The sequence below is a fragment of the Mchenga conophoros genome, linkage group LG4, assembly GCF_057382185.1.
Source record: "Mchenga conophoros isolate Kocher_MC1m ecotype Shallow Benthic linkage group LG4, M_conophoros_male_GT1.1, whole genome shotgun sequence".
NCBI lineage: Eukaryota > Metazoa > Chordata > Actinopteri > Cichliformes > Cichlidae > Mchenga > Mchenga conophoros.
The window spans coordinates 30,155,098-30,431,014 of record NC_140529.1 but is presented as its reverse complement, the minus strand read 5'-3'; the positions used below and the strand labels follow the sequence as shown (position 1 = coordinate 30,431,014).

At 38.5% G+C, this 275,917-nt stretch overlaps 12 protein-coding genes, 1 long non-coding RNA gene and 1 other non-coding gene across 25 annotated transcripts; 7 read left to right on the top strand and 7 right to left on the bottom strand.

Annotated features, from left to right (window-relative positions):
- The first annotated feature begins 4,555 nt into the window (after positions 1 to 4,555).
- Positions 4,556 to 8,479, top strand: LOC146576439 (visual system homeobox 2). 2 transcript variants are annotated; one of them, XM_085272671.1, is made up of 4 exons: positions 4,556 to 4,662; positions 6,977 to 7,126; positions 7,429 to 7,586; positions 8,041 to 8,479. In XM_085272671.1, the coding sequence occupies exons 1-4, from the start codon at positions 4,608 to 4,610 to the stop codon at positions 8,413 to 8,415; spliced, it is 738 nt and encodes a 245-aa protein (XP_085128797.1). In that variant the 5' UTR covers positions 4,556 to 4,607; the 3' UTR covers positions 8,416 to 8,479. The 2 variants fall into 2 exon arrangements, with proteins under 2 accessions (XP_085128797.1, XP_085128796.1); XM_085272670.1 differs by having other exon boundaries at positions 6,683 to 7,126.
- Positions 8,480 to 11,048: 2,569 nt separating this feature from the next.
- Positions 11,049 to 23,476, top strand: micall2a (mical-like 2a). Its single transcript, XM_085271712.1, has 17 exons — positions 11,049 to 11,512; positions 11,842 to 11,890; positions 13,783 to 13,924; positions 14,084 to 14,250; positions 14,462 to 14,592; positions 14,686 to 15,210; positions 15,325 to 15,509; positions 16,707 to 16,761; positions 17,185 to 17,384; positions 18,118 to 18,225; positions 18,424 to 18,488; positions 18,668 to 18,791; positions 21,607 to 21,709; positions 22,305 to 22,378; positions 22,456 to 22,570; positions 22,681 to 22,727; positions 22,808 to 23,476. The coding sequence occupies exons 1-17, from the start codon at positions 11,370 to 11,372 to the stop codon at positions 22,885 to 22,887; spliced, it is 2,313 nt and encodes a 770-aa protein (XP_085127838.1). The 5' UTR covers positions 11,049 to 11,369; the 3' UTR covers positions 22,888 to 23,476.
- A 28,979-nt stretch (positions 23,477 to 52,455) lies between these two features.
- LOC146576434 (uncharacterized) lies at positions 52,456 to 159,542 on the bottom strand. The gene is made up of 4 exons (XR_014892250.1): positions 159,508 to 159,542; positions 146,728 to 146,857; positions 129,123 to 129,294; positions 52,456 to 52,850 (listed from the first exon to the last, which is right to left on the bottom strand). It is a non-coding gene; the product is annotated as an uncharacterized LOC146576434 (long non-coding RNA).
- uncx (UNC homeobox) lies at positions 106,738 to 110,084 on the bottom strand. Its single transcript, XM_085272669.1, has 3 exons — positions 109,677 to 110,084; positions 108,980 to 109,155; positions 106,738 to 108,173 (listed from the first exon to the last, which is right to left on the bottom strand). The coding sequence occupies exons 1-3, from the start codon at positions 109,933 to 109,935 to the stop codon at positions 107,133 to 107,135; spliced, it is 1,476 nt and encodes a 491-aa protein (XP_085128795.1). The 5' UTR covers positions 109,936 to 110,084; the 3' UTR covers positions 106,738 to 107,132.
- zfand2a (zinc finger, AN1-type domain 2A) lies at positions 121,122 to 128,541 on the top strand. Of its 2 annotated transcripts, none has more exons than XM_085271710.1 (10): positions 121,122 to 121,310; positions 121,848 to 121,945; positions 122,039 to 122,133; positions 123,161 to 123,292; positions 123,375 to 123,526; positions 123,663 to 123,791; positions 123,902 to 123,977; positions 124,081 to 124,157; positions 127,939 to 128,023; positions 128,217 to 128,541. In XM_085271710.1, exons 2-10 carry the CDS (start codon positions 121,891 to 121,893, stop codon positions 128,253 to 128,255), a joined length of 840 nt encoding a protein of 279 aa, XP_085127836.1. In that variant the 5' UTR covers positions 121,122 to 121,310; positions 121,848 to 121,890; the 3' UTR covers positions 128,256 to 128,541. The 2 variants fall into 2 exon arrangements, with proteins under 2 accessions (XP_085127836.1, XP_085127837.1); XM_085271711.1 differs by having other exon boundaries at positions 127,939 to 128,069.
- galr2b (galanin receptor 2b) lies at positions 144,089 to 156,825 on the top strand. Its single transcript, XM_085271709.1, has 3 exons — positions 144,089 to 144,222; positions 147,476 to 147,858; positions 154,535 to 156,825. Exons 2-3 carry the CDS (start codon positions 147,485 to 147,487, stop codon positions 155,298 to 155,300), a joined length of 1,140 nt encoding a protein of 379 aa, XP_085127835.1. The 5' UTR covers positions 144,089 to 144,222; positions 147,476 to 147,484; the 3' UTR covers positions 155,301 to 156,825.
- Positions 159,543 to 164,547: 5,005 nt separating the features above from the next.
- Positions 164,548 to 194,466, bottom strand: axin1 (axin 1). 6 transcript variants are annotated; one of them, XM_085271704.1, is made up of 13 exons: positions 194,360 to 194,466; positions 193,440 to 193,525; positions 190,668 to 190,853; positions 184,306 to 185,277; positions 179,004 to 179,144; positions 178,293 to 178,389; positions 175,717 to 175,854; positions 172,033 to 172,556; positions 171,780 to 171,944; positions 171,354 to 171,593; positions 170,872 to 170,955; positions 167,943 to 168,092; positions 164,548 to 167,847 (listed from the first exon to the last, which is right to left on the bottom strand). In XM_085271704.1, exons 4-13 carry the CDS (start codon positions 185,199 to 185,201, stop codon positions 167,721 to 167,723), a joined length of 2,562 nt encoding a protein of 853 aa, XP_085127830.1. In that variant the 5' UTR covers positions 185,202 to 185,277; positions 190,668 to 190,853; positions 193,440 to 193,525; positions 194,360 to 194,466; the 3' UTR covers positions 164,548 to 167,720. The 6 variants fall into 6 exon arrangements, with proteins under 6 accessions (XP_085127830.1, XP_085127831.1, XP_085127832.1 ...); XM_085271705.1 differs by having other exon boundaries at positions 190,668 to 190,850; XM_085271706.1 differs by lacking the exon at positions 193,440 to 193,525 and having other exon boundaries at positions 194,360 to 194,465.
- A 4,250-nt stretch (positions 194,467 to 198,716) lies between these two features.
- Positions 198,717 to 198,788, top strand: trnat-cgu (transfer RNA threonine (anticodon CGU)). Its single transcript has one exon. It is a non-coding gene; the product is annotated as a tRNA-Thr (tRNA).
- A 1,556-nt stretch (positions 198,789 to 200,344) lies between these two features.
- pla2g10 (phospholipase A2 group X) lies at positions 200,345 to 206,723 on the bottom strand. Its single transcript, XM_085271701.1, has 4 exons — positions 206,620 to 206,723; positions 205,927 to 206,095; positions 205,141 to 205,247; positions 200,345 to 203,882 (listed from the first exon to the last, which is right to left on the bottom strand). The coding sequence occupies exons 1-4, from the start codon at positions 206,654 to 206,656 to the stop codon at positions 203,734 to 203,736; spliced, it is 462 nt and encodes a 153-aa protein (XP_085127827.1). The 5' UTR covers positions 206,657 to 206,723; the 3' UTR covers positions 200,345 to 203,733.
- A 4,677-nt stretch (positions 206,724 to 211,400) lies between these two features.
- On the top strand, positions 211,401 to 232,745 carry zc3h7a (zinc finger CCCH-type containing 7A). 2 transcript variants are annotated; one of them, XM_085271699.1, is made up of 23 exons: positions 211,401 to 211,555; positions 212,856 to 212,958; positions 217,206 to 217,245; positions 217,440 to 217,643; positions 219,248 to 219,406; positions 221,750 to 221,830; positions 223,092 to 223,145; positions 223,232 to 223,271; positions 223,367 to 223,710; positions 223,798 to 224,050; positions 224,147 to 224,181; positions 224,271 to 224,415; positions 224,555 to 224,713; positions 225,857 to 226,062; positions 226,707 to 226,807; positions 226,967 to 227,148; positions 227,301 to 227,374; positions 229,139 to 229,272; positions 229,355 to 229,460; positions 229,561 to 229,669; positions 229,760 to 229,893; positions 231,771 to 231,934; positions 232,024 to 232,745. In XM_085271699.1, the coding sequence occupies exons 2-23, from the start codon at positions 212,891 to 212,893 to the stop codon at positions 232,211 to 232,213; spliced, it is 2,982 nt and encodes a 993-aa protein (XP_085127825.1). In that variant the 5' UTR covers positions 211,401 to 211,555; positions 212,856 to 212,890; the 3' UTR covers positions 232,214 to 232,745. The 2 variants fall into 2 exon arrangements, with proteins under 2 accessions (XP_085127825.1, XP_085127824.1); XM_085271698.1 differs by having other exon boundaries at positions 229,136 to 229,272.
- Positions 232,746 to 232,760: 15 nt separating this feature from the next.
- rmi2 (RecQ mediated genome instability 2) lies at positions 232,761 to 234,530 on the bottom strand. Its single transcript, XM_085271700.1, has 2 exons — positions 234,171 to 234,530; positions 232,761 to 233,507 (listed from the first exon to the last, which is right to left on the bottom strand). The coding sequence occupies exons 1-2, from the start codon at positions 234,457 to 234,459 to the stop codon at positions 233,356 to 233,358; spliced, it is 441 nt and encodes a 146-aa protein (XP_085127826.1). The 5' UTR covers positions 234,460 to 234,530; the 3' UTR covers positions 232,761 to 233,355.
- A 1,707-nt stretch (positions 234,531 to 236,237) lies between these two features.
- On the bottom strand, positions 236,238 to 243,583 carry ubfd1 (ubiquitin family domain containing 1). Of its 2 annotated transcripts, XM_085271697.1 has the most exons (8): positions 243,494 to 243,583; positions 243,083 to 243,202; positions 239,889 to 240,158; positions 239,564 to 239,772; positions 239,419 to 239,484; positions 239,197 to 239,302; positions 239,036 to 239,118; positions 236,238 to 236,730 (listed from the first exon to the last, which is right to left on the bottom strand). In XM_085271697.1, exons 2-8 carry the CDS (start codon positions 243,096 to 243,098, stop codon positions 236,620 to 236,622), a joined length of 861 nt encoding a protein of 286 aa, XP_085127823.1. In that variant the 5' UTR covers positions 243,099 to 243,202; positions 243,494 to 243,583; the 3' UTR covers positions 236,238 to 236,619. The 2 variants fall into 2 exon arrangements, with proteins under 2 accessions (XP_085127823.1, XP_085127822.1); XM_085271696.1 differs by lacking the exon at positions 243,494 to 243,583 and having other exon boundaries at positions 243,083 to 243,402.
- A 1,977-nt stretch (positions 243,584 to 245,560) lies between these two features.
- Positions 245,561 to 256,357, top strand: LOC146576427 (UNC93-like protein MFSD11). The gene is made up of 13 exons (XM_085271691.1): positions 245,561 to 246,104; positions 246,481 to 246,536; positions 246,634 to 246,741; positions 246,823 to 246,902; positions 247,987 to 248,083; positions 250,763 to 250,821; positions 250,949 to 251,093; positions 252,024 to 252,073; positions 253,690 to 253,755; positions 253,840 to 253,965; positions 254,060 to 254,234; positions 254,321 to 254,456; positions 255,617 to 256,357. Exons 1-13 carry the CDS (start codon positions 246,015 to 246,017, stop codon positions 255,767 to 255,769), a joined length of 1,341 nt encoding a protein of 446 aa, XP_085127817.1. The 5' UTR covers positions 245,561 to 246,014; the 3' UTR covers positions 255,770 to 256,357.
- kdm8 (lysine (K)-specific demethylase 8) lies at positions 256,348 to 264,956 on the bottom strand. 3 transcript variants are annotated; one of them, XM_085271695.1, is made up of 9 exons: positions 264,864 to 264,956; positions 263,105 to 263,589; positions 262,196 to 262,368; positions 261,302 to 261,434; positions 260,684 to 260,734; positions 259,438 to 259,587; positions 259,246 to 259,338; positions 259,018 to 259,161; positions 256,348 to 257,749 (listed from the first exon to the last, which is right to left on the bottom strand). In XM_085271695.1, the coding sequence occupies exons 2-9, from the start codon at positions 263,564 to 263,566 to the stop codon at positions 257,732 to 257,734; spliced, it is 1,224 nt and encodes a 407-aa protein (XP_085127821.1). In that variant the 5' UTR covers positions 263,567 to 263,589; positions 264,864 to 264,956; the 3' UTR covers positions 256,348 to 257,731. The 3 variants fall into 3 exon arrangements, with proteins under 3 accessions (XP_085127821.1, XP_085127818.1, XP_085127819.1); XM_085271692.1 differs by lacking the exon at positions 256,348 to 257,749 and having other exon boundaries at positions 257,762 to 259,161; XM_085271693.1 differs by lacking the exons at positions 256,348 to 257,749; positions 264,864 to 264,956 and adding an exon at positions 264,672 to 264,855 and having other exon boundaries at positions 257,762 to 259,161.
- Between the last annotated feature and the right edge of the window lie 10,961 nt (positions 264,957 to 275,917).

The window sequence follows — 275,917 nt, the reverse complement described above, 5'->3', positions numbered from 1 at the left end:
AATAAAAGTAAATGTTATTCTTATTTAATGCCGTGAACGTCAACTCTGGCTCGTAGTCATGACCACTTGCAAAACAACAGTGGCTAGTTGGTGCTCCTTATCACATTTCAGATTTCTCCCTGGTTATTTGCAGCTCCAACACCGAGGCTTCTCATATGGTCTCCAGCCCCCAAAACACACACTCTTGTGTTAAGGCCGTGACCTTGGTGGGGGTGGGGGTGGACTAATCTACCAAACGGTTTAAGTTGTGGTTAAAACATTTCAGCTCCATCTCAACCTGCGGTACACTTTTCTTTTTTTAACAGCAGTCACTTGTGCATAACGAGTGCTTGGAGTTTTCATTTTTACAGAACATTTTGCTGTAATTGTTTGGTACTATACAATTTGAATGCTATAATTGGTTTGCTCAATGTAAGATCACTTTAATTTGAATACACAGTCTTAATATTTCTTCCAGCACCAACCATGCAAGTGTTGGAAAAATCACCGATTTTCCCCGTCCATGTCAAAGTGGACAGTAAATGAGCGGCAAGCAGGAATGCCGACCACTGGAGGCCTTTTGGTCTTTCTCTCAGCTGCAGGAGGGGCCCTGATGTGCCACTACCTGCCCATGCACATCTGTCTGCTCTCTGTCTTCCTCTCAATGGCACCCTCGTCTTAGATCATCTCCTTTTACTCCACGCTTGAGTTGCACTTGGCTTGCATGGAAAAAATGTGGACCGTCTCTCGCCTCTCTTCTCCCTGGCACTTTGATGTCTCAAGTGTGATTGCTTTTGGATTGTGGCCGCTTTCCCTTGAAGGTTTTGACATGAAAAGCAGGCTGGGCTCTCAGGTTTATCCCATGGCCAGTGATCCAGGACTAAAACAATCAACCAGTTCGCTGTGGGATACTGTTACCAGCGAGAGTGAGGCACCAACCATGGGGGCTTCCTCAGTCATCATACTTTTTCTCCCCTCTAAACTAAAATGTTTTAGGTGTGTTGATTGAATTATACAAATCCAAGCTCCCATTAATAGATTTTAGACTTAAGTTTGTGCTGACAGTTGACACTAAAATATATAGAAGCTAGAGAATACATTACAATACATTCCCAATGTGTTTGCAGAGGTGGACAACTGAAATGATCCAACATTTTTAATGAATTAAAAAGAAATGAGGCTAGTAATTGCAGTTAAAATTGACCCAATCAGATAAGTATGATAATGTGACACGTCATTAACAGCAGAGGCATAAGTGACAACCCTTAAGCTTCACTTATACTTTCATTAAATATTGAATCTGTGCTCATTGCTGTTCCAGCCTGCAAATTACACCAGATAGATAAATTCCCATGACAGTGGAGCTGACGATAATCATCCATCTTCGCATGACATTTGGCAGAACTCTTGTTTTATGAGCTAAAGTGCCACTGGAGTGGATCAGAAAAAATAATAATGCACAGTGTTCACGATCTCTATTAGAGCAGATGGTATCTTATGACAACGAGGGCAGAGCGTGACAGTTAATCCACTTCAGCCATGTCTGTCAAGGAAAAAAGTGGGTAAATAGCCTGAGTGATTTAATTTAAATTTCAGCTTAGTGAAAGTGTTTTTTTTGTGCAACAAATTTAAAGATATAAAAAGTTTCATCAGTAAAAAAGTCTTGTTAATAGCTTTAAATAGAGTTATCATGTCTTCAGTAGGTTATTTTATACATAGGTTTGTTTGGAGGTATTGAGATTATTATTTTCCCCCACTAATATTTATATACTTGAAAACTGAACCTACAGATAATTATCAGCTCCTGTGTCACGCAGCTCTTGTAATGTTGTTTTTGGCTGCGGCCAGAAGCTGTTTTAGGTTACAAAGTTAAAGAAAAAACAAATTGCAGACAGACTCACTCTGCAACTTCCTGATGTGCTTGCTATAGACACTTTAAGTATTTTCTTGGAGGAGTTGTAGGCGACCAAAACTGACTAATTCAAGAGCATTAATTATAGACAAAGATTTATCAGGAATCTGGATATTCAATTCAGACTTCCCTTATGCTTATTTTTAACTGGATCTACTGAAAAGCAGCTGTTTGATAAAATGTTTGCCATCTCAACCCGAAAGTGATAAAGTCATGGTAAAAAGGAGATGCACCTTCTGCCAGTTCTAAGGGTTTACATATCAGGACATAATGAAAGGTTATCTAGTTCTTAACAGGTCTTAAAATTAGATAAGTACAACTCCAGGTGAACAACAAAACAAGTCTTATTACAATGTGTCATTATGTATTTGGCAAACATTAGGTCAAACTGCAGAAGACGTATCTGAAAACTGGTTCCATTGGAAGGTAAGTAGCAGCCAGGTGCTGATAATCAATTGCAAGAGATTAATTGACCATTAGCAAGTGTGAGCACTTCTATAAAAGCAGGATTTTGCAGATATGGAACATTTAGGTGTATGTTAACACAATGCTAAGGGGGTGGTATATTAGCAATGATCTTAAAGAAGCACTTTAAGCAAATCAGCACAAACACCTCAATCCAGCTGTCAAGCACAGTGGTGGAGGGGTCATGAACACAACTCCTCTGTATACTAAAGTATTCTAGAGTGAAATTTGAGGCTGTCTGTCCAATAGACGACTTTTGTACCAAATTGGGTGGATTGAACTGCTTTGGTGGGAACTTAAAAGAGCTGTGAGTGCCCACGTATCTTTATGAACTCAAGCATCGCTGTAAATGAGAGTTGACAATGATGCAAGAGACCGATTCGGTCATACACGAAATAATTACTTAACGTTGTTGCTGCCAGAAGTGCTTTTGTAAACTGTTGACTCATGAGTTGTACTGTAGTTTTCACACACTGCTTCTGTATTTTGACTTTGTTAAATAGTGACATGGCATAATATGTCAAGCGTTGTTCGTCTGGGATTGTATTTACCTAATTTAAGACCTAGTAAGGTTTACATAATTTTATATTATGTCCTGATATGTGAAACTTTGAAGAGACAGCCGGTGGACTTTGTTTGTACCATGACTGTATATCCATGTTGTGTTCATAATTTATATACACTGCTGCCAGATGGCTATATAACAGTCACACTGGCTTTCAGGTGTAAACAAATTTCAAATCTGAATAATGATTTTTGTCTAATAGTACTTTTCTGCTTCTTTATTTCAGATAGAGTTGATGATTGGTTTTAAATTCAAGTGTGACTGAAGTGGAAGAAACAAAACACTTTACTTCACTTTGAGACCGAAAAACTGATTTTACTTTTTTTTTTTTTTTACTTTCACAATGAATAATTTCAAGCTCAAACATGCCAATTTCAAGCTAAAGACACGTGAAGAGCATCCCACTGGTGACTTACTAAAATCTCAGATAATGTGTAGTCCGTCCCTTCACTTGAAGGTCTGCTAATAATACAATGATTGCCACTTTAGCTGTGGATCTCCAGTGTTGTCATTCAAGAAGCTGGAACTCCAATACAGGCTGGCATTAGCCATTACTATTGTTGTCTTAATGCCGCCTTCAATTATCCACTATCAGGCTTTTTGAGCAACTACTGTCAGAACCTCCCCCGCTGGTTTTTCACCAATCTTGTCCCTGATTATCTGGATCAATGGGCATTAAAGGACCCCGGCACAGACAAACAGAAGTAGTTTGAGGGTGGGAAAAGGGGTCTACTTTCAGACAATCCAGAAATCCCTGTAACTATCTGTGTGCCAGGGACAAACAGAATGGCTATTCAGTCGTCAGTCCCGCCACACACAGTGTTTATTTAGCCACAGCTCAAACCAGACACTTCTAATCTATTTTCCTTTTCCCTGCAAACGCAAGAAATTATTTCTCTCAATCGCCGTCTGTCCTTTCCCATCCCTACATGCATACGCTTCCACATGAGTAGAAAGTAGTGCTAAGACCTGTTAATTGTTGAGTTGGCTCACTTAAAACGATAGATCATTCATACTGATTAATAGTGCAGTTAGAAGTGCTGTTTTCTTGGGTTGGGGTGATTTGATTGCTAAAGAGATGCTAAAATGCTTTATTAGCTGACATTTCCTTGTTGTTAGGTTTTTGTTATGGAATCATAATGTAGGGAAAACGAGCAATTTTTATCTGCAATTCAAGACAAGACACTCCACCTAAATACTGGCTTTCAGGTACAACTCAGGCTGTAAAGACATCCGAATTGCTCAACCCCTAATCCTGCCTCCTAATTTAGTGTTTGAACAGGTGCAGATGAAAGGGCCACACAGGTGATGGATTTGCAGTCCTCACAGCACGTATAGGAATGACCATCCTGTGACTCACCTTAGCTCTGACCAGCTGCCACTTGCAGAGATCCCAGGCTGATCAAAGCCACCTCAGCCCGCCAGCTCTGTGGTGACAACACTGACAGCGGAGTGTTTTCACCACCGTTTGAGCTGACGAGCAGTTAGAAAGAGATGTTGTTAGGTGATGTGTAACTTTGGATTAATTGACACACCTGGGTTTAATTCTCACAGACAGTGCTGGAGATCATCTCATCAGAGAGCCATCACCACTAAGCTACAGCTGTCTTGCTTTAAAAAAAAAAAAGGGTTAATAATCTTCGTGCCTTGGCTGTTAATGTGTTGATGTGTTAGCTTTGATCTGAGATGGAAGAATCCCATCAGGGCTTGACTACTGACTACATACTTTACAGCTGTGGAAGTAAGATTATCATTACCAAACACATGATATGATAAAACTATTTTGCTGTAACTACAGAACATTTTTAGATTTTATGTCTCTCTAGTTCGCTTCTAACGTGGGTTTTTATAGGGGATAAGTGACAGAATACAAATACACAAAAATAGAAAATTGCCTTTTTAAAGATTTGCTATCAGGGACATATCCTTCTGATGCAATGTTTTTTAAAAGATATATATGACAATTTGGTTCCTCTTTAAAACTTGTATTTTATCAGATGTGAGAAAAGTGGCATTTTTGATTCTGGTTTAGTGAACAAGTGACAGTGTTGTTATTATGAGGGAAACCTACCCTTGCATGTAGATACCCTTTGTTATGGACGCTTGGTTACTTCCTTAAGCAAGTAACCCTAACACAGTGAGTTAGCAGTTAGAGTACTTATGATTGCCATTTAAAGTGTGCTAGAATTTCAAACATCCACAGGAGACCATTCATTTAAAGAAGTGTTATAAAATTTATTCCAATTCATGCAGCTGTTGATGATGTGCTTTTAAAAGTTGTAAACCTTTAAGTTTATCATCTTAAATGTTAACTAACCTATATAGATAACATGCTAAAATGTACCTATGTACCATTTTTTTCAAACACTGGCTCTGTATGATATCAGCGAGAGTCGATATACCTACTATGGTCATTTTAGGCAGGGAAATCCCACCCACCTGTGGATGAAACCTGCAGTCTGCTAACAGAAAGCCAAATGGAAGATGGGCTATACAACAAAGCAGTATTGTGAACTATAAATGCAAGAAACATCAGTAGAGTGCTAGAATAAAGGTTTGAAAAATTACCTTAATAGGCTTCTTCTAGCATTTTTTTAAAACTCAGAAGAATACAAAGTACAGCAAACACAGGTGAGACAAGTTATTATTTTTGATCTTTAGTCATCTACAGGAAACTGAGATTATTACATTAGATTTTCAGGAGTTATAATGGGAGTCTGCCAAAATTGTAAATTAGTAAATTAGTTGTAAACAAACAAACAAAAAAAAACACTGTCCGGGACCAAATTTTGCAAAAGAAGATGTCTAAGATATAGAGTATAGAATATGTATAGGATAAAGCAAAATGCACACAATAAAAATACTTTATGTTTTTATTGGGGTTTTTTTTAGACATTTTAACTAACTTTGTTTATCTATTTGAATATTTAAATAGTTTATTTTATCATGTAAAAGTAATTTGTGCTGCACTTCTGCTACTGTGTAAGATGAGTGGTATGATGTACAGCTATCCTTGCTGTTGTTAAAAAAACATAACAGCATTCATTTACTAAGAACAATAAACTCAAACCAGCATGGAGGCATCTGATCCACCGTGGTGAGCCCTGAAAGGGAACAGCCAAAAAAAAAGAAGAAGAAAATCAAAAACAATAACACTGAGACCTGCTATTCAGGTTCAGCTACCGTTGTATTTACTTCCATTCCACAAAACTGAACAACTGCTTTTATTATAAGATAAGATAAGATAAGATAACCTTTATTAGTCCCACACGTGGGAAATTTGTTTTGTCACAGCAGGAAGTGGACTATGTCTCCTGTACAGTAATTTGTTGCTATTATATCTGACAACCGTTGAACTAGTTGTCTGAAGCGTATGCGCCTAAGTGAACATAAACATCTCTGCTACTTACTGAGCTGCCATTCGTCTCACTCACTGAAATTTCAGGAGCCAAAGATGTTGCAACTTGTCCCTGAAAGGCAGAGAGAGCGAGAGAGAGTGAGAGGAGGTTTGGGGCATGTCTGAAAAAGACTGCAGGATGTATGTGGTTGGAGAAGAGATGACAAATACAGTAAATAGTGATGGGGTGATACTATTAATCCTGTGAGAAACAAATCATAGGTTTTTTGTTTGTTTAGGCCATAAACCTACATCTGTTTAGATGTCATGTGACTGGGAAAAGAGGGGAAGATGATTGGAGGGGAAGGGAAGAAAGCTAAGGTGAGCCCACCTCCACCGCTCAAGTCTTACCTTTCCTCTTCAGGCAACACCTTGTACCTGGGCTGAGCACCTCAGCAGCAAACAGCAGCTCTGACAACCAAGTGGATGCATCTGCTGGACAATCGTAGCTCTTTAATTTTCTCTTCTATTTGTACCCTGGACCTTGGAATGCATTTTACATTTCTACCAGCAAACCTCTAGAAGTCAACCAGACCCTTTTCAGTGGACTGACGTTAAATATTGGACTTGGACATGTTTGGCACAGGGCAGCTGGTATCCTCTCTCCTTCCTGCAGTTTTCCATTCACCTGCAGCTCATTTTTTTCCTGCCTTCCCAGCCAGACTGGGCTCTCAACCTCAGTTCCTGATCCCGGGGCCTTTTATCAGCTACGAATCCCTGAGGAATTATCTGCAGCCAGAGCTATGCAAGGAAGCTTTGCTAATGGCCACACAGGCGGTCAGGATTGGGCCACTCACAGAGAGCATAGGTGAGTTCAAGCCACAGCTGCTGTAGCCAAAATGGGACTGATTGTATCATACTGGACTTGTTCAGATAGAGCGTAGCCAAACTGGCACAGTATGACCAGTCTCAAAGACAGTCTGTGAGCACCATCTGATTGCAGTGTAAATGTTTACAAAAGACTGACTAACAGCTCGTAACTAACAATCAATTATCAAGCAGTGTTAAATTGGGCCTAATGATTGCTGTGCTAATTATCCAATCTAGAGCCATTAGTTCCTTGTCACCCATTGGCGATTGTGTAATTGGTGCTTGTGGTGTGCTTTCCAGATGAACAGAGGCCAGTGAAGCAGCGTCGTGCACGGGCCAACTACAGCAGCTGGCAGCTGGAGGAGCTGGAGAAGGCGTTCGAGACCACCCACTACCCGGACATCTTCATGAGGGAAGCCCTGGCCCTCAGACTGGACCTTATTGAGGCCAGAGTCCAGGTGATTGGCACGACGAACTCCTGCTGGAGTTGTTAACTTTGTACTCATTTAGCTGATATTAATTTTTACGCACAGTGTGCAAATTTGCCTTTAGCCCTACTGTTTATTTTCCATCATAGGCATGTTTGACAATACTTACAATAATTCACAGTGAAATCATCTTGCACACCAAATAAAGGAAAATGCCTGGAGAAAAAATAGTATTTTATTCTATATGAATACAATAACTTGACTAGATTAATCTGTAATTTTTTGCTATCCATATGGTCAAGATTCCTTTCTGTCCCAACAGAAATGTAATCACAGTTTCAGCTGATACCAGTATGAAAGTAATTCTTGACTACAGATACATCAGAGCCTGTTTAGTGCAGTTACATTTCAACTATTGTTTTTTAACTATATAATCTCCATGTTATTTACATTCATATATTATATCTCTTTCATTTATTCCAAGGTTTGGTTTCAAAACCGCCGTGCAAAAATGAGACGGCAACTGAAACTCCAGGGCCAGTGTCCAGGGCCTTATGTGAAAAGGGACAACGATGAAACATCTCCAAAAGCGAGCAAGAGTTTAAAACACGCAGAGAGATCGGACGGTGAGCACTGGGAGAAACAACAGGAAGCTGAAGGTTATCCATGGACAACCCAGAAGTTGGGGAAGTGGGAGAGGCCGGAGGGGCCGAGCTCAGAGGAGCTCCGCTCCTGCAGCATTGCTAAGCTGCGGGCCAAAGCCAGAGAGCACGAGGCTGAGATCCAAGGCAATGTAAGCATGTCAGGAGGCACCAAACAGTCACAAACACAGGAAACTGATGCCACGCACAATGACTGATCATTTTCAATCTTCCTGTTTATACATGAGTTGGAACTTTTGGGGGAAGTGGAACTTAAATATTTAGCCGTCATTAGCTGAATATATGTATGTCTATATATTCTGTAAGATTTTATATTGAAAAATAAAATTTACATAATGTCAAAGTTTAAGGTTTTGGCTTTACTGTGCATTCCAACTGACTTTTAACTTTCTTTATGTTTTCTTGAGTATATATATATACTCAAGAAAACATAAAGAAAGTTAAAAAAAAAAAAAAAAATATATATATATATATATATATATATGTATATATATGTGTATATATATGTATATATATGTATATATATATGTATATATATGTGTATATATATGTATATATATGTGTATATATATGTATATATGTGTATATATATATGTATATATGTGTATATATATATGTATATATATGTATATATATATATGTGTGTGTGTGTGTATATATATGCAAATGATCATGTCTTTTTATATGCTGAATACAGTTTTAGATACACCTCAGATATGTGCAGTGGCATCCACTCCCAATGAATGGTAGATGCTTCATGGTGGGGCCTCAACATGTAACAATGACAAATGATAAATGTGGACGTCTTATTGTGTCAGCCTATCAGGGCAAAACTGAAATGGGATACACTCAATCTGTAAATGATTTCAGCATGACAACCATCCCTGACCTGTTGGGTTACCTCCACACACAGGCAGGATGTCTACATGCAGCCACACGTCCTCACAGGAAACAACGCAAATAGCTAAAAAATGAAATCATGAAGACTAACTGCAGTATTTACGCTCATTTATTAGACATTTAATACTAACTAATACAACATTTCTGTTACAAAATCTACATTTATTCATTTCTGATGTCGGGTCAAAACTTTACCTCATGTTTAATATTGAGGTTAAAGGAGATAGAAGTGGTCTACAATACATTTAAAAAAAAGATATTTCTCATATTTGCATAGTAGCGCTTGTGAGAGGGGTGGTTTGGTTCTCTTTGGAACCTTCAGGTGTTTTTGGATCAACAAACCCTGTTGTTTATACTAATTCCTCTGTACTATAATTACAGCCTATTTATTTAGTATTAGGAAATTGTGCTCTGATGTGCTGAATCACACACAGAAGTGCGGAAAGATATATGGTTGATGATATGTGCTCTGTGCCTCTTGAATTGTTCCTGCTTCACCTAAACTTCTAGATTTTAAAGATACTAATTATGTTATGTGTGCCTTGTTTATAGAGTTGACCACAGGTTGAAAGCGGTATGATAACAGTGTGACACTGCCCCCTTCTGGGCTTCAATACGTCTTTAGACAGGACAAGGCGACAAATATTGTTTGTCTTTTTTTTTTTGTTTGTTTTTTTACATGTACCGACTGAATGCGGTTTTTTATTTGTATTTTATTGTAACGTATTGAAACTTTTTTTTTAAATTGTTGTCTGCAATAGTTTTAGACTTTGCTTTCATATTCTGAGTCACCCTGTGTCAATTAATAAGCAATTCATGTCTTACAGTAATTGTGACATGTATCGATGATGAGGTCAGTGTGGGTTGCTCCCAGTTCAAAGACTCAATTTCAGCTCTGGTCTCACACTAATTACATTCTCTGTGTCAGAGGTTTGAATACTCATGGATGAGGTCTGGGTCAAATTTGATTAGGGACTACTTTTCAAAACGGACCAGGGAAGCACACAGACTTATTTTGTTCCCAGTTAAGGTGAAATCACTCTGCAAGCTGTCTTTGCAAATCAAATGTCTAAGTATTCAGTTTACTACATAGAAAAATTGCCCAGAAATTAACATGTAACTTTTCCCTAAGATTTAATGGGACATGGCGACATGGGTTAATTGGGTCAGAATCTTTAGATGAGGCTTGCTGGCCTCAATTAGTCCCCAATTAGGCCGCACACAAAGAACAATAAGGTTAAAGAATGCATGTAGAAGAGCATTAACTATCCTTATGTACACTGTCTGAGGTAGCAATACTGGGGTTTTATACTCTAGATATCCCAGAGCACACTTGTTCTTCAAAGCTTTGCTCGAAGGATATTTTTATTTAGCATTAAAATAATATATTATGGCCATAAAACTTCTGTCCTCAAAAAGTTGCAGCTGTCGTTTAGTTATGTCTCTTATGTCTGTTTAACTATAACTGTCATGTCATTATGTTCAATTAATATCTTTTATTTAATTTGATCTTTTTAATTGCATCTTTAAAGATATAACTGAAAACTCAATTTCGTAACTGGCTCACGTGCATATAAGTCCAACACCGTGTTTTACCAGCAAAATAAAATCAAGAAGCGCTTATTCCACGATCATCGTTTTGGCTGTCATACCAGGGTCAATAAATGCAATAAAGACTATTAGAGAAGATGGTTCAAATGTGCCATAATTGTGGGGAAAAAAGAAGGTCAGGTGAGACAAGCACGAGGATCTAAAAACACTAAATAACAACATGTGCTGTCTGATAACAGATTACACTAACCTACCTACTAACTGGATTTAACCTTCATTTGGTTTTCTAAACATCATTTAACTCAATAATCACACCCCAGGGAAAATAAATAAATAATAGGTCAGCATGATCCACTTCCTGGGATTAAAACGTGCATGAATTATGAACATCAGACTTAGCCAACTATTTCCTTAGCCGAATGAGCTTTTCTTCAACTGTCGTGAATGACGAATCGGCAGTGGCGTCAATTAGTGAAATGAGCCGAGAAACACACACCAGCAGCAGCAAGCAGCACTTCGCAGAGTCTGTGAGTCAGACAAGCAGGTGAAAGAAGGAAACAGGACGCAGCTGCAGTTCGCAGATCACGGTCAAAGCCAGCACAGAGACACGCTGTTTTATATCTGTCTTTCCTCTCACTCCGTCACACCTCCTGCCTGTTGCACACTTTGTCTGCAGTAGTGGTTCTGTCGCGCTACAAGCATGGCTGCCATCAAGGCTTTGGAGCAGTGGTGTAAAATGCAATGTGAGGGCTACAGAGATGTGGCCATCACCAACATGACCACTTCATTCAGGAACGGGTTGGCTTTTTGTGCGCTAATACACAAGTACAGACCGGACCTGATGTAAGTATTGAAAACTTTTTCTTTTCTCCCAAAACTTTACTTTACTTTGGTTTGGTCAAGTTCTTTAATAATTGTAATACATATAGACAGCCTGCCTCCTCCAATAATTTACCCTTATTTTGTTTTTAATATGTTAGTTGTATAAGTACTAACTTAAGTGATCCCTATTCTTATTTCTGTGTTTTATTAATACATTGTCATTTGTCCAGTTTCACAGTGCTGTTTTTTTTTCTTCTTTTAAACATATATTTTTTTCTACATGCTGTAAAAGAGCTATTCTGGGTAGTTGAGGTAACTTCTCTGTGTTCATTGTATTCCTGTTTTCCCAGAGACTATGACTCACTCAGAAAGGAGGATGTGTTTGAGAACAACAGACTGGTAAGATGTCAAGATGTTCAGCCTTCGTCTTACTGAGAGGAGCAGACTTCATACACAAACTGCAAAATCTGGTGTAGCAGAAAACATCCACTTCATTAACCCCAGACATGACGGGCCACGCAGCAACACGCTGTTTGTTCTTGCCTTGGCATCTATGCAGCAGATTGGACAAATATTTAGCTGTTTCAATTTTCACAGCACAGCAGATTAAGCAAAAGCCATATCTCTCTACTAATTTTAGACTCCTGTCAAACTCAACCTTTCTCAATCTTTGCTCTTGCTCTGTCCGTTTGAACTCATCTATTCGGTTAACCCCTGCGTGACATGAGCAGCACAGCTGGGACCTCTCCATTATTTAGTTTTCTAACCTCTTGCCGGCTTCCTCTGAGGGTTACAGGCCCTGCAGTAAGTGTGCTACAGTACGCGCTCCGTACGACTTCCTTGTTGTTTTCGATCATCTTGGCTGTGTCAGCAGCAAACCTGACCTCAGGGGAGAGGCTCTCAAGTCTATTCATTTTGAATGAGGCTTTACTGTTGTCTGCCACTCGGTCCTTATGGTGACTGTTCTCTTGAAGACACTGCTGATACATACATACATCTTGAATGGTATATGAGAACAAAACGATTTGTGGGCAAAGAGCTGTGTGTTTGGTCAAGGTTAAGTTTGATACACTGCTGAAGATGCTCCCTCTACTGAAACATGAGAGAGCACCTGGTAATTCACACCCTTTCTATATTTCATGAATGGTGTCACGCTTCTTACAGGTAGGGCTGGATGATAAATTGGATTTTAATTTCAGGTACAATCTAGTATGAAATTGCTTCTTAGAATTCATTTTCACCATAAAGCTCTAATTTTGTTTTGTGTTAGAAATAAAGCACACCCCTTTACCTGACAGTGGTGTGTTTTTACACTCTAAAAGCCTAAGCTATTTAGTTCAGCTCAAGCCACGTGGACAGAAAGCAAGCCTTTTGTTCAACAAGACCTATCGAGAGAAGTAATTGAAGGAAGGATTCTGTAGGAGAACATGGTCATTGGAAACCGATTTTTTTTTTTAATCCCAGCTGCCTTTATTTCCAGGGTCTTTAACATGGTCTGCAATGGAGGAGTTGGCCTATGCTCCTCCTCCTGTTGCCAGCAGCGGAGGTCTTCTGATGTTTATGAGTTCCCTGGGCCTCTTGTTGCCCTTATCTGAACCCACAGACATCTCACAGTGGAGGCCAGCAGAGCAACCGGTTGCTTCATAGTCAAAAACATCCACTATTCTGTACCTATGGGCCCAACTCCTGATTGAACACCCATTTTCCCTATCTCCGATACTCTGTTATTTATTTTTATATTACTGGAGGTTTAGGAAAATCCACCATGTACAGGGATAGGGGGTGGTGGTGGGGTTAAAGGTGAGTAAATTCTATATATTTTAATTTAATAAATAACCATGTTAGACTTTTGTTTTCCTCCCCATGAGCTGAAATTTGTGGTTTTGTCCACTTAAACTCCTCAGTATCCCCTTCTTTTTATATATGCCCACTTGCTATTCCGTAAGGCTTTTCTTTACATTTAATGAGCATATCCAGGCTGATCCTAAACAATGCACTGATATCCCGCTCTTCCCATCCTCTTTCTTATCCCTACAAGCTCACAGGAAGTGTGCCATTCATTATAGAGCCCTTTCCAAACCTCCTAGGGTTGTGCCACAGAATACCGCCAGTCTATTTAAAGTAAATTGTATTGTGTGACATATTTACACATGCTGTAACTGTAGGAGGTAGCCCAGCCAATGCCATGCTTTTACATGGAAAAAGTGCTTTGGATATGCCTACTTTGTTTGTCATATTTAGTTGGAGTTGGGGGCTGTTGGTTAAACTTTGATTTATTTTTTTCTCTTAAGGCTTTTCAGATCGCAGAGGAGAAGCTGGGGATCCCAGCTTTGTTAGATGCAGAGGACATGGTGGCTTTAAGGATCCCAGACAGGCTGAGCATTCTTACCTACGTCTCCCAGTACTACAACTACTTCAAAGGACGGCCTCCCAGTGAGAATATGTCTGCTTTAAAAATCCCTAGCAACTGCATTTGAGTAGTTCATCCTCTTTAATTCTGAGCTTTTTCCTTATATATTTCTTTTTTATGTACAGGCTGAGATATTTTTTTCCCCCAACTCTTTGACACTAATGATGTTTTACTGTCTTCAGTGGGAGGTGTAAAAAGGCCAGCAGAGGGCTCCAAGGAGGAGCCATCGGAGAAAAAAAACCTCCCAGTGGTTGCCAAAAGCTTTGTATCTAAAACTGCCACTGAGAGTTGTTTACCTTCCACTCACACAGCTCAGACCTCACCCAAATTGGCAAGAGCTTCTACTCAGGTCAGTAGTCATGTCAAACGGCACGTCATCAGTCAGCTAAAATTAAGGCTGTGTGTTAAAACGTCTTTCTTTTACACACCTTTGCTTTTTAAAGGAATAATATTTAGGATTAAACATAGCATTTATTTTCAGTGGGTCACCAAAGGAATCCTAGGGGAAATGGGATACCTTTCTGGATAAATGTTTTCTCACTTTTGATTCTTTTTCACAGAAGGTAGTTTTGGCTGAAAACCCCAACAAAAACGGGACTCTCAATAGCAAATGTGTTTCATGCAAGGGCCATGTTCATCTTGTTCAGAGGCACTTTGTGGAAGGCAAGCTCTATCACAGAAGCTGTTTCAAGTAAGAATTTAATCTATATTCATAGATGCTTTTTCCCCCTGCACAGGGGCTTATTCCATTAATAATTTAATATTAATAAACTTCCACCACCAGGTGTGGCGAGTGCGCCAGCGTACTCCATGTAGGCGGTTACAAACCTGGGACGGATCCAGACACTTTTATCTGTAACTCCCACCAGAACACTTCCAAGACTTCCTCCTCTGAGGCTCTGATCAAAAATGGTCTCACCAGTTCAGCTGCGCGACCACTAAATGATGCCAGCCTAAAACGGCCTTCACCACACCCCCCTTCGGTGTTGTCAGCCCCACTGAATAATGTTTTGAAACCAGTTGCTCCTACTCCAACCTCCCAGTCCTGGACGGCCTCAGCCCAGAAGACACAGGCTGCCCGGCAGAAGTTTTTCCAGACTGTGCCACAAGTTACTGAAATCTCCAAAGTCAACAACAGGAAGCCAACAGAGCAATCAAGTGTTCAAGTAAGGCCAAAGGTCCCGACTGATGATGATGATGATGATCGAAAGAGCCAGTCGAGGGTAATGGTTGGAAAAAAACTAGCAGAGCAAAACTACAACAATAATAACAAACGCCCATTTACAATCCGATCGGCGGATGAGAGATGGTGAGCATTGCATTAATATACAATCTTTAGCCATGAATGCACTGTCCTTCTGAAGGAAACTTTCCCACAGTCTTTTTTTTTAAAGCTGATGGTGAGGGCTTTCTCTGTCCCCAGGTTTGGTGATGAGCCAAGTTTAGCTGACAGCTCTGCTTTGAAAAAGGATAAATGCAGCCAAGCCTCAGCAGGAAACTACGCAGGACAGCCCTCCACCACTCAGGCAAACAATAAGGAATTGCCATGTCTAAAGGCCATCAATAAAGACAACACAGGGCCAACAACTGTACACAAAACCACCAAAGGCAAGCTCCACTAAATTCATTTTACTTGTGTCTGATCCATTATTTGACATCCAGCCAGCATCCACCCACCCCCACCATTCAGTCTGTCTCTCACATTCCTAGAAAACAAAGCCCTTTTGTCATTTTTGCCCTATTTATAAAACCAGTGCATCTCGCATGCTGATAGCTGACATTTTAATTCCTGTCTCACACTAATGAACTTTCATAGTTGAACTGTCATTCTCCTGGGATGGATGTGCATGCACGGGTGTCACATTCTGACTGTCGGTGGGTTTGTAGACAGAAATACAATTACTGGTGGGTCTATTGAGAATGGTTTTTCAGTCACTTTTACTTTTAGCATTGATGGAAGTTTTCCAGACATGGAAATGAAGTCTGTTTCTTACTAATATTAACCATATGTTGACTGGACATTACGCCAAGGTCAGTGATTAAAGCATCATTTTGTTCTTGTGTGCAGACGAGAATGTGGAGCGCAATCATTTTATTGGAGTGCTGTGAATACCGGTACCTAGATAATGAAACCAGTAACTGTGCGCTTGACAGCTGTTTAGACGAGTGTGACACACGAGTCGAGGGAAGTTTTTTTTTTTTTTTTTTTTTTGTTTGTTTGTTTTGTTTATTGTGTACAATAACTTGGAAGTGCCGCGAGTGTGCACGTCACTGACAAAGCAGATGTCTCATAAGCTGCAATGCGCCATCTTCTCTCGTTCTAAAAGTTTTAAAACGGTAGTTACACAAGATTATAAGGTGAAGTGTAATGACGGATTTACCATTGTGCTTTTTATTCGCCAAGGTTAATGCAGAGTTAGACGTTTGTGATCATTGCGATTCGTGTTATTGTTGTCAGCAAGATTATGAAAAAGACTGCCAAGTGAGATGCTGGGAAACTTGGTGGCGATGTCGATCACAGGCACAAGAACCACCTCTGAAATTTTGAAACGCTTTCTTTGAATTGAGGAAAGTATCGTTGATCTTTGTGGAGGAATGCCCTTCTGCTTCAGCAAGAAAAAATGAATCGTTGGAATCAACATCATTTTAATCACGGTTGTTTCAGCTGTTTATCAAGCAAGTCCTTTCTTAAATGCAGTGATATGCCGTTATAGTTTTCCCATCTAAGTATTCATGGTCTTTGGAGACTAGCAATAATGATCTTATTTTTCATTTTTGATTTTACTTTCTGTCGTTTCTCTGCAGATCCAGTATACCATGAGTGGCAAAGAAAACCTGTTAAAACCGAACTCGGGCTAAAGTAAGTATTTGCAGTTACTCGGCTGAAAGTTGAAAAGCTGCACAAGTGGACCAGAATGTCTTGAAAGACTTGCCTTGAAATACATCTGACCTATCAGATTATTTACTCTCCAGAACGCAGAATCATCTTCGTCCATCTCTTTTATTGCTGACTGGCTCAAAGTGGAGCCGCTAGTTCTATCCCCCATCTTAACAAGTCCCGAGGAGTGCAAGGCCTGAACTCCTGCTTTCCTACTCCTTAACACTAGATTTTCTCATTTCTAACCCCTGCTGATGATTCCTCAACTGTTTTCATCACCTTTTTAACATTTCAAAATTTAAGGTGAGGTTGTTACTCGTCTGACCTATTAGTACATTTCACCTGTGTCGGATTAATGCCTCTGTATTAAAATAATAAGTTCATTTCTTTGTTTATATCTTACAGAGATGCTGAACCTGAAGCTTTTACTGAAAATCATAAAGCTGAATTCATGTCCACACCTCCATCTAATGTCTCAATTAGTCCAACAAGGCTTCCTCTGGCTCAAACACCTGCAGCACCAGGAGTTAGCTTTGCTCTGTTTGATCCTGCGTGCTTTAGGGAAGTCAGTCCCCAGAAACCTCAGCCTGCCTCTGAAATCCTAGGTGAGAGGCTTCTTTGCATTATAATGAGAGACATTTGTCTGCTGATATATTAAATGAATTGAGTGTTTGATGTCAAAGTGAACCAGAACTAGCTTGCAAGGAACCTCTCTGTAAAGGTTTTGGTGACTCAAGCTGTTTTGTCTTGGCCATTTTCATGTTTAAATAACAAAGTTCAGTCATGTGTTAATGGAATCAATTAATACACACTGAGAGCAGCAATACCCAAGTAAAGCAAATGTATGTGTATTTTATTTTATTTATTTGGCTAACTTATTCAAGCTCTTGAAGAATCTAAAGCGACATAATGAAACTATGAAGTTGGTGGAAAATTTGCACTTTCATCTATTAAGATGGTAAAATAGATGTACTTTGAATTTGGGGGTAGGGTGATTGGGTTCTAACCAAAAATATTATCTATAATCTAGACTGTATGAGAAGTCGAGAGCATCAACACAAAGAATGAAATACATTCTTGGTGGTTTGTGTAAATTTTATGCCAGTTTTAGTTGGCTTATTTTAATGAAAACTATAAATGTGAACCTCATGGTTTTGCTTGAGGAAATGCTAAATGACTCACTCTAGCCAATGGGACCCATCCTGTGTATGCTCTGAACGTCCACAAAATTATACACACCCTATTGTATTAGTTCCCATATTAAACAAACAAAATGAAAACAAAATTTTGTGAACTCTGCACTTCTGCAGTGTTTAAGGCCTCTTCTCTTTATTTTAGATTTTAAATTTGGGAGTTGCTTGCCTGTGAAATCCTCACCCAGACTGCCAGCTGTGAAATCTATTAGCTCTTCAACTACTTTTCCAGCCAATCATGGAAATCCATCAGGTTGTTTCCCATCTTTTTAATAGCTATCAAAGCCAAATATACATGATTTCAGATTTCTTGTTGATTTCATATGAAAAGTGTATAAATACATTTAAAAAAAAATTATTTTACTGAAAACAGGTTAAGTCATATGTGACAATACTTTTCTAAAAAGCTGCCATGAAAGAACTATCTAATCCTATTTTATCTACCTCTTAGCTGCTAAAAAGGGAAAGTATTTGTCACCCACCAACGCCTCCAGGACTGAAATGAGGTCACCCTCTGTAAGTTCCCTCCATTAAGTCTCTTAAGAGATTAATTAACAGCTCTACAAATATGCTTTCATTACATTCCCAGCAAAAAATGGATGACCTTCTTTACATTAAAGTGGCCAAAGTCAGAATTTTCAAATTACGATAATCTTTACTTGACAGTGACTCTTAAATTCTCTGTTTTGCACCAGGTAAGGTCTTATCATATCCCAATGGAGCAGATTGAAAGGCAGCTGAATGATATTGAGACAAACTTGGCTCATTTGGAGAAGGAGGGTGTGGAGCTGGAACAGAAGCTTCGAAGCTGTGAGGAAGGTACGTTTTATGTCTTCCACTTCTCCTTTTTACTTGTAAAAACATACAAATATTAAACAATGCAATCAATAGTCCACTTTCAGACATGGTTCATGAGACATTTAGTAGCTGGCTTTTCACTCTTAACTCTGCAGCGTAGTTCCATATTATTTCTGAACAAGTGAGAGCAGTAGTGTGGTAATAAGCTGGATATGATAAGTTAAAGATATGGAAATGGCAAGTTACCACATCTTGATTACAAATGAATATCATGTGATATCTTACATTACTAATTACTTTAGTAATATTACACTGAAATTTTATAAGGGGCCAAAATCTAGGGGCAATACAATGAAAACATAGATGCCTTTGAGGCAAACCCAATTAATCATACAGTATATTGGTAATGATATCATAACTTGTTAGGAATACATATACGTTGCATCTGTGCATTTACATTTTTCATACAGTGATTTTTTTTAAATTTTTTTTTTAAGTGGTAGTAACCTCATAATCATAAGGTTATTTTGGGTGATGCTTTACCATATCAGGATAGTATTATCATACTATGATGATGGGATTATGGGATCTAGCATTTCCCCTTATTCACAAGGTCACAATGCAAATATTATCTTTTTTTCCTTCAATAATAATAATAATTATTATTTGTAAATATTATGTTTAATGTTGTGGCATATTGTCTATTGTAGTTTCTTATTTCTATGGTAATGTAAAAACCAGGAATCAGGGTTTCAAAATACTGATTTGTATCTAATTCCATGTTAATAACCTCTTAAAGCAAAAGCTACTACATCTTTCCATACAATCATCACATTGCTTGAAGTATGATTATCTGGAAACGTGAAGGATTTTCTGTGTAATAACAAGAAGTTTGAGCTGCAAGATGATTATACTAAATTTTATTGCGGTATCTCCTTTTTTATTTTATTTTATCCTATCCCATCTGTAACATCTATATCGCTGCATATGACCAATTGTGACATCTGTATATGTGGATCGGACTAAGCTAGGTAATATTTAATACCTGGCCATTTCTGAACAAGAGGAGGGTTGGTAGACCCTTCACCGCTATGTTGGTTTGAATGAGGTAATATTCTAAAGCAAAATGTGTCTTGCAATAACCTTAAACTAAAATTTGACATCATATTTTTGTTTGAACTGCTGAATCACTCTGCTGCATTGGTGAGTTGTATCTTGGGTGCTTCACACATGTGCTCACCATCAGCTGAAGGTAGGGGGGGGTGTGTGGGTGTGTGTGTGTGTGTGTGTGTGTGTGTGTGTGTGTGTGTGTGTGTGTGTGTGAGGTGCATGCCATTTCTATTAGTGTTTCTGCAGTCAAATGAGGTGAGAGGCACAGCTAGCCCACAGGGATGTTGCGTCTCCTTTGAGGTCGTAGGAGTAGGGGGCCTTATTGCTTTGCTCAAGGTCAACATGACTTGGATATAGTAATAAATTTTTATATATATATTTATATGTGTGTATTCTGGTCGATTGCTTTTTTTTTTTTTTTTCTTTCTACATGCCACCCAGGAAGCCTGAGCATGTCAATTGGCCAGAATTTAACATCATTTCCACACTACCTAGGAGATCATCTACTTCTCAACTGGAATTTGTTGGCATAAAAACTAAACCCTGGCACTCAGGTTCAGTTCAGAATCAAATCATGTTTGTTCTGGTAATGACAGGATGTGTGGGGCTCTGTCCTCTGTCTCTGCAGCTCGCTCTCTGTTGTAAATGTGACTTGACTGATTGGTCGCTAATTAGGATTAGCAAAATATTCAGCCTAAAATCAATTGATCCACCTACTCGGGTATGACTCGGTGAAGCAGCAAATTTAAGCACTGTTTCAGTGCATGTCGGAGTACTGTGGTGGACCAATACTGAAAAGTATACACCGTATCCTGAAAACCTTAAATATTGAATCATCTTTGATGGTAAATTGCATTGTTCCCTGCATCATGTATCCATAATTCATCCATTCTCACATTTTCTTTAAAATCTGGGTAATAATATAACTTCTCAGGGCTGAAAATGAAATTTTAAAATGCTTCTTTGTATATGTGTGGCCACCAGTTTAACCCCACATAATGAAAGCTTTGGAAAAATATAAGCAGTATTGTTGTGAATGATTTAATTAGTAATTCATTAATTTTTTTTTTTTTTTACTGGATTGGTTTTTGAGTAAATTGCAAAAAGATGTTTGTCAACAAAACATTGTATTATATTCTAAAGTCGATGCCACAGGAATGATGACTGACAAACTATAAAGTGTCTATAGACAGGTTTTTTGTAACATCATGTTCTGTGACATTTTGATATTATTAAAAAAAAATAGATTCGGGTTTGGCAGGCTAAGCTCCATTTTAAGATTGTTGGCTGTGACATAGTGTCTTAATAAAGGTGACAGCGTGGTTCCAGGATGTGAGTCACTTCTTCTCTTAATAAAAATTGAGAACCACCTACCTGCATATGAGCCAAAATATCCTAACCCCCCCCTTAATTTCTACTTAATGTTTTTCTTGCAAACAGTGAGGTTGAGTCTGCTCAAGTGGGGTATTTTTTTTTTTTTATTTATTTATTTTTTTTAAATTTTTATCTTTTTTAAGTTTGCTCTTGGAGTATATCAGTTAACATCAGAACAGCACAAAATATTTGGCTTACGTGAAATGATAAATGTTATGAGCTTGTTAAATAAACATCTAGTCAGTGATTATAATTGCTTGATTTACTACAATATATACACATCAGTGATTATAAAACTTTTTATTTTATCTTTTGAATAAATTCAGCTGAGTGCTACTAACTTGTTTTGCAGATGGAGAAGGTGACATCTTGATGGACCCACTGATGGTCGACTGGTTTAACCTCATTCGAAAAAAACAAATGTTCATTAGGAAAGAATCAGAGCTCATTTACATGTGAGTATTATTGAAGGATCGATGTAGATTGAGAATATTAAATGACCCTTTCTCCATTATTCAGGGAATTATTACTCATTTGGATAATATTTGTTTACACTAGAAAAGGCTTTTGAACAATATTCTTACTTTGAGACTTGAAAGTTGGATTTCTCTTTATATAATAATAATGGATACTTTATTGATCCCCATGGGGAAATTACTTGTTTTTCTCTGCATTTGACCCATTCACTCAGTGAAGCAGTGGGCAGCCCACTAAGCAGGCGCCCGGGGAGCAGTGTGTAGGGACGGTACCTTGCTCAGGGGTACCTCAGGGTAGCCGTTAAGTGGATTCGAACCGCCGACCTTCCGATCATGGGGCGCCCACTTTACCTACTGAGCTATCCCTGCCCCAATTTGATTATATTAATTCCAAACCTTATTTATTTTACCTGATACTTTCTTTAAAGATTTTTCCCTCATTGCTTGTACTTTTACTTGCATTTAACATTAGGACAAAAATCAAACTTAACTGAGAAACTCAAAATTTTTAGGATTGTTTAGAAGTTTTAGATATAATGTGAGTTTTGAATTAGTATTTGATGTTAAAACTCAGAGCCAGGACTCAAGAGCTGGAGCAGCAGCAGCCAGGTGTTGAGGGGGAACTTCGCAGGCTGCTCGAGAAGCCAGGTAAGCGCTCGGTCTCTTTGCCTGTCAGCATCTGTCTTACTTCTTTTTCCGACATGCGGTTCTTAACATTGTCACAGATCATTTAAAGTCCAGAGAGGAACAACGGCAGGAGAAGAAACTAATGCAGAAATTGATGGAGATCGTGGATGGCAGAAACGCAATTGTGGATGGTCTCGACGAGGACAGGCTGAGGTAACATTATCAATCTTCTAATTAATTCTTAAGTACAATGCAGTTAATCTTAAAGATTGATGTGGTAAAAAGATATGACAGTGCTTAGTTTGATTTTTGGCTAATTTCAGGGAAGTGGAGGAAGATCAGCAGTTGAATAAAATGATGCAAAACCTTGGTAAGCAACATATAAAATGTCTTTTTTTTTCTGTTTCAATTTGATTTGAGTTGTTAATATACTGGTTTTGTTGAGAACAGGAGTGAAGAAAGCCAAAAATGAAAGGAAATCCTCAATCTCAAAACTGTTCAGGCGAAGAAGTAAAAGACGCTTTGAATGATCCTAAAGGGGATTATTTGATTTATTTATTTTTTTACTAAATTGTCATTATTTCTATTGTATTAATATTCCTTTTAAAAATTTAACTTTTTTTATGTATAATTTGTGCTCATGGGAAAGATAACAGAAGAGATCTCAAATTAGGAAGGATGTGTACCAAGCCATATTTTGTCTATACACCATTTGAAGAAAAAAAAGAAAAAAAAATTGGTGCAAATGTTTTTGTTTAGAAAATCACTTTCAATTCTTGGTTTGTTGCTACTCCACTGTTGTTCCACTGTTAAGGTTGTTCGTATAGAAAATTCTCATTTTTCTGTTAATATAATTTCAGTCTCACTAAAGTAAAATGAATATCACATTTGGGGATATACTAATTTGTATAGATATATATATATATATTCTTGGAATAAAGTAACCATTTTAAAATCGCACATGGTTTAAAATAAAAGCAGCGTCGAATCAACTGTCATAATGTCAAAATGATGAGGGAACACTGGCTCTTCCACATGTGAATAGGAGTGAGAAGGATAAATGTGTAATCCTTTGCCAGTCTTGAGTCAAAATGAAATTATTTCAGTATTTATTTAATAATGGATTTTAACAAATTTCCTGTAAGGATATTAGAGGGAGCCTTGACAATTAAGTTTGAATGGCTGTGGAGTGTAAAATGGGGAGCCACACATGTTGAACTGTTGGGCTGTAGTTCCTCTCTCAGACTGTACTGTAGGTGGCAGCCTGGGTATGCTGTATCACACGGCAAGAACTTGGAAATCCTATTTGCCACAGTACAGACAGTTAATTTCTTTGCTAATTTTATAAATGCTGCAAAAATGTTCAGCTGTGCTGATGCAATAATGTTATGTGAAAGAGGATTAGGAAGAGCAGTAGCTTATGGCTGGCAAAGGCTTATAAACTATAGGATGTATTGAGCTCTTTATCTTCAAACCTGGTTTAATTAAACATTACTCTTTACTAATATCTGCATCAGAATTGCTCCATACCTGAGCTATTAAAATGTTGAAATGACGTGCGAGGGCACTCATCTGTGAAAATGGCATTTGCTGTGTTTGTAAGGAATGCTCTGTAATGTTGCATTTTAGAAGTGTTATTGAAAGGTGTGTGTATGCGTTCTCCTATTTATAGTATTTTAAAACTTGAAATCTGTTGTCCAATAAATCCTTTGAAGATTAGAACGAACGAGAGGTTGAATTATTTACTCAATAACCGCCTCCTTCCATTTTAAATAGATCCCCAAACTTTTCATCTCTTCCCTCCCCATGTTACAAGCTTCACCAATGACTGTTGATACAATGACACTACCAAGATCAGACATTGCTTTCAGTAAGAAGCCAACAGCACTGGAACTCCTTTGCATTAAAGCTGCGGAGCGATCACGGAGCAGCATCGATGTATGCCTTCATTAAAGCTTTTTAAAGACGGCATCAAGATAATTCACTGGCGTCAATATATCGCAGCTTCTTATAAACTACATATCGCTCATTTTGAGATGCATGAAATTGTGATCATGAACTTGGAACACAATCTTTCTAGCTGAGCACAGTTGAGGATGATATTGGTACAAAATGCCACGCGTGATGTGGGTGACAGTCGAGACTGAATGTGTGATATTAGAGTTAATTAAAGCTTTGCGCCCCATCTACTGCAAATGCTTGCACTTCTGCAATTAAGAATCAAAGGCGAGGGCTTAGTGTCAGGGGGGTGTCTAATACATGGTTTTAACAGGAATGGGACCTGATTTGCCGAGCTCCTAGCGACAAGCATTAACAACAGCCTCAAATTAGAGAGACATTAATATTCATAAGTAAAACAATTCATCCTGTGAATGTGTGATGAAATGGAATCCTCTGAGGTGAGCTCTTGTGTCCAGGCTGCCATCGTTCATTAAAATATGCCATTACCCATGAAGTGCTTAATCTTTATGAAAGGGTGGTGAAATCAGTTTGAACTGCTCGAACAGAAAGGTGGAAATCGTAATATTGTTCAGAACCTTACATTATGTTAATCTTGTGCATTTCGTGACGACGCGATGTCAAACAGTATAGGTTTCTGTGTGTCTCATGAAAATGTACAAAGCATTTTTTTTTTCTTTTACTGAAATTAGTCTGTTATTCTATTAATAGGGCGTGAGTTCTTTGTGATGTTCTAGGTTGGCTGTTAGTCTGCCTCTTCCAACACCATCTAAATTCTGTGTGTGTGCGTATGTGTGTTTCGTCTTATTCCAGTCACTGCCAGAGTCTCTGCCACTAGCCTGTAATTATGATCCTCGAGGTAATTTTATCAGGCTCATTAGCTCTGATGAGTAAACGAGAAGCGTGCCTCTAATTTATTGGCCATCCAGGCTGGAGACTTAATTCTCATCAGAGAGATCATAATATTTGTATAGAGAGTGAGACTGATACAGTATACATATACACACTTGGTTGCAAAGCTCCTAGAACAACACCGAGGCCAAGACTTTGTGACTTAAAATCAGTAATTACACTACTAAGACAAGCCCGTTTGGATAACTGGGCACATGCTTTAAAAATTACAAAAGATGTGTCTGTGATGAGCAGGGCACAAAACATAGTCGTCTTTTTTTTTTTTTCTTTTCTTTTTTTGGGGGGGCATTCAGGCATGATTTCAAATGAAAGCCATTGTTTGCATTCTAGGGAGTCTTGAGAGTTTATCTTTCTGCACAAAATTAGATTCTCACACCTCTGCAAACAAAATTGCATTGTTTTGTTCCCTGTTCAATAGAGATTATCCATTTTCTGTGTCAGAGAATGTGTTAAGGGAGCGGTGTAAATATGCTCACCATTTTCAGTGTGTAGAAATTTGCATTGAGGGGAAATTATGCATGCTGGCTAGTGGAAATGAAATGTATAAAGTGCATGACTGGTAGACTTGACAAGTGCAGCTTTCATCCATCTCAAATGAATAATTTTCACTTCCCTTAAACATCCTTAATCCAACCATGTTATCAGCGGGCATGCAGGATTCTGCCAGACTTTCTCCTTAACGGCACAGCAACTTTCAACTTGCCTGAGATTTTGCACTGCAGTTGCTTACCACATGGTCTTAGGGACTCACTCTTATCCTTGCCTGCTGGTTTTGTGGATCAGTAAAATTCCTTCAAAACACAATATATACATAACGCAAGTCTTAATAGATAGCAGAATGTCTCACTCTACCCTTCTCTGTGCAGCCTCAGAGGTCGACTTAATGCACTGTATTTTACCTCTGATTCACATTGGCAGAGAACTCAGAGGATGGTGTCTAAAAAACCTATTTGCTCCGTGGCCCTTTGTCCTCTATTTCAAATTTCAGTGACAGACCCCTCCATGATCCTATAATGTGGTTTGGAAACTCATATGGCTGTAAAGGGATAGAGAAGGATATTCATGGTAAATTACTCATTTATAGCCCAGCATTCAGCATTCCGACTTGTTATTTAGGGACATTTCCTTGTCTTCTTTACTGAAATCCATACTGGTAATGATACTGTACAGCGAAATACATCCCCCACCCCTCACATCCCGGTCCTTTTAATTTATGCATTGTGGCATGTTTTTAAAATGCTAACAAACAATGAAATGTGTAATTGGTGTTTATGCTACTAATCCGCCTGATAGCCTCTAATATGAAGGGTTACCTGGCTATTTTCAATATCCACTTTCTCAGAAGCCTCAGTCTGCGATAAGAATATTAACCTCATCAATTTCAGGTAACTTTCAACGCTTTAACATCTTGTCTTAAAGACCTACGTGTTAGCAGGAGTCTCAGCCTTGGCATTTAGTGACATTTTAAGCCTTTTAACAGAATCCAGACAGGGATTTGCCGTTTCCACCAAAGGAAAATAATTTATATCCTCCTTTCTGAGAAACTGTGGGTAGAGGGATTAAATACACCAGAGAGATTTGTATGTGGTGCAAGTAAAACAATATTGTGACTCAGTTAATATATTTCCTTCCATCTACTGTCATGCTTTGAGGAAGTCGGGAGTTGTTACTCATCGGGCTGAATGATGCTCGATGCTTTTCTTGTTTCATTTTCTCCCTTTCGAGGTTTTAAGTGTGTAGGTCATAGCGATGACAGCAGCGTGTACCTGAACTCTTCTTATGACTATGCAATGAGACAATGCGTGTTAGGAGATAAGTGTTGGAGGCAATGAAAAGTCTGACCGAGACCAATTATTTTGCATTCCTCACAGTCAAACTCACTTAAAACCTTTGGAACAACCAAATGCTTTTGCTCCACCCGGACTTATATTTAAAACATAATGATGTCATGTGCACAAGAACAGAAAAAAACCACCACATTTGTGAATGACAGTTTGGAACACAAAAGGTCTTTTCTGTGAGTTGGATGGGTTTTGGAGTGTGTGTGTGACGGCCGCTGTGTAGTGGAGACATGCAGGGCTCTGTTCTCTCTGTGGGCTGGCAGCTTTGATGCACTGCCTCTCTTATCTCATGCCTGGCAAGGTTAATGAAGTGGTGGCACTTTTGGAGGAAGTAGAAATGGGATGAGTAGCAAAGACCAGAGGAAGCTTGGAGATGAAACGTCCTGCTCTTAGCGGCTGTAAGTGGCAATTTTGGTGAATTACATAGACAATGAGAAAAGGGGTTGTCATCCTCTTAAACACAACAGTCATCTGAATCGGGGAATGGTTGATTGCATCTCTTTCAGCCTGGTTCATATGAAATTACATTAGCATTTAGGCATCACTTGCAGCTTGATCTGTCAAACATCTCTTTATAAGGCCATATTAGTGTTACTACGCAGCACTCAGCCAACATTTAAATCACTTCCTTTTTTTGCTTGAATTATAGTCACGTAGACTAATACACAAACATAATGTAGCACCTTAAATCGACTTGAATGCTCCATGCTAAAGAGAAGTTGCCTTGCGCTTTTTGAGCGTCGGATCATTTTTCATTCGAATCAAAGGAGTTTGTATAGCTTTGAGCCTGGTTTAGTCTGTTCTAGTCCTTTGAATGACTTCTAAAAAGCTGCAGCACCTTTGTCAGTGGCAACAAGTCCCACTTAAGTGAAAGAGTTGGCTTATTTCATTTTGAGTCTTGGATTGTGGTGCTGGTTACAGCTTAAACAAAGGGCAGAAATGCCACCACTTCTATAAATATAATAACAGCTGATGTGCTGCTAATGCCCTGTATTTTTATTTTTTTTTTACTTTATTTTAATATTCCAATTCCCTTTGCATCTATAAGAGCTAATAGGTAAACAGTCCTGAATGGTAGAAATGAAGCAGGTCTACATGCCAATGAATTAGCATATAGATGAGTTCATCTCATACAAATAGTGCTCTTTTGCCCAGAACTCCCTGTGCTGAGCAAAGATCATGTATGTAAAGTATGCATGCCGGAAATGTAAATTAATCCATTTCAATCATCATTCAATCTAATAACATTTCCCCCCCATCCTTTTCCTCATTTGTCCCACATTGCCCAAATGTCCAGTATCATTAAGAGGGCAGTCAAACCATTACCCCAAAGTAGCTTAATTGTTTAAAAGAAAAGGAAAAAATAAGAAGCAAATAAGCATTATGATCAGAGCAAAGTTTTACCTCAGTGTTCTGCTGAAATCACACAATGCAATGATTTTCTAAAGCAGAGGTTCCATAAAAGAAATGCCATTGACCGGATGTTTTGTATTTGATCCTCATTATTGTAATTCCATAAACAAACACCGCCTCTGTGAAACATTACTATTTGTTACATAGCTCTTGTTAATATGCTAAAAGAAGCTTATAGAATTGGGTCAGCTAATTAAGCAATTAGCTTATTCCAGATCCGTGGTCAGGCTGTTACTAATCTATGGCATTGTGAGCCCAGATCTGCCAAAACTGAGAAGCGCTCGCGACTGTGTCCCCCATCCTGACTGACAAAGAATCATGTTTGAAGCCATCGTTCCCCTCTGCAGAAATGCAGAAGACTCTTCAGTGTTCGCTAATGCTCACGTTTCTCATGCAAATCCCTGGAACTGAATGGGTTTGTTTATTGTCTAGTTCGGATATTGAGACATTTATGTAGTGTTGTTGAAGTGTATGCTCCCTGCATTTGTAGCTGTGTTAACACACATGAAATCCCAGACAGATTAGAGTTTGATAGCATTAAAACCATGATGAATGCTGGTGGCTTTTAGCAGAACCCACCACGTAGCTTCTTACCAGGATCCTGTGAAGGGCTAGAAGTTAGGCAGCTTGACAGTAGAGTGGTAAATATATCACTGGTATAATTTAATGAAACTTTCTTTCTGTGAGCCAATTTATTATCCTGAAACTTTTCTGTCTTGAAGAAATTGCTGCTACTGCTGGTCATGTCATCTTCATACACTGATTAACAGTATTTTAAACATGAAAGAGTTGTATTTATGTGTGGGACTTTTTCAGTTATCAATGTGTTATTTATGTCTCTATTTACAGTTTGAAGAAAGGTACGCACAGTAGGCCCACTTGTAGTTGGATTAATATTGCTATTTATGCACAACACCTGACCTGTCCAGGATATACCCTACCTCTTACCCCATGACAGCTGGCGTAGGCTCCAGCCCCTCGGCAATCCTAAATTGGATAAGTGGAAGAAAATGGATGGATGTATGAAACCCTAACTGTTAGGTAATTAGATAGGTAATTAGGTTTCACTAGATATTGATGCATTACTTTCATGTGCACATTGTGACAAAGAAGTTTTGATCAGTTTTCTATGTTTATCCAATCACATCTGGCAAAGCTTTATTCCAGTAGATGATAATATGACCTTAACAAATGCGTCATCTTTGCTGTAGTTGCAGAGAGGAAAAACTTGCACATGAAAAACTTTATTATATATTTATGCATCATTTTTGGCTTGTGCAATAACTAAATTTTTGTAAGGTGCTGTTTTACAAGGTCTAAACAGCCAGCAGAGGAAGGGGCAACATTAGTTTCATTTGGAATTGTGCTGATTGAGCTGATTTACTTTTTGCAAAGTAGATTTATCTCATCAGTTTCATTAAAAACTGCCTGCTGTGAGTAAAAATATTAAAATCACTAAAAGGTGTTTTTTTTTTTTTGTTTGTTTTTTTCCCCCCCGTTTGTTTGTTTTACTGGCGACCAGTTCTGTTACACAGAGTACATGTAAGCAATTTTAATCTATTATCTATTACAGCAGTGATTGAGCTTGAGATATTTCTTTGATTAACAGTTTTATTTCTATTTCAAACAACAATAAACAGAGACTTACAGAGACATTACAATATCATAAACTATAAATACACTTCCACGCACCCAAGCACCCACCCAACATTAGTCATCACTCATAATTAATTATAAGCACATTTCATCATTAAATCCAGGTTTATCCAAAAAATAAAAAGACAACAACCAAGATGGATTCTGCAACTTTTTAAAAATAATTTTTCAGTCTTCTAAATTGTTTGTATGAGCCAATTTTTAATATATTTACTTTCTCTCGACAATTCTGTATCATCACCCAGAACAGACTTGGATTGAATGGATTTGAATATATAAAATATTGCAAATATTCAGATACACTGGAAAAAACAAACAAACAAAAATACAGCATAATATCACGTTTTGTTTTTTAATATTTTTTTTCAGATGTTTTCTGTATTTTTTTCCTGTATGTTTCATTTATTTTATTTTTACCAAAACATTTCTATAAACTTTCATAAAATAAAGATCATGTACAGGGAGTGCAGAATTATTAGGCAAATGAGTATTTTGTCCACATCATCCTCTTCATGCATGTTGTCTTACTCCAAGCTGTATAGGCTCAAAAGCCTACTACCAATTAAGCATATTTGGTGATGTGCATCTCTGTAATGAGAAGGGGTGTGGTCTAATGACATCAACACCCTATTTCAGGTATGCATAATTATTAGGCAACGTCCTTTCCTTTGGCAAAATGGGTCAAAAGAAGGACTTGACAGGCTCAGAAAAGTCAAAAATAGTGAGATATCTTGCAGAGGGATGCAGCAGTCTCAAAATTGCAAAGCTTCTGAAGCGTGATCATCGAACAATCAAGCGTTTCATTCAAAATAGTCAACAGGGTCGCAAGAAGCGTGTGGAAAAACCAAGGCGCAAAATAACTGCCCATGAACTGAGAAAAGTCAAGCGTGCAGCTGCCAAGATGCCACTTGCCACCAGTTTGGCCATATTTCAGAGCTGCAACATCACTGGAGTGGCCAAAAGCACAAGGTGTGCAATACTCAGAGACATGGCCAAGGTAAGAAAGGCTGAAAGACGACCACCACTGAACAAGACACACAAGCTGAAACGTCAAGACTGGGCCAAGAAATATCTCAAGACTGATTTTTCTAAGGTTTTATGGACTGATGAAATGAGAGTGAGTCTTGATGGGCCAGATGGATGGGCCCGTGGCTGGATTGGTAAAGGGCAGAGAGCTCCAGTACGACTCAGACGCCAGCAAGGTGGAGGTGGAGTACTGGTTTGGGCTGGTATCATCAAAGATGAGCTTGTGGGGCCTTTTTGGGTTGAGGATGGAGTCAAGCTCAACTCCCAGTCCTACTGCCAGTTTCTGGAAGACACCTTCTTCAAGCAGTGGTACAGGAAGAAGTCTGCATCCTTCAAGAAAAACATGATTTTCATGCAGGACAATGCTCCATCACACGTGTCCAAGTACTCCACAGCGTGGCTGGCAAGAAAGGGTATAAAAGAAGAGAAAAAAAAATGACATGGCCACCTTGTTCACCTGATCTGAACCCCATTGAGAACCTGTGGTCCATCATCAAATGTGAGATTTACAAGGAGGGAAAACAGTACACCTCTCTGAACAGTGTCTGGGAGGCTGTGGTTGCTGCTGCACGCAATGTTGATGGTGAACAGATCAAAACACTGACAGAATCCATGGATGGCAGGCTTTTGAGTGTCCTTGCAAAGAAAGGTGGCTATATTGGTCGCTGATTTGTTTTTGTTTTGTTTTTGAATGTCAGAAATGTATATTTGTGAATGTGGAGATGTTATATTGGTTTCACTGGTAAAAATAAATGATTGAAATGGGTATATATTTGTTTTTTGCTAAGTTGCCTAATAATTATGCACAGTAATAGTCACCTGCACACACAGATATCCCCCTAAAATAGCTAAAACTAAAAACAAACTAAAAACTACTTCCAAAAACATTCAGCTTTGATATTAATGAGTTTTTTGGGTTCATTGAGAACATGGTTGTTGTTCAATAATAAAATTATTCCTCAAAAATACAACTTGCCTAATAATTCTGCACTCCCTATACTAGCGGAAAATCACTAGGACATTTTTTTTAAAGCCCCGAACTTTATTACATGACCATAAAACATGGAGTAAATGACCCTCCACACCGGCAGTTTGGTATATCCTTTAACCCAAGTCTAAAAGCAATGCACAATCTTAAACTGAAGGTCTGAGAATTTCAGCTTCAGGTTAGACATCTAACAAACAAAACATCAGTCTAGCGATGAAATATGTCATCAGTGCTGCTGAATGAATGATGATTTTGTCATTTAGAATAGTTAAAGGCGTGTGCTGCTCTATAACTCTAGTGTATTTTTAAGCCATAGTTTGCTAATAATATTTTGATGAGAGAAATCTGAGGGAGAAGTGTACCTAATTAAAGGAAAAGGCTTGAAATGCATTGTTAACGGGTCATAGAGACACCACTTATGGTCATGATGATGATATGCAAGGTGTGGAAATGCATTTCCAATCTCCCTGCCTTGAGCTCATCAGTTTCCATTCAGAAGTGTGTGCACTTGTTCATTAAGCTTATGCATATCATCAACTGGTGCACTCATTCTATCAGGCAGATATGGCAGGGATAAAACGATGTGAAGGATGGAAATTCAAACAACCATTCTCATTTGCAAAGGTCATTAAAGCCTGGCATACATTAGAAAATCTGCTAATTATGAAATGGCTTAACTCCACATTCAGTGGGATTATGTCTGCTCATTTAGAATATGTTGATCCCCTCCCTTACTCGCCACAAGACAGTTGATGTGAGGGACTTGTGGCACAGAACTAATGTTCCCAGTGCTTGTCGGTCATCTTAACTGACTGTAAGAAGTCCATAAAAGTGGCCGTCATGTACTGAATGAGTCTTCATCAACACTACAAGGCAGACACGAGTTTTAGAGCTGCTCGGAATATTTGTTGCGCTGATTATATTTGACTCTGTCGCCGATCATCATTATTTAACATTAGACACATCATGTAAATTGTTGTTTTTTTTTTTTTAAATAAGCAAATAATTAAACTTTTACTTATTTTACCTGCAACGTTAACAAACTGCAGAGCTTATCTTTGTTGTCACTGATCATCTGCATTCAGATTAATATTGTAAACAGTTATAAATTTCTTTATCGTACAAAAAACTTTGTGTGTATGATATGAGCCCCCGTTTATGTGTGACTTTTTAAAAATTCAGTGAAACCCAATTACCTGCATTTTCTAAAATGATGTTGCAGCAGAATTTTGATTAATACAAAGTTCCAAATATGATCAAAAGCAGCATTTTGCTCTGAAAACAGCATTTTAAAAGCACTGTACTGTAATTGCCCCAGTTTAGGTCATTATTATATCACTGAATTAACTGGTGCAGATAAAATGCGCTCGGTGTTTCCATGATACTCTTAATGAATTCAGATTTATTAAAAAATGCTTTTAACAGACAACCTCTGGAAACTATGTTTTAGGAATTACGATGACACGTGTAAATTTGCCAGACTCAAAATAATTAACAAGTTTTGTTAAAGGCTAATCTGTATTTATTTAACATATAAATGAAGGTGTTTTCAGCAGCTCGGCTCTTTTTGTAAATGTTCAAAGAGTAATCATATGTTGTGGTATACTTCTTAATATGCCGGCAACCTTCATGGCTGTATCATTTAGTTTATTTCAATTATGTTTTAATGAGCTGGATTGACACCACTACTGGTACAAATAGTTGTGCTTTCAAAGAAACACTTTTTGAGGATGGAGTTCAAAGTGATCAACCCGGTGTCCATCTTTTGTCGTCTTCTTTTGATATAATTTTCTCTCTAACTTATAATTCATGGGAGCTGATTCAAATTGTACTACCGACGGTGTGATTCACAGTTAACCTAATGACTTACCTCAAATAAGGCTTGTTATAGTCCTGTAATAGTTTGAAGATCTCAGAGAATATACTTTGGAGGATTGAATCACGTACACGGATTGGATGCACACATTGTCACAGACTGGACCTTCCAAAATAGCCTCCACATTGTAGACCTTGTTGGATCAAATCACTCTGAATTTGGTCTGTTTAATAGTCCAATTGCCAATTAAGACAGGCGGCAGTGCTTAGATCTATAAAAGGTTAATAAGCCTCAGCTGCAGTGTGTTTCTCTTGGGTAAATGTCACTTAGACATAGGCCACCATGGGTCAAGATATCCCTCCAGATCTAAATTTAATCACATAGCCTTGCCTGGCCCCGTCCTCACCCTCATTAGTCCTTGGCTTGTGCAGGAGTCTGATCTGCCCTGTTTTCGCCCTGGCACTGCTTCCAGCCCCAGCTTTGACCCAAACGTGCGACCAGTATCCACGCAGGCACAAACTCAAAGCTGAGATTCCAAAGCACAACTAGTTGGAAGATCCACAGAATAGCACGACGTGTGTGTGAGATGAAGTGTCTTGCACCAGGGGATGCTATGAAATTTGCCCATACCAGCATATCATGTGATCTGTTAGCTTAGCTGTCACCTGATGCAGGCCTGTGCCACCTGTCGGTCTGCCCCAGATAATGGCAAAATGACCAGACTGATTCAAGCAGCCATCTCATCTTAATTATCTCCTCAGAGTTTAATTAACTAGCTCATCTATTGGCCAAAAGGAAAGAGGGGGAAAAAAAAAAAAGCTGCCTTGAATCACATGAAATCACAGCCATGGAGACGGCATGGATCATCATAAAATTATTGTTTTGTTTAAAGCTGTTCAAACGCACGAGGTGCTTCATGACAAATAAATCCTGAGAGGCTGTGTATGATTAGAATGGATACATTTCCATATTGTTTGTGGGAGTACCGCAGGGAAAGTGCTGTCATACGCCCTGTACGAGTGTTATGAATGTGTCCCCTTATTTTTCCACTGTATGCTGAAAAGATGTCATGGTGTAAGGAGTCCATATGGAACAGAATGCAAAATCATTTAGTTCTGAATGTTAATACGAATTACGTACAAAATGGGTAATAATTCTTTTGCCCTACAGAAATGATTAACATAATTCTGATAAATAGGCAGATGGCAGAATGTGTGAATTGAGGTAGATTTATCTTAATTAATATCTTGAACCTACTTGGAGAAAGGTAAATGGCTCCACCGGGGCCAGAGATGTTCCTCTGTCTTGTGTGTGTATCTTTCTCATGGCCTGACATGTAGTAGTGGCCCGAGGATATTAAGTTGCTCTCCAGGTATGCATCAAACCCAGGCAGCCTGCTGATAATGAACATATACCCAGGCAAGCAAGCAAAGATACACACATATACACATGCACGCAAATGGATATACCCATAATCACATCCCCCACGTTTATTCTACACACACACACACACAGATGCTAAAATACATTTTAACATGTTTTTTTTCCTGCAATGAGCTATATGTGGCTAAAATTTATCATAATTTTCCTGCTAATACTGCGAGCTCGAATTCTTTGCTTTATTGCTGGTGTCAAATAAAGTGTGAATTTCTTTTACTCATCACAAATTAAGGCAATTAAAATGTTAATTATTACAAGTAGAAAAGGGACAAAGGAATTCAGATAAATTGATGTATTGACGTTTAATTAATTCATTTGGGTTCCTACTGTGTTGGATAATTATGCTTAAGTGTTTAATTACATATTTTGATGGGATCCTCAATTACTCTGGCTTAATAAAATATCATTAGCCTGTCTCCCAGGTTGTAAGCTGTGGAGACGTACAGTATTAGTCGGTGTATTTAAATAAAATATTAAATTACAGGCTGGTTGGAATATGTGGCAAGTCTTCAACTCTCAATCTCCACTAAATCTCTGCTAACCTGGAAGCCACTCTTCACATCAAAGTTCGACACAGCTGTAAACAAACAATGTTAAATTTACATATTAATTAGAGACAGGCTATCAGCACAGGTGATGAATTCAAATGTGTGGCCCTTCGCTGCGTTTTTGCAGGGATCCACTGTCACAGTGCCACCTTGCGGGAGGCTCAGTCCTAAGCCCAGCAGAACAATAAGAAATTACCTCGACTTAAAGGCCAAAGAAGCCCTCCTCATCAGAGACATGATAGGTTTTATTACTGTGCGAGTGTACATATTCAATATCCTTCCACTGACTGTGTCGTACAAATCAATTTGCAGTGTCACAACATCAACTGCAAAATATGCAAAGCACAGATAAGTACCTAGTTGTCACCCATCCAGTGTTGCTCAGTCAACTTCCTCTGTCAGAATTGCACATAGGGAGCGATTGCTGCCATCTGGGTGCTGTATGAAATTATCTTGTTTAAATCCTCTAAAGGTTATTGCAGTTACGCAAGTGATCCGTCACTTTCCCAGCTCTGTGTTACAGAGCAATGGAAGCACTGAACACATTTCCACTTTGTATTATGTAGGCTCTACCACTTCAACATTTTTTTTTCTAAACGTGTTTTACATCTTGTGAGGAACAAGGATCTTTGGGAATGGCTCAGAGGCAAGATCCTATAATTAGAACACAGTTCAGTTGGTTAGCAGGTAATTTACCTTTAGGGTGGAAGTCTAATTATTGTCTTTGAAAAGCTAATTTAGCGTCAAACACTTCAGGTGTCTTTTCCCCTCTCTTTAGCAAAGGGAAAGGTATCCTGGAGCACTGTGGGGTCGGAGCCATCTCTTGTGCATGGTGCTATTACTGCTTTATGTTTTCACGGCTGATTCCTGGAAGAAATTAGTTGCTGTTAAAGCAGTGCAAAGCAGCTTCTTCTTTTGTTTCCTTCAGCAGGTGTGTGGGCTTTTTATGAAAGGAAAGCACCACTCCTTGACCCGTTGATAAACGCTCTTTGCAGCAGACCTGATTCCTGGCAGATGGTGTTTGTGAGTGACACTGGTTCCCAGTAGAAGCAGGCCCAGGGAAATGATCACAGTTGAGTCTCGGTAGAGCATACCGGTCTGGTTACCTGACGGCATATGGTCTGCTGTGGCCTACACCTGCTGAAAGATGGCGTTTACACCACAGTCCCCGGACTCCACCTCTGAGAAGGCTGTTAATCACAGCTCACCACTCATTCAGGCAGTTTTAAAAACAGAAAATAACTGAGTAGCAGAGGGGATTTCTCACTTGGACTTGGCTTTGTTCTTTCTTGTTAGTTGCAAATGAGATATATTTATTGCAAGAGACGATGCAAAACCCCCCAATTTATTATGTAGTTTGCTTATATTTAACATCAGTGTTGAAAATGCAGTGAATAATACACAAAATTATTTTCTTCTCCTTTATCTTGGAAGGTTAAGATGACTGAAGCATCCTGTGTATCCTTTGTTTTGTTACTATATCCATTTCTTCCCCCTTTTATTTCCATGCACCCCCTAACTGGGAGCTCCTTGAGTCCAGTTCTGCTGGAAGGTTTTCCTTTGCACTGTTGCCAAGTGCTTGATCATATTGTGATCTCTCCACATTTTTTATCTATAGAAGGACCTTGAAGAAACTGTTGTTGAGAATTAGCAGTATATCAATACAATTCACTACAAAATTTGTAGTTTCAGTGCTAATTATACTAGTTAGTAGTATAAAGTGGTGAATACAGATATGTTTTCAACAGTATAAACCATTTGCCCTCTTTGAGCACCTAAAACAAATGCTTTAACATCCACAGCTTGGGCATTTCAATGTCAGGGACTAATTAGCGTTCCAAATGCCTCTTTGTTTAGATTATTTTTGAATGATAAATGCACCTAATTTATCCATTTAGATGTGTAAACATTGCATATAAAGCCATAGCCACTTTTCCCTCTGGCTCTAAGACTGTTTATTCCACACTGTGGTGAATTCCAGCCACACCAGCAGGGACTGAAGGACAACAGTGTCCATAGCCACAGGGATCAGTAACAGGTCTGCTGCTGAAATATGTGCAAAGTGTCAATAGTCTGGAGCCCCTCTGTCCAACTGGAAGCTATTGAGCTGCTAAAATAGAACTGGTGATTAGGATGCAGTCACCCCAGTCAGTGCCAATTCAGATGTCTTAGCAACCCTGGGCACGGCAGTTTGATCTGCCTTGCTGTCATTGATTCACAAGGCTTCCAGCTGGAGCAAAGATTCCCATTGAAGCGTGAGATAGAAACCTCTCCATCTTGGCACATCTTGGCTGGCTCAATCCCCTGCAGGCCATTAGGGATAGAATATGTTGTTTTCTATTTTTTTTTTCCTCCAGAAGAAAAATACAGTCTGTCTTCATGCTATAACAGCCATTACTTAATTGTGCCGGATTTTCCGAGCAGAGTGTTGCTTTAATTAAGCAGCTAATTGCAATGTAGCTCTTGATTAGCTTTGGGGGATGGGAATGTTCAGACAGGCTGATATGTTGTGCACACTTCAGAATCATTTACAGAAATTGAAGCTAATTTCGCTCTCTGTCTATTGCTGCATTAATTTAATTTGGGTTGCTTTTAGCTCATTAACACTTCTAATTAATACGTTGACATCACTATTAAGATGTCTCTTTGAAACTGGTGTCTCCTGATAATCAGGATGGAAGAGGCTGATGGATGGAGTGGGAAGCTGACTGGGGGAAATGGAGAAAACTCTTTCAGACTGAAAGGGAGCGAGACACCATCCGTATTTATAAACCCCTAATACTGTATCATAGTGGACACTAATAGGAAACTGTGGCAGGTGACTAAATTGGAAATGAAAGGGATGCTGATTGTTTTAAAATTTGATTGGGGTTACTCTCTGTATGTGTGTGTGTGTGTGTGTGTGTGTGTGTGTGCGTGTGATGCTCTGGGGAGTTGGGGGTGGAGGTGCATCAGGGCCAGATGCCATACACAGCTGAAGATCACGCCTGAGTAACTGTGTGTTTGGGTTTGTCATTTTAATGAGCAGAATTTAGTGACTATGGGCTGGTAACGCTGCATGAGAAGCCCCATTGCATTACCATCACTTTAACCAACCTCCACTGACTAGTATGTGGGGGATTTTCTTCATGTGTAATCTTAGACATATAAAATGTCATTTTTGTCCTTAAATTCTAATATGGCCAAAACAATAATTCATTCTTTCTGAACACTGTGTCTTAAGGGTATTGAAGTTCCCACAAGCGTTTAAATTTTTTTCTGTTTATCCCAAAACATCTAACAATAAGAAAGCATAGTATATCCTAATTAATACTATATAAAATTAAATTCACTAATGGAACTCCAGCATTTTACTCAAATTAAAGTTAAATTATGGGGACCGTTACCATCAAGAGGTAGAAATCTGCAGTAGTTTTTCTCCACATGACAACCCTGTACTCGTTCACGTGCCCTAAGCAACATAACGCCCCTCCGATTGACTTCCTCTCATGTTGTCTTCTATTAGGTTCCATAAATAAGCATTGATTGGGAAGGGATTCAGTTATTTGGCATGGCAATCAATAGGGGACCTTGCTTTCCTGTGAAGTGCTTTCTTTGCCGTGTATTCCTGAGGACAGACCACACTGTAGGAAAGCCTTCTGTTTAGCACTTCATTAAAACTGCCTCTAATAGGAGCCACCGGGGAGATGCTCCCTGCATCGTGTGTAAAAGCGATCAACATCTGCATCAATTAACCCCTTCATCCTCACGGGGCCCATTAGGAAGAGAAACACCCTTTAAAGCTGCATATGGCTTTAGCTCACAATGGAGGGTGAACAAGTATAATTGCTTGTTTGCTTTACTTCTTTCTTTCTTTTTTTAATTCTTTGAGTATTTCAAGAATATGTTCATGTAATATTTTTTTCCCTAAATTAGACAAAGGCTACAGTACATGGAGATATGGAGCACATTTTAAGAGTCACAGCAGTTACAGCTCAGTATCAAAAGTAGTGAATTAAACACAGAGCAACTGACGCAAGCTGAGGATACTATGCTAACTCAAGTTTTAGTTAAAATAACTGTTTTCTTAATCATGTTGTTTTCCGATATCAGCGTCCACCTTATCGCTGCGCTCGACCGAAAAGGTTTAATTAGAGAGACTTCTTGAGCAGCAAGAGCGGTATGAACACCTAAGTCACTATTGGCAAGATATAAGCTTGTTTTCAATTCATTTGTAAGAATTTAACAAACAAAACATTTGACGAGCTGCACGTGACAGAATAAAATCGTTTTTTCATTTACAATATGCCAGATTATAACACATTTTTATATAAGAATAACAATAGAGTCATGATATTTGACTGTTAAAGTGGTTTCTGCCGTCATATATATATATATATTTTTTAACAGAGTGATTAAAAATACAAAAACATGAAGGCATTATATTCAGGATTCCAGGTAAAATACAGCATTTCATTTAGAGCATAATATTATATTATGCTTAAATTGTGAGCAGATCTTTGCAGCGCAATAAGTGACATCAGGGAGGGGTGAGCCCTATGTGATTAGATCTGAATGGAAAAAAAAAGGAGAAGAAATACAGTTAACTTTACCAAAGTAAGAGAACACTGTGTACCTAAAGAGCAACAAGGTGTTTTTAAATTCACAGTTTTATAATTAATGCAATATAACGAGATGTTTCTCTCATCACCTGTCCACATATGCCAGAAGTGTTTATCCCTCAGTAAACAGCGACAGCTGGGCTCTGATATGTTTAACAAACCCCAAACCAAATCAAGAGTAATAAAATCACTCATTTTGGTTAATGAGTATATTAACAGCAGAGGTAGTGTTTAAGCACAAACAAGAACAACAACATTAATAATTGCAACTCTCTAGTGCCTGGCTGATGTAAGCTTTAATAATTAACAAGTCTTTGTCTTATCCCCTTGAGGCTGTATTCCTATTATCCAACTAAGTTACAAACAAGTAATTGCGCTGTCACTGAATGGTCACAACTGTTTATCTCACAATATCCCCCTGGTCCCCATTTGATACCGACTTTCAATCTACACATATCCGGCTTACCTGACAGATGCCTCAGTTAAAGGCAAGGCATGGCATTTCAACTTATTTATTTCACTTTTTCTCCTCTCATTAGAGGATTAGTCCTCTTACCTCCTGTGTTTACATATTAGTGCTAATCCAATTGAGTCAACAAGGGCACTTAGTGCAGGCTATGAACTGAGTCTGAGGGACTTAAAATGGGAGGGGAGGGGATATTAATTTACTTCTTCAGATTTTAGGCTTCCAGGGAAAATAGTTTTGAACATCTGCTATGACAAATGAAGCATTGCAAGAGAGCATGCTGTCAGTAAGCGCCTCAGCTGCCTGCTGTTGGAGTTAGCGGTCGGCCTGTAGAGGGAGCCCCTCGTCATGACTCTGTCTATAAAGTACACTGGCTACACTGTATATATATATATATATATATATATATATATATATATATATATACACACTCTCTATACACACACATTTGTATATATATATATATTTTTTTAATTTTTAATTACTTTTGGGGAATGCACTGAAAAATGATTACATTTAAACACTATCTATTTTTGTCTTCTCTATATGAAAGGACTGAAAGGAGAGGTATTCACATAAGCAACTCAAAGTTCAGATTTTTTTTTCTTTTTTTGAGTCTAAAACAAGTGATTAGAATAAGAAGCATGTTCACTATGTTACGGTTGGCCTGGGATTTGATACAAAAGCAACAATATCTGTTTAATGAGGATTCAGATCCCTCGGCTCTTCCCTGCTTCTCCCTCTTTCCGCCATCATCTCCATAACATCAGTCATGATCTTTGACCTGAGGGCCATACCCCGTGTCAGCTGAAACTAATTAGCCTTTGATCGCTGGTGACTGCACACAACACGAGTCACACCCGAGAGGTGGTTTTACCACGGGATCTGGTTGCTACGCTGACATGAGCCCAAAAAATATCTTGGTACGAAGGTTTGACATACTATTAACTGTAACTCGAAATCCACATCAGTTCAGGCTGCAGGTATCTGCAGAGTATATCAGTCACACTGGTTCATGTTGAACACGGTGCAAGTTCTAATACAGAAGAATAGCCTCATATGCAGAACTCAATTAAAACGTCTTGCTAGACATCGGCTCATTACAGAGCCTGTATTTGTACAGTTGAACCATTTATCTTCTCCTAATTAGTTGTAGATCAATAAAGCTATTTATTTTGCAGTATGCTCAGAGATCCAGTGGAGGAGTTAAAGCATGAAAAATGCAACTCAGCCTGACCATACAGACAGAAACATGTCACATATTTTGTGCCACAAAAATGTCTTATCAATTACTGACTGTGAGAAAGAAAATGGTTTCAGCCTGTGTGCATATATAGCACACGCTTGATCAGCATCAGTGCAGGTAAATAAAAGTACTTCGTGTTGCGTCACAATTTTTTTTCCAGGAATTTTTTTTATCATTAATCATTAGCCTGTCTTCCTTTCTCCAGGGCTCAGCAATGATGGCAGCTAATTAAGTAGTGGCTGGTGTCAAGTGTGCTAGGAGACCATGTTAGGCAGGGTGCTGTTCCCTCAAACCACTGACTTAAAAGATATTTGTTCTCAGAGTCTTTCGTCTTTCTTAAACTCATCTTTTGTCACACATTTCTTTGAAATGTAGCAATCCACAGTTCTTTTCCCTCAAATTCTCTTGCTTCAAAATAAAGAGCAGCAAATTATGCAGCAGACATGCACACATGCAAAATAGCCCAGCTTTGTTCACAGTAAAGCTGGTGGAAGACAGAATTTGGCAGTATGAGTTGAGGCATTTCAAGTGCCTAGCTTAGTCTTGGAGCATAGAGTCATAACAAAATGAATAAGCTTTTTTGTTTTGTTTCCAGAAGTACATGTTTGTATTTTGATTTGGATAAAATGACTAAAATTTATAATAGCTGTGTTTTGTTTTTTTTTAAGTGGAGGAGTACAGTGACTGAAATGGCTTTGTGTGTGGTACTACCAAGATAGTAAAGTAACACCCATTAAAACCTAATTTGCACCTTTAGGCAGTTCATTAATATACTGAATGGTAGAATCACACCAATATACTCTGTCCTCACCTTAGGGCACCATCTCTATTCATCAAAACACACACACACACACACACATTTCTCATTTTCACTAACATTAGTCACCATTGTTGAACTAAGGAGCAGCACTTGTGAGACAATAGACACATATGTATGTAATGTTTTACAGTCACTGTCAGCCCCTCTGAAACCTCCCATTATTTATCATGTGGATGCTAAACATGGTTCGGCGTGATCTGTGTTTGAAACGGTGACACATTTAACACTTTCAGACATTCATTCCTGCCACTTTCACTTTGCTGCCCAAGTGATGTAAAGATAATAGGAATATTTATTATATAGTCTTAAAGGTAATATCATTTTATACATGCTGCAGGCGTGTCATCATTCTGAATGGTTTGTATTATCATTTGACTTAAATATCTTTTTCATGGAGGTTATCACTTCAGTAATTGCCAGAGGCATTGGTGATCCAATCAATCAGAGTGACTGAACTTCTTACACTTTGGTATTCCCAACACTCAGACGCAGGCGTTCTCCTCAGAGAAGGCCACACATAAACAAATATGCCTTTTACACACACACACACACACACACACACACACCCTGAGGCTACAAAAGCTGCAGTTCTGATCTTCACCACCAGATGACCGATTCTGTCTTTTCCCGAGTGGACTGTTTTGTCTGGGTTGTCCATGAATTTCCCTTTCTTTTCATCACTCTCTGATGTCCAGCTGCTCCTGTCAACACCTTCTTACAGCAAGCAATTCATTGCAACATACTGGCAGCTGAGACCCCTGTGATGAACTTCAATCTGCCGTTTGCAATGGGGGCTTCACCCTGAGTCCGGCTAATCAAGGGGAACACCCCCTTCCAAGAGGGAGGGCGTCGACAGACAGATTGAGCCCAAGTTACCCCGTAATTACCCTGCCACTGCCCCTCTGCTGCAAGCTGCTGCATCTGAACCCAGTCAGCAGAGGGAAAGACACTTTGGTGATTACTTTCCAATCTGTTTAACAGTGAACAACAACAACCTATGTGCTTCCATTACGCTCATAAACCACAACTTGTTTTTTTTTTCTTACCGTACTTGAAAACATTTTTTAGAGGCCAGAGCACTAGGCATTTTGTTATGCTTCCTACAGTAACACAGTGCAAATGTCTTTTGCCTCAGGTTTCGATTATTTCCAACTTGGTACAGTCCCTGGGGGGAAGTTCTCGGGGCTTTCTGAATTTTATTAAAGCCTCTACAGCTGATTACTTGGAGTGAGGTGCACAGGTTGGCGCATTTTAGGAGTGGAGTGGAGGCCTGACAGGGTCATGTTTAACATGTCCACAGGCAATCAATTCACCTTAACCCCTCCTGGTACTCCAGCCCTCTCCACCTAAGCTGTCCTTAATAACCAGGCAATGGCGAATTACTGATAAGGCACTGGGGTCTGTGACCTATATATCCCTCCCTGTATGTATTGGAAAAATTCACCCTGAAAGAAGTGTACATTTATAATGCAAAGAAGTGACCAAATTTAACAATTGTGCATTAAATGGCCATGAAATTCACTTTATTCCTTAGTTTGTGCCTAGCTGGGTGAAGAAGTGGAGAGAATTATCTAGATGTAAATATGTGCAATAGATGCAGCACATGAAATCATGTATAAAACATAGCAGCTATTCTGTATAACTCCAAAATAATTCTCTTTTGTGCTTATGCTATATACTAAATTGCTTATAAATAATCTTTCTTGTTTTTTGTGTTTTGCTGTACCTTCAGTTATTAAGGCTATAATAGATTTTGTTTTTAATAACAGATTTATTGTAATGCTGGACTTTTGTCTGTTACTCTAGAAATGGTCTATATCTCAGTGGTTACACTGCATTTCTCTTACATGTCAGTGACCTCTGTGTAAGTTTTTACTTAACAAGCATGCAAAGGGTTCTACATTTGCCCTCATATGACAGTGACTAATTGCCCTGAGGATGCGAGCTGCTTGTTAGGCTAAGAGAGGATTCTCTTGCTCTTCAGCTGGCTAAATTCATTATTTCTCCTTTTCAATTCACTCTACCTCATCTTATAAAGGTTAGAAGCCAGATATGAAGGTTTTCTTCTTCTCTAATTGTATGTTGCTAATTTTCTGTGTAGACTTGTTCCCGGTTGTGTTTTTCCCAGCATGGCTAAGCTCACACGAACTGCAACTCTGAGACCACTTCAACCATAATGTGGTGATTTTTAATTCCTTGTTTTTTTGTTTTTTTAAACTATCAAATTAATAGGATTCCCAAACCAACCCAGCACATTAAATGTAGTTGAATCGTTTATTCTAAAGCTGAGCTATGATCAATTTATGTCATGTTCAACAATTTTGGGCAAGAAGTGAGTGTTGCAGGATTTTAAAGCAGCTGTATATCTGCAAAGCAATGTAGCATTTATCCTCATATTATATCAGTTTTTTAAAATGCAACATTACTTATATATGTTTGTGTAAAAACACTTTATTTCTCATAAAATTGAGCGTGTAAAGACTAGTTGTGTACAGTGTCTCATCTGCTCTATTTAGCATTTTGTTGCCAGCTGTCCTGCCTCATCTCCCTGGTCCGATCCTTGTCTTGTTGTTCCTTCATTGAGGTACCTGTGCAGCTGTCAGGGTCGGGGCTGTTTAGACAATTAAGAATGTTAGACAGAGGAGGTTAGTGAATCGCCGAGAACATCAATCTGGCTGGACATTGTGCTCCTACATTACCACCCTGCTGTTTTGGTATTTATGCCCACTGTTTACACAGAGCACACAGAGGGGGTCCTCCAATCAATGCCATTATCTTTGCTAATACTATTGGTGCAGGTCTCTCATCCCTTAATGATCAAAATTAAGGCAAAATGCATCACAGAAACTTTGCTCACAAAAAGCAGTTAGCATTAATCTATTGCACCTCCTTTCTTCGTGTTGTGTTATACAACAGCTGATTTTCTGCATCAATGCTCCTTCTCAAGGATATCCTCCACCCTCCACATATACAGCGTCTCAGCCACCTTCCCTTGTGCTCGGCACCGTTTCACCCCACCTTTCTCCAACCTTTGCTGCCCCTTGCCTGTCCCTGGACAGGTTTCAGCATATAAATTTGAAAATGATTTGTCCTGCCCTCTTAATAATAGATGAGAGAGCAGAGTCAGGGTCCCTTCAATAAACTCCATCCTCGCTTTAATTAGTGAACAAAAACGCCAGGCCTGCTGAGGACTCTGGCTTTGGCTCTGTGTTAGTAATTAAAACTGAAACCACCAAAAGGAGAGAAGAGGAGAAGGCTCTATTTTTAACGGGCAGGCTGTTTGGTGCCGAGTGCCCGTATAAGGTTCTGCAATAAAGAGTGATAATGAAGGTGTGAGACCTCTGGGGGCTGACTGGGCGCTCGCTACAATGGCTGCTCTCACACCAGACTGAAATACAGGGAGCAATTAGAGGAGGCACTGCATAGACTGGCCACCAGAGATTAGTTAACACCTCAGGAGCTCCGCTTCAGGACAGGCACATGCTTGTTTTCTTTCTCTCTCTTTTGCTTTCAAGATAACGCACTAAGGCCTTAATGATGAGATTTATTTGATTCAATTGTCATCTCAGACAGTGAACATTTGAAGTGTTCTTGTTGCAGGTTGTGTTTAGTAGAGATAATGTCATTGATATTTTAAAGATTTCTGGTGTTTCTTTTAAGTTATTCACACATGTATATAAATATATAAATATATAAAATCCCTGTCACAAGCGTTTTCTGCACATATGGATTTTAACACTATGACAAGCCTGAGTTGGAGGAGACCTTAAGCCCAAGAACCAATCAAGAGGACATTGTTAATGGAGGCCACATATAAGCCGTTAAGCCAGTATATGCATAATGTTATTTAATTGGAGTCATAAAAAGCCAATTAACCCCCCCACCCCCCCTTGCTCTTTCCCTCTCTCTCATTCTCTGTCTCTTTCTCTGTCAAATCACTATGAGTATGTGATGCTAATGTACAAATGTGTATTCTCAAGAAAACATTACATTATTTTAAAAAAAAAATGCTGGAATAATTCCTGCAATATTTAGATATGTATAGGTCCTTATAGATAGGCAAATAAAAAGTACTTTTTTCCTTTTAAATATTTGTTTAAAAAAGGGGGGAGACCACAAAGGTGAGACTTTTATGTGATCACTCTTTTTTTGTGCCTTCTCATTCTCTCAATATACGGATTTTGACAATATATTTGCTCCCAGGAAAATAGCAACAGTGGGTCGCAATATTGGATCTGTCAGGCTCGGGCCATTTAAATTTCAATGCCAGTAAAGTGGGGGAAGCAGACACTGTTAAATATGATGCTTGAATGAAAATCTAAACCCTCCAATACCTCTAAGCAATGTAACTCAATGAGATGAATTAACTGTAAATGCCTTATTCTCTGTGTGAGTGTCTTCCAATTTAAAATCTCATTATTCATATAAGATCCTGAACAAGGTGACTCTTAGGATAGATCGAATAAGTGAAGATAATCTTACCGGACAGTTTTATGCAAATAGGAAATGTATTGAATCAACTATGAGGAGAATGGGGAATCAAATAAGCTAATAAAGTAGAGTTAGGATGAAAAACACCATGAATAATGTTTCTTTCCGATCTCAGCTCAGTGCTTATATCGCTGCCTGTGAAGTTACAAAGTGTATTAATTCAAAGGATGCTGTCATTTAACGTGCATTCTCTTTAGTATTTTGCGAGTAGTATTAACAGTCTGCTTCAATAAGCTTTTCAATGACACTGAACCAGTGAGCTGCTTAATCTCTGTTGCCACAATCTTCAAATTATCACACTAACAATATCTTAATATTTATTCACAGCATTACTTTTTCTGCAAATAGTAGTGTAATATACACCTTGAGTGCAGGTAAAAAGAGTAATCGTAGTAATAATTATTGTTCTGCGAGGTTTTTCCAGACAGACTTGAAAGAGTAACCACTAATAAATGTTTGTCGGAGAGGTCCATCAGACAAGGATTGATTACAAGCCATCCCAGTCAGGGCTGCATAGGTCTGCAGAAGTTCATCCATAATTCATAGCATAAATAATGTAACATTCATTACACCGAAAATATGAACTTTTGTTATGGTTTGTGTAGCCGACGTTCTGCTTATATAAAGCTAACATACTCATAGTCCTTTAATTTGTTCTTCACCCCAAGGGTGAAACCCAATGACAAATGCAATGATATAATTATATAATAGAGTCAAAGACAAGGCTTGTAGATAAAGGAACTCTGACATGGACGTGTGTGCTATTAAGAGGGGGAATATGTTGTATTTATTAACCTGCAGGATTAACCTTGTCCAGCGACTACACATTAGAAGTCAGATTTGTTTACTTATTTACATTTGGTCACATACGCGTAACATGAAAGAGCTGCTTTGTGATAGGACGGGGTAACTCTATTGGACTAAAATGATTTGCTCAGTAATTGTGTATACAGGAAGATTCGTGCTACACTTTCTTTCAGAGCTGAAGTAATTTAGCACTCAAAGGCGTCTCAAGAGACTTTTTTTGTGGATTTGTAAGATTTATAGCAAAGACAGCTGTGTGTCAACGGCTCTGAGGCTACTGAAGGCCCACCCATCAATCCACATTAGGACTCCTTTGAACATAAGTATATTTCACTCTGAGTTAGTGACATGCCGTGTGAATCTGCGGATGTGAAATTATACACATTCGAGCAAACAGTGGTTAGAGCAAGATAAGAGTGGAGGAAAAAGCTAGTAATTCTAAAGGAGATCAGAGAAATTATGTGCAGTGCATTTCCTAGGCGTGAACTAATTTCCTAGACAAAAATGTGCATGATTTGCTTTGGCATTCCAGCTAGTACGAGCACTTTTGTCTGATGAATAAAATACATGTTTGTGAACATGCTATGTTGTTCCACAACCCACAATGCTTCCTCTGCAGCCCCTGAAATAGAAAATTGTCCTTCATTCAACCACACAGGTAAACAATTTCACTCTTACTCACAGGAATGTGACAAAGTTTGGGAATAGGGCTGTGAAAGGAAGTGAGAAGAAAGACTGTAAATCTCAAACAGAATGTGCCTAGCAGAAGGTGAAAACAGATATAAAAGATTGAGTAATGCTGTAAATCTGTCAGAATAAAGGGAAACCTGTGGCGAGAACAAGAAGCCTCTCCTTCCGCTTGTCTCATCTGTCTCCACTAGACTGACCAGGTCCATCTGGATCGAAGCATCTCATGCAGGTGTGTCATCTGCAAATCTCTCCACACATACGGCATACTTCCAAAAGAATATTTATCTCTTCCCTTGAAAGAATCAGTCTTATAGCTTCCCGTGTTACATTAAAATTTATTCTACACAGAAACTTTTATGTCTTAACATCCAACATCAGCAGGCTACGCTTTTAACTAAACATGCATGTGGTTTGAATAGACCATATTTTCTCGGTGGAGAAGCACTTCCTGGCTCGCTATCCCATTTGATTTGATGGGTTATTAAACACTTCTGTCAATAAGAAGCGTGGTGAATGCTAATTTCTGAACCCTCCATCGATAAATGACCATGAAACCAGTGCAAATTAACCTCTAAATGTCATGGGAAAAGCTAGTGCCACAATCATTACTGTATGTGCTTTAGAGATAAATCTTGGTGACTGCACTATAGTGGACATATAGATGCATATCACAGGAATTGAAGTATCTATTTATGAACCATATATCAATATTAATAGGCTTTTATAAATATTAAAATCTAATAAATACATGTAATTAATATTGATGCTTTATCAGAAGGCAACAAATTCTGTTGTATGTCATCTGGGTTGTGAGCCGATGAGATTATAGGAGGCAGTAAAGTCCCGTTATATTATTGATGTTGAGTCTGTGGTATGTACAGTGTATTGCTATTAATGAGAAGAAACGAGATTATAAAATGAGTCAAAAATATGGAAGATTCAATGACCATTTAGACCATAATATCCTATTAATGAGTTCTTCTTGAAGAAGCATCCATGTTGTCCTGATGCTCTAAGTAGCCATTATGGTTGCCAATTACATGTTTAAAAATAATTCTTCGCTTATTCACTTACTCTTGCTGGAGCGACCTTTTTTTTTTAAATACTATTTTTCTTAGTGGTAAATTAGTTGCTTACATACTAAGAGTAGACCTTCAGACAGAGAAGCAAAGCTTGGCAACTTTACAGCAAACTACCCAAGTACCCCCATCATTCAGTAACTTGTAGAACCAGATTTAGCAGCAAAAAGGTGAAGTAATAATTTTCTGCATGACTATCAGTTTCCTCACATCATTATGGAGAATTTTGGTTTACTCTTCTTTACAAGATTGGTTCAACACATTGAGGTTTACAAGCATTCAGTTATACATAGCATTTCAGTCAAGTTAAGGTCTGGTCTTTGACTGAGCCATTGCAGCATTGATTCTTTTTCCACTCTGTTGTAGATTTGCTGGTGTGGTTGGGATCATTGTTTCGGTGAATGATGTCGTTTCAGCCAGACGTTGTCTCTGCTAACTTGACTCTAGAATACTTTGGTATACAGAGGAGTTTGTGATCAACTCAGTGACCGTAAGGTACTCAGGTCCTGTGGCTGCAAAACAAACCCTATGTCGTGTTTGTGCTGATATGTCTCTTACTGTGAACTTCTCCAAACACAACTTCTGGCACAACGTCAGCTACTTCCAAGGTGCACTGAGAAAAGTTTTATCACTTGGCCAACACGTTTTGGGTCGTGGCCGTCATCACAGTCATCAAGGCTGTACTGTAGACAGGGCTTGTATAGTCAAAGGTCAAGGAAAAAGCTTGACCTGCAAGTTGTTTGAATTACAAGTGTTGTCACATGAGTTTTTTGGAATTTATCTTTCATTGATCCTTGATGTGAATTTCCTGGGACATTCACTCCCGGGAAAATGTAGGCATTCTGTTAACCAGTGTTGGTCAAGTTAGTTGAAAAAAGTAATCCGTAACTAATTACTGATTACTTCCCCCAAAAAGTAATCCCGTTACTTTACTGATTTTAAAAACACGATTTACAACCTGAATAGGTGATAAAGCGATAGATCTTTCAGCCCAATTCTACTTTTTCTGCATAATCCATCATACAAAATGTAATCAAATGGAAAAGTCTCTTTTTAAAACTTGTTTTATCAGTTTTAATCTTTTAACTTTATGCATCAAGCAGAAATGTAATTATATGCAACATTCTCTGACTGGAAGAAATTTGTTTAATATTTAAACCTATTTTCTGCACATTCCAGCACATAAAATATTTTTTTTGTGTGTTTACACTCACTCTTTCAAATAGATGCAAGTAAAACACAGCAGAAAATAAATAAAGTCAAAGACTCAGCGGTCCTTTTGCTCTATTTTCACCTGTAAAGCAGGAGTAGGGTAGGCGGAGGTTTACCCTGGTGCAGGTGTGCCGCAGCGGTCAGTGTAAGAATCCGAGAGTTTCTCTGTGAATTTCCCATTACATTGTTGCGCACTCAGGTGCTTGCTTGGAAGTTTAGGGTTTTTTTTCGCTGTAAAAAGAAGTTTTCTTCCCACGCACAATGGATGCTAATGTTTTTGTCACTTTTTATGGAATCAAACTTAAAGTAAGGTCAGTACTTCCACGCTTTAAACGCTGCACGCTCATACTCTCTCCCGCACTCGATATATTATCCATTGTTGATCTGCACACAGCTGTTGTCACCAACGGCGCACTCGCCTACATCACTGTCATGAGACAGTAACGCAGCGTTCCTACAGGAATGTAACGGTAATTTAATTACCGTTTTTGCAATAGTAATCCCTTACTTTACTCATTACTTGAAAAAGTAATCAGATTACATTAACGCATTTCAAGTAACGCGTTACTGCCCATCTCTGCTGTTAACACACCCTGAATGTTCCACACCAGGAAGCTGTTTTTATAAACGGTGCTCACACTTGTTAATCAAGTACATTTGATTAGCAGCACTTGGCTGCCGCATACCCTCTTAATTCCTCTAGAAGCAATAAGGGTGAACTTTCAGAGTAATGTATATATAAAATATGTGTTTTTGGATACTTGACCATCATTGATGGTCTTGTACATAAAAATGTAGTGTACCAACTAAACCCAATGTTACTTGTTGGATTTGTTACATGTTGGATCAAACCCAAAATTTATTTCAGCATAAACTATAATACATTATCGACTATGCTACCATACAGGAGGTGTGGAAAAATGGTCTTAATTGTGCATTTTTGGTTTTTAGTAATACAAAATTATCTATTCATAGTCTCTTAAGTTGTGCTTTTAATATTGCTTTGTATTCATGAAACACAGATTTGCTTCCACACAGAATTATGTATGCTTTCAGATAATATTCAGTAAAAATAAAATCCATTAGGGCAAAAAAAGCGATGGAAATGCAAAAACTGTGGTTTTAATGCAACAAATCATTTGCCATTAACCTCACCTGTTATTTTATGGTAAGTAGGGTCTGTGCTATTCTAATAATAACTTCTAACAGAAACCAATCAGGTTAGGATCCGACCACAACATAAAAAAAACGCTGACATTGTGACCCTCTATCCATTACACATACTACTTTTTGACATGCAGCTCTACAATGGGGCTTTTACATTTTGCATTTGTGATGTTTCAGCTGTTCCAGGTGTCAGGCCTGACCACACAACTGTGATGACAAAGAGAAAACAGCCCTAATGTACAATCCTGGTCTGTCACGACAGGTCAGTAGCACAGCTCATTCAGTTGCAGATGATACGCCAAGTCCCACAACACAGGCCTACAAAGAGAAAATACAACTGTTAGAGCCTTGTAAGCGCTGTAAGTCTCTGCTATTGCTGTCTTTTTCACTGCCAATATGAACAGAAATGTCAACAGTGAGTGTCTGTCAGCACCTTGTGTCAGATAATCACAGGAAGCGGGACTTGTTATAGCTGAGTTCATAATGCTCACCTAAATCCCTGACTGGGCATCAAGTGGGGCAATATTATTCTCTGATAAGCCGATACACTGTTTTACCGTAAAACGATTATCAGTTACAACTTACTCCAAAACAAACATTGGCTGAAAAGTGATCATCAAAGGTTCACACGTGCTTACTAAAGCAGATAAGCAACATAGTGCTGAGCACAAACATACACATAAAAAATATTTCCTTGTTTATTATGCCTTGACATTTGAAAAACAACCAAGTGTATCTTTTTTGAATGTTAATGTCTGTGATTCGGGAATATGAATCGACCGATTGTGGCTTCTCTGTGATGTGCTCTTTAGAGTCATATCTGAGTGCAGAAGTAACCATTTATTTGCAGAGCGGATGAGAGTCTGCAGCAATATTAAATTTCGTTGCATAAATTGTTCACAGGAATTTATTCGATAGATCCAAAGTTTGTTTCCTCACTACTTTTTATAGACGGTGAATAGACAGAAGTACAATACAGGCAAGAGCTCTTTCACAGTAGGGAAGTCATTACCGGTAATTTGGTTGATATTGATACTGATATTGTTCCATTGGTATCACTATAATGGTGTGAGAGAAAATCAATCCGAACTTTATCCTTTTATGGATGCTAATGTTTTTGTCTCATGTATTCTTGATGCTGTTATATTTTTGCATAGAAACTGGATTTAGATGTCTGCGATTCAAAGGTTTCTACGTGTACAAAGATTATTGTACACGTAGATGTTTTTCTTCCTAAAGACAGTACTATTCGGAATGACACTTTTATTTTTCAGCAGTCAGTTGTCATCTATTTATACTGACTGGGTTTACTTCCTGGTTTTGTTTCATTGTTGAAACCCAGCCTGGCAAATGTGACATCTTGTTGAGACTTTGGAGACAACATTAATCAGACATTTGAAGAGAAGTACACCATAACAATGACTCTATACAGCGGTTTAACATTTTTCAGGCACCTCAGTATTCATATCTGTAACCTGCAGGTTTGATATATCTAGTCAAGGAGATGCAGCATTATTAAGTATTGCAAAAAATAAAATACAGTACGTACAGTATGATTATAAATCTGAGCATCACTAATAAAGAACTGTAAATGTAGTTTTAACTACAGCCTGATATTTCTGGTAGTATTCATATTTGAAATGCTGCATTATAATATAATTATAATAATAGTAATAATAATAAACAGACCAAAAAATAATTTGTATAACATTAGCTGTTGTTTTTGTGCACCGGTGTAAAAAAAAAAGAGAAAAAAAAAGCATAATCACACATTTTATATGCCATAACTATGGAACACAGGTTGTGTCCAGACCTTTGAATTAAACTGTGACTCAAACTACCATACTCTGTAAATAAGTGTAGGTTTACCATGATTATTGTCTGAAAGGCTTGTCTGCCAGAGACAGACTGATACTGCACAAATCAGCTTGGTAAAACACCCTTGTTAACATTTTAAACCTACGGCATCATAAAAGGTGATGCCGGGGAATTTTGGACTCCCATTCCCCCTAAATCACACACTCTTGATTTGCAATTCCAAATCTAGAACATAAATAGGGCTTCACGGCAACAGCGTGAATCCAACTAAAAAAACCTTGAATAGATTTAGAATTTTAAAAGCTAGATCAAATGAAAATCGCACAAAGGCACCAGCAAGTGGAATTGAAAGTGTGATACAGATGAGGGGGGTGTTGAAGGGGTACGGATGAAAACAGGATTAGACTCCACAGGCCTGGTTCCCACAGATTGCCTGAAATGGGGAACAGATTTAAAGCAGGTACTGTGTGTTGACAGGTTTGGAGTTTTTTTTTCTCAGGCATTTCCCTTTCCTTTTTTTCAGCATGTCTTACACATTTAACTAGACCCATGTCAAAACCTGTTTACATGTCATGAAAAGAAGCAGAACATGTTCAAATCGGGTAAGCTATTGAAGAAAAAAAAACTTGGATGATTTGACAGTTTGAGTCTCTTTAATATTGCTCACTTTGAGGAGGCTGAAACAAATAATGTGCGTGCGTATGGTTTTGCTGTTCCGGTGCTGCTAAATGACGCTGTAATTGATGTTGATTAAAATAATGCAGTTTCTATGTTGAGGCAAGTGTAAATTCTGCTTATGTCTACATGTGTTACGCGCATACAGACGCGTACAGTAGTTCATGTTGTTGTATCTTGACTTTTTTCTGCAAATCAAATACAAGCTGCACGCTTAAGCGTTTCCCTGGTATGTCAGCAAGTTTTAGAGATTAAACTGTTTCATGTTTAATGGGATAAGGAGGAACATGAGCTTCTATCCAATCCTGGCCCAATTGAGTGTTTTTAATGCAATTTGTCAACTCCCTCTGCTAGTGGGATTTGTTCCATACTGTTAGATGTGGAGTCAATTACATAGTATCTCTGAAGAGTATTTTGCTTGAGATATTGCTCATCTGGCAATATTAAAGCTACTTAGTATATGTTTGGCTGGAATGAAGGAAATACAGTTAACAGTTTTTTTTTTTAAAGCAGCTTTAAAAAAAAATATAATTTAGTGGATGTTATTTGAAAAGGCACAATTTTCAGTACATATTAATATAGAAGAATATGTGACAATAATAATATGGATTGCTTCTCTAAAAACAGAGTGAGTAAAACATTCACTTAAGTCTATATATGATTTTGAAATGTCCAATATGATTAATTACAGACTCCAAGCATTACAAATGACTCACCGGTTAATGTTAACAAATATTCTCCCTTAAGGGCCTCTATTAATAATTTCATATTCCCTGCAAATATTATTCTATCCACCTGCTGCGTGTGATCCTACCCCCCCCCCCCCCCCCCCCCACGCCCCACTTTTTTTTCTTTTTTCGTTTTGTGATCATACATAATTTAGTCCCTGGCCACATCTAATAAATGATGTTGACATATGCTCTTGCAGAGAGCACTGCCTGGAAGTGTTGGTTGATAAGCTTCTTTGCATTCTCACTGGATCCAATTTTGCCCTATCAGAGCATGAGTGTGTGTGGCTCTGCTCACATGGTCCACCAGGCCTCGAGATGTCCCGAGGCTTCCGATTAGTGACAACTGTTCAAGGAAGGGGGGGAAGAGATTTGTGTAAAATTCAAATTTGTCACCAATAGTATGGTTTGTTTTAGTTTGTTTGTTTTTTTATTGGTTCCAGGTTTTTGACCCTCACCCTTTTGTGAACAAGGTTACACTCAAAGTCATATAAATGTGGATTTTCATGTTTGAAAACCTGTGTTCATTTTGTTTGTTTTAAAAATAGACGCTAAGGAGAGTTTTCAATTGCATCCCCATTGCATGGAGTACAGAATCACATAAAAACCAGTGTTTTTCAGGCGTAGGTGTGTGTGTACATGTAGAGGGTTTGGGAAGGGCTTGTTGTGTGTGGGTGGGGGGTCATGAGCCACTTTCACACCCACCCAATACTGCAAGCGTGCTGCGTATAAACTGCGCCCACAGAGCCACCAGAACGTGGAGATGGATTAAAAATTGAAATTGCTTTAAGCGCTTATATCCAAATATTTGTCCATTCTCAGCCTGAAATGAATTCCTACAGTTCCAACTCAACTCCACCCCTCCCACCTCGTCCTCCTCCTCCTCTTCTTCTTCTTCTTCCTCCCCGGCCCCAAGCATTACGCGAGAGAATCAATTCGATCAATTCCGCTCTACCAATTGTTTGTTGTATTTTTTTTCTGCTGACCACACCTCAAGGATTAATATTTGATTAGCCTTTAGGAGGGGTGGAAAGTACTTATTAACCTTATTTGTCAATCTGTCAGTACCACTGTGTGAATTGTGCCTTGTGGCAGGGGGTGCAGGGCTGGAGGGGGGGAGGGGATCACTTCAGGGAATATCATGTCTTCCAATGACTGCTCTCCTTTGGATGTTTCATCATAATTATCCTTTTTAGGCTGCTGCCACAAGCATGACAGTCATTTCTGCATTTTGAATGCATTTGTTAATTGATAGTATGAGACGCTGTTCCACAATAATATAATGGTATTGATGTTTAGCTGCTGTTTCCTTCCACAATTTTCCCAATTATGCCAACTTCTTTTCTCAGTGAATTACAGGATGGGGTTATGGTCGGTAATTTAAATTCATGATGATTGTTTGTAAACAGAAAAATGGAGTGTGTTGCCATTCGGGTCATTTTCATCACATTCCACGAAGACAAAGCATTTAGTCATTTTGAAATTGACACGTAAACCTCCACACTGTAAGCAGTTCTTTTTTTTTTCATTAGTGATTTTAATTAAGTCTTCCACACAACACTGAAATTGACTTTATGTATAATTGTTCATTATATGTCTTGTTTTCCACAATGGGGAAATTAAGGGGCCTCGAACGGATGAATCTGAGACATGATTAGTCTTGTTCATCCCAAATGTATAATTTTTTTAATGCCTAGCGTGAGCTTTGCTGCAAAGTGAAATTGATACTCGGTATATGAAAACATTTAATGAATTGCCAATTTTATTGTCAAAATCAAGCTAACAGATATTCTTTGGGGAAATTTAAGGGGGGAGTTGGATGCACGTTTGAACATTCAAGCTTTGCAGTTGGACATTCAGGTTGATTTTTTTTTTTAAATTGACAACAACAACAACAACAAAAAAAAGAAAAAAACACTGCTTTCCCAGAGTTTAAAAGAATCGACGATGCTCAGATGTGTGAAAGCCAAACACACGAAAACACATACGCATTATTTAATAGCCAGTGGCTTTATCTGCCTTTTGTTTAAGGAGTGCAACTCTTGCATCACAGCCTTTGCACGAGGGCCTGACTGCCTCTGTTTGGGTCTGAATCTGCTTGTGTCTAAATGATAACACCTCTCCATATTCAGCGGAGGCCTCCCAGATCTGTCTCCTCAACCTCTGTTTTATCTGTGATCATACGCCCCCATGCTATCGAGCTCAGTCAAAGACCATCCCATGGTTTGCAGTGTTAATTACAGATCCTTTGATGTGATAGAACGTAGCCCTGTAGAGATTGATTACTCTTTGAGCTAAGTTGTCTTCCAATTACTTAGACAATTAGCCAACTAATTAAAATACTTACCCTGTGCATTGAAAAAGGAAGAGGAGTACTGCTGTGAGGATCTCCCTTGATATATGAGCTGCCAGGGATTCTCAGAATGTCTCAGCTGAGGAAAAGTAGGCCTGGTGTGCTGACTGCAGCTCAGGAAACGGGCCCAAAATGAGCCACTGCAGCAGACCGTGATAATAATGTGGATCAAGCATTTGGAGACGTTTATCACTTCTTGTTGATTGAGGATAAGGATGTTAGATCAGAGGATGAATTGATGTTTGACAATCCATTTTAGAGTCGTTTTTACCATCTGACAAATGCCAACTTCTCAATGACAAGCTCAAATATTGAATATTTCTAAATAGTTATTGGTTCTGTTGATCATTTGAATTTTATCTGTGCAGACTGCAGATGAAAAAGAAGTAAAGAAGCAATGTTCAGCTTCTCCTGACAAATAATTAGTCGGTGGACTTGAAGTCACCGAAGCGTGTCTGAATATTTACACTCCAATCATTTGTAATTAGTCTGAAAATGGCAGTTTGGGACTCTTTCATTAATGGATCCGTTAAAGAATTTGGTCCTCTGATTTAAAAAAAAAGACGAAAAAAATTTATTAATTTCTCAAGAGACTTCAAAAGAATTCTACTTTCTGATAGCAAACTGTTAATGTTCTTTCACTGTTATTAAAACACTGAATAAGGTGCTCATTCATCAGCATCAACAGTATTTCTGTTGGCAGTGTGCAAAATAACCGACTCAAACTATTTCTATGGCTAATGACAAACCAGCTTATCTGACTGACCTATGTTGGTCTTAACACACTATGACAGAGCAACTCATAATGAAAGTTTTTGTCTTTATTTGATAGATGCATTAAAAATGAACACGTGGAATGCAGGAGGCTCATAGTTATGGTATTAGTTATTTGTAACCTTCTCCTGGTAACAAATTTTTAGCCCCAAAATTTAAACCTATTAGCTAAGGTAGAGTCTCAGGAAGACTTTGGCAATGACAATGAACGATATTTCCTCTTTTGCTTACAACCAAATCAATAATTGGTGTTTTTTATGTCATTTTCTGACTAATGCTGTTAATTGTTAGAAGTTATGGCAAGATTTTATATCTACACCTGTTAAATCATAAGGCATTATACAAAGACTGGACCTGGAAGTGGATAGTGCACAAATTCAAAGTAAACGGTTATAAAGAAGATGATGCTCAGTGGTTTTCCTCATGGCCTCTTTATATGATTAAACTAAAACTTTAACCCAGTAAGCATCACTGTCGTCTTGCATGTTTTTTTCATCCACAAAGGACTAAAAGTATATCTATTGCTACACTGAAGTTCTTACAGCATTTATTTTTTAATTACTATGACTTATCCTCACTTACTATCATGACTCATCTCAGGATGATAAATAGAACATTTAAATCATCTTCAGACTGTTGAGTATAGTTCACGTTGTTTATGCTTGTCATGGCAGCTCATATCTTAAACCACGATGTGTGTGAGGCTTTTGACTCTACAAGACAACATTTCAATGGGTTAAAATTATTTATTTCTTTTTTGTGCGCTGCATCTAACCGCAGCTTGTCACGCCTATTGTCACGTCCCTTTAACCCCAGCTGGGCAACTCCATTATTGCCCCTCCATTGTAATGTTAATGCTGCGTTATCTGTGCAAGGGACAAATATGCCAGGGACAATGGGGGTGTAGACATGCATTCAATTTATGCTTCCATAATTGCTTTTGATGATGTAGATAATTATGTTGTACTCTGGAGAGTTTTTGCACTAGGAAATTTACAGAAAAACCTTGAATCCTTTGTATTTTCTGGACAAGTATCCCGTGTAAATAATATCTTTCCAATTTTCCATCCATTTTTGGTTTCATACTATGTCGAATTTTGAAATGGCTACGTTTTTCGCTAAATGAGGGTGTTTTAATTATTGGGTTTGCAAATAAAAATCATAACTGCCAGCAATTACTTTTTAAACTTGGCTGCAGAGTTATCAGAACTAAGTTAAATGCCTGTGGTGATGGCTAGAAGAGCCTCATTGTACCATATAGAGTATGATTTGTACCCGTCGGACTTGTGTTCTGACACTTTGGAGGAGAGATAACACTGTGTGTAACTACCCATCTGAATTGTATATAAAGCAGCTGGAACCTGTTCTACATCAACCAGCTATAAAAGCAGAATATTGCACCATGAGAATTCAGTAATTCCTATATAAATACCAAATACATATACATTTATGTATTCCCATATATCTCTTCTTGTAAAAGGAATGCAAAAACATTGATTTCTTTCCCTGTTAGTTTTTCCTTTTCCCTGCTGCCAGTTTTAAACTCGCAGAGTGTGTCTGATTGAAGTTGTTGGTGCAGGCTGGATCGAAAGACCCCCTGTGATTAGGAGGTCAGCAAGTCTGAGAGATCAAACTCTCCTTCCTCATCCCCTAATCACAGATTATATAAAACAATCTTAGCACCACTTAACCTGTGCGGGAGCCCTGATATGGCTTGGCATGCTCTGTCTCTATTAATCAATCAGCTTCATGCCTTCATGAGATCTGCGATGCAAATTTGTGTAATGGCTGTAGTCCCATTTCTATGGATTTCCTTGGGTGCCAAATTCCTGTGACATACATGTAGGGCAAATACGGGGCTAAAACAATAAATAGCAGCAGCAGAAGAAAATCTCTCACTCCGATTTCACAACTCTCTCCGGCTACATTTGGAAAACATCAAGCATGACCAAATATTTAAATATTGCAACTGCTAATGACTGAATTGGCTTGCAGATAGATGTTACTGTGTGCTTAAGGATTTATAATCAAATAAGGATTTTCTCAGTTATGCTGTACAATAGCATCTTCCACAAAATTCATCCTGGTGTCTCTCTCTGTCAAATCTGTCATTTCTTCCTCAGTTTATTCTCACTGGAGATGTGTAGCATGATGATACTGACAACACAATTTAGGGAGCAGAACAAACTCAGCTGGTTTTGTTTTCTGGTGGCAGCTGTGTTTGTCTCTGTCTCTAGTAAGCACTTAACCGATGAGGAAAATGATAAATATGTGAGTGTTTATATTCAATATCTTTCACCTCTGTTATCAGACAAAAAGGCATAAATGGTGACTTAGAGACTTTCAAGCACAAGGGTTTTTTTTTTAAAATATGAAGCTGTTGTGATTAAAAGAAAATATGTTTTTTTTAATCCAGCTCCACAAGTAGAAAGCATAGCATTTAAATGAAGAATAGTGATAATATACTTGATTTTATTATTATTTTACCCTACTTGGTAACACTTTAGGATGTGCATAAGCGCCACTGATTAGATGGTTATACCATTGAATTTAGCAGCATTTGAAAGAAATGATTATTTTGAATGGTCATATTCATGTCAGAACCATTAGACCACCACTGTTTTCCCCCAGTGACCTCATAATAAATGCATACTGGTATTAAGTAAGGACGTTTTTGTACATTTAAGGTTGGATTGTAACATATAGATATTTAATACATGTGGTCCATTCATGTAACAACAAAGTGCAATTGTAAATGGTGGTTAGGGGTGTCCACAAAATCCTCAGATCCTTCCTAACAATATGTACTCTAAAATAGTGTCTTGTTATCACTAATTATCTAGTAGTTTGATACCTTTGGGCAGTAATTAGGAAGTTATGAAGGGGAAAAAAAACGTAGTTGTGAATATTTTAATGTAATATATTGCTCAAGCCTTTTTTTATGATCACCAATGTTCCATAATGAGCTTTTAAGCAGATGTGAATGAGGACATTTACATAGCTATTATCATTCACTTGTTGTGCATTAGTGATTAGTGATTAGTACAATGTTCACCTTCGGTTTTCATTGTTTACTCGGTCCTGACAATGTGCAGTTAAATGCTATACTGCACTCACCAGCCAGCCTCTAACTGTGGCTGTCTGCTTTTTAGTGCTGAACAGGTAGTGCATGTTCTGTTTAAAGAGCTTGTTCTCTGAAAATAGCTGCCTGCTGTGAAAACAGCTAAACGATGATCTGAAACTCTCTATGATACTTGTAAAGCTGAGGGGAGGTGAAGGTTTGAGCAATAGTTTTGATAATCTGTTGGTTCATCTCTAGCGGAAACCTCTTGCATAATGCCACATCAGAATGTAAATTGCGGCTCTTTTAACATATAATGTCAGATTTTCAACAGTAACTGAGTGTTTTTACAGCATATGATCAACACTTTTTAAAAATGTAACTTTAATAGTTTTTTGTTTGTTTTGGGGTTTTGTTTTTGTTTTTGTTTTTCCCATTCTCTATGTCATCATTGCTCCTGGCATCAATCAGAAGTAAAAAGCAAGAAGGTAAATGGTGCCTGCTGACTATATCTCAAGTTTAATGTTTGAATGGGGTTTTTTGTACCATTAAACTCTGCAGTTTTCTTGGTATGACAGCTCATTTTTTTGTTTCTACGCTCTAAATGTTCATGATGATGTTACTGAGGGTCAGTTTCAATGTGAGGAAAAAGCACATGTTCCAATATGCACTTTGAATCTCTAGGCCGCTTCACTGAGGCCAACCATGTAATGTCCCTCCCTGCTGCTGTATACAGTCTAGGAGCTGCATTAAATGGCTGCTCCATCTTCTGAGGCTGGCTGGGCTGCTTATGAGAGGAACATAAACTACCACGCAATGTCCCATTGTCTCTGGCCACTTAGTTCCTCTCATTGTTGGAGGTTATTTTGCCCTTATGAGGGGCAGAAGGTTTTCAGTGTCAGTAGCGGGTGATTAATGACTCACTGTGGCTCCCTCCTGCTGAAAAGTGCACACTCAGTCTAGACTAAGATTTCCCTAACCTACCACCTCCCTACCAAGGGGACATCCATTCACCAGTTGAGGAATTTTCAGTCCCATAGAGGCATGTGTCCCCCTAACTTATTTAACATATTTGTTCCCGTGTCTCAAAAAAAAACTTGATTGATTTTGAAGTGAAAAGTCACATTTACATCTTGAAATTCCCTCGTGGTTAATCACGTCTAATTAACAGGACAAAGTGGAGATATTACGAGCCACAGTAAATGTTATTTTTGGGGGGTTTTAACAGGAGATATATGCTGTATTTCTTGAAGCTGCCCAACAGTAAAGATATCTAGTTGCAGTACTGGGGATGAGCAGTGGTTGGTGTATAAATATGATTTATAGCGCATAGACAATGAGACAGACCTGCCTTCTGGTTGGCACCTTCGACAATCCCTCAAATCTCTTTGTATTTTGAGCAAAGACCAAAAGAAAACACTCCTGAATAATAAAGGTAGCGTTCCTCGTACATGAGGCGCATTACAAAACAGGAACAAAATAATGAATACATTTGGGTGAGAGGCTTTTTCACAGAGCTGTAGTGACTTCCAACTATGGAAACCATGAAGGGAGCCACCTTTGTCTCCTGACCTTTACCATCAAACACTATTCCTGTTTCCAAATCCCTTCGAGTGCAAGAAACAACCAGACTCTGTTGGGGCCTATATGACTCAAATTATATCATTTGTCCAATTTGCTATTGTTTCATCCATGTCAGGATAATTTGCTTTGGGTTTCTCTGTAATGTCTTGGGTTTTGTCTACCCCCTTGAGAGCCCTGCTATACACTGTGTGCCCTAGATAGACTGTTTATCAAGTGCCCTGTGTTCTGTCAAGTTGACTTTCCAACCATGATGCACAGATAAAATGTACAGCTTCATTTCACTGGCAGTCTCAGGAGGAATAGGCCCATGACCGCAGCAGGAGCCTGTTTACCTGGGGTATTAATTGGGTCACAGTTAAAAGCGCGGCGCAGACAGTCTCGCTGAGGATAAAGACAAGGCAGTCATCATTACTCAACACCTACTGTATAATGACAGCTTCATCTCTCCCTCAGTAGCCATCCCACTCCTAATTAATCTCATAATCTCTCCTAACAGTTGGACAGTCAGCAGCCAAACAGATTTAACATATGTTATTATCACCATTGCTCTGAAACCATTTCACTTACAAAGTGAAAAGTAGATCTGTCATTATATTTTTGCGAGCAGCCAAGTCAGCCTGTCAAGATCACAGTTGTATCAGTGTGAATTCAGCCAATTCTACAAAACCTTGCAATCTATTTCATTTTATTTTGAGTCTAGGCAGCAATTAGTCTTCTAAATGTGTGTTCATGATGAGGCTGTATGAATCATAATTAATTTTCGGCGCTAAATTGATTCATCAAAGGACATATTTCAGTATTTCAGTTTTTTGCCACATATAAGAGCTTGAAGCTTCACAATCAGTGTCAGATTTTGACAACTGGTGGCAGAGCACTCATTAATCAACTCGTGAACTCGGTCATTTCCTGCCTCCTGGGTTCACTAGGCAAAGACAGCAGTCAGAGATGGTGACCACCAAACGCAGTGGACTCCCTGACAGCTCCGTCTGGCTCCTCCAAATCATACAGACAACCTTTCCTGTGATGACTGCAGCCAATTCACAGGAACGGGGAGAAATCAGTTGTCTTTGCCATTAATAATACTGAAGTGTTGAAGCATCATCTTCTGCCTCATCTACTGCAGGCAGGGTGTCATGCTTCTTCAATTAATTGCTTGCTTGCCAAATGTATCTTTGCGCATTATCTTGTTATATCTTTTGATTGCATGTGCTTAATCCTTATCATAATTGGAGTTGCACACTGCCACTGGGCCAGTTATGTCTCATACCAAATTAGGCTTAAAATTGTTTACTGAAATATAGACGCTGCTCACTTTAGCCATGAATTCCACAGAAAACAATGTTGTAAAATAAGAGATTAAGAATGAGAAAGAAGCATAGACTTACTGACATTTCGGTTGGGCATCTGTTGTTCTTTTTTTATTCTGTCAGGAAATGATTTGCTTCCACAAAAAGCAGTCCAAGCTCTTTGTGTGTTTTATTGGTTCTTGATTGCACATGAACAATTCTCTGGGCAAACAAATCAGTCTACTCAACCATCAGGGTACCGGTAATTCAGTGAAACTAGTCCTCCCTGGAAGTGTTTTAAGTCTCAGGCAGAGACCAAAGAGGAATAACAATCATAACCATGAATGGGCTACATGGGTAATGGAGCACCACCTCTGCTGCTGCTTGCTGTGTGAGGGTGTTGTTTTTACACAAATTGTGAGACGTTGTCACATTGTAAAGGCAGCAAAAGGTCACAACAGCACCTAAAGTCATTAGCAAAGCTCAGAGATGATGCATTAATTCAATCAAGTAGCCTGAATTCCCTACTTTATAAATATAAATAAATATACCCAACCGTAGGTATTCACATTATTTCAAAGTGTTGGAGGCAAATGTTAAATGGGCATCCAATTCGCTAAAAAGAAAAAGTATATGTTTTTTTGTCTTCTTTTTTCTTTTATGTGTGTGTGTGTGTGTGTGTGTGTGTGTGTGTGTGTGTGTGTGTATATATATATATTCCATCCATCCATCCATTCGCTTCCGCTTATCCTTTTCAGGGTCGCGGGGGGCGCTGGAGCCTATCCCAGCTGTCATAGGGCGAGAGGCAGGGTACACCCTGGACAGGTCGCCAGTCTGTCGCAGGGCTAACACACAAGGACAGACAACCATTCACACTCACATTCACTCGCACATTCACACCTAGTGGCAATTTTGGATTATCCAATTAACCTATCCCCACAAGTCTTGCATGTCTTTGGACGGTGGGAGGAAGCCGGAGTACCCGGAGAGAACCCACGCAAACATGGGGAGAACATGCAAACTCCACACAGAAAGACCCCGGCCTGATATATATATATATATATATATATATATATATATATATATATTAGGGGTGCAACGATACACAAAATTCACGGTTCGGTTCGATATTTTTTCGATACAAAAAAATGTTCATGCCTTTTTAATTTTTCATTTATTAAAATTATAAATATATATTTTAACTCAAAAGTACAGTTTTTAAATTTAATGTTGCTGAAACAAAAGTAATAAAAAAATCAATCTGATTGAGGAATCACTCATCTTTGGAAAAGAGAGTTTATTACAGAGAAATGGCTCTTTCCAAAATAAAAGCTATACTATACGCTTCTTCTGGGCTATATTCTCAGCAGCATATTGTAGCGGGTCAGGGCTGTTCTGGGTTCTGTTTGTACAGTTATGTTTTGTTTATGTTGCCATAGTGACGGGTGACGCCCTCTCGCTGCGACGGTGTGTCCTTCCGGGGGCAGAGGGCGCCCTGTGTGTTGTTGTTGTTGCTGTGCGGTTGCCGCGCTGAGCAGTTAGCTAGCGGCGTTCTTCTGCAGATGTCAATAAACGGCTGTGCTCCCTGGCTAGCTCACGGGAAGCAAGACCAAACGACACCTCCGTCTCCTCCTTGTCTGAGCTCGCCACATTGGTGTCAGAAGTGGGATGATGGTGGCACCCCATGTTCTGACCCGAGTGACTTTTCCCCCGCCGGTCATGACCGGCCGGTGCGGCAAAAGAAGGCACCTGGACATTTGCAGGACTTTGTGTGGGGTAATGGGGTCGTCGGGGACGACTGACCCCTTAGTTGGGGCTATGTAGCGGGTCAGGGCTGTTCGGGGTTCTGTTTGTACAGTTATGTTTTGTTTATGTTAGAGATGGCACGATACCACTTTTTTATGTCCGATACCGATACCGATATCATAAATTTGGATATCTGCCGATACCGATATGAATCCGATATAGTGTTTTTTAATCAACAAAACTGTTTTTTAAAATATCTTGCTGCATTTTGCAAGTCTGCAAGTTCATACTCAAGTTTAAAACAACAACTACACTAAAGCTATTCTGTTATACCTGTATACAAAAAAAATATTTCATAGTTCAGCAATACTGATCAATCTAATAAACTTAGACCTACACCATCCTCCCTATTCTGGTATTTTAAAGAGTACTTAGCGTAAATATTAAGCAACCTAACTAATAGGGTTCCAACTCCCAGCAACAACAAAATTAAATAAATAAAAAATAGGGAACCACCCCTCACGCGCCACCTCATGATGCTTAATCGACGTAATCAACCTTAATTTGATGCAGTGTGAAAAAAAATGCACAGAAATCAATTATTTTTCAAGAAATATTAAATAGATTCAACATCTTTCTTCAACAAAATTGCAGACTGCACAGATGGTACCTTCCCAAAGTAAAAAGTACTATAGCTTACTAGGGTATATATATTAGACTTAATAGTCACTATGTACAGTAATTGACTTCTATTCATTTTACATCAAATTAAAACTTTGGGTGTCAGATAATTATTTATTAAAAGCTATACATTTTAAATGAGAATAAGAAAGAAAAGTATGTCTTTGTGCCCCCTTTTCCCAGTTAATGCCCTATCGGCCCCCCTGGCTAAACTTTGCTAGATCCGCCCCTGCACAGTTACCAGCCGTCAGCTACGTAGAAAAAGATCCTGGTGTAGAAATTAATATTAAATAAATTCTAACAACAGCTTATCAAGCTTAAACGTGCTGCTGTTGTTCAGCCGCTGGTTTGCTCTTTCTGGCGCAAAGTGGACCAAAAACAAACGAGAGACAGACTCGCGACAGAAAAGCCGATCAGCTGATTTAAGCAGTTTCACGATTGAAGTAGCAGCCGGAGAGCGAGAGGCAGTCGCTTGTTAAGCTTAACGCAGGAATGCTTTACAAACATTCAGAGATGGACTTACACACTTGCTTTACTTCTCTCGGGGATAACTTTGTCGGAGATGAAATGCCAGGTTGCTAGCGAAGCTCCACATGCTATCCAGACCACCGACAGGTCCTGCATGCCACAGCTGCTCTATCACGTGATGCATATGTTCTGAGGTGAGTTACGGCGTGTTGCAAGTTTTGTGAGGTGCTTTCGTGATATTTAATGGATCGGATTACATTTTTTATTTTTCTCCGATATCCGATCCAGTAATTTAGGTCAGTATCGGACCGATACCGATACATAATATCGGATTGGTCCATCTCTAGTTTATGTTGCCATAGTGACGGGTGACGACGCCCTCTCGCTGCGACGGTGTGTTGTTGTTGTTGTTGCTGTGCGGTTGCCGCGCTGAGCAGTTAGCTAGCGGCAGTGTTCTTCTGCAGATGTCAATAAACGGCTGTGCTCCCAGGCTAGCTCACGGGAAGCAAGACCAAACGACACCTCCGTCTCCACCTTGTCTGAGCTCGCCACAATATTAAACATATCAGGTCCCCATAAGGAGGATCATGTGCTAACAGCTGTCTAAATGACTCGGGTAAAGTTTGTAGCATGCATGCTTGTTGTTTTTGTCTTCTTCCACTTTTCTTTGCACTAGGATGATGTCGGTGTAAATGTGCAGTCATATTCGTTGTGTTCCCACTAGTGCTGTCAGCGTTAATCTCGTTGAAATGACGATAACGCCACAACACGGCAAATCTCCGTGCGTGGGGCTAGACGGCCAACACGTTAATGAGCTAACTGCGCTAACACACTAGTGCGTGGCACATCCAACATACTGTTTTACTTTAGTCCATGACGCGTCTACCTTCAGGGTCATATGTCACATGAAAACCAAAATAATTCCAAACGCCAGATCTGAATGAGGGTGGGGGAGGTTCAATTTTCCATGTTGCAAGCAGAGCTTAACTTCTGTCTCGCTAGCTTGCCCTGCGCTCTTCCTTCTTACAATGCTGTCTGTGTTGAGCGCTCAGTAGATCTGCGCTCGACAGTGCAGCCTAGGCGGAGTAGTCGAACGCAGATTCACTGAGCGCTCAACACAGACAGCATCGTCAGAAGGAAAGTTGATAAAATAAATTATTGTATTGTTGTTTTGTATTGTTCGATACATATGCGTACCGAACCGAAAGCACTGTATCGAACGGTTCAATATCGATACGAGTATCGTTGCACCCCTAATATATATATATATTCTTTGCTGATTCCTTGAGCATGAGTTAATTGTATCACTTATGTAATATAATTAATTCAAATTTATTAATTTAAATGACTATAAATTTGTATTATAACTCTTTATTCTAAAGTATTACCCCATCCATCCATTCAGATAGCAGCCTACATGTCCAGGACACATGTGGAGTATTCCTGGGGGAACACAAAGACATTCCTACTGAAATACTCTATAGTCTTGAGTCTACTTGGGTCTCCCTAATCACCCCCATCCTACAAACTTGATAAAGCCACAGGGATTATACCCATATTTATAAAATATCTTTGGTATCGAAATATATCAGCAAACAGTTTCCACCATACTGTTAACATTTAGATCTATCAAAATCTATGGCAAAATGACTTTTTGACTTGACCTCTGTGAACACTTCCCTACTCAGTTTACTGGTTCGGCCACTCATTTTGGGTCACCTGGAATGAAAAATAAAGTCTGTTTTGTAAAACTTAACCATACTTTTATTATGGGGGGTTATTTGTGGTATGAAGCTCTGCATTCATTGACCAACAATTTGTCAATCATAGCTCAGTAGCCAACAAGCACGTGGTTTCACAGTCAGACAACCCCCCCTCCTTGTAACATCCGGAGGGTTTTGCAACAGAGATTTTAGCAGGACTTCAGAAACCAGTCTCTGATGTCACAGTAGCTGCATCCATCTTTTATTCTTTCCATGCTAAGAACACAGAAGCCATAGAAAAAGAACGCTATGTAATAAAGTTAAACCAAATGTCAAAAATAATCAATCTATCCACTGCAGCCACTGTTTTTATTGTATTTCTATGCTTTTTTCTCTTTGTGGTAAGCTTCATCGCTTCAGCCTTATACCTTTGCACGGTATCATCAGGCTACAAAAGTTGGAAGTTTGTGGGGGTTTTGGAGGTTGTTTGCATTGGTTGTATACAAAAAATCCTTAAATCTGCTTAGCCAAACACCTGACATGATTTGCACTCAAATTACTTGAAGTGGGTGAGACTGATTTCGAAACAAGTGATGTTACATACTTTTATCAGTCGGTTTGGCCCCTATCAGTCCAACCATATCTCACACAGTGCTTATGAAGTATATATCTTAAAAGTGAAACTCTCAAGAATAATTACTACAAAGTATTATTTTTAAGGTGAGGGGGCTTTGCTTATCTTTGGATAATGATTTGTAACTTTAAAAATAAAGGACTGTTTGTATCACTTCAGCTCCAGCTTGCGTATACTGCGCATGTTAAGTCACTGTAGCAATGTGAAGTGTGAAAATAGTTATTATTAAAGTAAGTTTATCCACAAGACAAAATAAAGTATATTGGATCAGAAATACAAAGAAAGCTCCTCTGAGGATTTTCAGTTTACTTTGGCACAATAAGAGCAGCAAAGAAGAACAGCGATAAAGTCAAGTGAGCAGTTTTACTTAAGATTGAAAAAAGACTCATGAATTTAGACAAATTATTAGAATTACTGTCTTTCTGAAGCACATGTTCTCATTTTTGTTCTCAAAACTTTGTAGCTTTTGACTTTTTGCTAATTTATCCATTGTTTATGCTATGTACAGTGTACCCTTTCTATAGTCTTCATTAACCGCATTTCATTTTAAAGGTGTGCGTTAAAAGCTTTCCACAGGGTTGATGCTATGTGCCCAACTGCTGGTCCAGTCTTAAGACAGTATTGCAGGTTCTTGTTCTTATCCTCTGCGGTCTCCATGGAGGTATATTGGCAGACGCTGTTTGCTCTGTTAATTAAATTTCCTCTTTGCAGCAAATGAGGTCATATTCCACCATTGGTGTAATGTGTCTCTCATGTACAACAAAGAGAATGCAGAGAGTCCAGGAATCTTTACTGAAACAATCAACTATATCATTGTTTGTCTGTGGATCTATATTTTTGAGGAGCATCACCATGGTGAAATCTGATGCCACTGCTTGTGGTTTTTATTGCTTCAATTTTACAGACAGTTGGGATTAATGTCAGTCTCTATAGCTTCCAGGAAAAAAAGGGCAATAATATAGGAGTCCTTTCTATTATTCTGTGGCTATACAGGATGAAATAATGTGTTCTTAACTCAGCCTGCAATGCTGTTAAGATTGTTACTGTATGCCATTTAAAACACTATTTATTCATCATGATTCTTGTCATATTGACATACTTAGAGATGCTCTCCGGGGTGATTGTTAGTACCAGAATGATTTTTCAGGCCTATAAATAAGAATATTTTCTTCTCAGATAAGGATGATTTTGACATACACTATGTCCTTATAAACCTGGAAATGTACACACGTTTGACAGACACAATCAGGGTTAGGAAAGGACTCCGCTGAATTTGTAGATGCTGCCATAGCTGAATACCACAATAAAAGACATATTCTTCAACTAAGAAGAAACAGTTATTTCCTTTAACTGGAAGTGCTCACTTCCATTGAATAAGTTGGACTGCAAAGATAAGTAAAATAAAAGTGGCAATCCAATTAAACAGCCCAGGAAATTTCCATTAGGATATAATTTTCTGTCTTTAGCCATGTCTTTTTTTGTTATAAAACACTGAGGTTGAAATGAAATCACAGGCTTTTATTTACCTGTTCCTAACCATTTAAAAAATCCAGGACCTGTATTACGCAGATATGACAATGTCATTTTGTTGAAAATCATTTTGCGTGTTTTAATTAGTTTAAAATTCAGCATGACAAAAAAGAAAATAATAATAATAATAATATTTGGGAGCTAAAAAAAAAAGGTCAGACAAGTATAAATTTGATGAAATTTAAAATGTGTCAAAACAAACCAGTTGTGCATTTAGATTTTTTTTAACACTTGACTGATTGGAATAAATTATATTATCAAATTGCTTGAGAGGAGTATTGGTCTTGAGCCAATCAAAGTCACAGCCACCGCCTGTGGTAAAACTAACAGGGTGGTTTTACTCATGAGTGAAGTAAGAAGAGAGCATAATGCTCTGTACTGCCTTCACCACCAGTGGCAGAACACTTGATCACAGGGAAGTTCAATCATATGCATTTACATAACAATACTCCCACTAGAGACTACTGATGCATATATGACTGGTGTAGTAGCATTGTGGCTCTGCATTATGAAGCAACAATGGGTCTGACATGGGCAAAGCAAATAATAAAGAGACGGTCTTGGCAACACAATAAAAGTGTATTGTCTAATGAACAAAAGTATCAACTCCTCCTCTTAAAATGAACCATGCAGATAGATGAAGGAAAATGTAAGACTCTAACATTTCAGAAAAACTTTTTAAGAGTAAAGCTTAGAAGTTAGAGAATCCTTAAAATAGATAGATCTAATAAATAGATTTACTGCTTAAGGAAGTTTTAGAACACCGTTGTCTCGGTGTGAAATATACAGTTATACACTTGCAAAAAGTTAAACAGTCTCACTTTCAAGAATAAAATAGCCAACATAACCAAGGATTATGAGCACTGTGAACATAGTGTAGTTCTGCTTTGAAATGTGCTATTGCTGCACTTAGAATAGCTCAAGAAACACATTCCAAAATTTCTGCAATAACTGGAAACAAGAGAGGATTTTCCACACCTTGTAATCTCTGATGTCACAGTGATGTGTCCCTTCATAGAGAATGGGGGTGAAAAAATGTAAAAAGGTCATAGAGAGAGCAGCTTGGGCAATTTTCTGGTCATCAGACTACATTTTCTGGCTTTGAGACTAAGGACTAATAAAAGTATTTCCCATTCACTGACTCCCCTTCAGGCTATATGGCTGTTCTTTGTTCTCTTACCAAATGGTGTTTAGGATCAAGATGGTCGAATGTGCTTTACATCATGACTGTATTGTGATCAAAATGTTTACATCTAAAACCTTAATTTTAATAAATACAGTGTTATAACAGTGTTTTACTCTTTGTAGAAGTGATTTATACATGGTTTTCATTGTCTTGCTTTTATTATGTGGATATTCAAAGAACGTAATATTTCCCTAATTGAAATTAACGATAGTAACATCGTTAAAAAATGCCAGTGTAAACATAATAGAGAGAAAGGCGGCGATAACACTGTGGGCTCACAGCTAGAGAGGGGCCATTAAAATCTTAGCAGGATGCATGAATTAATTAAGCAATATCTTTTAAGCGTCCCAAAACTTCTTAACTATGGCCCTCGTGATATATTCCACCTTAATGAATAAAGGGAATATTTTGGTAAACAAACCTGAAAGTTACTTTTTAGGGATTTCACAGTGGAATTAGACTTCTGTCTCCCCCCCCAAAAAAAGTAAAATACAATATAAAAACCATTATGTCAGCGGATTATTTGTCTATTTAAATAAAATGACATTTATTTGGTGTCTGTGATTGTACAGTAAAATCAGTGAGCTACATCACTGGTTGACATGCGTCACACCAGACAGCCACTAATGTTAATTTAACTAATGTACAAGTCTGCACTCGTGTAAGACTCTTGGGCCTGTGCCAGTATTCAGTCTATAGCACTGACTAAAATATAATCCGTGACACCAGCATGTTTTTGCACATTTTAAAGAGACAGAGTCCAGAGTTCAAATGAAATCCACTGCGAAAGATCACTTATACGGTCAGCACAGTCTATCTTCAATCCATGAATTTTACATATGAGACAGGACAACAGTTTGCTAGTTTTTAAGTACAATTTAAAAAACGATAAAAAAAAAACAATATAAAAAACAAGAATAACATTCAAGTAGCTTTATAAACTAACACAAATGTATGATTTTGGGATAGTAAGCTGTACTTGTTTAATTAAATGTTACACGCTACTGCTACACCAAGCATAACTGCCGATAAAATATATTTAAATTATGTGTTGATTTGAAGAAAAAGAAAATCTCTCCACAGCAGCTGAATATATACCGAGATGATTTCCCGTTGTAGTGTAGTTTTTGGTCAGAATGACACTGAGAACACATGGAAGATTAAAGAAGCTGATAGGAAGTCTCTATTAAATTTGCATTAACACATTGTGTAAATCTGCTGATGATTGCCTCGCAGAGACCCTGTGGTTCAGCGTGCCATCCCCAGCTTCTGTACACTGGCCAGATGGCCACTTCAGAATGAGATTGACACAGTGTTTCAAGCTGATTTCATGCTAACTCTCTGGAGAGGGAGACAGACCATCCGCTCTGTTGGGAATCAGGATTACAAAATAGCCAATTAAAAAGGAAAGTGGTGAAATCTTGGCCTGATAAGGTGGAGATTAAATCGGTTATAGTTTATTAGGCAAAATTACTTATTAGAAACTATTCCTTTCCAAACAGATTTCCATTACCAGCCCAACTCCTTTTTATCTGCACTCTTTTATCTGATGGCTGCACTCTGTAATTATGAATCTTCCAAATAGCAATTATGACACCAATTGGACAGCATTTCCTCATACATTTCATTTATTCTCCATTATGGCCTTGAAATACTGAACATCTTGAAAATCTTCTTAGAAGAGAACAGCTGCGCCTGACCTCACTTCTACATAGAAAATGCCATTGAAATTATGGTGGAAATGATTTAAAAGAAGAGGGGTCTCGTTTCATTTGTTACCATTGAACCCTAAAAAAACAATCATGTCAGATTTCTGTCCTTATTTTTCAGCATCCATCATGTGCCCACCCGGTGCCATGTGTAATTACTCCTAGAGAATGGCTGAGCAGATGCGAGGGCTGTGGGTGAGACTGAATCAGGAGGCTCCAGTGGGTCCCTCCGTCCCTGGATAACTGGTGCTTGCTCTGCTTTGGAGGCATCTGTGCAGCACCTGTGGACAGAGCAGCACCCCACCTGCTACCAAACATCAGCTGTCTGTTTTTCCTCTGAAGCCGTGGGCCTCCCCTACAGCCTGTCTTCCAGGTCAGCCAGGTTCATGAGAAAGCCCACTTTAAGCTTTTCTCACCTCCCCCTCATTCTTGAACATTAAAGATCTCCTCGGCTGGTCTGAGGTTGATCTGTTACCTGGGACATCCTCTGACCCCTATGCTGCCAGGCCTGCTTCCTTTAACATTGTCAATCTCACCATACCTGGGAGCTCTGCAGCGATTGGCCAACTGCAAAACACACAGGCAGTTTATTATACCTTCCCTCTTTGCTCAAACCAAACACTGAGCTCATATCTGAAGTATAACGGCGGATCCCTTCATTCTCTTCTAAGGACCTGGAATAGTCGCTGAATCAGATTGATATAGATTGAATTCTTACCCTGGCTATTGTGAACAACCATTTGTATTCATGAAATCAAAGTATTTACCTCAGAGATGAGCATCTACTATGTATTGGTACATATACTGGAAGCTGAAGTGTTGATAACATGAAGCAATAATACCCGATCGCATTTCCATCTCACCTTTCATCTGAGAATCCTAAAGCCCTTTACTTTGGGTGGTGATAACCAATCCTCTACCAGTACAATGCACATGAAAGTAATTGCAGCAGGCAGATGAAGATTCATTAATTATTTTATTTTTGTAGAAATTAGAGCAGTGTGATCTTGACAGTGAATTTAATACCTATACGTGCAAATGCTATGGCACATATTATTTTTTAGCATCCACTCCAAATTGCATTTTAGCTGAATATAATGATTTCCATCAGGAACTAAGAAGCCTTATCGAGCGATTAAAATGAAAAGGTTTGAATTTTCATTGGATTTGGTGGAGCATATTTAAAATCCAGGAATGAACACTTTAAATGGACGTCTGACTGTTGATATTTACGGATCATCATAAGGATTAAATTGACAAAAAAAAACAACAACAATTGTGCAGCCTGTTTGTTTGGTTTTTTTTTTAAATAATGGAGTATTATGAAGCTAAATTTGTCAAAATTACGCATTATGTGCAAAAAAATAATCTGAAAGAAATCTTTCAAACAAATATTGAAGGGAAAGTGCTGTTGCTGCACTGCATTAGCATCAGTGCCTTGGAGCTAGAGAGTTTGGCTAGTGGTTGTTGGCAGGTCTTTAAAGTTACAGTGTTTTCAGTCCATCAGTCTGTTGGCCACATTGGTTTAATCTGTTGTTGGCATATTCAGAAAAAATGCTTCAGCTGTTCTATCAGTTCAGTAAAATGGCTTAATGAAAAACTGGCATTGTTTCATTGTGCCATTCATGGCATCGCAGCATATGTGATGCTGCTGCCTTCAGTAATTTTCATATGCATGTTCATATGTTACTCTATATGGAGAAAATAAAGAGGAGGGACTTCAGCTGTTGGAGCAGAGGCTCTCTGTGCAGATATTGCACAAAGCGCTTTGATGAGGGATATTGGGAGACCCTATTTGATTTCATTAGAAGAAAAAATTAGATGAAAGTCTTGATCTCAGAGGACACTTAGCAGTGCCTCTGGCAAATTGACAGACATAATACTGTTTGATTTGCAACTAAAACAGAACAGCTGACTAACAATAAACGTATGTTACAAACAGAGCATTTGGTTAAACAAATGCATGCCTTGTACTGATTAAAAAAAACACAAGTGGAGTATCACATGACTGACAACTAACACACCACCGTGCCTTTATATGCATCGATGTTGCCACCCAAAACATCTACTTTACCACATATGACAGGCAAAAATTATTGGTATTGACAATAGTGCTATTTATAATCAACATAATTATGTTCATTTGTTCAATTTTTTAATCATTTGTTTGTTATATTATTCAAAGCTATTATAGAATTAACAAAACTGATGGCATGACCATCAAACTGCTCTGGCAGTGGCAAATATTTACACATAGTAATCCTCCAAAAGAATCAATAAGCATCCCTTCTATATCTTTCCACTGAAACAATAATTGCAGATTTTCATGTGCTCGGTAACACTTTGATGTGGTACATTTTTAAACTAATGGTCCATCTTATGCATAGTGGTCTTCTGATGAACACAAGTGTGCCTTTTTGCACAATTACCGATCACATTTGCCAGCCCCTGGCCTACACGGAGATCTGTTTTCACATGGCGTTCTGGTCTGAGTGGCTGTCAGGGTCTTCTTTATTCATCCGTAGCTGACAATCATACTTTATTGAGAATGGAAAAGTGACGGCTAATTGATTTTACAGTGATACCGATGGAGAGACAATGAATGTGCCATCAATTCAATCCGCTATTTAATGGTTCCAATTTAGTCTGTAAATGCTCACTAAACTAATTTCACTGGGTGCGCCAATCTGAAAAGCTATCATATCTCTAATCTCCTCCTATATATTCATAAGGAAAAGGGAATTTAGCCAATTCCAAGGTGTGGAGATGATCTGTTAGTGCAGTGTAAATGTTTAGAACGTGGCAATTGAGTTCATTTATAAGGATATGAAAAGTTTTATTGGCAGGGTCAGTGAAGTGGAACTGTTGGATAATAGGCAGTTACCGAGAAGTGTTTGAAGGCTATGAAGCATAGAGATGTAGGGAATAAAATGCCGGGACATACCGTAATCGGAAGCTAAACTGAAATTCTGAAACGGCACGGCTGTTAGATTCCCACTGATAAAAGGTTCAGTGGCAGAGGCCATTGCTATTCAACCATCTATTTATTTTCCTCTGTGCAAGCTCTTCAATTTTGGCCAAAAGTGGGAGGCAGTGAGCCGCATATGCCAATGTGGTGTGAGATGGTGATGTGGATGCAATGGGCTCTATTTTTCCATCAGAGCATTTCCCAAACCCAATCATCATCGGATATGGCTTTGACTTCACAAAGAGAACAGGATGTTAATATGGCTATTCTCTCAATAAAGGGAAAATACACAGTAGTCCTTTAAAGATGAGTTCATTCAATTCACAATACAATTCAGTGCCCATCAGTGTGACCCCAATACTTCCTTTCCCTCTCCTATCATCTCCCTTCTTTTCAGCCCCCATCTCCCTGTTTATTTTCCCCCCTTGGTCTTACATAAACCAGCATACCCACATGTTTTATGTCTATCTCCTCTCCTCTCTATTCCTACCCTCATCCTCCTTTTCTCCAAGGTCTTGCCTTTGTTACATCTTTCCCAGAATTGCTTTTTTTTGTTTTGTTTTTGTGAGATATGTGCGATTGAGGTCAACAGCTACACTGTTTTCTTTCTTTCTTCTTCCTTTTTTAGAAAAAAAAATTTTTTTCCTTTGCTTTGAGTTTCATGTAACCTGGATAGATTTCAGCAGGGACACCTCTGATCACATCCTGTCACTATGGAGAGATTCCACCCACAACCCCCTAGAGTGACATGCTTTGCGCTATAGCAAAGACCATTCCCACCCCGCTGCTGTTTGTTTACGAGCTGCCGTTTAGACATCCATTTAGGCTATTTGAGCAGTAATGTATGTAGGCCTAAATAGATGGAATCAAGGTTTTGAAATTGATGTTTGCGTGTTTTCCAAATGAAGGCCTAAAACGAGATCCTCTTTTGACCTTTCCAGATGATTGCACAGAAAACCAGAGATGATGATTCATTGTTTTTGCTTTTTTTTTTTTTTAATCATGAATGTTAATAAAATGACGAAGACGTGTTGAGTGATGTCCCAGCGGATGTACATAGAGCAGGTAACTTTAGCAATTAGTTTGCAGGAGAGTATTCCACTTTGGGATGTACAGACAGCGTTTGTGTCAGAGCTTCCTGATTAGTTTACGGTGATATTCCTTTCGGAGGAGGTAGCCCCACATGCATGCACACTCCCATGAGGAAGAGATGTAAATATAGTAGATATATTATTGCCGTCAAGACAACACTTGCGCCTGTAACTGGCCTTTCTGAGTCTGTCAAACCGCCATGAAATATTGATGAAAACCCTCTTGGAAAACATTGTTTTTTGTCAGAGGTACCACTCCATAAATTATTTCAGTGACTGTAGATAATGACGGACAAACAAATATATGACTTTGATAAATATAAAACACGGGCACATTTAGACTAGTTTTTGTATAATTTTTAGGTTAAATGTTTAATCCTGCACATCTTGTAGGCCGCCTTTGGTAATTTCACCGAGGAGCAAAAATCATTTCTTTATTCATAAATTAAAAGTGGAATTTAATAGGCTTTTCTTTCTTTTTGAGGGGCTTGATTAAAATATCCATTATGAGATCAGCTCTTTAGTTTCTGTGTTGTGGATTACTTTTATCTAGGCAGACATAAATTATGAAACTCTGCTCTGCTCTCTGAGGTTATTGCCTAAAATGTATCCTTTGTCCCATTATTTTCAGTCATATCCCTGCAACATTTATCCCATAGCTTTGATTTCATTCCCGCCTGTTTCATTTTCTCATGATGTTAACACACCATGATTAAATATCCACCATTAAATTTTTATATTTAATTCATAGCATTTTATTTTTCTCGCTTGGAAAGTTGGCCACTCTTATATTTGTCCAGTGTGATTTGCACAGTTTTATGGGAGCCAATGTAACTTGGAAAGTGGCCTACAGTTTGTTGATGAGAGCGATGGCACCATGACCTGAATTAGAGGGCCACTGTTGCCAAATACAGATGCTGTGACAGAGGCAGGGAAAATACCTTTAATCCCCGACAAACAAGCATCTTTGGCTGTGGGTGTTTTTTTGTGTTTGGTGGTGAAACCATGTGAGGGCCGGGGTTAAACAGAGGCTCCAGAGTAGCCAGGGGAGCCCAGCTCAACACAGATAAGGGTGATCATGCTGAAAATGACTTAGGTAAGACCCCTATCTCTGGATACCCAGCTAGAACAAGCTTTATCAAGCCTCATCCTGATCTAGATCTTAAAGACCAAACTGCATGAATTCTCCCAGCCGAGAGGTTATATAGTAGGGGCAATGGATGCTTAGCTTCTTTCAGAAGGAGGGCTTACCTTTTGCCAGATGGGCGCTGGGGCTGCCAAGAGAGGTCATCTTCAACTTACAGATCCGACTAATTTATCTATTTATCTATTTTTTTCCCACATCCCCCCCTGTAGAGTTTGGCACTGAAATTGACTGGTTGGCCAAGAATTTTAATTTTACATTTGCAATCTGTCTATGACAAGGTTTTAACAGGACAATAATGCCATGTTTGATTGGAGAGGAAAAAAAATTAAAGCAGTGTTATTGTTGATCCCTGCTGAGATCTGGTTTTAGCTGCCTCTCCTGTAATTTCATTTCAGTTTAAAAAGATGACAGTTGGTGATTGGAGGCTTTTACTTTCCATTATATCCTTCTGCTTTACTTGGAATACATCGTGTGCCAAAGCACTTGGCTCAGGTCATCTGAGTGTGTGGTGCTTAAGAGCACAAACCTCATTTTCAAATTTATTTCAATAGTGGAGAAGAGATAACAGTGTTTCAGTGAATCAAGAGTATTCCCTTTCAAATCACATCATCCAAGTCCCAACACACTTGACTCTGGATTAGAAGAACCAGATTAAAAAGCTCAATTTAATTAGAGTGAATGGATAGATCTACCACTTGAAAGAGCAATAAGTAAGGTCCCACTTATAGAGAGATATCTGCTGGCCCGCTGAGGTCTCTACACCCCAGGTAAAATTGAAGATGTAATCTTTCCAGTGCAAGAATAAACTCCTCTGGCTGCCAGCCGGGGATACACAGTGCCTCATGATGTGCCTCGCTTTCCAATCACAGGTTGACGCCTTGTAGCCCTAATGTAGATCAATTATAGGGCAGAAGAGTCACTGTCACATATGATTCACAATATCAATTTCATGCTCTTGGAAACTGTTTGGCAAGTGTGTTCCCTCTTTTTACATCTGCTAACCAATCGGAAGGAAACATGTCAACGTGAAAGACAATTTAATGGTGTGACAGTTAACCAGCGACTGCAATGTAGAGGAGATTTTCCCAGCAGTCTCTGTCTGTCATGGCCTGATATTTATTTATTTGCTGCATAGCCCCACACAAATAAAATGTCACATCTCATTTATACATCCCACCCTTTTGTGATGCAAAGATTCGCTTTAAATGCTAACTGAGGGGACCGCTCAGGCTGATTAAAGATCCCTTGAAGAATGCTCAAATAATACACAGCTGATGTTTATGGAGGGGACAGCGAAGATGTTTCAGCAGTGAGCAGCCACAAATTGTTTGCTGAATGAATGTCAGTGAATAAATAAGTAAGAAACCTTGCAAAACCTGCGCTTCAAAATGAGTTGACACTAATTTGATGGCTGGAAAATGGAACGTTTATTGCTTAAAGAATTCATTAGACAGTGTAGAAAGCAATTTTTGTATTATGGCAAAATGCCACAAGAGAACATTAACAAAATCTTATATTTTTTTATCAAATACAAAGCTACGGTCATTTAGGCTAGCTTATTTTAGCTTATTTTAGCATATCTTAGCGTAAAGACGGGAAACAGCCGAAGGATGTATCACGGCTATCCAAACAGAACGCAATATGTCTACCTGATTATCTACAAGTCATTAATGAGCATCTTATTTTTCAGTAAAAACAGTTTGTGAGAAAATTACAAGTTGTTTTTTTTTTCATAGGAGGCAAACAGTTGTAAGTACAGCTAGCAAGAGATGAAGAAACAGCTGCGAAGCCCCCAATAAAATGGCAAATTACCTTTTTTGTTTTGATACATATTAAACATAATGCAAGCACACATACTTGCTTTACATTTTTTCGCTGAACCTAAATTAACTTTCCCCCCCGTTTTTAGCACTTATTAACGGCAAGTTAAACTAATAATTTTTAGCAAATTTACAAGGCAGTCGCTCATGAAGAAAGAGTACAAAAGTTTCCTACAAAATGGCTCATTATTGCTTTAATAGGGGTATTTTGTCAATATTTAGATAAAAATCTGGCTGCCTTATTTGAATCAGGAATAGTACCCCACAGACATATCATGCATTATCTCTGGAGAACCACCCTGTGTACACTGCTCTCACAGATTCACATAGACAACAGAGGCCACTGATTTCTATGTGCTTGGATGAGGCCAAGCGGTTGTGCTCTCAAGAAGAGGACAAGATGCTCCCCTCATCCTTGGAGGCATAGGTTTTGAAAATAAACATGCAGCGGTGCCAAAGCCATTTCACATTCTGAAAAGGCGACAGTCCACTAATCTATGAATAGGGCTCCCAGGAACCCCAGTGACAAATGTTATCTCAGCATGGCATAGAGGGTTCAAACCCATTCAGCCCCCGACTCACAGGCCACTGCTAAGATTATGTCACCATAATCCCTAAGCAAGCTTTTTGTTGCCTAGATGGGCAGGTGATTCTATGTGTGAGCAAAGCAGTACTGCAAGGGCAGCAAGGAGAAATTATTATTTATTCTTGGCATGACAATAGAGGTTTGGACAGTCAGAGTGTTGTCATATTGTATGTACACTGAGGTTTGGGGAGATGTAATTCCAAAGGTAAAAAAATAAAAAGTACTGTGGCACATAGATTGTGTTTTCATATCAGTCCATACCTTCTACCCATATCAGTGTGGGTGTCTGGGAAGCGGAAACAAATGTTTTTTTGAGTTGATCGATAAAGTGTGTCTCCTTTGAGCAAACATTTTTGTAGTGCAGAGTGCTGAATGCTTGGACGCAGCATAGTAAACAAGCAAATGGAGACAAAGGGAGGTGGGAAGATGTCAGTGTAAATGGCACATACAGCCTTTGTGATCCCAAAGGGAACCCAACTTTCTGAGAAAAGGCCTTTTTAATTGATTGCTACTGACTACTGATGACCTAAAAGCAGCTTCTTTCCTAAAAGCTTCTCTTCTCACCCCCAGTGCACCTGAAGGAAAATTCTCAGCTCACTGTGTGGGATATACCAAATAGTTACTGGTGATTTCAGCAGCGTTATATGATTTAATTGGGTTTGTATTGCCTTTTAATTTAAATGATGATGCAGCCTTGGATGAGGTCACTCGCAGGGTTGTGATTCAGTGCAAAGTAATTGAGGTTCCCTCATTTGGAGAAGGTTTGGGGAATTAATCGCTGGACGCTCAAGGACACAGAACCAAGATGTCCAGAAATAAGACAGGATTAATTGAAAATCTTAATTACTTTCTAAGGGCATAAACATCTCAATATCAATTAAAATGTGTTTCCATTGCACTTAGAGGATATGAGGTGCAGCAGTTAATTAGATGTAGAGACTGACGGGTGCGCTCACCGGTTTTCAATATAAGCCCTTCAATTGAACTGCTATGATTTAAGGGCATAAATAATGCATGCAAGACTTTACTTTGAGTCTTTTTGGAGCATTTTCTTACCTGTTATGTGTAAATGTTCAGAGTCCCTTATTCAAAGTTGAACAAAGTTGAAGGTTAGATAGATAATATAAAGCAAGGCATATTCGGGTTATAATTCAAGTTTCTTAAATTATAGAGTGCATATTAAGCAGAGTTATATGACTGGGGCCAACAGGGAAATAATATCCTCCAGCCGCTTCGCTAGTGCTGTGCGGTTGACTGAGCAGATAAAAGCTTGGGTAAAAATGGCTAGTGGATGAGGAAATGTTTTGGAGGTGTAACAGTGATTGTTATTCAAGGAACACCCTTCTGCCACAGCCGGCAGTGTGGCCTTGAGACCTGTCTGTCATTTCACTGAATTTCACACTCCCCATTTTTTCCTCGTATTTATTCATTTATCTATCATTTTTCTTAATCCCGGTTTATCTTTTGGGAATTGTTCAAGGCCCTTTTGTTTCACTGTGTGTTATTTCCCCCTCCTCCTCCTCCAGTAGCCACTGCTTCTCTGCTTCAGCTGAGAAAAGGGACCAGTCATGAGCCATTTAACCATGGGAAAGCAGGAGGGCCCCTCTAAACTGGTATTTCTGAACCAATCTAGGTAGTGTATTCGAATTGCAGAGTAACAAATGGACAGTGGAAGGGGTTTGTAATGGTGATTAGAGTCTGAAATTGGTTCAGATTTACAGTGTCAGTCAGAGATGGAGAGAGAGGAATAAGCAGTCTAAGCGGTCTAATGGATCCATCAGCTTGCTTCGGCTGCTCAGTGGGCCGAGTGGGGTCACCAGCCATCCGCAGGCACCACAAAAGCACTTCAATTTTGTTAGGAAATGTATCAATTTAACTGACTCGAGCGGCACACTGAAAACCTAATGAATCTGGACTCAATTTTCCAGCACACTGCCTCTATGAACCGGAGGAAACAATGTTGGTGGTGAAGGGGTGAAGTCAGGCCATCACGATTGGCTGGCTCTGACTTCCCAGCCCTCGGCACGACCAGTCAGGAAAACAGGGGCAGGCCTCCGTTTATCTAGCGATAGTGGCAGCACCGACTGCTGTCACTCATCTAACAATCACGTCATTAAAGGTAAATTGGCTTCTATTTCAGCGGGATGATAATGCTAATTGAGTGGCAAAACATAATACTAGGAACTGTTGTGTGCCGTTAAGGGGAGGAGGGGGACAGATTAAATGGCCATACAATAGTGGGCGTCAGGCATGGCAGATGTTGCTTTGTGCTGAGGACTGCATTGACATATCTCTTGCTTGTCAGGCCTGGGCTTTAGAAGAGACTTACAGGACAGGGGACCAGATGGTCTCATACAGGGGCTGAATAAAGCAGTTAAACAGCGGCACAGTTTAAAGACAACTCGGCTACAAGAAATGTGCTAGTTGGTAAATAAAAAAGAGTGGGACTGCTTTATCGATCCAACTGCTGCCAGCCAGACCTGATGGCCAGCTAATGAAGGGACTTAGCAGCCAGGTTCTGATCACTGCTCAGCCTCCCTTTAGTGGAGCTGTCAGGCAGGGTTTTCCTATTGGCTGCAGGACAACAACATCAGGGGCCAGCTAATAGCTGAGGTCAAGGAATACTGTTAAATGGCTTGTATTCACTTCACGGGAGTTTAGTTCTTTGATAGATAGAATCTAATGTTGCATAAGTCGATTAACTACTTCAACTGTCACCCATTTGGAGGATTATGTTGACACTTTTTTTAAATGATATGGGCACACCTCGGGTGTGCATCAAGCGCATCTGCAGTTTGTAATGTGCAGGACTGCCTATGTCTATGGACTTTATACTTACTGAGCATAATATAATGCTCACTGTCAGGCTGTTATAGAGTTGAGAGGCTGCCCCGGCACTTGACCTCACCATTATGGTGAGCACTGATCTCATTTGACAAGGCCGGGTGGAGCAGCCCTCAATGTCTGACAAGTCTTTGGAGAAAATCCTCCTCAATGCGGTATTAATATTAAATGGAATGAGAGTGAAGGTCCAGTTGTAATCAGTGAGCATCAGATCCAAGTGTGTAGAGCAGAAGGCTGTAGTTCCTTCTGTATTCACACTGAAGGAAGAAAATAAATGGACTCTATTATAATCAACTGCTGTGTTTCAGGGGGGGAATTTCATGTAAAGAATCCTGTAAAGATACGACACACAAAAAGGTCTGAGATGTAGAAAGTGTACGACTCGAGGTGATTTATATTTGAATCTCCTTTGACAACACATTGATTGGTTGACGTTTCCCTCTTCCATTTGACTATTATTTTTAACACTGATAACACCCAAATTTTTCCAAGATTGCAGCTGAAGAAAAAACAAACATCATCGTCTTGACTATGCAATCTGTTTTGATAAGAGAAACAGACAGATTACTCATGATCTCTCCAAACCTGAGTGTGTTGTGGGATTTCTGGATATTTTGCTGTCTTTTCTGTTTTCCTTCAATGAGAACACGGCCAGAGCTTTGTTTATTTCAACAGGAACAAATATAAACAAGCAGATAGATTTGTATTGACGCCCCATGGAAAACAGAAGTTAGAGATGCTATTTTACAGGTTCGCAGTGACTATTTTATTTTTTTCTCTCCTGTCCATCCCCTAGGTGTTTGACTGTGAGACATTTAATCGAGGGACTAGCAGTTTCATATCAGTAACAAAAATCAAATAATGCAAGATGATTTACTCCCCCTAGCAACTAGGGAGCGTACTCTTAGCAACCAGCCAAGCCCTGGGCTTCGGTGTAATCAGCTTGAAAATATTTCAATTATTGTGTTGATTTTAGTGGATTTGAGAGGCGGCTGGTGTGCGCCTTAGTACATCCAGCCCATGACCTGCAGAGGAAGGCATTGATTTAAACAGGTGTCAGAAAGAAAACGTAGAGGCAATTTAAATGGGAATAGGATAGCAAAGTCATTGAGTATTGTTCAGTGTATGTGTGACATCCTCCCATTGCTGCCAAATCAATGCAGCTCAGTTGAAGTAAAAAAAAAATCTGCTGGGAGGAATCTTCTATTTGCCATTGACCACTGGAGCAAAAAGATTGCTTTTCTTTTGTTGCCTTGTTCTTTCAATGCTTCCTGCAAAATAAAGTGAGACTCTTTAGCACATTAAAACTCATTGAAGACTAATTGATTCTGCAACTTAGACAGTTGCAGAAGACAGCCCTGCTATTGTTGTTCATTATAGCTTTTAAAATGAATGGCTAAATGGTAACTGGACTATATTGTTCAATATGTAAGTCTATATAACTGGAATATCATAATATGAATAGCTAAATGTTTGCATAGTTGGAATTTGATTTATAGAATTCTAAATCAAAATCTGCAAGCTCAAATCTTTTCCTGGTAAACAACTTTTGGTGTTTTAATGTTGCATAACCACTAGTGTGATAATGGTATTAGTTGTCAGCGATGCTGACAGTGTTACTCAATGTTTTAATAGGCAATAATAATCTTTGTGATGAAGACCTCTTTGGAGCCACTAAGCCAAATGGTGTTTTTGAGTGGGGATAACATAGCAAGTCAGAATGAGCAGACAGACCTTTATGCTTCAGGCATGACTCATAGGTCTTGACAGCAGAGATGTGCTTTGATTCAACTTACTCATTTCCATTTCATCTTAATGGGTGATTCAGCTGTAGAACACACGAAGAGGTAAATGGTCAAATTAGTAATTTTTTCCTGCATACCTAAAACCCTCTCTAACATCCTGCAGTATTCTGCCTGGACTTTTTCCACATTTCTGCACTTCCTGGTAAAAGACGTGGGATGATTATCATTTTATAATAGACTCTTAACATTTTAGTTTTTAGTATGGAAGGAAAATATTTTTGATTAGCAAAATATTTAGCCTTAGCCAACAATAACCAGGGATGGAGGAATTATGAAGAAGTCAGAAGTTCTGCATTCAAAATTTTACAAAGGGATGAGCATTAGTAATTTTTAGTTAATATATCAAAAGTAAAATGACTTATTCTGCAGATTTTTTTTTAGCTGTTCTATAGGATGTTAGCTTTAAGCTACAACGGTCATTAATGCTGCAGATGTTTAAGACTGAGCTCCTTTTAAATATATATATTCTGTTGGATGGTTTATTATCCAGCAAAACAAAGGCTAGGCATGTACTTGTAATGTAATGTGATATAATTGCATTACTACTTTTAATTTGGTGTGGCATTTATGGAGTACTTTATTATTATTATTTTTCGCACTTTTTGAGCACCTAAAGTGTTTTTACACATAGATAGACACATATTTCATGGATACAGTGCTTTATTTTTTTTAATTCGTGAATCAAAAACACAATAATCTGAAAATATTGAACCAAAGCACTTTGAATGGTTTTAATGTATCACCCACATAGTCACATAATTTGGATTATTGTTCCTTGCACAGTGGACACTTTGACATCCATGGGGAAGTCAGGGGTAGTACTCTCTACGTACTCTCTCTGAGTCATATTTTAGCCACATAAGTAATTTTATATTTTTCTATTCTGTTAATGTAATGGTTTTAAAATGTTAAAACAAAGAAAACCTATAAAGTTTAACTTTGTTTATATTATTTTCTGAGGCTGTTGAAATGGCTATTTTTTCACAGCAGATTTTCTGTCTCTGTGGCAACAGGATCAATTGCCACAGTTCAATTAATTCAACTGAGTTAAATTTGATTCATTTTTATTTATATAGCACCAAATCACAACAACAGTTGCCTCAAGATGCTTTATATTGTAAAGTAAAGAGCCCACAATAATACAGAGAAAACAGAAAACTGCAGCAATCATATGGCCCCCTATGAGTAGTGGCTTTGGCAACAGTGGGAAGGAAAAACTCCCTTTCAACAGGAAAAAACCTCAGGCAGAACCAGGCTCAGACTAGGATTACTGAAAGACAACCACGCTGCACTTCATGAAACTTAATAGAAGAGCATGTTAAATGTTGGTGCAGATTAAAATCATATTCTTTCAAACTCAGGAACTGGGCATTGGCTATGGTGGAGTGGTTCCACTAGGTTTGATTTTGTTTCTCTCTTATTCTTTGTGGGCAAGAAGAATCAAAGGTTATTAATTTCTTTAAAAGTTATATTTTTCATATTGCAGAGTAAAGAATTGTTTCTCCTGTATAAATAGTGTAAGTGTCAAACTTCAACATCAGAAAGTACTATAATGTTTGTTCTCTGTAGCTACAGTGATATTTTCATCTTTGAGTGGGCTTTATTTAACTAACACATATTTTTTCTCGTTTCTTATGGCGACACAGTACTATAAGGCAATTAAATATGTTGCACTTGTTTTGTGCTACCACTGAATTACTTGGATATCCTACTTGAATCAGGAACCATGTTGATAACAAAGCACCCACTGTTATAATGTGGGCATAATGTGTAGGTGTTATGTGTTATGTGAGCGTATGTGCGCTTGTGTTTTTAGTGCTTAAATATCATTTCTGTTCATTTGGAAACAAAGGAAAATTGCTGTAGCTCAAAGTTATTCATGCTGAATACACAGAAGCATGCTTTTGAACAGACTGTTCTACAGTGGCTCAAATGTAGACCCTAATTTCTATTGTTTTCCACACTCTTATTTCAAATAAATACAAGGAACAACATGATTTTCTCTTTAACTTTTCATAAAAAGACAGTGATTTATCTATTGATAAAGTTAAATATCCTAGTGTGACTGAACTGCCAGCTGGCCTCTCCCAAAAACGCATTTTCAGTCTACATTATAAATACACTCAGCAGACATTGTATTAGACCCAAAAAGTTGATTCTGGTCATCTGAATGAGGAAGTGGTTTTCAGTGGGAGGAACATTTTGTCATGTGACTTCTTTAGTCTCAGTCGATTGCAGGTTTCCCCAACCTTATAAATAGTACATCTGCATGATGACTGAAACTAGCACCACTGGTGAACAATGGGCTGTGAGCTCAGTTTCTGAATCATTAATATGCAAACTGTCGTGACCATTGATCAGTGGCCACTATCAATTCTTTCATTCTATTAAATCAACAATTTATATTAAGACAATCAGGTCTACTTGTGTATGGAAGGATAGAAACTGGCTTATTTGACCGAATAAACCTCATCAGTATGAAGCTCCTTAGCTTTGCTGTTTTATTTTTTAAACATCATAAGGCAAATTATATATATTTATTATTGCATAAGTACTCTGCTGACCTCTCATACCTCCCAGCATTTATCTACTTAATTCAACTGGTGCATTAAGTCCAGTCAGCTGAAGTATAACTGGAGATCCATGTATTTAAATTTATCAGCTAAGGCTCACAAACTCTCAAATGATAACCTACAGAAGTATTTAATCTAAAGAAAAAACTGATCTAACAAACACCAAGAAGCAACAGAGTATGTTTTTCTACAGACACAATCACATTATGTATTTTAAAGTTTTCTAGTTGTCTTGATGGGTTGCATTAAAAAAGTAAGGAAACTGTGGTGCAGAGGTACACTTAGAGCAGTGTCTGTTGATTAAGGAATGCACTAGTGTGAGTATTATAAAAAGGACAAAAGATCTTGCTAAGACATGCAAGTTGCTATAATTATAAAAGCCTTTTGCCCAAAAGAGCCAACTTTTCTGCTCAACCATTTGTACCACCTGATGACGCTCAGCTGGCGAAGCTAATCTATTAATAATTATGGAGTAGTTACTTATAAGGTATTCGACTGACTACACGTTTAAAAAAATACATGTTCACAACTCCCTCTATCACTTGATTGAAGCTCCTTCAATCACTCAGTGGGGAGGCACTGCTCTAGGCAGCTATTTTCACTGGTGTTGAAAGCCTCTTAATTTGGGCCACTGGTAGAGGGTCTCATGAAAATGCACTGAGTAATCCTAATAGGACCCTGAGGTGGAGGGTATGTTGAGGTGATACTCTACTGTTATACGATAACAGGTAGGGGGTGTCCAGTGTGACATCTTGTCAGAGGAGACAGAATTTCTAGTAGCACCCCTGCTTGTAAAACCTTGTAAGCTTCTTTGCCATCGCCCATATTTAAAGAAAGAAAAAAAATCATTACCAGCCACAGCATGTTTGAGAAAAACAAATTCATTGCAAATCCACACAGTTTGCACCATGGGGAGCAGACTGAAAGACCTTTGCTCTTGTTCAGCCTCTTAACTCTGATGAATGAAGCCAGAGAGCTTTGAACTGCAATTAATAAAGTTTCTACTACAATCAAAATATTGAATATTTAAATCAAAAAATTTGGACTGATCTTTTATTTTCAGCTATGCGTGGCTTCTTTTGCAAGTAACAAATCTCTTCTTTTGCTTCCATGCAAACCATTATTGCTGCTAAAGCATCAAAAGCTTTATTTTCTGTGCGCTAAAGTGGTTTTCTTTTCTTTATTGTAAAAAACAAACAAAACAAAGACTAGTAAAATTATACATTTCTAAAACATTAAAACTCTGCACTCAGTAAAAGTAAAACTAAAAATCAGATCTTGTTTTATGGGGCATTTTTGTGCAGGGGTTTTGTGTTAATTGGTCGTTCAATATTGCAAGTGCACAACAGAAGCCTACTACTTCCTGTTACAAGTTGGCTACCTGCTGATGGTACTTGTTTATATATCCATCCATTCGCTACCGCTTTTCCTTTTCAGGGTCACGGGGGGTGCTGGAGCCAATCCCAGCTGTCATAGGGCGAGAGGCAGGGTACACCCTGGACAGGTCGCCAGTCTGTCACAGGGCTAACACACAAGGACAGACAACCATTCATACTCACATTCACACCTAGTGACAATTTGGATTTTCCAATTAACCTATCCCCACAAACTGCATGTCTTTGGACAGTGGGAGGAAGCCGGAGTACCCAGAGGGAACCCACGCAAACATGGGGAGAACATGCAAACTCCACACAGAAAGACCCTGGCCTGATGGTGGAATTGAACTCAGGACCTTCTTGCTGTGCGGCAACAGTGCTAACCACCCTGCCACCGTGCTGCCTACTTGTTTATATATTCTTATATATTTGGGAAATGAATTATCAGAATCCATTTGCCATGGACACATATCAGTGCCTTTCTTTTATTATTATCATCATTGTTTCTAAGATTCAGCTATAAACCATTTCTATAGATATAAGGTCTTTGTCGAGAACAACAATAAAAAAACATTAAAAAGTCAAGTTAGAAAGGTGCTAATGTGTGTGATCACATTAATCGTCTGGCAGGATCTCACTTTCAGCGGTTAGTCCATTATGATTCACACTGATGTGAGGTCTAGGTGTCAGGTGTCATAATTTAATTGTGTTGTTTTCTATTTCTCGTGGATACTTGAGGGACTGGAAACCAGAGTAATTCAGCAGACTCCACCTCTGGTCTCTCTCACCCCTTCTCGTTGTCTTTCTCTCTCTCTCTTCTTAATTGGAGACACTGGGGGTTCACATCATTTTTCACTTTAATCTTGACCTTAGAAGATAAACCACTGATAAAGATGAAAATCATTATCTGCCCAGAGAATTCAAGGAGTAATTTCCTTGGCTCATGTTCTATTCATTAATGGGAAAGCACTTTTAAAGGGGAGGATATCTCAAATTTGCAGACATGTTATAAGATCTGTGACAGAACAGGCTGTTAGAAAAAGCTGTGGTGTTGGGTCAATTATTTTTTAAAAAGCTGCTTTTAACAAAACTTAGAAATTACATTTACTGACTTGATTCAACTTCTAAACAGTTTTTTGGGAGAGACTCAGCAGGTATCTTTGTTACATGACTGAAAATCAGAAAACAGTTTGAAACAAGAGCACACAAAAGTCCTTTGATATCTCAAGCCGATGCATTTGTCATAATAGATCTTATCTAAAAAATATTCTCATCAAATATCCAGAAGATTGAAAATAATACTTCTCAGTGAGTTTAAAGACTTACAAAAAAGAAAAAGAACTGACTTTGCCCTACATTTCATTAATTATGATGCTATATAAGCCTCCTCTGAGGAGGAACAAGAGATCAACCTTTACTGTTAATTGACCATTCCTTTAGTTACTGTTGTTAAATCAGTTTAATTTTATTTTCTCACAGGAGGACAAAATGCTGTTTACAATGATAATAAGAGCACATGAAATAATTTTCAAACAAACAGGTCACTGGTTTTATATAGCGCACCACCTTATGAGGTATAAATTGTGCCTGAGTGGGTTTAAGATAATGAGCTTTAAAGTATTACATGCCATTAACACAGTAAGTGGGCAGACAACCTTAATGTACAACATCAAATACTGCTAAAATACAGTACGCATGTGTTGGGAAGAGCCGGTTTTTGCCTCCTTTTTGGCTTGCCCCATATGCTTACATAAACCAGTAGATTATAACACAAATTTGGAATCAAATCCACATTCTAGCTAGGACTGCAAGGTAAGTAAAACCTTTTTTTCCTTAAGTTATATTTAGGATCGTGTCTCTTGTGCTTATTAGCTTAAACCACATACTATTAGCTTACACTAGAGAAGCTAAGAGTAGCTTAGCAGCTAACTTTAGCTTAGTAGCTAATGTTAATTAAAGTATTTTAAAAAACTAAGTTTGTATAAAAGTAAGGTTGTCTTGAAATAAGCTGACAATTATTGTAAATATGTTCAATTTCAGTAAACACTGATATAATGTGGCTAATGATATTTAGAGTATTCGCCCGAAAATTAAGCAATTCAGTTTCAACACTTTAGGTGAGGGGGTTGTAGGCAAGGTGTACTTTGAATATAGGCTCCACCCCCAGTGAATTTTGTATATACAAATTATAATAGTGCATTTTTGTTTTTTAATAAGGCAATCCATATCTGTGAAATTGTTTAACGAACTGGCAATTACATCATGCTTGCATTAACATTAGTCTTCTTTCAAAACTTTAACATTTTCAGTATGCAAGTGAGCGGTTATGTGCTTCTTACTGCAGGAGAGACTGAAACTTCAGATGGTTAAAGTGAAGAAGGCAGCAGGATAAGCAGAATAATATGGAGGACATTTTTGTTCACTGGACATTTTAAATATGTATTCCATGAACACTTTTTCCAACCTGAAATATTATTATGTTATGTTATGTTTATTTATGTTTATTATGTTTATTATGTTATGTATTGCCATCCATATATAAAATATGCCATGAAAGAGGGTCCTGTTCTTTAAGTTTGTTTTAAGTTTGTTTTAAAAGGTTATTAATATAGTTGATATGTTACTAAATAGAAACGGAAACTGTTTTACATTTTGCAGCTCTGCTTATTACACAGAAACTACCACAGCTATTTCCACGTAATAATCAAACACTCATTAAGTTAGCTTTAATAGGTTGTTATTGTGATATTAAATAGAAACTGGTTGTTTTGTATTTTGCAGCTCTGCTTCCTGCTTATTCCATAGAATTACCACAGATGTTTCTATTTGATAATCCAGAGCATTAAACATAATTAAATTTTTCCTTTTAAGCAAGGCAGAAAGCTGGGAACCTAAGGTAGGATTAATTTGCGCATTATACTATAGTAATACTATCCAAAAATCCTAAAACATTGCCCAATATTACCTTATTTTTTATGAGGATATTACAATTTAAACTCAGAGACATTACCTTTTTATTTCTAGCAGGTTATCATATTGTTACCAAGCTATTATGCTCTATGTTATGATGGAGGTCTTTATTTCCACATTCTGTTAAATAAATTTCAGTGTAATATTACTCAGCTGTAAACACTGTTGCTACCATGATATTAATAGGATATTAACTGGTTATTACTTTGGTAATTGAGTAGTAATAACTTCAATCACCACATTATTACATTCTTATTTTTGCCTTGTTACCCTACTACGATTACTTTATTACTGAGCTGTAACAGAAAATGCTACCATTGTTTCAAGTCTACTTCAAAGAGTTATCTTTTTACTGATATTGTCTTTCAGTATTCTAAAGCAAATGTGTGTCTTTTTCAGGTATTAGTCCAGAAAGTAAGTGTTGCATGTTATTCAAGGTAGTATTGGGTTTCGTTTAATATAAGATAACATAACATAACATAACATAGCAAGAATTTACTTAATTGTGTTGAAAATTTGTCTTGGACAAACACTGCTAAGCATAGCATCATCACTAGCATGATTAAACTTTCCTGGCATTTACATATTCGTTCACAAGGACATCAATAAAATCCTCAGATTTCTTTTAGATATTGTGTTTAACGTGCAGCCATGTACTTGACAAGTCAGGAATGCATCATCAAAATAGATACCTCACATAATTTTACAATGATATTCTGAAGGTTCCTATTTATAGCAGATATTATTATCTTATGTGGCTAGCAGCCATATAGCAAATGGCTATATGGCTGACTTTAATGTCAGAGTTCTGACTTTTTTCTCAGAATTCTGGAAAAGAAGAAAACTTTTTTTTTCCAGTATAACAAGTTATAAAAGTGTTTTGTTTTTTGTTTTTTTGACTGGAAAACAAGTGTCAATAACAGATTTTGTATTCTGCAACTAACTTTAACTTAAATTTAGGTTTTCTGAGTATCATCTGGGTTGAATTTTTTAATGGATGAAACTAACTCATTTAAGAGCAAGAAAATGTACTAAATATCCACTTTACCTGTATTCTAGAACAGTTATATGAGAAACTGAAGTGATGTTTTATCACTTGAATCATAGAGAAAAAAGGGAAATTTAGGCGCATCACTCCTGTATTGAGATGGGCTGCTTGTTAATCTAGTATTACCTATGGCTAGAAATTTTTAACATAGTTTTGCATTTTAGCATAGCTACCATTTCAGGATAAGGCATTACTAATTTATTTGGTCAGTTAATGTTAGAGAACCACACCATTTTCCAAAACTTGGTTGTAGCAAGGAATAGTTTTCCAGCTCAAATATATCATACAAAATAACTTTATAGAAACAATCTAGAAGTACATTATATTAAGTGCATGATATTACCAAAATGTTGAGCATGTTTCTAATTTTAGATTCAGATTATTATACTGTATGTATATGAACTTAGCATCACATCTGCCTTAGTGAAGGGGGAAAATGTGTTGCACTGCAGAGGCCACTGACTGCCTTCCATCAAGGACACAGTCACCTTTCTCTGGAGGAGAATCGAGTCCTCTGAGAGACAGCATGGCTTGTGAGTCTACAGCTAGAACTAGGTCAGCTCACCTCTTTGCTGGAAGTTATACCATTATTCCGTTAATGTTGTCTACATTCCAGTATGTGACTTTCCTTTTGATTCACTTGTTTAATGTTGTCTCTAAACACGAGTGGAAATAAAACCATAAAGAAACCTTTTTAGCACAACATGTTGATTTCACAGCTACAGGTTCTGTGGTAACAGACTTCAATCTACACATTTGCTTTTGCATGCACCATTTTTGTATTTGCATCAAACGTATAGTTAAAAACATAACTCATCTTGTGAAGATTAGACACTGTACAATACTGTAGTGTGCTGTCCCTGCCTATACTCAGCTGAAGATGCTGCTTTAATTATACCTTCATTCTCTTAATCCCTTATTTTGAAAGCCTTGTCTGCTCATCGACCGCAAAGAAATTAATGTTATGTCCTAAAATGTTCCTTCCTCAGGTCCTACTCAGTTTGTCAATAATGAGTTGAGAAGGAGGCATCCTCAACCGTCCTCGGAGCTACTGATTTATATGCTCACACCTCCACGAGGTAAACGGGATTGATTGTGTCCCACTATCACCTCTAACTTGCTTCTAGCCTGTGCACAATAAGCTCCTTCATGACTAATCACACCTATTTACAGGACTGATACAAGACATTTTTTCTTTTTTCAGAAAGAGTGCCTGAAGCTCTTGAGCACACTGTGTCAGTATTGAAATGTTTCTGTGCTGTCACATCTCACCACTTCCTCAGCCCTAACGTGATCGACTGGACTGACCACAGAACCATATCGTGCTCCTCTACAGAGCTCTTTTATAGTAAAAATTTCAGGCCCAGTTGAACCCCATTTCCCCCGGGCCATTAAATGAAAACCTGGACCTCAAGTGGATCTCAGAGTCTGGTCCATCCCTGGGCTTACAGGCACGTTAATGACAGAAATTGTACATGTCAGTACTACCAGAGAGCCCTAGGATTAAATAATGCGCGTGTAATAGTGAGATCTGAGGTCTTGGCCTTGATGTGCTAAGAACATTTGCAATACCACTTTAATGACGAAAGGAAAGAGCCAGGTCTGAGACTCTTGCCTTAGCAGACATGTCAGACCTTTCATGGGAACCATTTTTAATTGCAGCCAAAAAATGTCTATTAGTGAAGTCTCCCTTAGGCACATATTATATCCATTAAAGAGGTCATACAGTTAAACTGGAATATGCCATTGAAATTATTATTTCTGTTATTATTATTATTATTATTATTGTAATTATTATTATTGTAATTAGTAGTAGTAGCAGTATTCGTAGTATGTCTGTTATGCTTATAATCACATCTTGCAAAATTAGATGCCTTGTTTTTTTAAAGGAATGTCTGTTATACGGTTTTGTTTTTTGTTGTTTTATTTTATTTGTTTTTAAATTGCACACAATTCCATTTTTATGCTCAAATCAAAATTTTATATTCATATATTTTACGTATGTGGATTTTTTTCACTGGTTTGTCACCTTTGCACGGGAAATATCTCAACATATTTGTTATTATAAACACTGAACAGGAAAACAAATGCTGAGAAATTCCATGACTTCTGTTCAAATTCTCACTTAGATCTTGTTATTACACCCATTATTGTGGACCAACTGGGATACACGAGATAGCATTAGCTCCAGTAGTGGTAGCAGATGGCCCATGGGGCATGTTTGCCAGATTTAAGACTTATAAAGAACTGACACACACAAATAAATTTGGACAGTGTTGCTTTAACATCTGAGAACACTATTTAACTCATCCCATCTCAGGAAGTTTTCACACTTCACACTTCATTAACCTCTAGGGCACAGATTCCCTGGGAAGTCGAGGCAGGAAAATGCTTGTCTTTTTCATATAAATCACCACCAAGTGGTAAGCTCCCAATGACAATATTTACATGCACACAATATACCAGATAATAACTGATATTCTGGTGCAATTCAGCATGCTCTTTCTATGCACTCGATCACAAATTTCCATGAACATACGTGCATGAATACAATATTCTGCTATTGAGAAAAGCATGCTTGCACTAATTCCAAAAAACAACTGGAATTAAAGCAAACCTTACTTGTTTGAAACATGCATATGCCAGCAACCACTAATCCAACATGCATCTATCTATCTATCTATCTATCTATCTATCTATCTATCTATCTATCTATCTATCTATCTATCTATCTATCTATCTATCTATCTATCTATCTATCTATCTATCTATCTATCTATCTATCTATCTATCTATCTATCTATCTATCTATGCAAAATTCAACATCGACTTAAATGCTGTGACTTAATGTAGATCTTAAGTTGACGTGTGTTAACCCACAATAAAAACCCCATGAATCTTTGCCTCAAACCACATCATTAATTTACAAGAGGAAAATAGATATATATCTGTCTCCTGTTTTTACCATTAACCCTTTGTACACATAAAAATATTACTTAAAATTGACGTTATGTTTATATTGAGAACATCTATTTTTCTTTCCTTTATCTTTTCTCTTTCACCGCACCCATCCAGCCAATCACAGCAGATGGTAGTCCTTCCCTGAACCCAGTTCTGCTGGAGGTTTTTTCCAGTTAAAAGGGAGTTTTTCCTTCCCACTGTTGCAAAGGGGGTTGTTTGATTGTTGGGGTTTTCTCTGTATTATTGTAGAGTCTCTACCTTAGAATATGAAGCCCCTTGAAGAAACTGCTTTTGTGATTTAGTGGTATCTGAATAAAATGTTATTGAAAAAAATCTAAGTTCAGAATCACAGATGTCTTATAGAGGGTCATTCTTAAATGTTTTCCAGCCATAATTCTCCTAGAGCCAGAATGTTTTTTCCTTTAAGGCTATATGGTAAACAACACAATAATATTGATTGTTGATTGTTTTGAGTGCCCACATATTTGCAAAGGCACCTTTAATGCTTAATGACAGATGCAGGTATTCCGCAATCCAAAGAAAGTGTTTTACAGGGAAGGTCTAACTTCTTTCAGCAAGACAATGACTAACCTCATTCTGAGTGTATCATAGCAGCATGGCTCTGTCGTGGTGCTAAACTGGCCTGCCTACAGTTCATCCACTGAAAACATTTGATGCACAGAAATCCAACTGCAGATTCCTTAACCCATCCACAGAAAAATTGAAAAATTACATTTTCAAAATTATGACAATTGACAAATACTAAACTTCCTTGAGTGGAGAGGAAGTAAACATACGAATTTTATTTTATTTTTTTGCAAGGGGGACCATTTAGCTGTGACAATGTATAACTGTTTCTTTATGCAAACTGTTATTTCTTCTTTCTTGGTTCACATCAATGTTTTGTATACTACTTCTGTAAGCATTTGGGAGGTGTTTATTGAACAAAAGATGGCTTCAACTCCAAACAGCTGAGGATGTTCCTCCTCCTTGGTGGCTCTTCAACGCTGAAGTCACACTGGTTATGATTCACACTGATCCAATGAGAAATTCCGAGAAATTATGTGATTATTGTGCCATGAAACCCTATACCAGGACCTCTAGAACCAAGGTTACCTAGCTGTAGTAATTTGCCAACTACTATACGTTGCAACGAGTTCCTGCTTGGACAGATAAATGACTTAAGCAGATAACCACTTTCCTCCCATCATCAGTGGGAACCAGGAACCATTGCTTGTGTATAGTAGATTTTCAGGTTTACGCAGGAGAGGTAGACTGCAAAATCAGAAAACAAGATAAGCCAAGTCAGAACATCTTCTATGAATAAATGTAAGCAGCCTCAGAAAAAGCAGCTGCTATGTCAAAATGCTATATTTTGGTAAGCTGGAACCTCCACTTACAGGCAACAGTTTAAGGAATTAAGCAAGTCTTGGTAGGTATCCTAGTAATGCTCACATCCCAAATATTCAAGAAAACAAAAAAAGTCTTCAAAAAAGAAGTAAAGTATAGGTCCTAATTTAAACCAGAATATTATTTAATTTGGTCTGTAATTTATAAATCCAGAAAGTTTCCTTTTGTTTCAGTTTCTCATGTCTTTCACCATGTGGAAAATGGGATGTGGTCAGTGCCAAAGGCTTGTAATATGAATGTGTAGTGTCCAACAGTAGAGTAATTAACTTTGTCTGTGGGGCATTCCAGCCTAGATGACAAATGAGGTTTTACAATTAATTAAATTAAGTAAACTCATTTTAAAAATAAAAATCAATAAATGCCTGGATCCGCATTACACATATGCAGAGCTTTTAGACCCAATCATGCTGTTGCTGTTTAGGTGTTTGGCTGAAGATAACTGTGCACCAGTTTATGTTTTGGAGCAGTAGATCTCTAAAAAGGGTGTTATGTTTTGATGTATTTGTATGTTGAAGCCTTTTTTATACTTTGTTTTGTTAGCTCATATATACCCCTTCCAAAAAGCATTTCAAATAAAAACAGCACTCTTGCTCAAATATATAATAACATAACTACTTTATTTACAACTCAATCCAGAGTGCTGATGTGATCAGCCTCTTTTCCCCAACAGAGCACTTGAACAAATGTACACTTGCCTACCTACATCTTTACTATGATAACTGCTACCACACAGCCAAATCTTTCCTGAACATCAGTTGTGTGCACATGTCACAGTGACAAGATGACTGGCTCATATGTTTCCAGGTTGGCTTATTGATTGGCTCTTGGGGCATGGGCAGCTGCTAGCATTACAGAATTCTTCAGGATTATTTGAGTGCCACTTTCTCTTTGAAGTGTCAGGCTTTATGTTTTACTGTCTTTTTACTCCTATTGGTGGTCCTATAAAATCAACTCCAACTTTATGCGCTGAAAAAAATCACTCTAAAGGGTCTGTTCTGCGATACAAGCTTTTTTTTCTTTCTGGCAGTTCAAGCTCTTCTATGTCTGCATAACTGTACATGTTATAAATGTAGCCACTGATCTTTTTGGAGACTATAAAGGATCCTATTTGTTACCCTGATTGCTCTTGCGTAAATCTTGCAGTGCTCCTCAGTCTGTTTCTGCTAAGGACCACTTGTGAAATTCTGCGCTATTAATGTTATAAAGGTCCCTTTTCATCATGAAATGAAGGTTTTCTGATGTGCTCTGCACTTTGTCTTCTGCCTCCTTGAACTGCTGTTTCAAGAGCCTCTGCTCCTGCCTCAGCTGGCTAATCATCACTACTGGTCATCACATACTATACCAAACCTTTTAAGAAGCAAGGCTGATTGCTGTTATAGCCTGGAGTTTTTGTTATTTTTTTCAGTGTCACCCTTCCCTCTTGGATCAAGGATTGCTTTCACATCTTGTTAAACTAGAGCCAGGGCTAAGTGACAGTCTAACCCCGCCTACATCTTGTACATTGCTTTGGCGTAGCCACTAGCACATGGTGGATCCAGTGATTATGCACTGCCCCTTGATCTGGCAAGTCCTGTATCTAGCCATGAGAATTTTTTTTTAAAGTAACCCAGCTCTATCAACTATTTCATGAACTTACTGTTGGCAGTGTGAATTAGTTCTTTTTTTTTTTCTTTTTTATATTCTGCAACCCTGATTCCTACAGATTTCATTTATTTGCATCTATTACAAGACAGAATTTAGAAAAGACTGACTTTAGGCAAGCATTTCTGTCCTAATCACAGCCTTAAGCTAACCTTAAATAAGTTATTGGAGATTGACTGCAGTTAAATCAGGAATAACTACCAAACTTTAAAGTTCAGTCTTTGTGGATTAGTTGCCATACATGCTAAAATTGTACTGAACAATCGCCTGTCACACATTATACAGTACGGCTATGGTAATATTCAGTTGATAACTAATAGTAAACTTTAGTGTAAACTATAGTACACATTTGCTAACTGGCTGGCTGGCTTAAGTAGCAGACTGCAAGACTGTATAATTATGCTTCTATTAATTAATAATAGTTTGTTTATGAATATATGATAGCCAAGAAGGTCAATGTTTTTGTCACCTCAGCATTTCTTTGCCAATGCTATTTTCTTGTAAGTTTATATGGTGAACTTGTTAAACAGTTACTTATACATCTGTTAAAAAAAACATTATCACTCAGTTGAGCTTATTGCAATGCATTTGGACTAGAGTATCATATTCTATATGGGGTTTTTTAATAACAGTTTTAGTAAAGGAGCTAGCTGAAGTATATTTGAATGTTCCAAGTACATCACATACTCGTGAGCAATAGTCTGCCAATTATCCTACATTCTGTAAATATGGAATTGGAGCCAAACAGAGGACAAGGAATTCATTATTTTTTTGGCTATATTATTTTCATGAATCAGACCAGCAAAGAAGGTGATAATTGCTATGTATATACATATACATATGGAGATATATTACTGTACTGGTTCACCTGTTTTTCTTTTCTTCTTTGGAAACGTATCAACATTGATATATTATTCACGTAACTCATATGTTGGCAGGATGTTTGAAATAACACAAACCTTCAATACAATTTTGTAGACATATTTTTAATCAAAATAGAAAATGTTACTTGCCATTATTTTCTCCTCTTAGAAACACCCTTTGCAACCTTCATTAACTATATATGTGCAACATTGGACTGGGCTGTCAGATCATGTAGTTCATTCAAATGTATCTACTTTATTTAAAGTGCTTTCCTTTTATGTAATTAATGTCCATGGTTCTTTGCTCTGTTACAAAATATAACACCCTAATTAGTTTGTAAAAATTGCAATGCCTTAAATATGAGTTTAACATATTTGTTGCTTAACTTTGTGTAGTTTCTGTGTTTTTTGTGTAGGCTTTACACGCTATTTTCAGTTCTTACTTCTTTAAGTATTAAATTTGCAGGTGATTACTTTCACTGCCTAGAATAAAAACAATAAATAAATACATTTGTACTGTGACCCACTCTTTAAGTGTATACAAACTTTACCGTACCGAGGCTACCCTGAAAAGGGGTTTGAACCTATAAATATGATTCATATCAAGATATGTCTTCTTGTTTTGACCCACATACTCACCTAGTAGCTAAGTCAGTACACATGCCAGATTCAGAGAACCTGAGGTTTTTTTTGTTTTTTTTGTTTTTTTTTAACTATTCCTCAGTATTAAGACTGAGAAATTCTGTAGGAGAAATATCAAAGTAGCATACTGTCAAACATGTTCAGTTATCTGTTATCCGAAATTTTGATACATGATAAATTCAAGGTGGCCTTTTGAAAGGAAGACACTGTCAAAAAGCCATGTTAGAAGCATGTCTGCTGTGGTAGTCACATAAATCCCTCTTAAACTACCATTATCTATTTTTTTCTAATATTTTCTTTGTCATATGAATTGTTAGGTTGTGTAATCCAAAAGCACAATTCAGCCCCCTTCAGATAATGAGGCCAGACAGATAGCAACAGGTGTTACTACTCTGAAAAGGCTCCTGTCACCTCTCACATACCACGATTCAAGTGCTCTCATTGTGAAGAGGAGTCTAATATCTAATCCTTCCCTGCAGCCATTTCAAGACAATATACTCTCATAATGTAGAAATATGCAACATTTAATGAGAAAGACATAAAAAAAGAGAGAAGATGGAAATTTTGTGTTATTGGACTTAAGAAAACTGTCGCTCCCATCCCATTCTTCACTTTTGTCTAAAAAAAGATCAGTTTAACTGTTTCGTTTGTCACAGCGAAGAGAGTCCTTTGTGTTATTTTTGTGTATTATAGCAGAACTTGTCAGTGATGTACATTAATGGTCATGTTTTGTGTTTTGCAAATATTCGCATACTCCCACGTTTGCAATGCAGGGGAAACAAAACACTGTTAAAAAAGAAAAGTTGTGTAAATACAACTAATGATGAGTTTACTCATCAGGAGGAAGAGATGTGTTGAGGAAATGAAATGCTTGTTTGCAGAGTGATTTTCTTTTTTATATGTACCATGTTAGAGTTTTTGAGAAAGATCATATTGATTATATACTTAATCAGAAAGCTTTATATATTAATTAGCTCCCCGCTAGTCTTTTGCAAACAATTTAAAAAATCCATCTATACCCGCTCATAGATCAACACAGACATTTCTATATATATATATATGTATGTATATATGATTCACTTGGTTTTTTTAAATCTGGCTATTAAGATCAACTATTCAGAGTGTGTAATAACTGTGGCATAGTGAAATATGTCTTCTAATACTTTATCACTTTATTGTGTGAAAATCATCAAGCCCAACAAAAATACTTGAATGTGTGCAAAAACAATAAATAAAAATAAAAATTATTTATTTTTAAAAACCTGAGTGCACATGGTTAAATGGGCAAAATGAGCAGATGATCTTAGCAAAACCGTGAAGCTCTTTTTTTTTTAAAAAAATCCTAAAATTGAGTTTTCACCTGTACACCGTACCGAAATCTGAGAGTCGAAGCGTTATTAACTAAATTTTGATTAGAGGGTTTTTTCGCGCAATACTCAGCCATAATTAAAATTATTTTAAGGGTTGTCCAGAAATCAATGCAGATGGTAATTTCAGGATTATCCCAGGTATGCACAGGAAAGATAAGAATGATTAAATCCGCCGGCGCATTAATGAGTATGAGATGTAAAATAATCCTTAAAGGCATGGCAGAGTTGCTGCAGGAGAAGCCAAATGTCAAGTGCCATTTTATTTTATGGAGGATCCTTTTTAAAGGGACACGGTTTTTTCTTATCCAAACTGAGCCTTCAGAGCCTCTAAGATCTCATGCAGGAACACAAAGCGCACAAGAGTAGCCTGTACTGACAGATGGATTTGTGGGGAGAACACCATTGTCCATTTGAGTTGATTTGAGCATGAAAATTGTAAATCCTTTCCCGCCACTCTCATTTGAAAATATATTTGAGTAATATTGGCAAATCATATATATATATATATATATATATATATATATATATATATATATATATATATATATATATATATATATATATCAAATCAAACTCAGTGCGCAAAATAATACAATTTCTACGAGACAAAACCCCACAAATCTATATTTAAATCTGTGCATTAATAGATCGTCACTTGTGTAAATTTGTCTCCAATCTGACTTAGTTTGCTTGTATATATTACAGAAAATCAACCGATAAACCGTGTGTGATGGAAGCTCGTATAAAAACATTTGGATAGTCATTTGGCTTGGAAATGAGAGGCTTATTTCTGAGGACGCTGATTTAGTCTGCAGCTCGAATGCTGCAAATGAGACTCTTAATATCTCGGCCATAATTAATTGCGCAAATTTGTTTCTATTAAATAAAACTAACACATACTGAGAAAACTCTATTAGCCTTAATTAAGCTTGATATCCTAATTTAGGGAATGTGTGGCTGAAAACAAGCCGTTTTGGTAGATTTTTTTTTCTCTGTCTTTCTCCGATATGAAAAGCCTACCAGCTTTCTGCCTTTGGGCTGCTTTTCCTCCTTTGAGAGTTGGAAATGAGAAATGGAAATGGAAATACCAGGAGGTGCTAAATTAGCTGCCTGATCTGCACTTATTGCCGCATACAGGCCCCTATTACTTTGCCAATCTGTGCCTCTCTTTTAGCATTCCGGGCATGGAGAAGCTTCGAGATAGCAGATTTATCAAATGGGAAAATGAATGCATGATGATCAGTTAAATTGAAAATCAGCGTCTGCATGACAGCCCGACCTGACACCTCCGTAATTAGAAAGAAAAATGATGGCGTCCGATGCATAATAGAGCAAAAACAATTTACACTCTCCCATAATGATCCGGCGTTCAAATTGAAAATTTCTCCGGGTATAAATTGAATTCATAAAGTATGATTCATGGACGACACATCTCCTGGAGGCTGCCTGGGCATATCGATTGATAGTTTGTCTTGAATCATGCAGCGTGCAGCTCTCAGGCAAGAAAAGCTTAACTACTTAAGCAAATCGCTAATTTCACCTTAAGGCCACCAATGTGCAGCCAGCGATACTCCTATTCAGTGCGCTAATGAATTATGGATGAACTGGGCATACGTCCCAAATAGCCTCAGAGTAGCATGGAAAAACACACACCGAAGAATCTTAGGGGTTATTTCAAATTGGCTTCGGTTATCCCACAATTTAGTAAATACACCATTTTTTTAACCAAATCGCAGTGGTTGCAGTTTGGTCTTTTCTGTCTGCATTTGTGTCAGAGTTTAGAACGGAAACGCGCAAAATGTAATCCATTATGCATCATACAAAAACACTGCAAAACTCCCCTCAAAACTGGGATTAATAGCGGAATGTAAAATAAATTAATAATAAAAGAAGAAGCACAAAATCGATGTGGAATCTATCATCTCAGCACTATAAACACCATGCAGAGATACACCTCTAACCCAGAGCCGTGCAGGCCTAATCTTGTGCGTGTTCACTGCGTGTGCCATGTTGGCTGCGCTTGCCCCTGCCCCCCACCAACCTAATAAGACATTGCTTCCTAGAGCAAACAGCTGCATGGGTTGCAATTTATGTAAATATTTTGAAAGGGACACTGGCTCAGAAATTCATTTGCGCCGGCTCAGATGTAAAGCTCACCCCTCTTATTTTCAATTTATTTGCAAATCAAGACCCAAAGAGAACACTAAAGGGCTTGTGGCTCTTAATAGTGAACCAGCAACTCTACATATAGCTGGACGGGATTTATTTTGTTGTTGTTTTTGTTGTAGTTTTGTCTAAAGATTTTATATATATATATATATATATATATATATATATATATATATATATATATATATACATATGTTGCTACACATTCGCCTCGACATTTCTTCCTTTGGTCGTCTTGATATTGTGGTCAACACTGCTAATATTGCAAAAGGGAGCAGATGTCCCAGATCCTGCACGGCATCCCTGGGGAACACCAACCCTATTAGAACAAATGTGTTCTGCTATTGTAAATAGGCACGTTTGCCTCAGCCCGTCCTATTACAGCCGACGCATGATCAATAGGCTGATAACACAGAAACATCAATGTAAAGCGACAGAACAATGAGGGATATCATCGAACATCTATCTTAATATAGCCCTGCTACAAGGGGCCCTGACAAAGTGGGGAGAGAGATAGAAGAAGAAGAAGGGGAGAGGAGGAAGAAAAAAAAGCTCATGAAAATGCCTCCCCACGAATCCCCATCTTCTATCCAATATGCACAAACACACACACTCCCAGCTGCCAGGGCTATTATTTTCCTATTTCAATTTGACACCCAGGCCTTTTCATGCTAATTCTATTATTCTTGGAAGTTTATGTGATTTCATATCACTAGAAATCGGTAATGTATTATAACCCCCTTTGAGCTAAAATAAACTGAATCCCCCTGCAGTAGCCACCGGGAAAATAATTACTTTCATATCAAAACTCTGCAGGAGTCGAGCGGGTCCTTTTCGCCTCAGGCTCGTAACCTCATTTCAGTGGGGGCTTATAGATGAATAAATTTGTTAAGGCAATATACAAAGTACAACATGAGATTTCTTAAGAAAGCCCTTCCTACTGTAGTCCTGCACTGGATGTGCTGCTATTTAAGGTCTCACACGGTTTGAGGTGCTTGTATACAATAGATTTATTTAAGAAAAACCTTACATATATAAATAGTATAATACCTTTCTTACAGCTCTTGAGGATTTTTGTTGGTGTCGTGGTCTCGTGTTTTGTTTTTCTTGACAAGTTATCACACATTAAAGGATATCTATAGACTCCCGACTCGCACACACATACACACTCGCAGAGATTGGGAGAGAGAGAAGGAGACGAGAGAGAGAGAGAGAGAGAGCACATTGTCAAAATATCAGCTGGGGAGGGGGGGCTAGAAATTAGATGCAAAGATGTAGATTCTGGTTAACCTTTGGCCTAATGAAATGTGTAGTTTAGGGGCTATATCGATATGGTTCTGCTGTTTTTCTTTCTTTTTTTCTTTAACCCCCCCTGCTCATTTATTCCATGTCGACATGTTCTTTAGAGTCTGTCTTTGTATCTGCAGGACAGTCACTGAGGACAGACTCGGAGCTGCTGGGGTGATCCTTGTTTTCTAAATGCTCTTTTTTGCCTGCATCCACAGACTCAACGAGCTGTGAACCGTGTTCGTGAGCGAAAGTCGAATCGCTGCAAATAACCGAGGTCTGAGTACTTTTGCCAGTGGAAAAGGCGGCCCTGGGCGGGCTCGTGTGCGGTGAATTTGTCTTTGCCTCTGATCCCACCTGTGCCCTTTGCGTGGTTTCTGCAGAGTCCGGCGAGCTGCTCGTACATCCCGCAGAGCTCGCAGAGACGCTGCAGCGGACGTGAGCCTGGGTTCTTTCCGCCGGCGTGTCACAGTCAGAGTTTACTGCTGTTGTCGTCTTCAGGGCAGTTTGAGGAACAATGAATCCAAGCGGCTGTGTGATGGGATAGAGCAGGAAGTGTCCCTTCCCTATCAAAGGCCGTGAGGAGGGTAAGGCCGCGGGGTTGCGTCTCGGTCTGTGGTCCGAAAGGAGGCTTTCGACGCTAAAAGGGTTGAGTTTCTGCATGCTGGAGGCTCTGCTGTTGTTGGAACACAGGCTTGGCCCGTGACTGGGGTCGGGCGAGTCCAGCTCGGAGTCGCCAGCGTCCCTGTCCAAGTGTCTTTGGTTGTGGTTTTGGCTCTGGAGAGAGTGAGGTGTTTGGTCGCAGCTCGATTGCGTTTGATTTCCCCCCACAGAGTCAAAAGGTGGGCCTGTGTTGTGGTCACTGTCGGTCACATGCGACACCCCGCTGTCGCTGTCTGATCCCGGGGTGTGAAATAAATCCCCAGAAACAAGCTTGTTCTGGGACTTTAGCAGCCGGCGTTCCTGCTTTCGTTTCTTCTTCTCCAGCCTGCTCAGCTCTCTCCGGGCGATCTCCTCCGGGTCCATGGGCTCCCCGCTGCAGCTGGTGGGGTGGGCGTTGTGAGCAGGTCGACCTGGACCTTTCTTTGTGTTCTCCTTTTTCCTCCATTTGGCTCTGCGATTTTGAAACCATACCTGCGGAGAAAAGAAAGGTGAACATGTGTGTAATGAGCACGTCTGTCATTGCAAAGGGGAAGTTAATTAGGCCCAAAATCGCCGGTGTGTTAACAATATGGTAATTAAACAAATACTCAGGTTATGTCTCGCTCTTGCTGAATTCTGTGCAGCTTTTTAATTAGGCCTTTGATTACATCCAAATAGCCTTAAATAAAAAGCTCTGGTTTTACATGATAACTGAAGTGTGGGTCATTAGAAGACTTTTCAAATAATATTTTTCAAGGTAAACTCTCGAATACGATCAAACTTTGCAAACTTCTACTTGGCTGTCTTCAAAAATTTAACCAATAAAATAATCAAATAAAACCAAAACAAACAAAACAAAACAGGTATGTTAGGGACATATATCTCATGTCTTATTATATCTCATTATTTTTGGTTATATTTTAACATATATGACGAATATAAGCCAACATTGCCCCCCAAATAATTACCTAAAACTTCATCACTTGTTTGTTATTTTAAAGAAACCTGTTATTATTATATTTATGCACTAACATAATTTATGAAATGCCAGAAAAAACACAATCATATTGTGAAATATTTTATTTATTACAAAAACATATCCTACATATAATAGAGCTTATATTATTTCCCAAATTTCCCCATACTGCTGAAAGACTGAGTTACACTTTCTGTCTCTGTATAGCTTAAAATTGAAAACCTAATCTTTATCATGGATAAATAAAACGTAAACAAAGAGATAACAGAGAGACAGAGCTCACAGTCACGACTCGGATTCATAAAAATAAATACGTATTTACCTGAACCCTTGATTCTATCAAGTCCAACCGGAGAGCCAGTGCCTCCCTCATGAACACGTCCGGATAGTGACTCTCATTAAAAGCCTTTTCTAATTCCTCCAGCTGCCAACCTGTGAAATTTGTGCGAGTTCTTCGCCTCTTGCAGCCAGGGCTATCTTTGTCTGGGTCTCCCGAGTCTGACAGCAGAATGAGAATAAATGTAAACAGAGGATAAGTATTTTTTTTCTTTTAATTGTCACATTTTAGTATATTTTTAACAGCGTCGGTGTCATGCACGGGTAAAGGGTTTTGCAAAGTTTAGACCCGAAAATTATGGTCTCATTTGAAAATTTGCAGCATTTCACACGTGTGTGTTGCAGCTTCCACGCAATTCTTTCTTTTAAATAAATAAATAAATAAATAAATAAGCAAAGCTTAAAACACTAACACGGGAATTCCCCTGCTCCAGTGATTACTGACTGACAGAAACATTGTTTTCCTTGGATGCATCTTCAGCTTTCGATGAATGAAATGAAGTCGGGGGGCGAAGAAGATAAATCTGTGCCTGTGTGCGAGGTTCTGCTCGCCTTTTAAACACGCGATGAAGAAGACAACTTGTATCGCAACATCCTGTCTTTGTTTCTTTCTGGGTTTTTTGTCTCTGTGCAACAAGCCAGCATTGATGGGAGGTTATTGTGTGCTGTGTAATGTGGCTTACCTGTCAGTTTGTACTGCTGATTATCTCCATTCATCCCGCAACCCGAAGACAAGAGGGGGTTGGAATTACCCACTGAAGCCGCGCACGAACCATTAAGTAATCCGTCTATTGAGAAAGGAACCGCGGACGCAGATTGAAGTTGATGCCCGGCTAATTCGTAAACGTGATGGTGGCTCAGATGGTACGGGAAGCCCACCATCCCGCCGAGAGAGCCTCCGAACTGGGCGTGAGGTGGATCCAGTATCCTGCTGTCCATCATCCCGCAGGCAAAAGGAAACGACGTCTGGAGGCCGGTGATGGGAATTTAAAAAGCATGCAGTGAGTGTGGCCAACGAGTAGGGGACATGATGTGAAGGGAGCGATGAGCTGTACTTTATCCACATGAACCTCCCAATAATTAGCCCAGGCTCTGGGAATATGAGACCCAATGAAAAGCGGTAATGGACTCTGACGTCAGAGACGCGCTCTGCAAACGCTCCCCGTATCGATTGCTAATTAAAGCTGACATCCACCTCAATAAACAATATCAGAGCTGTCACAACAAGACAGGAGGGCTTTGATAAGAACTACATCGCAACTACACGGGGGACCCACCGGGAGGAAGGGCTCACTGAATGCCGGGAAGAAAAGGCTACAGGCGGATAGATTAGGCCACAGGCTCGATCCCAGACTTTTTGTTCACTAGAGGACCTGCAGATAGATAAATATTAGACCTGATTAAATAATAACGACAGTAATGATATATATGTATTTTTTATCACGTAGACCCATTGTCTTTAAATATGTTTGCTGATATTATTTTTTGACCCATTGTTTCTTTCTCTTTTTTACTTGCATGTATGAAGTGCAAAGGATGGGGATAAAGTAAAAGATATATATTAGTAAAAATTAAAAAAGACCTCCGATCCTGGGGATGGCTGATCCTTTTTCTGCGGACAGTGGGGGTCAAGCATTGTCCCTAAACCCTACTTTGGGAACCACTGAGTTAAGAGGAACCCCCCACGTTAGGTATGGATCATCATTTAAATGCACTAAACCTTTTATACTCAGACAGGTCACCTGCAGGGCGTAAAACAAATAGGGTGATTGTTGGAAATATGGCTGTATTTAAAGGGTAGCTGAAGGCGCAAAGTGAAAGTCAACCGATAATACTTTTACTGTTACAAGGCGAAAGCTTCGATTACGACCAGGGTTTTATGAACAAAATACATAACTATATGAATAAAAGCGTCAGCTGCTAGAGATTACTGCTTAACATCAAAGACAATACAAGCGAGCAGAATTAACAACAACAACAACAACAACAACAAAAAGCCAGTCCCATATGTGCACTATACAAACATACACAACATTTCATGTCAGGAAACAAAAGTGGAAAGCTCCCCTGCTTGTGCAACCTGGCACTCAATATGTGACTAGCCTAAATCCTATCTGCTCATTAGGTTTTCAAATAATTAATTCGACTTTATTTATCCCAAGTCTGGCGCTGTCATAATGTTAATCAGAGTTGAAATTTCGCACCCCACTCATTCCCTGACCCTTGGCACCCGGATTGGCATGTTGTAATAACCTGAATCTCTCAACAGAAGCTGCGATAATTGTTACCCTATTAGCATGCAAATTGTTTAATTAATATTATTATGAGGAAGTATATAATCCGATCGTCACTTGACCCCCAAGCCCAAATAACAACCCTCTGTATTTCAGCGTGTAGCTCTACATTTTAATGAACTCCTCAGAAATGATCTCGCCCATTTATCCATCTTCCTTTTTAGCAGCGGTGGGCTTGTCTTTGAAGCGCTCTCTCTTTGTATTTTAACTTTAATTTTAACGCACATGGCCAAGATCTTATGAATAATTCCTCCCCGCTCATTCCCCTTTTTTTTTGAACATCTAAAATTAAATAATTGCTTTTAGTCAATCCCAAGCATATATATGGGTTGCACCCCCCACCCCACCCCCCACTCCCCCCACTCGGGCGCACACAGGAGCTCAGTGAAAAGCAGCCCTTGACACAGTCTCCTGAGACATTGCATTCAAATCCGTTTTTCTACAACGGGTGACATTGTCAGATTCTAGCTTTAATTAACCCGATAATAAGGCGAACAAGGCCAGCATTCAGCCGCGACGCTGCCCTGCCTTGTTACCTTTTTTACAACTGGACCTTTTGGCAGTTGTTCAGAGGCAAAAAAGAAAAAGAAAATATTAATGTTTTTTGTCTTCCTGATTTATATGTCCACGCCGTTTGTTACAACAGGACACAACATCTTTATTGCATTTATGTATTGTTGATCTGAATCAATAAGTGCACAGGGCCTATAAACTAATTGATTAACTTTCTATCCAGGAAGATAAATTCCACGACAAGTAAATAGGGGAGGCTGACAGATACACACTAATGCAATTTCAACACTTTCCTTTAAAAATAATTGTAAATTACAGCACTTGACAAGCCTAAGGTGTGCACTTACACGTAGAAAACAGCTTGCTCTGTCTAAAGCAACTCAACATTATCGTGACATTTTCCTGCTACTTGATATTTCCCTATGGATGGCTCATTTCTCACTTTGAGGCTTAGTCTCTTTCCTTATGCACAGATTCAATGACAAAAGGCCTCCCCAACCCTTAGTAATATATTTAAATTCATTCTTAAGGCTAATAGCAGAATAGTCACGCAGACTGAAGCCCTGAGAGTGTGTTTTTCCTCTTATATGAGCGCCATATACTACGCACACCTTATAGTTTTATTCTACCACTGCATCAATCCTCGCGTATTTAAATCATTTATAGGAGTGTTAAATGTTGCTTTATTCTCTTAGGGGTGCTCTTAAGGTGGCTGCTATAGGCTGTAAATCAACTACTCGCCACAGTGATGAATTAGGTGAAGAAAAACAGCAGTGGCAGTGCTAAACTCCCCTTAGCACACAAACTCCCCATGCCCACTCATTCATTTACTAGTCATACTCTAATCAAGGGATCAAAGGACCAAGCGAGCAGACTATAGGAACTCAGACGCATATTTGCCTAGAGTTTTACACCCATTAAAGTTATTATTTTTAACTAAATAACCTGAAGTTAACTTTGTGTACTTGCACTTTATCTTCCCCTCCCTAAATAAGGCTCTTTAATGCCAACTTTGTGTGTTGTTTGTCTGTTTGGCTGAGCATCCAATAAGAGGATTTTGCAGCAGCACACTCACCTGACTCCAGATAACCAGATAACTGAAATTCATAGGCTTGCCAACTTAATATAGGTGTTCAAATGATACACCCCAATCCCCTCCCAACCACCCCCCTCACCCCAAAAAAGACAGAGGCCTTATCAACATGCCCATCCAACACTGATGCCTACTTTAGTAGCAGAGAATCAAATTCATTTTTAATTAGGCAGGCAAATTAATAGGCAGCAGTTTAGGAGTTTAATTACTCAATTAACTTCACGCACGTTAATTTTTAACTATCTAAATTAGGTTGCACATTATTCGATTTGATGATAATTATAGAATTAAATCTAAATTAATTGTTTTGGATGATTTGGATGAACTAGATGCAATTCCAATTAAACAGCAGGAGGAAAAAAAAACTGGTTGCCATTTTAAGCTCGCAAATCCTTTGATTCGATTTTAAGCAAGAAACTCTGCCTAGAAATTTTCCTCTGATCCTACAAATTCTCTTTCCCTCTAATCCCACAATTAAAAGTTTCCTCCCATCTAATTATCTGTAATTGTGCCGCTGTCAAAGTAGAATGGAGAAGTGAAAGCGATTGATTTGGACTTTTAATTCAGTTCATTTCTGATAGAAGAGAAAGTAATTCCCTTCAAATTACCTCATTCAATCCTGACACCCTAATGCCCTTCAAAATCTTTTTTTACTCCCCAGCATTTATATATTAAAAATGAAGCTAGAATGACTAGTGCCTCCTAATAATAATAACCAAACTTCCATTAGAATAATAATTTCATTTCAATTAAAACTGACTTATCACCTTTGCTAAAACGTGCTTAATATGCCGAAAATTATCAATGCTTGAAGGAGCCCAAACTGGGGAGTCTAATTGTAATCAGCAAATCAGAGGTGCTTGTCGCTGCCGTGCCTTTGCAGAGAGGCAGTCTCGGAAATAGAACTAATTTACTCAACTCCCCCGGGAAATCCGCTCAACAGATTAACATTTTCAAAATATAGTAATGATATAATTTGAGAAATGGTGACGCCAATTTGTGAGGAGCCTTTGTGCAGAATAATTTGCATTTTTTTTTCCTTCGCCATCGCCTGCATTTTGCCCCCGTTAATTACAGCTCCGCAGATGAAGGGTGTGCTGTTTGACTCAGTGCTTATTATTCAACTTCAATCTAATAATTCAACTCTACAGTTATATGACAAAGTGTAGCCTATCCACATTTTAAGCCACCCTGCGTATAATCCCAAATGGGTGTGGATGGGTGAAAATGTGAATAGGTGCATATATGCATGCAGTTTGCCTGTCACCGTGTGCGTTATTGCAGTCAGTGCAGCCTCTGTGCTTGGCTGTGCTTAAGACTTGTACTTACAAGTGATGGGTTTGTCTGATTTGAAGCAGCATCCTCCAAAACTTCAATAAATAAACGCTCCTGCCCTTCAGCTCACCTTCTGCCTACACGCTGTGCAGGTAAACTGCTCAAGAGCCGCATCCCCAAACTTTGACAACTAATCAAAGTATTAAATAAAAAACTGCGGATAAAGTTGAGTGAGGCCACAGACATGTAGCTATTTTTTAACCGTCCAATATTAACTAGTTGCTAGGCTTGTTCACTTTACAAGCCAACTTGGAAGTGATGGCAGGATTGCCATCAATCCCTCGCTGTTTCCTCGCTGCAGAGCTGGTAGAGAGAGCGGTGACTGTACTCTGCAGCCCGGCCATCTGCTTCTGTACAAAAAAATACAAAAAAAAAAAAAACAACCCCAGAGATATTCACTAGAACTACACTGGGGATAAACAAGGCGAAAAAAATACATTTTGAAGCTCAATATGAGCTTTTCAAATGTTTGCTCGACAAACTTTAGCTGCATGTTTTAAGACTGCTCATGCTCTACAAAGGATTTTTGAAAAATTTGCTTGCTGTTATTATTGTGTTTCTCATCAAGCTGGTATTTTCTCCATGAATACAATCATGCTCACACATTCTATGTGGTTTACTTTGTTACAAGCCTTCCTCTCACACAGTTTATACACTTACACACTATGGATCCATACATTTCTAAACCTACAGGCCACCTTGACCCCACATCAGAGCTCCACCAAAACCCCGTCTCAAGGGACGCGTTAGTGGTGGATAATAAGACCTGCTGTGCCCTCTAGTGGCTGGTCACTTTCAGTTGTTTGGCAAAAGGTAGGTAGTGGACAGACACACAAAAATAATAAAGACGCCTTTGAAGAGGTTCACTATATCTAGATAAATCCCACAAAATAAAACAAATACCACAGATGGGTGCAATTTAATCTGAAACACATTCCTCACCATGTCACTGACCTATGATCTCTTAATAAGCCCACAGCTCGAAATGTCAAAAGCACACAAGTTTGACAACGCTGACTTTTTAAATAGCTTTTTATTAAATATTGATGGCCTGAATTTAGGTGAAGACGTTTCATCAGATTTTGAGTGAAGAATAGAGATTTAAGACTTTTTCTTTTCTTTAGATGTACTTTTGTATTACTCAAATCCTCTATTGAGTTGTTGCTGTAATCCTTTAATACAACTGATAATCTAACTGCATCCTGAACAATAGCAGAAGAAGAGGAGGTTTGAGTCCACAATGTGTGAGGAAGGGATGTGTGCAGAGCACCAGGTGTTTTCAGAGTAGTGCCATCTGGCCTCAGCTTTGGCAGCTTATGAGGCAGGTGCTGTAGAACAGCAGAGATATTTAAGCTGTGTAACTGCTTCTGTCAGTACCCTGTGATCCACTCGCCTACTACACAAACATCTCAGTGGGGAAATATTTCTACTGATGTCACTTAGATCGCTTCCTTTATTGATTCTTTTATAAATAATTATGCTGTAATTATGAAGGATCTCAAATACACACAACATTTTTAAATATTTGTGTAAATCATTAAAGTACTGGAGATATTTGGTCAGTCATTCGAACTACAGAAGCTTTAAATGCAGTAAAATATAGGCTGCTGTTATCATGCGAATGTCTTTTTTAGTGTAACTTCTTTGTCTTTGTGTTGGAAATTTGAATCATTAAAGAAATGACTGGATTTCTGAGTCATTATGACCATATAAACAAAAAAACATTGCATTTGCAAAGTGTAACTGTTGTGTCAGGAATTGTGGATCTCCCTTAACCCAGAGAGTGCCAGCTTGGGGAAGAATCCTGCTGCCATCATCTGGTGAAACCTGCAAAGACACCACTTAGTGGGGAATTAAACCAACAGGGTTTCTGCTCTGATAAATTAACATTTTAAGCCATCATTTTGCGCAAGATTTAAACTGTGTGCCATCTAAAACAATGCTAAAGTCTATTTCACTACATTATGCTCACTCATTATAGGGAACAGTCCAAACTAAAATTTAGGAATCCATTCCTGGCAAATTATCAGAAGATTGGATGATTGGTCCTGGATTTAAATATTTAATGTCGATTGGAATTATTATTATATGGCTCTATAAAACTTTTTAATAAAACTGAATTACACACATTTTCATGAACTGCATTACTTTCAAGGAGTCTTTTGGGGTTGAATATTTCAAAAGATAGAGAGCACTAAAATATTTTTCTGGCTGACAAATCATATCTGTGATGATCAATTTGCCAGGGAGACACTTAACTGTAATTCCAGGACCACAAAATGGCATGTATTATGAATCCTATTCAGTCTAAATCAAGTTAGCTAAAACCAAACAATAGTAAAATTGAGAATTTTAGCCAAACCTTGAATACAGCACATAATTAACACCAAAGTATGGATGATTGTTATTCCCTGTTGGAGTTTTTTTTTTTTCTTCCTATCTCAAAAGGCTTATTATAAAAAAGCTGTGAAACATCATATGAAACACAAAATCCTTTTTAATAGTCTTCTTCCTTTTCTTCTTCTGCTTCTTCTTCTTCTTCTTCTTCTTTTGGCTGCTTTCACTAAGGAGACACAGCAAATCATCTTTCTGCATTGCATGCTAACCCTAGCATCTTCCTCTGTCACACCAACCCTCTGCATGTCCTTCACTACATCCATGTATCTTCTGTGTGGTCTCCCTCTGTTTCCTCTGCCTGGCAGCTCTGTCTTAACATCCTTTGTCCTATGTATCCACTATCCCTCTATTCCATGTCCGAACCATCACAGCCTTGCCTCTTTGTCTCCAAACCTCTTACCCTAGCAGGTCCTGTGATATACTCATTTCTAATGTCCTTTTCGGTCACTCCCAATGAGAATCTGAGCATTTCAACTCTGCTACTTCCAACTCCGCCTCCTGTCTTTATGTTAGTGCTACCATCTCCAAACCATACATTATACAGGGTTTCAATTTACTTTACCAGTCACAGTCCCGACATTTAAAGTACTCTCACCTCCACACTCTTGCTTTTCCTTTTCTCCCCCTGATGCCAAACACACCTTCTCCCTTTTCTAACATTAGCACAGTTTCCACTGACATCCTGTTGGTCAATAGGCCTCACTATGTCTCATTACCATCTCACAAACCTTTCCTTCTATTCTTACTACTTATACCCAGGCATTCATCTACATCCACTCCACCCTACCTGCTCTCTTTTCTTCACATCTCTGGTGCACTGTTTTTTGGTTTGGTATGATATAAGTTATTTAAAATCACCCACCTTCTCTGTTTCTAGTCCTTGCATCTTTACTGTACTCTGTTCTACTGAGGTTCATTCCTCTTCTCTCCAAAGCATACCTCCACTCTCAAGGCTCTCTTTCACCTGTTCCTTACTGTATGAGTAGCTGTCAGCACACATCGTAGTCCATGGAAAGTTCTACCTGATCTCATCTGTCAACCTATCCATCACCACTGCAAACAAGAAAGGGCTTAGAGCTGAACCCTGATGTAATTGCACCTGTACGTTTAGCACATCTGTCACTCCTACCACATACATTACCACTATCTTGTTATCCTCATACATGCCCTGGATAACTCTCACTCTTGACTTCCCCACTCAGTACCAGTTCTTGTCTCAGTACTCTATCCTATGCTTTCTCTAGATCCACAAAGACACAGTGCAACTCCTTCTGACCATTTCTATATTTCTCCAGTGTCTGTTATGTATGGGCCTCAGGGGTCAAGCCCCACCCAATAAAGTCCTCATGTCTTTTCAGCTGAATTCTACTCATACACTAATAAGTTGCACTAATTTGTACAATTTGGCAATGAAAAACTTAAACACGACAAAAAAGTTATTGCACTGGAACCTCAGTTTAATTATTTGGTTCAAAGTAGTCCATCTTTATCTTTAAGCACCCTAACCTGCTGCACAGCTTTTCCAGTCAATACAAGTCCTGTTCTCGTTCCTTATTGTCCAGCCTTACATAAAACTCAGTGCAAGCCTTTTTTTTCTTTGCCTTTGTCACAACTCTCTTAACATATGCCTGGACTCCAAGTACTCCTGTCTACCTTATTTAACACCCTAACTGTCCCACCTTTTCTTTGTCAATCTGTGTTGCCAATTATCCATCCATTCATCCATTAATAAACCAACGAAAACACATGACATACACTGCATTCAGTATCAACAAAGTCAAACAAGGGGATCAAAAATTAAACAAAAGTGTCACATTTCTTTTAAAAAACTCTGTACCTTCAAAAGGTTTGGATCCAAGACCTCAAATACGACTTAATGACAGGAACTGGATAATATGCTGATAATCCTTAACATCTAGTATCAAACCCATTGCTCTCCTATTTCAAGTTTCTTAACATAACCCACTCCACTGGAAAAATCCACTCTTTATGGATAAAATTTACAGTGCTTTAATGAATATGTTTTGGACTTGTGAAGATGTAAGGATGTGTCCCTTTTCTAGAAAACAAGTTTGGTCTTTAACAACAAAGATTTGCAGAATGCTGCTGCAGTACAAAATGTAAAACTTGATTATTTACTGATGACTTGGAACAATCTCAGAAGTCTGTTTCCTTCTTCCCTCACAGCCTGCAGGAAGAAGATATCCTGAGATGCATACAGAAGAGTAACAAATTACTCTTTTCAGCCTAGATTTAACCTGCAGATAAGGAAGAGAAATAATGAGAGACATTCTGCTTTTTCACACTAAATGAACTCCTACTAAACATACAACCAATATAAATTTGACTTCATGTCATTAAACAGTTTTGTCTGAAATATCTGGAAAGGTATTAAACTCAGGAGAAATGGTCTTGTAAATAATATAGTCCTATAAAGATCCTCGTTACACCCTTTCTTACTTCTGACTTCTATTGACCTTGTCTGTGAATAAAAGCAATGAAACTCAACAAACACCTATATACAGTTGAAAGGCTCTGGAAAAGCCCAGAAGGTGAAACTCAATTTTAGACTATTATGTCGAATTTATGATAATGATTCACTCTTACGCGTCACTTCAACTGATGAATAGGAGCCAGACAAAGGGAACTGTAGTGAGAAATTAATTAAGATACAACCCTTTTTTCAAGGACAATTAGCTGGCAGGGACTGTGAAGTGTTGGAAGTACATACAAGGCTGGGGAAAGAAATAGCCCCTGACAAGTAAAGTGTTCTTGACTGCATCGCTTGCCTGAAAAAAAATAATGTGCTTCAGAAAATGAAAATGCTGAAGAGATGTTAAGTGTCATTATGTTTCTCTGCACTCAAGAGAGGAACACATGGGAGTCTTTTGTTCAATGCTAGCCAGAGCTACAGGGAACCTGAAAAGCGGGTGTTCTTACACACAGATGTGAAGAATGCTTGATAGATTATTATTTAGGTCCTTTTTTTTTCAACTGCATTACATTTTGCTGGGGTTCATAATATCAATATTAAGGTGGTTATTATTCAAGCAAACTTTAAGCCACCACTATTATTACTAAGCTGGCTTACAGTGTCCTTATTCTCTGTGGAGCAGTTACACATTGTGACCACTATGGGTCGGTGTGAACAAGATAACATCCTGCAATGTATGAGAACTCCAACTACTCTACACACAGCACTAATGTGATTGTTAAAGGTTTTCATTGTTTTTCTTCGCTCAGTGTCTATTTAGGTTATAGCTCTATGAGCTGAATAAACAAAGTATGGCAAGATATACTTTGTTCATCACAGTTTGGGAAATATTTTAAAACCACAAACTAATTTTTCACTCCTCTTAAATAATGTTTTAGATGTAGAGTTTGCACTGGTCTCCACATCATAAAATCATAATTCAAACAGGTTACACATGTTTTTGTGACTTGTAGGCAACAGCTTTTCAGGTTAAATGTTTCAAAATAAAAGTAACCTGGTTCTCCGGCTGATATAAATGTGGTGATCAGTTTGCCAGAGATCCTAGTGATTCCAGGAACAAATTACAAGTATTTTCAACTCTTTTTAACTCTTTCTTCTTTTTTAAAAAATTAAGGGGAAAAGCAGACAAACTGATACAGGACACAATCAAATTCAAAGTATCCCATTTGTTACATTAAGTAGAGCTTCTGAAGGTTGTTTCATATTGTTAAAAAGCTGTGAAAATGTCTCAGGGAAGAGATTGGTAGGCACAGTCAAGATCCAAGTTGGGCTTTTCTTAAGACCAAAAAAATAAAATAAAATAAAATAAAATAAAAGAGCAAAAGCCTTCAATAGGATTGTTACTGGTACAGTTCATAGAAATAGGCTATGCAGAATACTGTAATGAATGACTTTGTATGCTTATAGCTGTTTATTTTATAATTATATGACACTAGTGTTACCATTCAGTTAGTGTATATGTTGGTACAAAGCCATTAGAATTTCATGATAAATCACAGTGTAACTTTTTCATTTATTATTACGTTTCTTTCTTTTGAAGATTGTTCATTTTTACGAGAGTAAATGCAAATATATAAAACGCTCATGTTGCCATGTCTGCCAGGTAGATACTGTAGTATGCTATGACACAATCTGATACTGTGCTTTGTCTTTGTTTCACTCACAGCCTGTGGTTTCACCTACTTAAAAAATATTTTTAAGAATGTCACACCACTTCCTGTGAAATAAAAAAAAAAAACTGTCAGAATAGAGCAGTGTTTGTATACCCCTGTTTAAAATAATAAAAACAATAATAATCTCATTTAACTTTCTTAAAAAAATAATAAAATCTACCAATTTCTTTGTAGCAGCTACATGGCGTCCAGATAAATGACAGTCATCATGAGTAGTGAGTAAAACTGTGGATCCTTCCAGACATTTCATCTGTGATTCAGCTCTAGGAAACTACACCCAGGATGACGTGTTTCTCTGACGTAGAGTACGTCCTGACGTGGGAGGAGCGTGCGTGACACATCAAAATTCGACGAAAACAGCCAGCTGAGCATAACAGCACGCAGATGTCGGTGCTAAGGGATCACCCGTGAAACTATTACCAAGAAGGACCGACAAAGTCAGAATTAAGGTGGATGAGTTAAGATAACGTTATTGCCTCCTACAGTAGCACAGCAGAGCGACAGGAAAACGGAATCTGGTGAGTGAAATTTAGACCAACGCTAAGGTTAACTGTCAGATTCACCTTGCTAGCTTTGTTAGCTAAGCAAACAGCTAAGCAAACATAAACGTGAACAAAACAGCTGTCTTTTAAACATGTTTACTACGCCTTTTTTTGAGGTCTAGTCTAAAACAAATGCAGCTAATTTGTTTGGTTTCACCTGTTCGACGTTTACAGACAGTTTCATACTGGCTTATTTGTTAGCTCTATTTAAGTGCTAAGTAGTTGTGTTATTATATCAAGCAAGCGTTAATAGCGTCAGCTGAAAATATTTTATAATTCTGATTCAATATCGGACATTTTTTTTCCCTTTGCTGTCACAAGATCGCAACCAGCTTGAGAGAAACTTGGTTATGTAACTAAACTAATCGTTTAAGTTAGCTTAGCTTCTGGCTAGCAATTTAGCAATCTCATCGTAGATCAGGGACTCGTAACCATATGTTATCACAATAAAAACATTAGCTGGCGTACAGAAAGACCAGTCTTACCGTGAGATGTTCCCTTCTCTTCCTTTAGGTTTGAAATTCACAGGATATTGCTTCAAAAGTAGCTTTAAGAGATGGAGTTCCCAGATTTAGGAGAGCACTGCTCTGAGAAGACCTGCAAACGTTTAGGTGAGTTTAAAGCGCACAGTCATGTTCCCTCCATTGTTTACGTTTCGAGGCTTGGTTGGAACTTTAATAATAATAACTTTGTCGACAATACAGATTTTCTGCCTATGAGATGTGATGCTTGTCAAGAGATATTCTGCAAGGATCACATAACCTATGCAAATCACAAATGCACATCATCCTACAAAAAGGTAAGCGATACCTAAAGTACAGATTTACTGCTTTGTTGAAAATGTTTTATTATTATTTAGTTACAACATCCTTATAAATTTCATTAAAGTCAACATTGCTGTTTAAAGTATGTAATTACTGGGCAAGAATACACAAGATTAGAGAAATGATCATTTAAAAATCCTTTAGTTTTAAATGTCCCTGATTTTCAGGTATTTCAACCTAATATTAGAGTCTAAGAAAAATGTATATTTTAGCATTTATTTGCATCATGATAAATGCTGTTCATGCTTTTCACATTTTTGTTCTTATTGTGGCTGCAATTGATGTTATGTTTACAGTTAGCGAGAGAGGTTGTGGTAACTGTTGTGGCCTTAGCAGGGCCTGCTGTAGTTTTCCTGTGTGTGTTTTACCCTCATTCACCTGCATTAGGTGCTGCTCTTTGCAGCCGACTCCACACAGTAATCAGGTTAGGGAGTACTTTAGATGAGGGAGGGAGTAGCTCAGTGTTTGTCTGTCTACTCCTCCTCTGTGGAGGGGAGAGTGCTTTGACTTTTTAATCTTTGCGTCCAGAGTTTTGTTGTTTTGTTTCCTTTCAGCTTGTCTATCTCTGAGTTTAATTAGTAATAAAAAATTTATAGGAAATTCTGCCTCCTTGTCTCCTTTTCCACTAGGTGTTTTTGTTGTTTCTGCCAGGTGACTGTAACAAATTCCTGAATGAAAAGGAGGCAGGATCCAGGCAAAAAAAAAGGCTAAAAGACAGGGAAAATCTGATTTCACCCTCAACAACAAACAAATAAATAAATAAATACAAACAAAAATATTGCCAAAAAATGAAATAAACTCTCCACATAGCAACAATAAGCACCTACCATGCTGTCAGGACACTGGCTCTGACTCCAGGGCTCTCCTCCCCCTCAGTTTAAGCAGTTACTGAAGTGAAATGCAAAAGTAGACACAGTAATCTACTGGACTGTTTTGGTGTTCTGTAATCATGTTTCCTTTTTAAATAATATTTTCTTTTTTTTCTTATATTTGTCCCTGTAGGATATCCAGGTACCAGTATGCCCTTTGTGTGACACTCCCATTCCTGTCAAGAGAGGAGAGATGCCTGACATTAAAGTTGGTGAACACATTGATCGGGACTGTAAATCCGACCCCGCACAAAGAAAGAGAAAGGTTAGTATAACACTGATTTGTGTTTTACCCAGCAGCCAGTTAGAATCCACAAAGTAATAACTGACGATGTTTTCTTTTTCAGATTTTCACAAATAAATGCTCGAAAGGAGGCTGTAAGCAGAAGGAGATGATAAGAGTTACCTGTGACCAGTGTCGTTTAAATTACTGTCTTAAACACCGTCACCCACTAGACCACGATTGTAAGACTGACGGGAAACCTCTGTCCAAATCTGGGTGAGTACCGTTGAACTGTTCATCGATAATGCTGTTCTTTCATCTGAAATCTGACAGTGTGGACCTTTGAACTGATTTTTTTCCCCTTGTTGTTGTTGTGTTTTTTGTTTGGTTTTTTTAATTGCTGATGTCTCAGACATGCTGCTTTAATGAGGACCCAAGGTACTTCCTCCACATCTGCCTCTACTTCCAGTTCTTCTAGTTCAGGAAACACAAGACCTGTTTCTAATGGTCTGAATGCAAATAGCAGAAGTCACAGCACTGGGTGAGTGTTTTTAGCTCGTATTGAATTTAAAGGTGTCAGAGAAAATGGGGAATGTTTGTAATTTAAGATTTGTTTTTTTGTTTTTATTTATGCACAATTTTGTTTTTTAGCTCTGCCCAGCGAATTTCTACTTCAGTTTCAGCTCAGAATGTTATACCACCATCAGCATCATTTCAGGCCGGCCTGGTATGTATATTGTTTACACAGCATGATGCCATTAATTAAAAAAAAAAAAAAAAAAAAGTTTGGTCAATGTAAACATAGGTGTGGTGCTGTGCTCTCATTGCAGACAGAAGAACAGGCTTTACAAAGAGCTTTGGAGATGTCTTTGGCTGATTCAAGGCAGACAGTTGCGCCAGCACTTAGGTGAGTATGTTTTTCTCCGAATGCCAAAATTGTTCACCCCCCTTGAAGCCACTCATGTCTGTGCTGGTGTGAATGGAGGAGTGTTTTTCTCACTGACATTCAGCTTAAAAGTGCTGCTTCTTAGAAAGTCATTGAGAGCAACAATGAAAGGGAAGGCAAACGGAGAAAATTAAGTGTTAAACAATGTTAATGAATCAGACTGAATCAGCAAACACAAGTGCTCTTATGGTACCATGGCTATCAGGTTGTATTGTTTTTTTGCATTTGATGAGAAGGAAATGAACCTCATGTGACGTTCCTCAAGGAGTGGTCAAATTAAAAAATCCAAAGTTTTCTAGCAGTTGAATTTGTATTTGAATAAAACAATCATCAAGAGCCTTACTAGCATATATGGTTTGGACAGAAAGACAAGAGGCAGAGCTGAAGATACTAAGATTTTCTTTGGGAGTAGTGAGACTGGGCATGATTAGAAATTAGTACATCAGAGGGGCAGCTGAGGTTGGGCAGTTTGAAGACTGGGTTAGTGAGGCAAGGCTGAGATGGTCTGGATAAAGTACAGAGTGTGGATATATTGGACAAAGGTTGTTAAATGTGGAGCTGCCAGACAGTATGAAAAGAGGAACACCAAAGAGGATGTAGTGGAGTTGGACATGCAGAGGGTTGGCAGGGCTCTAGACTAACTTTTTGACATGGGCGCACCGGTACGCCTAACTTTAAAAATTTAGGCGTACCGGCACAAAAGTTAGGCGCACTCAAATTTTTCAACCGCATCGCTTAACACCGCAGTTTTACATGTGCACTTTCTTTGGGGGGGGAAATCTATACAGACAATATTAATTTCTAAATTATTAACTAACAAACTTGTGCTTAAAGTGCTTTGTCAATATTGTAGAAAATGTTAAACTTAATCATCATCTTCTCCTCTGACGACCTGTTTGCTGCTGTCTGCTGCTGAAAGGCCGTGGGGAGAGGGGACGCTTGGGCAGTGCATTTATTGCAGCATATAATGTGTTTTCTGGATACACTGTGCTTTTTCAGCATTCAAATATTGATGGCACCGTGTCAGAGCACTGGCTATGAATTTCAGATAGATCAGGCCTTAACTTAACAAAAAAGTTATCAATAGTTCTTTTCATCTTTTCTTATTACCCACAGCTACATCCACTTCTCTCAGGCCTAGGCTGCTCACTAGGGCTGAGTATCATCACTGATTTCTATAATCCATTCAATTCCGGTTCTCAAAGTCCTGATTTGATTCAATTTAGCCTCAGACAGTCAGAAATATTATAATTCTGATCATTTATCAGTACTGATACACATGAGACTTCATCAGAATTGTGAAAATCACCGCAGATGCCTTTGTGTGAAAGTATCTGAGAATAAAACACAGGAGATTTTCCTGGTCTGGCTTTTTATAGCAGATAACCTTAAAAATATTCTGCAATTTTGCATAATTTTAAGAAATTTAAATTTCTTCAGTATTGAACAGCAGAAATTAGGCTTTCTTGTCCGAGGTCATTTAAGTGAAAAAAGAAAAAGCGCTGTAAACAACGCTAGACTGGTGGGTAATAAGCGAATGAATAATGCAGAAAACAGATTTGAGACGGGAAACTGTTCCTGAAGTACAGAGAGAGAGAGAGCTGTGCAGGAAGTGTGATTTTTATCGTGGTGGAAGCAAAACAGCAAAAGTCAGAGGGGATTCATGACGACATTGATCAAATGTGAAGCGCAGTTTGCTGCTTCTTTTGCTGCTGGCTTGGTGAATTTTGGTTGGAGAGAGGCAAAACCTGCAGCTCAGAATCAGCGCAAAAAGACACAGCGCGGACCCGAAGAATCGCTAAGCTCCGACAGCGTGTCCGTGTTCGGGCCGTCGGGTGAGAAAGCCGAGAAAGACGAAGCTGATTCTGATGTGTTGGGTCCGCTCCGTGTTTAGGTCTTTGTGTGGAATCCATTAATGAATTGATATCGCTTTATTCAAGCTACTCACCTCTCTCTTCCACCTGCACTTTCAACTGGACCACGGCCAATCAGAGAGGTCCCGCCCCTGACTATCTCTGATTGGTTTAGTCCATGATAGGGGCATAATGTGTGTCGGTTGTTGACCACACGGAGAGTTACAGAGATTTTTTTTTTTTTTGTTACCGGAACAGTTGGTCACACCTGTGCGACCAAATATTTATTTTTAGTCGCACCACTGAAAAATTTGGTCGCATTTGCCACCAAATTGGTCGCACTCTAGAGCCCTGGTTGGTGTGACAGAGGAAGATGCTAGGGATGGGGTGAGATGGAGGCAGATGATCTGCTGTGGCAGCTCCTAAAGGGAGCAGCCAAAAGTAGTAGTTGTCTATTTTCACACATAAATTCAAAAGTCCTTTCTTACATGTAGGTCAGAGCGGCAGAGAGTCGGCTTCAGCTGTGTTTAATTACTTGAAATACCTTGGTTTGGGTAAAGGTACTGCCTGACTCGAGCAGGCAGACAGGAAACATGATGACCACTCACTGACTGTGAACCAACCAGATAATTGACAAATTTATTCAGTCGAACATAACACTGACTCGGTATGCGCAAGCTGCCAAATTGAAAACTGTTTAATGCCTGATCTAAATGTGTCGGACATGCAGTGTCTAGGAAAGTTCAGGTAAATGTGTAAAAGCAGCTTTTGAGTGTCAGATATGTTGAGAGGGGACTATTATTTTATCCTCTAATATCGCTGTTGCATTATCCTCTATGGGGTTTAAATATTTTATAACACTCATATCTATGTGCATTATGGAAATATTATTCCACTTGGAAACATTTTTCCAGTAGCAGATAGCCTGTGAGACGCACACAGTGTGGCTGAGATGTGCTTCTCATACATCTCTTGACTTTCAGTCCTCCAATCAACTCGGTAATAGAAAGCAATAATATCTAATGTCATATCTTAACCATAGAGATGGTTTATTAGATTTAATAAAGGAGGAAACGTGCTCTGCAGTTTTTCCTTTTATCTTACATGGTGTGAACATATTTAAAAATTTTGTTTTGACAGTTTTCCTGGAATTGCTAAAGGAAACTGAATCCTCAGCTTTGCTTGCTGCAAGTTTATTCCCCTAAACAAGCGGTCTTAATTGACAGAGACAGTTTCACCACACGGCCAATCATTAGCTTCTTCACACTTATGATAGGAAACTCCAAAACAGCTATTTAGCAGACCTGATGTTTATAAAATGTAATGTATGGTGGTGTAAATTATATACACAAGTGATGCTTCACTAATGCATGACTCACTACAACATGATGCAGGATGTTTCATAAACTCATGTAAAATTCATGGTGCTATGACGCGTTATGGAGTTGCTGACCTTTTTTATGGGCTTGGTTCAGATCAGCAGAGTAGCAGTGAATTTTAAGTCCATAACAAAAACTGCATAATGTGTTTATGCAAACATTGACTTTTTTTTTTTTTTCTTTGTCTTTGGGGGAGGTCAATTTTGGTGCCCAGCAAAAATGTTTTCTTTCCATCAAGGAAAAATCACGTGGACTTTGATTTAGTTTTAAAAATGGATAGAAATAAAAAGATAAAATCTTTAACTGCATCTCTGCGTGTGGACTGAATGTCCATGTTGAGCCAGGAAAATCAGCTTCATATAATAATTATATTCTTCATTCATTTATTTATTTATTATTATTATTTTTTTTTTTTTTCTTTCCTTCTTTTGAACAAATTTCTCTCAGTCCTTCCAATGTGTTTTTTTTTTTTTTTTTCTCCCCACTAACATTTTCTTGTTTGTGTCTCAGCCCTCAGGAGCAGGAGGATCTGGCTCTCGCTCAGGCTCTCGCTGCCAGTGAAGAAGAATACAGACGCCAACAGCAGAGACAACAGGTACCAGGAAAGCTTATCCGTCAGTAGCATGCTAACAAGAACGCATGTAGGTACACTGTTGTCACAGCAACCCTTCCTTTTTAAACAGTCTTTTTGGTAGAAGATGAGACCAAATTGCTTTTTAATACATTTTTTGTCATGTGACGTGTACAAGTGCGGTGAATCTTTGTAACTTTGTTTTCTCTTTGCTTAGGGAAGAGACTCCAAACAGTCCACCTGCAGCCTTTCTTAATCTCAGATCACCATTTTAGACTTCAAGCTGTGCTAATTATTTCCTAGAAACTGCACATGTGAGGTGTCACTTTCCGGGATCAGTGATTCTTCAGTGGCACATACTCGCTCTTGGAAGTTGCTGACACATTACCGCCTTCTACAATATAAGCACATATACTTTCCAGCAGAATCTGTCATTTTTACAAATGATTTGCTCTGTAAATATTTTATATGGCTATCATGATGAATCCATTATATTAAAATGTATGATTATTGAATAAATTATGTCAAAGACGCACCCTGAACCCTCGAGTTTGTCAGTTAATTCAGATTTACACTTGCACTTGGAAAAGATGGGCTCTTATTTGGTCTAATCTGTAAGTCTATTTGAATCCATTAGTGATTTGGAATTGTCAAGTGATCTATAAAGCCTTTTAGCTGTTGAGGGTAGAGTTTGTTAAATTTGGGTCAGGTTTACTAATTATGAAGTACTATGCAGAAGTCTTAAGGGATTCCTTTTTTCTTTATATATTGAAAATGGGGAAGTGGTGGCAGCAATTTATTGAAATGTCTGCAAATGTGCATGTAAATACAATTTAAAAGGTGAAAACTGAGTATGTTAAGATTGAAAATGAGTATTTGGTTTCTCAGGCAAGCTTTCTTGTCATTTGTAAATAATGTTATAATGTGCCATTGTGTGTTGTTTTCTAGGTGTGCTTTTACTGCATTGTCATACTGAAAAATGAAGACTCTGCCAAACACTTTCCAAATGGTTTTCCATGGTCAATGAAAATCTGCCTGTATTTTTCTACTTTCATAAACACTTACTGGCTGAAGTGCAGCCCCAACCCTCCACTATGTTTTACAAATGGTTGTAGATACTCACTGTTCTACCGCTCTCCTGACCACCTCTGTACATGTTAATGGTGATTTGAACCAAAAATTGGATTGTTGGCCCTACGACAGACTGGCGACCTGTCTGGGGTGTACCCTGCCTCTCGCCTTGTGGTAGCTGGGATAGGCTTCAGCTCCAATCTTAGCCTTTTCACCCTGTTTCACTTCATTAAGAAGATAAGAAGAGAAAAAGAAGTTACAGAGAATTTTATTACCACAAGTAATTAAGGACTTTATTTTACAATGCTTTGACCTTCAGACCTTCAGCAGCCATAATAAAGGTCTAATGCAAACCATGGTGAAAATGCGTGCAAATAATTAACAGCATGCTGGTCTTGGCTGCTCTGTATTTTACATAAGAAGTTAAAGCAAGCATTAATTTAATCATTATGTTTAAAAGTGTAATGTTCTTTGTGAACAATGGCTAGATAAGGTTGGATGAATAAAAATATGTGGACAGCAGTGTAATTAGCAGCGTATAATAAATGCACTTTTCACTGCTGCTGCACTATCAGGGTAGCCTGCTGTACCTGAGATTATCCCTCTTTGAGCAACGTAAATTGGGATGTGGGAAATTTTGTTGACAAATCTTTAAAATACAGATATAAGAATGGAACTGGTTACACTGGTTATTATACTCTTTTACTTATAGCAATTATTCAGGTGTTGTACAGCAGAGGGCAGTAAGGCATCATAAATGGTGCTCATTTTCTTTCCATAGGAGGCTGATTATTATCCCACAACTGTTAGTCAGAAACAAACTCTTTATTTTTGAGAAAACTTTTTTTAAACTATTTTAATGTTTTTTTGTTGTTTGTTTGTTTTTTTCCTTTGCTGCCATTTACATGAACAGTCAGGATAAAAAAAAAGCTCACTAAGCTTTTCAGTTTATGCGGCAGCAGATGAAGTGTTGGAGTGTTGTGATATTAGCTGCCCAAAGCAATTTACATAATAATATTTAATAAGCATGGCTGAAGGGCGAACAGCTGCTGGACATGACCTCTTTAACCTACTGCGTTTACCATGTGTCACAAAACTATAATTATTATTATTACAGTGAAATGGTTACTCAGTCATTTCACACTTTGCACGATGCACTAGATATCTATGCATGCATCACTTACATCGTGCAGTGATTTAATCCCTTATAGATCGTAATTGTAATTTCAGCTATCTGCAAACAGCCAATTGTGGTTATTCAAAGCATGCTTTGCTGTTAAAAACACTGGATGATTTTTTTTTAAAATTTTGTAGCCACTAGAAGGTCTGATCAGTTGTAAGATCTTGCCGCATAAATTTACATATTCATTAGGAAAGTCATTTTCCTTAAGCTAATGTAGATGCTAACAGCTGTACAGGATTTGGGGCACACATTAAAACCTACATTTTATGCACAACATTAATTTAATCAATTAATTTATTGTAAGGAATACCAAATTGTTACTATTTGAAATATTCCAGTCAACCTTATTAGCCAACAGTAATGTAATTTTTGCATTTAATTGCAATAAATCCATGTGTCCAGTCTTCTCCACTGGAAGTTCTTTTTATACCAGAGAAATGCAAACAAGCTAAGCATTTTTTTCCCTCTCCAGACTTATTATTAAACATTATTAGTGAGTATCTCTACATAAGCCACAAAGGAGAAGGGCACAAATTGCTTCATATTAAATGTAGATGGTTGCATAACACTGTCAAACATAATTGTGTTTCCCTGATAGCAGTCTCAGTGGCCTTGGTGGAAACGACTTTCATAAATATGAAAAGGAGAGATTCTACTTGCGTCATTGTAAATAGTTTTATAAGTGGAAACTGAAGACAGGCTGTTCCCTAGATTGTCAGACTTGTTAAGTAAGGTGATTGGGATATCTAACAACTAAAGCAGACAAACCTTCTCACATTCCTCTACTTTCATGATAACTGGTGAGTAAAATTTGAAGTGAAAAGAGGGAAAGCAGAAAACCCAATGTTAAAAAATAGAAATCTCACTGGGATTTTCTTAAAGGTCATTTCTCTAGGTGTGGAAAACATTCAGACTTTGACAGGTTTACAATAGCAGCTTTTCGTCTCTCCTTGCCCTTGTCTCTCCTGGTTTGACTCCAGGTCACAATGGAGGTTTCTGAGGCGTACACTTTATGCACCTGGGCTCTCAGACACGACAGCATCCATCAAGAGAGCCAAAACAAATTATGTTGTTAATCTCGGTAATAAATGGAGACATGATCTCGTTTGTGTTGGTGATTCAGGCGAAGTTTTGAGATTTTTGCTGGAGTGCTGCTGTGTCTGTTGCAGAGAAATTGACAAACTGTTTCTAGGTAAATGGTAAAGATTATCTCTGTGGGGAGAAAATGAGTCAGCTCTGCTTGCCACGAAATGCGATCATGGATCAAGTGAGTGACTTTACAAGTGGTTCAGCATGCGTCAGTTTTACTAATCGTGTTTTGTCAGTAGCGCTGTTATTCTCTGTGTGTGTCCAAAATAAAGTAAATTAAAATTTAAAAGTAAAGATTCCCTTTCTTAAGTGAAAAACAAAAAATAACCATTCAGTTTGTTATCATAAATTCATAAAAGTTACATATATGCATTTCCCAATAACAGGAATATAATCATTTTAAACCAAAGGGTGTCTACAGGTAATAAGGATCACAGGAAGACCAAACACATGCATTTATAAGAGCTCATGTTGTTATGTATAGAGTGATGGAGCCATGCTTCCCAGCTGGAGTTTTATAGCCTAGGAGGAAAACATAAATCTGTAAGAGTCTCCAATTTCCCGGTATCACAAATGTTATTTCACAGCACAGCAGGAAAACAAGAAAACGGGCAAAAACGTGGCCTTGTTGTGTCAGTGCTAATGGAAAAGTTGTGAGATTAAGGGGTCAGAAAACCTTCTGCTGAAAAGTTCCAAACCTGCAAGGTGCTTCCACATGTATTTTTGAAATGCACATCTAATATAAGTAGGAAATTCAGGGTATTTATTTCTACATTATAACATTAGAATTTGTGCATATGTATATGTGTGTAAAACAGATTAACCAAAGCAAAGTGCTCTTTAGGATTTTGCTTCGGGAGCGGTTAGCATACTCTGAATTTTAAGGAACTTGCTTTTTCACTATACTTGAGTTGCTAGTTTACCAGCAGCACCAGCACCTGTGCAACTTGTTTAGCACAAAGAAACCATAAGCCCTGCACAGCTGACACAGTTGGCACAGTCACACACACTGCTAGCTGAATTGGCACAGTTGGTTATTCCCAGGACTCGAGCAGCAGAACAGAATAGCAGCTTCATATTTTTTATTTTCAAAACAGGAACAACAGTTCATGCTTTACTGAATATTTGTTCTCTGAGAACAACGTGTCATTGAGCAGAAAAACATTAATTTCAGCCATTAAACACCGGGAGCTAGAGGCTCACCAAGAGCTCTGAAGCTCAGTCAGAGTAATTTTATTCTAGGTATTAAGTACACTTGACACTCATTAAGGTTTGAAAGTGGGACGGTGGACAGAAAGAGCTCTGGCTGAGTGCTATTATTCTTTTCCACAGTGTAACATGTTTTGTCATTGAACAGATGAGTAGTGTGCAAGAATAAAGCCTGGCAGATACAAGCAGGGTGCAAAACACAACTTCATAATTAGAGCCAAGGGAGAATGCAAAAGCTTAAAATGTATTGTGACATGAAATGCAAATGTTCTTTAAAGCACCATGCAATCGTTTGGAAGTCGTCATACATAAAATTACATTTTTAAGCCCCTTTCAAACAAAATTATATGATGCCACTTTAAAAGATTTATAAAGCCAGTTTCTGGTTTCATTAGTCTGTTAAAGTGGCAGCGCTTTAATGACATATGTCACTCAAACATAGGTCATCTTTAAATTAAAGTTTTTACACAAAGAGCAGCAGCATAGACTCTACTTAGGTGTAACAACACTCAAAGGTCTTGCCACTATAAATACTGCCCCGCCCTTCACTCAGATTCACACACACACATACACACAGATATCTCCTTTCTGCAACAGGAATGACAATAATGCATCACAAACAAATGTTTCAGTCGTGTTACAAATTACAATCTGAGCTGAACTAATCTGAGAGACATGCACAGCTATTATCGTGTGCCTGTCTGTCAATGTGATGTCTTGCAGACCTATGGCATTTTGTTAAGCTAAATATAAGTGTTAACAGATCTGACCCAGTCATCTTGGTAGTGTGATTGCTGTCAGCTTGATGGAAAAAGACTATAAAATATAACAAAAGCACTCAATAGAATCTCAAAGCATAAAATATGGATGAGCATTAGTGGAAGATTGGTAAAAACTGCTGAGGCATTTCTGAGTGCTGCCAATTTTTCCACTTCAGCTCCCATTAATTGATATGCCTTCTTTTGTGCTATGGCTCTGTACCTCTGTGTGTAATTATCTGTGCTTTTCATTTAACCAACACTACATTCATATCTCAGTCAGTCCAAGGACCCAGGGGAGTGCCTGCCTTGACACTGCACTATGATCAATAAGAAGCCAGTCCAAGGAAGACAGCATGAGACGCTTGGGCACACTTTAATTTATATCTCAGAATAAATTGTTTTAGACAACGTATGCATGTTTTTCCACAAAGAAATAATTAAAGAATAACAGGAAGGTCTTTTGTAAGCTCTGACATTTTTGTACCTCTTACTTTGACTGATCATAGATTTGTTGAAGTCATAGTGTGGGACTGATCATTAAGTGTGAAGTCAAGCTTAAGATATCAATTGACCTACAACAGCAATTTCATGTTATTGGTTTTTAAAAAAAACAACTAACTATGCAGATACACTGCTTTGTCCTCATATGATAAATAAAATGCACCCTCTTTTTAGGGTTTATGTATCACAACATGAAAAGGTATCTGTTTTTTTATGTAGGACTATAAATTTGGTAAATGTAACTTCAGGTGAACAACAAAGCATGACATATTAATGACATATTACAGCATGTCATTAAAAATCTTGCCAAATGTAAAAGCAGTGAAAATCTAAATTCATCTGTAAGTGTGAGCACCTCTATAAAAGCAGAGACTTTGGTAGTTTTGCTGGTCTGAAGCATTCAGGTGTGTGTTAGCACAATGTCAAGGAAGCAGGGCATCAGCACTGAACTGAAAGATGTGACTGTTGCTGCTCATCAATATGGGCACAGTTATAAAGCCATTTCTGAACAATTTGAAATCCATCATTCTGTAATGATAAAGGTTATTCACGAGTGAAAAAAATATTAAGACAGCTGCCAATTTTACCAGCAAATTTACCTTCAGATTGTCCAATACCCAAAGCTACATCTCAGACTCTACACGCCTCAGTTAGCATGATAGATGTTAAAGTTCATAACAGTGTTATGGCTTACTGAAAAAGTATGGCTTGTTTTGAATGGTTGCCAAGAGAAAGCCTCTTATCTTTAAAAAAAAAAAAAAAAACATGGCAGCATGGCTTAGGTTTGCAAAGTTGCACAAACTAGACTTCTGGAGAAATGTAATTTGGACAGAAGAGGCAAAGTGGAGATGCCTGGTTGTAATGCACAGCAACAGGACTATTTTTTTTAATCTAACCTAATACATCTGATGAAAACCAAACTCAGCATATCAGAACAAACACCGTCAAACATGATGGTGGAGGGGTGACAACCTGGGCATCCTGAGTCAACCATAAACTCTCTGTGTACCAAAGTATTCTAGAGTCAGATGTCAGAGGTTTCACTGGAGTTGGGTCCTGCATCAGGTCAGTGATTTCAAAGACAGCAGCAGTAAATCTATGAAAGAATTAAGGTCATGCAAGAAAAAAAAAAGAAACGAGTGGGACAAAATTCTTCACAATGATGTAAGAGACTGATATAGTTAAACAGACAATGATTTCTTTAGCTTACTGCTACAATAAGCGATTCTTCAAGATGTTGAATCATGGAGTGTACTGAGTTTTTCCACACACTGGTTCTGCATTTTGGCTTCATTTTTGTTAAATATGGTGTAATATGTTATATGTTCTTGGTTATTTGAGGTGATATTTCCCTAATTTTAGAACCTGGTAAGTAGAGCAGGGCGATATGACCAAAAATATTTATCACGATATAGATTTGAAAATTTGCGATAACGATATAACTGACAATATAATTGACACTAGACAAAATACTTTACAACTCCAAAATTTTATTAGTGCAAAAAAAAAAAATCAATGTATTTTCACTTAAACAAGCAGCTGTTTTTTGCATTAAAGTTATATAAAAACGTAACAGTGCAAATGCAAATTCCTTGCTGACAGTTTAACCAAAAGGCATTTCCAGTGGAAATTGGCCGACATATCCTCAGCATAACCATGTATAATATCCACAAAACCGAAAAAGAGGTTATACACACGCAATACGGTAATATTATGTTGAAGCACAGTACGTATCACTCCGCGAGGCTTCTGCCTACAATAGCAGTAATGCTCCGACAATCCATCAAGCGGTGCGGCTTCGTAGCTTTGCAAAGTCGTACTAAAACATTTGACAGATTTTCGAGCGCCGTGTACCACATAAAATCATTTCGAGGTCAGTAAACACAACCAGAATTCAAACATAAGGCACACGGGATTATAAGGGGCACTGTCGATTTTTGGAAAAATCAAAGGATTGATTTTAAGTGTGCCGTATTTTCCAAAAAACACGGTATTAACGGACGAAAGCTAAACCAGTTCCACACCACTGAAGTTGCAGCATTTTTACAAACCAATTCTGGTTCATCCGTTTTATTCAACGATCCGCTTTCGCCCTTGTCATTCTCCGTCGCCGAAGTGCCTTTTTCATGTGCGTATGAAAACAAAGGCACTGCACATGCGCGTTTTACCCATATTCTATCGCGATATTTCATTTTCTTGTCGTTGCCCAACATTATACCGGTATTACCGTGAACGGTATGATATGGCCCAGCCCTACTGGTAAGAACCAGATGATGTCAATGTTATTAAAAACATTTTATCTGGAGAACTCAACAATGGTACATCAGAATCAACACAAACAAATAAATAGATTAATTTCATTGACAGACCAATATGCCTACCTTTCTGGGGTAAACAGGAAATGTTTTTGCATTAATGAATTCTCATGCTAATACTCTAATGCAGGGGTCTCGAACTCCAGGCCTCGAGGGCCAGTGTCCTGCAGGTTTTAGATCTCACCCTGGGTCAACACACCTGAATCTAATGATGAGTTCATTACCAGGCCTCTGGAGAACTTCAAGACATGTTGAGGAGGTCATTTAGCCATTTAAATCAGCTGTGTTGGATTGATGACACATCTCAAAACTGCAGGACACGAGTTAGCTATGACATTACTAATTGAAATGTTTCACTTTGTAATATCACAAAAACCATATCTGAGTTATCTCATGGTCTTCTTTCCAGTGACAAAAGTTGGGTCTTCTTTTTCAATCAGCTTTCCATTGTTTGTTCTTGCTTCTTCAAGTGTTTTAATTATGTAGCAGCAGTCCTTTCATCATGACATCACAAGAGATGTGCATCTGTTGTTTTGATGATGTTTTGTTTGAAGTGGTGTCTCTAAGGCTAATGAATGTTTTCTCTCTTTGCTAATCAATTAAATCAGTCAGATTCTCCATGGAGCAGAAGGTTCAACATCATTGGGACTACTGGATTGAAAAAATAATGATCCTTTATCATTCATAACTGTACTCGCAGCAGGAACAAGCCACTACTGACTTCTCTCTTAAATCACACCAAAATCCACACAGTCATTTAGTGTCACCACATTAAGTTTGGATCACATCAAAGCTGAACTGGATGCTTGAATAAATAACAGTAGATGTGTTTACAGCACAGTGGTGAAAATTAGTTGTTTGTAATGCGACCAATTAGCCTGTTGCAAGTAAGTCAAACAATGGCTTGTTTTCACAGTCAGTTTGAACCCCATGGCGTGAACACAGCATGTAACATGGATCGATATCATTTTTTAAGATGCCAGTTTTTAGAAAGTAAACCTGGCAAAAGTTCAAACATTGTCACCTACAGAGACCTCAAGAAAAAAAAAGTCCCTTTGAAGGAGAAGCCTGTCCACAGAGCTTCAGCACAGCCTGACAGAAAAAGAACAAAAACCAAACACTTCTGCCAGATGCACAGTAAGACAAATGTGTTGCACTAAACAGTAAGTACAGATGAGACATCATTTGTACCGGTTTCTATGACAACAACAGGATATTCATATATAGTGTGTAGCTTAGACCTGGACTGACCTGTGGGAGCACTGCAATCCTTGCATTATTTCAGTCTGCAATCTACCCTCATTTTGTCACCGTGATTAGTCTTTTCATGAAGCAAGCAATTAGGACAGTCGGAAAGGAAATCTGTTCTGTTTCAATTTCTTTTCTCATCTCTAATTCCTCTGGCTCACAGTCCCAGAGCACACAGCAGAGTTGGTAAAACAACTTCTAGTGTTTGAACAGCTCAAACATAAAGGATTCACTGCAACACACTGTTTTCTTTAATGTACTTTACACAGCCCAAGTGTTGTTTGACGTTCACTTAAAAAATACCAAAAGTACTTTCACAGTAAAAGGTAATTTATTCCATAAGCTTATTAGAGGACTAAAATTGTAGCTTGGCCAGCACTTTGAGCAAAATGCTAATGTCTCCTGGGAACACTCAGAACCAAACAGGAGACAATAACCAATCAGGTGAGAGACACAGACACAATAAAGTCAGCTCACGTGGCTGAGATTGTTTGGTATGCTTGTGGCTTCGGAAAGCCAAACCTTTCACTCGCTGTATTAATTTTAGTGTTTTTATTGTATGGTGGCTCTAGAGGTGGCGTTGTATTTTTTTATTATTAGTATTGATTTAATGGTTCTCCCATAACTCTTCCTGTAGTGAAGCTGAAAAGAGATGATTGCCAACAAATCCGTGACAGTGTCCTGTTTGTTTACCGAGTGCAGGCTGCCACTTACTTTAGAGTTAATATACTATCAGGTATTTCAGCTCTTTTTTATCTTGCCATTTTATTTGCCATTTCAGAATTGATTTAATCTAGCCTCTCACTCTCTGTAGTGGTGGGCTGAGTGTTTGCCATTTCCTGATGGTGATATAGTTTGCTGTGCCACATTTTATTAGTGTGGTGTTTTGATGTATTTATCTTATGATTGGGTGGCTAGCTTCCCCGTCTGTATGTACTACGACATTCTAGCGCTCTACATTTCCTCTCTTTCTTAGACTCATTTTATCAATAATCAATTATGGCTGATAACCCACAGAGACTGCTATGGCCTCATTAATGAAGTGCCCATGGTAACATGGGGCATACTGACAAGCTACCATATTCACCATCTTAGTTAATGATGCTAGAATGAAAAGCCTAATGAACAACTGAGGCTGACCACTGACAGTCCTTAAGCCATGCTGGTAGCATTACATTAATATGAAATTTTACCATCAAAACAAAACAGAGAAAGTGGAAAAGGTGCTCCTTTTTAACATCTAAGAGTAATTTTTTTTATTGTTGTTTTTTGCAATGCTGGAAACATTGCTCCAATTCTATTTTGGTCCATATTGGCATGCTAGCATCACATATTTGCTGCTGATTTGTTGGCATGAAGCTATATCTCCACCACATTCCAAACATGCTCTACAGAATGAATATCTCGTAATTCAATTCAATTCAATTTTATTTATACAGCGCCAAATCACAACAACAGTCACCTCAGTGCGCTTTATATTGTACAGTAGATCGTACAATAATAGATTCAGAGGAAACCTAACAATCACATGACCCCCTATGAGCAAGCACTTTGATGACAGTGGGAAGGAAAAACTCCTTTTTAACAGGAAGAAACCTCCGGCAGAAACAGGCTCAGGGAGGGGCGGGGCCATCTGCTGTGACCAGTTGGGGTGAGAGAAGGAAAACAGGATAAATGCTGTGGAAGAGAGACAGAGATTAATAGCAGGTATGATTGTATGATCGTAACTGTGGAGGACTTTACACAGTGAACATTTTCACATTCAAGAAACCAGTTTGAGATTATTTGAGCTTTAAGACGTGAAGTGTTACCTTGCTGAAAGCAGTCGTCAGAAAATGGATACATAGTGGTCGTAAATGTTCAGCAACAATACTCATGTGGTATTAGAGATGGTTGTGGGAAAATCCAAGTAGAGTAGCAGTTTCTTGAATATTCATGCTTTTTATTTGAAGTCAGAAGTCATAATTTCTGAGTACAGTAATTTCTCCTCAAGATAGACTTCCAATATCGAACGTTAGAGCAGTCACACCAACCCCAATTTCACAATCCAAGATGGTGGTAGTCCATGTAAACAGTAATAAAACTCTAAAACTTGTAATCTGTAAAGCCATTGTTGAATATTTGTGACTTGCTAATAAATAAGCCACATTCAGAACACTGACCAGGCTCTATCCATGGACATGCTGCAGTGTTGATATTAAGTGCAAAAACACAACTTTTACTGGTGATGCAAGAATATTTCTACCACGCTCAGGAGAATAGGAAATCTACCCTGCCACATTCAAAGTCGCTTAAAACACATTTCTTCCCAATTTTTGTCACCAGTCCGGCTTCTTTATGTTCAGCAGCTCAGCTACAAATGAGAACTTGCTAGCTACCGAGCTTGCTAGCTCATAGAACAAGCTAACACTGGCCCCAAATGTGATTGGTAACAATTCAACAGTGAACAAAATGTAAATTTCCACTTTTCACCTTTAATAGTGATTTTCCTCTTGTTATATATGATGCGTCATTTTCAGAAGAGTTTAAAGTTGTGCACAAAGAGAGACAAGAAAGACAAAATCACTGCACCATCATCCAGTTCAGTCTCATTCAATGTGTTGCTGTCAAATATTACATATTGAGTAAAGCCCCCCTGGCTGATGTGCTGAAATTGCTTTGAATAAGCTGGCTGTCAATTCATTACTTCCTGTTGGTAAAAACTCTGAGCTAGTTGATTGACAATGACAAATAATGTGATAAAAATAAGTAAAACTGTGTGCAGCAGAACTTCCTATGATACCAAATATCAGTCACGGGAGACATTTTGGAATCACCTGTGCTCCAACTGACCGGACTTCTGTGGGATTTTGTATGATTTTGTATGTTTTCTGTCTTTAAAGTTGCATACTGGTTGCATCAAAGTGCTTCTTCCATTACCAGCTTCGGTTAGTTGCACAGTGCAGACACAGTTCAGGTTCACCAGTCTGTGCAAAGCAGGCTCCAGCAAATATAAACGCTCCAATGATCAAGAGTCAAGGTGTGAATGTGAGTTTAACATTTCACCTTATATGCACTTCTCATTTCCTCTGAGACCATTGCTGTAATTGATCTTCTCCACTGAGCAAGGACTAATGAGGCAGGATCACAGCAGCATACAAACAATGCGCAAAATAACTTATACTGTAAAACATCGATACTGAACGCTTGTTTTTGTACTTCAGCAGAAGACTAATAAGTTGGTGCGCCCCCTTGTTTTTAAATTGAACGAGTCCTGATTGATTTGAGTTGCTTGTCAAGGGTGAACGCTAAAAAGGTTATTGTGTTTTTACTACAACGCTGCTGAATTCTACAAAGAAATGTCTAATGCTGGCTATCGTTAGTCTCAGACTGACTTTTAATAATTCAGAAAATCATTGCATTTCCTCGTAGACCACTTTGTAAAATGTCACACTACTCTAGTCCTCGTGTTCTAGGTGGAAATCCGTCCTGTTTTGGGGGCGGTGGGTTTGTGCGTGTGTGTGTCACTTCATAGAGATCCATGCTGTTGCCATGGAAACACTCACATAAAACAAAACCTAGAGGTATTTCTGAATGTTATTCCATGCTACACCAAGAGCACAATCCAACATTGACCAAACTAAGCTGTTTTCACTGGCTGTTCTTTTGACCTTCATTTTTTATATAGGATGGTCATCTTAAATATGGATGCAGCTGGAGGTAGTTTTGTGTGTGTGTGTGTGTGTGTGTGTGTGTGTGTGTGTGTGTGTGTGTGTGTGTGTGTGTGTGTTTTATCCACAGGTGTAGAAATGATGATGTGCCCAGACGTTTGGTCCAGCCTGGTTTCATGTAATTCCTTGATGGATGGTGGCTGACAGCAGTGAAAACAGACTGTCAGAGATTGTGTTTGGAACAGGAAGAGGTGGAAATGTGTCAGATTGATGCTCCTGGGATAGAATCTGAATGTTATTTGATTCACTCCAAGCAGCACAGCGAGGGCAGACCCACGTCAGATCCTGCTGATTTTCTACTCAATATGACGTAGGAATGACAATGCCCAAAAGCTTGAATAGTTTAATTGGGTTTGCATTTTAATTAGTGTGTAAATACACAATGTGAAATTCAGCCCGTTAATAAAAGTTGTTTGGCCTCATTGTAACATGTAGTGGTAATCCATACTCCCTCTGACATGTGCTGTGGTTTGTTTATAAAAGGTGGCAGAGGCAGTGGGTAATGCTGAGTGCACACTTGTCAGTTTGATAGATGGATGGGTGGCCAGAGGAACAATTGATCGGGCGAAAAAGAACAAGAGGAAACATGAGGAGCCCATATCTACCCTTAATATAACCAATAAAACATCACAATATCAAACAAACAAAAATACCCCCCAAAAATCAGCGCTATTAATAAAATGTAAATTATTTTATCAGGTAAACAAACACTAAAAAATTTGATTGATGTGCAGATGTTTCATTCTGTAGTATTACAGACAACATGTCATTAAGAGGCTTTTTATTTAGCAGACTGTATTGGCTGTGACTAAATGAATCATAACTCGCCATGAGTAATAAGCGATATTGGTCATGAGTGCCTGTTCCCTGCAGCATGAGTCGTTCTGGTCCCCCGTTTCATTTTGAATGAATCAGATCAACTCGACCCTTTACTGGCCCTCAAAGCATTAATTTTATACCTGACATGAATCAGATTCTATCTATGGTTTTTATTGTTTGTTTGTTTGTTAGCAGTTGTCTAGTAATGTTGATATAAAACATGCATAGTGATATGAAAGCACTTACACCTACTATTGGCTATGAATGCATACAGTAAAACATTAGGCAGAACTACAGAAGTCTGACACAGACAATCTCTAAACACTACAGTGTTATGCAAAAGTCTTGAGCCACCTCTCATTTCCTTATATTTTGCTAGGAAATTTTGACATAGGTTTATTGAAACAGTTTGCACAACTCTAACGACCTTGCAAGTCAATAATTTTGGATGACCACCCTTTATTCCTCAACACAGCCTGAACTCTCTTAGACAAGCTTTGTTGTAATTTCTTTAAGAGGTTTTCAGGAGTGATTCTCCAGTCTTACTGAGGAATATATCCAAAGCTATTATTTGTAAGTTGCCTGGTTTTTGTTCTGTTCTATGTCAAGATGATCCCACATTGCTTCTATAATGTTTAGGTCTGGAGCGCTGGGGAAGCTAGTCCATGACTGATAATGTTCCATTGTGTATTTTTGTTTCTATCTAGGTATGCTTTTACTGCATTTGCCATGTGTTTGGGAGTTTGTGCTAAAAAAAGAAAACAGGGATCAATTCTGACAAGCTCCCCAACAGCACTGGCTGAATGCAGTCCCAAACAATGATAGAGTCTTTGCCGTGTTTTTTACAGATGGTTGTAGATGGTTGTAGATGGGTAAAAGACCGAAAGTTGAGGAACACAACGATATGTGCTGCTGGTAAAGTTTCTGTGCTGCCTTTCCTCATAACAGCCATCCCTCAAGAGTCTCTCCATTTACAGCAATGCGTACGCTGCACACCATAACGGGAATGTTGGGATTGTCCTCGTTGGTGCAAAAATACAGTTTTATACCTGCATGCTTTTTTTCAATATGATATACTTGTAACCCACCGAAAACATTTGGGGCATTTTGAAAGAGACATTACAACATGAGAGACTGCAAACTGTTTTACTGGTCAAAACAGCTGGAACACAGATTAGGTCACAAGCTCAGTCTCTCAGTTAAAAGCAAATATAATGCAGTAGTAAACATGGGCTCTTCCAAATGTTTCTCTTCATAATACCAGCATAAAACTGAGAACTACATATAATACAGAAAAATCTCAATTTCCTTGTTTTACATGTTGCATGTGCAGTATTATTTATGTGTATTTAATGACCATTCTGTTTTTTATTGTGCAGTAAAAATAAATAAGTACATTTTCCCCATATTCGCTGGGTGTAAGTACATATCCAACAGGAGGAAGCACTGCATCTAATGGACACTTTTAAAACGACATGCAACAACCTCTGTGAAACTACTACAAAATAACAAAAATTAAAACTTGTAACTAGAAAAAACCTGAAATATTCACATTCAGCTTTACAAATTCATGTTTAACAGTAGTAGTCCAACATCCAGCAAACAACTACTAATTTTAACTCTGTTTAATTACTTGCAGTTAAATAGTCTCTGACACTGGTCATGTGACATCACAGCAGCATCCATTCAGTAAAATGGATTGCATTCCCTATTGACTTTACACCCCTTTAAATATCAAAACCTAATGTTGGCCTAACTTTACCCAATAATTCAACTTCCACCACTGACAATACTGCATTCCCTTTGCTCCCTCTTGAATTGAGTAAATTGAATTGTTCTCCCCCTCAGCTAAACTCGCTACAAACCTGTAAGATAGGGTAAAGCCTAAATGCTAAGACCCGCACCTCATTTGAGGGCAGGCTGGCTTGGGTGCAGAGTAGTCTTTAGAGACGGGCTATCACTGCCACTTATTGTGGTTATTTGTCAGTGATCCCCCTGATTTTACAGTGAGCATGTATGAAGGCAAGCCGCCAGTTGCTGCGGCTTGCCTTCATACCTTGGCTCTGCAATGCTTTTCTGCAGTGAAGTGTGAACATTAAAGTGAATGTGGAGGAGGAGTCCTCACCAGAGAAAGAGTGGTGGGGGTGGGGGGGCGGAGAAAGAGTAAGATACCAGCAACGGGAGGCAGATATCAGTGTGCATTGGTAGAACAGAGGTTTCACAGCAAAGAGTATGAGCATCTCAACAGAAAGGGTCTGGGAGTGTCATTCCTAATCTGAGAGGAGTACTGACGCTTTGGATACTGTCCACCCATCTGGTAGGTTTATCATACTGCATCTGCCTGATCTGCATGCTAATTCTGCTGTTCATGCAGTGTAAACATTCGTATGTATAGAACATTTGCGGTCTATATTTATCAGCATATTTGTATCACCTGATTATAGGATGCAACAATGTTGTAGCCCCTCTGCTGATATTTAAAGTTTGCCGGACATGAAGATTTAAAATGACATACTCTATTCGAGCTCTGTTTCTTATTGATAATGATGTGAAATACAGTGATGCAATGTCTTCTCTGTGGTCATTATTTTTAGACTCACAATAAAGCCGCATTTGGCAATGTCTGCTTCAGGCTGCCCTACATCCCCATCGCACTTCTATTTTTTCTCTAGCTCTGCTATTTTCATTGCTTCTCCACCGAAAATTCAGTCTGCAGTTCAACCACAGTCTGTAAATTTCACAACCTGTTAGGTACTGCACGCTCTGCTATGAGACGATCAAACTCGTGTATACGGGTCTCTGTTTTCTGCGATTCCACTGAGGCTTAAACATGTTCCCTGCTCAGTGGAGTCTTAGCCAAGATATCCCTCTGCAGTTGGAAATGTAATATCAGCCCCAACTACCTTTCCTAGTGGGAAAGAAGGGGACTCATCTTCACCATGCTTGAGAAAGTTAAAGCCTGGCATGAACTCAAAGCTGTGAGGAAAATACCTCTGCAGCAACAACCAGCTGATATTATACTCCTGTCTCTTTGTAAGGTTAATGAGGATATATTACTTTATCTCCTCTCACGACGTTAAGTTCCACTTACTTGCTACTGACTGTAATCAGTATATCTCCTAATTTTGCTCTGTCAAAATTTTGATTATGTGGATGTAGATGGCAGTACAGTGTAATACCCAAAGGATGCTGAATGTTTAATAGCAATGTTCAATAATTAATCTTCAGCTTGCTGAGGACTGATACATAAAAGCAAAAAAGGCTGAGAGTGAGTCAAAGTAAGCCACAACATACGACGATTTATTATCTGCATTAACAGCATTTTTTTTTTCATTTTGATTTTGCTTCCCTCTCTTTAAAAAAACAGAAGATTGATTTCTTCATAATTTATAAGGAGACTGCCAAATTAAAATCCACTCTGTCCATTTGCAGTCAGAACGTGTCCATGCTGTAATTTCACCCAAGCTCAGTGATTTCTTTTACAAGCAGTTTTCTGCTACCACAGACTCGAAGCATTAATCATTCACCACGTCTTTCATAAAAAAAATTGATTAAGGTAGGATAATGAGCAACCTTTATTCACATCGCTTCAATTTAGTCCAACTGTTTTCCTTCTTTAGGGAGATTCCAGTTTCAGGAAGGGCGATCGTGGCTCAAAGAGTTGAGTGTTCATCTTGTAACCGGAAGGTTGCCGGTTCAAGCCCCGGCTCGGACAGTCTCGGTTGTTGTGTCCTTGGGCAAGACACTTCACCTACCACCTACTGGTGATGGGCCGATGGCGCAATATGGCAGCCTCGCTTCTGTCAGTCTGCCCCAGGGCAGCTGTGGCTACAACTGTAGCTTGCCTCCACCAGTGAATGAATGAATAGTGGAGTTGTAAAGTGCATTGAGGGCCCTGAAAAGTGCTATATAAATGCAATCTATTATTAAAAATGTTTTTTCTTCTTCTTTTCTTTTGATTTTGATGTTTGTAGTTTGAGCTTGGTAGACAAAGATGGGTGTCAACAAATATGTGGATGGTTTTCTGTCTTTAGTCGCTTTCATGGCCGGGCATAACAATCAAATAAATAAATTGTTAAGAAAATAATAATCTGTTCAAAATATCGGCTTTATGTGTGTTTTTTATTTTGCTCAAATTGAATGGCATACTCTACAAAAAAAAAAAAAAAAAAAAACGATTAAAAGGAAAATATTGACTTTTTTAAAATATTTTTTCAGCCCATCCTTAAAAGATGATAAATCATTGATTTCTTTTGTGATGTCTTATTAGGAACCAATGTCAGTGTTTTCTTGAAGTTCACTCAGTAGAAAAATTAGTATTCCCAATAGCTGGAAGCAGTGTATTTGTTTCCAGCTACCTATAATGGTACTCAGAATTTTCTGAATTAAATATTTATGGCCCAAAAGGACAAAGCACACAAAGCAAACTCTAGGCTCTTATGTACTCAGCAAGCATTCTTTTTAATGACAACCAGAAGCTAATAGTATTATTAAATGACAGCTGGGAATAATAATAATTAAAAACAGCTGATTAAACATTTTTATCTAGCTGAAATCAGACAAATAAAAGGGCTTGAATAAAACATTTGGAGACTACCTCATGTATGTCTCACTAAGTCACAATTAAGAGCACTTCTTTACTTTCAAGTCCTTATTTTGCGCCACTTGTCACAAAACAATTTACCAAAAATGGCCGAAGGTGCACCCTGATTTCACTGGAGACATCACTTTATGAAACTGCAGCACATCACAAGCTCTAATATGATATTGTTGCTGGTCAAAAACTGAAAGAAACACAAAGAAAAAAAAAAACTCTGCTCACCATTTGTCATCATGAACAGATGATCCCTTCTGATGTAATCTTCCTGAGAGCAAATCCCCTCAAGCAGAGATGAGCTTCTGGTCTTCTGATTTTCACAGAGTGATTTTGCCGGTGAGCATTGCAAAAATTCCTTGAATTACAAAGGAGAATTACTCAATCAGCACCTGTTAATGGATTGATCCACTAAACTGAAAACCACCTGCTTCATATTCAAAACCAGTAGCTGTGATGTATGATTAAACAGCAGCAAACTGTTAACTGCAAGTCTCCCATACATGAATAAGCCTAGAAAGATTAATAAAAATACTTAATGCTGTGATAAAGGGAATAAAATAAGCAATACCACTGAAATTCATCCTGTAACATTTAAAAGCAAAATTTCTTGTAATTAAACACTCAAAATATTCCCAGTACATCTGTCAAAAACATCATCCAATTAAAAGCAGCCTTTCATTGTTGTCTCATTAATACATGTAACATGAGCCAACTAGGGATTATTTGGATGAAAAAATCCTCTGGTGCATGCAGCCTTTTTTTGCATACTCTGAAAAGTTGTAAATAACTTGTCAAGAAACTACCTCTTCATCATATTGTCAACATCGACCACCAGTGCATAAGCCGATAAGAAAGGGTTTGGCTCGGACAACAGTGTTATCAGTTAATGGGATTTAAGACGTACACAGAAGTGACTCTAAAACCACCAAGATAGTGGTGTCTAACATTTGTCTCCTTTCTTCTCTCATTCCAGACCTGCACAATGTCAGACTTTGAGGATTTCACCTGGCCGGGAGGGCAGGCCAATGTATCTGAAAGCTATCAACTGAACCCCACCAGTGTGATTGTGTCAGTGGTCTTCTCTCTCATATTCCTGCTCGGCACCATTGGCAACAGTTTGGTGCTCGCTGTACTGCTGCGAAGCGGACAGGTCGCGTACAACACGACCAATCTGTTCATACTCAACTTGAGCGTGGCTGACTTCTTCTTCATCATCTTTTGCGTTCCTTTCCAAGCTACCATCTACTCTCTGGAGGGATGGGTATTCGGTTCCTTCATGTGCAAAGTCGTCCACTTCTTTATCAACCTTACCATGTACGCCAGCAGCTTCACATTGGCCACCGTGTCTGTTGACAGGTATTGCTTCAAAATACTTGTTTTGCTGAAATACCGAACATCTAAAGCAAATTTCACCCACAAAGAACAGAAAAATTAGCAAATTATCATATTTAAGAATCTGAAATCAATCATATTTGTTCTATTTGCTTGATAAATGCATAGCCTATATATAACATCTCCCATTTGTGGATAACATTTTGAAGTGAAGTTTGCTATGTTGGCTATTGCCACTTCGTTGTTATTGCTCTTATTTTTCTATCAGCTAAGGCTAGCTAAGACTAGCTAGCTTGGTTAGCAACATGCCTTGCAATACTCTGTTTTATTAAACAGGACGATCATTTTGGCTAACAAGAAAAAGAAAACACAATCGAACCACCTACGTTTCATTTAGCAGATCTACCACCGAAGTCTGAGCCACAGCAATTTAAGCATTTGCTGTATTTCTTTGTCTCTATGTTTGTGCTTGGATATATCACCCAAAATGATATTATTCATTACTAATATTCTATTAATCAAACTATGAGTAGCTGTTGGTCATTTTCTTGGTGTCAACATAAATTTTCAGGGAACTCAGGTGGCACATACTTTTTAACACAAAAAAATGGATCTGAAATTAAAATAAACCTAATTAATCACACACTCACATATTTCTCTTTAATCTAGAAAATATTAGCCTCAAGCTTGTTGTACACAGAAATTACTTCCATCAAATCAACAGCTATAGCTGTGTCTCTCACAGTCTGTCCTTTATTGTTAAACTCTAAATGTAGGCATTTGGATATTGCACAAAACATGTTAAAAGCCGACATGTTCTTTCTCTAACATCTAAGACATTCAGTGTCTTTGATGCCAATGTGTATTGCCAGTGCTTTCTAGCGTCTTATATCTAAGAGAAAGGAGAAGAGAAAAACAAGCAAGGGCATGGATTATTAATGTAAGGAAATTATTTAATGCAAGGACATAAATTTATTAAAGAGAGGAAATGAGAAGGGTATTGAGGGCACAAATATCTGGGCTCAAATACAAATTTAGTTTAAAGGTGGGATGAAAAATGCCTGTGTAAATGATGAAAAATGTGATATTCCACCTGCCACATTGCAAATATGACAACAAATATAGTTTTAAATAAAGGAAGAAAAAAATACATCAATCTGCCAAGATTTTGGGAAAAACTGAACGACTGAATCCATTGTTTTTCATTTCTAGGACATACAATAAGCCTTCAAAACTCCCTAAGGAAAGCATTGAGAAAGCTTTTATTTGCATGGTCACGCTGTTAATTTTTTTGTTGTGCTTTATTTTGTTTACTCTCCCGCAATGTCTGCGAAATATTACACATTTAATTGGTCACAAATGCATTTTTCGCATCTGGAGTTTAAACATGGACTCCAGAAGCTAAAAATTATATCCCTCGGAGAATAAGCCGTAAGCCATCATTATAGCTGTTGGGCAGCAATAATCAGTCAATATGAGCTGTAAGTGTGCAGCTGCCCTCTCCAGCAGACCCCTCTGTTCACACTGGCTGTGTTTACACTCCAGAGGATTCAATAGTCATTTCCCCCTCAGTGTGGAAAAGAACAGTAACACCTGAGTCGGGAGGGTAATGAACATGTCCTGTCTTCTTCCTTTGTCTTTCACTGATTATTAAGGAAAAACAAAACAAAAACAGCAACATCGCATAGAAAAAGCTAACTGTTACAGTTTACACCAAGAATCCCCAGCAGAAATTAAGCCACGGATAAGCCTGGGGGAATAGCAGCACTGACACACACACACAGACAAAACGGTGTAAAGGGATGACTTGCTGCTGAATGTGCTATCTGCAGGCAGATAATATGTATTCTCTGATTTTATGGTGCAGAATTATGTATTAAAAAAGGCTCACAGATGAATCATTCATAAATGTTGTTTCTGTTTAAATTTAGTAAAACATTATTTGGATACATAAAGAGTTCATTTCTGCCATGAGCGCATAAACAGACCCATTTGTTTTATATTAATCCTTATAAAGATAATTCAATTTAACTAAAGAGTAATGTCTGAATACTTGTAGTTTTCAAAACCACTGAGGTTTCAAGTTACCAGCAGGTTCAAAGTGACTGCTTTTTGAATTTAATGTAAAACACCGTGGCCCCAATTCACTGAGCTTTCAAAAACCAGAAAGGCTGTTTTCTCAGTTTCTACTGGGCTTTCTGAAGTGTCCTACAAATGTGAAAAGCAAGGACATGGACATTTTGTTTTCTGAGAATTCCTGCCTTTGGCAAAATCAGAATCAGAATCAGAATCAGAAAGGGTTTTATTGCCAAATGTTGAGCAGGTTTACAACATTAGGAAATTGCTGCGGTGCTTCAGTGCAAACATACTGTCATAAAAATATAAAAATAAGAATAAGAATTAAAAGTGCTAAGTGGATAGATATATACATGATATATACATGAGTGCAGGTGGTGATCAGTGCCAAACATGGAATGATGCAGTGAACACAGCGTAGGGTCATGTGTTAGTGGTGGGAACAGTCATACGGTTATTGTTCATGTGTCCGACAGCAGAGGGGAAGAAACTGTTCTTATGGCGAGAGGTTCTGGTGCGAATGGACCGGAGCCTCCTGCCTGAGGGGAGCAGGTCAAACAGACTGTGTCCAGGGTGAGAAGGGTCAGCTGAGATCCGGGCTGCACGCCGCAGTGTCCTGGAGGTGTACAGGTCCTGCAGAGATGGGAGTCTGCAGCCAATCACCTTCTCAGCAGAGCGCACAACACGCTGCAGTCTCTGTTTGTCCCTGATAGTGGCTCCAGCGTACCACACGGTGATGGAGGAGGTGAGGATGGACTCGATGATTGCAGTGTAGAATTGCATCATCGTCCGTGTTGGCAGGTTGAATTTCTTCAGCTGCCTCAGGAAGTACATCCTCTGCTGGGCTTTCTTAATGACGGAAGTGATGGTGGGCTCCCACTTCAGGTCCTGGGTGATGGTGGTACCCAGGAAGCGGAACGAGTCCACAGAGGTGATGGGGGTGTCAGTCAGGATGATGGGGGGGAGTGGAGCTGTGTGCTTCCTGAAGTCCACAAAAATCTCCACTGTCTTCTGGGCATTCAGCACCAGGTTGTTGTGGCTGCACCAGGACACCAGACGTTCAACCTCCCTCCTGTAGGCAGACTCATCCCCGTCCGAGATGAGTCCGATAACGGTGGTGTCATCTGCAAACTTGATTAGCTTGACAGACTGGTGGGTGGAGGTGCAGCAGTTGGTGTACAGGGAGAAGAGCAGAGGAGAAAGAACACAGCCCTGAGGGGAGCCGGTGCTGATGGTCCGGGAGTCCGAGACATTCTTTCCCAGCCTCACATGCTGCTTCCTGTCCATCAGGAAGTCAGTGATCCACCGGCAGATGGGATCAGGCACATTCATCTGGGAAAGCTTGCCTCGGAGATGGTCTGGAAGGATGGTGTTGAAGGCAGAGCTGAAGTCCACAAACAGGATCCTGGCGTAGGTTCCTGGGGAGTCCAGATGCTGCAGGATGAAGTGTAGGGCCATGTTGATGGCGTCATCTACAGACCTGTTGGCTCTGTATGCAAACTGCAGGGGGTCCAGGAGGGGGGCCGTGAGGGTCTTGAGATGGGAGAGAACTAGGCGCTCAAATGACTTCATGACCACAGATGTCAGAGCCACGGGTCTGTAGTCATTTAGTCCAGTGATCCTAGGTTTCTTGGGGACAGGGATTATGGTGGAGGACTTGAAGCAGGCAGGCACATGGCATGCCTGCAGTGAGGAGTTGAAAATGCCAGAAAACACTGGGGCCAGCTCGTTTGCACAGTGTCTGAGGGTGGCAGGAGACACACCGTCTGGGCCGGGAGCTTTTCGAGCATTCAGACTCTTAAACTGCTTCCTCAGATCTGCTTCATGAATATGAAGAGTTGTGGTGGGAGGAGGTGGTGTGAAATCCTCTTTTGTGTGGGGTGAGGAGGGGGGTGTTGCAGGTGAAGTGATTGAAGGTGGTGATGGCTCTATGGAGGGGGGAGAGGTGGGGGAATGAGTGTCCAAAGTGTCTCTATTGTTGGGGCCATTGGAGGTGTGAAGGCTGCCTGATGGCTCGTCAAAACGGCAGTAAAAGTCGTTAAGGGTGTTGGCCAAGAGCAAGTCGTCAGTGGAGTGGGGGGTTTTAGGCTTGTAGTTGGTGATATTCCTAAAACCTTTCCACACAGAGGCCGAGTCATTCTCTGAGATCTGCTGCTGCATCTTCTCAGAGTGCTGATGTTTAGCAATGTCCACTTCTTTAGTGAAAATACTCCCTTGGAGAACATATAACACATAAAGCAGCATGTTAAATATGCCAAATATTTAAAGGCTAACCAACCAAGAAATGATGAGGTTCCAACTGCAGAGATAATATGTGATAATCAGTATGCTGTAAGATTATTGAAAGAGACAGCTTTTATTGAAAGCATCATAGTGTCTTGTGGGATTTGTGCCTTCATCTCCTACCTGCTGAGTAAAATCAAAAGCACAGCACCAAGCATGTTTTCTGTTATTCCTGCTGTTTTACAATTTATGCAAGTTCGTCTTACTGAAAAAGCCTAAAAGCCCTCTCTCTGGATATTACTGTCTCTAAGGTGTCTTATTCAGTAGAACCAACAAACAGCAGTGGAGTAAGTGAATGATTACCAGTCAACCACAAAACTTCAGTGTGAGTGAATTCATTGTGAATGTATAGGTGGCACTACTGTTACAATAATACCTACTCAAAGGATCCAACTGCACTGCTCATAAAATCAAAGAGACACTTTTTAATCAAGTCAGTTAAAATTCTGGGATACTGATCTGGTCGGTTAAGTAGCAGAGAGGGTGGTTAATCAATTTCAGGTGCTTTGTTGTCAATGAAATTACTTAGAGATGCACTAGAGGGGACATTTTTCCCTACACATCTTTTCTGGCTCTTTTTCAGTCTAGTTTTACATTTGGCTGCGGTCCCTGTTGCTGCTGGTGGTATGAGGCGATGCCTGGGGCCTACAGAGGTCACACAGGTAGTCCAGCTCCTCCAGGATGGCACTTTAATATGTGCCATTGCTGAAAAGTTTGATGTGTCTCCCAGCACAGTCAAGCACAAGAGTATGATATTCCAGGCAGTTACTCTAGGAGCATTAGATAGGGCCGTAGAAGTTCCTTAAGCCATCAGAGGGTCGGTATCTGCTTCTTTGTGCAAGTAAGAATAAGATGCGCACACCCAGAGCACTACAAAATGACCTTCAGCTGGACACTTGAGTGAATCTCTCTGACCAATCAGAAATAACTTAAGATTTCCTCATTGTCCAGAACTGTGTAGCCCAGTTGGCATTTGCCATAGAATACCAAAACTAGCAAGTCCACCACTGGCACCCTATCCTTTCCCACAGCAGGTGGGTGAGCAAATGGGACATACATGAAGGAAGTCATGGAGAACGTTATGCTCCCTGTAACATTGTTCAGCATGACCATTTTGTGGATGGGTCAGTGATGGTCTGACTGCACTGGTTTGTGTCCTGGGTTCCTCCTGGTATGTGACAATGCCCAGCCTCATGTGGTGAGAGTATGTAGGCAGTTCTCGGAGAATAAAGGAACTGATATCATGACATAAATCTAATAGAACACCTGAGGGGAATTATGTTTCGGTCAGGAGCTTGGTGATGGCCTGGTCCATATCTGGGAGGAGGATCCCACAGGACACCGTGCATTAACTCTTTAGGAGCATGCCCCAATGTTGTTATGCATCCATACAAGTACATGTGGGCCTTACAAGCTACTAAGTACCTGTTTGAGTTGCTGCAATGAAGTTTCAGTAAAATGGACAAATGTGTCACATCATTTTATCCTCTGTGATTTTCATTGTCTTCAGCCGTCTGCAGGTTGATTTTTGATCAAATAATGTGGCATCCTTTCATTCATAATACACTATCCAGTTCATATTAGTGTAGATTTCATTTTTGTTCCCAATTGAGATCTGATTTATTTTCAAAGTGTTTCTTTTATTTTTTTTTAGTGCTGTATTGGAAAATATGCCAAAAAGCTGGTATCTTTACTATAAATCTCTGGATTTATAGTACAATCACACTAGGGAAAATTGTGTTTGAACAATCACATGTGACTGTGTGCAATAAAATTCCATTATTTTGTTGCCCTTGAAATTATTCTTTGAGGAAACTGTTGCTTTCAAGTGACTTTTATAGGTCAAGACAATGATAAAATGACAAGTCATTGATTTCAGCTTCTTGAAGCTCAGATATTTCACCTTTTATTCCACAAAATTGGTTTTATAGCTTTGGTTACTGGTTATTTTGCAAATTAAGAATAAATATTACAGAATGTAAATCTAATTAAATGTAATACATTGTTGTCAGTTATATTATCCATGAGTATATACAAGAATTTAGGACACATATGCAACATAATCACACACTCATGTGAGCTGTTTTTCTCCCTTAAGTGCTTTTGATATGTTGACTGTTTTGTATTGTTCTTGTATTATTACAGTTAAAACATTTAAAGTACATTACAGCTATATAGACTAAAGATATGCAGTCACAAGTAATCTTTCACTTTCTACATTTTAACTTATACAGTTATAAATTCAGACTTAATTACTAAAGTTTTTAACCTGCTGTCCCCATTTTTCTGTATTTTGCAGTCTAGATTATAGCTCAAACATGTTATTTTCTTGTCTTTATAGGTATCTGGCTATTCGCTATCCTCTGCGCTCCAGGGAGCTAAGAACCCCTTGTAATGCTGTGGTTGCCATGGTAGTTATCTGGGGTCTTTCCCTGGTCTTTGCGGGTCCATATCTCAGCTACTATGACCTGATTGATTATGCCAACAGCACTGTGTGTATCCCCGGCTGGGAGGAGCAGAATCGTAAGGTGCTGGATACGTGCACCTTCCTGTTTGGCTATGTCATCCCTGTGCTCATCGTGAGCCTCTCATACACTCGAACTATCAAGTACCTGTGGACGGCTGTTGACCCTCTGGACGGCATGTCAGAATCCAAGAGGGCTAAACGCAAAGTCACCAAAATGATCATCATCGTCACTGTACTTTTCTGTATATGCTGGCTGCCGTACCACGTGGTGATCTTGTGTTACCTGTATGGAGATTTCCCATTTAATCAGACCACATATGCCTTCAGGCTTCTCTCTCACTGCATGGCCTACGCCAACTCTTGTGTCAATCCCATCGTGTACGCTCTGGTCTCCAAACACTTTCGCAAAGGTTTCAAGAAGGTGTTCAGCTGCATCCTCAGTAAGCATGGGAGAAATAAGGTTCACGTGGTTCATGTGGCCAACACTGTGCCTGGGTTTGAAGCCGGCTCTACGGAGGTGTCACAGATGAACGAGGAGAATGTGCGACAGAATGAATGTGAAATGATCAACAGGCCAGTCGCAGAGCCAAGAGAAGCCACCGTGTCCCTGAATTTGCCCTTTCAGCAGCAGCAGACTTGACAACTGGTTCAGATTGGCTAAATTGGCTCAGCACAGATTGCCTTTTGTGAAAGACGTTGAAGCTAATGTTTAAAAATTTACTAGTCATATATTCATATTTTTGATGGCAAAAAAGATGAACAGGGATTTGTTCATATTTGGAGAGACAAGATATTAAGGAGCATAAAGCTAGTCCACTACAGAAATGTATTTGTTTTATCACTTACCTAAACATATATTTTATATCCCAAAACAACTTCCTGTTACTTAGAAAGTTAGAAATGTTTATTGTTACGCTAAATGAGAAATGTTCTCACTTTCCCCTGTCTTCACTATTTGCCTTAATCATGGTTTGCACTTTACCTCATATTGTCATTTGTCACAATGTTTGAGACTTCATATTGTCCTAACACTTTCTAGGACCAACACAGAACCTGTCCTATAATGTTATGGTATGCTTCACCTGATCCCAAAAAAAAAATATTAATACGTTGGCAACTGGGGAGGGAATTTCATGTGAGTCAGCACTATATGCTACTTTTCTGACTTCAAACAAGCTTTTTCATGGAGGATTGGGGTCCCTCTAGAGCTCAGGCATCAAAGTCAGAAATATGGCAATGCACAGCAAAGCAGTGCTCCTCCTCCATATAAAGACCATCTTATGGGATTCATTAGCATTTCCAACACCATGTTCAACTGTAGATTTCGTGTTCAGGTGCTTCGAGCCCTAATATGGCATTTATCCGGCATTAGCTCAATTTTAGCTGCACTATATACAACATTTTGACCTACTTCAACCTCCAAGTCATTAGGGCTCCATAAGTGGAGCAGAATGTTATTTGGATTCATTGTTTTGTATTTTTGCATGAAGATGCTGTTCTGTCTTTTGAAGATATTGACAGGTGGTACATGTTAAGTAAAAATAACATGTTTGGTGTCAGCAAAATTTGATACCAAGCAGTTGTTGGTAGAAATCTTTAAAAAAAAAACTGGGCATAGTTTATTGCTATAATTGTATTTTGTGATTAACAAATTCATGGCATGTTTGGTGTGAAATGCTATATTTAAATAAATATGTTTCTCAAAAGGCATACTTATATATTGAGATTTATGTATTTTAAAATGTATGTATTAAGTGTATTTTATTTGTGTATTTAAAAAACTGTGAACTGGTTATCATACATTTGCTTTATTTTTCCAAATGAAAGCACACCCACAGGGTGTCCCTATTTTGTGTTGCTGTATGGTTGTCTCCTACCTCAGAGCTGTACAAAGCTTCTTTGTTGTCTTCTGTTCAGGTTGTGCGAGATGCAGTTTTCACCTTGAAAGATTGCACTTCTTTCAAGATGCAACACGTTTCTTTGCAAAATTATACTGAAATGTGTTTGCTGTAATACTTTCCCATCCCATCCTATGGTATACAGCTTACTTAAGTATATCTCTGTTGTACATTTTAAGAAAATATATTTAAATAAATATCTATCAAAGTGATTTAAAACAATGTGTATCACACCTAAAAACAAATAAACTATTTTCTGCTGTGAAACTGTACTGAGGTTATTTGTTGTAGCAAAATAAGCTCCAGGAGGTTACCTCGCACACGGTGGAACAGTGGTTAGATCTATTGTCTCACAGAAAGAGAGTCCTGGGTTCAAACCTGTGTAGAGTTTGCATCTTCGTATTTTTTTTTATCAAGGTACTCTGGTTTCTCCTGCCACCAACAAAAATGCTAGGTCAGTGCCATCTGTCTTTGCTTATTTTATACTACATAAGGAGCTCTGTTTAACACTTGAGGTAAATAGAATTCTTTCTTATTTCTCCAATGCAAAAGCAGAAAAAAAATTCTGCTTTTGCAACACTCACTGTAGCTTTAAACTGTTTGTGTTGAATATCTTCAAATGCTCTTCTTGTCCACTCAGCGAAGAAATATTTCATTTACTGCGAAGCTTACTTCATAAAACTTAGCATTAAGCAGCTCAAAGAATATTTAACATCTAGGCCATTCAACTGAACATGAGTAGGTGCTTAAAATTAGAGCCATGCAAAATTTCCCCGCCATACTTGGTAAACTGTCTGAGTTAGAGGTTTGTGAAGTAAACGGGTAAATGTTCAACAGCCACAAAAAAGCTCTGTAAAGGATTTTCTGTAGATTTTTGTCAGATCTAGTGATTGGTCTGCTATTGTAAAACATTTTTGATACAAAATCCACAAAAAGAGTATGCATTTTGTCCCTATCTATACTGCAAATGACTGTTTTTGAAAAATAACAACAAATCTGATTGTAAGATTATGTTTGGAATGTATGTTTTGAGAAATCTATTAGTAATCCAAAATATTTTACTTAATATTCTTAATTATGCAATGATGGTTATATTAGCTGCTGTATTCAGCTTTGTGAACCATTTTTACATACAATGGGGAGTTCTGGACGTATTGCTTTTTATAATCCTTTAGTGAAAGGAGTATTACCAAACTATGAAAAAGCAGAAAAAAAACTTTCCCCATCAGTTTTATCTGGACTAATATTTCTTTATTGAGGGTTAATGTTCAGTTTAAATAACCGACTTTAAGTAGCGCAGTTTACATTGTGTTCAACCTCTTATAATGCATTAAAAATCAGGTGTCCGTTAGTGGCTGTCAGCTCTCCATTATCAAGGCTTTTATTGTTAACATGCTAAAGGAGTTTTTTAAATCATCAACCTGCACACTAATTTCTCTATATTAAACATGTTGGGCAAGCTTATCTGTAAGCGAAAGCTTACGCAAAGTCTCTTTTTCAGTTTTTTACATTTTTGTTTACTAGCTAATGCTATCTCTGTTTCAACACAAAGCACAGATTATAGATGATCTCAGAGCAGTAAAAGCAGAGTCAGCAGCAGCTTAGCTGGCATGTGAGTCTCCCATCAGTCTCCTCTCAAAGAACAGAGTGTACAAACAACCAGAAAGGCCACTGACCTCACAGCTTGAGCAGCACCAGCTTTTGTTAAATGAAACAAAACAGATATGGGAACAAAAGATGCAACAGATTTCCAGTGGCTGCCACAAAATATGAATGACGGATGCAAACCAGCAACAAGCTTTAGGATAGATCAGTGGTAGATATGCAAGAACAGGGATTACTTTCAACTTTGTAGGTTTTAATTGATGTCTATGTTTCGATTTCAATGGGCAAGCATTGCTCGGCTTGCTTGCCCTGAAAGAATGCTACTGCTTTTTTTATTTGTACATTTTAGATGAATTCATAGTTAGATATTTTCACTTTATATTGTAGCAGAATATTACTGTTTCACATTTTTTACTTTTGTATTTTAATTTAATTTTGAAGGAGAGTTTCCCAAATGCCGCATGTTAACGTCTTTTCCAGCAAGCTTAGAAACTCAACGGCCCATATCTGTCCTCTTCCACAGGGACAAAAAAATCGATTTGGTTTTCCACTGTGTTCACTTGCTGCTGTATATTGTTAATTACTGTTTTGCTGCTGGAGTAAGAGATATTAACATACACATACAGCATGCCAGAGGAGTTCCCCAAGAGACTACTGCTTCAGTGAAAATAAAGGGCAAAGCCAGAGGCATTACAGGCGATGTTGCATTTTGAATGAAAGCTACTAATGAATCAATGAAGTGGTAAACCAGTCAGTACACTGGAATGTTGTAAAGATGTTGTAGAGGCATTAGGCATTACACTCAAGACTTAGCTGCAGATGTCTGCTGAGCGATCTAAAAGATTTGTTAGGTTCACAATGGTAAGTACATCATGGATAATAAAGTGCAACAAAGACACTGGCTGTATCCCAATTCAGGGTCTGCAGCCTTAAAGTACGCAGCCTCAACGATCCTCAAGGGCCGCGTACTCAAAGACCGCTAAGGCCGGAAGTGCGAGGCTTGTGAAATGGGACGGTCTAGCCTCCGTTGCGCTGCCCAGGTTGCCTAGCAACCATGATACTAACAGCTGGAAACGTTTCATACAGCTTTGTTTAACAGAAATGAAGGAGAAAATCTTTTGTTCATTTGTTTGTTTCTTTCTACATGAGCTTTGATCATTCTCTGTAAGATTAAGCTCAGCTATTGAACGGCATATATTTTAAAGTAAAGGCTTTAAAATCAAGTTAGTACAAACGTCACTAATGTCACATAACTTTGCCGACATGTGGCCAACAGTAATGTTTTAATGTTCTTCGTTATTAAACATTTGCACATAAATAAGTGACATAATATTCAGTACTTACTTAAAGTTTGCTCTTCGGCTGCCCCTCATCCGCCGTTTTTTTTCAGCAAAATTAGCCACACCCACCGCCGCGCTATGCATTCTGGGATATGTTGGGCCACGAAGTCTACACTGCCACAGCCTTAAAATTCAGGGAAATGAAGGACGCATTTCAGGGCCGCATTTCCAGCAGCCTTTGAATTGGGACAGCCTTCGGCGCGCCGCTGTGACGTAATCGGCCTTGAAATGCGTACTTTAAGGCTGCAGACCCTGAATTGGGATACAGCCACTGTCAGCTATTTGAATCCTTAATGGAAGGCCGGAACAAGAGAGGCTACATTATAGTATCAATCTGTTGCAAATATATATAAATATCAGGGGAAAGGGCATTTTTCAACGCAATATATCAAATTATATTTTGGGACTGAACAAGTGCATGTTCTTACACATGTCTAGAATAATTAATTTTCCTTAGTCAGTGAGACACTGTTGCAGTTCTTACATCATTTTATTATACACGTTTTATTCCCTCTGCAGGAACAGCTTATTCTGGTGTCTGTAGATAGATAGATAGATAGATAGATAGATAGATAGATAGATAGATAGATAGATAGATAGATAGATAGATAGATAGATAGATAGATAGATAGATAGATAGATAGATAGATAGATAGATAGATAGATAGATAGATAGATAGATAGATGCATATTAGAAGAATAGAAGCATATTTTATATCAGAATCTCAAACACACAAATCTACAGTTTTTTGGTGACTGCCAGAATTTTTCAATAGCTGTTATCACAGCAACGGGTGTAAAATACTTATTGTAAAAAGTATTTTACACCCGTGGTGTTTTCTGCCTTCTGTATGTCAGAAGTGTCAACACTTTCAGCAGCTTCTTTGTTGTAGTAGACTAGTGTACTATTCCTGATGGAACAATGCTTTAATAGAAAAAAAAACACCTCTTACCTGCAGATGACTAAGTGCGTAGCTACAAAGTGGGATCACTGTGGGTCTTTTTTAGTGAATGATAATGCTTCATGCCAGAAAGATGCACAAATTAGCCCTCTTAGGTTGGAAATGATTCAAGGAAAGTTATACTTACGTCACTGACAACCTTGACAGTGTCTGTGTTGGTTTTATGGTTGCTTTGGAAACCACTCTGCAGTTTGTGTTAGAGGTTGCTTAAGAATACAAACATATTATATCACCCAATGTGAGTTGTTTGTAACTATAAAACAGTGCAAGAGTCCGTGAGTCAGCAATTAGTAGCCCAAAGACATGGAAAAATCCATAATCTTACATCATAAGGGCAATGTTAAAAAATAAATAAATAAATAAAACACTAAAATCTAAATTAAAATGGCTGAAGACATAAAATATGATCTGGAGATTGATTTCTCTCTAATGACCCCAGGTATTGGAAAAATATCAAACTTAGGGTTAAATTTGAATTCAACAACATCCAGTTATAAAATAAAAATTCACTTGCTGCAGATGCGTCATTCTCATGTGTAGTGTATATAGTCATTTGAAGAGTACCTAACATTGGTGACTGCATTTGTAAGGGCCCAAGTATTCAAAGGAAATACTGGCAGAAGGTCTTACTTTCAACATGTGGGTTTTATTATTCCTGAAAAAGACAAAAATAATACATAAACATAATGAACATAAGTGCATTTTAAGAGTGGGATCATAAAAAGTTAACTAAACTAACTGTAATGCACAGAACTACACAAAAATAATGGTTAACAAAATAAGACCTTAAAAAATAAGAACCAGCTTAATCTGTTTACTAGTGGAGTAAAACATTTTAAATGCAAAGGGTTAAACCACTGCAACAATAAATAAATGTGATATAAAGGAATGTAGTTCTCCCTCATCCAGTCAGAGTGGGTGTTTGGGTCTGTTTTGTTGACCTATCCATTAGAACTAGCTCTGATCTCTGACTCTGCTTTTACTCAAACCAGGAAGGACTGGAGTAGCTGACATGTAACTCCAGAAAAATAATGAAGGCAACTTGTATAAATCAATGACAAAACAATATGAATCAAATGTTTGCCTGATTATTTGATAGTGAAATCATTATCAAAATATTTATTTCTACAATTGCTACCTGATTATTTTCAGTATAACTTCAATTGGTGACATAATGGTGACTTCATGATGACATTTTGTGCATTTATGTCAGTGATCAGAACATTTTAAATGTTATTAACTTATATGAAACTAGTTTCTCTTAACTTTCTGTACAGAGGCCATGTAACTACAGTCTTACAGCCTTTGCAGACCAACTCACATATATTCATATATATTCCTTAACATTTAAACCCAGTGACTCACTGAGTAAGGTTACAGACTAATGGGCAAAATGACTCAAAGGAGGAGGAGAGTGAAGTATAGTGTCGATTTTCAGGTCAGACTGGCTCAGACAGATCAAGTGTAGCCTTGTCATGTAGTTTCTTGGTGAGGTGAATAATCACATCAAAACTCCCGCAATGCTATTGTGCATTGTATACACAAAAGCATTTGCATACTGTTCTATACACAAATGCATATCCATATAGTATTTTTTATGTTTTCTACTAGAAAGACAAAAGTACAAAGAGAAAGAGAAAAGCAGAGAAATAGTCTGATTGATAATGCCATTCATATTACTTTCGTTTATTTAACTGAATCAGGAGATGTTAGTCACCTAAAAAGACCCCACACCCCACCCCACACCCCCACCCACCTCCCCAAATATGATAATAAACCACAGCAACATAACTAACAATATGGCAGCATCAGCAGAGATTGCCTTATTTGCTCTCAGCATCATGTTCATTTAACTCTCCATTATATAAAATGCTGATCAGACTTTATGTGTAAAGTGACAAACACAGCACTTCCTGGTAATCTATGCAGGAAACCCATCGTTAGCAATGAGAGCGAGTAGTTATTAACTCTGCTACCTGCTCCTCGCAGGAGATTTGTTTCAATGTTATTTTGTAAAATGGGTTTTTTCTTTTCTTTTCTTTTCTTTTCTTTTTGGTCCAAGTTTGAGATGTGTGAGGAGATCTTCTGGTTCAGCTGTTCACTCTCTCTCAGACAAGTAAACATATTATACACACTAAATACGTTTCACATGAATCAGTGGTAATTGTGCACAGAAATTCATTTCACTGTAGTTGTGTAGCTTCCAATCCATATGTTTGTCCAAATTATATCCTAAAGCCTCAGCAATATTGCTTTATAAAACTTTCATGCCCATAAGACCCCTTTGAACTGAATTGAACTGAGCAGTGTTTGCATCCTCCATTCTTGTAATCTTCTAATGTTGGTGAACAAAGCTCAGCAGGATTTCCCGGCGAGATTCTGATTTCTTCACATCCACAATATCCTTTCTTTCTTTATACTCAGTAAACACATTGAGCCACCGTTCATTTTTCGTGTATAGCATCCGATATGCTTGTCCTAACCATTTGGCTTGGAAGAATATGAGTATTATGTAAAAATAAGGTGCAGCAAATCTATTATTACCAGCACCCTGTGAGTGCCATCTACAGTCTGCAACAAAACACTGCAGTTGTACCAAGCTGCTGCTATCTGAAGCATGGTATGATTACCAGCAGTGACAGTGTGGACAGGGTTGTTTACACCTAATGAGTCTGTGCGTCTATGCATGTTGATTATCGCAACAAAATATGGGCCTGGAGATGACTACAACAGCAGTAAATATCAAAAAGTTAGGTGTGGTTAGTGGTATATGTCTGTGGACAGATTTTTTTTCCAAGACACAAAATTTGTGGCTGGGATCAAAATAGAGGTCAAGTTTACAGATCAATGTGGTTTGACCCAAGGGTAATGATTAAAGGATACTGGAACTATGGGGTCAAAGGGTTCCGTGGCCTTTTTCCACAAAACATGGTTGAATATCCAGTCTCTTTAATATTCAGTATGTAATTAGCTATTTAAAGTAAGTTTACATTTTAAATATCATTATCCTGGGGGCCTGCTCATTGGTGTCACAGGTCACTCCATCCGTATGGACTGGAGCTCCAACCATAGGTTGTATATGAAAGATAGAAGCCTGATAATTAATGAGTAGAAACAGACAAGTCAAATGCTAAAATTCTTACCACCACCACACTCACCAAAACAAAGGCACAATTGTTCTCTAGTGGTGTGTATCATGCAGTACTGTAGTGCTCCAAAAGCCATCAACACCTCTAATTTGGTTGAAAGATGACATGACTCAGATGGGTACAGTTGCATGTGTCAGTACGCTAAGATCATAAATTTAAGCTACAACAATATGAAATGTTTTAACAACAAATAAAAGCTCAACCTGCATAGTTGTGATGGAGGAAGAAATTAGCTAATGTGATTTTTCCCCTATCACTGTGTCTTAGCCTACTTTATCCCTGGGTTAGCACTTGTTTTAAGGTGTAGCTCCAGAATGTGCTGCACTTTAAAAGCTTATAGAAATAGTAAGGCATTTTTAGCAACCCTATGAAGTATTTATTTTTAAAGTATTCCCCAATTACTTTTAAATAGAGCAAGGATTTTTTTTAAACATTTAGCCTCACTGATGCTAACAGTCAATTGTGTATTTTTTTTTGGGGGGGGGGGGGGGGGGGGGGATGACAGCCTGCAGTCATTTGAGTTTTCAACAAGTCTCCCACACGTCTCCTGAGCAATCCCAGCCCACTCTTTTTTCGTCAAATCCCCCAGATTTAGTGGTTCTCTGGCATGGACCTCAACCTTCACTTCACCCCACAGAATAAGTCAGGGCTTTGTGCAGGGCTGTCAGTAATGTTCACTCTGGTCTTCTCGAGGCTGTTCTTCACCGGGAGCGACATATGTTTTGGGTCACTGTCATGTTGGAAGTCAAAACAACGACAAATGTAAGTAGCGTCTCTATGCCCAGAGAGCTCTCGCTTCATCTCATCTGACCAAAAGCACTTGGGAAAATTTTGACAAAACCTTTACATTTCCTAGCACGGCTACAAATTTTATTGTGCCACAACACTCACTACTACGTAACCAATTCAGCAAATAAAGATGCAACGGAACAATTTGTATTGAACACAAGTGCTTTTTTATTGCAAGTATTTATTGGTACCTCAAATGGTTCCCATGCCAGTCACTGAACAGAAACCGCTCCAAGGTACTGAATGAGACAGTTGGGCTGCTGGTCAGGGGCAATTTAAGTTTTACATATTTACATTAAAAGGTGGAACTGTTACAAATACTGAACTAAACTCATGGCAATGCAAAATTAAAGCTCGTCCCCATATCCCTCTGAAAGTTACACTAAAGACATCATTAGCATAGCAATAAAGGCACTCTGCTGTTTGTTATCCACATACTGATCTTAAATAAGAGAAGTTCACTTCTGGGACTATTACAGTAAGACTGATGATAGAGTTGATATTTTAAAAGAAATAATAAATGGGAATTTCAATTTGTTAAATGCACAATTTACCAGGCAAACGACAACAGAAGGCTAACGCACTTCATATATTAAACTGACTTAAATTAGAAATCTAAAAAAAGCAGCATGTCAAGAAAAAAAAAGCAGGCATTCTTTACACAAGGTTCTACGCAACAACGCATACAATACAGCACTTTGAATTCAAGGCCCACGGGTCTTTCCATTACAAAGGAATACACACTCATTAGAGCACACTGCTTCAGCACAATGGGGAAGAACAGAAAATAAGAAAAAATAAAACATGGAGGCCTTGAATCTTAATGTCACCTTAGACACTCTAGCTGACTTTTTTTGTGTGAGATATTTCAGTATAAACCTGGTGCCATAATCAAAAAGTCAGAAAATACAAACAGGTGGAAAAACACCACTGTAGTTAAACTGTATTATTCAAATATATTAAAGCCTAAATGGTTTAAACCCTGTTACTTGGGATAATACATTTTACATGTTTGTATATTATGAAACTGCCCAATCTTTTTTGAAGCAAGTTGCTGAAATCAAATCAATTCTGTAGGCTTTCACTTACAGCTATTTTGGAAACGAGGCTTCAACATTTATGAGCATTTGCCTCCTTTTCCTCCTCTTTGGTTTAATGTGTCCGTTGCAAATTTACTAAACGTCAATAAACACATCCTGTCAGGCACAATATGTGACTGTTATAAGCTAGAAAAGGCGATCGAGTAGACATGAGCTCTTAGTGCAGTCCCTTATTAATTTACCAGCCAACTACGGACCTCAAAGTTGAAAAGACAAAAAATAAACTTGAAATTGATATTGAGATGCTTTTTGGCATCACGATGTTCAAATAGATTCTGTAATTAAAAATTAAAAATTAAAAAAAAATTAAAACTTGTTTACCTCAAACAAGCAAAAGTTAGAATTTTAACTGGTAATATCAGTTTTACACAAGTCAATAAATAATTAGAACGAAAAATCTGCAAAATCTCGTGCCGTTTCAAATGTTGGCTTTATTTAATTTATTGATACTGACTTTTTATAGCCTGACAGATATGTGAAGTCTTTAATTATATATTTTTTTCTATTTAATGTGCTTATTTTGACTTAAAAAACGCAACGCCTAATGTTTTTGTTGTTGTTGTTAAGTAACCAAAATTATAAACCAAGTTGCATAGGTATTCACCTTGGGATTTTTAATCACAACTTTTTCGTCACTATTATTGCATCCATTTTCACCTGTTAAGTTTAATTTAGGATAAAAGCAATGTAATGGACAAATCTTAAAGAACATAGCAATAAGCCACACTTACATGCCATATACAGCAAATGTATGGAGGATATGGTTGTTCTCTGTTACAGTCACCTATACCAGGGAAAACAGTGGCTGGGAGACTGTGACAAAAAAAATTAATTGAAGCCACATGCAATAAACTTGTGGTCTTGTTGCCTTTGTAACGGTTGCTTCAACCAGATGTAGTAAGTTGCCATTTTTAAAGCAACTTTCGTTGGGGTCAAGTTGGCACGCAATAAATCGCCAAAAAGAGAAAATCTGTTTCCAACAACATACACAGAAATTCACATTAACTACTTACATTCAGAGTCAAGCCAGAACCTCACAGATATGAAACACAGATTCCTGCAAAAATAGTGACATAGTTTCTGTAGGACAGTAATTTAACTGCAAAATAGCATGGGTGCTTGACAACCTATCAAGTCCCCTAATGCAAAATGATGCAAGGCAGCAAGACTGACTCAGAACGACTGGAATATGTTTGCAGTCTGCATTTATAAATCAAATGGCAGATATTTGTCAGCCTTTGCTAATCTAAGAGTGACTGCAGTCAGTCCAACTCAAATCGTTACTGCTTGGCCCTGTTCAAATGGCAGAGGGGATCTAAAGTGGTCACCCACAGGTTGAGGGTGTTACACATTAAACCACTGGTGGCTTGTGACCATAACTACTTGCAGTCCAACAGCAAACAAATTCAGTGCAATCAAACTGTTGCAAGAAGGTTGCCATCCTACTTTTACTCATGTGTGACTGAGCCATAAGACAGACATTATAATCTGTTCTGTATTGGACTTTTTAAATATATTTTTAAATACATTAATAAAATTCCTACACTGGGTTGCAAGAATGGGTTCTTAAGAAGGTCTACACCGAGTCAGTAGTATATAATATAACGAACAAGCAGTCTGATTTGATGCCTCTAAATAAAGTTCTGAGAAGTGAAGTATTAAAAGCACTTTAAAGTCACAAACATTAGCGTCCAGAGGGCTCTTACAATTAATGAAAAAAAGCAAACAAGAATCAGCCCTATCGAGGAATCGGATCGTCTTCACGAGGGGCAACGCTTCAGCTTTAATTAGGCTTAAAAGTAGCAATTTAAATACTTAAATAGATAGAAAATTTTTGCTGTATTTTAACACAAACTGTACACATCTGGTATCAATACATATAAAAATTACAAGTGCAGTTATTTTAGAAAGGAAACCCTTTGATAAGTCATTATCAAAAATACGTAGCATTAGTAGCACTTTTTGTTCTTGTTTTCTAGTAAACTTTACAATGCTACATTACACTCCAAAAAGAAAATGAGATTTTTCTTCTTCAAGTCCAACTTCACTGCAGCCGTGATACAGAAGTCAATGACCACTACTATAATCTTCTGATGCTGGATCCACCTTTTTTCTTGCCTCCTTATCCATTCTCCTTTGTAAAGCACTTCCTCTTCACCATCCACTTGCTCCTCAGTCCATCATACACTGGCTACTCGGCTCTCTCCTCTTTAAAATTTAGTCAACTTTTTCTACTTTGCCAATGATCTTCTCCTCAAAGATGGGCAGGATAGCGTCATCTTCACGTACCTCTTCAAACACCACCCCACAGTCAAACTCATCGCTTACCTTCTTGAAATAATACCTAAAAAGAGAAAAAAAAATAATACAAGGTCAACTTGACTTTCTTTGATACCAGAAGACACCCCACATGTTACCCAGTAGCACCGTGAGTCTCACCTGTAATTTCCTTTCTTTGTTAGCAGTTCTTTGAACTGGCCCAGCGTGACAACCCTCCCTTTGACAGAAGTCCTGTAAGGTATCAGCTCCTCACAGAAGTAGTACGCCACAGTAATGTTTTCACATGGCTGCTTTTTAGTAGCTTTGTGTCTGAAAAGAGTAAAGAGAGGATTTTTTTTTTAGAACATTTGAAGTTCTCTCATGTCCAAAGCTATGTAAAACATTTTTCACTTAAAAGACACACAGAGGGAAAAAAGTCTACTTTGAATAGAGTTTGCTGAGACTTAGAGTAGTGACAATTGTAAGTTACTCAAAAAAAATCACAGCAATAGATGGAAGAACAGGGGAAAAAAAGACTAATTGAATTCATGGACTGGAAAGGAGGTTTACATTTTTGCTACAAACTTGATCAATTGTATAACTTGATTCAAGTTACGGAAAGTTTCAGATATAAACTGATTTTTGTCCGCAATTTATAGCCTGTGATTTCATGATGAATCAAGGCCAATAATCACAGCTGAGAGATGTCAATGAATAAACAGCTATCATTAGTCAACACGTTACTGTAGGAGTGCATTTACATAGCATCGCATCCATCTGGCCTCTAACAGATGGCAAAATGCAGGTGGCCGTTTTTCCATCGATCTAAACACACAGCTTTCATTATAGGATACATACATTGGTTTTGATGCATTCGTATTAATACGTCTCTGCCGCATGATTTTCTCTTTTCTGCAAGAACTGCGGATGCAAATTAAGCCTGATATTCACAATTTGCTTCCAAAATCCTCATCCTTGTGAGTCACAGCTGGTCATGAAAACACAACACGCATGCTTTTGGATTCAGTGTCACATTTACCAAAGATGTCATTATCCACCTCAAACATGCTCCCTCAAGTAAACATCCATAAATCTAGTTAGAAATCACAGAAAGATTAGAGAGAAGATACTTATGACTCCAGAATTTCTGTGAGAACCTAGCCTTTAAGCTTCTTTAATAAGACACTTCAAATAATCTAATACCAGTACACAGCACAGAGAGCATAAAAGCTTCCGAGTCTCAAAAATGAAGAAAATCTAATCTGTAGAAATCTGAGGTAAAACTGCTCTCAGCTCTGACCTCAGTAAACACTTTCCTGATGAGTTTAGAGCAGCGGTGTCAAACATATGGCCCGTGGGCCGGATATAATTGTATCAGGCGAGTGAGATAATTTCATATGTCAATTATTAATGGCCCATTGGTATGTGCGAGCCGAATCTTCAGCCCTGCTGAGAATCCAGGAAGGAGTGGGACTTTATTTTGATGGGCACACCATCCGGCCAATCACATGCAAACCTTTATGTGAAACAAGAAAGGGGGGCAGACGTTCTGAAGCCAGCCAGTATAGGCATACAGGCCAGGTACACAGAAGTAAACTCAAAAGTGTCGGGAAGAAGTGAAGAAAGGAGCAAAATGTAAAATGAGCATCATGAAGCCATTTATAATTCTTATAATTCTTAACTTGTTTGATCTGCTGCTCACCACAAACAAGCACAAGCAGACATTTTGGACTTTTAACTGTATTTTCATATTTTTTGCAGCTTTTCCTATTGATAAAACCCTCCCTTGTAGCCATTCATACTACACAAAGTAATTAAACAATAAATAATCAAATGACAGAATAGTTTCTGCTTTTCACTTTCTACTGTAGACATTTTTTTACGACTACAGCTGAAAAAAAGGACAGTCTGGGCAATGAGCTAACAGAACTTGTTTTGTAATTTTACACATTTATTTCTTACAATTTAAGTCCAAAGAGTCAAGACAGATTTCTTTCTTTGTCGCAGGAGCCTTTTCGTTATCGTGTAGAAAAACGGACATGGAATTTCTTTACACTGACAGGAAGGCGGAGTTTCACTCGTCCGGCCCACTTAAGATCAAAGTGGGCTGTATGTGTCCCGCAATGTAAAATGAGTTTGACACCTCAGGTTTAGAGGCTCCGTCATTTTGGGTCACAGTGAATAAAGTTCATTTTGTAAAATACGGCCCATCTAAAAGGACTGGTGGATTCTCCAGTTTATGCTCATGTGCTAATGAATCGTGAATAACAAGTTCAGTTTCAAAATATTAAGACGGTGATGACAAAAACGCTTTCGAAGAAAATAAGTGACAACAGTGGCTACGCCCAGCTTTTATACTGCCAGTGATGCAGGGTTTCCAGTATATGCCCCAGCCCACAGCTGTCTCACCAAAAGTATCAGAAATTCTATATTTATAATTTAGATTTATGTATAATTATAATTCCTAAATACTATTATTATTAGTATCCTATTGTCCTTCATATTTTCTGTATTCCAATTTTGCTGTCATCTTTAAGTAATTTTTTTAGAGGTGCGTACTCGAGTTACGGAAAGGTCCGGTCAGTAAACGAATGCCAGACCTCGCAAATCTAACAGGAGGATTCAGGAGGTGGTGTCACGTAATCTTTCTTCCATCTGCAGTTCTCATGCTCTTCCTCATCTGGTAGGCAGCTATCAGGCAGTCAGACATCAAACAGAAATACATGTTTCTCAAATAACATCAAAAACAGATCCTTTTTGTAACACTCTAGCTAGTCTGCCGCTCCGGGAACAGAGAAAACATACACTCCTACTTCCTCTGTGACCTAATTTTTTTTTTGGTCTTCACAGAAACTAATCACCAAGAAATCTGATGATCTCAGCCTTCAAGTCTGATCAATTTATTTGTGAGCAGTTGAGGAAATGATAAACCTTAGATCATGAAAATATTCTGCCACATACAGTTAACAGTAAAACCATTGTTATTAAATCAGTAATAATCCTGCAAAAGGGCAGTACTGCAGGAAAGTGCTATTTGTCCATTATTTTCCACTGACTTAACATGTCGCACACAATGTTAAAAGCTATTTGTGGAACACAGTGGACGTACTCGGGCTCGGAGAGCTCGCTGAGCTGAGGGAACTGTACGGGCCTGACTGCTGTGCGATCCCTCTGGATCACCTCCAGCACATACCTGAGAGACCAAAAAACCCCGGTGGTTAGACACAGACCAGCTTAAAAAAAAAAAAAAAAAGAGGCACACGGGCTAAAGATTTTCACTAGATAACAGGGAAAGGGCTGGCTTTCTCTTTTGTGGCTTAACTAATATATATAAATTACAGTCTGTGACATGCAAACCCTTTTCAAACCGTTTACACAAGCTTGTCTGTGCCTTTTAAATCTCTTTGTATTTCACAATATATTTGAGATTTCTATCTGCTGACAGCCAGCAATGACTTAGCTCCCAGAGCTGAAGAGGGGAGCAATTGTCACAAGTACGACAGAGCAGGGTACAGATATGGCAGAATATTATATTCTTTGGAAAAACTGAAGAACTAAACAAGTGGACATGAGTCATATCTGTTCTTTTACCTTTGCTTAGGCTGCAATGTTCCGGACTTCATCTTCTCCTCCTCGAGTCGCCGGCAAACCTCCTCCAGCTGAATGAGGGGGCTGGGAGCTGGGTTGGGCGGCATGGTGGGATCCTGGATGAAAGGGTGAGAGGGCTGCACACTGTTCCGCAGCTGACCACTGATGCACGGATGCATCGACCCCGTTGAGCCGAGGCGGGATCCCTCATGTCCAACAGTCCTTTTGGACCCAGTGGTGCTCCTATGATAAAAAACATATCAGCAATTTATTTAATAAAATAAAGAAACATGCTTATTTTAGCATATTTTAGCTTTACTTGTGCACTGGTGACGTAGTGGCATGAGCACATGTCTAAAATGTTTTAGTTTTATTTAATTTAAAAAAAGGAAAAAAAATTATGTTTTCTAATAAAAGGTAATCACTGACCCATATGGGCTTCTCTTATGCTGAACCATTTCTTTCTGTCCTTCCATCAGCCACAAAAGGATCTTCTGGTTTTTCTCCATCTCCTCTCCAGGCCCCGGCATGTCATAAGGCCGCAATTCCTCACCTCTCTTTGATGCTCTTTTACACTGTGTGCCACCTCTGCCGCTGCAAAATAGAAAATAAATAACTGATAAGTAGAAAACAACAGGTATTTTTCATGTGTGAATTCAGTTTTTCTTAGTTTGTTCCTTACATGTACCCTGCATAGTCCATGGGGTTGGATCCCATGCCGTCTGCATAGCTGCGAGACTTTGATCCGTAATGACTTGACTCGGTGCTCCAGGGAAAGCTCCCATGCACATGCGTGACTAAATCAGCCTCCACCTGCTCTTTGGGCTTGCCCACGCTTGTGTGGTGGCCATGGTGTTTGTGGTGGTACAGGTGGCTAGTTTCTCCCTTGAAACCGTGCCTGGATGCATGTTTACCCTGGCCTGGCATCCCAATCCCTTTTATCCCTGGGAAACCGTCTGGTGAGCGCGACTTCGGAGAATGACGGCCGGTTCCCGGCGACTGGCAGCCCGGGGTCTTCATGACTCGCTGCACGTGGTCGTCCAAGATGCTCTCTGGGTTTTCTTCATGAGCATCTCCGACAAAAGGAGCGCTGTAGGTGTTGTCAGCATAGCGAGGGTTGTAATTCTGTGAATAAGCACCAGGGGGGAACCTGTGACTGGATAATGATGTTGCTGTGGCCATCATGACTTCGTCAGCCTCCTCTTCCTTTAGCACAAACACATATACGCACAATGTAAAAGATAAAACCTTGAAATAAAAATCTAAATAAAGATAAACACAACATATAACACAAAGAAAACACAAAAAAGGCTAACCTAATTTATAAATAATGTATATATACTCGTAGCATGGATTACAATGAATGTTTAAATCATATAGCAAAGAAATACAAAATATGTAAATGTGCATTTTATTTATTCACCAGCTGTGTTCCATGTGCACTATCAGCACAACTGATGCTATTCCACCAGGCTGCAGCTGCAGTACTTATTTCAACCTGAAGATGGCAGGTTTAACCTTAAGTTGAAATGTGTGTTCTCCTTCTTAATGCAGCAGTTTGGAGACAATCTATGAATACAACCGTTTCAGCATCCAAATAGCATATTTCTGTGGCTTCGTGTCATGACAAGCAGAATTGCTATAGCTCGAGCGCTGACTGACTGGGACAAAACTCTCTGACAGACTCGTCTCCAGGGGGATTTAAAGGGTGGGGTGCTGCAGGCTTTCATAATAGGTTTTGATAAGCAGGCACTGTAGGAAGTGCAGGACGTGCAATGTTAAACGGAAAGATTGAACGGAGAATGCCGGTCAAGAACTGCATGGTCATGTTGTTATTCCTATATGGCCCAGGATCTCACGCCTCTGTTAACAGAAATACTTTATTCTAAATGAAATACTGACATAACAAACCATCATAAAACATTACTAGATTTTTTTAATGTAAACTTCTAGGAGTGTAATGTCTCTAGAAATCCACACTTGAGCTCGAGCATTTTTATTTGATACTCGTGGTTGAAAAAATAAATCCCTATCAGAGATTACCGATCATGACAGGATCACGAATGATATATAATTTCCCCTCTTCTAACTTGTTTCCACATAATCCTTGATGTGAATGATATTTTAGCTTAGCACTAGCATGCTTCACTACTATACAATAAGGCCCCGTGGCTATTTAAACGAAGCAGCATTAAGCAAAGGGCAGATTTACATGAGCACTTTAAAACTATTTCTCCACCTATTCAAACACATGTTGTTTACACCAAACCAAAATGAGCACCTATTTACAACAACGGCTCTTGACTTGTGGTTAAAACTGATGACACAGTCATCATGTAATCCTACTGCCCCCTGTAATCTCAACAGTCATGCCAGTAGGTTGTCCAGGGTGACAGTAAAGACCTTAAGCATTCAGTTTTACCCTGATAATAATATATTCATCATAATTTCCCGGGGAAATTTGGATAAAGAGAAAACATTTTATTGTAGGTGGAGAAATGAGCACCATACGCCTTTTATTTTGCCTCCTGTATAAAGGTGGGAACATTTTGGCAGAGAAAGAAGGTAAAGGAGAGAATATGTATATATGGAAAGACAGATTTTACTTTTCATTTTTAACCAGCACAAGCTCAAACCTTTCATGCCAGCTATGTCAATAATTAAATCAACCTTCAATAGATCTCCACTTGTAAACATGCCAAACCATCTTTTGAGCGCTGCCTCTGTGCTCGCCATCCTCTTACTCCAACTGTGTGAAAAGGAAACTCAGCCTGTTCATACACGCAGTTAACTTTCTCATGCCCACGGCTTTCTTAGATGCAGCTGTATTGCAAAATATGACCCATGCAGCCAAGTATTTTTTGGCAAGTTTTTAAGTAATTGATGTTTCTTTACATCTCCGCGTTCCATCCGGATATCTGCGCTAGCCGAGCCCACAAAATCCACACAGAACAATGAAGAAGAGACGAGCAGATATTTCGAGGAATCAATGAGAGCCCTGCTCACAATCTTTTGCCGATAATTTGCTTACTCCGTACAATAATTACATTATGTGAAGTCCTAATCAAATTTTGTGCAGAATGCATGACGGAGCTGTGGAAAGCTGAAAAGTTGCATTGTCATGGAATCAGATTTTGGATTTTTTAACAAGATGGCACACCCTTAAAAATCTAATTTTATGCTACAGACACCATAACTATATCACATTTTACTGCTTCTGATATCCTCATTTACAAGCTAAAACCCAAGCTCACATTTCCAAAGTATTACTTGATGAATGGCGTCCTCGCCTCCCGTTTCCACAGGCCAAACCTTCAGCTGCGTGATGGCACCTTCTTTCCTTTCATAGCTACCCACATAAATTGCCTGCCTTGAGACTTAATACTTGGCACCGTACACTGAGGGAGATTTCATTTGTGGTTTCAGGAACCATTTCATCAACATTCAAGTGACATCAAACAGGCGGCTCACTGTTCCAGGCTTACAAGTGGCGGAATGTGCAGGTGCTCCATCTGATTCACAGACAAAGCCAGATTGCTGACAGGCCAAGGACAGAATTCTCCAAGTGATTCATAATGTTTTTTATTCCCTATTCAAATGGTTGGCCTCATTAATTTCATTAAGGCCAGGTGGATTTAAGTCTCCTTTGTTACTGAAGACTTAAAGCTCAACGGCCGAGCACACACCTCACAGTCTGGCTCAGAAATAAGCATCGGTAGAATCTACTGTTACACTTCAACCAGCAATCTGCTTTTCAATAAGCTTTCACAATCTATTCAAGTATTCTTTTATTAAAGTAAACCAAACTTAGTAAATTGGGAAAACAGAGCTCTTTGATTTTACCATTTGCACTGTGAGGACTTTAAATGTGATCTTTAAAACCAGCCCTTCATGTTGCAATCACAAACAATCTCTGACTCAAGCTTTGCAAATGAAAAAAATGTTTTAAGTTTAGTTCTTTAGGTCACTGTACTGCATTTTTCATTATTAGCTGACATATTACTGATGATATAGCAAATAAAAAAGAATTGTTCCTTTGCCCCAAAGCATTTTTAACTTTAGGAACTCATACTTTAATTTCCCCTATCCCCTCATCACTAAAATTCTTCAGTTGTGTTACACAGTAGTAGCAATATTCAGCTCCTAACACTTCCTCACATGACTTGAATGTGTAACCAGTAGCTCTGCACTGTTGAGACTATATTAGAGGTCATTCAGTGAACACGTGATTCCATTGAGCCTGAACCTCTGTAGAAACCGCTAAAGGATGCTTCTTATTCATATAAATTAGGCAGAATTAACAAAATACAGCTTCTGATTGTTCTTTAAATAGTATACGCTTCTTCAGAAAACAGAGAGAACATACCAACTGTACTCTCTTCAGTCGTTCCTCTAGTTTCTCCTGAGCCTCCCTCTCTTTCAGTACGCCCTCCAGTCTCCTGATCAGCTCTGCAGCAAACCTTTCTGGCTCCACGTGTATATCCTTTGGAATCCGGTTTGGGCGCTGGAGAAAGAAATGTCAAAATGTAAGCACTGCTGCATTACTGTCAAAGCCACTTCAGCAGTCCCAGGATGTTTTCCCACCTTGGCCTCCAACATCCTTTCAGCAATCACATTAAAGTGCTTAAACATAAGCAGGAAGACATTAAACTAGATGGTGTTGAGTGTTAAAAACACCAAAGGGATAATAAATTTAAGTATTAGCAAATGTGCCACAACTTTACCACTAAATATCACTAAAGCTGATGGGCTTTTTTTCAGTATGCTTCATTCACTGCTGTAAAATACTCTTAACCTTGCAAGTCTGAGTATTTGCTCAAGACTGATTGGTGTGAACCATGAAAAACCTTAAAATAAGTATTAACAGTAATTATTTCTGAAGATGTGGGTTTGCTCCCCAGCAGTAGGGACTCACCAGTTTGGTATCTGAATCATTTAGTCTTCAATTCAGTTAATAATATTTCATTGACAAGTGTCTTGCCATATTGTACAAAGAACTTTTACAGAAGAATATCAGGGCAGCACAACCTTAGGAGAGGTTGACTAATGGAAAAAGACAATGACAGAAAGAACATAAGTATGAATGACAAGACGTTAATCTTATTGAAGTTTTAAGGCATGAACTAAAAATATTAATGATAATTTTAATGAGCTAAAACTGTTTTGTTGGAATAAAATGGCACAAAATTATTGTTTGTGCTGCTTAAGGAGGTTCTCTGACATAAAAGTAAGATAAGAGAACTCTTAATTGTCATTGCACAGTCATACCTCGTACAATAACACAACGAAATTGGAAAACTGTCCCATTTCGGCACTAAACACAAAAAAAAAAACACAACACAGTAAACCTTAAAGTGCAAAAAAAAGATATGAATAATAAATTAAAGAATGAATGTTCATTGTGCATTATTGCCCCCCCCCACAAAAATAGCTAATCAGGTCAGCTGTTAGCACTGATTAGGGCTATTGCCCCGTTGTAAAAACAACAGGGCAATGTAGTTCATATATTTAACTAACATAAAGATCAAATCACATTTTCTCATAAACACAGTTATCTTAGAAATACATCACTTACATTATTTTACTTACTTACATTATAATACATATATTTGATAAAGGTGTCTTTCTTTGTGAGGACATAAAGAGATTTAGACCAGATTTAATAACGGCCTCATTCTACAGATATGTGACAAATTCAATTTAAAGCAGGAATGCTTGGTCCCTACAGTGAGGGGGATCCACCAGAGCTGTTATGCTGTGGGAGCATTTTTCTGGCATAGCTGGGCCCAACTAGACCCCTGCTTTTCCAGGTGTTCGTCTTTCATGTCTGTCATGATGGAAGTAGTCTGCTGAATTGAAAGACAGTCATGCGTAGGTCTTGTGGGGGTTGGGATGAATATCAAAATGATGTAAAACATATGCTACTGCTTTTACCATAGGCATATTTAAACCTTGTTAACCGACTGCAGATTTAACACACCACAGTCACAAAAACTCTAAATGGAGGCTTTGGGAGAACTGTCCAGTAGAGTTCCTGGGACCTCGAGAATTAACACCAATGAGCACTAAAGCTGTTGTGCCAGCATGTATTAGCCCAACACCTTAGAAAGACAGTTAATGTTGTTTTTTGTTCTTTTAAATAAGGTTTTAAATAATATTAAGTACTGCATGATTTCCTTCCACTTTTCCACCACTTTAATTTATTTCCTTGTTTGATTGCTTTTTTAGTGTACCTACCTTTAAGTATTTGTATGTTAATATAATTACATTGTCATTTCAAATAAAATAAATTCTACTGAAATTCTACTTAATTACACAGGAACTGCAACTTTAGTCTTGGGATTTTTTGTAAAGTGTACAATTTCTTCTCCTGTCAGTGTATGCAATTACACTGCAATCTTACCTATTCAAACTGTGCCCCCGATTTGAATCCAGTAAGTGCAAAAATAACTTGACAAGAGACTCTTCTTTAAACATATTTAAAACATAATCTCTGTTTTTTTCTTATTAAAAAAAAACTGAAGAGTAATTTGTTAGGGGTAGAGATTTGGGCTCTTCTATATAGTCAATTCTTACATCTTAATGAGAGGCTGGATGAGGCATTTTAATTTGACGCTTTACTCCAAGGCCTAATTAGAGCTCGAGTTTCCTACCAAGAGAGAGCAGGAGCTGCAGAGGGAGGCATCAGGCTGTCACAGGGAAAGGTTCATGTCTACTAGGCTTCAAGCGCACGCAGCTTAGGAAAGCATCAAGCTGCATTTAGACAGACTACTCTTTCACCATCAGCTATTCTTATACTCCATCACAGGACCCCGCGACACAGCAGAGCTTAAATATGCACATCTCCAATGGCGGAGCAGAAAAAAATAAGCCAGGAACCGACAGCTAAAGGTGTCGAGGCAGAAATGGAGAGAAAAGGGAAATAACCCATGAATAACTCACTGGAATATGAGGTAGTGGCACTAGCCCATTTGCTCTGGCACTTTCATGCATCTCGCGGCGATGCTGCTTGCGGTATCTGTAGGGTGGAACCCCGTCTCTGGAATTAAACAAAGACATTTTCATAAAACATGCTCATGAATAAACAACAGAGGCAGCTTTGAAGTTGAAAGCTTTTCACAGAATTTGTTCCTAAAATGAACACCTAGATAGTGATTAATTCGTAAAGCAGGACAGGTATGCTCACAGGCTAATAGTGTCCCTTCTGCACAAGCGGCGTTGCACATTATGGTCACATATCACATGCAGAAGAGTGTCATTTTATATGATATTACTCATTCTGGGGTTTTTTTCCTGTTCTGGAAGTCCTGGATGAGTTAGCTGATAACAGCCTCTAATCCATTCAGCTTCAAAAACATTTTTGTGCAGTTGTGCATGCTTTGAAGCTTCGTTGGCTGAATTCCCCAGTGTCATATCTGCAACTAAAAGTCTTTATTTTGCATATCTTCATTCAAAAGCACACAACTGGCAATGACTTAAAAACACTGAAATCCAAGTTGCACTAAAATATATACTATTCCCACATATAATAGGATCCTGTCTATTTTATTGGTGAAGGTAAAACTGTCATTCCCCTAAAAGTTGTAACCTGCATAGCCTGTTTTAACTGGTACAACTGTGTGTGAAATGTTTGGATGAAGCCAAAATACATACACACTGCTGTCTGTAAGGGAAATGGTGTCTGCGTCACTGGACATGCTCTGTTGCTCACTGTCATTGGCGCTGGTGGCAGGAGCCATAACATGGCCAGTGTTGACGTAGTACGGGTTGATTGTCTCCCGACATGGTGCATGCCTGGAAAAATGAGGGGAAAAAAAGAAAGAAGAAAAAAACAAAAAACAGGACATGGTGACAAAAGGGTAACAAACAGAAGTAGACCGAGATATGAAAGGCATCCTCAAGTTTTTTGGATGATTTCTAAGGTAGTTAACATACCAACATAAACAAGATTAGAAATGCTACATCTTGTAAAACACCAGCCTTCAGGCCAAGAATCAGTTGAACTGAGTGCATTAATGAGAAGTCAGTTTTGTTTTGTTTTTTGTGCAGTATAGGCAGCAGTGTGCTGTCTTCACAACTTTGAAGCAAAGAATAAAGGAGCAGAGGACATACAATTTGCATATAAAAACAAATCAATACATGAATGAATATTTGTTGATTGATTGATATTTTATCTTGCTTTTTTTTAAACTGAGTTTGCCTCAAAGTAAGGATGAAGTAAGCAGGATGGATAAACTCTATGTCACTACATTCTGGAGTTTATTTGTTCCTGCTATTTATTTTCTGTAACATACTCATTTAAATGTTTTCCATCTGTCAGAAAGCTCTACTATTATAACAGAACCTGCAGCTCTTGTAGCTGGATGAAGATTTCTATCTTCAACCACAGGAATGAGGATAGGAGAACATGAGAGTCCTTCGATTTAATTCTTCATATTTGCTTAATTTTTTGCCATTGTTGGCATAAGTGAGATTGGATTTAAGTTCATATAGGCCCACCAATTATACACAACTTAGGTCATTTGCAAATACTATACAGTGTTTTCCCAAGTTTGACAGTGAGCCTAATGCTAGTTTATATCAATCCCCTGACCCCTCCTGACCCCTCGTGCCACCTGACTGCCAGTGATTCACATCTGAAAAATGTCTGGCACAAGGAAGCAGAGGCTTCAAAGGCCATAAACAGCCATTAACTGCGAGTTATGAGTGACTCCGTTTGTTCATACAGTGTAAAAGGTTTTTATCTTTTTTATTTATTTTTTTGCTGCTGTAATATCCTGTCACTCGCACTTCTATCTCTTTGGCATGGCTTACACAAACAGGCTCTCAACCAGAGTAAAGTAAGAGCAACAGAGAGCAAGAAAGGCTAGCAACAGCATTTTTGATAGCATTTCAGCATGTAAAATACTCAAATGCCCTGTGTGCCCTGTGGCTCAAATCAGAGTCACAGGGCATTGGGGCCTATTCCAGCTGTCATAGGGCAAAAGGCAGGGTACAACCTGGACAGACCACCAGTCCACAGCAGGAACACAGAGATGACCATTCACGCTCACATTCACACCTACGGACAATTATAGGATCACCTTACGTGCATGCTTTTGGATAGTCGGGGGAAGCTGGAGTACTTTGGGAGAACATGTAAACTCCAGATGGCCTGATCAGGGATCTTATTGCTCTGAGGCAACAGTGCTGACTGCTGCACCATCATGCCATACTCTTCAAATTCAATACCAGAGTATTGGACAGTCAAATGTCAGACACATCCAGATGCAATTCTTCCTCATAGATTTAATGAAATTTAGGGAAACTTCTTTTAAAACCTTTTACATTTTTAGAAAACATTTCTATAAATGTTTTTCTGTAACTGTGAGACACCTGCTGCTGCCTATCTTGGCCAGGTCTCCCTTGAGAGTTAAGAGTTTCCTTGTTAAGAGCCAGAGTTCAAAACAAAATCACTGCACTCAACTTCATTAACATTTAGCTTATAAATATGTTATAATTATGAATAATTAGAACGCCAGGTTAGCAAAGGGCTAGTACAAGTATAAAAATTGCATTCTATCAAAACCTTTAAACTGGTAATTGTGGAGTATGTGGTAACAGTTTTGATACAACTGAAAGAAGAAAAGGTGTTATCTGTTTACTGGTTTCTTAACCCACCACCTCTGTTCAATGATAGTTATTCACTGGGTACATAGATGCTTTCTTTAAGGCCAGATTTTCCCGGCCCAATTGTCGCTTTTCTCGCCACTGTAACATTGTCTCAAATTGCAGTATTCTCCTGAATGATAGGTGTTGCAACTCAGATAATACTGGCACATAAATACTGATATACAAGGAAAATAAGCCAAAACCAGAAGCAAAGATTTGACTTTTTGTTTTTTTGCAAAGTTTTGGCAAATTCACAAATTCTCAAGTTTTCAAAAAGTTGCAAAATCTTCCTCTGTATATCTGTAAGTCTTTGAGCTTCTGTGCTGGAATATCATTAAAGTGGCCGTAAAAAACCCGACACGATCGTACACTCGTGTCTTCAACCCAGCTTTGGCACCCGGTTTCAAAAACGGCGAGGTACACGACCTGACTGGCTGAAGCGCCACAAAGATTTTGGCATGCAGCACACGAAGCTACGTCAAAATCAGCACACGACACCCGCGATAATGAGCGTAGGGCCATTAGTCGTATCGAACCATCTCTGTCACCGAACACTGAACACTCGTCTCTTCGATACATTCAGGCATAGCTCTCGAAACATGTGCATTTCAGCATTCTTTGCCAGCCAGGAAGAAAGCATGGGTGGCACTGGCAGTTCAAGATTTTAACTTGAAAAATGCAATACAGTATCTCAGTATCTCTATCTAACTTACACAATATAAAAATTGTGACTAATATTATTATTCCATGTGCAACTCAACTCTACTTAAGCCTGGTGATTGTTGTGGGGTGGCTTTTAATATTACTCAGAGGCAACAACAACTTTCATTGAAAATAACAAATATAGTGAAGTCGTGCCTTTGAAATATAACTTTAACTTTAATGAGAACAAATCTGACTCGTTCACATTGCAAAAATCTCCCAAAACATTAACGCACTTAAAGGCTATTCTCTTTCAAGTCATCTGATTTCTTAAAGCTGTTCTGAAAGACTATTTAATGTCTCTTGTTGCCTGTCTCTGAAGAGATCTGACAAAACTGCTGTAAAATTTAGTTTCACAAAAACCCAATGGGTGATGCTTTAAAAATGAAATGCTTTTTTGTAATTCTGGCCAAATGCTTGATTGCTGAAATAATGATGTGGAAATAAGCTCACAAGTGTGTTTCAATCACAACTTAAAACCTCTTTATCAGTTGCCGTGTAGATTTTCACCAGCAAACGCCCGAAATGCCTGCGGCAGAAGCTTTTTTTGTTTTTTGTTCCTTTCTATATTTTGGATAAGATTTCAAACATTCATATCCTCCAACAGAGCCTTTTGCATTCTGCAATCTTCAGATATCAGCTAGTAAGAGTCTAGGTGCCCACAGTGAACGAATTTGGAAAGAAAGGGTAGTAGTCATGCTCACGCTATTTAACTGACCAAATGATTATCGGGATTTTTTCAGTCACAGATACATAGTACAGGGCTGTGTTCAATATTGCTGCAACAGAGAACTTTCTATCTGTAAGGTATTCTATGTTTGTCAGCTGATGTAAATTCCTGTCCCCACCATCATACCGCTGCTACTGCAGGAACAGAGGTCAAACATGGCAACATTTTTGTAGTCTGACAGTGATGCAAATTGAAAATTATACATAACAGCAAATTAGGCAATTGCGTTAAAGTCTTACAATGTAGCTATTTACGTTGTAGCAATAACCGAACAATGCTACAAGTGCTCCTTGTGAGATTTCAACAGTGACGCACACCAAACATGCTTCTGTTGGCCATTTTTACTGCAAGAGTCCTTAACCCTCCGCTGAAGCCGTAACCTTAGTTCACACTAAGTTTTAGAAGTTGACTTCCTATCAGCCCTTGTAACAAAGTTTCTGTTTCTAAGCTGCTTTTTTTTTTTAATTTAACAGGATTATAATTTCCTTTGCCTTTGAATCATCTAGATCCTGGTCTAAATACTCAGAACCTACCAAAGCCAATAAAATATCACTTCCTTCTGCCAGTCTCTCGACTGCTGTATGTTGGAAAGGTTCCATGCATAAAATATCACTGAGATCTACCCACATATATCCAGTACATTCTGTAATATAACCAACCTTAAACCAAAGTTTTCTTTCCCTTCATACAGCTCCAAGCTATTAATTATTTGCACTATTATGCATATTTAAAAATCAAGGAAAAGATTACCAACAACCTAAGGCCAGCCTATACAAAAAAAAAAGAACAAGAAAGAAATCCAAGTGTTGCATCAGTGAAGATTTGTCTTGTTTGATTAATCAGACTTGGTCTTCCGGGGCATTTCCAGTTCACTCATGCAGACATTACCAAATATAACAGCACATAGCTATAGGTAATTTAATAAACCACCAGTTCTGTTCAGCTGTTAACAATGCAATCAGAAATATCAGCACTGGAATAAATACTGTGAACAACAAGAGCATGTGCAGGAGCATGACAGGCAAACACAAAACAGTACACCTCGACTCAACACTTGACTGGCGCTAAAAAGCCAAGACTTTGTAGACCTGGACATTGGTATGCAGCTGATGTGCTTCAGAATACAAAAAATGAACTTTGTCCCAATTCTACATAACACATTCCACTTTTTATTAGCATATTTTCTTTGACTTTAAGCTGCACTATTGACCATGTAATGTACTGAAAGCTTGTAGCAGATGTGTAAACTGAAAAAAGATCATATAGGATTGTGCATTCCAACATGTCATATTGTTGTGAAGATTTTAATATTTTTGTGAATTAAAATTCAAAAAGGATCCCTACTTTAAGGATCTATTAACAGCCCTGGCTAACAGTAAAAAAATGTTTGGGAGCTCTAGACTAAACAGTCAAACAGGATTTTTGCAATATTTTATTATGGAGCCCTCATATACAGAGGAAAGGGAAGGCAAAGATTACAAACTCCAGGGTCAATGATTTCAGGAGAACTCCTCCTTAAACAAAATCATTGTTTGACTCTTTCAATACAAAGTCTGTTCCAGTGCCTAAGCAAAACACATGATTATTAGAGCGCCCTCACAAGCACCACAGAGATTTCTGCTGCAACCTCCAAACAGTCAGTAATGCAGCCTTATTATCTTCTGAGATTTGTTCACCACCATAAGTGCAAATACTTAAAACTCTCTTCACACACAGTCTTTGCCATCTCCTGAGCTACACTCACAGTCACATCAGCCCAAGTGCTGGTGTGCAGTTTCAGGGCTTTTTTATTTTTCTAATTCAGCAGTTTTCAGAGGAATGCTGTGCAGCTAAAACTGAAGTGAAGCTTTTTCGATTGCTCGGAGGATTTACCTGTACTCGTGACTGTCCTGGAATCTTGTGCTGTTGGCAACTCGTTGCTGTGCCGTCTCCATCAGCAGCTTCTGAGTCAGACGGCTGCTTGGCGTGGGGTCGCACTCAGGCAGCTCCTCTGGTCCTTGGTCGCATCTCCATTCCTCATACTCCTTTAAAGGTGGTAAATAGCTCGATAGCCCCTTTCCATTGCCAGAAACCGAGCTCTGGTCACTGTACAACTTTGGGCTTTCACCCCCTGTCCGTGTGTATTCCAAATATAGGTCAGATTTAAGGAATAATGGATAGGTATTTTCCTCCATCATAGTCTGTATTTCAGTCTGAGCCTGATCAAACATGGCAGGATCAATGTGAAGCTTCATCACACAGTCTCTGATGAAGGACTTTGTAGCTGGTTTGATCTGTCTAGAGACAATCCCATTGTTGTCCAGGATGTATTTTTTATATATCAGCTTTGCCAGTTTCACCTTCTTCTCCTCAGTAACCTCACTGGCTTCAAGTTTCCGAAAACCACTGCAGGCAAACCAGAAGTCCAACATATCTGCACATTCCTCTTGCTTGAGGAACGTCCTAAACAGCAGGATGCCATCCTGGTCATCCAGGAGAGAATGAAGAGATTCCGCCCACTTTAAGTAGGGTGGTGTTGGCGAAGCGCTGCCCTCCGGCTCGTAACCCAGGTCCAAGTCAGATCGCCTGGGTGTAGCCACAGACGGCTCACATTTGAGGCTCTCATTCTTCGAGGAGAAGCTGAGGTTGCTGTGCTGGCGACCATCACTGCATATGAGCTCTCCTTCTTCACCGGGGACAGGAGGTCTGGGAGCATCCTCAGTGAAGCTGCCTCCTAGGTCTGCTAAGTAGCCCCGTTTGTCGCTTATGCTCATAGTCCCAGCATCCATATACCACGTCCCCGTAGAGCCCACACTGCACAACTATTCGATCCAGAGTTCTACTTATGCCACTGCAAAAGAACTCCTGCAAGGAGGAAAATTTATAATGAGATGCAGCTTCAACACGTCATAGAAAGGCAGTCTTTTGCTACTCAGTGACAGGGCACTAACAGTGTAACATTGCTCTGAGGTTTTTACAATACAATTTATTCCACACTGAGAAATTCACAATCAATAGAATACCAATGTGGTTTTTGGGCTTTTTCTTTTGCCGGATTTTTTTAAAGCAGGTAAATAAATATCACTTATTTCTGTGTCAGCTTTTGAAAACTACTCTAAAGCCCTAAAGCACATTGATCTCACATTTGAGTCATGTCCAATAACACACCCACAGTAAAAATCAGTACAGCGGTACTTTATAATCAAAAAAGCATAAAGTGAAAGAAAAGCATTCATGCGCTAGGATCAGATATTCGACATTCAATCTGCAAACCTGAGCAGAAATCGAAATCTACAGCTATTAGGCCTTTAATATGCGCCGAAAGTCTAGAGGCGTATTTTTACTAGACAGCAGTATGAATACAGTGTAGCAAATGCATATCATTAGCTCACACATCTATTCCAGTTTCATTCAAATTAGTATTGGAAGGGTGAAAATTCACTTGGGGTTTACAAAATTAAATTGATAATGAAGCAGCCCAAGTCTATTTCCCACTAGCTGACATAGCAGTACTGCAAATGACACATTCTACATCCTTATGCCATATTCTCGTTTTATATGATACCCCCTGGTGTTAGGGAAGGACCTGGGATGGTGTATCAAATGATTTTAGGGATCAAGGACACATCTTAGTCTTTGTGTAATAACCAAGTGTGCTGCTTTTTTGCTGAGGAACGACACCGTAGAGCCCGGATCTCCACCTCTACGCAGTCCGGACTGCTTAGCTTATGGCTAAGCTTCCCAGATACTGTGTCAGGATTCAATTTAAGGTCTAATGCAGCCACAGCTGACCCTTTAAATTCACATATCCACAGCAGCTCCACTACATATCCACTACTTCTTGACAGCTGCAAGCAGATCCAAATCACGGGTAGAGAAGCTGAACGCAAATAGCCCTGACTTCAGCCTAAATCACTTCCCAATCGAAATCCCAGTGCAGCCTACTTGTTGACTAATAGGATTAAATATAAATGTTGCCAAATTATGATTTCAGAACAAATGACAGGTGGGTTTACTGTAGCAAGATCACCCTTCCCTTTAGGGCACACCCACTCTCTTGTCTGGTTCAGTACTGATACAAATCTTTTCTTTCTGATTGAACAAAGGCTGTATGAAGACAAAACTGGCAGCAGCGGCTCTGCTCGCTGCAGAGCCCTGGAGTGTGAGCAGCACGTGCACTGTGCATCAGGCCAGATGTGCTGGAATGAAAATTAGCCCTCCCCTCCAAGAAAACGAGCGTTTCAGGCCTATTAACGATGCTGGTAGGAATAAATCACCCGGGCAAACTGCTGCTACCTGTAAAGACGATGCATCCGCGTATTAATATATAAATGAACCTTCTGTGCTCTCAGGTGTGCGGCTCCGGCGGAGGTATATTTAGAAGGGATTCCATACAATTTCCGCCGGTCAGAGTCGAGTTAAAACAGGGGGAAAAATGACCCTTTTTTCTGAAACCGTGTCAGTTGGGTTGTTCCTTTGAAGTGAGCCTCTCATCACATCCATGTCTTGGCCTCTCCAGAATGAGCAGAACGACAGCGAGTGGGGGAGGGGAGCCAGAAACAAACTCCACACACACACACACACACACACACACACACATAGAGGGAGAGAGCGAGCCAGGCCTATCAGCAGCCGACCGACAAGTGCACAACTTTGTCACACTAATAATATCTGTGGTGTACCCGCTAACAGCTGCTAAACTAAACACACAGCATAAGCACCCGTAAACATTTCCCCTACCGTCAGAGGACACAGAGGGAATCCCAGCAACCATTTCCGAACACATTTACAATCAGCAAAGCAAAGCGATGGTATATTTCCCCCCCGATTACCGCAATCCCAATCTCTGAGCAAGGGGGGAGCCATTAAAAAAAGTGACATATACTTAACCGGTGAAAATCTTTCTGCTTGCGAGTGCATCGGGCTATCGGACCGACACGAGTCCCAGCCGACAGTGTCATTGTTGCGAATTGCAAGAGTTTAAAAATAACAAAGAAAGCAGCCCGCTCTCCGCCTCTCCATGGCTGTCTCTCACTGTCTGTATGGAGCTGAGGCTACAGGAGATGATGCACAGCGCCTCGCCTGTTCACTTCACAAACTGCCGGTGTTAAGCTTCGGTACATGTGGTACACCGATTTTTCCTCTCCACCCGCCTCCTCCTCCCCTCTCTCTCTCTTTCAAGTGGTGAAATACATGAAAATTCATGCATAATGCACAGAAATACGACATAACAACACATTTAAAAAGTCAACCTAAAATAAAACCGCAGTGCAATACGACTGATTAACTGCTACACACATCAGCATCACTGTGCACATTAAGCTGAAAAGCCGTTTTTTTGTTGTTCACATCAGATCTACAGCCAGTATGATAACCTGTGATGTCAGCGTTGCCCTGATTTTTAATCCCTGGTATATATAAAGATTCAAAAATGCTCAAATGTTTACCGTAATGGGTTTGAGGAGCCTTATTTTGTCAGAGTGTGTCTTGCCAGGCAGAAACCATGACACAGACTCAGAATGTATCCACAAAAGACACTAAAGAACTTCTTCAGGGAATGAGTAGCACTTATCAGCAAGAGTAGACTACACTTCAGAGCAGGTTGGGCAACCACTTGTTTCGGAGTCAGAGAGTCTACAGGTTTCATTCCAACCACAGACTGCACTAGATGACTTTACTGATTATTCTACAAGAGCCGCTTTGATCAGTTAAAATCAGCAAAGGTTTACTCTTCCTGTTATGTGCTGCATTCAGGCGGCCTTTATCATAAACTTTTACCACCAGGAAGTTTCGCTAGAACATCTGATAAAGCAGACATCAAACGTACCGGTACATAACACATAATGATGAGGCCATCAGCTAAACTTTAACATACTAATAGTGTGAAAACAATGAATCTGGCTGGCCTCATTATTCATGACACAAAAAAATATGGTACATTTTCTGTGTAAATGCAATTTTTGCAAGTATTTTTAAAGCAACTGGGATAAAGAGATCTTGTTCGAGTGTCTTTATGAAGAAAACTGAAATGCATGAATTAACAAATATAATAAGCAGTTTGCAATAGCCAATGTGCAGCTGCTGACTGATTGTGTCATTTGAATTCCTCAGCTGTCACACTGTTTTACTGAGCCTAAGATGTAAAGCTAGTGGGACACTATAATAACATATTGTTTTTGATTAGTAAGTAATTACATGAAATCATTAAAAAAAAACTAGAGTAGGATAACAGGATACAGGTGTATACAACAAGAACACAAACATTTCACACTTTGTCTCAACGTATCACTCCAAACACCGGCTCAAACCTGGAAACCTTTCAAGTGTGAACTGTAGTTCTTACAATATTTATGCGGGCAACATAAAACATGAAAAAGGCCCAATGCACTGCAGCCTCCTCGAGGCAAAATTGATTTTGTGCAGAAGCAGTTTAAGCATTTTAAGTACCCTGACAGTTCTCTCTTTATAGCATCAGTTACTCTGTGTTATTGTTGTTTCTTCCAAAAGCAAATCAGAATAATTCCAGCACTGTCAATTTTTTAACTGGTACTTTCTTTGAGTGAAACAAAAATAATTTGGTCCTCTAGTCACATATGTAGATCTGTAGTTTAAATCTTGATGTTTTTATGGATTCATTCTTAGCTTTTAACAATCAAACAGGTAATGTTGTGAAGAACAGCTTCTTACGAACTACAAGTGCTAATACAAATAGTTATCCAAACCTTTGTCACTCCTCAGCTGGTTAACTGTAAATCCCTGCACATATTCGTGACATATCGATATCAGAATTTGTAATGGCCGATGAATATAAGATGGGAGATGTTGCATAGTCTGTCAGCCAGGGGGCACTGTGTAACTTCCCAGTTGGCAACACTTGTTTGGAATATCCCAATCATAACAACCAGTTTGTCCGAGCAGAGTCGGGCAGAGCGTAAACAGAGTGTACACAAGTAATCCATGGCTTGCTGTGACAATAATCAAGCATTGTGATGTTATCTTAATAAGGACTCGTGAATAACTACTCCTATCAAATGATAGGCAAATCTGTTTATGTTTGAAAGGGAAAAAAATGGCTGATTATATTTGTAAATGACCATATATCAGTATTGGCCTTAAAAATCTTGCATTGGCCAGGCTATAGTATTATAGTCTTATAGTATTATAAGACAACGCATCACTGTTGTTTTTACTCACTGGCCAGCTGTGAAATAAGGAACTGATTTTAAACATTTTAATTGTTAAAGCCCTTCATGAATCAGCTGCACAAAAATATTACAGGTTTTTTAATTCCATATTTTGCTCCTTAAGGTCATCCCAACAATTTCTCTTCGTCTTGTCTATAATCTAAAGGCAACCATTCTCTGCCACCAGACTCTGGAATCGTCCCACATAAGAACATATTTATGTGCTTATTTTAACTGACAAATTAATCATTTTATCCTAGGGTTTGCATACCATTTTATTTATTTATTGTATATTTTATTAGTTTTTTTTTATTGTTATCACATTGCCTTGTTATGGGTTCTTGCGTTTTGTACCTGTTTTTGGAGACTTGAGAGTATACTATGAAGCAAGATCAATGGGTTAGCGATGATGAGTTTAAAGTCAGAGTTTTACATGAGCAACTTGCTAAGGCGTACATTACTAAAGCTATTTTAATATCCCCTTTAGTGGGCTACTTGGAATAGTAACATGTGATGTTACTTGTATCTAATCTAAAGTTTCCAAGCTCCAATTAAAAATCCAATTAAAAACAACCAGCAGCACCAAGAGTGCAATCAGCTTTAAAATAAATACATGAACTCCAGTCAAAATCTTTATTTTAACGCTCTTGTTGCAGCATTACTCTCTTTGCTTATTTCCAGTAGTGTTGTACTTTTTGTCGGATTGTTTTTGAATCATCATGACCTGATAATGTCTACGATTGGAATCATTTTGTGAAAAAGAAAAGTCATATGGCGAGTGAAACGCCTCCTTTTATGTCAGGACACACAAAGCCTGAACCAGAAAACCAAGTTTAACAGAGAAAGTTGAAAGATACCCCTTATCACTGACTGAGAGTTTCAGGTTTAGTCAAGCCAGCTAGCGCAAAGGAAGTGTTGCTATGTCAAACTTCTTTTGTAGTATACTCCTTTGTAGTGTTAACTGGAAATTTTCTCCTCCAAGGGTCAACAGCTTCTGGGTCTACATGTTTATATTTGGTGAACACACAGATGGAGAAAAGGCAGATCTGCAAGCAAATCCACCTGCATTACCTTGAGTTTGATTGACTTCCTCACGCATCCTCCAGTAGTGCATCCTTTTATTGAAGATTCCATTGTATTGTTACTCAGCACACATTTCTTCTGCAAAGGTAAAGCCCTTCTCACCCCCGTGAAATGGAAAGTCCTGGCTGAAGCAGAATGTCGCCATAATGGTTTGCCATTGCCATCCATTTGCTTCTGAAAAGAAAGAAATATTGGTTAAGACTAGTTCCTACATAACTGAAAAAATGCAGGAGTTCAACATTATGGAACAGTTACATTTTCATTTGAAGATGTTTCTGCTGCAATATATCTGAAACCAAAACCATTACTGATCTACATTCGAAATATTCTTGAAAAAACAAAGCTAAAGCTCCTAACACTAGGGTATTGTGGCCTCATGCCCAACACAATGACCCAGTCCATTACACCGATAGTTTAAAATTGTAAAAAACTATAAAATTGTAGGGTCTTTACTTTAGATTATAAAGTGCCTTGAGGCGTTGTGATTTGGTGCCCTATAAATAAAACTGAATTGAATTAAAAAGCTCAACTTTTTACAGTTTGAGTCATTCAGTCCCTCCTGAGATAATTTGAGATGTTTTCTTAGTCACCACCCAAGTAGGATCTGTTGCACTACAAAAACCACTGACACAAGTTGACACTGAGGAAAGTACAGGAGTAGGTCAAAGAATCAAGAAGCAGGCAAACCATGCACAATATAGCATCCTCTCTAACCTTAGCCCTGCTGCCACCTTTAGTTCAAAGATGAATAACAATCTTACCGTAAATAAATCTCCCCGTTTGTACAAACTCCTCTTGTACAATCAGGAGTTGTGCAACCACAATTGGCACACAGATACCTCTTGAGCATCTAAAGGTTCTTATCTATACCACATGTAATGATGTTGTCACATTGTCTTGCAACTTTGTAACAGGCTAAGATGATATGATGACAACATTACATCTGATATAGATAAGAACCTTCAGATGCCCAAGAGGTATCTGTGTGCCAGTTTTGGTTGCACAACTCCTGATTGTACAGGAGGTGTCTGTGAGTAATCAGAGAGAGATTTCTCATATTACAGTTAAAGTAAATAAGAGGAGGTTAAAGTCCCCAAAATTAACAGATTTGATGGTTCCCAGAAGTCAGTTATCTGCTTTTAACTTCAGCAATTAACAAGAAATAAAATGTGCCTTTCTGCATAGAACTGTCCCTAAAAATAAGTGTGCTTTATCATAAAAGACAAATTCACACTTTGACCTCTTTTGGCATGCTGTCCAAAACATAACACCACAAACTGTAAATAACTGCAACAGTGAAAAGGTTTAAAAACATAAGCTCAAGAAGTCCTGTAACCAGAAGGCTTTTCAAACTGGACCTCTTTGATAGTTTGAAACAGCTGGGTGTGAAATTTGTACAAAAAAAATGTTCTTCCCTTTCTTTTTAACTACAAATAAATAACCCTCAAGCAACTGGCTCGGCCAAGCTGCTTAGTGCACAGAGGAACAATAGAAGAGGCTTCTCTGTGTCTAACTCTGAAGTGTGAACAAGTTTTCACTAAAATCAGCAAACCTATTGTAAAATAAGCACTTTGTGTCAGAATTGTTATGGAAACACACTTGTATAAAACCTTTAAGGAGAAGATTTTACATTTTATTCTTAATTCCTTTATGCATGCACCCATCCTTCATACTAAATTCTAAAAATGCACATTCACTATTCTGTACTTTGCAGGGGGGATTTTTTTTTTCACAACCCTACAAAGCTACCTTTTAAAAACTGTTCTCATATTTTAAAATATTCTCAAATTACTGCTGCAGTTAAGCATTACCAGAGGACAACTTCATGTCTCCCAGTTCAGCTCTTTATGCATTCTTTTGTTCCACCTGTCAGTGTGGATTTAGGCTCTTTTGTAGGCTTTGGCTGAAACAGGCTTATCTCTGCTGAAGACTCTCTGATGAACAAAGCCACATTAAGATATTTAAATGGAAGCTCCCATTTTCAGTGCACACAATAAAGATTTTTCAAGCTGGCTGTCTTCAAAGAGTTTGCCAAAAGTTAAGAAGTATAAAAGAAACAACGAAGAGGACAATGCATCTTTCAAAGCTCTCAAAACTATAATGTAAAGCAATCGCGGGGCTTATGGACTAAAAACATTCAAAACCGTTGATATGACGAACGAATATTAAAGCTTTTCTGTATTTGTTTTAAGTTCTGGAAATGATCCAAAGAGTAATATCAAAAGACTGTCAGAAAATGTATTCTGATGTCCTGCTGATATCCTTTGTCCAGGCTGAATAGATCATGACTAACAAGTCTTGGAATGGATTAGCCACAGAGGATTGAGCAATTTGCAGACTTGAGTTTATTTTGCAGGATATTATAGCTTGCAGAGCACCATATTCCCAGAAAAAGGGAAAATAAAGCTTATTAAAAGGCCTACATTTCCCATGGTGATATAATACCAAAGACATACATGCAGAACCATGTACCAAATGGCGAAAATACATTGCCAGACATCAGCCGGCTGGAAGAAATCCAAATTAATTTAAGTGTTCAATCTATCGTGGTCTTCACTTGTCTGGTCATCCGATACACACTCACTGGTCAAATCAGATGATGTGCTTTGCTTTTGATGAGAGGGCTGACACAACAAAACAGTACGGCACAGACATGAAAGACGGTAACAGACGTAAGGGAACGATACACAAGACAAAGGAACGTAACACCAATTTTCATCCTCACAGATTCCAAAGCAAACATTAGACCTACTGGTTTACCTTACTGTGTGCTTCTTGGTTTTGTTGTGCTGAATCGCAGACTACTCCCACCGCTTTTCTAGGCATCGAGTATAGTCCTTCATAGTCTGCAGTAAAGACAGCCGCCATCTTTAATCACAACAGAGTCCATCTGTCGATGGTTCTTCCCTTTCTACCCTCTCTTTCTCTGTTCCAGTCTCTCTGTTCCAGCCCTCTGTTTGTTGTGGGGGGGTTCTTATTTTCCATCCAACATCAAACCACCATATCGACAGGCTCATGGGCCGCCCAGTAGGGGAGCAGCTTGAACATGCTGCATTGGCTGTTGTCCTTTTCCAAGCTGCAGTTGAACTGACCGCATTTATTTTTCTCTGACTTATATGGATAGCTCGCGTAACATATTTCTGCTCTCAGGCCTTTGATTTCAACAAGCCTGGCCTCAAAGCTCCTCCATGATTGCTCCTGAATGCATATTTTCTTTGGATGTTCTGATTGATGTGTTTTGGGGTTCTCTTTGATTTAGGCCACATCTGTGTAACTACAATTAAATTCATGTATTTTTATTCAGGATTCAGATCGTTTAAGCCTCAAATCTGTTTTAATGTTTTGGGTCTCTTCCCCTTATTTTCAGCTATTCCGTCATATGAAATGTACAAAGAACATCGTTCCTTTAAAGCAAAGCTCAGCTGAAATTCTTTGATCTCACCAACTGAAGCTCAGTTTGACTTAAGAACCTTCAGACACAATTATAAGTCTAAAGACTGTATCTGCCAGCTTTCGTCCAGCTAATGCATTTCATTTAAAGTGACATTTCTTTTTTGCTCCTTTTTGGCTTTCAAAGCTTGAATGCAAAGCCGTATATTGTTTACTGTCACTGTTGTTGCACCAAACTCTTTGAATGAACAATGAAAGGAGTTGAATTTCAAAATGGTAGATGCTCTCACCTTTCTCTCCTGCTGTTTGGCTCGTCGGATCTTATTTCTGTTGTCCGCCATGACTGGGCGCAGTCCCCTGTCTGCCACTCTACAATACTTTCTGCTCATAATGATTCTTACTAGTGTGTTGCTGAAAGATGAGCATCTTTACTTTATATTACAGCTTTAGCCGTGCGACCCTATTGGAGGAAACAAGGACCAGATGATTGCATGCACAATGGTATTGTAGCTATGGTAACAGACCCAACAGGCATGAGGACGTGCACCTAATTGCTTGTACAAATTTTAAAAAGAGAGAGAGAGAGAGAGAGAGAGAGAGAGAGAGTAAGGAAAAGAGTGAGAGAGAGGGAGAAATATAAGTATTCAGTCAAATTGAATTGTTTCTTAGACGTCTTGCAGGCTTTTCAGCCATGAGAGGATTTGTTATTTAAACTTACACGTATGTGCTGTGTAAGGCGGTGGAAACGGCCCCGTTAATAAGCAAATGAATGCAAAGAAAAGAGAAGAGATGTGGGTGAACAGAATATTTGGAGAGAGAAAGAGGGATGATATTCCCTTTGTCATGCAGCTTAATCAGTTGCTTACCTTTCAAGTGGATTTCACACTTGCATGTCTGTTTGCGACCAGGGTCAAATACCCTTCGCACAATGACCAATTTTCCCTTCAAACTACACCAGCAGAGACCTGCAGCGTTGGCTGCCACTTCATCACATTTAATTTACACTATCTACGCTTAAAACTTACATTTAGGTTGCTCTATTTAAAAAAACCAAAAAACATATTTGTGCAAATCTGTCAAAATTACTATCACTTTGTTACTTTGTTCTTTTTCTCAACAAAATTCCAACCGCTTAGCTGTCCAAGTAACTTTACTGTGTATTGCTTTAACAGAGGTTAGTGCTCTTTTTATGTGATTTTCTACAAAAAACGGAGGAAACAATTATCTTTATTGAGGTAATCTAACATACTTCTGCACTTCTAAAGTTTATTTTATGGTTCTGCATGTATCTTCATTTCCATAAGTATTTGCCTATGCAGAGGGACTTACGCAACTTACGCAAACACGCTTGCATCCAGCTCTCCAAGGAACTAACAGTATGAAGCTCAGTCAATGAACGTGCGCTGACTGACTGAAAATTGGGCCATAACAGAAATGGGAGGAATAGAAGAGTTCACCACAAACAGTGGAAACACAAAAAAGCAAAAAGCACAGTTGGTTGCTACAGTGGATGCTTTTCCTTCTTTTTAACACTTCATTTCACATCAGCTTTTTGTATAACTTTGCTCTTCTCCATGGCCACTTGCTTGTGACAGTGACCCCCAGTGATGGGAAGCAGCTACAAAGTATCAACACGTAGCCAAAGATGGTTGCAATTACTGATAAGTCAAAGGAGCAATGTATTGACAGCATTTAGTAGAAGCCCTCAGGGATTAATGAAGGTCTGTTATCGTGATGGTGGTGCTAATGTGCATGCTCTGCATGTACATGGTTATTAAGGAAAACATCTCTAAGCGTTTTATGCATGGACAAGGAAAATAAGAGTCAACATCAGCTTTGACTGTGCATGCTTTTATCTAATTTTTAACTTCAGACTGTGCACAGTATTCTCGACAGCACTTTTCTACAGTTGACCACCTGATGTGCTACGATGTTCTTGACAGCACTTCCTTTGCATTTTTCATGGATGAAATGAAAACAGAAAATCCTTTCTTTAAAATAACTCGTGTTGACGTAGCCCTTTTTAAGGAACTATAAAAGATAGAAATAGCTACAGAGATGTCACCCATTGGTTTGTGAAGTCCCATTTTGAAGCCTTGAGATCAGCCTTTCCAGGAAAACAGATGTGATAAGAACAGGCGTGTCTGAAACATCACTTGCTCATTGGCTCATTGGCCATAGCTTGTTAGTAACAAGTCCTTAGCCAGAGAGTGGGGAGAAAATGCCACGGCATGACCAAAATTTCCAAAATAGATTTAGGTTTTTATTTAGTGTGACACAAAATAAGTTACTGAGTGCATAAACACAGCAGGGAAGTGTTTAACGGGCCAAACAGAAAAAAATATTTTCTGATAAAATTCTACAGGATCAGGAGTCTTTTTGCAATAATAGCCATCACCATCTAGAGGCACTTTTACATTGACTTCAAACTAATTCTATAAAACTAATTTTAAAGGCACCAAAGGCAATTGATTAGCTTTTCTGCCACAACAAAAAAAAAAGGTTAATAACTATATCGATCAAATCAAAACAAGAATGATAACTTTCTGGTTCGGTCGAATTTGTCAATTTGTTGGCTTTCTTTTATTCCATACTTTCTGCTAAAGTACAAGTGCAAACTTTAAACATAGTGCATACATGGTTAGCACTTGTGATCTCTGCAATATGAAAGAATATACAGGGAATTATTTTTTTATGAAATGAACAACTTTTTATCAAAACCAGTCTAGCGTGACTGCCATAAAAATGCTTAAAGATGTAAAATAGAAAAACAACCAGAAGGTTAGTGCAGACTATTTATTTTTATATTTATTTATTGTCCACTTACTGTCAGTTACCAGAACTCAGACAAAGCAAATGTGCTTCAGTCTAGAGGAAAAAAAAATCTTGTCTGTTTACCACAAAAAATAAATAAATAAATATTCTCATAGTTTCAGGGCAAAAGAGTATTCATTCACAGGCAGCATAGCAAAATAGGATTTCTCACAGCAACAGACCAATAAATAATTAAACAGACTGCTACAGTGATACTACTTATTCTCTCAGGGAGTAAGATGCTTGGTGTTTCCTTCATAAAGAAGAATGCACACTGTAATCTTACACTGGAAAATATTCTATTTCTCAGGTTGTAATGTTGCAGGGGTTTATGATTTGAAAAAGAAGACCAGGGAAAAAATCATCTATGAGCTATAAAATAAACCACAGGCCCTTTGAGCAGTTTGAAATCCTTTTGATTCAATGCTGGATACTTATCTGGTTTTATTGTAGAAACCTGCCCGTAAGACAGTTACAGTCTGCTCAATAAAAGTTCATCTTAAGAGCATGCAATCCAAATCAAATCACATAATTCCCTAGATGGGAACTGTAGTTCAACAGTCACCTTTGTTAAATACTTGAGAAACTTAAAAAAATCTCACAGTCTGAAAAAATATATTAGTATATTAATAAATGTAACACTCTTGTTTTTAAGTACTTTGCTATTTATTTTAGATGAAAGTTTGCTGCTTTGGTCTACTAAAGCACAGAAAGAAACTGGCACGTTTCAAGGCACTCTGAATTCAATTTACCTGTGTGTTTTTATTCCACAGAAAGCCAATTTTCAGTCTGTAGTGCTGTATGTGCTATAAGCAGGTCAAGGTGAGTACTCTACATCTGCAGTTTCCACTGCTAACACACTCCCACTGGAAATGAGTCTTATTCATTTTTCAAACAGCCTCTAGCATATCTGATAAAATAAAATATAAAAAGCAGCTCGGCCAAGCATTCATCTTTGATGTTTTGCAAAGAAATACTGTGGAAAGCTGCAGTCTGATTTCATGCATATTGTATTCCTTGTATTCCTTAGCAACGAATTGCAAGCAGCTCACTGGTTTTTGTAGCTACTTCTCATTCATGTCCATCTCTGTCAATTCCATACTGACTAAAACAATAGGACTGCACAAAATTGGATTCGATTTAGATTTGTTCTGATCATACATTTTCTGTAGCACCACTGTTAGGCCAAGCTGGGAAATACAATGTTTTTGAGTTCCTGAGCTTGCAGACATTATTTCAATCACTTACACTTTATACATTGTTTGATAACAGTTTTTTGTTTGTTTGTTTGTTTGTTTGTTTGTTTGTTTGTTTTAAGAAAAATAACTTTATCAATAAGATAATTATTTATATATAAGAAGGGTAAACCTTCAGGTAACATCATCTTTACTTTTGCTTGACCCCATTGCTTAAATTAGTTCAATTCTACATTGTGTACTGTTTTAGTTTTGCAGAGTGTAGCAACATCACCATTTCTAGTAGCTTTCAACAGAAACAAAGAGTAACAAAGAGTAACAACAACAGCAAACCTACCTTCTGTGTAGCTCTCTGTTGCTAACACTAGTCATAGGAGAGCAGAGACCTCTGCCTGCCAAAGATTACAAACCGATCTTGTTTTCATGGAGTAGAGAACAGTGCCCTCTTGTGGCCAAATGTCGACAATACATTTGTACCGATTGCATGTTTTATCTCAGCAGCATAATGGCGCCTGTCTCGTGGGAAAAAGACCTGAAGTAGCAGCTCTCCACAATAAGTCATGGAATATAAACTCACAATGAAAATACAGCTATTCTTATAACTATTAAATGATATCTTGATGACGAACACAGCGCAGGCGCGGTGGCCAAGTGGTAAGGCGTCGGTCTCGTAAACCGAAGATCGCGGGTTCGAACCCCGTCCGTGCCTTTTGTAGTATTAATTACTTTTAAACGTTAACTTTTGTGAGAGTAATTGCATTTGGGACCTTTTTCATTATTTTTCAAACAGTATATAGCTAGAAAATTAGCCACTGTAATCCAGGATGTTGAATACTTGCATTAATGTCTTGTCATACATTGAAAATACTGTACAAATAATACTTGGCTTGAGCTTGATAACTAAAAAAATATGTTTTTTTGTCATTTATAAACTAAAATAGCAGTTCAACATTATGAAATTTGAAATTCTGTACCCCATATCTGCTCAATAATTCTCAATGAAACACATGTTGGTCACATAGCACTGTGATCAGCTCTGAGACAGAATTAAATTCAAATTGTTACAAAATGTATTCAGAATCCACCCTCTTTCCTATATAGATAAAAGGTCCATAAATATTTGGACATGTTGTTTACATCACCACGGCAAATTTTAAATGAAACAATCGAGGTGTGCATATTTTCATCTATTTCAAATAATGCATTGATGAAAGTATTGTATTGAATGTTTAAGAATTTAAATACATATTTTTCAAAAAGGTTTTGATATTTGACTGACAAATGAGACCTGGTACTTTGTAATTCCATTACAAGCAGATAAAAGGTACTTGGCATCTGTTCATGGGAACAGGTCGTGCAATCAAATTCTTAATTATAAAAGACTATACTTACATATCGCGTAAGCAACCCAAGAGTTTCTAAGGACAGAGAAACAGGATATTTTTCAATAGTCAAGCCAGTCACTTGGTCTGAACTCAATATCACATTGTTCTCATGTACTGAAGACAAAACCAAAGACAAAGGCAGAGAGAGCAACAAACAAGCAGCAACTGCAGGAGGCTGGAGTAAAGGCCTAGCAGAGCATCTCAAGGAAGTAAATGCAGCATTTAGTCAAGTCTATGGATTCTACATTTCAGACAGTCATTGAGTACTTATATATAGCCCGTTATATTTAAAATTATATTAGCTTGTCCAGTTACTTTTGAGCATTCAAAAATGTATAAAGGCTCAAAAGTAACTGGACAAGGTGTGATGTCTCTATGTGTATAGAGACATCACACCTTCTAATTTGAATTTTGGGATAAGATCAAATTACTGGCGCAATCAGTATCATGAGAACTCATTTCAATGCAAGGCATAACTGCAAAGAGCCATGGATGAAGATTACATGGAAATGGAAAAATCTGTAGTAGATTTGCATATTTACCCATGTGTTTAAACAGCTCTAGCAGAGATCCACATTTTCTTATTGAACACTATTATGACATCACGAGTGTACATTTTATTCCCCAAAAACATTTCATTAGCTCAAAAATATATATTTGTATTTTTTATGCTCTGCAAACATACCACTGATGGTAGACTAGTGCAGTTTCCTGGGTAACGCTTCGTGTTGCAGCATCAATGATTCATATCTGGTTCATGTTGCATTGCAATCACGTTCTGTGTGCTGAAGTGACCCTTTGTGAAATGAGAGGTGATAGAAGGAAAACAACTGGAAAATGCTGCAGTGCTTTGCAAAAGCTTTAATCAGTGATGTTGACAACACACTGCTGACGGCTGATTTTCAGACTCTGGCTACAATCACTGAGACTCAGTGCTACACTTCCTTGGTCCTAAATCAGCACCTTGGTCACTAAAAAATATCACATGGCAAATTCACTGGTTCTGGAGGGTTTTCTTGTCATGATTGTGAAGTGGAAATGTCTTTTTGACTCTATGAGCAGAAGTTTTCAGGAACATGTTTACGACAAATTTTCTAAGATGAGTTTTTACTTACATCCATCCAAGTATATAATGCTGTGGGCGTTTTTTCCATCCTAAGATTTGTTGCCTTCAACCTTGTGCTTAATGCTTTTAATTCAAGATTCAGCTCAAGATCTATACTAGTCACCCAAGATGACATATACCAGCATGTACGCATAATGACACAGTCTCACCTTAGTGCCTATGAGATCAGAAAAGCAATTATCGCCTTCAAAATAGCTTTGGCTTTCACAGCAGCTTTTAAAATCCTAATATAGTAAGTAAGATACTACAACCAAGACACTTAGTAAGCTCAAATAGCCTCTGGACTGCCTAATGACAGATGTTTATCGCTTTTCCCTCTAGAGTTTTCCGTCACAGGTGGAGGCTGTGTGGAGAAACATGGAGGAAAATACTTTGAAAATGCGTCTTCACACAGAATCACAGAGTCATTCATTAGTTTAAAAGGGCTGAGTCAGGGCTGTATTTCCAAATATAAAAAGTGCCACCCCAAGCTGAAACTTGAATAAATTCAGCTACTTGTTGCTTATATAATGACACATGGTATTTAAGTAGCAGGTTGTTATTACAAAGGGACTGTTAAGATTTCTACAGATTCTACTTTTCCCTAATTATAAACATTATTATTTTTGTGAATAATCCATGTGAAGAGCTGTATCATCTCTGTAATAGAATCCCCTTGAATTCATTTTCTGCCCTCTGCAATTTAAGCCTTAGAAAGAAGAAAAACACCACAAATGGAGTATAACAGGAGTAAAACAGGAGGAGGAGAACAAAGGAATCAGTAGCACGTGGCAGACTGGCAGCAGGTCTAGGCTGCGCTCACATTGATTTCCTTGTGGGCTGTATACTCTGCTTTCAAAAGAGATTTTTATACAGTGAAGGCAAGAGAAAGTGACCCATTCAACCTGCTCTTACATTCGGATCTCAGTTGGTAATTGTATTATGGAAATCAAAGTCCTTCAGTATCATCACTGAATTAGATGAATACAAAATCATCTGACATAGCATGTGGATAGCCTCCAGTCTAGCAAGGCATATCCACATATTTGTTTGTTGTTTATGTTTTGCGCCCTTTAAGCCAGACTTCACTGCGTGCCGTCTGGCTCTCCGTTGGGGACCCAAACAGTTGATTAAAGAATGCAATTAGCATGGAGCAGATTCTGTCAGCTCTCCTTTGGGGATTTAAATGCTATGAGTCGATGCACGATTTCTTCAAGAGGACCACATTGCTCTGCAAGATGCTAATATAGGGTCAGCTAAGACCAGGTTTTGCATTTGTATGCGCTAAAGGAAACATTATTTTCGGCAGTTTAAATGTAATGACAACCTAAAACTTACAGTGTATCTAAAATGTGTTTTAAAGAGAAACGGAATAAAATGTTTGTTCTTCAGAAACTTATAATGGCTAAAAGTGTTATTTTTACATATTTATTCATATTCATTCACCGTCTGTAGCAACCAGACCAGTGCGACCGAAGCTTTTCATAGTATTTATCTTTTCATTTTTACAGATGAAAATGAAAAGGAAAAAATAAAGAAGAAGAGTGGAATTTTGAGTCACTTTGTCTGCCATGCGGTGGATAGAGATGACTTCTTTAACCTCAGAGTTTACACATGGCCAAGCCTGGACACAATCACACAAGTGTTTTGGGGCTGTGACCCAGATTCTTAATTCCAGTCCGGGACTTTGGGTGGAGCACTTTGGCGTCATCTCCCATTTCAGCCCACACAACTGAACTGCACTAATTCAAAGAAAACGTGTTTCCTATGTGAATTCCCTGACCAAGCTTACAGAAGTGTAATATCAGATAACATCAGATCAAGTAACGTTGAAGAAAGCTTTGGCTACTTTGATTACTGGCTGAGATACTCTTTACTGGACATCAGAGAGGAAATAAAGTTTTACCCCTTTTATCTAAAATTGGTCCCAAAACCAGAACACCAGTTGTGGATCCAAGAGAACATAAAACATTAATGCTTTTTAGTTAATATACTTTATTGAGTCAGTGACATGTTACTGATCATTATGAAGCACTAACAAGAGCTTTGTTTGGATGTGTAAAGATGCCTGCATAGCTGTGGATGTGGCTCCATCTACAGGTGAATATCAAATGTGTCAGTGTATTTACATATAGCCTCCTGTTATGAAGAGGGCTGAAGATGTAAAAAAAAAAAAAAGTTTCTTTATTTCAGCGACTAAAGGAAACCATTGAAGAAACAATAAGATTCTGCAAGCAAAGTTTCCTAATGGCAACCCAGACAAAATCACCTGAGATCACCTTTAACCCTTATGAAAAGAAAAATTTAAAATTAAATATGTAAATCTTTTAATCAGTAACCTGTGTGGTATGCAGATGTGTGTACTTGTGGTAGGTACATTAATTAAGAAATAAAGCATGCAATATTCTAACAATCTCAAATTAGCTGGAGGAGAGAAATAAAAAGACTGAGTCACTATATACCTTAGATGAACAATCAAATCACAGACCAAATATTGCCGCAGCTGAGTCATTCTCCTAACCGCGAATCCAGGAAGTGGATATAGAGGCTTCAGGCCGTTGCACATGCAAAATCATTTGGTAGCTATTTAGGGATTATGAGGTAATCTGTACACATCATAGGAAAACACATGCAACTGTGACCATATTTTAAAACCTTAAAAGGAAGTAAACATGCAAGAGGTTTCAATTTTTTTTTTCAGTAATAAATACAAAAATAAAATTTGGCGCTGCTGCTGAGACTTTTCCCTCACTGGCTTTGGAAAAAAGTGGAGGAAGTCGTGTCAGAGCAGATTTTAAATATAAAGAAAACAACCCTCACCATTAGCTCAAGTGTGGGGAGTTTTTTTTTTTTAACTCCAGTAAATGAAATCCAGTCAAAAACACACCCAAAGCATAGAGTCAGCTTCACTGTTATGAAGCAGGCACTCCACTTCACAGTTCAGTAACACATGCTAGCCAATAAAAGTACTATTGTTAGGTCTGAGTATTTGATTGTTCCCTCTATTTGACTCGAGAAAGAAAATAGGTGGTGTTCATTTACTGTAATACGTTTTGTGTTTTTTATTAAAACAATTTCTGCAAAAGCAGAGTGACTGACTTACTGTAACGCTGCGTATATTAAAAGAAAAGGCACATAAGACACATAAAGATGTATTTATTGTGTCAGTAAATATTGCATGTAGGATGCTCATGGCCACATAGAAAATCTGGCCATAGTGCATATTTCCGAATGAAAGGTGCTTTTCTCAAACATTTGGCAGCATCTCTGTCACACTTGCACAGCAGCTTTTCGCATTGGTCCTTCAAATTATCTGCAATGAAGAACAGGATTTTCACTCATTTTCAGTCAATTTTTCATTAACATTGTGAATCTCTTTTTACGTTTTTGTGTTTCATAGCTACGTATACAAACATTTGGAGAACTCCAGCTATATTTTTGTTTCATTTTTAGCAGTTTGTCTATAATTAGAGAAGTTCAGTAACCAGTTATAAATACCATTTGGGTCATGTTTAAACCTAATAATGTACAGTGCTTAATAAATTTAGCAGACCAACACTCGAAGTAAGGTTTATGACACAGCTGACCTAAATTAACACTCTTGGTAATCACCAAAATCATTTTTTATATATTTCTGTCATGGTTAATCTGCCAGTAAGTGCAAGTTCTTTAGTCAAAACTAGATTTTTTATGTGAAAATATAATTATTGCTGTTATCCACGAAATTCCAAGTTTACTGTTATACAAAAACCATGTTATTATTTTTTGATTCAGATGCCAAATTACAGTTATTTCTAAACAGAAAAAAATTTAGTGAATGAATAATATGCTTGATTCATTTCTGACCTCTAGGAGAAACCCAGTGTGCTAGGTATAAAAACATGAATTCAGTTTCCTATTTGCCTAATAAAAAACAAAACAATTTTAAGATAAGACAGGATTTTGACAGATTTCTAAAATATTTGTTTTGTCTTGTTTTTTTTTGGGGGGGGGGGGGGGGGGGTTTGACAGCTGGTCTTTTTGATAAGCAAATACTGTGCTTTATGCCATTAAGATATCCTGGATAAATCCTTCTTTTCTCCAATCAACTGTCTTCTTATTTGCTTTCTGTGTTTCACTATGGGAAAGCATGAGCAGCCTCATCCTTTCTGTGGCATAAACATGAAGGTGCAGGTGCCCACATGGCAGTTAAGCTGATTATAAGAGTGAGTGATCAAGGGCGATGACCATCTGACCACCAATTTCAAAATAAAATGAATAAATAACAGCGCTGCAGTGTCAGTAATGGTCTCCGCTGGGGCATTCCTTTCAAAATTGTGTGCTTCTGCCACTGTTTGTCAGTAAGATTACACTAAAGCTATCGGTCTGCCTTTTGTGAATCCATCTAGGAGACATTGAGGGGTAGCAAAGGAAGATTTTATATTGGTACTGATCTCAATCTCAGTACAATTGGACTTAGTGAAGAACATCCTAAAATTCAAAGCCATGGAATTAATAAGAGCATCAGCTCTTTTAACTTTAAATCATGGATCGCAAAAAGAAAAACAAAAGAATGATAGAAATCGCAATACCACACTCAGCTGTCTTGTCCTCACAGGTCCACCGATACTGACTCAATTTTGTATAGCAGCCAAGACGTTCTGCATCTCCATAACAGCAATCATGTCTGTGGCAGCACCTGCACACAGACAGATTAACAACATGATAAATCCATTATTTTGAAAACTGAACTCGGCCCGATCTCAATCTAGGAAAGGCAGGGTAAAGAAAACAGTAGGTGGGTGGTTGCAAGGCTGTGGTTTAAATCACACCAGGACTATTTAAAAGGCAGGGCAGGATCACCACATGAGTTTTCACAACAGATAGTTAGGAGTTAACTGGCTTGAGGGGGTGAGATGTCTTGTGGTTAAGAAGGAAAAGAAGGAGACGGTAATTAGGATTTGGGTGTGGAATTTTTGGAGTAAGTATTGGACCGTGTGAGTCTGCTGAATTTACACAGCATTCCCTCCTTCTATCCCGTCGCACTGCATTTGTGGTTCACTCGACTCATTCAGAAGCGGAAACTATGCGTACACATCAGGATGTGGATAGACTGGGAAGAACCAACGGCATTTAGGAGGAGAAAATAATATGTACACATTATTTCCTCCTCCTGCGACGAAAGGCTAAACTTGACCTAAGTACTTGGAAGGATATTTTTTGCGAAGTGTAATGCCTAGGTTGGTTATATATAGTGTCAGCTGACTGTTTACATTTTGGAGTGCGCTATCTTCAGGTGACCAGATATACTATCCTCACCAATTTGTATTTTCTTCTGTCAGGTTCTTAAGGGAATGTGATAATAAATGCTGCCTCACCAGTCTGCCCTGTCCTTGGGCCAGCCTTGGCCGCCCAGACCACAGTAGCATCCGTACACCATATAAGCCAAAGCAGATCTCCCGGTGCTGCATTTGATTGCTCCTGCCAACTCAAGTAACCCTCGCTTTGTCCGCTGCGATCTGCGTGTTGCCGCAGAGGCCACAGTCACTGCAAAGAGACACAAACAACACAAGAGAAGGAAAGAAGTTATCTCTCTGTCCCTACACCGGTCCATGTACTATATATGCTTTAGTGATTTGGTATGCAACACAATCTTGATAAAATTATACATTAAAGAGTTGCAAAGACGTTTGTGCTGCTATTTGCTGGCTTTATATTGTAAAATGTATCTGCAAATTGGATTTAGGATATAAGAAACTTTCTGTAGCTGGAATTGAAATGTTCAGATGTCCGTTGCAATAGGTAACAGTACTCAGAGGACTGACTTTCCTGTTACTCTCCCTGAACACCATACCTAAGGCTTAAAATCACAGACAAGCACATACTATTTTACAGCAAAATCAACACAATTTGCTCCATTTCAAGTGCTCACTGAATCACTGTTCTTGTGTAAACACAGGTAGTTTTCCCCTCAAACATGCACTGACTACCTCTTGAAATAACTTCTTAAGCGTGTAGTTTTCACTATGCTTCCCTGTGGAGCTCTCTTTTAAAGTAAATAATCACCTTACCAGATAGCAGGAGAAGTATCCGATAAAATACTGCCATGGCATGCAACAGGTAGTTAAAAATCTCATCTGTAAGTGCTCTTCACTTCCACCCTCTGAGTGTAACATTGAAAGGAGTGGAGAGCTTTTTATAGACGCTGTTTGAATAATCTCCTGAGCGTAACTATTGGCTGGAGGCTAATCCAGTGTTTGTGAACTCCACACTGTATATAAATGCCACTTGTTTTGCACATATTCAACTCTGTATATTTTATATATTTTATTATTATTATTATTATTATTATTATTTTATTTTATTTTATTTTTTTACTATTTAATTTGTAAAAATGTGTACACACACACACACACACACACACACACACGTAGGAAAATATTTAGTATACACATCCAGAAATGCATACACTATTATATATTGTACATATATTTATTAGTTTCAGGTTGGCCATTCTTGTATTTTGCTCGTTTGTGTTGTTGTGTTTGCACATCTCTGTTGCTTGTGGGGCTCGCACACAAGAATTTCACTCGCATGTGCTGTGCCAGTGTGCCTGCACATGTGATGTGACAATAAAAAGTGATTTGATTTGAATCTATGCTCCCCCTAGTGCTTTATTGAAGTTGGATCAATGTTTGTGTTTTTCTTTCGTTTTAGCATTAACACTGCAATATTGAGAAAACAAAATGTTCTGTTTTTAGATTTTCTAGAGGTGTAAGATGAGTCGAAGTTTTATGGAAAGACACATATTATTGTTATTATCGTTATTATAAGAATTTTAAACATAGAAAAAAAGATTTTCAGCTTTTTTGGGGGGTTGACAGTGACATATAATCATTATTACATTCCCCTCCTTTGCCTTTGGAAAGCAATACCACCCACCCACTCAGAACATAGGGAGCATCAGGGGCTGCTAGGTGGGAAAGGTTTTAAGTCTACCGTAATATGTTAGCACTCGATCTCAGACAAAGAAAAAATTGTCCCTAGACCCTCTGAAAGGGTTTTTTTTTTTCTAATTGGATGAATTGCATCCACAAACCAAACCAAACCAAAGCAGTAATGTGTTATAAAAGCAATGATGTTTTTATGTCTTTTTTCCCTGTTCCCTCTTTTTCCCTCTTGTCAAATGTCTTCTATCTGTAATAACAAATATGGCCGTTACTGCACTGGGTTGGATAGTGATGTTAAGTGCTTCTGACAGTGTTTTAAAAATCTTAGACCAGTATGTTATTAAAGCTGGGCATGACCAAAACATGTGGGTCAAGTGTTCTGACACCTGTTGTAACTTGCATATCTTACTCACTTCGCCGAAGTGAGTGTGATGTAAGATTTTGAACTGTCTTATACTTCATTTGGCACAGGAAGAGCTGTAATTCGGGCATTATAGAGCACTATTTTCAGCTTTTTAAATGTTCTGTCTCCATACAATAGTAAATAAAAACTAATAAAATATTTGTTCTTGGAGAATAAAAGTATGTCTTAGATCAGCTCCAGCACTCCCAACCCACTGAACCTACATGTTCCAAATGAGTTCAAACTTTTTAAACTTAAACAGTCATTTTAATACTATTGAAGAGTCATTGTATAGTCCACTCATACTTATGCATTTGTGTTAGTATTTGTAAGCTAAACCTGGACATTTTGGCCATATTCCATAATTTCAATATTTTTCCTGAACAATTCGAGTTTTTGTTGCCAGATGATCTACCAATGTATAATAGGATCATTATCCAATCATTTTCTATTTTCAGCTGGCTATTTTATATGTATTGTTTGGAGTTATTCAGCTAATTGTTTTCTATTTATTTATTGCTTTTAGATCAATTTTACACTGCCACAATCTTCCTGTCCACTGGTGACTCATTTTTCTTTTTAATCAACTTGTGCTTTACAGTACATTTCTAATGTTTTTCTGATTCAGCCATAACAAAAAAGAAAGAAAGAAAGAAAAGAAAAGAAAATCCCCCCTTAGCTGTTAACACACCTGACCTGCAAACTGCTAAAACCTCTGCCTTTTCTTAACAGTGTTCACACTTGGTGGTGATCAGTTATTAAGTGCATTTGATTAGCAGCACCTGGCTGCTATTTCGCCTCCTAATTCTTATGGAAGGGTGTACTTAGTTTTTCACACATTACTTCTGCATTTTGGCTCAGTTTTTGCTCAATAAATAACGATTTTGTGTAATGAGTCATGTTTTGTAGTTTCCTAATTTTAAGGACCCAGTTATTTTTATTTAATCCTGACATGTAAAAATGTAGAACTGAAAGAGGGTGTGCTTTCTTTTTACTATGACACTATCTGTTTTATTTTTTTAAACGCCACACAATTGCAACTTTTCAACTATCCCTTGGAAACTACAAAAGCACCATCTAAGTTACAATTACCCTTGGCTGAGAATCACCGTCTTAAGGTATAGAAGCTTTCAAACAGCACATCATTATTCATACGTCTCCACTTCTTCACAACAATTGCAACCAGACAAGCTAATTACGGTCATTAAACCCTAATAATATACCTTTTCTTCCTTAATTATAAAGAGATGTGCTCATGTGTCTCATCTGTCACTCTTCTTTTTCTAAATAAACAATTCAGTGAGGAGAACAGAAGAGGCTTTCACTGCTTAAAACTCTCAGCATATATTGCAGCTATCATTATTGTCTGTTTGATTTACAGAGCAGCACTTCAAGTGTCTAACTTCTGAAATTGTTTCAATGACAAATTTCAAGCCCGATTTGAAAATGGCACTGTGTTGTATCACTGCTTCTCATCTTTTTTATTATGTTTTTCTGAGAGTATTTTTCCAGATCTGTCACACTTGACTCTGTCGTCATCAATAATGTGCCAATGTCAGGGAAGCTAAATCATAAAAAGGATAGCTAAGACATACAGTATTCTTCACTTCTTTTGTGATTCGGCTCCTCGGGGATGCTTCTGCACAATATGAGATAAGCGCCTCCTTCTTCTTTCTTTCTTTCTTTCTTTTTTTTTTTTTATCATAAAACTCCCTAAAACTGGAAGCAATACTAATACATGAACAGCATTTCATCCTGGTTCAGACATTACAGTTTACCCAGTTAGGACAAACCTGGGTTTGTTTGATGAATGACTAGATGTTACTGTGAGTCACAGATTACTAAACTGGTGTTATAATGAATTTGACATTTTAGTCATCATTTAGAAACTGCAGAAAGATGAAGGCACTTTTGAAGGTTTCCATGGTACCAGAGGATTACTGGCTTTTTACTGTTATTTAACAAAGAAAATGTCTTAAATGTTAAATATTTAAATGTGCGCTGTCTGCCCTGCTGACAACCTGTGGTCAAAATTTCCTGAATTCTCCAACTGAGTTTGGAAGGGAAAAAGAAGCAAATAACAGGTTGTGTGCTTGCTCAAAAAGATCTGTGCAGCTATGTCTTTTTTTTTTTTTTTTTAATCAACCAACACTTAATATATACACACTAAAACCACTTTATGTCCTTATCACACACACTTTATGTGTGTGTATATATATATATATATATATATATATATATATATATATATATACACACACACACACACACACACACACACACACACATATTGGTGTACTACTTGTGGTCAAAACTTCCTGAATTTCCTGTATATATTATCACATCCTCTTCCTTTACAAAAACAGAATAATTAGTGTGTTGTGCAGACTTTGTTAGTAAAGTAACTTCGAGCTTGGTTTGTTTATAAGTGTGAAGCTCAATGTGAAGCAGTGGACCACTAGTAGTTATTTTTTCTTTTTTTCATTTACAGTGGAGTAACATATTTTTTAAACTGCTTTTTAGTCTTCTTCTTCTTCTTTGAAGTTGTTCCCATCCTATCCCTAATGTCCTCCTCTGTTACACCAATCATCTACATGTCTTCTTTTACCACTTCCATGAATCTCTGTGCTTATCTTCTTTTCCTCCTGCCTGGCAGCTCCATATACAATGTCCTTTGTTCAATATATAACCACCATCCCTCCACTCCACATGTCCAGAGTACCCCAACCTTGCCTCTCCAACTTTGTCTCCAAATCACTCAACTTGAGCTGTTTGCAGGTTGCTCCGAGAAAAAGTGAACCTTATTTTACCTCTATCACATGAAAGTCTCTTATGGGCTCCTCCCTCTAGTTTTTGAGCCACACTTCTATTTTTAAATGCTCTGTGTGCTGATAAATTCAAGGAGGAAACGCGCTGTCAAAGAAAGATTTGCACAAGGGTTGATGGAGAGGAGCTGTGGATGCCTCGGGCTCAGCGGTCTGAAATGTTGTGCTTTGTAGATTGTAAGGAGATTGAAAGTGGGTGCCTTGCCAATGTATATGCATTAGAGAGAGTCTGAAGTACTGACAATCTTAGAATTATGGTGAGCCCCATGTATGGATTGAGAGAAGGGGAAAAAAGAAAGAAAAAAGAATCAATCAGTTTATTATATAATATATTGTAAAATTATATGCAGATTATACAGTTAGCTATAATTTCTGCATATGTATATTTTAATGTATTGGTTAAAAATCACAACAACAACAAAAAAGATAAAAAAAACAAAAAAAACAAAAAAAAACCTTAAGTCTAAAACATAAAAGTTTATCTCTGTAAGCTACACTGATTCCAATGATTAGGGGACTATTCTAGCTGTAGGGTACACTTTGGACAGGTTGTTGCTAATAAGAATAAACAAATATCCACGTGTTTTGTCTTATTATTAATCGCCACACACCTAAATCCTACTTGCTACAACCTTTCAGTGCCTGTAGGGGCACCAGAGCTAATGGACTCGATGTTTGCGCTCGCTTGCATCAGAGCAGAAAAAGAAGCAAAGGGCGGCCTTCAGCGATATCCCACATTTAGCCAAGTTCTTTTAGCTATAACGAAAAATCACTTTCCCTCCCTTTAGATAGCCGATGTAAGGTTTGTGCGGAATAAAGACTCATTCATGTAAGTGTGAACGACAGCTACTTCTTATCCATTTCTTTGATATTTATTGTGTGTTAGCTACAGCTAAACAGCTACACCTCGCTATTGTTTGCGTTGAGGAACTAGTTTAACTTAGGCATGCCTATGCTTTGTTAGGTTCAGTCTACTTCCTAGAAACTTAGGCGAGTAGCGTCGTGTTTTTGGTAACGTCCGCGTATTTCTGCATACATAGAAGACGTGTGTTGTATCACTTCGGTATATTTTGGAACAGTATGAAAATTGCTAATATTTGCTAGCCGATGGTGATGGCTGGTGAGAACTGGACGGTCCCTGGCCGCGGGTAACACACGTGCGCTAACTGTTATGCGCCCATTATCGGACATATTCACGAAGCGCTTTCCCTCCTCTCCTGTAAAACTTTGTTGAAATAAATGTATTCTCCACACAGTGCTGTCTTCATATAGAGGAGAGTGCTTAGTGGCTAGAAAGAAAAAAAAAGCGTGTCTAAACACAAAAGCACTGCAATAATAAAGTTAATTTCGGTCCGACTGTTAAGTTAATGGAACATAACTTAGCTTTAGACGGTTATACTAGTCTAAAGCTAGTATAACCGTCCGCATGACTCGGTAGCAGCCCATATTCTCTTCCGATTAGCAACCACAATTAAGAAGTGCCTTTGAAAATGTTTAGAAATGACAGGGGATATCATGTTATTTATGACCATCCAGGGTTGACTGCTTCATTTACCGGGTTTATGCGCCGTGGCCGCAGTACTGTCAGAAGGTGATAAATGCTCGAAGACTTGTGCACATTGTTTAGCACACAGTGTGCACTTTGTGTTGATGAATTTCGTGACAAACCCAAAAATATTTACATGAGGCAATGAGCTATCCGATGATGGAGCGCTTGATTCCAGATGCTAAGTTTAAATGGGTCCTAACGGCTCTGCTTATTGTCAAACTCTTCAGGTGTGTAGGTTTTGTAGCTTTCTATGGCTTCTACATTATACTAACCCGTATCTGCTCTGTTGTTACTGTTATTACCTCGCAAGCTAACAAAATGTTTAGCGTCACTTTCCGGAACTAAAAGCATGTCGTCATTACTAAATGCGGAAGCTAGAAATAATGGAAGGCAAGCGGCAAAGAAGCCCCTGATAAGTTGAAATCATATACTGACGGTTAACACTGAGCAAAGGAGCTTTTTAGTTAGTACAATCTGCCCGTGTCCAGTCAATGATGAGAAGTAATTTTTTATTTATTTCGTTTTCACCTGTCATTTTAAAATGACTCTACTGAATCTTCTGATTCTGATACAATTTCAGGTGCTGACTGAGGGAAAGGGACAAAACACGCAGACATGTCTGGAGCGTGTCTGGACAGAAGGACCCGCTGGCAGGAGATTCAAAAGGGCCTCCAGTTCATCCAGTAAGTGTCCCTGGTTTGTTTCTTTTTCTTCAGTGTGTGACTGTTTTCCTGAGCCATTTATTAGTTAGTCTTGGTCAGCTTTGGCAACTATTTTGATAATCTGATAATCATCTTATTAGTTTGTTTACATACAAAAAATTAGGGTCTGTGAAAGTGTGGTTTTTCATTCTATTATGGTTTTGCATGTGATGTCATGTGCATATTGCTCAAGAGCTGTCCGCCTCATTAGATGTGATAACCGGTAGAGATCACATCCAATAACTTGTATATATATATATTTTTTCATATTTATATTACTGCCTCTTCTTCATCTGCTTCCTACACCATTACTCTCTCCTGCTCATTGCTCTCATCCTCTTTCTCCCCACTCCTGAACTGACGTTAGTTGCCATACTTAAAAGTAAACATAGGGTTCTAGCATAATAATGTTTAGTAGGTTATTCACTTACTTGACGTGTCAGGATTGCTACACATCTAAAATGGCCGAAACGTTCATGTCACATGGGAAGCGATCACGTGTCTTCAAAACCACAATCTCTCATTTATGTTTTAAGATTCGTACATTAAAATTTTCATCATCTTTCTCTTCATCCGCCTCCTCCCTCGTCTCCACCTTATCGACTTCCTCCTCACTTCAAGCCTTGATGTGAGGAGGAAATCTCTTGATTTCAAATTAGGGATCTAACAAAAGAAAACTCTATATAATGTTTATTTATAATGAGTGTTGTCACAGTAAGTTATTGTCACTAGCTGTCATCAGACTTGCAGCCCTTCTGTCTCTGGACAGCTAACGATAGATGGCTGTAAGCTAATGTTATGCCAGTGTCCTAAAACACTCTGACTTTCACTCACATTTTGATTACATTGTCAGACCGTATGAGAGTTTATTTGCTAAGTTTACGAGTCATTAACAACATTACACCCACTTCAAAGAAAATTTGAGTAATGAGCTGTGCTTACTTAGGTTCAGGAGATCCTCAACAACTCTCCTCAGTATTGTGGTCAGAGGTGAGGTTCATTGACTCATTACTCCAGGTTAAGGCAGAAACAGTGGGAGAAACATGCTGGTACAAAAGCTCAAAATTCATAGGCAAAAGGAATCAGTGACAATAATAGTTTATATCCTTGTATCAGAATATTAGATTACTTGGGTATTCAAACAAGTTACTTTTGAATTTTTACATATACATACATACATTTTTTTTTAACATCAGTTTGACTCACTTTTTCCTTCTTTGAATTTGGGTATCATTGACATTAACATATATAGTGATGCCACGATACCAAAACATTTAGTAGTCAGTACTCAATAGAATCGCATGATTCTCAATACTCAAACAAAATGATCCTCTTATGTAGTTAAACAAAATATGTATTAAAAAGTTGTTGTAAAACATGGAGTCAGATCTTTTATTTAAAATGCATGCATGTTGTGTTGACAGAATACAGACTGAAATGTTAGGATGTTTGCAGAATAGCCTACTAATATTACAGCTACGTTACATCAGCATTAGGGCTGCAACTAAAGGTTAGTAATACAAATTAAATTGCTAGTAGGATTTAAACAAAAGTTAATGTGCAAATAGGAAATTAAAAACGGCTTCTGTCCATAAGTTAGGGTTTAAATTAAATCAAAAAGATTTTCTTTCCAGCTCATGAATTCACGATTGCAGTGAACATGCTCTGGAGTGACGCTTGCTCTTATCTTTGAGATGATGTTCCCAGATGCTGATAACCATCCTAAAGATGCTCTCTGTCATTACTTCAGCCATTTGAGAGGTGCAAAGCCTGGAAACTCATCTTAATACTAGTAAAACAGAATTAGAAAAAACTGTTACTTATCAGAAATGTAGTTATATATCATAGTTTCTCAGATGGCATAGTGTTCAATGTCAATTAAACTAAATGATTATTGACATGATCCAACCTACAGATTAACTACCTAAAGATAGGTGAAAGACTATTCAGAAGAAATGTTAATGTGTGAGGGGGGGACTTAAGTTTGTAGCTACTTCTGTTTAATTGTTTCCTCTTGCGTATCACTCATTGGCTAACAAAATTTACATAGTGTTCGCTTAGCAAGCATCATGCTGAGAAGTTTTCCGACAGGTAAGCTAACATAAACATTACTGTAAAAACCTAAACATTATCGTACAAACATTAACATAAATGAGACATCAATGCAATGCACCAACTTAACGCCCTAAATCTGATCATTCAGAGTTGACATCACAGCTCCATTGTGTCGTGGAAGGTTTGGTTTATTTGAACACTGCTTTTTAAGAGTGAACCATTATCCCTTTGTCAGCCACCCTTGAGTGCAAAGTACTCTCATAGCTGAATCTGCCTTTCTTGAGTTGGAGCAGAGCTGCACTACTTGCCATCTTCCAAGTGTAGTTTTTGCTGTCCCATTTGTATTTTTCCCTGTGCTTGTGGGCTTTGTTTCTAGTATTCTACTTCAGCATGTTTGGCTAGATTAGAACACTTATATCCTTCTTCAGTTTCAGAAGAATGGCCACCTCTGTGCATACATCGCCTGTGGATGTTGGTATGGAATCATAAGTAGTATTGATTCTGGTGACATCCCTGACGTCCCCCCCTACAGTGTAATCCTGTCACACAATATAAATACATTTCTTGAGGTTTTAAGCATGTAGCACATGGCTTCTTCATATGATATTACACTATTTTTTTTTTTATTTTATTTTTTTTAAAACACTATTTTGCTCTTCACTCTACTCTGAGCCCCTCCCAGATGGGCAAACTCCTCACCCTATCTCTAAGGGAGAGGCCAGCCACCTTTTGGAGAAAGCTGATTTTTAACGCTCGGATCTGCGATACCGTTCTTTCAGTCACTAAAGTTCATGACTGTAGGTGAAAGTAAGCACGTCAACCAGTAAATCGAGAGTTTTTGCTTTTACACTCAGCTCTCTCTTTACCACAATGGACCGGTACAGTGTCTCTCCCCCCCCCTTTAAGAGTAACTAACAGTCCACCACAATCTCATTGGGTTGTTAATATCAGTTGGAGGTAAGAGAGACAGCCGATTACTGGTATTACTTCAGTTTTGTTTCTAGCTTCGTATTCAAGCATCAGGCAGAATTCCTTTATGACCACATGTTGTTTTAGAGCTGAGCAAAGCAGTTTAGCTTTTCATTTCATCTAATCCACCAAGGGCATTTTGTTTTAAAACAAAAGTGATACTTAAAATACTATGGTGAATGCAGTCACTGTGATGTAGTCTGTGTGTGTAAAGTTGACAAAGATGAATGAAATAGGTCTGCCACTTAGATTTTTTCACACCGAATCATTAAATACTTAATTGTTCAAAAACATGGCAACGAGCAAAGTGGTATTTTGTTGTATGCAGAGGAGCTCATCATGCCTTGGTTGAAAGGACTGCCTAGAATATATCGCCCTCCTACTCCACTGTTTAAAAGAAGAAATGCAACTCTACATACCAGGCAGCAGCTGTAGTGGAAAACAGCCTTTGAGAAAAAAAAGACAAACTTTTCCATGATAGCATTTAATGGCACAATGGAACCTTTTAGTGTAGCAATTTATCCAGCTAGTTTAACATTGCATCAAATAATTGATGACTGTTGATGATATTAAGCTTGATAATGACTGTAGGTCTGTGTTGACATCTAAATGAAATGTAGGTTTGTGAACTGCTTGTGACATAAACCACACCCTGATTAGAATCGTAATACAATTTTACTTCCTGGCAGTCACTACTATTTAGTATAACTTAACAATACAGTCAGAACCAAACCAGTAGATGATGATGATGATGATGATGATAATAATAATAATGGATTGCATTTATATAGCGCTTTTCGGGACCCCTCAAAGCGCTTTACAATTCCACTATTCATTCACTCTCACATTCATACACTGGTGAAGGCAAGCTACAGTTGTAGCCACAGCTGCACTGGGGCAGACTGACAGAGGCAAGGCTGCCATATCACGCCATCGGCCCCTCTGGCCAACACCAGTAGGCGGTAGGTGAAGTGTCTTGCCCAAGGGCACAACGTCCGAGACTGTCCGAGCCGGGGCTCGAACCGGCAACCTTCCGATTACAAAATGGATGGTTTGGTTTCAATACAGTTTTTAGGATGTTTTACTTTAAAAAAAAAGAGTAAAAAAGATCAGCGTAATTAATGTAATTTACAGTTTCTCACACACATACATAATTTATTTAATGGCTGGCACTTTGTAATTTCATTTTTATTTCTTTCTTCTAGATCAACCCTTCCATTTCCTGGGAGTCAGGAGCAGTATGAGGTAAGCAGTGTAAATTTGAATGTACGGTGACCCAGTTCCATCAAAATTTGAGTTAAACAAATATGACGTTACTTTAATTTATTGGGTAAAAAAATAAAAGGCAACATGTAATTTCCTGCATCTGTGTAAAGACGTATTACTATATTACTGGACTTTGTATGTTTTGTTTTATTTGTATGTTTTAAATTTTCCAGGTGTTCATAAAGGACCTTGTGTGGAATCTGTTTGGAGAAGGAAACGACGTGTTTAGGGAAGGAGAATGGACAAAATCCATCGAGATGTTTACTGAAGCACTGAATATAGCAGATTATGCTGAATCAGAAGATATCTGTGTTCAAACAGGTTTACTAGAAAAGCTGTATGCAAATCGAGCTGCGGCATACCTAAATATTGTTCCGGTAAGTTGTGAGCACGACATTGATCACAAGTCACTTTCAAACTTTGCTCTTAAATTTTACATATTAGTTTTGTTAGTAAAATGCATAATGGTGAGAAGGAAAACTTTAAGGATAAGATACTGTACTAAAATTTTGGATGTGAAAAACAAGCTACCTTATTGTTTGGTCTGTTTGTGCTGTTGGCAAAGTGATTTACTTAATCATTTTTTTTTTTTTGTTGCTCCCCTGCTCTGCTGTGTAATTGTTATTGTAGTCTGTTGGTAGATGGTTGCTATGACACATGTCATGCACTATTCAATTTTTTGTGGATGGGAAGATGTTGTGAAATTAAAATGACAGAATGTTTTAATAAGGTTTCTTAGGTGCATAAATGCTAGAAATGGGTCATTTTAACCCAGTGGTATGTGGTTGCTAGGCAGCATGATAATGTCATTATTTGCCATGTAAATAAGAAACTTAATGGGTTTAAGATTTATCTGTGTGCCAAATTTGGTTGCTCAACTGATTGCCAGAGCAATTTGGTAGTGAAGGAATACAAACAGTGTGTTCAGATTGAATTCAGTTTGAATTCAGACTGCATTGACAGGAGAAAGTTTCCTCTGTAAGTAAGATGGACACATTCCAGGGGCTCAGCACAGTCTAAATGCAGTCCAGAAAGTGTAGCAATGTCTCTCTGGAGCACATCATACTACACTCACCATATTCCTTCTGGAACTTAATCACTGCTCTGAGCTCATCCATGATATTGTCCAGGGTCCTCGCATTCCTCGTGATGATAGCTGTACAGATGGTTTATATTTCCCCCTGTTTAACCCTGTGCTTAGCTCCTCTGAAAACATGTGGGTTTTTTTTTTTTTTTTCTTTTTTTCATATCTCTTCTTGAATGTGGGGTGTTTAACTTTGATAACCAGGTCGATTTATGCCAGATATATATTTTTGGTCTTTATAAAAACACATCCAAGAGTTCTGTTCTGTACTGGTGAAGCTGACACTAGATTGATTCGATTTTGGACAGTGATTTAATAACACGTGCTGCTTTTAACTTTGATTTAAATTGTTACCAACACTCTGCATTTAGAAAAAATAAAATATATATAAAATGTCACATTTTAGGAAATATGCTCATTTGCTTTCTTTCTTTGTGAGTGTAATACCTCTCAAGTCTAAATACAGATAGCAACTGCTTAGCACAAAGACAAAGAATCTTAAGAAATGGCTAGTCTTGCTCTAAGATATTAAATTATAGTGTATGTCATGTATTAAATCCATTTCAAACTAGTTGAAAACATATAACAATACACCAGAAAGGTGTAGGTTTCATTCATCAAAATGTAACTTAGTAATGGGAGAGACTGGGTTCCAGTAAATCAAACTGGTGGAAAATCAACCCTACTTTCCTGTTAGTGTGTTTGCCTGTATTGAGTCATGTTACATGGCAGTAAAAGCACTCTGCTGTCTTCAGGGAGGAAAAACAACACACCACACCCTTACCTGAGTCAACTCACTGAACGTGTAATGTCAATTTAGGACACAGGAAACTTTTGTTTTGTGCACACAGACCATGCCTCAGTATTCTTACTATGTAACATGTTTTTTTTCCATAGGGACTCTATGACCAAGCACTAGAAGACTGTGAAAAGGCTCTCCGGTTGAATGAGGGCAACTACAGAGCTCTGTACAGAAAAGCAAGAGCCTTGAAAGAGTTGGGGCGACATCAAGAGGCCTATGAGGCTGTTGCCAAATGCTCTCTAGCAGTGCCTCAGGTAAGGAGGCCCAATCACCACACCTTTTTTTTGTCATGGACAAGTTAGCTAGTAATTCTCATACTGGATATATATAGAGGATACACCAAATGACTGCTTTAGCAAATGAGCGGGACTTAAGAAAGTTTCATAGACTGATATACCCTGGTCTTCAGTGTAATTAGCAATCGGTTTTGCTTTCTGCCATCTTAATTTACTGATTTCTCTTCCTTTCGTACAAATAGTGCTCAAATCTCAGCTCAGGAGAAGTTTTAAATTACCAAATGTTGCCAAATCACTCAACCCCCACTGGTCGTGGCAGATGGCCGCCCCTCCCTGAGCCTGGTTCTGCTGGAGGTTTCTTCCTGCTAAAAGGGAGTTTTTCCTTCCCACTGTTGCCAAAGCGCTTGCTCATAGGGGGTCATTTGATTGTTGGCGTTTTCTTTGTATTCTTGCAGGGTCTTTATCTTACAGTATAGAGCACCTTGTGGCTAATGTTGGTGCTATATAAATAAAATTGGATTCAAATGAATACTGAGTTATTCCTACTTAATGCTGTGAAATGAAAACAATACTCTGCTTTAAGTGTTACGAGTGCATAAATGCTAATAAGGCCTGACTTAGATTTCTGTGGGGAGTCTTTACAGTTTTCTTTACAACTAAACCTACATAAATGGCTGACATTGTCGCAGGTATTTATGTTTGTGCTGGTGCTTTGTGTTAATTATCTTGTGGTTGTGTCCCAGCTGAGAGAAATAAATAAAATGCTGGAACTTTATTTCCCCCTGGGTCTCCCTTCTTTCTGGGGATTTATGCTTCAGCAGGAAAAATACGCCATCTATGTCGTAACTACAAACCGCTCAAACGGCATAGCCTTACGTACGCCGCCCGAGAAATGTAGCTACATGTCAAGTTGGCACAGCCTCAAAATATTGTGATTGGCCTGTTCATCATTGTTTCCTCCTATCTGCTTTTTTGCTGCACTTTTTGAATTTATCAATGAGAGGATAACAATCATCCTCTCAATAAAAGGAATAGCAACCATAGCATCAACATAAGGATTCACAAATGTCAGCAAATTCTTGAAGGGTAATCGTGGCAATTGTCGTATACGAGGGAAATATACAAAGATGTGGAAAAGCGTGAGGGACTACAATGTTAGCCCCTGAAGGGGGAAAAACCTGACCATAACAAAGGCCTGCTTTAGACTTCCACAGGTAGACTTTGTAGAGCGCAGAGACCATAGGGTTTTTATAGGAGTTTGAGGTTACGACGTATCATTGGGGCGATCGTGGCTCAAGAGTTGGGAGTTCGCCTTGTAATCGGAAGGTTGCCGGTTCGAGCCCCGGTCGTTGTGTCCTTGGGCAAGACACCTCACCCGTTGCCTACTGGTGGTGGTCAGAGGGCGCCAGTGTCCGGCAGCCTCGCCTCTGTCAGTGCGCCCCAGGGTGGCTGTGGCTACAATGTAGCTTGCCATCACCAGTGTGTGAATGTGTGCGTGAATGGGTGGATGACTGGATATGTAAAGCGCTTTGGGGTCCTTAGGGACTAGTAAAGCGCTATATAAATACAGGCCATTTACCATTTACCATTTATCAGAAGCATAAATCACCAGTAATTGGTCATTTTAGCCTAATGGTAGGTGGTTGCTTGGCCATATGGCCTATATGACAGAGAAGCACCTTCAGGGACAGACATACCTGTATGCCAAGTTTGTCTGCTTAACTCTTGATCGTGTAGGAGTATTTTGCAGACAGAGATTTTAAAGATTTTGTTATAGTGAGTTAGAGATTGTTTTCATAAAAGGTGTATTGTGCTGCATAAACCATATACCAGAAGTATGAACATGTGCTGTTACATTCACTGGATCTTTGTAGTAAAGGTATAAAAGTAGTAATTCTACATGTGCACTTTGAATCATCATAGATAATATAAAAAATGAAGAAAGTTTGGTCTGTAGCCAAATTTTTGTCCACCTCCACCCACACCCTTTCTTTCCCCTAACCTCTGTACGCATTCTGGTACAGAAATTTGCTTGCTTGAAGGACTGCAAATGTAACCTTGGATACAAAAAATGTCAGGAAGACTTTGTATTACAGCCATGCTTTAAGAAGCTCTGCTTTATAAAGTAGTGGTCTCAACTGCACCATGTTTCTGTCATGTATTTGTATAGAATACTATGAATGGAGGGGGGTATCTGTCAGATTTAATTTTAGATAGACTCTCCAGGTTGGTAAAATAGTGCAGTGAAAAATTTCGAGAAAAAAAAAATCTTAATTTAACATGAATAGGATGTAGGAGATTATTAATAGCTGTAAAACATAAGGAATCAAAGGCGGTAACTGTCCTATGTTGTTTCCCCAGGACTCCAGTGTCACACAGCTGACTCAGGACCTTGCCAAAACTTTGGGGTTGAAAATCCGTAAAGCTTATGTGAGGAGTAAGGTATGGATGTATGATGACAAAGGGGACCTGTTAGGTTTTTCAGAATTTTCTTTATTTTTTTGTATATCCGCTAATTAAGCAATGACTTACAAACCCTGCTTCTGGGTCCAAGCTCCTACTGTGTTCATTAAGGCTGTTCTCTTTTTTACATGTTGCAATGCTCTGTATATTTTTTTTATTTATAAACAAACCCCTTAAAAAATTCCTGTGATTGTTGTATGCTTCTCTAGCTGTTCATTAGCACAGTTCATATGTATCACATCTTTAGGCTTAGTTTTTAAAACCCTGCGATGTAACTATTCTTCACAAAAGAATATCTCTGAGGCTCAGTAGGTGCATGACTAACCCTGTGTTGTGGATCGATCATCACAGGCATTCTCTTGACTGAAGTTTGGTCTGTTTTCAGCATCTTTTTCACTGCCACATGATTGCATCTGTCTCTGCCCAACGGGGACACTCAACTTAACGTTCATCCTCCATTCCTGTTTAGTTTTCAGTCTCCATTGATGTTCAAAGAGAGAGCAGAGCTGCACGTTTTTTGTTTTTTTTTGTTTGTTTGTTTTATTTATAAATCCCTCTGTCAGAACAAGGTGGATCAACTTTAGATGGAAACTAGCAAGCTAACTTCCTGCTGACTTTAGGTTCTGTTACACTTCAATCCTGTAAAGCCCCTTTTTCATGGATACCTGGATGTTAAACTTTATCGTAACACGTGGGAGAGCAACCACACGGAACATTTTATTGACAAGTTAGGGCAATTTTAACTCTGCGATATCAGTGTTTGTTTGAGTTTGGACCTGGAAATGATGATGATGTCAGACTTAAGGCAGCTAAAATATTTGACATAAACGTGTAATCCCTACAATCCAAAAGCTCAGGATTCAGAGTGCACTAAAAGTTAAGCTTGAGTCAGATTTTACAACTTTTGGCTTAATGTGATGCTAATCAGTTGCTTTGCTTACTGCAGTTGTCCCTGTCTGTGAGCCCACACCTGCTCTCCACACATACTCCACCTGACCACCTGTTGTTTAGACTTTCTGTTCACAATGGAATAGCCACTCAGAACAAAGTTTGCTTAAAGGAAAAGGAGCTAAAACTGCTCTGTCCAAAAAAAACCCAGCTTGGAGCATAATGGGTCCCCGGTTACGCTCAAAACAAGTAAAACCACTCTGATTCATGGAGGTGGTTTTCAATGAATTGCTGTGTTAATCGAATGATAAGGAAGTGAATTCATAAAAAGATTTTATTTATTTATTTACAGCCTGCCTTGAATGTTTTGAGAGGATCAAGTTATCAAGATGCGTCATGTGACAAGGTAAGCAACCTCAGCCACACAAAAGAAAATATGTAGCAGTAGTTTTCCAAGACACAAGGTGATCAATAACAATTTGTATTTTCCAGTTTTCTTATGGCTCAGATTCGGTTGAAAATATAGAAATTGGTAAGTTTTGGTCCTTGATAACCTTTTTATTTGCATATCAAAAGATGCCAGGGCTAAAATCACTCAATCTGTCCATCCTGTTATGTGTTTTTTAGAAGTGCCTCAGTTAACCCAGGATAGCAGTGTTTTGACTCCAGGACCAGCTCCCATCCAACTTCCGGTGGCAGTGCACCTACCTCTGAATGAAGCAGTGGTGGATGAACTCCCCTCTACCAACAATATTTCATCTGTCCCCTCATCTGAACCTCCAGGCTTCGAATCTGTCGCCCTGCCTGTGTCTGCATCCACGTCCGATCCCCTCCCTGCACTCACATTCGTAAATGGGTGCCGAGCCAGTAAGCCTTACCCAATTCTTGATACTAGTCAAGATTTTGATACGGACATCATTGGGGACGACCTAGATGATCTTCTGGACCAAGCTGGCCCCGAATCTACTATGGTTAGTTAGCAGAATCCCTGGCAAATCAATAAGACAGTGAGTTTATATTTGAACAGACGTGTGACTTTCCCTAATCTCCTCTGTCAGGTTATTCCTACGGTGAAGGGGCCTCTTCCTTTACCTGCCAGTATTGCCTCAGGCAGTTCCATGTCAAGTCCATTCCTGATGCCATCGCACATCAACCCTTTTCTCCCCAGTGGTCCACATCAGTGCACTGTAACGCTGCCGCCTCTCTATCACAAATCGGGGTCAAGTGCGTATTTTGGTATGGACACTTTTGACCCCATTTCACCACCACTGGACTCTCTGGATAGTCTCAGCATATCAGACTTTAAACCAGGTATGCTACTTCACCTCTTTACTTGGGCTAAGATCACTATTTTTCCATCTGTATCAGATACACAAATAAGCATTTTTTCCCCTCCTACTGTCACAGTTTCAGATTATGCTCCAAGTGGATTCCTTCCACAGGTAATTACTGTTTATCAATAATATCGAACCATCATCAGTTCAATCTTTGTTACAGGCTCATATCACATTGTTTTTCTTTGTTATTACAGATCAACAATAATCACACCCCAATGGGGATGGCTGTGGGTATGCCTGATGTAAAAGGCCTCCCTGCTGCTGTTGATTTAGCAAAGAACCCCCTAGCTGAAACGCATGAATTCAAACAAGCCTGTTCAGTGTGCTATGTCAAAACTGGTGAGGAATTGTTTTGACAGTACACTTATTTAACTGTCTGCTTTTTGTTCTGCTGTAAGCTCAAATTTGTCACCGTCTTTGAGGATGGGATGGGAAGTAGGGTTTGGTGCAACTTGTTTCATATTTTCTCTATTCACAGGGCCTGGAGTGTTGGATTACACACTTCATACGGAAGACCATAAATGCAAAAAGGATGTATTACTTGGCAGAATCAAGCATTTGCCAGACAAAACATGGAAACTCATTCGACCCAGACCAACAAAAACTCAATATGTTGGACCTTATTACATTTGCAAAGGTTAGTTAATTTATTTTTAGTGTAAATGCCTTTCTCACAACCTGTTTCATTTATTTATGTTGATTCCCCAAAGCATGGATGGGGAACTCTTGGCCTCATGGGCCGGTGACCTGCAGGTTTTAGATGTGTCCTTGATCCAACACAGCTGATTCAAATGGCTAAATTACCTCCTCAACATGTCTTGAAGTTCTCCAGAAGCCTGGTAATGAACTAATTATTTGATTCAGGTGTGTTAACCCAGGATGATATCTAAAACCCGCAGGACACCGGCCTGGAGTTCCCCTCCTTTACACTAAATCAAAACATTAATTTACGTTTGTTTTGCCAAGAAATACCTGAATTATCAAAGCTCTTTTTGCACATTTGCATTGTTACATTGCGCTTATTTTGTTATGTTCATCTTCAGCTCCGCATTGTTATTGTTTGATAACTTTGCAAAAAAAACCTTAATTATCATATAATTACCAGTTCAGCTCCTCTCCCTTTTAAGGCTATGCTGTCTTTAAACTTTCTTCTGATTGGTCGCCACTCCCAAATAGAAGTTTGGTCTGTATTTTATTTGATCATCCACCATTTTAACTGTATACATGACATAGAAAATAAGGAAAAGCTTAATAGCCCCACTTTAAACTCGAATCATTTACCACCTTTTTACAGAGACTGAATAAGATAAGAAATCCCTCTTAGTAGGTCCCATTCCCTCTTTGCTTGTTTACACTAAAACCAACAAATGTGGCGTAATGCTGTCCCAGTGTGCGTTTTCAGAAAGCTTGCCAGCATTCTGAAATCAGAGGCATGACGTGTATTACAACAGTGTCAGTGTCTAGTGTAGCGTGTCCCCCCCCCCCCCACACACTGGCTTTCTCATGAACACAGATGTCAGTTCAGCTCTGTGACTAAGTCTGCCTCTGGCTTAAAGGAGCAACAACAATATGCCCCATTCCCTCTCTGTACCTTTCACTCAGAAAAGCAAGGCAGGAAAAAATCATGCAACAGCACTGCTATTTCCTGTTTTATTTTACCTACTTATCCCTACTGAACATGTACACATTTATCTTCAGAGGAACATCTGTAACATGTTTTATGACTGACTTTGCTTCTAGCACTCTTTGTGATAATAAAACGTGACCTTGCGTGTTGCAGAGGTGGCTGTTGGAAAAGATTGCTTGTATCCTGGCCACTGCACATTTGCATACTGCCAAGAAGAAATTGATGTTTGGACTCTGGAGCGGAAAGGATTTATTTCCAGAGAACTGCTCTTCGATCCTTTTGGGCCAAACTCCAACATCAGGTTGACTGTTCCCAAGATCTTGCAGGAGCATCATGGGATATTCATGTTTCTCTGTGGGGTGTGTATTTTGATTTAGTGTCTTATCCAAAACTAGTGTGGATGTATGCAAGGCATGACCAGTACTTCTGGTTAAGTTATATTAAAGTGCCAAATCTTCGCTTTAAAAAGATTTATATTTTCGGTTCAGTGTTTTAAAAGTAATTGGAAATACAAATTCAAGGGGGAAAAATCCTCACATTTAATATTATGCTAAATGTTTTGGTGCGAAACTGTTTTGTTTCAAATAAATGTGCTGATGCACAGATGGTGAAGTAGGATATCTATCAGTGTGCATTCATCTCATAGACTGTAGTGATAGTGTTGTAGTGCTGCTGCATGTGGCCATGTGGGGATTTGTTTGTTTTTTCCTTGTGAGTTGAGGAGAAAATCTTTGGCCTCGTTGTAAATTGATTCTTTTGCTCAAATATGTTAAATGCAGAAAACAATGCAGACATTTATGAAATGAATAAACTGGCTCATTTAACCACAGTAGTAAATATATTTTTCATTTTCATTGGAATGGAATGAGAGACACTTTTTATGCTGCTCACGTTTTATAGGTGATCAAAGTGTGTATAGCATAAAAGTGTGTATATATAGTTTATTGTCTTGTTAGTTTAATGCCTAAAACAGATATTTTATGGGAAATGTGCTGTTCTGCAGGTGTGCTTTGACCACAAACCCAGAATAATCAGCAAGACCAACAAAGATGACCCTTCAGTTTGTTCTCATCCTGTGACAAAGCATGACTTTGAGGATCATAAGTAAGTCAATCACCATTTCAGCACATGAAACCATCCTCATTTTATTTGTGACTTAAAGGATTTACTCTTACAGTGTTTAGATCTTAGAATATGAAGATATTCTGGAAATACATAAGAATTATCAGATTGCGAGTTTGATCACTCTGTTTCTTTTTGAAGGTGCCTGGTCCACATTTTGAAAGAGAATACAGTCCGGTATTCCAAAATAAGACCCTTGAGTCCCCATTGCCAGCTGGATCTTTGTCGCCACGAAGTCCGGTACGGTTGCGTGAGAGAGGATGACTGTTTCTACGCCCACAGCCTCATCGAGCTGAAGGTCTGGATGATGCAGCACGAGCTTGGTAAGACTATTCTTTGAAAATGATACAAGAACTGGGTGGTATTGCATCTGAAATGCTCCCTTTTCTTTCCCATAAAATATTGTCATTTTAAATGCTATGTTTTTAAAAAAGAAATCAAATTACATGGATATTTGGTTTTCTGGATTACACAGGTATCACTCACGAAAACATTGTCCAAGAGGCTAATAAGTTTTGGAATGCAACAGCTTCATTGCAGGGAGCGCAGGTAAAACCAGTGTTTGTTTGTTTTTCCCTTTCTCTAGTAGGTATTTCTACATTAAACATACATAAAATAACAATAAGAAGAATTTTATTGATCCCAAAGGAAAATTCCTGTCTCTGACATATGAATTTAAGGGTTAAGTGTAAAACATTTCTGTTTTACATTTAACAATAAGGAAATGAAGAACCCGTATTTTAGACCGTTTTTTGCCCTGAATTAAAGTACAGTGGGGGAAGTAATTGTTTGATGCTCTGCTGAATTTCTTTTTTGCTCACAAAGAAATAAACAGTCTCTAATTTTTATGGTATATTCATTTTAATGGAGACAACAATTCAATCAAAACAAAAAATCGATTGCATAAATTGATTTGCGTGTCAATGAGTGAAATAAGTATTTGATACCCTACAGCCCAAACAGAATTCTGACTCCCACAGATTGGGCAAACAGCCATTTAGTCAGGTACAGATACTTGTGCTCTCACAGAGAGCCCTTTTTCACTAGTAAGTACTTGGGTCAGCTCGGCTCAACTCAACTCATTTTTAAGGGCTTTCCATTAGGTGATAGTACCTGGAACCTTTTTAGTACCTACTTGGCTGGGATTCCAAGCAATCTGAGGCAATCCGACCATGTGACCGCATGCCACTGATTGACGTCACTTGATCAGTCATGAGAGCGTCTCCTTTATGAAAATAAAAACGGCCATTTTTGAAACCCGGCAGCAAGGGAAATTGCTACAAATAAAACAACACCATGGTCCCTACATACACCAAGCAGCAGGTATGCCATCTCCATCGTTGTGGTGTTTGTGTTGCATACAAATGACGTCATAGGACTTTTCGCTACGTTGCTATAATGACCCCATGCACATTTAAGTGGTGCGCCGTTGAAATGGAAAACATCTTGAGTCAAGTAAGTACTAGTGGAAAAGGGCTAAGAAATGTCTTCCATTACAACCTTTCCACCACCAAGACCAAAGGGCTGTCAGAGGATGTCACTGACAAGACTGTAGACCTGCACAAGGCTGGAAAGACCATCAACATGTACAGGCCTATCTTAAGTTTGCCAGTGAACCTCTAAGTGTCTAAGAGAAGGCGAGACGAGAACCTCTTTCTCTCAACCAGAACACTGAAGATGGGTAGTGGATGGGTCTTCCTGCATTACAGTAATCCAAAACACATTGCCAACAGACAAAGAAGTGGCTAAAGAATCATATTAAGGTCATGGAGTGGCCTAGCCAGTCTCTAGTGCTAAATCCTATAGTAAATCGGTGGGAGCTCAAGCTTTGAGTTGCCAACTGGCAGCCAAGAAGCCTAAAGGATTCAGACAGCTTCTATAGAGAGGAGTAGGCCAAAATCCCTCCTGAGATGTGTGCAAACCTGGTGACCAACTACAAGAGGCTGCAACAGGGGTTTCTCCACCAAGCTGTAAGATGCTTTGTTTGGGGATTCAGTGTTATTTTACTCAATGATATCCAAATCAGTTTATAACTTATATGTAATGTGGTTTTTATGGATTTGTGGTTGATATTCTTTCCATTAAAATGACAGTACTACAAACATGACACATTGTTCATTTCCTTGTAAGTGAGCCAACTTACTTGATCTGCTTCTGAATTTGTAATTATTTTCCCCACGCTAAGCTGTTGCCATTGTCATTAGCCTTGCAGTATATACATTCCTTTAATTCTTTTAGTTGTTTCATTGTCGCGAAGGGAAAATTTATATTTAGTCACAGATTTTAACAAGTCCTTCAAAATATAATCAGCAGCTTCCCAGTGCACTGAGAAGATTTGGACCTCCGAATCTGAAGATGATGTTTGTTTGTGGCCAGTGCTGGAGAAACGGCCAACTAAGTGAAGCTGACAAAAACAAGAAGTATTGCACAGCCAAGGCAAGACACACGTAAGTATTTGGATGTCTTTGTGTATGTGGGGGACTACAATCCATTATGTCATTATTGAGTCACGCTGTCTTTCTGTCTCAGGTGGGCAAAAGACAGGCGGGTGGTGCTTGTAAGTTCCCATGAAAGGAAAAAGTGGACAACTGTAAGACCGCTTCCAACCAAAAAACCCATTCCATCTCAATTTGAGGTATGTTTCCAGCACAGTCTTCCCATCTTATATTTGCCAGACATATAATATATTCAGATTTCGAATAATGGAGACCAAATGTTTTCTGGTCTCTGTTTAGATTTGCATGCATGTGACAGCTGGCAAGAAGTGTCAGTACATTGGGAACTGCACATTTGCTCACAGTGTGGAAGAAAGAGACCTTTGGACCTACATGAAGGAAAACAACAGTGAGTTTTGTTGAAGCGATTGACTCTCTTAATGTGTAAAATTTAATTGGTGAATGTGATGTGGCAAACACATTATATCCCCTCATTTAGTTGGAGATATGGATCAACTTTATGAGCAATGGCTGCAGTCTCAAAGGCCTGGCTGGGGTGATGAAACTTCCACTAACTCAGTCAGAGAAAATGGGAAACAGATCCACATGCCAACTGACTACGCAGAGGAAGTGGTGAGTTGATAAGTTAGTGGATATGAAATGTAGCTCAGTGGCATCTAGTTAATATTGTGCTCAGGGGTGTTTGCAGCTAGACTATTAAATTGTGGTTCTTTCCCTAATTTGCAAGTAAACTACACTACCTGGTAGTTTAATCATTCCTATTTCATTAATGTATAACAACATGGTATTTGTGTGGATGCTATTTCACCTTGTTTTTTAGATTGTCCCTAATTATTCCTGTTTCCTGGTGAGTTCTGCCTTTTAGATAAGTTAGCAGTTTTTAATCGACTAGTACACTAAAGTGTACTTGGACTGAGTGATGCATACATGCCAGAATACATTTTAACGCTGTGCATTATGTCCTGGCTCGCTTTTCGTTTTGGGCCCAGGTGTGGTGTGATAGGTAGTTAACCAAGCCCAAGCGTGGACCAAAAATTGCCCAAATTAAATGGTAAAATGGCCTGTATTTATATAGCGCTTTACTAGTCCCTAAGGACCCCAAAGCGCTTTACATATCCAGTCATCCACCCATTCACACACACATTCACACACTGGTGATGGCAAGCTACATTGTAGCCACAGCCACCCTGGGGCGCACTGACAGAGATGAGGCTGCCGGACACTGGCGCCACCGGGCCCTCTGACCACCACCAGTAGGCAGCGGGTGAAGTGTCTTGCCCAAGGACACAACGACCGAGACTGTTGGAGCCGGGGCTCGAACCGGCAACCTTCCGATTACAAGGCGAACTCCCAACTCTTGAGCCACGATCGCCCCATTAAGTTAAGCCAAAGAGTGCATAAAGTTATGAATCTCATTGTGTTCATACATACTTGGAAGGGGTGTCTGAAAGAGAGAGTGAATGGGCGATCGAAATGGGAGCTGAAATAGTAAGAATTATACTTGGGCATAGATCCTTAAACAGAATGTGAGTTTGGGGTAGAATTGAGAGGAATAGCTATGTGGGGACTGGAGTACAAGCCTGTGCTTACTTTAAGTACACTCTTTTGCCTGGATTATATTTCCTGCGTCCGTGTGATCGCTAAAGTCTGTGTGATATAAATTAGTCATCAGACTAGACTGAGTTATGAGGATGTGGATGTCTATATTTTTTTTGTGGCTGTGTGGATTCGTATATAAAGAATTTGCATTATAATGCACTAGCTACACATGCGCCCCAGGCAGCATACTTCAGAATTATAAGCGGAAAGTCTATTTGTGTCCTATTCAGTAGAATGTAATTGAGGCTTTGTTCAGTGGCAACATCCGTAATTATGCATCCTGAATTATGAATGTTTTATTTAATTTTTTTTTTAAACTGGAAGCAAAGCCAGTGCTGAATTTCGTTAAATGTGCCTTTTTATTTATTGGCCATGAGGTCAAAGGTCAAATCCTGTATAAGTCTATGGAAAACTATCCTTCAAGCTGACCTCTGTAAAAGGCGTTCTTGTCGAGTTCAACAAGCTCTGTCACTTGTTAAGTTTTATTGTATAGAACATTAAGTTCTTTTTGGAAATGTTGGTTATTCTAAGCATTGTGGCAATTATCCAGGGTTTCTGCTTGAATAGGTGTTAGCCAATTAGCATATGGTTTTACAATCCTATTCGGACGGCACTCGTCGCATCCAGCTTTAATTGAACAAGATGGCCAGTGTGAAAGTTTTATGTAACAGGGCTTCGCCAAATAGTGGGTGATACCATGATTGCTAAATCCATCATTTATCCTGTCTTTCATGAAAGTGTTTTCATTAACAACAATGTTATTCTGTTCCTAGTGCTATTTATTGATGAAGCAGAAAATAGTTGGATCTAGTGTGTCTACTCTGCATATTTTTGTGAAATTTCTAAAATGTATTTATTTGTTAATTAATTAAATGGAATTGTTTCTGCAGGCTGGCAATCATTGTTGGCTCTGTGGTAAAAACTGCAACAGTGAGAAGCAGTGGCAGCAGCATATCACTTCAGAAAAACACAAAGAACGAGTTTTCAACTCTGAGGATGATCAGAATTGCTGGCAGTATCGATTTCCCACAGGCACTTTCAAAGTTTGTGAGAGGTAGGTTTATCAGAAACAACGCATACTATGTGTCTTGTTACGAGTCTGATTGTTTTCGATGGTTGACATTTGCTGTCACTCTTTGGCAGGTTCCTCAAAGGCACGTGCACAGAGGATGACTTGTGTAAGCTGGCTCACGGGGAGCAGGAACTAAAAGAATGGAGGGAGCGCAGGGAATTCCTTTTGATGAAACTTGCCAAAGCCACAAAAGACCATCTTATAGCACCAAATGACAATGACTTTGGAAAATACAGTTTTCTGCTTAAAGACATTAAATAATGACGTGATCACAATATTCATGCACACTTGCAAATGATGCAGTATTCAGTCTCGAATCAGGTCATCTTTGAGGGCCTCTGACGTGCACAGGAAATAGCCTGATCACAGCATGATTTTAAAGGAGGGCATACAGGACAGGCCCCCTGAATGATGGCTGTTTGCTCTGATCAGAATTACAGGAGTGTTATCATTAAAAGCAAATACTGAGTGTTAAAACACTTTCCAGAAGCTTTGCAGTGCACCATTCTGTCATACCTGAAAATGGTGGGGAGGGAGGAAGCACGAGTAAACCTTGATCAGAGTCATGTTCAGATTCTTACAGTTGACCTAAACAAATTTTTTTTTCCCCACAAACAGTTTGTATATGTTAATGACCTTTTACTGTTTTAAGTATCAATTACTTAAATAAAGAGTTGAGTTGACATTCTTTTATTTTAATCAGTAAGCATAGGTCATCTTCACTTTCCATTTATCTAATAGTGTTACCAATGTAATGGGCACCACACCAAATAAAGCTCCTTTTTTAATCTGTTTTGAAATGGCTTTTATTTAAGCATACACATGCCCAATTCCAGTAACTAAATACAGAAAAGGTGTCCATCTCACTGTAATCATTATGAAAGCAGTTTCATACATTGTTGATTGTTGTATTGTCTTATAATGGTCCATATATTACAAGCCTGTATGTTACAGGTAACATTGTTAGAGTTGAACTAAAATCATTTACATTAAACACAAGTTCAGAGCAATCCTCAGTGATGGCTTTATACACAATGGGGAGTTTTGAACTCTCATGTCAATACTGATGCAGTGTTTTAATAAAGACCTGATGCATTATTGAAAAGTTATTTGACCATGTTTACTTAACAAAGGTATTCTGAAAAAGAGTCAAAACCTCAAAACGGTACTAGTACAATGAAGATAGTTTTTTTTTTTTTTTTTTGGTCAAGGTTAAGTTATCCATCTAACAGCTCCAGTGACAACTTTGGATTAGGAGCCACACACCAGTTTTCTTAATCACTTGACCTCCATCAAACAAGTCCAGCAGAAAGGAAAGTCATCTTTTAAGTCTGCTGAGGTAACATTTGACACTTCAGTAGTATGTAGCAAGCTACAGGAGGAGGAGCACTTCAGCCCAGCATTCAAGCCAGCACCTGCTGCAGGTCATCCACCTCAAGCTTCCACATCCGTCTGTGAAGTGCAGCAAGCTCCGAGAGGTCTGCCATCTTCACTGCACGGATGGCTGGTTCTGGTGAGATCGCCTGAATGATGCCCATCACCATGACATATTTCCCTGTAAGAACAGCAGCAAGTGGTGAACTGTTGACCGACAGTGATTTCAACGGTAAATCGTGGTTGGAGAGATAAATCTGCCAGCTTGCTGCTACAGATTTTAGGATTAATGCTCTCCTTTCAGCCTAACAAGCTGTGCACTGATGAAAATATTCACATTAACCAGGATTCTCATGAATTCAATAACAGGCCACTAATATCTAGAGTGAAAATGATCTCATTTAAAAATTGTTGTTCAACTACAGCTTTTGAACTTGCAGTGTGTTAAAACCGTATTAGAATTTTAAAATACAGGTCTGAGTTCATTAACAATAGTTGTTCTACTTTTTATTTGTAATTAAAAAAAGAGTCTATCCTGTTGATTTTTTTCTTCTATTAAGATACTTCATAATAACTCCTAGAATGTAATGTCATTTTGTGTTTGATTCTGTCACTAGATAAAAATGCAGTAAATGGGGACAAAGCTATATTTTTCTCTAACCAAACAGAATATACGTCCCCTTTCTAATTGGTCCCAATAATAATGACTAAGCAACAAAAGCAGTTTCTTTTCACTTACCGGTATATATGCCTAATAGCCAATAATTGTTCTCGGGGGGGTGTAATTAAATTTTAGCTTCTGTGTGGATTGAAACAGAATCTAGCTTGGGTCTGGGTCAGTTACCTTGGGACAAGCACGGTTTCCCTTTGGGGATGTTGTTAACACCCTGAACAATGAAAGTCCCCGTCTCATCCATCAACAGCACGGTGTCTCTGTCCTGCTGGACTTCCAGCACAGTCCCCTGCATCCACACCAGCGAGACAGGCAAAGAGCGTCCCCTGCCCAGTCTAATTACACAGCCGGCCCCGCTATCAGCGGTGCCCCAGTTCCCTGCCGCCCTCAGCTGTCCCGACAGCACTTTAACAGGCGGGGGACGTGTCCTTTCCACGTCTGTCTTCTCTACTTTGGACATCACTGACAGACTGCTGCTGGCGTCAAGCGACGGACAACTTGAGACAGCGTTTTCATTTCCCGCCTCCCCACGACCGGAAGTCGTGGCAGCACTCTTTTCCGGCAATAAAACACGTCCTCGCCTGATTTCTTCAGAGTAAAAGCATCAAAACTGAACTTCAATCACAGGCAGGTGAATAGGAGGCAGCATATGATAGAGGGGAAATTCACAGATAAAACACATTTAATTAGTATAACTGTCATTTCCGTATTGTTTGTAAGCATCACAGGGGGGATCTCTGGGCATCAGGTCCATTTGTGAATGTTACAAAGTTTTAGTCTGCTGTGATAAAGAGCTAAAACCTTGTATAGAAATCAGCCTGGCAAACTGTGATAATGAATGAAATGTACAGTAGTGTATGTTTACAATCCGACAATCCTGAAGCTATATTAAAAAAAAACATGTTTTTTAAAATGGACAAAATAGAAAGTGTCTCCATTGGTATTTTTGTTTTTCTTTTAAATACTGATAGCCATTTAAGAAAGAAAGTGTACTTTATTGGTCCCCGTGGGGGACCAACTGCATTTAACCCATTCACTCAGTGAAGCAGTGGGCAGCCACTGGGCGCCCGGGGAGCAGTGTGTAGGGACGGTACCTTGCTCAGGGGTACCTCAGGGTAGCTGTTCAGGGGAATCGAACCCCCGACCTTCCGATCATGGGGCCACCACTCTACCTACTGAGCTATCCCTGCCCTTATAATTTATGCAAGATTGCTGCAAAATATGGCTTTAAAACAATTTGTTAAACTGAATTTGTGTTTGATTTCTTCAGTTTATGCATCTTCGTTATAATGGTTGTGATACTTTAATCAAAAATAATAAAGAAGGGAAACCAAGAAAAAAAAATGTACATCTGAGTCCAAGGAGCAGCTCATTTTGTTATTTAAATCTGATGCATACTCCATTGATGCATAGGAATAGCTCTAACTGCAGCATAATATTCACTAAAGCCACATGGGAGGGGGGTCTCAACAACTGCTTTAGTTGCATATTATAGGGGTGAGTGATGCTGATTAATATTACTGTGGAAAAACACTGCTTGAATAAACAAAATGAAAAACCACAAATTAATACTAATTAAACATACCAACAACTGCTGTTGTTCAGCTCCTAAAAATACAGAGCTGTTTATTAATCTGCCAAAAAGTGTTGAAGACTAATGAACACTACATAATGCCACTCTGGACATGACAATAATCATGACAAATGAGTTTATTACTAGAATTTATGCAACTCACCTCCGCTATGACAAGACTAATAAGTCATTTTGAGAAAGTTGCATAATGTGGTTTATAGATTCAGCTTCACTTCCACCCCTCATCGTGTAACTTTTCCTTGAAAATTAAGGGTTAGGAAGTCTGAACATTTCAAGTCCATAATAAAACTTTTTGTTGGCTGTTTAATACAAGGCAAGCACTTCACATCACTGCAGGGCTAATAACAGAGCAAAATCCTGGAGGAAAACATGCTGCGGTCTGCAAAAAAGCTGCTACTCTGGAGATTTGTTTGTCTGCAAGACAATGACCCACAACAAGAAAGCCAAAACTGCACAGGATTGACTTTAAAGGTTCTGCAGTGGCATATTCCAGACCTCAATCTAATTCACAATTTGTGGCAGGACATGAAAATTGCTGCTTGTTCACAGCCTCTATTCCACTAGACAGCACGAGCAGTTTTTTTGCCAAGAGAATTGGAAAGAACTGCATCTGTTCTTAAGTGTAAAACTTGGAAAAAAAAAATAATGCAGACGAAGTTTGCGTGGATTTAATACTGAATGGAGAAGACAGACAGCAATGATCTGGCACATTCAATTCATTAAATATTTTTTTTTTATTTCTTTAAGAATAACTGAAGAAAAGTGTTAGCAATTTCTGTACATTTTTTTTGTAATTGTTTTCCCTTGGATTTGCTGAAAACCTTGAATGATCAACAGGGCTGAGAAATGTTATGCTGCCACATAGTGCACTTTATACCTAAAAAGAATATGATTAGTCCACAGGCATCCGTCAGTGTCCTTGGAATACACTCCAAGAGGTTCCTTAAACTGCTGACACTGCTGACTCCAGTTTCATGTTATCATCTCCTCTCAATCCCAGTTCATCATTGTCAAAAAAGAGGCACATTAGAAATACTGCCATTTTCCAAGGACTGTGTCTTTGATTGCATCGACAAACTGTGCAGGCACCCAGTAGACCCAATACTGCGAAGCTTCCGTTGGACCCAGCTGAAAAGCCTGCAAAGGTGGAAGACAAACCGGTAAGTACATTAAGTGGTTTCAGAGGCATTTGCAAATGTAAACATGTATTGAGAATAAATAAACACATTGTGTCTTGTATAGATTTTAAAAGCAAATTTAATTTATAGAAAAAATAACTTATTTTGCAATAAATAAAATTCAACCACTTGCATTATGAACAGATGTTAAGACACAAAAATCTGGACTTCAGGAAGCCTTAAATGTCTACTGTCATACATACTCACTGGATACTTTATCAGGCATACTTATTCTAATGCAACTCAATGCATTTAAGCACATAAACATGGCCAAGACTAACACCAGAAGTTCAAACCGAGCACCAGAATTGGGAATAAAGGTGATTTAAGAGATAGTGAACGTGGCATGAATGTTGGAGTGATGCTGTCAACTGAATATGACATCGACCAAAATCTCCAAGGAATGTTTCCAGTACTTTTTTGAATCTGCACCACTAAGATAGCTCTAAAGGAAAAATGGGGTACAACCCAGTACTAACATGTTGAGTGTGCGCAGTGCCTCTTAGAAGCCCTTTCAACACAAAGCGTCATTTATTATAATCCACTAAAATGTTATTTTGCAATTTAATATGATATAGTATGCTTAATTTAAAAACAGCCACTGTACTGAATCTTTCTTTTATTTTAAAGTAAACAACCTGGCTAACCAAATCCAATGTTTGGCTTTTATCTTTCTTCTATCTTAAATCATTCCCATCTCCTCGTCTATCTGCTTTGAATATGTTTTCAACTGTTGAGAGATGCAAAAACAAACTCGGAGGAAGCTGCAGGCATCACTTTTCATTTTTGAGCCAAAAACATGACAACACAAAGCATTGTTTTGACTCCACTATCATACATTTGAATATCTCTGCTCTACAGCTGTAACATTATCTGCATTTAGATCTGTTACACTGAGGGTGATATCTGATGAGGTGGTAATAAAGCTCAATACCAGGGAAGTCCCTCAAAGCCCCACTCATATGTGCTCAGACATTATACTATTTGATTGGATGCACTCATGTGAAGCTGCTATGGAATTCAAACAAAATTACACAGAGACATACTTTGGTCTCAAAGTCTTTTTTGGTGTATTGATCACTTCTATACACACACAAAGTATCTGCTCGTCCTGATGTTGTTAGCCATTTCTGGGTACAAAGACTCCAGAACAGCAAGATACTCCTGAGAGTGAAAAATACTTCAGATTTGTTAATCTCCAATAAAATAATCAATGTGGCTGTTTGACTAGGTATTACAATAAAAAGCAACAATAAAAAGCAATAACTGGATGAAGAAGGAGACTTGCAGCAATACAATTAGCAATACTGTTAGTTAGCTAAAGATGATATACCATGTCCTGATGAACATTTTATATAAAAAAACAAACAATCAAGAAACAACTGTAGCTAGCCAGAGATCTATTGTCAGGCTATTATGGACACTGGACAGGAAAGATGTAGGATGACAGGATGAGTATTAAACTGTCTGAGGGTCCTCCATCTTCCAATGGTTATCCCAGTCTAAATAGAGACCTCCCTCTCGCCAATACCTCTCCCAGCTCTTCCCCTGGCCACAATGAGGTGTTCCCAAGCCTGCAGAAGACATAATCTCTCCTGAATGTCCTGAATCTACATTGGGGCTTCCTCCCAGTGGAAAATGTCCAAAGCACCTCTCCTTTGAGGCGCCCAGGAGGCATTCAACCCAAATGACCAACTGTATCCTTTTGATATGAAGTGGCTCTACACTGTGACCAAGCTCCTCGCCCTATTTCTACCACTTGTATCAACAATCTTATTCTTTCAGTCACTACCCAGGGCTCACAGGTCATAGGTGAGGGTAGGAACGTAGACCGACTGGTAAATAGACAGCTTTGCTTTCACACTGAGTTCTTTCTTCACCACAACAGACCAGTACAGCACCCACATCACTGCTGCCACCACACTCTGTTAATCTCCCACTCCTTTTCTCCGTCACGTGTGAACACAGCTGAGACATGTGTTGAGGGTCCTGTAAGTGACCCTTTTGGGGTTTTTGTATCTATTCGCAAATCAAAAGAACAAGAGACAAAACGCTACAGCACTTTAAAAAGACAAGAACCCTAACCCTAGCTAGGAACAAGTGTCATTACATCACTACTTTAAAAAATGGATAGTATACCAACCAAAGAAACTTTTTTTTAACTGAAAACCTTCTATTACAGTGACTCCATCGTTGAGGCACACATAGTTCAGTCACTTTAGTGAACAGCCACACCAGCTTTTTACCACACAAAAGATAGTTACCATCATGTGATAGTCCTCATGGCCTTCGATGGGTTCAGACACTATGTTTTTAATGGAGCCCATTGGGACTTTCTCCGTCCTCTCTGCAGATGAGAAATTTAAATTATCAGCATCTTTATGGTGCAGTGCAGCTAGCAAAAGTAGGTTAGCTATAATCTTACCTTTTGTTCCAATCCACAACTGATCTTGCTCCAGCTTGAATGTGAGTCTAACTTTTCCTCCGGATTTGTTATACATTCCGGATAAAGGCACTGTTGGTAATCGTTCCTGTTAAGCGGCACAAGACAGCTGTCAGTTGTGTTTAGTTGTGTATATTCAAACACACTGTATCACTGTAAAAGCACCTTTATCTACAGCTAATAACAGGTTAATTTTCCTCTTACCTTTGTTCCTTTAATAGCTGGCATGATGTCATCAGGTTTACCTTTGTCCAAAACTTTCCTATGTTGCTGAGATAATAGTGCAGATTTAAAATGACAAATAAAAACAACAAAAAAACTCTTTCTACAATAAGGCGACAAATCAAACCTTTTGCCTGCATAAAGGCTCCTTCTTGTTTTCTTCAGCTTTAACTTCCTGCTGGATGACTTCTTTGGGTGTATTTACAGCTAATACATCATTTATTGTAGATCCTACTACCATTATTTTTGCACCATTTGTAATCTTTATTTCACGTAGCGTCTTGTCCTCTGGAAGCAATCCTTTATACATCACTTTTTGCATTGCCGGTGGAAGACCTAAAATAAAAAGGAAAGAAAGAACTATCTTTGAGTTCTTATTGTTTATGCGTTGCTAAACAACACTCATTGTAACAATTAATTTAAAAGAAGAAATGTATGCTGTTGGCTCTCACCAGTGAGTGAGTGAATGCTCTCTTTTAGTTTGGCTCCGGTGCTATCAACAGGAATTTTCAGATCATATTTATTTTTGTTCCAAATGATCTTCAAGTCCACTGTTTCCTTGTCCTCTGTATCATCCCCATTGCTAATATTAGAGTCCTGAGTTGTGGAGTTTCCTGCATCTGTGTGAGACGTCGCTTCTGCACCACCTTTTTCAACATCTTCACCTAGTGATTCAGCTTCTTTTGGTTTTGCCTCAGTTTCCATTATGACTTCTTCACTTCCTGGAAAAGAATGAAATCTTAGACTTATGTTCCTTTAAAGTAACCCTTCCAAGTTTAAATTATTATATCTCAAATTTTCCATATAAGAGTGCCTATGCATTATGATACTGCCTATAGAGATGTGGTCAAAGGTCTCCATACACTCACATGTGGTGGTAATTTGGGGATTTTAATGATTTCTTTGAAAATTTATTTTTCCAAGATCGAATGATAGTACAATATACATCTTTAATGGCAATAACAAAATAATAATTGGGTGCTAGAGCATCTTAACCAATTTCCAGTTTGTTTCTTCTTCCAGCCCTCAGCAAAGTAATGACACATCTGACTAACTTGTACTAATGTACAATTGTTTGAACTAATGATGTTCAAATCTGCAGTTGTTTAGAAATGGCTCCAAGAGACCTTTACAACTTGTGTACATCTACAATTCTTCTTAGATCTTCCCTGAGTTCCTTGGACTTTCCAATTGTTCTGGTTATTGGTCACTCAAATGAGTGCTGTCAGGCAAATCTTTTTATGCTAGCGAAGGGAAACTCCCAGTTATAGTTAATCACATTCACCATAATCACCAAAGAGATGTTAAAAGACACACATAACAGAAGCTGATTACAGGAAGGCCGTCAGTGCCAGCAACAGCACTGCAAAAAACAATGTATCACAATAACAACCACCAAGTTTTCTAAAGAGAGAAAGAAATGTGTTGTCTCAGCCTATCAGATGATTACACTTGTCTCTCTTTTACAACAAAGAAACTTTTTGCATTAAAAATAACAACAGACCAAAATGTTGATATTCCTATTATATTCACTCTACCGTGACATTTGTTACAAATGTCTTTCTTTCAGGGAACTTTTTTATTACAAGTGTTTCTTGTGTTTTATGCTGGAGGTTGACCACCTTGCCTTAAATGACAACCACCTGCACTGTCGCAGTCTCCTATGAATTAGATTAGTATTAGGGCAGACATACATATATAATATCAGATTTTTACAGAAAGATTAACATAGTGATGATATCTTAGTTGTCAGAAATTGTGGCTATTGTTCTCATTGTTAGTGGGGGGGAACAATCATCCTCCCAGCCTTGTTACCGTAAATTAATAAGACATGAAATGCTAGTATCTGCAGTAAATGAGTTTAACCCAGTCATTGCATAACAAAATGATAACGGCAATCTATGAGCAGACCAGCAGATAAATAGAACTATCTCAACTAACTGTATGTCGACCGCTAATCCCTGCACAAGAACAATTGAAGAATGATAACAGCCTCAAATCATGATATTTTTTTCACAAAACGTCCACCGAAATATCAATATCTGTTTCAAAGCTTGAATCCAGTTTTGTCCGAACTCAAAGCCTCATGTCAACCTACTGCCTTTGGATGACGTGTCAGTTTCTTTGCAAACTGCAGCAAAGTTTACAACAGACTTTTTTGCTGTTGGTTATAGCAAAATGCAGCCATAACATCTTTAACACAATGTCAATTAGTCTGGAAGTGACTCAGATTAAACGTAAACAGAGCTGTGAAGCTGAACTTAAGTTTTTTTCCACAGCTCTTTCCACTGAAGGACTTGTTTTGAAAGACTGTTGGTAAGCATATCAAGGAAAAATGACTGGCTGACAAAGAGGCTACAGTCCTAAAAATTCCAGGAGTAAAGTGCCAATTGAGTTGTTTATTATGTATTTTGACTTTCTGGGATAAATGTGGCGCTTCCCACAGAATCAGACTGTATCTGCTGCGGCAGAACACATATATGTATACTTAAGCGAAAGGTAGCAATGCTTTCTTTCCATGGAAGACTCAAACTACATACAATTGTGCAGGTTGTATTTAACACAAATAATTTACCAAAATAGTTGTGAAATAGCTGAGTGACTAAGTGTCAAAACTCTGCTCATTAAAAACTAACAATAAAACTAAATGAGGCTGAACCTAGACGGCTTACTCACAATGGCTTAAAACGAAACAAAATAAAACGGGGAAACCCAGCTCACCTTTATCACTTACAAAATACATTCCTGTGAACTATATTTAGCTACCTATCATATCTATGTCTACTTTGCAACTTTAAATAAGACTTTTGTTTTGTTTTGTTTACCTTGATATAATACAAAACATCGACGTGTTTGGAAGCGTTTAAATCAATAAACTAGAAGTTGACTTAATACTCTTTATTTTATATATATATATATATATATATATATATATATATATATATATATATATATATAGAGAGAGAGAGAGAGAGAGAGATAATAAGAATCTCACTTTCGTGCAGTTCCCGATAGTTTCACACAATAAGCAATTATGTATGGAGCTATTATGAGTTAATAACAAAGATGTAACGAAGTCTAATTTAGTCTTATCTGCTAACCACTTTCCCCCTCGTGGTTTTTCTAGGTCTTTCCACCGCTTCTAGTAAGCAGTCTTTCGATGTGTGCTGAGAAATGGGATACATAAAAGCGAATAGCCGCCAAAAGAAAACAGAAAAACGTTTTTAAACAACAATAAGCACTCGCAAAACAACACATCTCATAACAAGAATGGCCTTACTGCAAAACTAGTAAAGTAAATAGGCTGTATGTTAGTGTTTGATCGCTACAATACTTAATCCTATACAGTTAAGTCTTTAACAGCTTAAGTTAACTTGATAAAACAAAAAACATATGTTAAATGACATCACGTTAACCGCAGTGCTTCACACATCCAGCTAAATGTAAATGGTAGTTAGCAACCGTTAACATTAGCTAGCCGCAACACTAGTGAACGTTAAAAAATTACCCTGCGGAAAGACGAAAATGTCCATTATTAGTTCAGTATATTTACAGTATATTTAGAGGTACGTATAATTTCATTAACATTATATGAGCTCAATTTAAAGATATTATTGAAATACTGCTGAATTTTCTCAATACTCACCATCCTGCGTCGCCATGATGATTGTGTACAATCCGTTGTAGGTTGTGGCAAAGATACTACAGGAAGCAGGATGGGTCCAGTATTCAGGAAACAACAGCTAAAATTGTTCTTCTGTCCACACTCGCGCGTGACAACGTAGAAACAGAAACAATTTAATCATTTATTTTGAAAACGCATTATTAATATAGCTATACGCAACCAAACAAAGTTTAAACGTTAATAGTTTCAGTTAGCTCGTGGGCAAACAGGGATAATGGAAATGCGCATGCGCACGCTGAAACAACTGAAGATAACTTTTTCTTGTTTTTGTAAAAACTGTTACAGGTTAGCTAACGCTACTGTCGATATATTATGGCTAAACATAAAGGCAACAAAACACTTTTTCAAGCACGAACAGTCCAATGTACATACGGCCAAGATAACGGACACGGAAGTGAAGAGACGTAATACTCTCGCTTGGCTTCGTTTCTTTGTTGTTGTGAAAGCAAGGGAGACACCGGGAGGTGGCACTTTAATCAATGGCTATTGGCTAAGTCTTTCCTTAAAAGGTGTAAAGGTTCGAAATTTAAAATGACTTTACCTCGCCAACTCTTTTACACAAGATTTTCAGTTATGGAAAAGTAAAAATTAAAAGAAAAAAAACCCCAAGCAGATGGCGTTCATGAACTCATTTTACAACTGATGGCGTTGGACAGGATCGTAATATTTTTTAAGATACTGTTTTTATATTATGGTAACACGTACCAACATGCATATCTTACTTATGAAAATATTTTTGAGACATTAACCTACAGTGTAATATATATATACATATATACATAGATATGAGTTACTGGTTTCATGCTGAAATAGTGTCACGGATGCTGGATAATTAGTCCACAATGAATAATCTGACTTTAACAGTTTCTGTAGACTTAATGAACTTTCTACCTTTTTAAAACTGCGGCTGTGGTTATTCTACAGTCTCTTACACAGTGTGGAAAGTAATTTCTCTCTTTTATGTGCTGCTTTGGTCCCTGATTGCAGTACTGTGCAAAAGTCACTTGCTATTTCTTTATATTTTGTTTCCACGGAGCCAGACTTGCTTGTAATTTTTTTTTTAAGTGGCAATAGTTCTACCAGGCCTTCTGAAGGTCTTTCAAAGTATTTCTTTGGACGTTGTCTGCTTTCTCGCACATTTATAGTCCAGACCTTGTATCTGATTTTCAGAGGAATTGTTTGTTTGTTTGCTGAAGCACTCAACACTGACCCATGAATCATTCCATCATTCAATAACACAGAGCACCTCAACAGATGAACCAGTGTTGTATCTACATATAAGAGAAAACTTAGCAAATTGTATAGTTAGGCACTTCTTTTCACTAAAGCCTGTTGCAAAAATATCACTTGTTCCTATTTCTTTAGTTGAATGTATGAAAAATGCTAAAGAAAATACAGTTTGACAGGCATAAGATAGTATTTTTACACCAACATAGTGATTCCCAAAAAGCTATTAGCTGAAAACGTGGCATATCTCAGCATACTGTGCAGTGTGTCCTTAAAAAATGGATTGGACAGTAGAAGTGGCAAGCATAAAGAAAATCTACAGGCTCTGTTATATTGGGAATCTTGTCAAAACTGATGGATTTATGAAGGCAGAGAAATACTGTTGGGATTTTATTCACAATGCAATACCATCTTGAGAGTAGATGATTAGCAGGGGCTTCATTTTTCCTCATGATAATAATCCCCAATACAACAGCAATGCAGTAAACGTATACCTGGATAGAAAAACACACATTTGAAGACAATCGGTCGTAGATTGCTCTCCCCAGAGATCGGACCTCAACATTATTGAAGTAGTGTGAGATCATCTGTAAAGAGACCGGAAGAAAAATCCCCGAACATCCAAAGAAGAGCATTGAATGTTATCCAGAAAGCCTGGAGAACTATTCCTAAGGACGTCTTAAAGGAACAAGAAAGTTGCCTAAGAAAGCTCAGATTGTTTTGAAGAATAAAGGTGGTCATACCAAATATTGATTTTTAAGCTCCTTAGAATTGTGTGAACTCTCTTTTTGCCTCATATAGTGTATTTCCCTGTATGTCAGCAGAATGTTTCCATAAACCACCCCTTATCCATTTTCCTAGCAAAATAGGAAGAAATGAATGGTGCAAGACTTTTGCACAGTATTGGATTACTTTGTTTGATCATGTGTTTTGGTTTTTTTGTGGATGTGTGGATTTTTTGTCTTTTAGATTTAATACAATAATTATAATACAATAGCAAAAACATTGTGTTGATCAGTCAAAAATGAGATATTTAGGGATAATAAGGATGCAATGCGAACTAATCTCTATTTTCCACTCCAACGTCCTTATGCGTGGAAGGGACATGTACTCCATAAACTTTTTCCTATTGCGTAATAGCGCAATAAAAAGTCATCTATTTCCCACGGGAAATGTTTCTCCTGGTCACCTCTGGAAGGCAGCAAAGATAAAATGCGTGTAAATGTCCGCAAATTGCACAAGAAGAAGAAACTGAAGGCGAAAAGGAGAGTGACGAAAGCCATGACGAAGAGGTCACAGTAAAAGGAAGATCTCAAAAAAAAAAAAAAAAGAAAAAAGAAAAAAATCCCCAGCAACTTTTAATTTAAGTCACAAGTTGTCATGCGTACTTTGGGTAATAGGAGAGACGTGTTCTCGTGACAGTGCTGCTCCTTTAACTGTCTGCATATACGCCACACCGCTCATCTCCGGCCGCTGTTCGCTCACTAAACGCGAACTTTACAAGTTTGTGAAGTGAACTTTATTTTCGCAGCTGCTGAAATGGATCCACGCGAGTGAGTGCACATGGGAGGCTTTAGGCTTATAGTACAAACTTAGCGACGCTACTGAATCGCGAGTCTGCAGTGAATTCAAAATGTGTCTGATTTAACGCGATTAAGAAGACGCCATGGCAGACAGAAGGACTTTCAACGTTGTGATTTTGGGTGTGGGATTTTTGTTTATTTTCACCGCCTTCACCACCTGTGGAAATGTTGAGGTAACTTCGTAAACTTTGCTTTTTAAATTACATTTCATTTTTACTTTGCCCCAGAATGTTAGAGGACAGCGCATTGAGTTGAGATTTGTATTTAAGAGACAGGAGGTTCATTTATGTTGCTCGTATACAACAACGTTTTTTTCTTGTCATAACAGCTTTTAAAGTAATTTCTAAAGAAAAAAAATTAACCGCCTCATGGGATGTATGAAACAGATCAGCCAAAGGACTATATGAGGCGCATCTCGTGTTTCTAATTTTCTTCAGTGATCACTGAACTAATCAAATCTTATGAATGACTTAAGGACATTACTGTGACTTAATATGTAAATTCTAACCCTGTGGTTCACATAGACTTTTATTCTTTTCCTATTTGCAGCAAACTGTAGTGAAAAGCCTGGGAAATTCTACTTTCACTGGAAGTGGGTACCACAGGTAGGTCATGGTGGAGAAACAGGGGGAAAAATGCTGGTGTTCAGTTCACCAACTTGCATTTATTTACTTACTGCTACTTACTGCCCCCACTTTACAGCCTTGGAATCATCTATGGAGTCTTCTCGTTCTCCAATCTGCTTGCACCAATGATTGTTACAGTTATTGGACCAAAATTTACCATGTTTCTGAGCGGCCTGCTGTACAGGTAAATACTGACGTGCTGTTTGCATAAAGGAAACGAACAAAGATGCTGAGACATGTTCATCATCATTATGTTTTTCTCTAGTGGTTACATTGCGATGTTCATCGTCCCCTCGACATGGTCTTTTTACTTGACCTCCGTTCTCATCGGCATAGGAGCAGCCAGTAAGTCGCTCTCTCCTAAACTGTCTTTGGAACTTCAAGCCTGGCTTTTAAATGTCTTTGAATACATGCTTGCAATTGCATGCAGATTATATACAAAGTGAGAGTTAGTGTCTGTTTAAAAGACATACAGAATGGTGTGAAACATTGCAGTACGGTTATTATCATTATTTAACTGAATAATTATTAATATAAATTTGAAACCTGAGTATGTCAACAATTACTGATTGGACGGGGTTTTTTTGGTCGTTATTCTGGTGTTTTTACTGGCTATTTTATTTTCACAGCTGGGTTGCAACTGATCAGTTTCATCATCGATTAATGTGTTGATTTTTTCTGCATAAAATATCTTTAAAATAACCCAGTCTTACCTGGACTGATCATTGCTGCGACATTGCTAGGGGTCAGAATTTGGCATAAACCACATGAAAGCCGTGTATCAACAGTTCAGGCTTTCATGTTTTATGTTTAATTTTGAGTATATATTTGTATTTTTGATTTGTTTAAATATTCACCTTTCAGAGTTTTCTTTGTCACATACATCACATCACAGCCCACTTACTAAAATGTGCGTATGAACACTGAGGCAGGATACAGTGTAGTAACAGATGAAGACTTTCAGCAAACATAAATACTTGAAGGTGGCTGTTGTTGGCTTTTGCAGTCCATGCAAGCTCAATTTCTGTGCCAAAATCCAAATGCAGTTTAATCATGCATACAGGGATTATCATGGCTGGGATATGATGATGAACATAAACAGTATATCCCAAATTAGACCTTAAATGGGTTAGGGGCTGATTCTGTAAAGAGTGCTTAACACCTTTGGTTTGCTTGTAAATGTTAGCGGAAATACAGAGAAAGCAGACCTCATGCTGAGCATGTGCTGGAAAAATGAAGAAAAAATGTTTTTAATGCAGCCTCAAATCACTGCAGAGCAATGAATTTTTATCAAGTCCTAGGGCTACTGTATGGTATGATGCATTACTTGACAATGTAAAAAAAATTAAAATTATATATTTATTAATGTGGGCAATTAATTGACCTTTTTTCCTACTTCAATGACCCGCCCTCATTCACGTTCCTTCAGTGCTCTGGACAGCTCAAGGACAGTTTCTGGTGGAAAACTCAGAGGCCTCCACCATCAACAGAAACACTGGAATGTTCTGGGCTCTCCTACAGTGCAGGTATGGAGCTCAGTCTTTGTGTCTTTTAAAGACAAACCTTTAACATTTTAAAGTTTCTTTAAACCAGAGAGTATTTCATTTCATTTCATTGATTTAGTTTTCATTTGCATCACGCTGTATATGAGAATTTTTAACTTTGGGCTGTGTGAAGTAAATAGTAATGTTTTATTTGAGAATATAACAGTCTTCCTGCTCATCTGCGCTCTGAACAAACCCAAAGTTACAATTAATTGACCTTGCATCAAAATATTTATTTCCACCAGTACATCCGGTTCATAAAACACGACTGATCACCGTGTTTTCGCTTGTTATCGTTTTGTTCTGCTGTTTGATGAAGCTGCTCCAGTTGATCAAAGGTGTAACTGCAGTGCAGCTGCCAACATTTTGTTCTGTCTGTATTTTCAGCTCGAAAATATATAGTGCAAACTACAAAGAAAAAGAAATATTTAGTAGATCATTTTATAAATGATCTTTTCTTTAAACCAGTCATAAGTTTCTCTGCAAAATCTAAAAAACATGAAAGCCTCTTAAAGTTCGCTAGGTGACAGTTATGGTCTTTTCATCTTCTCCATTTGGCCCATTGCTCTCGCACACTGGCTCGGACGACTAATTTGTATTTGTTAAAATATGCAAATTGAATTAGTATAATAATAACATTGGCTGTCACCTGTGCCAACGCTCCCAATAGGGCAATGCTAATCTGACTCTCCAGTGGTGATCACTGCCACAGTAAACTTATGAATCAGTTCTTCACAGCCTGCAGACACAAACACAGAATACGACTGAAAATCACTGTTATCTTTCATGACTAACTCCTTTCATCCATTGCTGTGGCTCTGGGACAGACTAATTGCTCATCTACATTTTTTAGTTTAGGTAGATATGTAATTAAAGACAGAAATAGATCACAGAATTCCAGTGTTAACCGTGAAAGGCAAATAAACAGCTTCAAAAAAACGAAAGAAGAATCCTCGGAGGCAAAAATGCAGATTATTATGCCTATAAAGTCAGTGTTTGATCCAGCCAGTAAATAAACTTTCTCCACATTTTCTGTCTATCATACATGATTTCTCAAATGATTCAGCTAACACCATGTCCACGGTCTTTTCTTTTAATTACTCTGATTGTCCAAATGGGAGCACTTTAATTAAAGGTCACTATTTTAAGGTTTGAAAGGCCCAGAGAGGTTTGGTGCATAAAATTTGATGTACACATAATAAATTGCACAGAGAGCAGAGAAGAGAATGTTTAACTGAACTAATAATGAAAGTCAATAGTGGTTAAACTGTGATAACTGTGATAAATTCTGAAGGAGTTTCTGTGTTCCTCATTGGCTTACATGGTGTATTTGCCTTACCAAACGCCAAAAACAAATGCGTCCCCATGAAGCTTTTCCTTACCCTATTTATACATATACACTATATTACCAAAAGCATTTACTCACACATCCAAATAATTTCATTCTGGTGTTCTAACTACTTCTATGGCTACAGCTATATAAAATCAAGGACCTAGGCATGGAGACTGCTTCTACAAACATTTGTGAAAGAGTGGGTCACTCTCAGGAGCTCAGTGAATTCCAGCATGATACTGTGATAGGAGATAGGATAGGATATATTTCCCTGATACTAAATTTTCCACAGTCAACTGTTAGTGGTATTATAACAATGTGGAAGTCGGTGGCAATCTCCATTTGCCAATCAGATGGATAAATCTGGGTTTTGATGGTTGTCAGGAGAACACTACTTTCAATGAAAGGAAGTCTTAATGCTTCAGCATACCAAGACATTTTGGACAATTTTATGTTTCTGACTTAGTGGTAATAGTTTTGGGATGGCCTCTTGCTTTATCCACCAGTGCACAAAGCAAGGTCCACCAAGACACGGATGAGCAAGTTTGGTGTAGAAGAACTTGACTGGCATGCACAGAGTCCTGACCTCAATCCGACAGAGCTAGAGCAGATACTGTGAGCCAGGCCTTCTTGTCCAACATCAATATCTGACCTCACTAATGCACTTCTGGAAGAATGGTCCAAAATTCCCATAAACACACTTCTAAACCTTGTAAAAAGAAAGCCTTCCCAGAAGAGCTGAAGCTGTTATATCTGCAAAGGATAGGCTGACATCATATTAAACTTTATGAATTCACACGTTCATAGGCGTGTGAAGGAAGATGAGCGAATACTTTTGGAAGTATAGTCTAAATGATATCTTTTAGTTTATTTTCTCAGTAAATCACCATCATGATCAGACACAGATGTTCTATCAGCATCATTTTTACATCTATAAATGCAGCTCATCCACAGTAGAGTCCTTGTCCACCTAGTACATTTTGAATGCCGCTGTGGAGATTTTGGAGGGTGCTGTACGCAATAAATTATATTTGGACGACAGTGAAATGAAAATAATTTGGCATGCAGCATAGCTGCACCAATCAGCCACAACATTAAAATAAATGGCATCTCGCTAAAATGCACCAACTAGCTGAGAAACCTTGGCATATATGTGGAAGTTGATACATACCTATTAACATGAAATTAAGGAGGAGGCGGTTTATTAACTTTATCAAAATAAAGGAAAACAAGAATTTAACCTATCAGCAAGTCCAGTACATCCCTGCTTTGTTTGAGAAATGTTCTTTTACTTATTTTCTTTGCACCATTTTTTTTTGTCTTGACAGCATGTTGTTTGGTAATCTTTACATTTATTTTGACTGGAATGGAAGAACAGAAATACCAGGTAAGGCCAAACTTGTGTAAGTTAACAGCATGAAAATGCTCTTTAGTTTGAGTATGCTCCAGCTTAATGTTATTAATATTTCTAGCACATTTTCATTAAGCGATTTACTTTAATCTTCCTGTCTCAGACAACAGCAGGAGAAACATTTTTCTGTCCCTGCTGGTTATATCCATCCTCGGCACACTTAGCTTCCTGGTGTTGAGAAAGAGCCATCATGAAGAGGAGATGCTCTCTGAAGAGGAAGGGCAGTCACTGCTCTCAACTCGCACGATGTAAATGAATATCCTTTAGATAATTACACATTTTTCACTGCAGACCCACAGAATGACTCAGAATACATAAAGTGTCTGAACTACTGCTCGGATAGGATACACAACGGCTAACATGGCCAAAAATGTCCTTTTTAATCCAGTTGACCTTCTTAAGGTGTTTTCAGACCTCCCACGAAACAGGTTTTTTTTTCTTAAATCACCCACTTTTTGACTTACTGCTGCTCTTCTACAAGACTTATAAATCACTCTTGTCCTTCACAAAAAATGGACTGATCCTTTTCTCTAGATCAATGCAATTTTGACAGAGTCTTGTCTAATCACAGCGCTTTACTTAAGTAGGGCGCAATCAGGCGGATTTGGGGAAGAGAAGACAGAACATTTCTCTTTGAGAGAGACAGCAGTTAAAGACTCCAACCTTCAACATTTTTAAGGCATATTAAAATTTTAATGTCTTGAATTATGAACAAAGTTTGACTGAAATCACAAGATGGGGGAAAAAATCTGTAAAAAAAAACAAAACTTGCATCAAAGGCAAATAAAAGTCATAGGGAAAATTAAATTACATTCCATAAATGTATCATTCACAAACATCCATCGCAAAAAACAAACCATGAGACTAAAAGTCTTGTTAGCAAAACATACTCTTTCCAGCACTCTTGTGGCAGCAGCTGTGTGTGAAAAACAGTTACGGGTATGCGTGATGCATGTATGGGTTTTAGTGTTTATTAGCCAAGTCTGGAACGAAACAATGACTCCAACAGAATAACAAAGAATGCCATCGGGAGCAATCCTTCCACTGTCTGATTTTTAAATTCCTCCACCTGTTCTTTAGTTGAAGGGACGTTTGAGATTGTCTGTGTATGCAGTTTATCTCTGTTGATTAATTTCAGTGTTGTGGAAGTTGTTATTGATTTAATTGTTGTTGTCTAGGTACAAGCACAGAGCGAACACTGCCATGCAGGATACTAAATCGGAGTTCAGTAAGTTTTATCTGCACTTTTGGAAAGCCACATTGAGGCGTACCTAACGAGCTTTGCTAAAATGATACTTGCTCATTTACATACATTTACTGGATTCATTATACATCCATATAAATGTGCATATTGAATGCAGTAAATGCATGCTGGTGCAAAGTGTAATTGAGAAAATCCCATATGTGCTGTATATATGGATACATAAGGAACTTTGTGTAGTAACAAGACTAATGTGCTCTAAATGGATACTGTGAGCTCATTCAAGGTTTTTATAATCTGTTTTATTCATGCTGGAAGAGTGAAAAAGTGACACTGTTGAATATATTCCTGACAGACAGCATGGATAATAAATGTTCTTTCACAGGAAAATAAAGAGCTCTACACACACATCTCTCTCTCTCTCTCTCTCTCTCTCTCTCTCTCTCTCTCTCTCTCTCTCTCTCTCTCTCTCTCTCTCTCTCTCTCTCTCTCTCTGTTTGCCTTCTCTATTTCAAGCTATTCCCTTTGTCGCTAGAGATCCCAGTAGAACAGCAGTTTCTAAAAGACCAGCCCATCTGGCACTAATAACCATGCCACGTTTAAAGTCACTTAAATCACTCTTCTTCAGTGGATAGTTTTGACCATGTCTACATATTTATGCACCAAGGGCTGATTAGATATTTGCGTTAATGAGTACACAAACAGGTGACTTAATAAAGTAGCCGCTGAGTGTATATTTGTAAGGATAACTGCAGTGACATTTCAAAGTCATTAAATTCCAACACTGTAGTTCTCTCTTCCTGTTTGTACGAAGGAACATATATCAGTTTTTTGTTTGTTTGTTTTTTTAAATCCTAAGGGGTACATCCAGATTTCCTGGCAATCAGTCAATATTGAACCAAAGAGTTGAAATTCCTGCCTGTACAGCTATTCACTGTTCCCCCCCCCCCCTTGCACTGTAGATGGGTATCATCTGATATACTGAGCATTCAAAAGGAATGTAAGTTCCTACCGAAGTATTTATTTTCCCTTTCCCTCTCTGTTATTTGCATTGCTTTTCATTGCTCTTTTTGTGAAACTAGCAGGCACTCACAGGCGGTTTTGTTTTTCTTGAAGGCGAAAATCGCTTTCATATGGATAAAAATCTTCTAGCATTACAACAGAGTACACAGAATCTGCCTATGCGTTAGTTTATTTCAGATTCTATCTGTTTGTCAACTGGAAACTCTGCTGCTGCACTTGCACCTGCCTTCAGTGCAGCCTCAAGTTGTTTGGATGATCAGATTGCACCTTGTCTCGCGTGTATCTCTGTGTGCATTTAGACTCGTGCACACCTGCCTTAAAGGTATCAGCTTTTATCAAAGATGCAAGCTGATTCATGTCAAGAAGGGCCATCCAGGCATATATAAACAAGCCTAGTGGGATTTCCTCTTTTAAAATCTGAATTTTTCTAACAGCCAAGTCTCTTTTGGCTGTTTTTTTTAAATGAGCATTTATATATGGCTTATTATGACAGAATATTTTCTTTCTGCATTGGACTGTGTTAAATTCTCAGCTCAATACCGAGCTAAAGGAGATTGTATTAGTGGAAGAACGGCATTTATTAGCATTTTAAATCATTGTGTTGTAACTCTCCCTTTTAGAAACCATCCTACGACTGCTGAAGACTAAAACTACCCTTCTTCTGAGTCCTTGCATGGCGTACAGCGGTAAGTCAAATGCTTTTGCATATTAAATATTTTAGCCTCCAGTAAAAATGCCTGCAGCTACAGCATGCACTTCCTGTTCTCCAGGCCTTGAGCTATCTTTTTACAGTGGAGTGTATGGGACGTGTATCGGAGCAACTGCACAGTTTGCAGAAGCAGCTAAAGGCTTGATTGGGATCTCAGGGATTGTTGTAGGCATTGGAGAAATAGTAGGTACGTTCACTTTCTGCTCTTAGCAAAGTTATTTAAAGTCATTCAAGGCCGTGCAGATTGATTGATTTATGCAGAATATGCCCTTTTCCATCAGGTGGGGGTTTGTTTGGATTGTTGTGCAAGAACAGCCGCTTCAGACGAACTTCTGTGGTGTTTCTGGGAATGGTTGCCCATTTTGTTGCTTTCTATTTGATCTTTCTTAACATCCCTGATGATGCCCCCATTGTTTTTGAAACCATGTCCCTAAAGAAGCCATATCTAACTCCAAGGTATCCAGTTTTTATGATAATTTAGCATATAAGAAAATACTGTTTGAGATTATGCTTTGATTTTATTTCTTCTTTTTCTTTCTTAGTGTATCCATTGCCCTGCTGTGCAGCTTTTTGCTTGGACTCGGGGACAGCTGTTTCAACACACAGCTCTACAGCATATTAGGCCATGTTTATGCTGAAGAAAGCACGCCGGCTTTCGCCATTTTTAAATTCATCCAGGTAATCCTGAGTTGCCAGTTCTCAGACGTTGTTAGCAGAGCGGACCAAAGCTGCTGCAAAATGTGTTCCTTCCAAGTGAAATAAATTCACCTGAAGTCACAGTACAAAGAAAAAAGGCAGATATGCTGGATATCATACCTTCTTCCTTTTTTTTTTTTTTTTTGAATTGAAAATTAAGCTCTAGAAATTAATGTATGCTTTATAACTATTCAAAAAAAATCTTTTTGATTTTGTCAAGGCGTGGAAAATACACCACAATGCAATGAACAGAAACAAACTGAGAAATCTTGACATGGTTGTGCCACCTAGTTGAAGTCCAGCTCAGATTTTGCTGTTACTGGGAAATTGTTAACAGTAAATCTGAAAGTGGGGTTCATGAGTTTGAAAGTAATAGTATGTTTAGTGTCTTATAAAGCTCTCTGATTCTGCCCAGAAAAATGAAAACCACGTGTGATTTAAACACATCTCATCTCTTCTTCAACGCCATCTTCAGCGCTGCACTGCTACCAGTGCTGGTGCTGTTTTTCATGCTCTCTGTAGGCCACACCTCTCCCACATGTGCATTTCCACTTGAGAAACATTCAGACTTTTATGGGGATCAGGATATAAACCCCAACCCAAACTGACAGTGGAACGCATGCAGAATCCAAACTTTAAGACGGAGCATTGGGTCAGCTCAGGAGCATGTTTATGGTTGATTTAGGTTCAGACTGTTTATGAGGATTTCTACGACAGTATAATATCCTGTGGTGTATGAGGGAGAGCATCATGTGAAAATGAACTGAATGGTGTGGTTTGCCTGTAATATCATGCACTGGCAGACAGCAAATTGAAAATACAGGAACCCTTTTGGCCACTTCACCATTATCGTCACTCACCACTGGCCACATTTTGCTCACTGTGGCTTTTTCCACTACTCCTAAATAAAGCTTAAGTTGAAGGGTCATTGTTTGGATTGTTTAGAATGGCAATGATCTGAAAATAGCAGACATTACAGAAGTTGTGCTGTGCTACTCAAGGATATGACTTTGAGGGGGTGATTGGTGAAGCTGGAAAACGTAATATTTTTGTGTAATAATTTGTGCAACTTAGTTTATTAGATTTGTAAAAGCACTTTATCATATTAATCAACAACATTAAATCTGTCTGTCCCTTGTTAGTCTGTCTGTGCAGCAGCTGCGTTCTTCTACAGCGGTTACATCATGCTGATGTGGCAGCTCCTGCTGATGGTCATCCTGGGCTTCACTGGAACACTTTGCTTCTTCGTGGTGGAGAGGATGCAGAACTTCTCTGTAGATATACAGGAATTTTAGGATTCATCTCAGCATTAATGGCTTTCTGAAACTCATTTTCAGGATAAAATGAGGCCATCAGAAATCCTGTAATTTAAAAAAATCTCATTTCATGAAGCGCTTTTTAAAAATCTCTTTCTATAATGAAGCACCGAGGGTCATGCAGATTCACATAGCATCGACACTAACGAGAGTTTGAATTGATGCCATAGCTGAAACCAAGCTGCCTTACAAGTCTACACTGTACTTTGCACAATCCTTTTTTCCTCTCACTCTACAAAGTGGTCATCGGACATCTTTAAAGTTATTTTTCTATTACTCTGTTGTACTGCACGTGGTCTTAATATGGAATTTTAATAACTTACCTTATCATCTGCTTTGCATTGCTTTGGAAGCTCATGTTCGTAATAACGGTGCCATTGTTGAAGTTAATTTATGAATCTAAAGCGTTACTGCAGGATGTTTAGTGCTGTTTATAATGACAAGAATAGATGACACTAATTAATGCTTGACAATCACTTCATTTTTTTTTACATTCTTGCATATTAATGTAATGTTTTCACCAATTTTGCTGAATAAATTTTAAAACACTGGGGGGGCTCAAGTATAGACTGTGTTGTGGTCTACATGATTATTATAAATCATCATTTAAGTCAGCGGTGCAAATGTTAGAGTCAAGGCAAGTGGTAACAGCTGACAAAAGGTTTGATCTGTAGATAAACATTAATGTGCTCATGTGTATTAATTAAATTACATGTGACCTGTAAACAAGTTGAGAGCCTGCACTTTAATTTTTGGGTTGTTTTCTTTCATTCTTCATTCCAATTCACAAATTCTGGCTCTTAAAACAATGTGGCATTATTGAGCTACTTATATTACATATCTGTACAGAAATAATCTTGAGCTTTTTCCAAATCTGTGTTTCAGATTTATTGGGGTTTCAGCATTTTCTCACTAAAACTTGTCTATTGCCTACTGTAAATCGAATGGATCTAATCCTGATTTGCCAGATTTATTTGAAAATCAATTGCCATTAATCAAAAAGAAGGCGAAAGCGAGGTCTAAGTTTAAGGGTTACAGGCCCAGAGGTCCCACATTATTTCACTGGTAATTGAGTATTGATTACATTATAATGAGAGTAAGCAGTTTTGTGTGATCTTAAGTCAATTGTGCCACTTACTTGACAACAACAAAGCACTGAAGGGCTAAGTGAAGTGTACGGCATTTACTTACAGAATTAAATCCTGGCAGGGTTCATATTATTAAGTTTGGAGAGATAAGCTTGTGAGGAAAGTAACCAACTTTGGATAGGTCTATTACCTGAAATTTGCAGAAACCAGGCCAAACACTGGCATCTTTAATGCAGGGGGCATTATTTATTATGCCACCTTATCTACAGAAACAAAAAAGGGAAAGAGGCCTCATAGCTAAACTTGCATATTTTTAAATATTAAAACTACTTTTGCTTGGTTTTACCAACATTGCAATACTGCAGTGTAGGTTGGGAGAATTTAATTGACCCAGAGACAGACATTTTAAGTTTGGTGTGTGTTAACAATGCTACAATATTCCCAGGAGTGGACATCCCAGCAAATCTACCCCAAGGTCAGATTGTGCAATGCTCAGGGAATCTGCAAAAAAATCCCAGAGCTACATCTCAGACTCTAAAGGGCTCAGTTATGTTGAATTTTAAAGTTCACAACAGTACAATTAGAAGAAGGCTGAACAAATGTGGCTTGTTTGAAAGGTTTGAAAACCCAAAGACAGCACATCTGCACAAACAGCTCAGACTAACTGTCAAACGTGGTGGTGTAGGGGTGAGGATTTGGGCTTGTTTTGCAGCCACAGTACCTGGGCACTTTGCAGTCATCGATTCATCCACGAATTCCTCTGTAGGCTGAAGTATTCTAGAGGCAAATGTGAAGCCATTTGTCTGACAGCTAAAGCTCAGCCAAAACTGGGTCATGTAACAGGACAATGATCCTACGCACAGGAGGAAATCTACAACAAAAGAAAAGAATCACGGTGTTGCAATGACCCAGTTAAAGTTCAGGCTTCAACTTGATCGAAATGCTGTGGGGGGACCTCAAGAGAGCTGTGCATAAATGAATGCCCACAAGCCACCATGTTCAAAGGAATGTTTCACATGAGTGTTTATGCTTTTTTTTTTTTTTGGCAAAACCACTTTCGGAGTCAGACAGTATATAGCTTGTGTTTTCAGAAAAATATTTTAGCTTGTTGAGGCCACTTTGTTGTTTTGAACTACAATTCCTTTGTATTTTTACCCTCTTAAACTGAAGGAAAAAGTGTCTATTATATATCCTTTCCTTGAGCTACAGCGCTTTATCAAAGCATTCCCCACAACTCTTCAAGTTCACCTGTCTGACACTGCCTTGATTTCCCAAAACGCCGCTACTTCTGACTCAATCCAGATCAAACACGCACATTAGGGCAGATCTGCTTAATTTTGTCACTTCCTCACATCATAGTTGTAATAACCAGGCTTGACTGAACAGGACCTACAGGATACACGACTGTGGCTTGTCAGAGGTCTGAAATCCGCGGCTCCCTTTGTTGTCAGGTTTTGCGTTTCTGGTGCCAAACAAGAGTTGTGCTGTCAAAGTACTTTACCAATGAGATGGTTTTAATTTCAAAGTCTGTGTATGCCCAGGGGATTAATTCATTTAATTTATTAATTTTCATCTGTGACCTGCTTGATTAGCTCAGGCTGTCAGTTTAACCAGAGAGCCGTGTTTATTACCACATTTCTGTACCTGTAGCTCACTTGGTTATTAAATTTGAAGACTTGCCTCATTTCCATGAATTATGGAAATCACACATCTGAGAATATTTGTGGGAATAAGGTTGAGAACACAATTAAATAAGCCAATTTGAAAAGAGAAACATACCCTATCAAATTAGATGACTAACAACCCTCTGTAAATTATATGCAGAATGAAATGAGCAGAAACACTTTTAAGTGCTCATTTGTTGTTTTCTGTGGCTGCCGGTCGCTTTCCACATAATAGATGTTGCAATCATCAGCAGCACAATTAAAGTAATCATTGAGCAATGTGTGTGCATAGTTCATGGATCAAAGGTTTTTGTAATCAGAGGTCGTCCTAATACTTTTATTAGCCTCACATTAGTTAAAAGCTCTCCAGTGACCTTCTTCAACAGCAGGAGAAATCAGGCTGAACTAGTTTCATTACACACATGCTATATGGTTTTTTATTTGGAAACTGCAATCACGACCACCAGAAGCTGACCGAGAAGCTGAGCTCTAAGGAGCGGACGTAGTGCCAGTGTCGGACAGGGATGAAAAGAACGTCTCCAGGCTGTAACACGCATTCGAGATACGGAGCTCTGGCAAACTCCGGGAAGCGCTCGGCATCTGGATTTTCCACCTGCACCTAGACGGAAGAAGTCAGAAATTGGAAATACTGCATACATTTGCACGTCCGACATGTGCTATCTCCATGGACTGTCAATCCTACCTGACTGGTATTGTGAAGCAGCTGTGATTGATGAGGGTACAGCTTGCCTGTGTCCTCGGGGGAATATAGGCGAATGTATTTGCTTCCCACTACCTGTATATACAGAAGGAATCCCATGTGGTAAGGAAACTGTTATCACATGATCAACCTTTGACATTAATTTAATTCATAAAGCATTACAGTTAACAGCACCTGCGCCAGAAAGTTCTGTTGAGGATCTTGGTGAAGAGGAGAGACTGTACCCCCGGGACCAAACCACGCATTCACAGTAATATCCTCTTCGTCGCCTTCACCAAGACAGCAATAATCAGGGAGGCGGATATCATCCTTGAGCTCTGGTATCTAAGGTATAATCAAACAGTAATAGGGCATTTAAGACTAATTTTACTTACTAAATAGTATCTTTTTTTCTCATGAGAACTTTGCCAACATTTCCTGGCAAGTAAAAAGAATTGCTAATTATTTTTCCACCTTCTGCCATGCAAACTAAAAAAAATGCATGACTTCTTTTTGTCAGTAAATCCACCATAGTTTTCCAACTGAAAAATATTCATAAATACTTGATGGATTTCCATGAAAACTGGCACAGATATTCTGCCATAAGGTTGGTTTTTACTTAACTATTACTGATGAGCTCCCGTACAGCCTCAGAGAGTCATGTCTGCAAACAGTCTGTTTATTTATTGGAATTTTCAGTCTCATTACAGCCCAGAGATATTTATCAGCCTGATAAATATCAGTCACAGATTGGCCTCCCCAAAGCCTGGACCTCAATATTACTGAAACAGTGTAGGATCATCCTAACAGGGAATTAAACAAAAGGCAGCCGACATCCAAAGAAGAGCCTTGAACGTCCTTAAGAAGCCTGGAGAACTGTTCATGAAGACTACTTAAAGGAATTACAAGAAAGCTTGCCTAAGACCGTTCACACTGTGCCACATATTCACTTTCAAGCTCATCAGAATTGTATAATCTCGGTTTTTGCCTTTTACCTTGTATTCCCATGTATGTTTGCAGATGTTTCAACAAATCACTGCACAGACTTTGTATTTTCCAAGTGATATATAAAGAAATCAAAGCTTTTGCACATCAAAAATAAATGTTTCATTTAGAAACATGGCACTATAAAATCCCCAAGAAATGTAAAAAAATATAGATGCTGTGTGAAAATCGGTCTAAATGGTGACTCTGTGGCTGTGATCCTTCTAATCTAATCATAGAGTCCAAAAAATTGATCTTAATTATCCAGCCCTGATGTTGAAATTACTGCTAAAAAATACCACTAATGTTAAAAGCAATCTTGTGTTAGTATGACAGCTAGAAAAAGAATCCCGTTCTTTATAGTGCTGAAAATGTCATTTTTAAAGAAGTAAGTGTTAAACTGTCAAAATTATTCACTTTTATTTTGGTGTTTCAAAACTAAAAATCTGAACTCTACCTGGTCAAAAAGCTGGTGCTGAGCCAAATAACCCAAAGCTTTCACTCCATCCTGTTCAATGTTGATACACAAAACAAACAACAAAAGCCCAGATATCATGTTAGAAATCCCAAGGTCTTCTCTTTCTCTCATTCACATAAATCGGCAGTCCCCCACCTCCGGGCCACAGACCGGTACCGGGCTGCGAGGGTTGCGTCTTGGGTGTGAAATTTATGGTTTCCAGGGTTCTTATTGTTTACTCTGTTTCCCTGGGTCTTTTTCCTGTGTTGTAGTTGTGTGTCTTATTTTGAAAGAAATATTTACGTGTTACCATAGCGACCAGAGAGCATTAAGGGGCAGAGGGGAGCGTGTTACTCTCAATGTTGTTGGCGCATTTCAGGAGGACGCTGCTAATAAAGTTACACAATTACACAGTGAATTTGCGTTTAGTGTTATATTTACAAAATACTGCAGTTTTTGTCTTGGTTGTATCATTTTATTTTGTTGCATTTAGCCGCGACACCTTAAAGCCGGTCCATGAAAATATTGTCTGACATTAAACCGGTCTGTGGCACAAAAAAGGTTGGGGACCACTGATATAAATAATGTGATTTAAAGACTTGCTCAAGATGCACTTACTTTATTCAAAACATATCTATCAATGAATTCATTGACCGTGAGCAGCGTTTGTGACCAATCCTCATCAGTGTACCTGGATCCCACCTCAACAGGAACAGTCCGGCAGCCGGCCACAGACCTCAGGTATTCTATGCTTTGCAAGAGGGAGACAGTTACTTGAGTGAGTCACGCATAAATGTGGCGATCCTGGTTTCAAGCGATGCTTCAAAACATCTTATATATAAGCACGTCAGGATGTGACTGAGGTGCCAGAAGCTGTATGTCAGATGCCAGAGTGAATAGGCTGCTGTCAGGAGTGAGCAATGAGAGGGAGGACAGTGAAGGATATTATTAAATTGAAAGAAAGTTATATCAGACGCTGGTGTCAGACTTGAGAGTCAGGAATCACATATGCAGAGATGAGTAAACAGACCTGTTGTCCCTATTTGTTCACATAGTTAAGGAAATGACAGATAGATATCAAAGTGATACACACTGCATACTACATGTCAGCTGCCTCTCTGTACCAAAGTCCTTCAGGTTTTCTGTCCTCTCAGCTTGATAAGTGCACTCTGCTGCTGCCGCAAGTGTAAAATAGTCTGATTACAAGGCTGGACTGGATGTAAGTGCTGCATTTAACCAAGGTGGAGGAGCGCAAACATGGTAATACTGTGAAGCTTATTGTCACAGACAGAATGTACAATTTTGAGAGTGGTTTACAAATCGACTTTAACCTTTTCAGTGCATGATTGAGATTAGCATACTAATGAGAGTAAATTGGTTCATAGTTGGGGGAAACAGCTGGCTGGTGTCATCCGGACAAAAATATGCAAACCACAATGATTGATAATAGCCAATTAATTAATACAAATAGCAATCATGAACTGAACAACAATACATTCTGTACAAACAAACCTCCAGGGGTGTTTGTTGAAAGCAGGCCAATGGTCGATGATTCCTTCTAAAATCACCGGTTTGAGGGGGAGCAGGAAGTTTGTTTTGAAACTTTCCAGTGAAGGACACTTTATCCTGAGAACCGCCGACTCTTCTTTGATTGCAGAGACAAGCGGGCTTTCAATCTTTATTCTCTGGAAATGATTTCAAAATGAAAAAAAAAAAAAAATCAATTCAACCTTTAGAGGAAAACGATAAGAAAAACAAGTCCTTGATTATATCTCACATATGTGAGTAAACAACTATCAATTAAGTCTTCTCTGGGTTCCAGCTTATACTGATTTCAGTGTTCTTTTGTACTGTAAGTGTGGCAGGCAATTTAATCATAGTATGACTTTAAGCTTCTGGGAAATGTGGTGCTACTTTCTACCATTTCCTTGCCCTGATTAACCAAGAACAAATTAAAGACAACATTTCTAAATACTTGTTAGTTGCAGCCCCATTCCCCACTGTGCAGCTCGTGACAGATGGGTAGACTATTTCAACAGCTTTTTTAAGATGATAGCTTTTAAAAGGGGAAAAAAAGCACGAAAAATCCTGCCAGCCCTGCACTAAACTCTCCATCTCTATTTAGATGGTGTCTAAACAAAGTGACCTGACATTTGAAAAGTTGCTGCACTTAATCTTCAGTGACATCTGATGGAGTGCAACAAAATGAAGGTCACGGAGGAATTTCTTTTCCAAGCGTCCAGAAGATTTACTCTGAAATGTCCCCATCAGTCACTATTAGTTCGAACTCTGAATCAGGTTGAATGAAATGTACAAGAATGTTTTCTCACAAGTAGAACTATCAGTTAGTAATTACTAAATAAACTAAAGGACTGACAGAAAATTGTGCATTTCAGATGAAAGAAAAAAAAAATCGCTGACCTTGACCTCAGCATGTTCACTCTCATCCTCTTCTTTAGTAGAGCTCAATGTCCTTACGTGACTTTGCAGAATCCGAACAATAACCTGAAGTATATCACCCATGATGGCCGCGCCCATGATTAGACCCATGTCACAAGTCCGAACAGCCTCCAGGATCTTGTCTTCGGAAGGACTTTCACAACACAGTGCCGCCACTTTGAAGAGGCAGCCATATGAGTAAACGCGCCTCCACTCCTTGTCCACATGCCGCCATGTTCCGGTGTTGAGCTTCTCCCATGAAATGTCCAAAATAATCTGAGCATTAAGCAACCGGCTGGAACTTGTGATGTCTCCGTACAACTGCTTCCTGGACTGTTGCAGCATTTCCACCACACTCAGCTCCACTTTGTCACTGAATTTCAGTGGAAACTGGTCTTCATTAGCAGGCAGTACTGGAGAGATTTTTGACCACAGCGATGCCATTGACAAGAAGGTCGTTACTTTTACTGTGAAATGAACAATGAAAGTGAGTCAGGGTTAACAGTGAAGTGTCAACTCAAGTTTTTATAATGAAGCACTTAGAAGTTAAATTTGCTCAGATTTAGGCTCACTTTCACCAATTCACTGACTCTTCTTTTTTTAAAGGGGAGGGATGTAATTTAATGACTCCTTATGTATTTAGCTGGTTATTGAGCCCACCAACTGTTAAAACAGCCTGCCATTGTCGCACAAATACACAGTACGCTTGTTCAGCCTCTTTGGTGCTGTGAAACAGATGTATACAACTAATTACTAAACTGGCAACAACAGAACACAGGTGAGGGCATCCTGAGCCAGAACCGGGGGGCGAGACACATGCATGAAAACAACACTTTTGCCGCATTGTTGCTGGAGCCGCCAACTCCGCCTCCATGTGACTCCATCAGCGTTTGGATGGTCTGTGTTGCTGGAGATGATGCCAAAGCAGGAGGCAGCCAACTCCGAGGGCCTGATTCATTTTAGTACAGAAACGCAGCCCTGTGAACTCAGAGGCAGACTGGACTAAACAAAGAAAGCATTTGATATGCCACATGCCTAAGCCATCCACGACCCTGGAGTGCACTCCAACTGATTTTTACACAGTCACATGGGCTGTGCAGCAAACCCAAAAATCCAATGGAAACCCCAACGACTTAGGATATTTGGGGAATTACAGTCCCTTCAGTGAGATTTCATTAAGGAAGTCATCAAAGTATGAGCAAAGAGTGAACTTTATCTCATTCATTTTTTTTCTTTATGCAGCAGCGGGAGAAAGCCAATTATATTTTTCGTTAAAGCCTCGGAGATTAGACTCACGCAGTGCAATTCACTCTATGCTCAATTTTATCCCAAAATCTCACAAGAAACAAAGATGTAACATGAACGCAAGGCTGTAGCTTTAAAACGTGGCTACTTACACATACACACAGAGAGATATATATTTTCCTATAAATATAAATGTTCCTATTTTTTGCTACTAAAGCTTGCCGGGAATTTCCCATTTAAAGCTATGACGCAACGCACTTAATACCTGAAACAGGTTTATAAACACAGAAATAGAGGACCAGACCTCATGAAAATATTTAGTTTTCCATATTTATCCCTTTCTTCCTTCTGTCATTCTTCGTCTCTTTCCTGTTACTAGCAGTCTGTGAATTTTGCACACTTGTGAAAAACGTTTTGGCGGCAATGTTTCACGATGACTCGTAAACACGGAGACTTAATTTAAGTTCAAATTAAATCCCTAAAATGCCACATTTACCTTTTACTAAGCCATTTACACCAATAATCCGATAATATCTGTGAAATTACGGAACAACTCCACACACACGCGCGCGCTGCTCTGACGCCTGTGGCACAACAAAAACACACCGGGAGGAAACTCGAATAGCTAAACATATTGGTTCCACGCTGCAGTGTAGATATTAAAAGCTGTATATAAAAACTGATCCCATCAAATTATTAATGACAAAATATTGCTTTTATGGTTTATTTATTTTCAAGAACTTAAGCCTTTTCTTTTCCTTCTCAAAAGGCAGAAACTGGGATTCCCTTTGTGGTCCAGTAGATGGTGGCAGCATCTGCACTTCCTCTAACCCGTGAGGTTACAGTCCCACTGCAAAGGCAGGATGGCATTGAATTAAATGGTACTTTGCTAAGTCCTTGGACTTTGCGACCCCCCCCCACCCTCCCCTTCTCCAAGTCAAGCTGGCGCACTGCACACCCCTGTTTGTTTGTCATGTGCTGCCAGTTTCCTGCCAAGCATACACACTCCCACGCATATCCTACTCCTACACACACATTTTTGCTCACAACCTCTCAGACTACTGGCTATTTAAAACCTGTGTCTGTCTCATTTCTGTCTTTTTAGATGATTAACCAGATGCTCTGAAGCTCAGTTAAAATGAAACAGCGCTCTGGTGACAGCACCACCTCATTTACATACAATTATAAATTTGGCTTAACAGGTGAAATGACAGAGTCCAGTCAATAGACTGTCTTGCAGTGAGACCCCAGCTCTTTTGTCACATTAAATGACAGCACACAACTATTTGTTTTTCCTCCCTTTTAATTGCTCCCACTGCTCGAAACGATTTATGTAAACACAGATATTCCAAGAAGGATGATTGATATTTATCAGCTCAAGTGAAACCATAATTGGATTTGTCTTTTTGATGTCACACAGAGATATTTGGAGGGGCAGGGCAGTTATATTGCTTTTTTAGGGGGTATGTAGCCTGAACAAGCATGATAGGAAACCTTCGGCAGGGAAGTGTAGAATCTATAAACACAGTGCACTATTATCAAATGTCAAACACTCTATGAAATTCAAATATTCTCTCAGTGCAAACTGCACAGCCGCTCTTGTATGTAAAGCAGATGGAAACAAGAGAGAGACAGCGTGGCTTTCCAGGAATCACGGGGGATTTTAAAATGTTTCAGATGTTTCTATTCATTCTCACAGTGTAAACAGCAGAATCCTCATTGCTCGATCTTTTGTTCACCTCCTGCATGGAGGTGAGAAATTACTGTGACAGCCAAAAAAGGCTTTGTGTTCTTTTATGCTTTTTAAGCTTTTCCCAAAAAAATTTAAATTAAAATTAAAAGGACTAATTGCAAAAACAGGTAATTACAAATTTAAAAGAATAAAGAAAATCAGTATTTGAGTGCTTGACAAGATACTTGTGCACAATTGCCTAAAACAATGACCTTTTGTAATAATGTTAAAGGTTTAAAAAAATAAAGTAATATGCCAACAAGCATCGAAGATTTAAAAAAAAAAGCCACTCAATCGGATAAGTTCCTATAGGCAATAAATATTGGACCAAACCTCAGCTCTGCTCACTATTGTGTAGGATGTTGAGGGACACAAACCTTACACTGTGGATGTGAATGATGTGTTTCTGAACCTCTGCTTGTGTGAGCAGTGAGGGTGGTCCCAGCAGGAGAGGTCGATGTATTATTCAGATGTGTCTGACTCTGGTTGTAAGACAGCACAGGGCTGAAGGTCAGAGGCCCAGCACTGTTGTTCGTCCCTGTGCTCACAGCACTGACTTCATGTGCAGGTCGTCCTTCCAACACTTCATCGACAGGGGTCAGCAACCTTTCTCTTCTTTATGTAGAAGGAAAGGCCCATGACTCTGTTCCTCCCAGGGCCTAGTTAGAGCGTGCCATTCAGAAAATATCTTGGAATTTAATTTCAAAATATTTTTTTTACACCTGATTTGAAAAGATTTCTTGATTTCAGCTAGTGAGTCCACCGATATGTAATCTAACACATACATGTCAGGAAAACCAACAGCATGTTGCTCATCCTAACAATTAAATTTAGGGCAAAGACTGTTTGTGTGGACAATGTGGAACATCTTAGCAATTTAACTTTAAAAAATTAAAACAAAATAAATAATAACTATGCAGGTCACATTGTCATTTAGCACGTTAAGGAAACATATATTTTATTTGAAACAACTTGTACAACACCTTCACTCCAAAAAGCACAAAAGGCAACTCAAGTGTGTTGTCATGGCATCGTGTGATAGTCTTAATAATCCTGTAGCAAAAAGATTTGCACGCCTGTTTCAGCATTTTTTAACCAATTATCACACACACACTGCACATTGCAATATATCTCCCCTTATGCAAAACAGAAAACAAAAAACTATAACAAAAACTATATTTCCCATTATGAAAGGTTGTGCATAAGTTAAATGCATCCTCTAGGAAGCTCAAATGAATAAATGGATGTGTCCTGTTGTGATTCAAGTTGCTAGTCTTACCAATACAATGATTATGTCATTTTGATGCTTCCAGATTGATCAGTGGCTTTCTCTGTTCCAGCATTGGCATCAAAACACACGGTAACCTGAATCTGACTACAGTTAAATGCCTTCCCTGTTTTCTTCACGTGGTTTGGGTAAAATCCAGATTTTAGAAAAGTGAATTCCCTTCAAAGCTGCCCAAAATGATATACAGTGTCTCCATATATTTGTGCAGTTCCATATAAAGGAGACATCTGGTAGCGCCACCTAACTTAACGTCTTTGAAGACCAAGCATGCTCTCCATGGCAACAACATCCCCCAATGGCAGTGGCTCTTTTAAGCAGGGGAATATACCACCGTTAGTAAAGCGTAAACCATAGAAAATGTGCTATTAACTATTTAGTTTTATTTTTTTAACACATTTTTTGGTTGCTGAATCTGGAAGCATTAAAATGACATAATCATTGTATCGGTAAGACTAGCAACCTGAACCACAACAGGACACATCCATTTATTCATTTGAGCTTCCTAGAGGATGCGTTTAACTTATGCACAACCTTTCATAATGCCCAGAGCGACATGAACCAATCACACAGATGCAAAACAAAAACAACTCCTCAGAGCACAACAGAGTCTGAACCAATTCAACAACAACCCTGTGGGCAGTTCTCGGCTTGCAGTTTCCTTGGATTTGTAGTCTTCTTTTCAAGAAACAACTGATAAGTCAAATCATTTTAGAAAGACTGCAGGAGCTCTGTTGAGGTTCAAGTCATCTTATATGATCTTCATTTGCAGATGAAGATACAGGATTTACCAAGGAAAACGACAATGTGATCTAAAGCTCCAGATCCTTTTGGTAAGACTGATTTGTAAACAACTGTTTCTGACACTTCAGTTTTTTTTGTTTTTTTTTTTAAAGTTAATCCACTTTTCCTAAAAAGTTAAATTATTTATAGTGTTCTTAGTCCCTTATAACATATTTCAGCACCTAAATTTTTCTGAATTACATTACCACCAGATTTATATTATATTATCTAATATAATAACGTAATAATAATACACGTACTCTATATCCGTTTCCTCTTTTGGTCAAGTTGAATGATTTCATTTCATAAAAGTGCTCTCCAAGTAGCTTTATTTAATTCAATTTCTTTCCAAGTAAACAGTTTTAATTTTATGCCTCTGCAAGTAGGAGGCTTTCCTGATACATTGTTTGGAATCTCAGCTGTGCCCGGGTTTGTGCAGTAAACAATTAATTTGGTTTGTATTATCATAATTCCCTTTGAACCTGGGCTTGTCTCAGCAGTGGTACAACAAAAAATCTCAGCAGCAGCAGCTCAGGGTTTGCCAGCAGTCAAACAGGGCAGCAGGGCAGCATGGACCGTGACTGTCAGCAGCATATTCCCAGAGGCCGTGAGGGTAGAACCACCGAGGCACCACAGGAGGGATGTAATCACCACCATTACGCTCCAGGTGCTGCTGAAAAAAAAAAGGAAGATTGAAACAAGCCTCCGGTGGTGTTGCCATGGATCAGAATCCAATTAAACACTGTTTAGCTTGACACAAACTGCCAGTCGTAGCCTGTTGACTCATGAAATTAATGTATTGTCATGGCACAAAGAAATTGTTGCCACAGAGAGTGCAGCATGACCTGAGGCAGTACCCATTTGAAGCGCTGCAGCTTCATTCTGAGGTCATGTAAATTTCATCAGGCAATTCAAGTGTCAGAGAAATCACACAATATTGCATTTGTAATTTCACAATGAGTATTTTTTTTGTCACTGCTCAGTTTTAGAGGTCACCTGTTTGCTTAACCTTGCACAGGAAAACACATCATGTCACAACTACCAAATTCAGTGTCACATTTATCCCCAAGGCAATTTATGCATACATAAAAGCTAGCAGAGGTTAAGGGTTGCTACATTCCTTGGAAACCTGGTAATGGATATTTGGAAATGCCCTGGAGAGGTAACAAATGAGAGGTGTAAAGTTAAATGTCCTGTGAAATCATCAGGAGATCTGAAACAAGCTGCCTTTACAGCCTCGGGGAGGTTTCCACAGACAATTATCTCTGGCACACCCGGCCGTCAGCTCAGTGTGACTACAGGTCAGCGTTGCAGGGCTGCTCACTTACAGATGTTCCTGGTAAGTCAGAGGCAGGGATGACAGAGCCGTCCCCTGGGTCACTGCGAAGACATGGGCTTGCCAGCTTGGCATACCTCCACAAAGCAGTGTTAGCGAAGCGCTCTAGCCCACATGCTCCAAATAGGTGCTCAGTTCCACTGGCTTTCTGTGGGACGCTAGAGTGCAGACAGTCCGTCAAAACCACTTTGGATCAAATTAATGCAACCAGGTGTGCTCCTGCAGTTGGGGCTCAGGTGACACCTGCTACTTCCCTTTAATTAGAGCTCAAACAGCTGTTTCAGGGTAGACAGAAAGGGGGAAAGTCCCCAGGTTACTCTGCTTCCTCAGTCACCACTTGATACTGGTCATGTTTGATTATTGATGGAAACTTGGGGTGATGCTTATACGCAAATCAATACCAGGCGGTGGGGAAATATACCGTTTCAACCTTTCATTGGAATAGAAAAAAATAATGACACTGAATGTGTTTGCCTGCTTGAAAAATCCCCCCCCCTTTTTCAACTCTTCCCTCGGTGCATTTCTAAGAAGAGCATGGCACTTCTGGCCAAAAAGATTCACTTCTGACAAATATGACTCACTTGGTAAGCAAGGTGGAGATAAAAGTGGAAGCAGTCTTCACCTCGTTATTCTAGTACTGTGAAAAATCTTCAGTGGGCTGCAAGCTCTGAGGGTAGTTTAGGTAGCTTTGATCTTTCTTGGATGCAGTAATAAGCATAGTATATATGAAGAGAAAGGGTATCATCTTGAAATATGATTTCCCTTTGGTTCTTTAACAAGGCTAAAACGAGGTGGGTGGTCACCTCCAGGGGTTCTGCAGGAAATTCTTAGCTTCTGACAAGGTGCTGGTGTAGAGCTCATACATACAACCGTAGCATCTGAACAAAGTGATATTACTCCAAATGTCTTGGAGGCCCCTGCAGCTGGAGAGCCTACGAGTCATTAGTAAAACTGCCACTGCTATGCAGCCTTTAAATCTTCAAGTCACAATGTGGATAATCTGTAAATGAGGACAACACATTTGCCTATGTTCTACAGTGCATGTCTGATGTACTGCATTTCTGAGCTACAGAGAAAAAAGACGTTAATGACACTGGTTTGATTGATTGCTCTCAGTGCATACATATGCAAATGTGAATAATATGCATTTTTAATAACAGGTTAACAATGAAGAGTTGAAGGACTGGAATGATTTCAGGAGGTTTTTGCTTTTTCTGCCCGGAAATCGTACCTCTTTTGCAGCTTTAAGCCGTTTTCTTGAACAAATACAACCTCGACTCCTTAATCTCTCCTTATTCTAGCCTGCAAATGTTCAAAGGTCAGTCCAACACAAGGAGTTCATTTACCAGCAGAGAGCAGTGTTGTGGCAGCAAAGTGCTCCTCCTTCACAGCTTAACAATTTAGTATGCAAAGAGGAAACAGAGATAGTTGCGTATGTCATGCTTTCTTTGTTGACAATTCTTGACTCCAAAGGCTTTTCATCAGGTCAGATTTATGAACGACACCCCCAACATTAGAGAGAGAGGCTGTAGAACAGAGATTAAGACTTCAAAAGCGAGTCAAGACAAAGAGGAAAAAAATAGCTATGTACACCACAGAAAACTCTCAAAATCTTTTTCATCGCTTCACGCTTTTCAACGCACAGAACAATGATTTTATTCAGGTTTATGAATATTATGGTTGACCCATGCAGTCAACAGATCATTTTCAATTGAGAACTCGTAGAATTCTGCTCATTTTCAACCGCGACTTGAATGCATCCAGTTATATTAACAAAGTATTTAATCTTTTCTGCTTTCTCCTGTTTTGCATTTGGCAAAATTAAAGTTGGAACATAAAAAACAAATTCCATCCAAAGACCAAAACTGTGATGCACAGTCGCTTATTCCTGTGTGTCTCCGTGTAAAACAGGAGAATGCTTTTTGTACCTATTACAGGTTCCAGAAACACCCCTTATCCTTTTCTTCGTGTTAGAAAAAGGTTACAGAAGATCAGAAAGGCACTCAGAATTGAAAATACATGCACTCAGAGACTCCATAACAGTGCATGCACCAAGTCAACAATGCCTTTTGGTGGTTTGTGAACAAATAAAAGTTGTGGATGTCTGACCTTGGCACACATTACCTGCTTCAACTGGGTTAGCAGTCACCTCCACTTGTGAAGAGGAGTCTATTCTTCATTTGTGCACAAGCGGAAACCTAATGCTTCGGGAGAATGCATCCACAAAGTTCTATTTCAGTATAAGGGAGGGTAAATGTTCACACTTGTTTGCAGTGAAGGGAAGAAGATGGTTAATTTTCATGGCACCTGTGACCTGCCACCGTCTCTGTCACAAACAACTGCCTCGGTAAATAAGGAGGAAGAGAGGAAAATGTATCATGGCAGATTCAGTGACAGAGCGGTGTTCTTTGTCCCAATAGTCCTGGTTGTAACTGTGTAGAAATGTTGTCACATTGTATTGATTTAGGAAAGCAGAAGTGTTGATGGATTATTTCACTTTGGGTTTGCATGCGTGAAAGAGATGCTTTATATGAGAGGAAAGCCTCCGTTTATTCATCTGCATCGCTGTAATCATTTTTTATAATCAGCATCATTCAACATCCTGCTCAGATTGCAAAAATATTAATTTCCTTGCATTATATGTTGTGTGGGAGCCGGAACAAAAACACAAATAAAGCAGAGGAAAGCGATTCAGTTCTTCAACCACCTGCCTCTCTGATGAACAAATACACAGAAACAACTCTGAGCATACCCAGGGGCTCTTATCACATCCTGCTGTCAAATGGGTACTGATCCATCATCCAAGTTCAGTGTTCACATTGTGACACACTGACCTCTTTGAATCTTTAATATGAATGAGCTGGATGTCCGGGGTTATCGTGCTGAAATATACAGCGAAAAATTTCCATATTAGAAAACTGCTTCTTTTTGAGCAGCTGCGCTTGAAAACCCATTTAATGTACACGTTGTGCCAGTGTGAGTGTCTAGATGCAGTCCTTTATATTGCTTTTATTGTCTTATTCAGGGATAGTTAGGAGAGCGCAGACAAAATGTGGCCAGTTGTTCCCAGCTTCCCTCCACCTTTCCCCCCCCACCCGACACAGCAGACTTTCACAGATTTCCTATTACAAGTTTTTCTTCTTCTTTTTGCTCCTCATCCAAGAGAAATTATGATCTATTCTCAAGTCCTACAAAGCTACATTTCTGGTAACCTTGGAAACTGCAGCTTTGTTTGAAATGGCTGTAGCACTGGTCTTTCGAAATGTCAGATTATCCAACCATCCACAACTTCTGTATTTTACGTTAGTTGACATAAAATATGATAAAGCACTTTTGCACATTTTCTCGCCTTGTCAGATTTGTTGGGCGGCAGCAGTGGCTAAACTAATGTATGTCTTTGGATTCTGGGAGGATACTAGAGCACTTGGAGAAAACCAACACAGCCACAGGTAGAAAGTGCAAGGTCCCAAATGACCAGCAGGTGTGAACTCAGCACTGTCTTGAGTGTCAGTGTTTGTCAGCTTCTCTGTATTAGTCTGTGATGGACTGGCAAACAGGATGCACATCCTCTACTGCTCCATAGGCAGGTGGGTTAGATTTTACATTTTCTTTAATCCTTAATTAGATAATTTGACAAATGTGTTACTCTTATTCTCTTTGTCAAATTTTCTCAAAGAGGGATCAGTGAAATGTCTGAAAGAACACCACACAGATGAACTGGCTGAAGGCGTCTTGTCCTCTGTAAGCTTCTTACATTTCATTTGAAATCAAACTCAGAGCAATTCATAAGCTTTCTATGTTAGTTCTGAGAAGATTTGCCCTGAGGGGGGATCTGTCCTGCATAGCCACTGGGCTGCAATTTAATTCGTTTTCATTTGATTGTCTTTTTGACTTTGACAATTAAAAAAGCAAAATCTTATTGAATTCAAAGTCATTTTAACTGCCCATCAAAGAATACTGCGTATTAGTAAACTGGTGCTTTTTTAAAATATACATCAAAATAGTTTAATAATTCAGAAGTCAGTATTACCAGCAGCTCTGACTATTGCACTTTATTGACTTTATTTATAAAAAACAAAACGAAACTTAAAATATGAGCAGGAAGAAACCTGTCTGGCCACTGGAAGGATTTTTTTGTTTTTCATATTTTCTGCAGTTGAAAGCATGTGATGAATCCTCTGCTTGTAGGATGTGAAAGCTTTGGCAGTTCACTGACTCCAGGCAAACTTGGCAAGCCTCACTAGGTTATGTTTTAACTTAGACAGATTAAAGTCTCACACTCAAGCCTCTCCCTTGATATGCTTCTCTAATCCTGATGTAATGCTAAGTAAAACATAGAAATATTGGGATTCATTATGGTAATATTGCATATTTGCAGAGTCTGTGTGAAATCATGGAAATAATTCAAGCTGTTCACTTTATTTCATTTTTCAGTGCAGTTTATGACTCTTCTCCCAAATTAGAAAAGGGGAAAATATAATTAAACCCTGTATTATATTGAAATATAATGATGTGAACAATAGGAGGATAAAAATACAAGGTAAAATATAGCTGTATTACATTTTGCCAGCATTAAATGCCATTTTTTGTATTTATACATGCATGATATGCCTGTGTGGTCACTGCAATCATTATGATAATCTTACATCAGTAAATTAAATTTATCCATATAAAAATATTGATATTAATTTTACATAAAGAATATAAAACACATGCATGAGTTAATACATGCATATATGCCTGTACATTTATACATACGCATCTACTTATTGCAGTGAAAACAAATCTAAATACTCAGAAAATATAAACAACATATTTAAAAAAATAAATTGATAGTACATTCAGGCTCTGTCTACAATTTTAGCAGCAAGCACCAAGTTACTGTTATCTTAATCTTGCCTAAATTACCACTGTGCAAAAAATCTATTTTATTTGAATTCTCCTGAGACACTCTCACAAAATTAAATTTGGAGACCCTCCAACCCTGCTTGATTTGTGCTGGAAGTGCATGATGACTTCGACTCTGGGAGAAAATATAAATAGCAGAGGCTGTTGGATGAGAAGAAGAATGATGCATATCTCACAACTATCTCAAACCAGCGAGAGAGAGAGAGAAAAAAACAGCAGCAGATCTGATTTCTTCTGTCAAAATGTATTTCCCCAGTGATTCATTCATAAAATGATTGCACCTCAATAGATAAGGCTGGTAAAGCTGTTTTTCAATATTTTTCCTAATGTCAACAAAACATGTAATAAATCCTGAAATAAATACAAGGGATAGTTTACTAAGCACGTTTAGTATATCATGAATTACATGTTAAATAATACAATATTAACAGTTTTTCAGAGTAAACACCCCAGATGAAGATATCTGCCAGCCATTTATTTGTTTCTATTTTCTTGTCTTCTTTTTTTCTTTTTTTATGTTTACAGGTACAAGAATAGTAGACTCTTAGATTGTAACTATGTAGATTGTATTACCCCTGTAACGATTCAATAGCTGTGACTTATCAGGATGAATCAAACAGAACATTAATGACTGACAACAAGTCAGTAGTTTGTTGTTAGTCAATAATTCTATGCTATTCTATATCCATGTATGTCTATTCTATTCTATTCTATTCTATTCTATTCTATTCTATTCAAGCTTTCTACAGCTACTTGACAATAAAAGATGAATATAGAATATCATATTTTCCAACATGCACCCCCAAAAATCCATACTGTTTCTTAAAATATTATCTTCCATTACCCCACATTTGCTCTGCATTCATAAATCTCATTGAGTTCTCATCATACATTTATTGTCCTGTCTATCCAGTTTCTTCAATTCATGGTTTCAAAGGCAGTCACTGGGCTACCACAGACAAACAGACAACTATTCACACATAAGTCAAATTTTAGAATCACCTGTTAACCTAACGAGTATGCAAACACCGACCAGCAGATTCAGACCCAGGACTTTGTTGCTGTTAGAGTGACAGCCCTAACCAGTGCACCGCAGTACCACTGATCCACCCTGCCACACATACATGTTTGTGCATATTCTAACAGGAGAACACAAGCGCCTTCAGACAAGCTAATATTTAAATCACAACTCAGTTCAAGGTTGAAGATCGGAGGTTTTTCTGCCTCTTTTTCAATTTATATGCTTGGCATTGTTGCCACATTTTTTTCCCAGAGTACAGTACACAAGGGCATGATTGCCTTCCTACCTGTGTGATGGAGACATTTCCTCTGTGACTTGAGGTCCCTTCATGCTTACATTACAACAGGACCATACATCTTCCCTGTATCTTGATGGTGCTCAGGGAGTGCAGCAACCATCTGGGGAAGCATACAGACATACAACACTGTATCATTTGTGGCAACCTATCAACACCTGCCTCACCTTTTTTAATTCTGATTTAGAGG

Coding starts and splice junctions, on each gene's coding strand:
- LOC146576439 (XM_085272670.1), top strand. CDS start 6,892: ATGTTTGGCACAGGGCAGCTGGTATCCTCTCTCCTTCCTGCAGTTTTC. Junction 7,127..7,428: donor GCCACTCACAGAGAGCATAG/GTGAGTTCAAGC, acceptor TGTGCTTTCCAG/ATGAACAGAGGCCAGTGAAG. Junction 7,587..8,040: donor TTATTGAGGCCAGAGTCCAG/GTGATTGGCACG, acceptor ATTTATTCCAAG/GTTTGGTTTCAAAACCGCCG.
- micall2a (XM_085271712.1), top strand. CDS start 11,370: ATGGCTGCCATCAAGGCTTTGGAGCAGTGGTGTAAAATGCAATGTGAG. Junction 13,925..14,083: donor CTTCAAAGGACGGCCTCCCA/GTGAGAATATGT, acceptor TACTGTCTTCAG/TGGGAGGTGTAAAAAGGCCA. Junction 15,211..15,324: donor CGATCGGCGGATGAGAGATG/GTGAGCATTGCA, acceptor CTCTGTCCCCAG/GTTTGGTGATGAGCCAAGTT.
- uncx (XM_085272669.1), bottom strand. CDS start 109,935: ATGATGGACAGCAGGATACTGGATCCACCTCACGCCCAGTTCGGAGGC. Junction 109,156..109,676: donor TCAGCAGTACAAACTGACAG/GTAAGCCACATT, acceptor TTCTGCTGTCAG/ACTCGGGAGACCCAGACAAA. Junction 108,174..108,979: donor TGATAGAATCAAGGGTTCAG/GTAAATACGTAT, acceptor TTTTCTCCGCAG/GTATGGTTTCAAAATCGCAG.
- zfand2a (XM_085271710.1), top strand. CDS start 121,891: ATGGAGTTCCCAGATTTAGGAGAGCACTGCTCTGAGAAGACCTGCAAA. Junction 123,792..123,901: donor AGCAGAAGTCACAGCACTGG/GTGAGTGTTTTT, acceptor TTTGTTTTTTAG/CTCTGCCCAGCGAATTTCTA. Junction 124,158..127,938: donor ACAGTTGCGCCAGCACTTAG/GTGAGTATGTTT, acceptor TTTGTGTCTCAG/CCCTCAGGAGCAGGAGGATC.
- galr2b (XM_085271709.1), top strand. CDS start 147,485: ATGTCAGACTTTGAGGATTTCACCTGGCCGGGAGGGCAGGCCAATGTA. Junction 147,859..154,534: donor GCCACCGTGTCTGTTGACAG/GTATTGCTTCAA, acceptor TTGTCTTTATAG/GTATCTGGCTATTCGCTATC.
- axin1 (XM_085271704.1), bottom strand. CDS start 185,201: ATGGATGCTGGGACTATGAGCATAAGCGACAAACGGGGCTACTTAGCA. Junction 171,594..171,779: donor CATAAGAGAAGCCCATATGG/GTCAGTGATTAC, acceptor TTTTTATCATAG/GAGCACCACTGGGTCCAAAA. Junction 167,848..167,942: donor ACAAAGAAAGGAAATTACAG/GTGAGACTCACG, acceptor TTCTCTTTTTAG/GTATTATTTCAAGAAGGTAA.
- pla2g10 (XM_085271701.1), bottom strand. CDS start 206,656: ATGGCAGTATTTTATCGGATACTTCTCCTGCTATCTG. Junction 205,248..205,926: donor CCCAAGGACAGGGCAGACTG/GTGAGGCAGCAT, acceptor GTCTGTGTGCAG/GTGCTGCCACAGACATGATT. Junction 203,883..205,140: donor GGACAAGACAGCTGAGTGTG/GTATTGCGATTT, acceptor TCTTCATTGCAG/ATAATTTGAAGGACCAATGC.
- zc3h7a (XM_085271698.1), top strand. CDS start 212,891: ATGTCTGGAGCGTGTCTGGACAGAAGGACCCGCTGGCAGGAGATTCAA. Junction 227,149..227,300: donor GATGATGCAGCACGAGCTTG/GTAAGACTATTC, acceptor TGGATTACACAG/GTATCACTCACGAAAACATT. Junction 229,894..231,770: donor CTGACTACGCAGAGGAAGTG/GTGAGTTGATAA, acceptor TTGTTTCTGCAG/GCTGGCAATCATTGTTGGCT.
- rmi2 (XM_085271700.1), bottom strand. CDS start 234,459: ATGTCCAAAGTAGAGAAGACAGACGTGGAAAGGACACGTCCCCCGCCT. Junction 233,508..234,170: donor GAAACCGTGCTTGTCCCAAG/GTAACTGACCCA, acceptor CTGTTCTTACAG/GGAAATATGTCATGGTGATG.
- ubfd1 (XM_085271697.1), bottom strand. Junction 239,119..239,196: donor GTTGTGGATTGGAACAAAAG/GTAAGATTATAG, acceptor TCTCATCTGCAG/AGAGGACGGAGAAAGTCCCA. Junction 236,731..239,035: donor ATGAGGACTATCACATGATG/GTAACTATCTTT, acceptor CCACCTTTGCAG/GCTTTTCAGCTGGGTCCAAC.
- LOC146576427 (XM_085271691.1), top strand. CDS start 246,015: ATGGCAGACAGAAGGACTTTCAACGTTGTGATTTTGGGTGTGGGATTT. Junction 246,742..246,822: donor CTGAGCGGCCTGCTGTACAG/GTAAATACTGAC, acceptor GTTTTTCTCTAG/TGGTTACATTGCGATGTTCA. Junction 252,074..253,689: donor GGATACTAAATCGGAGTTCA/GTAAGTTTTATC, acceptor TCTCCCTTTTAG/AAACCATCCTACGACTGCTG.
- kdm8 (XM_085271692.1), bottom strand. CDS start 263,566: ATGGCATCGCTGTGGTCAAAAATCTCTCCAGTACTGCCTGCTAATGAA. Junction 259,588..260,683: donor AGCACCAGCTTTTTGACCAG/GTAGAGTTCAGA, acceptor ATTATACCTTAG/ATACCAGAGCTCAAGGATGA. Junction 259,339..259,437: donor AACAGAACTTTCTGGCGCAG/GTGCTGTTAACT, acceptor CTGTATATACAG/GTAGTGGGAAGCAAATACAT.